Source organism: Bicyclus anynana, chromosome 4 (genome assembly GCF_947172395.1).
Source record: "Bicyclus anynana chromosome 4, ilBicAnyn1.1, whole genome shotgun sequence".
Classification (NCBI taxonomy): domain Eukaryota; kingdom Metazoa; phylum Arthropoda; class Insecta; order Lepidoptera; family Nymphalidae; genus Bicyclus; species Bicyclus anynana.
This window is the reverse complement of record NC_069086.1, coordinates 4,887,707-5,176,064: the sequence shown is the minus strand read 5'-3', so window position 1 is coordinate 5,176,064 and position 288,358 is coordinate 4,887,707. Positions and strand designations below refer to the sequence as shown.

The window sequence follows — 288,358 nt, the reverse complement described above, 5'->3', positions numbered from 1 at the left end:
ATGAAAACTGCAAGATAATTTATTTATAATGAAAATTTTACAATTACAAATATTATGCGTAGTCGCGTAAGCACGGACGTCAAATTCAAAAAACAAAAGTCAAAACAATCTCCATAGAGTAAAAATGAAAATCCTTGCAACGCTGCTTGGAGTAATAATCTTTGTTTGCAACTCTCCCGTAAACATAAGCCAAAGACTGTAATATATATAGAAGAGTCGTATATTCTTTGTTTCAGAACGTTAACAAATATGACAAATTAATAAACGATTAAACGTCAATCTGACTGACGTTTTAATTTTCGCGAAAGCGAATTAGTGACTGATTTTAAAAGTGAATGCTAATTTTTACAATTATCGAAAATCAAAGTTTAAAATTAAAAACATTACATGAAATTCTGTGTGCAAATCATGTTATTAACCTCTCCCTTTATATTGTGAATATATCGTGAATTCATGTAACCAAGAGAATGGCTTTGGCAGAGGTTTAAAAATTCCATGCTACACGTAACACCACCGTTAATAAGAAAAGGTAACATAAATATCACGTTTTCCATGAATCTTAGTGATAAAAATAGGTTAAGTTTAAGTGGACTCTAAGATTAAGTCAGTTGGTTAATGGATTAATAGAAATTATCAGTTGAGTTTGTAAAGAGAAGAATTTTAGAAATGGCCTTGTAGCATGAGTACTAATGATCCCTCGTGCCTACGCCCGTTTTTGTTTAGCAATACATTTATTTCAATTTCAACAGTTCCACCAACATTATATTTTTCCTGTAAAGCTATATGTAATTTTAGGGTTACAATCGTTTTTTCCTTTTACTTGTAAATTTATTTTTAAATGTCATAATCAGCTGATTATTTATTTATTATCTATTAATATTACTATAATACAAGTGTTCTCTATATTGTTTGATTTGGAAATATACAGACAAGATTATCTTATTTACAGACTAATGTGTATGGAGTAAATAAAAAAAAATTGTTTTTAAATAATATTTACTGTATCTTTTAAATATGACCTAATATGCATATAATAGAACTCTCTTATCCCACCAACTAGTCAAAAAAAACTGTGTTAGAAGTTCAGCAGGATCAAACCTCAACCTCTTGGTGATGAGTCTAGCCCCTTTACTGTTGAGCTATTGAGGCTTATTCTATAATATTATTTGTAAATTCGTAATATACACCCCCCCAACCTCCCTCCATATTAAGGGAATATATACTATGTAATCAGATGTGATGATTATAGAAGCTAAAACAATAATTTTATCAGCTCAATAATATAAAAATTTGAATTGTAAATAAAATACACTATATGTTTACAAAAAATGTCCATATAACATAATGTCTTTTAATTTATGAATAAGAATGAATGTCTTATCTGATATTATTTACTTAAATATGTCACACAAATATACTTTGAATAAACAGAATTAACTTGAAATGTTTATTTTAATTGTTTACATAAATGATAATATGCAAACTCTAACAATACAGTTTGTATGTTAAAATAACAAAATATTATTTTTGTTTTACAGATGGTGGCAAAATAGTTTATGCCATGTGATGGGCCGAGGTGATGTCATGTCAGAGACCCAATTAATGGACACCAGTTGCCTGAATGAAGGCAGGATGGCTGTTCCGGTCAGCGTCAATAGCCTCGAGCAGCACTGGCGGGAGTTTGCATGCGGGGGAGGGGCTGCCTTTTGCAATATTCTCATTAGCTATCCTCTGAACAAACTGATATTTAGACAGGTTAGAGCTGTGTAAATTTTTTTAGCCGTCATTTCAAATATAATTCGTTTGTTATGTATAGTACAGATACATAAATGAAAATTTATATCATTGAATATATATTCCGGGGAGTATTATTTCTCAAATTTCTACATCCTACATTGAGGGTGTGACACTCAGTAAGGGGATGAGATTCAGAAACAATCTGTTGTGAGATGTCAGCATATAATAATATAAATTTGTTTATTTTTTACTAGCGTTTTTCACAAATCCTTCAGGAACCATGGATTTTTCTGGGATGAAAAGTAGCCTATGTGTTAATCCTGGGTAAAATCTATTTCTATTCCAAATTTCAGACAATTTGGTTCAGTAGTTGCGGCATTAAAGAGGAGTACTAAACATCCAAACAAACATCCATGCAGATGTTCGAGTTTATAATATTAGTAGGATTGTTGATGAGATCAAGAGAACAATTATTGTAGAAAATACTCATTAAATGTGTTAAAAAGTTAAAAAATATAACATGATTAATGAAAAGATATGTTATTCTTAAATCATGTGATATTTTATTACATGTATAGGCCTTTTTTACATTTCAGATGATGCATGGAGTGGAAGCAACCTTTGCTTTGCACCAACTACAGAAAGAAGGTATGGGATACCTGTACCGTGGCATGCTCCCACCTTTACTGCAGAGGTCTATGTCAATGTCCCTTATGTTTGGAGTGTACGATGAATGCCTACAACCATTATTACAGTACAAAATTAATCCTTATGTCGCCAAATCAGTCGCTGGAATAGTGGCCGGTTGTGTTGAAGCAACGCTGATGCCATTCGAAAGATTGCAAACACTGCTCATACACCCCAAATATCATAATCAATTTAAAAATACAGCCCACGCCTCAACCCACATTGCTAGATACTATGGAATAAAAGAGTTTTACAGAGGACTAGTGCCTATACTGTTAAGGAATGGACCGTCTAATGCCATGTTCTTCATAATTAGAGACGAAGTGCGCATACGTTTGCCTAAACAAGAGAACTTGCTTTATGAGAGCATACAAAATTTTATTGCAGGTGCATCTATCGGTGCTTTTCTGAGCACACTTTTTTACCCTTTAAACGTCATAAAGATTGCAATGCAATGTGAACTCGGAGGGCCTCACAGAACACTTCTATACAAATTTAATTATATTCTCAGGAAAAGAGGATCCAAGTTTGCAAATTTCTATCATGGGGCATTGTTAAATATATCTAGGGCATTTCTAAGTTGGGGTATAATCAATGCTTCATATGAAGTATTTAGGAAATTCTTGTATCCCTAGTCACAATAATTGTTATACCTAATTATTATATTTGTTGTTTGTTTTATAATTTTAGTTTTTTTAAAGTTGAGATGCAATCTGTATATACAGTTTTATTGAAGTATTAATTTTAAATGTGTAAATAATGTAGAAGCTTTATAATGAAGTGCAGCATTTAAAGTGTTGTTATAGTGTGAACTTGTGTATTGTACTCTCAGACCAATTATTGTATAGGACCTGCCTCGCTAGACGTTACTTTTCTGTCAAAGTATATGATCAACGATCTAATGCGATTATAAAAACTGTCTCTATACTATCGATGTTAAATAGTTGTAATCATGTTCGTCGGTTAAAGAGCTCCGTAAAAATACCTTTTTGTGTAATTGAATTGTGTAAAAAACGGGCAAACCTTGTAGTTTAGTATAAGATATATACCAAATCTAAGCTCGTTTTCTTCAGAAAATGACAGACAATTTTGATTGTGACTATGAGTGCGATACAGGTCCTTCTATAATTGGTCTGAGATTGTACTCAATAAAATTGTGATCAAATATTTATTGTTTGTATAAAATGTGATAAGATATCAAGGTATAATATTTTTATCTTTCATCACTTACCACAAATCAAAGATTCTATTAATCTAGAAACTGAATTAAAAACGTCCTACAGTCATCCGGTAATTGTATAAAAATCCTTAACTGCATTGTCAGGCCCTGTGTTTCATTTAGAATTAAGAAACAATACTTTGATTGAAACATGTGAGAATAAAAAAAATAATCAAATTTAACATATTTGTAACACTTTTTAATTACACATTAAAATCTATGGGCGACACATATGTCTTTGTACTTTTTAATTGATAAGCAGATGGCTAAACGTTTTTAATTCATATCATTCTTTTTAACTCAACCTATTCACTTATAATGTTTGTGTGATGTCTATGAATGAACACAAGGTTTCAGTGCTACGTCACACCCTTTTATTCTAGACATTATAGATAAAAATAATTTACATATTATACCACGTTTATAAAATTAGCTTACACATCAATCATTAAAACGATGCAATAGTCATGCAAAAATAAATGTTTAAATGTGTATAGAACTTTTATTATATACCGAAGTTTATTTACGACATAGGTAATATTGAGTAGTTTTTAAACGGAAATAAAATTTCTCGGAAAATTAAAAAACGTGTTTTATATTTCTTTTGTATGCTTTCTATGAAGTCTGAATAATTTTCCGCTGTTTGAAGTAATTTATTATCGATATTGATAGCTGAGTTTTCTTTAATGTATAGGTTGGTTGTGTGATCATATAAAACATTTATTTATATATATTAAGGAAAATCTGCCTAGGAAAATATACCAACATGTGAATAGGGATGTGTTAAAATGCAACAGGATTTCTATATCAAAGTCCTCCATAATTTGTGTGTTCTGTTAATACTAATGGCCTTTATTGGTAAGTTGAATGTCATTTAATGGCCTAAACTATTGGGGACAACACTAGAATGCAGTTAGATTATCCCAAAGCGGAAATTACTGGTAATTTAAATACACTTAAAATTATTTTATACCTTCAATAGGTCAACAGTCCATAGGAATCTATACTAATCTTGTAAACAGAACAGGTAAAGTTTGTAGTATTGTAGGGGATAATCTCTGGATCTACTGAGCCGATTTTGAAAATTGTATCTCTTGTAAGCCACGTTATTTATAAGTGTCATAGGCTATATTTTATACTCGTATTTTCACGGGAAAGGGAATTGGGTGTCCATTCCATTTGGGACCCCAACTTCCATCGGCTCTTCGAACTATGTGCCCTGCCTCGTGACTCGTTGAGCTATGTTGTTGACTTTGGTTCTCACTTGACTTACCTAACTAGATCATATGTCCTATAATAGGTAGGTATTCGTCTACAATTTCGAGTGCAGCGTTCCCAAGCGTGGGTGGCGCGATACACGAGCATTACACATTATTTTTGCCATCTATTTACTAAAAAAAAAGTAATCAACTCATGATAGTCTACTTCCATGAACTGGTAACAGACACGAAGCGACCGCACTTTCGTCACGACTATCGTTACGAACAGGCCTTCCACGCGTTCTACAAGCTTCACCCCGAAGCGGTTGACTGGCACCAGTCCCGGATCCGCTGTGAGGCGGAGGGGACTGAGCTATTCGTTCCGGACGACCTGGACGAAGTCGACAGTATCCGTCTACTCATCGTTCCTATACTGACGAAGTATGAAGGAGTTTACGTGGGTATACACGACTTGTATTCGGAAAGAACATTTATTACAATAAAAGGTGAGCTAATTATAAGGTAGTCTAGCAAACACTCGCGACTTCGCCCGATGGAAAACCTTCATACCCTTTGAATTATAAAGAACTGACTCATACAAATTACTCTGTTATGCGCTTCCCCGCCTTCCCCTTCAAAGTATGCCTACCTCATGAGTAAAGGTATACCTACCTCATGAGGTAGGCTAGGTAGGTAGTATATATACCTACTTACTACCATTACAAAGTTACAATTCGATTGTAGGTTCCAGTTCCAGAGATCAACGCATTACAAACAAATCTTATCCACTTTATAATATTAGTGACTTAGCCTACTTTTAGATAAACAAGTAAACTTAGGTACCTACTGTCGCTTTGTCCTATTAGAGTCTCGTTAACCTGGAAACCTGTTTTAATATGAGGCGAGGATAAACAAACTAATTAGTAAGTATTAGTTCTAATGATAAAGCTATCGATATGTTTACCTATATGAGGTCCTCAATCTCTTGCAAAAAGCAGATAGATATGTACGAATGGTAATAATTCAATGCAACTGGATTTAAAACAAAAAACGGTAGACCCGCATGAGGATAAAAAAGGTACCTAAAGGAGGTAGTAATTAAGTAAGGCCTTTTTGGAAAAACGAGCACCCAGACTGTGACGAAACGAGAACCTCGACTGTGAAGCGATTTTATAAGGTTCGATAGCATACTGTATGTGTGTGTGTGTTATGTGAATGTGCCGCTGCATAAAAATCTGGACTTGATACTCTAGGGTCAAGTATCTATCGACGATTCCAGGTCTATATTTCGAGTGAAATACAATGCCGTGTTAGTATAATTAGTTTATTATGGTTAAATGACTAGTGCATACGTATTTACAGGAAACAATCTGCAAGATACAATCTTAGAATTGCTATGGGAACTGAAGCAGCCTCAACACGGCGGCGGGCGATGTGTGGCGATGCGCAGAAATGGAAAGCTTTTTGTGAACCCATGTTTAGACACTCTACCGTTCGCGTGCAAAATAAAAGCTTCTAAAATTGTTTACTATCCTGACTGTGATACTTTTGATTCACGTAAGTTTATTGGGATATGAGAAGCTCAAAAAATAGTTAAAGTGCGGATGCTCAGAGATTGCGTTTCTGACACCAGTCAATGTCACCTTTATAGATTTGTTAACTAGCGGACGCCCACGACTTCATCCGCGTGAAACTCTACTAAGTACTACCTAGGGTACCTACCTAGTACTTAGTAGGGTACCACTCCCACTCTACAGCTCTACCTGAACGTAGCGTGATGAAAAGTATACTATAACCTGTCCAGGAGTAGATATGAAGTAGTTTTTTGTTTCCATAACGAACATACAGACAGACAGACAAAAATTTTTGTGATTGCATTTTTGGCATCAGTATCGATCACTAATCACCCCCTGATAGTTATTTTGGAGATTATATTTCATGTACAGAATTGACCTCTCCACAGATTTATTATTAATAGTATAGATTAATTTTAAGAAGTATAGATTAGTTGTTAATAATTGTAGCCCAAAATTAATAATGCGCGTTTTAAATTGACGTTGGTTGATATACTCGTATATATTCTAAGTATTGTACTTATTAACATTTTTTAAATTAATTATATGAAGTTGTAGTTCTTAATGTAGTAGGATGGGGGAGGCACAGTCGAGGATTGTTTAGGGCATCCATCAAGTTACCTTTATCCGGCATTGGTAAAAAGTCCAAGTCCAAATTATAAAGCAGGTACAAGCGCACGAGGCGTGGCGATGCTTGGTGATAACAATCTATGATCTTGGTATCTGAATCTGAAGTCACCGTCAATCACAGTCATTAGGTATCATAAAATCTTATGATTATCGTTGTAACTATTAGGTAGGTACTATCGTTATACATATAGAAGTACAGAATTATACATATATAATATATATATATATATATATATACAGGGTGATTCGGTCTTTAGTGCGGATATTTTTTTTCGTGGTTCTGTATCATTAATAGAATATAAATCTACAAACAGTTCGATACATTTTATGTAATTTTTTTTTTTAATTTATGTCTCTAAAATAACAAAATAATGTACATATTATTACTAAACAAGATATATTCAGCTTAAAAGTGATCTGGTGACGTTCTTTAGGTATCAAACGAAAATAAAATAAACGCACAATAGGGTGACCCTAAAATTCTGTTCAAAAGTAAATAACTTTAGCTAACGATAATTTTGTTATTTTTGAGTTAAAAAAAAAAAGAAAAAATACGTGATCATTAAATTTTGTTTATGTACAAAATATAAAAATATCCGCACTAAAAAAATTTTCTTCCTGTATATATTTATTGAGGGATGTTTTGCCGCGTGTGGTAAGAAGGTAAGGTGGCAAAGAAAAGCGTCTTTATCGATCGCCGTTTACTGTTCAACTGGCTTAATAGTTAATATTACCAAATACATTGGGTAAGTAATGTGTTCTTAAGTTGTTAATTGTTAGTGTGCAGGCCACATGTCGGGTTACATTTTGGTACGTTATAAACATATGGATACCTAATCTACGAACTAAATATTAACGTGGATACGCTAATAATTATTAAACAATAATATTTGTATGGATAACGCTACAATGTGGTTACGGATCCCGAAGTTCGTGTCCTGGGGCGCCAATAAGAATTAAAACCGCCGCTGTGCAACGAAGAACACGTTAAGCCGTCGTTCGTCGGTCCCAATCATTATCATTAACATCTGACATGGTAATCGTTAAATAATTTAATATTACCACTCCTGGCCTGGCGAGGAAGTTGATTACTAAAGGGCCAGGCTTTTTATAAAAACACGAAGAACCTCAGACTTGGTCGGTCGCACACTCCATCTGCTATGGTTTATTCCCTATTCTATTCCTTACACGAGTTGAATAGGGAATAAACCCGCTATAGATACATTTTGTATAATGAGGGAGACCAGGGGCGTCTCTAACTCATGTAGTGCCCGGGTGCAATCATAACCCTAGCGCCTTCTAGTGCCTAAGCGTGCTGAGCACTGTTAAAATGGAATATGTATGTACAAACAGCACTTCAAGTGTGCTATCACAAACTATTTGTGTAGCAAACATCAAGTCCAAATCCTTCTACTGCTATAATTTCTGAAGAAACATATAATCATTAATATCATTAGTTTGATACATACTCGTAATGTATCATCTATCTACCGCGCCCGGGCGCAGTTTAACCTAAGCGAGTGGCGTTTGGGCATCCTTGAGATCGCGGCGCCCGGGTGCATCGCACCCCCTGCGCCATAGATAAAGACGCCTCTGAGGGAGACGTCGCCCCGTAGTTAAAATAGCCAATAGGCTGATAATGATGAATGATTTAGGCACTTTGCTGTTAATGATGATGAATACTTCTTTCCAGGTTGGAAGCTAGGTCCTAACAACACGTGCTACCTCTCACACATAGAGCCTCAGACGTGGATGGTCGCACACTCCACCTGCTACTCAGCAGGCGGGTACCTCGCCATCTTGAACAGGCGTGGGGAAGTTGATTACATTCGAGAAGTGTTCAAGCAGATAGATCAACACAAATCGCGTACTGACTTCGCCTTCCTTGGGTTCACTGATCTATTCCAACGATACCACTATCGGACTCTGTTTGGTAAGTATGTATCTATTTTCGTCTTACACGTCATGTTGACTTTTACACCTTGTACATAGGTCACAGAAAACATGTGCCTACAAGTTGGGTTAAGGATCCTATACATATTAATTAGATATTATTTATATAATTAAGTATTTTTATTTATTTAAAAAAAATGTAAGCCTACACTATAAGTATAAGCTTCAACCTCAACGCGTTAGCTCTACCGTTCTTTATTTTCTGTGTACTCAACCGATTATCATATAAATTGTTCAAAGTGTTGGTAACCTGAAGGTTTACCTATAGCTTGTAGCTACTACACATGTATTCTGTCCCTGTAGTAGGCAGCGCCGGACCGAGGTAAATTTTAGAATGGAGCGAGATCCAATTATGGCGCCTTTCCTGTTTGCTCCTAACATTATATACTAGGGACGTTTGAAAAGTTCGTAGCCTAACGTATATCGGAATGTCATACATTTTTAACCGACTTCAAAAAAAGGAGGAGATTTCTCAATTCGACCGTTCGATTTCGATTCGATTCAAGATTTTCAGATACGGCTTTAATTAACACAGCACTAACTTGGTACCGCCTTCAAACTGATCAGAAGGTAACACATACGATGTTATGTTTCGCTTTTAATTTAATGGAAACTTTTTTTATGATTTCGAGGTCGATTGTTCTTTTTTATTATTTTTTTTTTTTAAATTACCCTCATGTTAAAGCTACATTATCTATATCTATACTAATATTATAAAGAGGTAAAGTTTGTAAGTTTGTAAGTTTGTAAGTTTGTAACAATTTTTTGAAATGGGGTAATCTTCGGAACTACTGGTCCGATTTTAAAAATTCTTTCACCAGTAGAATGCTACGTTATCGGGGAGTGCTATAGGCTATATTTTATATTTCTATCATTTATAACTACTGAGTTATCGCGGGTTTTCTCTTACACGTCGGACCGAAAAACTTACTTATTCGCATGCGCTGCCTCAACCATTGCGTATAACTGAAATAAATGTATGGAGGCTTTTTGAACCTTTAAAAGTTCTACAAAAAAGTCCGCGACACCATATATCTATCTTTTATATTTTAGCAGATATAGTACCTTTAGTACTTTAATAAATTATTAAAATTTTAAATTGAGGTTTACGTCATTATTTACACAACTAAACTTAAATCCTTATCCAAATAAATTATTTAATAATCACAAGGATATTATAGAGATAAGATTTGCCCTTTACAGTATGTTAATTAGTTAAATAGTTTCGGAGATAATACAAAATTTCTGAAAGTCGCAGAAATGCCGCTATATGACGCCCCGCGGTTTCAATTACGTGGTTCCCGTTCCCGTGTGAATATGAGAACCAAACATAGCCTATGACACTCGCAAATAATGTAGCTTTCTATTGGTAAAAGAATTTTCCAAATCGGTCCAGTAGATCCAGAGATTACCCCCGACAACCACACAAACTTTACCTCTTTATAGTATTAGCATAGAAGTCGCTTGGGAAATTATAGTCTTTTGGTCATTGCACCACGCACAAAAGGCTGGACCAATTTTGCTGAGGGTAGGGATAGGATAGGGGTAGGGAAGGGGTAGGATAGAGGTAGGGTAGGGGTAATTTAGGGAAAGTGTAGGGTAGGGTAGGGTAGGGTAGGGTAGGGTACGAATAAGGTAGGGGTAGTGTAGGGTAGGGGCGAGGTAGAGGTAGGGGAAGGGTATGGAACGTATAGGGTAGGGGAGGAGTAGAATAGGGGTAGGGTAGGGGTAGGGTACGGGTAGGGTAGGGTTAGGGTAGGGGTAAGGTAGGGGTAGGGTAGGGGTAGATTAGGGTTAGGGTAGGGTAGGGTATGGATAGGTTACGGGTAGGGTTAGGGTAGGGGTAAGGTGGGGGGATGGTAGGGTTAGCGTTAGCGGTAGGATAGGAGTAAGGTAGGGGTAGGGTAGGGTAGGGTTGGGTAGGTTTACGGGTAAGGTAGAGGTAGAGAAGTTTACATCAATTTTTACGCGGACGAAGTCGCGGGCGTCCGCTAGTTCAATATATAGCTATATTAATAGAATAAAATTTTATGCATTCATTTGCATTCGTTACGTTCCCCACGCGATCCCGTCAAACAAATCGTGACTAGATACTCGTATTTTTTAACATGAAAAAAAATCGAGTATCTTAATCTTAACTTAATCACTGCAAAGAAGAACTTGAAGAAGAAAGGTTTAGCAAAAAAAAAACATTTATGAAGTCATGTTAAAAACTGAAGGTAAAATTAGGACCTTCGTAGGTATATATCGTGGAGAAGTGAGTGACGAAATTCCAACGTGGTCGTAAAAGCGTCGAAAATGACCAGGGTAGCGATAGACCGTCAACGTCGACCTCTGACGAAAAATTCAAAAAAATTGTGACATGATCATGTCTTATCGAAGACTAGCAGATGCCCGCGACTTCGTTCGCGTGAAAATCGATGTACATTTTTGAATTTTTTATATATAAAAAATACAAAATCACAACCCCCCGGCCGAAGGCTGGTGTACAATAAAGTGCGCGTTTTTTGCGCTTGGGTATGGCTTTGGCCCAGCCATAGTCACAGTCAGAAGCCCTATTACAAACCCCCGGCCGAAAGCCGGCGCAGAATAAAGTTCGCGCGTTTTTTGCGCTTGGGTAAAATGCCCAGCCATAGTCGAAAGCCCTATTACAAACCCCTGGCCGAAGGCTGGTGTAAAATAAAGTTCGCGGCCGCAGGCCGCGCGTTTTTTGCGCTTGGGTAAAATGCCCAGACATAGCCATAGTCGAAAGCCCTATTACAAACCCCCTAGAATAAAGTTGGGCAAAGTACAGACACTCGATTTCTACTCTTTTATTATAGTATAGATAAGATAGATAGATAGATTGACTTTTAGGAAGATAGCTGACACTATTGGCATCTCAACAGAAGGCAAACGTCACATAATCGCCTTGGCTTCTTTGAGTTGAACAACTTTGACTGACGAATTTTCGCAACTGCTTGGAGTTGTTTGAGGCAGATACTTTTTTGTATGTTTTGTGACCATGGTTAAAACCTGAGTATATTACTTTACTCCAGAAACAAAAGTACAGTCTAAAAAGTGGACACGACCAGTATCCAATGTTCCAAAAAGGCAGAAGCGGTTTTGCGTGTTGGAAAAGTAAAGTCAGTTTTTTGAGATTCGCGGGATGTAATTACTAAAAAAAGGCGTAAACTCTTCTTAATAGTGAAATCTGCTGCGATGTTTCAGAGCACAAATTAAAGAAAAATGGCCATGGTCATTGAGAAGAAAAGTTTTGTTTTATCAGGATAATTTGCAAGTTCACACGTTTGTTAAAAGCATAGCAGAAATTCATCAGTATAATTTTGAATTCTTACATTACCACCATATTTATATGATCTAGTCTCGACTTTTATCTATTTCCGAAGCTAGAAAAACACCTATTATCGACTTCAAAATTTTTATGAAAGAGGTCTATGCATTTTCTAAGAGTTTAAAGAAAAAAAATAGCTGGTATAGAAATGTTTCCAGGCCAACAAAATAAGTGTATTAAGCTCTAAATAATCTTGAAAAATAAATTAACTAAAAAATTATAGCTTTGTAGTTTCCTGGTTTACATAGGCTACGAACTTATGGAACGCGAAGATTTTGACCATACTCAGACCAATTGAAAATCAGGCACAATACCGTCTCTCGATCCCGTAGTGCCCGGGTGCAATTATCACCTTAGCGCCCCCTACTACCTATAGAACCCGCGCGGCGAGTGGCGCTTGGGCGCCCCTGAGATCGCGACACCCGGGTGTAACGCACCCCCTGCACTATAGGTAAAGACTCTCTAGCTCACGTAGCGCCCGGGTGCAATCATCACCCTAGCGCCCTCTATTACCTGTATATACCCGGGTTAAAATCAACGCACTCCCTGCACCATAGGTAAAGAAAGACGCCTCTATTAGAAGTAAATTCGCGCACGTCGCGTTCATCTCTTCGCTTTAAATATAGACGATCGAAAAGAAAAAAAATTCTTTTCGATCTTGTCTTTACCATTTCGGCGCCCCCTAGGATTTGGCGCCTGGAGCGACCGCTCCGTTCGCCGTATGGACGGTCCGGCCCTGCCTGTAGGTACCTATTACGTTGTCAGAAAAGGTCATTTGAAATATGTATTTTAATCATAAAAAAGTAGGTAGGTAGTGTACTCTACTGTTAAAAAATAACTCATCCAACGTGAACATAATTCACAAAAACTGCAATTTTTCAAAAAGTTATGTAACTACATAGCTAAAAATTAAACATACTTTTTGCTTTCTATAATTTTTGCTTCACATTTTTATGTAATTGTGGATTTTTATCCGTTAATTAAAGAACAATAAAATGTATTTTTTTATTTAAGTAAATTTACAGTAGATATAAAATCATTGATTATACCTAAGTTAAATACTTAACTACGTATTACACAACTTTGATAGAGTACAACTCACATAAGTTTTTAACACATAGTCGCAGGATTCGTAAGCGGTTTTATGTGAGCCCGAAATGGGAGCCCTTGACGCATCGCTACGCTACGATAAGTACGCTTCTGTGCGTGATTCGCATGAGAGATTTTTTTACGGACGTTAGAAAGCGTTCAAATATAGTATGAAGTTAAATAAAGGCCTATTTCCACCGCCCAAAATTGAAAATGCAACACTGCTAGAAAAAAAAACGTTGTGTTTTAAAATCCTTGTAGTGTGAACATATACTTGGGAATGCATTTGTTGTATTTAAACGCTTTTATAATGTCAGTTAAAAAGCTCTTGTGCGGATGAGGGCTTATGCTCATTTAGTCACAGAAGTAGTTGGTACGTTTGGGATGAAAAATTGTTAGGTGTTGCGGTTCTATAAAGTTATTAGTCAAAGACAACTCATCTCAAATATTACGTCTACAGGAGATCCGTTACCGAAAAATGAAATCAGCTGGGATTTCAAGTGTCCGGGCAATTTTACGAAGTTGGAAGATCGTTGCGGTGGCATACGAAGAAGCGGTCTACTCGCCACCAGGGACTGCAACGTTCCTTCCATGTTCTTCTGCGAGAAACCAGCCAACGGCTCGTCCAAGACTAACAGACGACACGACCCGACTAAATATCGTACACATAGTAATACTATGGTCAACGCTGAAGAGAGTATGCTAGACGAATATACGACTACTTAATTGATACTCGTAAATGTAGAAGTTTATACTTTGTACAGGTTTTGTTTTATCTTTATCTTTCTTCTCGCATATATATTCCTTATCCTGTAATACAATGTCTGCTTGTTTAATCAGCCTGCGTCAGTACAAAGATATGCGTTTTCGTCAGAGAGTTTCACTTTTAACCGACTTCCAAAAGGAAGGAGGATAATGTTCGTTTATGTTATGAAACTGTTTCTCAAAGAACCACAGAAATTTTGTAATTTAAACGGCTTGAATTAATACATCACTAGCTTGACTCCGCCTTAACTCAGAAGGTATCAGTAGTATCTAACTTGCGATTATTTTTCGCTTTTAAATTTAGTGGGTAGGTTAATTTTCGTGTTGGAAGTATTTTGTCATTGCAAAATTTTTTATTTTCTGCCGCCTTTTACATTGCCGTATAGGTACTTTCAATATCGGTGAAGGAAAACATGGTGAGAAAACCTGAGAATTTTTCTTAATTCTCTGCTTGTGTCAAGCCTGCCAACCCGTATTAGACCAGCGTGGTGGACTATTGGCCTGAGAGGATACTCGAGCTCAACAGTGAGCCGAATATGGGTTGATAATGATGATGATTGCTAAACAGAGATATACCACAGAATATTTATTAGCTAATTGCAACAAAGCATGGGAGTTAGTAATCAAGAAAACACAAAATATAATGAAACGTAAAAAAGCTATTTATTTAATTAATTAACATGTGAACACAATAAATCGTATTTAATTAATTCGTGCAGGATATAGAATTATATCAGTTTTTTGTAGCGAATGGATCTTGCAGTTCCAGTTTCTCAAGGGTCAAATTCCAAAGTTTAAGCGCCGCCGCATCGTTTCTACACTGCCAGTACGTCCGGGAAACTGCACAATTACTGAAATCGGAATAAAATAATATAATAATAACATGGATAGTTTAAACAACCAAATAACACGCTTGATACCCATAGCATAGGGGTGCATTTCAAATAGCCTGTCCGCCATATGTATTTAAGTCACGTGACTATTCTTTTCGTATTCCTGACTGCAAACCCTTTTATTTGATATCCATATCATGGGGGTGGATTTCAAACAGCCAGTCCGCCATCTTTGGGAGGCCGCCATATTGGATTTGTAATGATGTTAGCTAGTCATGTATTGTCATCAGAACTCAGAGCGTGTGCAAAATTTCATCCTAATCGAAGACCGGGAAGTGGGTCCAATTAAGATTCCAAGATTTTCTTACATACTTATAACAAGTGAAGCTATTTTATGCATATTTATAATGCTGAGATGGTACCTTTTTCTAGGTTATAACACGTTATATCACATATCGCAAGGTAGGGTACTGTTTATTGTTCCACTGTTTTGAGTAAACAGTTAAGCCATAATTTATTGATTTTTTACAATTTAATTAGGATATAGGAGGATATATTGAGAAAGTATACAATAAGAAACTAAGTAATTTCTTTTGAATATTTTCCATAATTGTTTAAATGTGACCAATATTCCTTTTCTGTAGAATAGTCCACCGCGCTGGGCCAATGCGGATTGGCAGACTTCACACACGCAGAGAATTAATTCTCTGGTATGCAGGTTTTCTCGCGATGTTTTCCTTCACCGTTTGAGACACGTGATATTTAATTTCTTAAAATGCACACAACTGAAAAGTTGGAACAGTGCCCCGGACCGGATTTGAACCCACGCCCTACGGAATCGGGGGCAAAGGTCATATCCACTGGGCTACACGGCTCGTTTATAGCCTACTGGGGCAAATTGGTAAATCCGCCACCGACTGGCTTTCGGCGTTGGACAGCCATTTTTTGCGCAAAGAATCGCAGTTCTTTGTGCAAAAAATGACCCAATCCAACCACTTCAAGGCAATTAGCCGCGGTATTTAATAATACAATTAAATACAAAAATATACATTGCCCTTGAATAAAGAGTACCTACTAATGAATGGTCACCCGAGAAATATCAAAATCCGGTTGACGTACAATGGACATACAAACATTTTGTTTGGTATATAGTCAACTGTTAGTGGACATCCGCTAAGAACGGATTTTATGACGGGGTAGGGGATTAATGAGGTCCAACGGCGGACGAAGTCGCGGACGTTCGATAGTTGTTTAAATAGGCTTAATAAATATATTTATAAGTTTTTTAAATATGAAGATATTTACGAGTATATTTCTAGTACAAAATATCATAAACAATGATATTTTGTACTAGAAATGGGGCACTAGCGCATCGAAACTGAGGCGGACAAATGTGGAAAATTGACTTAATTTCATTTAGTCGCTTATTAACGAACGTTATTTAAACAAATTAAATCTAAATATTGTCTACAGTGTCGTGTTGTGCGTTTAAGAAGTGTAAAAACTATAATACATAAATATATAATATAAGCAAACATAATATTATTGTGCATATGTGTGCGTTCAGTAGAAAAGCTAAAGGATATTTTTTTGCGGTGATTTCGTAGGCACGTACGGCCTCCGTGGCGACGTGGTATGCGCGATGGATTTACAAGACGGAGGTCATGGATTCGATCCCCGTCTGGGCCGATTTAGGTTTTCTTGATTGGTCCAGGTCTGGCTGGTAGGAGGCTTCGGCCGTAGCTAGTTACCGACAAAGACGTACCGCCGAGCGATTTAGCGTTCCGGTACGATGTCGTGTAGAAACCGAAAGGAGTGTTGATCATCCTACTCCTAACAAGTTAGCCCGCTTCCATCTTAGATTGCATCATCACTTACCATCAGGTAAGATTGTAGTCAAGGGCTAACTTGTAGAGAATAAAAAAAGTAACTAATCTATCCTGGATGATGGCGGCTCGAGATCGTTGTGCTTGGAGGTCCATGCAAGAGGCCTATGTCCCGTCACGTCTATCGTCTGATAAGGTAAGGTAAGGTAAGGTAACTAATCTATAGTCTCTTACTCATAGTAAAGGCCGCTTTCGTTGTCACAAGCCTCGTCGATGGCGCAGTAAATCGTCGTCTGTGCCCCACTGCGCGGTGACCGGATGAACCATCGTATAACATTGTTGAACAGCCATGTCGTCCCGAAGAATATGGTTTTGTCGAAGTCCCTGCCCAGCTCAGTCCCCACTGTGCCTGGGTGTAAGCTGTATGTGTTCACGTTTTGTATGTTGTGCTCCTGAATAAAAAAATCTAATATAATAAAATAAGTATGTAAATTATACCCTATTGTGGAGATAAAACAAAAAAAACAAAATGGCAATGGCATGACCACTGGCGGCGAAGTAGTCCCATCTTTTTTCAACCGTCAATGTACATTGGCATTCGGTTCGGCATCTAAAACGTCTCAGATTAGTTGTGATGTGGATGTTTGCACGACCTTTAGAGGGGTGTTTCATAAATATTTTGCACGATTTTTGATGTGAGGATTTTTGACCTTGCAGGGCCAGAAGGATACAATAAAGGTAATTTGGAGTATAGTCACGCCATATTTTTGTATGCAAGAAATAAACATTAAACATCTATTTGTGTTTAAAAGCACATTTTTAAACGTCCAATTCCAAAAAGTCCAAAGAAGCAATTTGGACTAAACAATGCATCATACCGATTTATACTGCTCAGTTTCGTGGCTTCGAGATCATTGTAATACTAGCCGACGCCCCACGGTCTCACCCGCGTAGTTCCCGTTCCCGTGAGAGAACAGGGTTAAAACATAACCTCACAAATAACGCGGCTTTCTAGTGGTAAAATGATTTTCAAAATCGTTTCAGTAGATCCCCTGCAATACCACAAACTTTACCTCTTTATAATATTAGGCATTATAGATTTACGATTCGATAGGTCTAGGTAGATAAATAAATATCTCTTCAACATCATAATAATCTCGTAGAACGAAACGACTGGTATAATAAGGACAAAACTTCAAAATTGTAAGTTCATTTAATCTTGAATTAATTTTGGTATTAGACAGGTACTTACTCTAAGTTTTAAATGAAGAGCCCTTGAGAATAATATGTTAGCAGCTTTACTTCTGCTGTACGCCTTTGCGGGTAAATAGAAACTGTTCTCAATATTCACATCATTAAAATCAAAATTGGAAACTGAAAAAAAAAAAAGAATTTTCAAAATTGGTTAAGCAATTACAAAGTTTTATGGTAACAAACATAAAAAAAAACATTCTTACGAATTGAGAATCTCCTCCTTCTTTGAAGTCGGTTCAAAATATTGCATCATTAACAAAGACGTAATAAAAAAAGTTGCTCTCTTTAAAAGGAACACATCGAAAATAAACGAAAACCTTTATTTATTACTTTTCCTTCTTGATTTTCCTCCTCTCTGTATTCAAATATAGGAAGTTTTATTTAGGTCCGATTATGTTGACGAATCCAAATACCCAGTGCATCATTAGTAAGAGAGACGAATACTTAGCATTCCATGGATTCACCGAGCAGAGTCCTGGACTTGTGATCAATGTAGGGTTAAGGAATTCCTTGACAATCAATTAATACTCCCCTCTCCGCTTGTCTTCTGCCTGCCTAGCCAAATTTGGTAAGATCCTACTAGAGCAGCTTTGGATACCCGTTCTAATATTGAAGAGAGGCCAAGGTCTTTATGCAAGTTATACCGAGATTTAGCTGGTAAACCTCTTGTACCTGCTTATACGGCGTAAAGACTAACCACATTATTAAATAAATTATTACGAAAAGATTATTTTGGTTTTGATGCGTAAAAAGTTTATGCTACGTAAGTTTGAACAATGCAGGTCATAAACAGGTCAATGTAATATGCGAGGTAAATAAATCAACAACACAATTATCTCAAAACCTGTTCCACAACTTGTGCTTCAACATAATGTAGTAGGTAATCGGGTCGAAGGTCCACGTGATTGTAAGTGGGAAACCAACGCCTATAATAAATAAATAATAACAATAGCAACACTTCACAAGGCGTGTAAGGAACACGGACTTGCACATCTTTTGATTTTTGCTTGGATGTCAAGAATCAATACCGGCGTCACCTACAGTGCCTAATGACTCAAACAGCGACAAGTTGCCGAGTGGCCACAAAGCTGGAAGTTGGCCAGCTAATTCGTTTAGCCATTCAGAAATGTTCTACCAATAATTTATTGTGGTGGTATCAAGGAGGTTCGAAGTTTATACCTACTTAGTTGTAACATTTGTGATTTGTATATTAGCAGGTACCTACTTCTACGAGTAATATAAAATTTATTATAGAAGCGTAAAAGAGACAAACTTTTGCCGAGTCTTCGTTCAGTTTCGATGTGCCACTTTTAGAACGCTATACGAATTGCTCTTCTTTTATTAAAGAACTATGCCTACGTAAACTTACAGATGTGCGCGAAAGACGCCACGGTGACAATTCTTGCTGGAGTAGACTCCGCAGTTTCTAATATTCTAGGCAGTAGTAGCAAGGTGAACAAAGCATGTCCAAAGTGGTTCGTGCCTATGTGTATCTCGAAGCCATCCTGCGTTGTGTTTTTAGGTGTCATCATGACCCCAGCGTTGTTGATGAGGATGTTGATTTTGGGTTCGTTGGCCAATATTCGTAAAGCGCATTCGCGGACCGATTTCAAACTGCTGAGGTCGAGCTTTTCTACAGCTACCGATCCTTTGTGTTCAGCGTTCATCTCTTTTAGGATGTCCTCTTTCGCCTTTTCTGTCTTCGTGATATCGCGACATGCTAGAATAACTCTTGCGCCTGAAACAAAAAGTTTACTTATCCATAAGTGTGACGACACGAAAGAGTTTTCTTGTAAGTGAATTACTCAGAATACTCTGAGGTGAATTACATCTGCACTTTATTTTTATTCCAACGAATTCTTGCCTTTCATTTATGATTAATATCGACATGGTATCGACAAAGCTAAATAATTTGTAAGTTTGATTTAAGAGCTAAATAATTTTAAAGTTCAACAAGCGACATTCAAAAATCTAGTTTTCTATTAATACAATAGATTGTGGAAAAATTTATCTAAACCTTATAAATAAATAAATTACTTTATCCAAAGGTTGTCTAGGGCTAGAAAAAGCGGAGTGGGCGCGATCTCTCTCAAAGACCTTATGACCAAGGAATTTATGGGATGCAATTCAGGTGGCGTAAATCTGGAAGTACCTAGCCAAAGCGCTCTAGTATCGCGATGGGCTGGAGTGTTTCTCAAACCGGTTTTTCACCTTCCGAGGAGGAGGAGGAGAAGGATGGGAGCCTATGGAAGCACGCCTCAACAGTAGCTGAAAATAAGTCTGGTGACGTAAAAATACGGTAATTTGGGAATCCAGACAGTGTGTTACAAATGGGAAAATAAAATATGATAATAGTGTTAGATTATGTTCCTCCAAATCTTCCATACCTCTTTTAAACAAATCTATAGCAGTTTCTTTTCCTATGCCAGTGTTCCCGCCGGTTATCACGACAGTGTATCCGTCCAAAGTTCTTTTACTTTTACACCAACCGCTCACATAATCCATGATGTTCAATCTGAAATAGACAGGTGGTTAATTATTTATTTATAATTATTTACTTACGATAATAATTGATTGCGTTTTGCGAATTGGCTGCCACTAAATGAAGTGTTGCTGTTCTATACTAAAGTGAATAATTGGAGATATTTTATTGATATTATACTTATTTTATTTATATTTATGATGAAATTTACCATGGGATAGAAAATTCAATGTTCAATCAATGTTGTAGTAGGTAGGACATGGTGTTTGCTAAAAGACCTTTTACCTTTTTAGCGCGTTTTCTGAAGAAAATAACTATTAATTATCTTCTCATGTTGGTGCATATCTAACAAAATCCTATCTTTATACAAAGTTTGATGCAAATAGTCCAGTCCATTCCCTAAAATATCACGATAGACTTACTTGTTCGTTTTGTTAAAACGTTGTCAAATAGATTGGTATTACTACCTATATCGGTTTTATTATAACATATATTATTATTTAAATCACGTAACCAAAGTATACATACGTAACTGCCGTAGTTATTTATCGCAGCATTTTTTGTCGTTAAATTAAACCAGCCTAAATTAGCGAAATTCAGCCTTATATGCTTCGCACAGAATAGATAATTGTTTGAAGTACCATTTTTACTCTGTAGGCATGTACCTACCCTAATACCTTTGTACTGTAATATTACTATAGTATTTATCAATTTTAGTTAACTACGAAATCAAAATTTGAAATAAAATAAGTTTAATTATTCATAATTTACAATGTACCTATTCACTGTTTTCACAAGTGCGCCAGAATGGTTAAAAACCTTCAGTTAATTTTCCCCTATCCTATTGTGGGAAATGTCCCACAATCAAAACTGATATCAAGTATTTACTACCTTTTTAGGTACCTATACTTTTTTACTGAACTGTCCGTTTTTCTTAGAGAATTGCGGTGAAGTTTAAGTTATGTTATTTTTTAAAAGTAATTTTTTAAATATATATTTTTTTAGTACTATTTACTTAGTATCTGTCATCATATATGTAATTTGTATGACTACGGAACTTAGCCTTCGGGTGGGTGCGTTTAAAATACTAATTAAGTGAAAATGTAGGTACTTACATGAAATTATCAAACAATGTCAAAAACAATTATAAACAAATCAATTTTAAATCTTCCCATAAATTAAATACAAACTTTACGCAATTTTACTAATAAATATAAATTAATTTTATAGTATTTAAAATGCTGCGTACAAACGTACTAACGACACACAACCGGACGAAATACTGAACTGAATGTAGCGCACATTACATTATACATACTAATAAGCAAACTGAACATAACCACAAGTTATTGCTTGTTGACTGTTGTGCAAGTAATTTAATCTTTGCTGTTGTGTATTCGCAATCTCAGATGTACGTGGAATATCTTAGAATACATGTAGAATACTATCAGAATGCATAAAGATGTAGCTCGTATACAGGCATGGTCGTTCGGTCGGTCGTCACTCGTCAGCAAGGAACATATTTACTCAGGAGAAGAATACCAACCTCATACAAAAAAAGCGGCACTAAAATTACCGCCATCTGTGGAATGCCCCCATTGAAACAATTTGCCAACGCGGGAAATTCAAAGCTAATATATTGTTTTTAAATTTTCACAGTTCAGCTTTTGTAGACGGAATAGCTTTAAAATAAATATTTTTAAAAACCATTTCGATTAATTAATTAATTTAAACAGATTTTTAAAAATATTTATTTTAAAACCACTCCGTCCCCAAAAGCTGAACTGTGAAAATATTAAAAACAATATAATAGCACAATATTTTAGTAACAAGTAATTGTATATAATAAATTAAACAATAGAAAGAATAACAGTTTCAAGTTGAAATGTCTTTATTGTCAAATAAAAAATCTTATGCACTTAATCAATAACTAAGTAAACATCAGCACCTAAAATGTAATCTACATATATTCATTTTGCTTCTAAAACTAAATTTTATCTTTAAAGTAAAATGAAAACCAAAATAAAAATATATCAATTGGGTGACTTCACTGATATATTTGGGAAAATCAAGTCAATTATGACTTAACCAATTCATACATAAAAATATAGATTGTCGGGATATTTGTACATATGATAAACTATGCAAACGCCACGCAGTTTCACCAGCGTAGTTCTCGTTCCCGTGGGAATACAGAGATAACAATTATGGCCTAATCCATGATTATAATGCTGTAAGAAATTTTTAAATCAGCAAAGTAGTTTCAGAGCCTATTCAATGCAAACAAACAAATAATCAAATTCTTCCTCTTTCTAATTAGTATAAATTTCATAAACAATAAAATTATTAGAATTTGGCTAATGAAAGTAGAAACTGAAATCACCCGCCAAATTTTAAAAAATCGGAGTAAATTCTCAAAATTATAGTGCAAATATTGGAATAACTGAGTTTAACACTTATAGTATAGGTTTGTATTCACAAATAAAAACTAATTTAAGTAAATTATGAAAACGCATGTTTTTTTACTTTGTTTATATGATTTTTAAATTTGGCGGGCAATTTCAGTCTCTACTTTCACTAGCCGAACTTTACAACCTAATGCGATAAAAATCATAATATTACTTTTAGGCGAATCAATAGAGCATTTACCCTCTACTTCCTCAGAAACAGCTCTGATTTTGATGATTATTTTTGTTCAGCTTGTTTCTTCATATTATTTGACATCAGAAACCTTTTGGAGTGAGGATGGAACGATTTATACTATTCAACAATAGTTATGCTATTTATATAATAAATAATTAAAAAACAAACACTACCGACTTCAAAAACACAAAGTTATGCAGTACACTAATAAGCTGAAGAAAACATTATAATATTTTCTATCTACTGATTACTTTGAAGCCGGTGCCAATTGTACAATTAATGGGTAGGCAATCAATCGTACAGTTTTTTTTCCACCTTAAGGATTCGAATTGTTTTCCGAAAAATATATGGGACCTACTTCGAAATAAACCCTTTACAAAAAGTAAAGAATTTTCAAAATCGGTCCACTCAGTAAAAAGTTACGCATAGTTTAACATTACAATAAATGGGAAAACAATTAATCATCTTCTATTTTCCTACTATTAGGTTTGAAATTGTTTTCCAACAATTTATGAGACTTTTAGGAATATACCCTTTCTATCAAAAAAAGAATAATCAAAATCGAACCACCCAATAAAAAGTTATGCTTGGTTTTACATTAAAATGAATGAGAAAACAATCAATCGCACATTTAGGATTGGAATTGTTTTTTAAAATTTATATGGGAGCTTTACAATCAAAATACCTTTACAATCTATAAAGAATTTACAAAATCGGACCACTTCGTAATAAGTTACGCATAGTTTTACAATACAATTAATGGGAAAATAACCAGTCATCTTCGTTTTTTTTTAAATTTATAATGATTTGGGACCATTGTCGGAATATACCCTTTCTATTTAAAACAAAGTTATTCAAATCGGAATTCGAAGACATGCTTGGTTTTAAACTAAAACAATCAAGAATGATCAATCAAAAGAATTATCAAAATCGGACTACTCATGTTAACAGTTATTCTTGGTTTTACATTACGAAAACAGGGGATGATTGATTGTTTAACCATTAATTTTAGTATACAACCAAGTATAACTTTTTATTGAGTGGTCCGATTTTGATAATACTTTTTTATTATAAAGGGTTCATTCCGAAGATAGTCTTTTAAAGATATGAAAAAGCAATTCGAGCCCTATAGCTAGTAAACAATAGATAACTAATTGTCGGCCCATTAATTGGAACATTGGCACCGCCTTCAAAGTGATCAATAGATAGAAAATATTATAATATTTTCTTTCGTTTGTTAGTTTTCTGCATAAGTTTGTATTTTTGAAGTCGGTTGTATTTAAAAAAAAAATATGTATAAATAGCATAGATATTTTTTAACAATTTAAATAATTTCGTCCACCAAAACATTTCTGATTTTAAATAACATAAAAAACATGACTTTAAAAAAAATCATCAAAGTCGAAGCTGTTTCTGAGGACTTCCAGCATATGCTTGTTTTATTTATTATTTGATTCCATTATTTCTTTCATAAAAACGTGACATTTTTCATTATGAGAAGTACAGATATAAAGAGACGAATTTTAGTATTCCAAAGAATCATGGTGCAGGTGCCTGGTCCATTGATTATATTTGTTACATCAATTGTTGTGACCTGTAATAGAAAATTTCAATTAACATGACTTTTTAAAATGCACTGAAAATAAATATTTACATAATTATATATAATAAGAATTCCTATTCTCTTCAGGGACATTTGTGAGATACTACTAGATACACTTACAGTTTTTAAAAACAAAACTGTAAGTGTATCTAGGAAACATGTAGTTCATTGTTATTAAGCAGGTCAAAAAAACCTTGTTGGTTCAGTAGCTAGCCCATGTGTTTTGGATCACGAGATCCTGGTTCTGTCTTTAAGAGATACTGAGTTTTTGCTTCTGCTAACAAATTCTTAGTCTGGAGTTGGGAAGTTGGTGGTGTCACACCCCCGTGCCTCAGAGAGCATGTTAAGCCGTCGAACCCGGTCATTATCATTAACATTTCTGATAGTGATCATTAATCAATCTAATAATATCAACCTAAGCCGAATGAATAAAGCAAGTTACCTTGTGCTACTTTGCAAAAATGCCAGCAGCAACGTGGCTGCAGTAGTGTGGCTCGGGACGGGTACAGCTAGACCTTCATCTTTTATTTCTATCTCATGATATTTAACAATATATCTTCATTTTACAGCACCTGCAATAATAAATCAGAAGTTATACATTTTACATAACTATTATTGCATGCACTGCACCTGCAAAAATAAATAAGAAGTATACATTTATGGGGTGTAAGGGGGAGGCTAGTACCAGTCAGCCTCTCCAACTGCCAACATCACCTGCACGTGGTGCACCCTGCAGATTGACCGACGAGGCTCTGGCGACCGACTAATGGCGGTTTAACAATTCTGATTCAGCTAGACATCACAAGTACCACAGACCGGTGTCAGGCAGCAGCGATACCGGTGCGAGAAGTCTAGGCCTGCGAATGACCAACCCGCATGCCCAGCGTGGTCATTTATGGGCATTACCTTGCAATGTATAGTACAACACAACAAGATCCATGCAAGAGGCCTATGTCCAGCAGTGGACGTCTATCGGCTGATAAGGTATACATTTTACATAATTATTATTGTTACCAGTTAAGAGGATAATCCCAGAGGATGTTGCTATTTCGTGATCTAAACCAGACATTTTCCTTTAGCATAGTACTTGTAGTGCTTACTGTCCCGTGGGAGACTAACATTCCAAAGGACCACAGTATAAAACTGAATAAATGTTATGACCTAACAAATGAACTAACTAAAATGGCTATATGGTTAGTCTGTACGCCGTAGAGAGGTGCGAGAGGATAACCAGCAAAATCTCTCTATAATTTGCTTAGAGACCTTGGTCTCTCTAGAAGTGCAGATTTGGGTTACCAAATTTGGCAGACCTTACTACGCAGGGAGAACAACACGAGCAGAGAAGGGGAGTGTTAATCAATTGTCAAGCAATTCTTTAACCTTACGTCCATTGATCATAAGTCCAAGCTCTGCTCAGCGTTTTTCTCTCTGCCACGTGATGGACACGCACATGGTGAATCCATGAATTGGTAAGATATTCGTCTCAAAAAAATCATGTTGTACACTAAAATAATTTAGTTGAGTAGGGTGAGGCAAGCAACAATGACCGCGTGAAATACAGTTTTTCACAAATCTCCCTTGATTTTTTCAGGAATAAAAGTTAATTTTAGTGAAATTTATCAATAGTTTTTTCAAGTGATTATAATTATATACACAATACTAAAATGCAAACAAGGTCTTTTAAATTTTTTGTCTGTCTGTGTTTCTGTTTCTCTGGGATAATCTTTGGAACGGCTGAACCGATTTTAATTGGACTTTCATTGGAAGATAGAGGAAGTTATTGAGCAATATTTATGCTACTTTTTATCCCAGAAACATGGTTCCCGCTGGATGTTCAAAAACTGAACATCACACGGTTGAAATCGCGGGCGTCCGCTAGTATTATAATATTGGTTAGCCAATGTGGTTTTGGATAACTAGGTCGTGGCTTCGAATCCTGGGTCAGGCTATCAGATACTGAGTTTTTCTTTCTTCCAAGAAATTTACAGTTCTCAGCCTGGAGTTGGTAAGTTGTTTGTATTACACTCCCGCGCCTCGTCCAGGTCATTATCATTAACATCTGATAGTGATCCACAATGAATTTCACTTTATCTCCCTTAGCTCACCAACCTTTATTGTAGCAGTGTGGTGGGTCTAAGCTCCCTAACCCCTTTTCTATAAGGTCTGGCTCTGTTAAACTAGTGTCGTTAAAATAGGCTGATAATGATGATGAAGCAGGTTACCTTGTGCTATATTGCAAACATGCCAGCAGCAACTGTGTGGCTCAGCACTGACTGGCACAGCTAGACCTTCATCTTCTATTTTGCTACACCTGAAAAATTAAACATAAATAATAAATTTTATGTATTTTCACCAGTCAAAAACAAATGAAAACTAAAATAATTTTATTAAGTGAAAAATGTGAAGAATAGATTATGAAAAAAAAACATAGACTCGAATTGAGAACCTCCTTCTTTTTTTGAAGTAGGTTAAAAATGTGAAAAAAAATTCAGTTAAATTCTCATCTTGGAGTTGGGAAGCCTTTAATCCCGATTATTATCATTAGCATCAGATAGTGGTTATTAATTAATTGAACATTATCACCCTAAGCCCTCCAACAGCATTGGAGCAGTGTGGTGGGTCTCAGCTCCATAATCACTTTTCTATAAGGCCTGGCCCTGTAATGCCGTAAAAATAGGTTGATAATAACGATGAAGCAGGTTACCTTGTGCTATTTTGCAAACATGCCAGCAGCAACTGTGTGGCTCAGCACTGACTGGCACAGCTAGACCTTCATCTTCTATTTTGCTACACCTGAAAAATTCAACATAAAGAATAAATTTAATGTATTTTCACCAGTTAAAAAACAAATGACAACTAAAATAAAAACATAGAAGTCGGTTAAAAATAATTCAGTTAAATTCTCATCTTGGAGTTTGGAAGCCTTCAATCCCGATTATTATCATTAGCATCAGATAGTGGTTATTAATTAATTGAACATTATCACCCTAAGCCCTCCAACAGCATTGGAGCAGTGTGGTGGGTCTCAGCTCCATAATTACTTTTCTATAAGGCCTGGCCCTGTAATGCTGTTAAAATAGGTTGATAATAACGATGAAGTAGGTTACCTTGTGCTATTTTGCAAACATGCCAGCAGCAACTGTGTGGCTCAGCACTGACTGGCACAGCTAGACCTTCATCTTCTATTTTGCTACACCTGAAAATTTAAACATAAAGAATAAATTTTATGTATTTTCACCAGTTAAAAAACAAATAAAAACTAAAAGAATTTTATTAAGTGAAAAATGTGAAGAATAGATTATGAAAAAAAAACAGACTCGAATTGAGAACCTCCTTCTTTTTTTGAAGTAGGTTAAAAATGTGAAAAAAAATTCAGTTAAATTCTCATTTTGGAGTTGGGAAGCCTTTAATCCCGATTATTATCATTAGCATCAGATAGTGGTTATTAATTAATTGAACATTATCACCCTAAGCCCTCCAACAGCATTGGAGCAGTGTGGTGGGTCTCAGCTCCATAATCACTTTTCTATAAGGCCTGGCCCTGTAATGCTGTTAAAATAGGTTGATAATAACGATGAAGTAGGTTACCTTGTGCTATTTTGCAAACATGCCAGCAGCAACTGTGTGGCTCAGCACTGACTGGCACAGCTAGACCTTCATCTTCTATTTTGCTACACCTGAAAATTTAAACATAAAGAATAAATTTTATGTATTTTCACCAGTTAAAAACAAATGAAAACTAAAATAATTTTATTAAGTGAAAAATGTGAAGAATAGATTATGAAAAAAAAACATAGACTCGAATTGATAACCTCCTTCTTTTTTTGAAGTAGGTTAAAAATGTGAAAAAAAATTCAGTTAAATTCTCATCTTGGAGTTGGGAAGCCTTTAATCCCGATTATTATCATTAACATCAGATAGTGGTTATTAATTAAATGAACATTATCACCCTAAGCCCTCCAACAGCATTGGGGCAGTGTGGTGGGTCTCAGCTCCATAATCACTTTTCTATAAGGCCTGGCCCTGTAATGCCGTTAAAATAGGTTGATAATAACGATGAAGCAGGTTACCTTGTGCTATTTTGCAAACATGCCAGCAGCAACTGTGTGGCTCAGCACTGACTGGCACAGCTAGACCTTCATCTTCTATTTTGCTACACCTGAAAAATTAAACATAAAGAATAAATTTTATGTATTTTCACCAGTTAAAAAACAAATGAAAACTAAAATAAAAACATAGAAGTCGGTTAAAAATAATTCAGTTAAATTCTCATCTTGGAGTTTGGAAGCCTTCAATCCCGATTATTATCATTAGCATCTGATAGTGGTTATTAATTAATTGAACATTATCACCCTAAGCCCTCCAACAGCATTGGAGCAGTGTGGTGGGTCTCAGCTCCATAATCACTTTTCTATAAGGCCTGGCCCTGTAATGCTGTTAAAATAGGTTGATAATAACGATGAAGTAGGTTACCTTGTGCTATTTTGCAAACATGCCAGCAGCAACTGTGTGGCTCAGCACTGACTGGCACAGCTAGACCTTCATCTTCTATTTTGCTACACCTGAAAATTTAAACATAAAGAATAAATTTTATGTATTTTCACCAGTTAAAAAACAAATAAAAACTAAAAGAATTTTATTAAGTGAAAAATGTGAAGAATAGATTATGAAAAAAAAACATAGACCCGAATTGAGAACCTCCTTCTTTTTTTAAAATCGGTTAAAAATGTAAAAAAAAATCAGTCAAATTCTCATCTTGGAGTCATCATCATCACCAGTTAAAAACAAACAAAAACTAAAAGAATTTTATTAAGTGAAAAATGTGAAGAATAGATTATGAAAAATGTAAAAAAAAATCAGTTAAATTCTCATCCTGAAGTTGGGAAACCTTTAATCCCGATTATTAACATTAGCATCAGATAGTGGTAATTAATTAATTGAACATTATCACCCTAAGCCCACCAACAGCATTGGAGCAGTGTGGAGGGTCTCAGCTCCATACCTCCTCTACTATATGGAGACAATGATAAATGATGGATGTGTAGGATTAAAATAGCTTCTATGAAACATAACCTATTTTTAACATACCTATTGCCTGGTTTCCATCTGTTAATGCTATATTTGCTAAGCATTGTGTGTTAATATTATTTTATTCTATTGTCTTCTTTTAAATTATCTTCTTGAAATTTCTTAGTCTGGCTTGCAAGTAATGCTAAATTTTGGGCTCATTTTTTGTGAGTTTGTTGGTACTGAACTTCTGCGAACATTGTTCATTTTTGAAAGCTTTGATTGCTTTTTGAGACATTGTGTAAATATTTTTTATATTAAAAACCGTCGTCATGCGGGTAAAATTCATGTGAAGAAGCAGGATTGCTGAAAGCATTAGGTATATATTTTAATTTTAATACATAATAAACTCTTTTTATTTATTTATCTCTCTCTCTCTCTCTAACTGCTTTATTGGTTCAGTGTAACTATCATGAAATTCTGAGTTTGAGTCCTGGGTTGGTCTATGAAATATTGAGCATTTCCTTCTTTCAAGAAACTCACAATAAAAATCTATACTGATATGTATTCAACCCATTTTTAAATTAAATGTCTTAAATGGTGAAGCATAACATTGTGAAGAAACCTGCATAACTGAGAATTTTCTTAATTGTCTAGGTGTGTGAAGTCTGCCAATCCGCATTGGGCCAGCATGGAGGACTAAGGCCTAACCCCTCTCGTCCTGAGAAGTGACTCGTGCTCAACAATGAGCCGAAAATGGGTTGTTAATCTATACTAATATTATAAAGAGGTAAAGTTTGTAAGTTTGTCACATTTTTTAAATGGGGTAATTTTCGGAACTACTGGTCCGATTTCAAAAATTCTTTCACCAGTAGAATGCTACATTATCGGGGAGTGCTATAGGCTATATTTTATATTAGCATGATATATATTCGCCGAGTTAACACAGTTTTTGTCATACAGGTCGGACCGAAAATCCTCTTAAGCAGACTTATTCGCATGCGCTGCCTTAACCATTGTGTAAAATTGAAATTAATGTATGGAGGCTTTATGTATCTTTAAAAGTTCTACAAAAAAGTCCGCGACACCATATATCTATCTTCTATATATTAGCAGATATAGTACCTTTTGTGTTTTGAAAATTATAAATTTTATATACTTAGGTTTGCGTCATTATTTATGCTACTTAACTTAAATCCTTATCAAAATAAATTATTTAATAATCACAAGGATATTATGGAGATAAGATTTGCCCTTTATACTATGTTAATTAGTTTTGGAGATAATACAAAATTTCTCAAAGACGCAGAAAGTCCGCTACATGACGCCCCGCGCTTTCCATTACGTGGTTCCCGTTCCTGTGTGAATATGGGAATCACACATAGCCTATGACACTCGCAAATAACGTAACTTTCTATTGATAAAACAATCTTTCAAATCGGTCCAGTAGATCCAAAGATTATAATTTTAGCATAGAAGTCTCTATTTTCCTTTGTCATCGCACCACGCTCATATTTTCTATTTTTTGTCTGTCTGTTTGCCTTTTTTTTGACCGGGCATCACGCTGATACTACAGAATGAATTCAAACGATACTTAAGACGATTTGAGACCATAATACGTAGAAGGATAATAGGATACTTTTTGTCGTGAAAACAAAATCAGAATTGGGTGAAGTAGGGGTAGAAAGTTTGTACGGAAAGTCCTTAATTTTTTTAGTTACAAGGTATAAGTTATAAAACTTGCAAAATAGAATGTGAAATAGGGGTTGAAAGTTGACATCGATTTTTACGCGGACGAAGTCGCGGGCGTCTGCTAGTATGTATTATAAAGAGGTAAAGTTGGTGGTGTTCTAGCAGGTAAACTCTGGATCTACTGAACCAATTTTGAAAATTCTTTTACCACTAGAAAGCCACGTTATTTCTGAGTATCATAGGCTATATTTTATCCGCGTATTCTCAAACTGCAGAAAGTTGGTTAATATTTATATTAACACATTACACACATCACTAACTAGTCTCAAAGTAAGCTTAGCTTGTGTTATGGGTAGTAAAAGCTCAACTGAATGAGGAATGTTCATAAATAAATTATATATACTTAATATTCTTTATAAACTCCAAGCCCACCAACCGATACTGATGAATGAAGGATTAGTAGGATTAAGTAGCATCTACAGGGTGCTCGGGAGTATTTCCCATAACTCTAGGGTAGCTCCAAGTTCTATAAGGAAAATTAACTTAAAATGTCTAAGGAACATGTGTATTAAAAAACTTTAATAAAAACAAGTCAACCGACTTCAAAAACATACTTACTAAACTAAAAAACGAAAAATAACATTATACTAAGTTCTATATATCATATTATGTTCTAACTGATGATCAGTTTGAAGGTGGTGCTAGCCCAATGATGTATTAATTCAAGCCATGTAAGAATATCATAAATATTTAGGTTTTTCAGACAGTGTTCTTTCATGTAGTTCTTTCAGTAACAGCTTAAATTAAAACAACACAGGTTTAGCACAGCCTTCAAACTGATCATCAGTTAGAACATAATATGATATGAACTTAGTATAATATTATTTTTCGCTTTTTAGTTTAGCCAGTATGTTTTATGTTTTTGAAGTTGGTTGAATTTCTTTAATTAAAAATTTTTATTTTTCCATTTTTAGTGAAATCATCCTAGATATTGATCTAGCGCCAAAGGTATGTTGCTATGAGTCGTGATAAAACATTGTATTTGATTGCCTCTGACTTAGAATCAAACTAATTACTACTGTGAACCATCGAGAAGTTCCCTTAACCGTCCTTCGTCTTCATTACCAGACCCCTAATACAGTCACAACCCATCTAGGTGGAAAGTTCTCATCAATACAAATTTATCAACACATGGTAGCTACTGTGAACCGTTGAGGAGTCCCTTAACTGTCCTATGTCTTCATCACCAGACCCCTAATACAGTCACAACCCATCTAGGTGGAAAGTTCTCCTCAATATAAACTAGTAGCTAAGGTAACTCCTATAAGTGGACTTGTCAACACCTTGAATTTATGAGAAATAGTCCCGAGCACCCTGTATAAAATGTAACTTAACTATGCCTAGTTTGTTTCAGCTGATGCTATATTTATGAACAGCACCAATACATATAAATAAAATTTAAGTGTATGTCTGTGATTTCAAAATAACTGTGTTTTCTCAAGTGCCTATATACAATACTGACATACAGTCATACTTCTTTAAAATGTTCATCTGTCTGTTTGTTTGAGCTAATCTCTGGAACAGCAGGGTCATTTTAATGGGACTTTTACTGGAAGATAGAGAAGATTATTGATCAACATCTACTTAATATTTTGGCCATTACTTGTTATTTAACATGGGCGTACACTCACAACCACATAGACACTGAAATACATCCATGCTCATCACACTAATATGATGAGTTCAATTGCCACAACTGGCTGTGGCGTGTAGATGCAAAGAGCAATGATGCTATCTACTGCATCACTGGAGAGCTGTTGCTGGTGTTATATCCCTATATCTCAGAGAGTATGATATGCTATATATCCCAGTCATTATCATTAACACCTGATAGTGATCCTTTTATAATTTAACTTTATTACCCCACCTCTAAAACTAGAAAATGGAACCTGGGCCAGGAGCTGCCAAGGGAAAGTGAATGCTTTTGCTGAACACCTTGCATTAGTATTCACCCCGAATGAATCAGGGAACAACAGCTACTTTGAGGACTCTGTAGAATCAACTGTAAATGCTCCCTATCAGCTAAATGTTCCTCCAAAATCGGTTTCACCTCGTGAAATAGCACGACTAATTAGAGAATTAGACAACAAGAAGGCACCCGGGTTTGACTTAATCACAAAAGAGGTCTTGATAGAGCTACCCAAGAAAGCATTAGTTTTTCTATCATACCTATTTAACGGTATTCTGAGAACACAATATTTTCCGAGAATATGGAAGGTGTCTCAGATACTGATGATTCACAAAGCGGGGAAACCACCACATGACATCAAATCTTATCGACCCATAAGCTTATTACCAACCTTGTCAAAACTATTCGAGAAAGCCCTTCTGGAAAGATTAATACCAATTTTAAATGAAAACAACTTGATTCCTCCTCATCAATTTGGCTTTAGACAGCATCATTCGACAGTAGAACAAGTCCATCGAGTGTGCGATAAAATTCGAAAATCCCTAGAACATAAAGAATATTGTGCTTCTGCTTTCTTAGACATTCAGCAGGCATTCGATAAGGTCTGGCACAAAGGTCTTTTGTGCAAACTCAAATCAGTGCTACCACATAGCTACATACCACTTCTCTCCTCCTATCTGTCTGATAGAATTTTTCAAGTAAAAGAAAAAGACACAACATCTTCGTTTTTCAATATTAGCGCTGGTGTGCCGCAGGGATCTGTTTTGGGGCCTACTCTATATACAATATACACAGCCGACCTACCGACTCTATCAAATATTACAACAGCAACATTTGCCGACGACACAGCTATATTAGCAAGCCATAAAAATGCTACTTCAGCATCAGCACTGCTGCAAACAGGTCTTGATCAGGTTGCAACATGGCTGCGGAATTGGAGGATTAAGACAAGCGCCAATAAATCTGTTCAGGTCACGTTTGCTTTAAGAACAGGAGATTGTCCGCCGGTCCATCTAGATAACAACACTTTGCCTCACAATGAACACGTCAAATACTTAGGCCTATATCTAGACCGCAGACTCACGTGGACAAAGCATATAAAAACTAAAAGAGAAGAGCTGAATATCAGATTTAAAACATTCCACTGGCTTTTAGGCAGAAACTCTAAGCTGTCCGTTGACAACAAGCTGCTTATTTACACGTGCATCTTGAAGCCGGCCTGGGCCTATGGCGCTCAACTGTGGGGTAGTGCATGCGACACTAGCCTAAATATCCTGCAAAGAATGCAAAATAAAATACTACGTACTATCGCCAACTCGCCGTGGTTTATCACGAATGAGGAACTACATCATAATTTGCAAATTTGCACAGTAAAGGACGAAGTTAGGGGGCTAGCCAAAAGATACAAGAAGCGACTCCTTATTCATCCTAATATCTTAGCAAACAGACTCTTGACTGATGACTGTCCGAGGCGTCTTAAACGTAAACGCATACTCGACCTGGACATTTAAAAAACAGGACGCACCAAATGAGCGCCGACTCCTAATGAGGATCGACCTCCACAAGACAAAGACACTCGCAACATATTTGTTTATAGTCTTAGGACTGATCGCAGATTGGCCGTACAAGAAAAAAAAAAAAAAAAAAACTTTATTACCCCAAGCCTATCAACCCACATTGGAGCAGTGTGCATTTTACAGTAGGTGTTTAACTTACCTTCTTATTCTCTCTCTCTCTTGTTCTTACAGGCAAAACATCTCGTCTTTTTTAAAAATGTAGATGACAAACCATTCATAGTTCAATGTAAAATTTATTCTAAAAGTCCAATAGTCTAATCCTTGATTATCTGGACATTACTGAAATTAAGAGAGTGAGTAAATTTAATTAAAAATACATAAACATACTACGCATGAAGAGACAGATGAATATCTTAACATTCCGTGCAGGTGCCAGGTCCATCGCCTGGTAGAGAGAAATACTCCGAGCAGAGTCCTGGAGTTGTGACTACAGGATGTAGGGTTAAGGAATTCCTTGACAATTGATTAAACTCCCCTACTTGTGTTGTTCTCCCTGTTTAGCCAAATTTGGTAAGATCCTACTAAGAGCAGCTTTGGATACTTATTCTTCTTTCTCTCTTTCTTCTACATAGAAGTTGCTGCAGTCCTAAAGATGCCAAGGTCTTTAAACAAGTTATAGAAAGATTTTGTTGGTAATCCTCTCGCAGCTACTTCTACGGCAGACAGACTAACCACATAGCCATTTTTACTTAGTTAATTTGTTATTATTGTTTATTACAAAACCTTGACAAGAACCAGGTGAGAAATATAACTAAAATGTCCGGAGGCAATCTGATGATAGAACAGAAACACAGGGAATTCCTCAACTGTTCACAGAAGCTACATTGTCAAAAAGAAAAAAAAAAAAAATGTGCAATGCTTAGGTCTTATAGCTAAAAGCTATTTCTTTCAAACAACCTTCAATGAAAAATGTATCTTATTATTGGCAAAAGCTTTTATAGATCAAGGCAAGAAAAATATTGCCGAAATGGCCTCCGTAGCACAGTGAATTAACTACGCAAAAGTCCTGGGTTCTATCCCCGGCTGGGCCAATTGAAGTTTTCTTTCTAGTCTATGTCTGGCTGGCTAGTTAATACCCTACTGGCAAGCGATTTAGTGTTCCGGTGAGATATTATGTAGAAACAGAAATGTGTGTGGATTTTCATCCTTTGCCTAACTAGTTATCTCGCTTCCATCTTAGATTGCATCATCACTTATCATCTTATTCTATAATTATGTCAAAGAACAGATTTTTGTACAAAGTAAACTAACATACTCTTCATTAGTCTGCCTAGTGCCTAACATAATTATAAAAACTTGTAATTGTAGTTTCAAATTAACAAATTGTTCTGGTTCATCATTACATAATTATAAACTACTTATTATAGACTCAAAAATAAAACTCAAATTTTACTCTACCTGCCTTTAGTACATATACCTGTGGTTTAATATTGAACTGGTAACAGATACTTTCAAATTAGTTCATGGAATTTGCTTTTCTCAGATGTTTATTTTCATTACCATTTCATAATTAACCTTATGTTGCTCCAGATTAAGCTACCTGTGATAACCAAATGAAAATCTGTTCAGTAGGTCCAGAGAAGTAAACATTCAGACAGCTGCAGGTCAGACAGTTATTTGGGGTGCATTGCATCTACAAACATTACCATAATGTGTAAACCCAGCATAGTTGTATAATTGAGCACGAGTTTCATAAGAATTAGTAGGATTTTAATAATTCCCATATCTTGAGAAGACTACTAAGAAACCTAATTAACTAACTAATGTAATCATTATCTGATCAATAGCTATAATTAAAGTATTTTATTATTAGCTAAAACTTAAAGTAGGTACATACCGGAGACTAAATTTGTAGAATCAAATTTCTGTAATCTCTGTAGGGTCTTCTCTGGATCATCGGCAGGCGAAGAACCACACTCAAAGCATTTTCTTTTGTTCTTCTTCATAGTTATAGAGACACTTGAACTAACAAAGTCTTATTTTTAACATAATGAAAAACCACAACACTCAGATGAAACGCAAAAGACTTATAGATCTTCTCAACATCAAGAATGGCGAGGATATTACACAGCAGGTTGCTTAAATCCAATCCATGAAGAGGTCTTCATAAATATTAACAGGCCTTGGCAAACATTTATTTTATTATTCGTGAATTCGTGTTTTATTTGGTGAAATGACGCCATTTTCATTTTATAACATATTTATTTTTTATTAAGTAATTGGGGTTGCCACACTTCGTTTAGAAAATCTTACCCATACGTTACTAAAACAATATTCAACGAGAGTGTCTCTCTATATTTTTGTAGAAGAAAAGTATTTATTCAGTTATTAAAGTCATATTTAAATCTAAAAATGTATTAGATTTATCAAAATATTATGTCAGGCGTGAGCTACTAACGATAATAATATTGCTACAACTACCAGACGGTAGAACCGTATGGATGATGACACCACAGGTCTAGCCCCCGTAGGTATAACCAAACTTTGTTCGAGAGTTGACCCGGCCTGCTCGTCAGTTGTAGTAAAGATTAGTACTTGATACGGTACATATCGTAAGTATCGTAGATAATACGAGTAGGTACATCACTGTTCTATGATAATACGACCTATTTTTACCCTAATGCAAGAAGGGTTATGTTTTTCGCGCGTATCTTGTATGTATGTAATATTATTTATTACCTCATGTCTTCCAAACAGCTGAACGGATTTACGTAATTAAGATATCGTTAGATTTGTCTTAATAACCCAAGTGTTCTTAGATAGGTGAAATTAAAAAAAAAACCAATAAAACGACTGTGACTATAGACTCGAGGTGAAAACAAATTTTTTTTTGACAATTGCAATATGGGTATCAAATTCAAGGGATTTTTAACTTAATTTTAATAGGTCCCGACTGTTTTCTAATTGCTTTTTACACTTCAGGACTGAGCTTGTTGTTTTCTTTTCAGTTTCAGTTCGGACGCTCGCGACTTCATCCGCGTGGCAATCAATGTAAACTTTCAAACCCTATTTCACCGCTTATGGGGTTAAATTTTAAAAAAATTTGAATCACATTATATTTCGTACTAGCGGTTGAATTTTAAAAACTTTTGAATTACATTATATTTCGTATTTTTTTTATAATTTATGAACAAATTTTCAAAAACTGAAACTCTATAATGAAGGACTTTCCATACAAACTTTCAACCCCTATTTCACCCCCTTCTCATTTTAGTTTCGCATTAAAAAGTATCCTATAACCTTCTTCGTATTATGGTCTTAAACCGTTCATTTCATTTGAATTTATTCAGTACTTTCAGCGTGATGCCCGAATATCAAAAAAACACTGATAGACAGACAGACAAAAAAACGAAAAAAAATATTTTTAGCTTCAGTATAGATTATATAATGCCCCCCCATCAAAAATTTTCAAAATATGTTCAATGTACAGAATGTATAAAATCAGAATTCGTATTATAAGTATAGATTCTAGATGGCGCTGGCTTCCGTTATGCCACGGTAACGTTTGGTGTTACTAATGGTATAAGTAAAATCTAAAATTGTGAACAAATGTATAGAATTCGACCAGTTTTATTAGAGGTATAGAATAGAATACAAGATAGATATACTTCGATAATAAATCATTTCACATTACCTAACATTACAACTAGGATTTTTTAGTCCCAAATCGTAATGAAACGCGCATGCGTTATTTTGTCACTTACGTAGCCAACCTACAATAAAGAGATATGTTACTATTTGATACATTATGCTGATAATTGATGCGCAGACATGGAGTTGTTCTTAGGTAATTTAAAAAATCCTGTTCTAGTTGTACGTACATGTCATTGGTACTAATAAGTAGGTATAAGGAAATCCTAAAAGTTTGGAAAAAAAGTAATTTTTCATAATTACTTTACTTTTTTCGATAACTTAAAATACTGTACATCACTATTTAATTACAATTTAATTTACAACCGGTTTGACAGGTAAATAAAATTGTTACATAACTTAAAAAAGAGGCACTCATTTTTTGTAAGTCTCTTTGTATCACTAAAATTATTCGTTCCAAAATATAAGGCCCCTTTTGACGAATGAACATGAACCAACGTAAAATAGCTACATACATTACAGACATACATTTATCTTTTTGTATCTCTCATTTACATATTTATTTATAGATATTTTTTATTTACCATAATATGTCGTATTTAAGAAAATTGCGGTTATAAAATTATTAAATGTGCATTCTTACATAATTCGTTTATAATTATTAAAAACCTCAATAACTTCCGACGCAAACAGAAGGGTGTTATAATGAGGTGTGTTATGATGAAGCGATTTTAATTCAGTTTTTTTTTTCAAAGGTTACAAGGGCGAGTGTTCTTAGATATATTTGTTGAAAATCGGTTGAGCCGTTTAAATGTTGTGGGGGTTGAAAGTGGGGAAGGACAACCGAATGTCAGCAAATATACTCGACTGAAGTCTCAAATTAAAGTGCACTGCAAGAGAATATTGACGACTTGATCGTGAGTGTAATTAATAACTTCATGACATTTGAAAAGCATTTTATCTTCAACTAGCCGACGCCCCGCAGTTTCACCCACGTATATCCGTTCCCGTAAGACTACTGGGATATACAGTGTGTTGTAGGAAATCTCGTCCGGCCCTTAAGGGTGTAATAAGGTATCGTGTATACATTATTTTTATGCAGTCCTTATTTTAAAAGAAATACATATTTTTTCCTGCACGAAATTAACATAAAAAAATGCAAAATTATAAAAACTTAACACAAAAGTTGAGATAGGTTAATTATTAGTAGGCATTACTACAAAAATAAAAACGCCGCCATCTATGTTTTGTGCTGCGTTTACACGTTTCTATTCAAAGCGGTATTGAACGGGCAAGTATTAAGTGTTTGTTGACATAAAGCTTAAAATCTTGTATGGCACAAGTCTTAGCGGGCTTGTTATTGCGGGACGATTATAGTAACCTTGAATGTTGAAACCGGACCACCACTGACCATAGATTAAAAGTCTCATGGTGCTTGGCCTCCATCCATCTATACTCAAATTGGAGAGTGAACTTTTATTGTATCTTTCTTTGAAATTTAAACATCATAATATCCTGTGAATTTAAACAAGTTAAATATAGCTGGTGCTTATTATTTACTTACATTCGGTGTATGTGTTATTTGTTTATCCAGTTTTTCGGGAGTTTTGTTGAAAAAAGTTTTTAATCATGCCGGTCTTCAGTGGACGTTGCTACAGTAACGCTAAACTAATAGGAAAGACCGCAATTGTAACTGGATGTAACACAGGGATTGGGAAGGAAACGGTACGCGATTTTTATAGGAGAGGCAAGTATTTTTTTTTCCATTGGTTCAATTTGTCAGTTAATAGAAACATAAGTGTCAAATGTCAACCGTCCATTGACCTCTAAAGGTTAATGACCGTATTTGTAAACAAAAACTTTGATAATAGAGGAAAGTTTGTAGAGTTATGGGGGGGTAATTCTTTCACCAGTAGAAAGCTATGTTATTTGTGAGTGTTATAGGGTATATTTTATGCCTGTATTCTCAAGGGAACGGGTAATATGCGGGTGAAACTGCGGGACGTCGGCTAGTGCTTAATAATAATCTAAAGAAATGTAAAAATAAAATAGAAATTAAGAATATAAGAAATAGTAGTAACCCTGACCATACCATATACTGTTTCAATGTGGACTGCATTGGAGCAGTACAAGTACAATAAATGGAGCCTGTACAAGAAGTCCTCACCCTTCCATAGCAATGTGGTGGGTAAAAACTTTAAGCTCCTCTGCTCTCCTCTAAGAAGAGAGGCCTGGCTTTGTAGTGGGCCCTTAGAATTATGCTGATAATAATAATGTTTTTTTGTTATTCTTTACTAGTAAGCCCTTGACTACAATCTCCCCTGATGCAATCTGAGATGGAAGCGGGCTAACTTGTTAGGAGGATGATGAAAAACCACACCCATCTACATACATAGGTACATGTCACACATACATACATCATACACATGTTTGTCGGTAGGGTGGTAATTAACCACGGTTGAAGCCTCCCACCAGCCGGACCTGGACCAATTAAGAAAACCTCACTCAACCCAGCCGGGAATCTCAGTATCTCCCTCATGTTAAAGAGGATTGAACCCAGGCCCTCACTCATGTAAATCCACCGCGCATACCACTGTGCCACAGAGACTGTCAAAATTAGGTTGATGACAAAACATATTATATATAAAGTCTAGCTTAGATAGCCAGTTGTTGAATTTAAACAATAGTGTTCTATGTAATAAATAAATGATTATATTTTAGGTGCAAAAGTAATAATGGCATGCAGGAATATTGACAAAGCAGAAGCAGCTAAAAATGATATAGAAGACAGTTGCAAAGATCTACCCGAGAAGGGAAATCTGATTGTAGAGAAATGTGACCTATCCTCATTGTCATCAGTTCGAGAATTTACAAAAAAGATATTAAACTCTGAATCCCATATAAATATACTTGTGAATAATGCTGGAGTTATGATGTGTCCTAAGGGAGTCACTGAAGATGGGTTTGAGGTACAATTTGGTACTAATCATTTGGCTCATTTCCTCTTAACAATGCTGCTCCTTCCTTGTATAAGGAACAGCACGCCTGCAAGAATTGTGACTGTATCTTCTGCTGCACATACAAGTAAGTACATTTCAGCATTTTTTGTAATATATATATTTATACCTGGCAACTCAATATATTCACACACTATGTTTTTGTACTGTCTATGAAGCATGACATTACTTTGCACTAAAATTAAATTCTAAAATCTTTCTAAATGTGAGAACGTGTTGCCAGTAAAATAGTACACCATTTTGAAACACCCTTAAAACTTTTTTGTTGATCCATTCAGCTACATTTGAATCTCAGTAGATGTTTTATGGTAATGCAGTGTCTTAAATTACTTTGGATAGCTGATAGGGTATACTGCATGGGACATATTTAGCCTTTACCCCTGCTTTCTGTGTGTATATTGCATGATACAAACACTAATTGCGCACACTCTATAATTTTAAACTCTAATTTTTTTTCAGGATATGACATAAACTTTGATGACTTGAACTACGAAAATCGACGTTACAACTCAGCAGAAGCATATTCGCAGAGCAAACTAGCAAATGTGCTTTTTTCAAGAGAACTAGCAGCTAAGCTTAAAGTAAGCATCCTAAACAAATTAAAATGAAATAAATAAAAATAGCCTTTATTCATGCTTGCTTATTGTATTATAACTTATTATTATTTTACTAGCGGACGCCCGCGACTTCGTCCGTGTGAAATTCGTTGTAAACTTTCAACTACCCCTACCCTACCACTACCCTATCCCTACCCTACCCTACCCCTGCCCTACCCCTACCCTACCCCTGCCCTACCCTAAACCTACCCTACCCCTACCCTCCACTACCCCTACCCTACCCCTACCCTACCCTACCCTACCCCTACCCTACTCATTAAGGCTGCACTTGTTTATTTATTCCCCAACCCCCGGGAGTCGCGTCGAGCGCGGCAACCGTTACACAAAAATAATCCATATAGCATGAATTAGTATTAATTTGGTGTTTCTTTACCGATTTTTATGATTCTTTTTTTATTGAATAGGTAATATAAATATATGTTAACTTTTTTAGTTAGGGATGAGTGATGAGTGTTATAAACATAAGAGTAGACAAATATAATTAGAAAGCTCCGAACTCCTAAGCTATCGGGAGTTACACGTGTTATTGTGAGTCAACCATAAAAAATAGACATATATATGCTGTTGTGTTTTTATAGATAATTTTAAGGAGAACATTTCCGTCATACATGATTTCTATGTAGCTTTAACCATTAAGGCTGTACACGCGACGGAAGCTTAAAAAATTGAGTAACTTCTCCCGTTTTCTCAACATTTCTCTTCACTGCTCTGCTCCTATTGATCGTAGCGTAATGAAAAGTATACTATAACCTGCCCAGGAGTATGTAGAATAATTGTACCAAGTTTCGTTAAAATCCGTCCAGTAGTTTTTGTTTCTATAAAGAACATACAGACAGACAGACAGACAGACAGACAAAAATTTTACTGATTGCATTTTTGGCATCAGTATCGATCACTAATCACCCCCTGATAGTTATTTTGGAAATATATTTCATGTACAGAATTGACCTCTCTACAGATTTATTATAAGTATAGATTGGTTGGTACATCAAACAAGTAAGTAGCAGGGATTCGTAGGATGCAAGCGGCTCAGAAATCAGAATCGTAATGTTTGGAAGTCCCTACAAAAGGCCAATGTTCCACAGTGGACATCCATTAGCTGATATAATTATGATGATGGTGACTACTTGGTTTTATTAAACCAGAGCAGTCAGGTTATCCTTCGGCATAGGCCTCATCTAAACTTTGCTACCACCTACCAACACATTGGAGCAGCATGGTGGGTCTATGCTCCATATCTCTACATTACAGATTGAGGCCTGCTCTGTAGTGCAACTTGCAAAACTAGGTCTGAGCCTTCCTGTAGTATACCTAAAAGCCTCGCCAAACTCATCCTGTTAACCTACTATTACTAAGACTCTCATTCTCTGGAGAAATCTATGCAGACTATGTCAAAAGGCAAAGGAAACACGTCTGCACATTCTCTGCAATTGCGCGCTAATACATAAACGCGACCTCCACCTAGGGCTTTCATAGTAAACCCGGAGGATGTTAAACACATCCCAGCCAAGAAACTGCTGCTGTACCTGGCTACAACCAGTATTGGAGGGGAGATCTAGTCAGTGGCGATCATAATAGATTGGAAGCGGTCAACGTGATACAGGGACCTCTTGAAGACCTGCAGAGCCGCTACATCAAGAAGAAGAAGAAGGAGCTGTAGCCTACTACAGCGCCTTCTTCTTCTGCGTTGCTGCGTGGGGACTCATTGCGAACCTGCAGGCTAATTCGCTATCTTTGACTTAAGCTAGTTGACATAAACAAAATTGAGATTCTATGTAACAAATGTCACCCGGTGCCTACTGGTTGATATCATATAGTAGCTATATAGATGAAATTTTATCAGTTGATTTGATATTTATTTTAGCTGTATTGAAGAAGGATTTTTTTATTTTGTACAATCATTTGTATGTAAAAGTAACTATCCAAAACTCTGTGCACACCACTGATGATGACGTATCACTTTATATTTTGTAGGCCCACAACATAGAGGGTATAAATACATACAGTCTGCACCCCGGCGTGATACGCACTGAGCTGGGAAGGCACATGGATGATGTGCTGTTCAAAGGTGCGAGAAGAATCATAGGATTCTTCTTCTACCCGTTCTTTAAATCTCCAGAACTTGGCGCTCAAACGACAATATATTGCGCCGTTGACGACAAATGCGCTAACGAAACTGGATTGTACTACAGGTAAGTGTTTTGCACAACAAAGGTGATAATGTACCATCAAACTATGGAGTCAATTTGAATTTTCTTAAATACAGTAAAACCCGTTTAGTACGATTTCGCAGGGATCAAACTAAAAACGCAGCTGAAACGGGAAAGCGTAATATACGGGATCATCAATAGTAAAAAATAAAACGTAATGGACACATACATATATATAAAAAATTGTGTATTTAATGTATAGACTTACCTTATTTGTAGTAACTAAAGTATTTCAATTTATTTATTGCTTTGCTATTATGTTATACTATGTGGAATTCAGTTATTCACAAATCCTGCAGGAACCTAGGATTTTCCGGGATAAAAAGTAGCCTGTGTTAATCTAGAGTAAAATCTATTTCCATTCCAAATTTCAGCTAAATCGGTTCAGTAGTAGCATCGTTAAAGAGTAACAAACATCCATACAATTTTTTGCATTTATAATATTAGTAGGATTAGTAGGATAGCTTTCTATTGGTAAAGTTTAAAGTTGAGTTTATTTGTTACATACAAAAATACAAATTCATATAATATTCCTGTATAGATATAGTATAGATTAGATTAATGAAGGTCTTTATCTTATGGGCTAAAGGGCCCAATTTTTTATTCAGACACATGAACCCTTCGGGGGGTTAATATAGACCACTGTTTAACTTAATTCTTTTTATATTTCAGTGATTGTGTAGTGAAAAATCCAGACCGAAAAGCTCTCAACGATGAATATGCGAAGAAACTATGGGAAAAGTCCGTGGAACTGGTTAAGTTAGGAGATTTTGATCCATTCACTGCCGTCCATTCTGGTGTTGCTAGTAAATAATTTTAATGTAGCCTCGTTTACATTCTTCTTGTCGCGCTTTCAGCAATAATTCCATTAATACTGCCGTAGCACGATTGGGAGAATTATTATATACAAGTACATACTGCTTCATTGGTTCAGTTAGCCTATGGCACAGAATAATGAACGTACAGAATGAGTCTTTACAAGCAGCGTGTATTATTGTATTTTAAAATTAAACACTAACAACAATATAATAATCAATATTTACCAATAAAAAATACTCCATCGTGTTTATAATATTAGTAGGATTAGGTGGCTAATGGATCAAAGTTAGTGGATAGGCCATTTGGTCCATGCTGCCGCTGAAGTAAGCTGAATGTAAACTTATAGTAAATCAGCTTAATGTCGCCGCACACGGGCCACACGCGACAGCCACAAATGCCACCACAAGAATGGGCCACGAAAGTAGCTGAAGCGCGCGACAGCCACTTGTGGCCGGTGGTCGACACTTGTGGCCGGTGGTCAACGCTTGTGGTCGGTGGCTGCTACTTTTTTTAACCCATGCATCATCATCATTCATCATTATCAACCGGTATATCAAATATGCCGGTAGCGGTGTTTTGTGGTTTTGGCCGTTGGCCCGTATGTGGGAGCCCTTATAGTAATGACATAATTTTATCTGTTAAGCCTGTGATTAAATAATAAACGCATAAAATGTAATAATTTTGTTGATTATGCGGATCTTTTGTGGTGGTACGAGTATTAATAAGATTATACTTTGTTTCATAAATATACTGTTGAGTTTATTGAATCAGAACTATTTTATAATTATACAAAAAATATTATTTATAATGAATTTACAATACTCACTTTTTTTATAAAATTTATTTATATCAATAAACGTTTATATCACGAGACACGTTTTTAAATTAAATTTAGTTCCCAAACTCGAACCTAGGTGTGGTATAAAAGTATTATATAGTATAGTAAAAGTATTATATAAGTATATTATAAAAGTATGTATGTATGTATGGTCGAACTGTTCAGTTGAAACGCCAAACTGAGAACTGTGTTGATCTCAGTTGTGTCTTCTTAGAAAGTATTAAGCTCAGTTATTCCAATATTCGCACTATAATTTTCAGATTTTACTCCGATTTTTTTTAATTTGATTTCAGTCTACTTTCATTAGTCAAACTCTACAGGCTTTAAATAAACCCATAGCCAAGTCTACAAATTCTAGAAGCAATTTATCCCTGGCTAGAGAAAAAAATATTTATATTTAATCAAAACGCTCCTATTTTAAATTTAAACAATGACACGAGTTTGTCTAAAGAACCACAACAGAAAATATGTTTCAGATCTTTCAGTCATTTTTGATAGATTTTTTAGAATAATATTTTCGATTTAATTTTCGTTTCAAATTCCATGCGTTAGAATGTTTTATTAAAAGGTCCTATCGAAAATTTATATAAATTCCAATGTGATTTTCATAGTTTTTTTTTTATCAGGTAAGTTTATTGATTGTACATAAATCTATCTTCTTGTCTTTCAGTTTCACCATAAATATAAGTTGTGTTCAAAACCGTTTTGATTAAAAGAAAGAAAAACTTAGGTATTCCATGACGCCAACCAGGATTCGAACGCAGGACCTCTCGATCCAAAACCGCATAGGCTATCCACTGGACATGGAAGATAAAATAAAAAAAAAAATAAAAAAAATGAAAAAATAAAAAATAAAATTAAAATTAAAAAAAAAAGTAAAATTCTCGTAATATACGTAACTCCCTAATAATCTCATCCAATATACATTATTGTAATTATTATTTAATAATGATACATTAGGTATTAAAGGTTGTCCACTCAGGCAAAAATTATTTTCTTCTTTTTTTATTTCAGACAGAAATTATGGCACGATGTCGGAGGCGAAGGTAAGATTTTTTTTTTAATTTTTTACGGTCTATTTACATTGAGACAACCAAAGTTTAGGTATACTACGACCCACTGCACTAACACGTAGGCTCTCATGGACTAATTTTTGTGTGTTTGCCTGTAAACTTTATTCCACAAAACAATGGCTAAACATAATGCCTTGAGGCATTTTCTACCTGTTTGACCTTTAGTGATGTGGACAGTATTGAAGAAAAAATATAACAAGAAATGTTCGTGTTCAAAAACGATATTTTTTTTTTTGTACAACTAATAGAATTAAGAAAATTGATTAAGAATAAAACCAAGTAAATTTATTTTCAAATAAGGAATCGTTCTGATTTCAAGATTTTGTGGTCACAATATAAAATAGAGGCTAACTTGTAGAAAATTTGGTAAATTTTGCTATATTTAAAAATGAACAAGTAATAAATCTGTTTTTTTTTTTTGTTTCAGAATGCGCAAAACGTAAGTGGACTACACATACTCTGTTTATCTAATTATCTGCTATGGTTCAATAAAATGTTCCGATAGATACTTGATCAAAGACTGTGGCCATCATAAGAGGGCTCAGAGTCACACAACGAGCTATGCTGCGTGATCGAATCAGAAATGACGAGATCCACAGATGAAACAAAGTCATCGACATAGTTTGAAGAGCTGATGGACGTTAGGATCCAAAGGTGCTGGAATGGATCGCGCACTACAAAACGCAACCTTGGTCAACCCCTCTCACTGCACTCGCTTAGCCAATCTGTCAGTCCATCTGGTGAAAAGTGGAGTGACATCAAACGAGTCACAAGGAGCCGCTCGATGGAAGGCAGCTCAGGATCGTTAATTGGAAGTCCCTACAAAAGGCCTATGTCCTGGGGTGGATGTCCATCAGCTGATATAATAATGTTAACAAATTGTGTGTTTAGCCGGTGTCGGGGGAGATCGGGCAGGTTCAAGCGCTGCCGGCGGGGGGACCGGCGGTACCGTGTGATACAGAGAAGGCGGAGGCGCTGCAGCCGGCGGCGCCGGTGTGCGGCGCGCCCACGGTGAGTATCTAAGGGTTACAACAGACGGTAATTGCTCTATTAGTTTACTCAACACTGGCCAAGGTGTTGAGATTATTATTCTTAACAATTTAAAGGCTGAATACGATGAGAAACAACTTCTCACCTGACGACAATTTGGATTTAGAACCAAACACTCCTGTGAACAACAAACGCACCGCCTCACGGAGCATATTCTCACCGGGCTTACCCGGTTTCGTCCTTCTATCCCAACTGGGGCCATTTTCTTAGATGTAGTAAAGGCCTTCGACTGAGTCTGGCAGGAATGTCTATTAGTTATGCTCAGCCGCTTCGGTGTGCCTTTTACGGAGACCCGTGAGCGTCTGCGTGGATGATCTCTCGTCGTCGGCTTTAGTATGCTCGTGGCGTTCGAGCCGTCCACATTTCATGTTGTGTAATTCTTTATGGGTTAATTGGGATAGGTGGGGAGAGGGACTGGGGAAAGGGGAGTGTTAGTTAACTGTCAAAAACGTCTTTAACCCTACACACAACGTTCACAAGTGCGTGACTCCACTCAAGGTCACATTCTCTGCCATTCCAGGGTCTTATTTTGGTTACAGTTTGATTTGTTAATTAAGTTGTCCTGACAAATATTGTGAATCAAAACCTTTGTTCGACATTGGTTTTCTTATTTTCGAAACCATGAGTCAGCTAAAAAATATGTATTTTACAGTTACAGCAACTGCCGTTCTCGATCGAGCTCGTATTCATACGATAATATCTGCAGATATTGTGGCAAGCGCTATTAACCCGTTAAAGGTACATTGCTATTTAAATCTTAGGGCTCCCGCACACGAGCCACCGGCCACAACCACAATACGCCGCTACCGACATATTTCCTGTAATTTTCATACATTTTTTATGGACTCGCACACTGACGCCGATGGCCGGCACACGCTACAATCGTCGCTGCTCGCTTCTTGTGGCCCGCACCGACCACTGAACGCCGACACAAAACGCCGCCCCACGCCACTCACGCGATTATGATACTGCATGTATGGTTAAAAAAGTAGCAGCATCCGGCTACAAGTGTCGACCACCGGCTACAAGTGGCTATCGCGTGCTTCGGCTACTTTTGTGGTGGATAGTTTATAGTTTTAGTAGGTGTTCGTTATGAACGGATTTTGCGAGAGGGCTAGATTAAGGAGGTTTTTTTTTTATTATTTACAAGTTAGCCGTACCGGAACGCTAAATCGCTTGGCGGTACGTCTTTCCCGGTAGGGTGGTAACTAGCCACGGCCGAAGCCTCCCACCAGCCGGACCTGGACCTCCGGTACCTTATAATGTGGAAAACTGATTATGCTAGATGCTAGTAGAAGAAATTGGTTAAGTATTTTCTTGTTTAAAAAAACGTGCACTAATTTTAAGAATATACCCAACAGAATTGAAAATGCAAAACTTGCCTTTCAAGACTGCGCAACTATGGGGTTGCCAGATGCCAGGCTTAAACAAGTGAGTAAATCTATCTTTTATCTACCTTCATAATTAAAAAAAAATTTAGAGTTTCAGAGTTTTCCGAAAATCTTCAAGTAGAAAGCTAACTTCTGAAACTTTCAGAATTTTAGATTTCGTACTTACGGAGAAATGGGGGGAGGGTGGCCTATTTTCTTGAATAACTTGAAAATTATTTATTTCAAAATTCCAAAAAATATATATTCACGAACTTGATATGAGATCCTCATATCAAGCTCGTGTCACACGATGCAGTTTGAATAATATTTTTTTGATTGTCCATCTTGTCCCTAAAAGTGATTTTCATATTCAAAAATTTCAGAGTTCGAAGTTTTCCGGAAATTTTAAAGTAGAAAGCTAACTTGCCAATTATTATTTAATTAAAAAAATATATATTTAAGTTCGGTCTTTCTGTATGTGTGTCCGTATTTTTGTTGACTGGGTATCAAGCTGAAACTACTGAATGAATTCAAATTAATGAAAATTCCGTGGGTTTTGTGATTTAACGTGTTTAAATAATTGTTTCAGGTATTGTATTGTCCGTGCAGCGTGTACTAAAGAGTTTTCGAAATTGTTTGTGATTTTTATACAACTTTTATCTCTATTAAACAATTATTTAAATTTTTGTTTGCATAATTATTGATGGATGGATAGTCTTTATGTATATTACGCGGGCTATAAGTTGACCTATGCGCAGAAACACATTTTCGGGTTGCATCCCAGTACTTGTACCGAATCGTAAATCTTATGATCCCAGTAGTACCCCATCCCGTAGTTCTATAGAACTGTTGGGATATTTACTATGCTGCCAAACGTTATCCTAATAGTGTAGTATAGTTTTTGCTCTTGACTTTACTTATAGCATATAAGTTAAAAACTTAATAGAGCAAGAGCCCACGACAGCCAGACCTTCGTTATTTTATAAAAGTTGAAAGTTTCTCTGTAGATGTCTCCTATACAGGTAAGAACGACCAGCGACTATAAAGTTTGGGTTGCGGTTACCTGGGCAGGTAACAGGTAGTAAAGGTGTATAAAATAGTACTTGAAATTCGTTAAAGTATAAAGCTCAATTTTTTAATATTTCCTTCGGGATAACTTTAAAAATCTCGTCATCCATTGCCGGACACTTATGACAGTTGCTACCACCTGCCAGACACCCCTAAACTTTAATAAATTATAATTATACTTTCGTTATAGTATAAAAGCTAAATTTTATATATGTTACTTGGGGACTTATAAAAAGATGTTACCTCAATAGCCGGACAGTTTTCGTGGTTTTTACATCTTGCCAGACACATCGAAAGTCCACTATAGGTGCGAGTGCGGGGTAACAACTGTTCAAGTAGGTGCGAGTGAGATAGAGCGCTTAGTCGAGTGCGTTATTTTACTGCGCACCATCCATAGATGATACATTATATATTGAGATAGATACGCAACTCTCATTTCAGTTAAAAAAGTTTTATATCGTGATCACTAGATGGCGCATTCTAATTAGATTTATTGACTACCCATAGATGGCGTTCTCTCTACGAGTAAAATATATATTTTAGTTGTATGACTATTGATGTTTGTTTTCCTTAATTCTTATATATTATTAATGAAAAAAATTTAACATAAACATAATATTTACAAAATCACCTATTTCACTATATAATACTAATGTACCCAAATATTTAAAATTGCCAAATTTTATAAATATATAGAAATAAGGAAAACAAACTGCAATAATCCTTCAAATATTAAAGGATTTTTAATCAAAAAAGAAAAGAAGATTCTTATTATTCAACGATTTATTTATTCTTTTATGATTATGAAAATATCTTAATGCACTTCAGCAGCCTGATAACATTAGTGCACCAACTATGAATATTGAAGTTTATGATTATAAATAACCACTGATAACATCTACACACTGGTCACCTTTAAGAACACGTAAAATTGCTGGCGAGAATTGAAGGTGATGTTGAGGACGATTCTGCCATCGACTAGAGTAGTAGTGATGAAGAAAATGAAAACATCGACGACAATGTTTAAATTAATAAATAAGTTTAATTATCTTTTTTTACTTGTAATTATACTTTTTTATATTTTTATGATATTAAACAAACATTTTTTACTTTATACAACATGGCTATGAACGTAATAAAATTATTTTTTATTAGATATCTTGAAAAATAGTAATCGACTAAACACTCGCGCTCGCACCTATAATGGACTTTCGATGTGTCTGGCAAGATGTAAAAACCACGAAAACTGTCCGGCTATTGAGGTAACATCTTTTTATAAGTCCCCAAGTAACATATATAAAATTTAGCTTTTATACTATAACGAAAGTATAATTATAATTTATTAAAGTTTAGGGGTGTCTGGCAGGGGGTAGCAACTGTCATAAGTGTCCGGCAATGGATGACGAGATTTTTAAAGTTATCCCGAAGGAAATATTAAAAAATTGAGCTTTATACTTTAACGAATTTCAAGTACTATTTTATACACCTTTACTACCTGTTACCTGCCCAGGTAACCACAACCCAAACTTTATAGTCGCTGGTCGTTCTTACCTGTATAGGAGACATCTACAGAGAAACTTTCAACTTTTATAAAATAACGAAGGTCTGGCTGTCGTGGGCTCTTGGGCTATAATATTTTAATTGATATTTTGTTTAAAAAAAATTTCCTTGTGTCACCTGAAGTTCAACAATCAATTAAAAAAGCTAAGTAGTAATATCAAACACGATATCAAAGTAGTAACCAAAGATTTACGATGTCTTAGAAAAATATTGCTATTTGGTTAATTCTTAAACTACTCATACTCATTCTTTAATAAAAAAATAATAAAAATAACCGGCCAAGTGCTTTTTGGGTAAGGCCCAGTGTAGGGTTCTGTAGATTATTTCATATAATTTTCTAACAAAATGTAGCAGATTTAGTTATTTTTTATTCTAGCAGGACCAATTTTCATCTGGTAAGTGGTAACACTAGTCAGTCAAAAGTTCGTCACTCATGTCAAATGTCAAAGATTACACTCGTGTCAAAAGATAACAAACGTCAAAATCTAATTGGAAATCCACAAAACCTTCACATTTGACGTTGTTTGTGCACAAAACATTCGCTTCGCTCTTGCAATATTTGATTCTGTTTAGTGTAAAGATTTTGTTTTCATTACTATCAAACAATTTAATATGTTTAAAGGCCTAATCACAGTATAACACGAAACTTATTACCTAAGCTACGATAATGGAATACGAAAATGATGATACCTGGCGAAGGTATGAAATAAATGTCTTAAAATCTTTCTACATGGTCAAAGAGCTGCCATAATTTATGTACTATTTAAACATTACTAGCGGACGCAAGCGAATGCGTTCGCGTGAAACTCTACCGCTACCCTACTCCCACCCTACACCTACCCTATCGTACCCCTACTCAACCCAACTCTAACCTACCCTTACCCTATCCTACGCCTACTCTAAGGTCCTGCTATATTATCTTTGGTTTTGTATTATTTATAAAATAATATCTACTGGATGCCCGCATTTCTATGTGCAACAGATTTGTTTTTTCCTGGTAACTTAGTTTTCTTTTTTGATCCATTATAAACAAACCCTAGTCAATAATATAAATAAACTAATCCTTATTATAAACTGCAAACTGTCCTTTTTTGTTAAATTTTTTTTTGTTATGTTAAGAATTGCAAAATTTTGTTTTTAATAATTTTATTCTATAACTAAAAATGTACTAAACTAAACTTTCTTATTATTTTATACTTAGAATAGACTAAAAGACTATTGATAAATAAATGGATAAATAAATATTTGGGCAATGCACACTATCTAGACTTAAAGTAAGAGAAGCTTGTGAGAAGTTATGGCTTCTAGAGAAAGAAGTATGTAGAAAGAGCCTTAACCCAGTTGTTACGGATATACCTTTTGTTGCTAGATCATTGTAATTTTTTGTACACAGTTTATTTATGACCCCAAAGGACCTAAAAAAATATTAAATAAATTTTCTTTTGTATGGAAATTGCGGAAAATGGTGTTTGATAAAAGGAACGCTAGTAAAATTCATTACCTTATGCTGATTTGTATTGTGCTTGTATGTACTAGGTATTATTCGAGCGAATGTGATAAATAAAAAGAAAAAAACACCATAACCAAGATAAGTTTTATTTGTAACATACGAGTATAGCATACAGCCGCATATTATTCAGTTATTTGGTGTATGATAAGCTTCAAAATAGCTTTTTGGATGAAGAGTTACAGAACAAATTGGTATTTTTATGACAAAATGCACATCGCAGCTGTTCATTTTTATACTGGATTATTATGACCTATGTTACCATAGCAAGAACTGTCATCATAACCTTATGACAATCGACCAGGCTTTCGGGAAATGCATTCATTGTATGTTTCTAACAAAGAAGTGGAAACACTCCTTCGAAATTTTGATATGGTCGTAATCTCCTCCGTTCATTTTTTATAACTGCCAGACATTAGGACAGCCATATCCAAACAGTGGAAAAGCAAAAAAAATAACCATTTTTCCCATTATTAGAATATAATTGGTACAGTCCAATATTTTGATCAGAGCTCTTCTACATTCATCTTTTCATTATATGTTTTTATCAAAGCTGACTGATCAATATGAATGTATTTTTTCTGTTGCTGTGAAGATTTTTTAATTTATATAGTCAGTTGGACTGTTGCTGCATTGCCACAGTAACTACATTCCATTTGCACACGACACTTTCTTCGGCTCTGGTAGATTTGTACCTTATCCTATCCTGCCACATTCTGTTTTCTGCAAATATTTATTTTTTTCTATTTTGTCGATTGTTCCTGTTTCCTTCAGACCTCAACGTTAGTAACTTCGTCAACTTCGTCGCTCATATCCGAATCTGGCGATGATTTACTGACGTTTATTTCAGCTGAAGCTCTCAATTGTGGCCCAAGTCAATTTTGAAGAGATATTTTCAGCAACAGAATCTTCATCAGTGAATTCAGCGTTACAATTTTTAGGGGGAAAGATAGTTAGGAGTCTGGAATAGATTGTTCTTCATTACGTTTCAGCTCCTCAATAATCTCATTCAAGCTCAACGCTATTTTTTGACACCTAAAACAAATAAATAATAGTAGTTGATATTACTACTGTTTGATATAAGGAACGCCAACTTTCACACAAAAATAACTTCAGTAAATCTAGTGCAATTGCAAAAATTTTTTTACTTACAAATAAAAGAAGATCACTACTTTCATGATTTTACAAAACATATATAAATATACGGATTAAACATTTTTTAACTTACCTTAACAAATCCATAACGAAAAACCACTAAGTTACAACTCGCATAAGTAAATCACGGCACACGATAACACCCTCAAACCACTTCTAATAGCTTCACACAGTTAACAACTAACTGCAAAAGCATAAATATTTTTTTAAAACTACCCACTTTTTTGTTTAGAATTTTATTTCTCACTTGATCTTTTTATCAAACGATAGTAACAAGTGGGTTAAGAAAAATTACAAAATCATCCAAATAGCTGACAGTATGATTGTTGTATATCAATTTTTTTTTTTTTTTTTTTTTTTTTTTTTCTTTTCTTGATATCTGCGATCAGTCGTTAAACTATAAGCAGGTGAGTTCTGTGACTAAGGGACGGTTTCTGACAGGAGAGCCAGAGCTCTGCCATCAACTACTCATCGAGCACGTCAGCTCGCTTCAGGCGCTTGATTCGCTGCGCTACCACCAGTGAGTTAGCGAGGTGATTGGGATGTCGGGTCAGCCTTTCTTTATGTTTTCTACAGTTGTTTTTGATTTCCTCAAAGATAGTTGGCATTTCCAGATATTGGTGGATTTCATCGTTGCGAGTAAACCAAGGGGCATCAGTAATAGTCCTTAATATATTATTTTGGATCCGTTGGATACGCATTGCGTTGGATTTACTGCAGGTGCCCCACAGCTGAATCCCGTAAAGCCAGATAGGTTTCAAGACTGCGCAGTAAATGAGCAATTTGTTGTTAAGTCTCAGTGTAGACTGTCTGCCAAGTAACCAGAGCAGATTTCTAAACCTTGTGTTGAGCTCTTTTCTTTTATTGTCAATATGATATTTCCATGTCAATCGTCGGTCCAGATGGAAGCCCAAGTACCTAACACATGTTGTTGGCGGCAGGTCTTCGTTTCCTAGCTTAACAGGAGGGCAATCCCCTTTTCGAAGTGCAAAGGTGATGTGATGGGATTTTGAAGCACTCGCTACAATTCGCCATTTAGAAAGCCACAGGTGGGTTGCATCAAGTTGATTTTGTAGGATTGAACTAGCACGATTTGCATCTTTATCGCAAGACAGGAAAGCTGCGTCATCAGCATATGTTGCAATGGTGACATCAGGTGATTGTGGTAAGTCACATGTAAATATGTTGTAAAGGACTGGGCCAAGAACTGAGCCTTGGGGTACACCTGCTTTGTAGGTACAGAAACTGGATCTAGCGTCGCGCTGTTTAACTTGGAATATTCTGTTTTTAAGATAAGATGCAAGTAACAGGAACATAGAATGTGGTAGGAGTTTTTTGATTTTTACCAAGAGCCCTTTGTGCCACACTCTATCAAAGGCCTGTTGGACATCCAGAAATGCCGCAGAACAATATTCCTTCTTTTCAAGGCATTGGCGGATTGTGTGGTACACCCTGTGGACTTGTTCGACAGTCGAGTGTTGTTTACGAAAGCCGAACTGGTGAGCAGGAATAGTCTCATTTTCTTTTAGGGCTTCTTCCATTCTCGCTAGGAAAATTATTTCCCAGACCTTTGACAGGACGGGAGTAAGGCTAATGGGGCGATAAGAGCTAACTTCTTCCAGAGGTTTCCCTGGTTTGTGTATCATTGTGATCTGAGACACCTTGCAGATATCAGGAAAGTAGTTTAATTGGAAAATGCGGTTAAAGAGGTTAGCCAGATATACAAGACACTTTTTAGGAAGTTCTTTGAGGACGAGAGGAGTAATCAGGTCAAATCCAGGAGCCTTTTTTGAGTCTAGCGATAAAATCACTTTACTTATCTCTTTAGGAGATGTTGGCTTGAGCGGTAGGCACATTTGGAGATCTTGCTGAAGTATATCCTCAATTTCAGGATCATCCACACCAGGATTAGGCTGGAATACAGTTTCAAGGTATGCCGCGAAAGCCTCTGCTTTTTCAATGTCACGTCGAGCCCAAGTTACGCCAGTTCTGATGGGTGGATAGTGAGGCTGGGGTTGATTAAGATATTTAGTGGCCTTCCATAGCGATCTGTCTCCTCGTCCTGTCGGTGACAGTAATTCCAGATTTTCCTTAATTAGGTTGTTTGATGAATCTCCGAGTATAGCTTTTAGCTCTTTCACGGCGCGATTAAAGTTAGCTTTGTCATCTAGGCGGCGTGAGTTATGCCAATTACGTCTGAGCCGCCTTTTGTCTTCAATTTTTAACTTGATATCTGATGGAAGCAAAATGCCCATCTTTTTAGGGCTTAAATGGGGAGTATTCTTCCATGCTGCAACTTGGATCAAGTTTGTTATGTATATTGTGGCCATGTCAATGTCCTCTTCGCTCTTGAGAGGGACTTTCATGTCAATAGTTTCGGTTATGAAGTCTCGAAATGAGTACCAGTCTGTCTTGTGATTATAGAGATAGTCATTGTTGTCATTAAGAAGTATGGTCGTCCTACTAAGTTCTAAAATTATAGGTGTATGATCAGAGGACCCGTCTAGACTTGACTGAATGTTAGTATAGAGATGAGAAACATTTTTGGTAACAAAGAAGTCTAGAAGATCAGGTATTTTATTAATGTCCGAAGGCCAGTAAGTCGGTTCACCAGTCGATATTGTAAGTAAGTTGTTATTGTCAATACTTTTTTTGAGCTCTCTTCCCCGTGGAAGTGTACAGCGGGAGCCCCAGAAAGCGTGCTTGGCGTTCCAATCGCCTCCAGCTATATAGCGATTCCCCAGTGTTTTAAAGAATTTCGAAAACAAAGTCTCGTCTATCTTGTTAGGGGGTGGGCAGTAGATAGCTGAGAGCGTAATAAAATCTGACTTCTCTTCTAGTTTTATTGTAGTCGCTTGTATATAAGGAGTTCTGTAATGATCAAGTAAGTGGTGCTTTAGATTGTTTCTGATTACTATAGCCGTTCCTCCATGGGATCCACCATCGGGATGGGGTGTTAAGTAGCATTGATATCCTGGTATAACAAATAGGCTCCTGTCATTAACATGGGACTCTGATATGAGGACTACATCTATTTTGTTACAAGCCATAAAGACCAGCAGTTCGTCTTTGCGGCCACTGAGGCCGTTGATGTTCCACGCGGCGATGCGTAGATTAGTCATTTTGTTACTTTGGTCATGAGGGTAGTTATAAGTCCCAGAAGGGTGCTTATTTGTTGAAGTAGGTTATCAATTTTTTCATTTTGTTTGAGTAATAAGTTTTCAATGGAACCAAAGGGCCCATTTGTTGATGGAGATTTATCATTCAGTGGCGATCTACGAGAGTTTGCTGCTTCTGCATATGTCAGAGGTACTTTGTTTGAGGAGCGCGAGTTCTGTGTACCTTCAACAGTCTTTCTGCCATATTTAGCTTCCTGAGTGAGAGTTTCACTTTCCAACCTTGTTTGTGGATGATGCAAGAATTTCCTATTTGGGGCGCTTTTCTTCCGAGTTAGTATCTCCTTGTAAACCTGACATCCTTTGTAGTTCGCAGGATGGTCAAGGAGACATAAGGCGCATTTGGCTGGGGAGTTTCTATCTTTTTTAGCGCATTCAGATGTTTTATGTCCCTCTCCGCATTTCACGCACCGATACGGCCTCATACAATTGTTCTTAGAGTGGCCGTATTGCTGGCATCTATGACATTGAACTACAGATGTCGATTTTCTTGGGGTTTCTATCTTGACTCTCTGGTGAAAAACATATTCTATATTTTTTAACATTTTATTATTTATACTAGGTTCTACATTGACAAAGAAGGTCGATGTTGGTTTTTTGTCTGGGCCATATCTGGCGTTAATTATTTCGCCACGAACTTTATTTCCAGTACATTCAACGGCTTCAATTATTGCAGAGTGGGGTGTTGTGTGGTGCAAGTTTTTAATGACAATTCGGCAACATTTGGTATCTTTCCTACTAAATGTGTGGCCTATCAAGCCATTTTGTCTGATAACGTCAATTATTTTTTTGTACTCTTCGATACTATCTATGACAATTCGAAGGTTGTTTTTGTTGACAATTTTGAGTTTAAAGTGCTCAGCGTTGCTTGTTGACTCTAGTAATTTGGACAGTTCTGTAACATCTTCGACACCGTACAAAATAATGGGAGGGGGTTTATTTGGTGGTTTACCAACATTAGTTGTTACTTCACTCTCATCAGGTGGGTCTACTGGGAGTTCACTGAAGCTGTTATTGGTCTCTACATTAGGTGATGTTGGGGGTGTATTAACCCGTTTACGTTTGGATCCTCTTGAACTAGGAATTTTTTGCCAACTAGGGGGATTTATCTGGTTGTTTGCAGGCTTCTGGGTATCCATCTGGCAATCAGTTACAGTTCCAGAGTTTCTGTTTCGACTTGCATCAACTTCTTGTTCTGAGTTGTTGTATTTTGTGGGTGATGATCTCTGTTGTATATCAATAAAAGTATTTCACAACACCACTGAATGCATCAATAATGATGATGCATTCACCACTGAATGAAGAATAATGTCTTAGTTTTCAATTTATTAAAATAAATATCAAATCAATTGACAAAGTGTCCTTTTACCTACTTTTTGATATATTTTGAACAAATTTTAACTCCAAAAATGAATGACTTTCCTTACTAACTTTCAACCCCTATTTCACCCACTTCTTTTTTTATTTTAGAGTCAAAGAGTATCCTATATTTTGCTCCAAGGTCCCATTTACGATCATAGCAAAATTCATCTAGATCGGTTCAGCCGTTTAGCTGTGAAAAGGTAACAGACAGACAGACAGAGTTACTTTCGCATTTATAATATTAGTATAGATTTAAATAACTTTATTGCAACAAACATATATAATTATAAACATACAAAATCTTATAACTAAGGATAAAATGCATTGAAAGAGGCATTCTTATCACTAATTGTGCTCTATACTTATTCACAAAAAAACAGTGAAATTGTAATATGACATTTTTGCTATATGAGTCAGTTGATAAAAAAGTTAACAACAAAAATAAAATTATAAAATTATTGATTCTTATAGACTTATGGATTTAAAAGAAAACTTGGACTTTTTATTATTGTGAGAACTCAATTAATCTCGGCTCACACTCATCAACGAGGGGTGGTCGTTCGATCCCCACCCGTTGGTCTATTGTTGTACCCACTCCTGATCCTGACAGTCTTTTCCAACTAGTTGTAGAAGAATTAGAAGATATGGCAAATATTTTTACTAAAAAAGAAATGATTGTGTCTAAAAGGTCAAACTCACCGAAGGCAGTGACATCGTGTTACACAATACCAAAGAGGTCTACAACCACAGCTGTGGTGGTGCTGGGGCTCGCTGTACTGAGCTGCCTCCTGGGCTACTGTGTGCTGAGTGAAACTCTGCCCTATGAATCCAAAACCTTGAGGCTTGTTATTATTGTAAGTAAACTATTATAGACTACAGGCCTGTGGCAAAAAATTATGGGGCATTTGAACCACCAGGAAACCTGAGTACAGGTGAGCATAATTCAAAATCAGATTATTACCATTGTTAGATCCATGAAAAATAATAAAAAAACATGTAGTGCCATACAAAAGTACTGCCACAATTTTTTTTTTTAAATTGAAGTTTTTGATTTTTCATGAACTTTCTCAATAATGTGTCTCAATTTTGTGTGGTACTATATTATTGTTTTTCTGTTATTTTTCATGGATCTATCAGTGGTATGTATTCTGTACAAAAATATATGACCTAAATGTGTCCCCTCAACTTGTGCCTTTAGAATTCTCACCTGCACTCAGTTGGACAGAAGTTAAGAGAATGTTATTATTTTATGGTGGTCCAAATGACCCATGAATTTTTGCCACGAGACTGTAGTGTATTAGTGTATTTCACAATCTTTCTATAATGTAGCAATGATTGTTAATCATCATCATCAATGTCAATCTATTTGAATGGCCCACTCCAGGCAACCTATGTAGGAGAGGATATTTAGTGCTTAAACCCACCACACTGCTCCAATGTGCTGTTGATCTTTATCAGCAGAGCCAAGAGATGATTTGGAAGTTAGATATGCCAAATCATCTCTTGGTCTTACTGCAGGTCAGTTGGTGAGTAGACCGGAGGGAGACCCTGTGGCAATCACTATTACTTTTTATGATTATTATGATGAAAGTTTTTCTCTCTACCACGCGATAGACCCGGCACCTGCACGGTGAATCCATGGAATGCTAAGATATTCTCACAGCTACAATTTTGGTAGCTAAAAATAACCAAATATCAAAGCAATAATTATTGTAGCCTTCGGTAATGTACTTGAAAACTAGTTGCATGTGCTAGTTGATAAGACAAACTTAAGAAATATTCATTAACCATTAATACTTCCAAATCAGCTCCCAAGTTAATTTGACTTAAGAGTTAAATTTTTGACCGTGATTTCTTGTGTTGCAGTTCTTCCGCCATGGGGCGCGCACACCAATGTCCTCTTACAAGAGTGATCCATTCAAAAACTATCAGTGGCCTGATGGACTCGGTAGTCTTACTAATGTACGTATTTGCTCTACAGATGTAAATAGTGTGAAACAATATAAAATTAACATAATCCCCAGTTTCATCTGCCCCCATTTTCGGGGGCTTATGAGGATAAAATATAGCCTATGTTATTTTATGTTATGCTGATAATATCGATTTCAATTGGTGAAAGAATTTTTCAAACAGGTCCAGTAGTTTCAGAGCCTATTCAGTTCCAACAACCAAACACAATTAAATCTTTCCTCTTAATAATATGACTATAAGTATAGACTATAGATGAATAATAAAATCTGAAAATAATTCTTTAATATCAATTTCCAATTTTATTAGATTCAAATTACTTTTATCTTGATATTTGGGCCAGTGGCCAATAATAATCTTTTATGTCCACAGGCAGGAAAGATGCAAATGTACGAATTGGGCAAGAAATATCGCAGTTACTACGCAAATTTCATACCAGAGGAGTATTTTGATAAGGACACATATGTCCGCAGCAGTGATGCTTCTAGATGTATGATGAGTGCTTACACATTCCTCGCCGGGCTGTATCCACCTTCAGAGAGACAGATGTGGCATCCAGAGATACCCTGGCAGCCTATACCAGTGCATTCTTTGCCAAGAGAATTGGATAATGTAAGTTTTCCTTTGTTTTATTCTAATATTGCAATATGGGCATCAAATTCAAGAGCTTTTTGTGAGGATTCTAAAATGATATATCATGGCCATTTAAAAAAAATAAACTACAATTAGAAAAACGTTATTTATTAGTCGTCTATAAAAAATACGCGAGGCGGATGACTATAAGTGCGAGCAGATTTGTGTAGTGAAGTTATAAAATAGACTAAAATAAATATTATATTGATTATAAAAATCGTGAAAAAAGTGCGAGTCGGATTCGCCCACCGAGCGTTCAGTAGATTTTTTTGAATATTTGCTTAACCTCGGTTGGACGTATAAATCGTACTTTGTAATAATCGTAATAAATAAATCCGAAATTAATCATCTATCGTAACTAAAAAGTGTGAAATAAATAAATTAATTAAACAAATAAAAAAACCCGACTGCATAAAGTATAAAAAAACTGAAAAGAAAAAAAAACACAGTCCAGAAGTGTAGAAAGCAATTAGAAAACAGTCGGGTAGATTTTCTTCTACATTATTTAATAGGTTCTGACTGTTGCCATTCAAATTTAAAATTAATTTAGTAATTAATTCAGTTAAAAACTTGATGAAAGTTTACAGTTTTGATCTGGTCTGGGTAAATAATGCTAAGGAATTTTGATTATTTCAGATAGTTGCTGCAACAAAACCGTGTAACCTCTCCAAAGCTATGTACAATGAACTGTTGGCGGAGAAGAATGCTGATCCCAAATTTGCGGAGCTTTTCGACTATTTGAGCAAACACACGAACCAAAGTATGCGCAGTGTTCTACAAGTGGATTACCTCTACAGCACACTAGCATCACAGCAAGAGGCTGGCTTGAAGCTGCCCGAGTGGACAAAGAATGTGTTTCCTCACAAAATGCGAACCCCATTCATGTTGAGCTTAGCTCTCCTCTCTTATAATGAGACTATACAGAAGTTTCATACAGGTGATTTAGTCGTATATCTTAATCCTTATATATAATTGTCATCACGAAATCAAAAGATTAAATTTGGCAGGGAGGTAGTATTCATAGGTATACATGTATATTATATATAGGCGTCCGCTAGATCGCTTCCCGCCTGTACGCTTAGATCGCTGAGCGATCTTTACGCTTTTTGAACTACTGATACGGTACAGATTTTAAAGCGGTATCCAAAGTTTTGGTTTAGGAATTTTACGCAGACCCCGTATTATTTTGATCTGCCTATTTTCTGCTGTGTCATCTCAATGCCCTTTAACTTTTCTGGGTCCTTTTAGTATTTAATGGTATAGATTATAATAGCAGTTTACCTCAATAAATCAAGTAAAATTGCATTTAATTGTATAGATTATAATATAATTTTTCTCATACTAGATCAAATAAAACTGCCTTTAATAATATAGATTATAATATCATTTTACCCTTAATAGATCAAATAAAGCTGTAATTAATGATATCGATTATAATATCGATTTTTCATTAATAGATCAAATAAAGCTGCATTTAATGGTATAGATTGTAAAAGGGGCAGGTTATTAAGAAACATACCCACAAGTCTCTGAGCTAACGGGCCTTTTAATCACTATTTTATTTAATTATGCAAAACAATTTTATACTAATCGAGTTGTTACATTACTTCACAAGTTTTAGATTATAGTAGAATTTTCCCTCAAAAGATCAAATAAAACTGCATTTAATGGTATAGATTGTAATATCGTTTAAATAAAGCTGTAATTAATGATATAGATTATAACATCGTTTTCCCTTAACAGGTCCGCTGCTCGGTCAAATAAAGCAGCATTTACAGGACAGTGTGACTAACGTGAACATTGACCGCTCGCTGTACATCTACTCGGGACACGACGTCAACGTGGTGTCGCTGTGGCGCGCGCTGGGCTTCGCCGAATTGCTGGAGCCGGAGTACGGCGCCAGTGTGGTCATCGAGCTGCACGAGGAGGTTGAGCAGGAGAGCTTCTTTGTTAGAGTAAGTATGAGCCTTAGCAGTCCATGGATTCACCGTGCGGGTGCCGGGTCCATTGCGTGGCAGAGAGAAAAACTCCGAGCTGAGTCTTGGACTTGTGACCGGTGGTAGTAGGGTTAAGGAATTATAAAAATTGTAATTCTCTGCTCGTGTTGTTCTCCCTGCCTAGACAAATTTGGTAAGATCCTATTAAAGCAGCTTTGGATACACCTTTTTTAATATAAAAATTGCTGCATGTTCTAGAGAGGCCAAGGTCTTTAAGCAAGTTATAGACAGATTTTTCTGGTAATCCTCTCTGACCTACTATGGCGTACGTAGTAAAAAACTAACCATATTTTTAGTTAGTTTATAATATTTATTTACTTTATTGTGGTCCTTTGGAATGTCCTTAATTCTTTTTAGGGTTCCGTATCCAAAGGGTAAAACGGGAATTACTAAGATTCTGTTGCCTGTCCGTCTGTCAGATGTAATTATTGAAAACCATTTTCTATTTATAATCAATGATTTTTTGTTTTTTGACAGCTTTTTTACAGAAACAACACCAAAGTGGAAGTACCTATGGAACTGAAGTTGCCTTTCTGTGACGATCCATGCACGTACAGCAAATTTGAAGAGCACCTCAACACTCTCATACCAAATGACTGGGAAACTGAATGCCAAAATATTAACAAGTGAATATTTTAAGACGATTATTTGATATTTCTTCTTGATATTAACTGATAAAAGATCAGTCAATGACGTGTAAACGTTTTACTGAACTTTTTATGAAAATAAAGTTTGTTTTGTGAAATATGCATTTTGATCATTGACTCACTAATCATGTGGAAAAATTCACTTTTGAACTGTCCAGATGTACTGGACAGTTTTAATTCAATATTAGAGCTATTTTAAAACAAGAAATCTTCAAATAACTTTAATTTCACCCCAAGTGTTTTGGGTGTTAAGTACCTTTAGTTTGGAAAATTTTTTGCTAATTGTGAGTCTATAAGTTTACTTTTATATAACAAATCAACTTTACTTTGTCGTGTATTTTAACGGACGCTTCGTGAAATAACTTAGACGTAAAAATTAAATTTCGCCGTTCACCAACTTTAAATAATATTTAGTGAAAAAACTAGTCAAACTATATAACTCATTCCTCGCTCGCGCAGAACATGCTTGGGGTCTGAGGAGGTGTGTGAGGTGAGGTGATGAGGTTGTAGACATATAGCATACCCATACTTTGTGACTTGGGGGGGGGGGGGAGATGATTTTGACATTTACTACAGTCGGTCACCAAGGTGGAAGGGAGGTAAAAAGTAGAGAATTCTTTCTACTTAGGGTCACTTCGTAGTTAGTATGGATATGTTCCCTACAATGAATACGCCTCCCGCCCGCTCCTCTGTCACTCCCCTCTGTCGTCAAGAGCCTCCCGCCCGGTCCTATGTCGTCAAGCACCTCCCGCCCGCTCCTCTGTCTCACCCCTCTGTCGTCATACCCTGCACCTGTACCGCGCGGGACTTGGCTATGTTGTTTGCGTACAGTTTGACTTTCTTTAATCTTTCAAGCTCAAATTAACTAGAGTTTCACTTCATTCACTTCGAATTGATGCACAAATACTTATTGGGAAAATAACCCTTGCTTAACTAAATTTTCTTTATCAATATATGGTGTCATGATGGTACTTAAATATTTGCTATACGTAATTATTAAATAACTTGGTTATTAAATTGACAGTCAGTGATGGTCAGACCTGCTTTCAGAGTTTATAAAATGTCACATCATTTTATAAAATCTGAAAGTTTAGTAAATATTTTGCAAATTAAATATATTTTGAAACATTCCACAGTTTTCATGTTTTATGTTAAAATAGATGTAGTCGGATTCTTTGGGTACTAACTAAATGTAAACAAACCAAACCACGTGACTCGAACTTTCATTAAAACTGAAAAATTCAATACGCGCACTCATAGAAAATAACAATTTTCCTTATTGGATAGAAGCAGGCGTTACTTTGCGGAAGTTCATCATTATTATATAATGATTTATTTATTTTGCTATCATCCGCGAAAAGCCGACGAACCCAAAACGACAACGTCACCCAGGTCCGACTCTACAACGTGCAATTGCACGTTGTAGGGTCAACATCTCCTGAGGATGCTCCGGTTTCGGGGTGAAACGTACGTAGAGAGTATTTTGTCGAACCTGGGTGACGTTGTCGTTTGGGTTCGTCGCTTTTTCGGGGATGATAGCAATATAAATAAATCATTATATAACAATTTTCCTGTCTTGCATAAGAAATAACTATTTTTTTTTTAAAGTATTACCTTAAAAATAATTTTATGGTTTATTTACATTTAGTTAAATTTATGCTAAATAGTCACATTGTTATGTTACCTACAATAAGCTTTAATGTCGAAATATTTGTAACACTTATATAAACCAAATACCACTTAAATATTTCACTTTAATGTGTGTAAACATTGTGCCATTTAATACAGTTATAGTTATATATGATGTAATTATAATATCTCGAATATTATATTAAGCATGGATAACCAGATTACTATTTACTCTAAAAATTGCTGTTATTATTTTAAAAGATCAATTATTTTACGTGTTTTTATTGATGTTTAAAATACTTTAGCTATCTTATGAATAGGCAAGTAATTTTTGTTAATATTATAATAATAAAAGATCCGTATTAGAAACGTCCTTCATCCATCTGTTTATTGGATGAAAAGTATTTTATAAGTACGTTAAAAAATATATTGCGAGTTTATTGGCTAAAAATTTTCTGGCCAAACTATAATTAATTATTGTTAAAAATAGTTTGGCCAGTTTTTTTAGGCAACCTATTCGCAATATATTTTTAATGTACTAAATTTGATATTTAAAACACTTTTTTTCATCCAAACAGATGGGTGAAGGTCGTTTTTAATACAAATCTTTTAGAAGTTCTTTAATTTGTTATGTTTTGTGTTTTTTCCTTGTCAAAACCGCTTGAAAATATTAACGGACAGAAAATAACTTGACAAATCAGTTTACTTTATTGTTTTCTGCTGCCCAGCTAAGTGTTAAGTGAGACAGAGATTCGGTTTCTACTCTCTTGGATATGTAATTTTTTTCTATTTCTAATGGTTACTGCACACTTAACATAGGAAATGGGCATATGCTGCAACCTTTGACTTTTATCATCCTTATTTAAACTATGACACGTTTTTGATGACATATTTTTCTGTAAATTTTTAAAACTTTATTGAGTAAAGTATGATAAATGTATTTTGTGATCTTTTAAAAATAGGAATCAACTGTTGAAATTTCCCCTATATTTACGGATGTTAACATGTAAGTGTGTGTGTATGAAATAATTATAAATGTCTACAATACGTACTAAATAACAAGTAAAACATAACTCTTATATTATCTAGACTGATTTTAAGTATCAAATTATCTTTTTTGACGATATTTGTATTACATATTGAGTTTTTTTAGTTTTTACTATTTTTAATGTAGGTAGGTATGAGTATAAATGTTTAAACAAATATAATATTGATTCAAAACACATTGTGTTGTGGCAAGGTTGAAGTATATTTTTTTTTCACAGAATTTCAAGTATTTTCATTATTATAGGTACATTTTATTTTATATATTATCTAACGACAAAATGTAGGTATATGTTAGATTACTAAAATTTATGAAATATGAGTAGATAAATTTATGTGATGTCGTTATTACATATATGTTCACGGGCTAACAAGAAACTGGCGGGCCACTGTTATCAGGTAACTTGACCAGGCGCCTTAGCCAAGAGGCACGTCGATTCTCTTTCTACAAACGTTAACAAAACATTTTGTTAGTTTTCGAAGCGTTGGAATGACAGATGCTATCGACAAATTGATCACGTGACCTGTCGATAGTGAATATCATTCCCATATTATTTAATTTTAGAAGCGTTAGCGTTTATAGAAAAAGAATCGACGTGCCTGATGGCTACAGGCCTTGGGTAGTTGAGGGTAGTTTCAGGAATTTTTATTTTCTCATAATGGAATTCCTAGTATTGGGAATTTTTATTTAAATCATTTATTGATATGCAAAGGAAAAATTATTGAGTTTTTTTCTTTATTTATAATGATATTTAAAAAAAAATATTAGTGAAATGTATGTCATACGGTCCGGTCCACCAGTTCACGACGCCTCCTGTAGGCCTGGTATAAGAAAAAGCCTGAATAGATAAATGTGTAAATGTTTTGTATTGTGGTTATATAAAATTAAATATTTTATGTGGTTCTTTTATAGTATTTTTTTTCTTTTCATCCCAAAACAAATCGCTAGCTTTTTTTAGAAAAATAGTCCTTTTACTGAGACTAACAAAATACCTAGGTAGAATAAAAGACAATTTAAAATTTTATCTTTTATTTACTAAAGTTACATAAAAACATAAATAAGTTGGAATAATTTCATTTCTTAATATTAAGGACGGCACAGTTACATTGGCTACAAAATATTGTATACCTAATACAAATAAATTTATCTGTTATTAAAAACTATCATAAAGTATTTTCCAAAAAGTTCACAAATTCGTATTAGTTACATGAACTAAAACATTCAGTTATATTAAATAACTTTCACGATAAAAAATGTCGTATGTGATGCTAACTTAACTTGGATTTACTTAACTCTATAAAATACCTACATAATACTAGTGTAGAAGTATATAAAAAATCTTCGTGTTACAGTAACTAGAAATATAAAAATCGGCCAAGTGCGACAAATTTGTCTAATTAATTGACAACAGAACCCTCAAGAGTTACAAATTCATTCGCCTCGTGTTCAAAGCATCCTAGACGTTTGACGGTATTTATACCTACATTGGTCAAAGAAGAAATTCAGAGAGTGAAGTAGGTACACCCTTAAAAATGGTGTGATTTCTTTGTAAGTCTAATCTGTTTAATTGTGATTGTGTTCTGCAGTCTCTTTAGTTTTACTATAAACTATGTGGCAAAAAACCTTAAATAAATATTAATTTCATTTCTGTCAAAAAATATTTTTATAGAATAATCAGAAACTATTGATTTAAATATTAGTTTCAAAAATTAAGTAAATAATATAATTATCAAAATCATTAAAGGTACTAGAAATGCTCTTAATAGTCTAAATTAATAAATAGAATATTGTGATAAATATTAATAAATTGAATATTGTGATTAAGTCTTAAATATAATTACAAAAAAGTTCACATTGCATTGGTGGGATAAAGCTTTGATTAATCAAGGCTTATTGTCTGATAAAAAGGAAAAAAGACAAACTATAGATAGACCTTCTCATAATTATATATTAGATCTTACAGTTATGCGTAAAAATTGCCAGTTTTAATTTTTAGAAAGTGAAAGAAATGTCATTAAATTATTATATTAAAATTATTGTTAATGAAATGTATGTTCAGCTACAAAGTTGACTTAGGTAGATGCTGATATTTCAGATTGGCATATCCAAATATACAGTTTTTGTATACAATGAAAATTGTATTTCCTAAACTTTCATTTAAAACCAGAATTTCAAAGCGTCCTAGATATTTGGCGATATTTATACCTACATTGCTCAAAGAAGAAATTCAAAGAGTCAAGTAGGTATGGTACACCCTTAAAAATAATGTGATATATTGTGAGTCCAATTTGTTAAATTTTGTTTCGTGTTCTGCAGTCTCTTGAGTTTTACTATAAACTATGTGGTAAAAAACCTTAAATAAATATTAATTTCATTGCTGTCAAAAAAATATTTTTTATAGAATAATCAGAAACTATTGATTTACAAATTAGTTTCAAAAATTAAATAATTATTATAATTATAAAATTCATTATAGGTACTAGAAATGCTTTCTAATGTCAACAATTAATAAATAGAATATTGTGATAAACATTAATAAATTGAATATTGTGATTAAGTCTTAAATACAATTACAAAAAGTTCATATTGCATTGGTGGGATTAATCAAGGTTTATTGTCTGATAAACAGGCAAAAAAAGACAAAGAAACTATAGAACTTCTCATAATTATATACTTTGATCTTACAGTTATGCGTAAAAATTGCCAGTTTTAATTTTTAGAAAGTAAAAGAAATGTCATATTAAATTATTATATTAGAATTATTGTTAATGGAATGGAATAAATGACTTCAGCCATCTTTGAATGGACCTTCCATTAAATGGGTAAATGCTGATATTTCAGATTGGCATATCCAAATATTAACACCTAACCAATATACCAAATATACAGTTTCCATTGTTTGTATAGGTACAATGAAAAATATATTTGCTAAACTTTCATTTAAAACCAGCACTGTCTAATTTGAGCCATCTGTCTTTTAGCTACGTTGCCACAATTTTTGTTGATTGATTTTAAAATACATGGTAAATTTTGTTTTTGGGATTATTCTTCCGCTTGGTCCACATTGCTATAAATACCCGTACTTAATACTATACCATAAAATATAGACTGTAAAATTGTGAATTTAGTTACCACAGCACGTCAAAACTTCTCTTTCCTTATATGCCCGCATGGATGTGTAAACAGATACAACTATCCACAGAAACACTGCAAACCAGCTAGTAAACAATGCAATTTGAAGTGCAATACCAGAGTTTATGAAATCGCCTCTACGGACGTTTGGGGCATCCCTCTGGATATAGTCCATAAAGTCGAAAATCGACTGGCAGGACAGACGGAAGTGGATTGCGGTTGCATGGTCTCCTGTTGCACGTAGTTGCTGAAAATTTTTAAAAGCCTGTTACAGAACTGTTCTGCAATATAATTAAATTCATATATAAAGGGAAATCATCGTTTGCAATTTTCAGAACTGAACACTCCAAAAAGACTAGATGGATAAAAACAACATGAGTGGTGAACTTGAACGTGCATCTTTTCCCAAATTCACCACTCGTGTTGATATCTGCCTACCCAATTTTGGTAGAATGATGAACTTAGTAGCTTTGGATACCTGTCCTAATAGTTGCTGCAGTTGGAGTCCGGCTAATACTTTTATCATTCTTCTTATCCATCTAATCTTTTTGAAGTGTTAGTTCTAAAAATCACAATCTACAATTTCTCATTATATCTATATTGTCAAGTCAAGAGACATACATACAGAAGATCTGCTCAGTTTTTCTGTCATACAATGGACCTAACATTTGCATTTCAAGTAAACAGATTATAAAAATAAAAAAATAAAGAACATTTATGTATTATGGATAGCCACAGCCATCAAATGATAAGTCCCCACAAATGTCATCTATTACATACATACATTTTGTAAATATAAACATCATGTTTTTCACGATGATAATAATAATAATATAATAATAATAAAGTCTTTATTTATTTCATACAAATTAGTAATACAATTTTTTTCTTTTTCTTTTTTTCTTTTTCGTTTTTCACGATGATCGACTTAATTTAGATGTCAGCAGTGCTGCAAAAGTTACGTCGTCAAGTTATTATCGACTTTATGTTATGACTGTTATGAGATTGTTTCGCATTACTAATACAACTGTCAGTTGAAACGTCTTACGGATCATCATTCGGCGCGCGCATTATAACTCTTGTTTTCAAAACCTAAAGTCATATTATTATAGAGCTATTAATTTTTAAACATATGTTCATAAATTATGATTAATCCCAGTTAGGACATTAACTCACCCTAACTAGATATCCCCTATATTGGTGGCAAGTTTTGAGGAAGCCATCAGTCATAATGGCAGCGTGCAGTAGGTTGTAGAGAGCAAAGACAGCTGCTATAGAGGCGTTTGGTATCCAGCAGAATATCACAGCGTCGCTCTGGGCCGCCACACGAGCTCTGGATGTTACAATTATTGACTCCCCTTCACTAAAACAAGTGTAATAAGTGATTGTATAAAACAAGTATAGAAACTTCTATTTGTAGAAAGAATAAAAATATTAGTCAAGCTCAATACATGCATATTTTTGTGCATTGAATTATTTATTGGCCACACCAAGTTTTAACTTACAAGTTTGTCCTTGCAATGCTTGTTGTAGCACAAAGCAAATACATAATTAGCAGCAATATTTACAATATTAATATTGAGTCTTATCACTTTTATGTGTAATTTGTAAGATTAAAAGACAGGTACACTATTTCAAAAAGTTTTATATTACAAGAGACTATGGAGTAGTCTGCTGCCTACAGGGTCTGCCTATCTGTGTTGACTATCAGGTGTGATAGCCCTAGATAGGTGTGATAGAAGCCCTTGCCTTTATATGGGCAACCTTTGACATGTTGAGGATCAAACTTTAGCATGCAAATATGTTTGTGGGCCATTTTTAAAAGTATCAGACAATATTAAATAATATGAGAATGTTATATAACTCCAAATTTACAATATAACAGTTCCATAAAATAATAAAAATCACTTACATTTCCTCCACAGTAGTAGACTTTTCGCTCTCATACTTCCCAATGTTGTTAATGCACACTCTGTACATATGAAACACTGCCATTACCAGAGCATACACTAATATTGGTAGGGGTGCAAAGATTGCATACAAGCAATATGGATCCCGACCACCATTGAAGTACTGGGATGTGCTCACACCATAGAATATACAGCCACAGTTGGTGTTCTCAAGCCAGCTGCCAGGGCAGACATCTAAAGTTTCTCGCCAATGATTGTAAGGTATGGCTACACATATTACTGATACGCCGAGCAGTGTTGCCAGCAAACTGTACACCCAGCAAAGACGTTTCTCTGTCTCATATTGGTTCATCTTGTAATTTTGGTTTTTTGCCTAATTCATAACCTTGTATCTTTCCTGAAAATAAGTTAAATGAGTATAAATTTGTTTAGAAATTCTAACTTAACCTTTTGGGTCCTGACCCTTAAACTTGGGACACACTTACCTTTGGTCTGGTTGGTGGGACTCTTAGGCCGTGGCTAGTTACCAGCCTACAGACAAAGACATTAACAATGTTGTAAAAGCCGATAGGGTTGTGGATTTTCATCCTAGTCCTAACAAGTCAGCCCGCTTCCATCTTAGATTGCATCATCACTTACCATTAGGTGAACATGTAGTTGAGGACTAACTTGTAAAGAATTTAAAAAAAAAAATTATATTCCAAATAAGTAAGTTAAAAGTTAATTTAAATTCAAAGTAAATAATTAGTATCCAAAAAAAAATGTATGCAAGCAAATACAAGCATTTGACCGTAGTGTGGGGTTGGCAAGGAAAGCTATAGGACAACGGATTACCAAGCAAGCTTCATAAAGATATGTATGTCTACGTTTGTATGTTATGTATTACTTTTAAGTTGCGCGCAGGCGTTTATTGTATTGTGTTGATTGTAGAAATGCTGTGATAATATGATATACCTATTTGGAGCATACAAAATAAATTACAATAATGAATATGTAGGAGTATATATGGATTTTTAAAAGGTAACTCGGTGGGAACCGAGTTGTTAGTACAAAATGCCGCTGGAGGGCAGTCCCAGAAGCATCCAACCTTACCAAGGACACAACAATATAACCAAATTTTCATTTTACAAGTCTCCATAGCGTCCAATACATTTTTTCCCAACTATGTTCAATACCTTCGATCCCCCTGGTTATAATATGAAGCATCACACTCCTTTAATTAAGATAATTTCAGATTAGGGAAAACAAAATACAGATTATTTTATGAGCCAGATCAGACAAATAGGGATAGACATCGTGAATTAATTAATTATAATGTATGAACCAGTGCATTTACGTAATGAAACAACAGCTTTTTTTCTCGCCAGTATTAAGTCCACTTTCTCAGAAAAAAAATCTTTTTTTTATAAAAATCTTTAAATTATTATGTTCTGTGATAAATCGATCTATCAGTGTATGAATAATGCATGTTTGTCATGATTTATGATAAAAATCAAAAGAAATAAAATCATAAACACAAGATTAAAACACTAAAGATTGTGCTAAAGAGTACAGGCTTAAATAATGTTGCAAACAAGTGTTACAAACCTTACTCATTTAAAACAGATTCGTAGTTATTGTTAACCACTCATTAATTTATTCAGTAGATTTGAATTTTGAAAGTGTAACACAAACACAACTAATAAAAATTAAAAACCAAACTAAAAATCAGTGTTGCCAGTTGGATCTTATGAGAAGTTACCCGAAATATTAAAAAAAGTAACCTTTTTGTGTAAAAAGTAACCTTTTGACTTCTACTACTCTTGCTTTTTGCGTTCCACAGCATGGCTAAACCACCATTTCAGCCTCTGGGGGCTAAAGTAATTTTGTTTTTTTTTTAATATCTGTCTGTTACGAATACTAGCCAAGTACTAAATTACTACAAACCGAAGGAGATTTTACTCGTAAATAGAATCATCTTAAGTAAGGCCCTGATTATTTGCCTTTTACTTATGGGATAAGAAAAATACAATTAAAGAGCAAGGATTTAAAAAACAATAGACGTTAATTTCTTAAATTCATACTTGATTTTTTTAAGAAATTCAATGTGACTGCAACTTGCTTATTTCGCAACGTCAATTGTAACGTCTTCATTTATAGTGAGATTGACACAGAAACATCGATGAGTTCTTGAGCATTTGTCCACATTTCTTGATTTAACGACCGTTCTGTTTTAGATATACGAAATTGTAAGTTAATTCTAAAAATTCCGAAATATCACGTAAAAGTAACCTTTTTATTAATGTAACCTAAAAGTTACCAATGTAGTCAAAAAATCACCTAAAAGGTTACAAAAGTAACCTTCTGGCAACACTGCTAAAAATATTACGAGAAACCAAAAACTAATTGACGATGAAGTTTTTTTAAACTGGTTTTATTTTGGCAGTGTATTGTCTATGATTTTGGCTCTGAGCTTTAGCTTTTTTGAGCCTGAGAAGAAAATTACCACAGATATACACAAGTAACCGACACCACAAACGGCTAAAAAGATACAGACAGCCACAAACGGCTAAAAAGATACAGACAGCTTACTTCATAGAAACTGCTTAGCACATTTGAGAAATTTGAATTTCATTCATAATTTTAAAATCATATAACCACAAATTTCATTCATAAATTTATCCTTTATCTCTCTCATACAAGGCAAATCTTCATTAAAAATCCCTTTGCCCTCTCTTTCTATTCTATGTATATGTAGAATGTGCCTACACGGCGGAAACGGAAATGCTTGTAGTAATTTGAAAATGGTTGGAAGGGGTCGTAGGTTTATTCCGTAGTTAAATTGATTTGTGAAAGTAGGTTATGCCGTACTATTTTTGGTTATCCCATATACCCGCAAAATGTTACCGGTCTTCTGATATGCCGGTTTCGTTTATCTCGATTATTTATATTGTTACTAGACTTTTTCTTTTGTATGATAAAAAAAGGCAAAATCTTTTATTTATTTCTTTAATAAAAATGTAAACATTTCCATGCAGTAAAATACCAAATTGTACAGTTACAAAATTATATGACTACTTCACAAAATATATGACAGATGTCGCGTAATTAATGGATATAACGCATTTAAACTGGATGGAATGTGGTCACTGCTCTTTAGTAAAAAAAAGTTCTGTCTCCTATAAAAATGCTTGAACCCCTTTTTCATTTTTAGTGAATTATTTATAACTTTTGCAATTTTAGTGAGCGGGCCTTCAAATTTTTCAAAAACTATGTATAATCAATTCCGAATCGAATGACACCTCAACCATTTTTATAGGAGATGGAGAACTTTTTTTTTATACTAAAGAGCACATGTAGATCAGACTAATATGATAGATACACCACCTAATTATCTATAACTAATTTGACTATTTTTTGTGTAATAATTATTTTTCTTTCATTAGGACCCGATTTAAAACACATTGTCCGGTAAAAAATGATGAAATCTAATTTTGAATCGAAAAAACCATTATTTTAAAAACTTGTACACTTATAGAGGGTAGTAAATTAGTATAAAACGTAGAATTGTAGAATTAGGTGGCGTATCTACCATTTGCGTTTTATCCATTATTTACGGGACGTGGCCTTGTCCGGGACAGGTTAACATGCACTCTGAGGCACAGGGTGTAACACCACTAAATTCCCAACTAAGGACTGAGAATTATAAGTCAAAATTTCTTAGATGAAAAGCTCAGTATCAGTAGTATAGTATATAACCCCGGACCTCGTGACCACATAGGGTAACCACTGAACCAGAGAGGCTTATGTTATAAGTATGTAAGAGAGTTATGTTAACATAATTGTGGAACACTATAACTAAGATCTTCGTATGACTTCATTTTCCCAAGTAAAAAGCAGTGTACAGTGTACCTCTGCAACTGAAGACGTCCGAAGCATAATAATTGACCTGTAAGGTAAAATTAAGTAAATTAGTATTATGTATATAAGTATAAAGTATTTCTCCTGGAAATAGTTCACAACTGTTAAAATTATTTAAAATCCTACAGAATTTATATACATAACTAGCTGACGCCCCCCGGTTTCACCCGCGTAGTTCCCGTTTTGGTGAGAATAGGAGGATAAAAATATGCCTATGAAACTCACAAATAACATGGTAAAAGAATTTGGAAGTCAATCAGTAGATCCAGAGGTTATTTAGTTCAATAAATATTAAGCCAGACTTCTAAAGGTTATAGTTTTTGTTAGCAATTTTCCTCTTCTTTTTGAATCTTTTGGCAAATTGGAAATATCTTAAATAGTTTTTGATATTAAAAAAACAAACCCCTTATATTTTAGTTAATTGTTTATAACTTTTGCAATTTTTGCAAGCAGCCCTTTAATTTTTTCAAAAGCTTTTCAAATGTGTTTCCGAAAAAATGACACCTCAATCATAGTTCTAGGAGAAGGAGAAAAAGTTTCAATCTAAATGGCGTTTGTGAACTAGAACTAATGGGGTGTAATGCCACCAACTTTCCAAACTCACGGCTGATAATTATAACTAAAAATTTCTTAAAAGAAGGAAAAACTCAGTATCTCATTTAGCTCTACCCAGGATTTGAACCCAGGACCTTGTGAACACATAGACTAACCACTGGACCACAGAGGTTCTTTATAATATGACTTCATTTTCCAAAGTAAGGCAGTGTACACCTCTAAAACTGAAGACATCTGAAGCATATTTGACCTGTAAAGTAAAATTAATTATCATGATTTTTTGATTTACCTTCGTCAAAATCGTAAACAATTTTTACCAAAATTATATTAAACTAGCGGATGCCCGCGACTTTGTCCACGTGGAAAGTTCAGTTTTTCACAAATCCCGCGGGAACCATAGATTTTCCGGGATATTCCTAAATTAATCCAGGGTAATATCTATCTTCGTTATAAATTTCAGCCAAATCGGTTCAGTAGTTGCGGCGTTAAAGAGTAACAGCTACCCTACCATACTCCCACCCAACACCTACTCTACCATACTCTACTAAACTCTACCTCTACCATAAGTATCCTATGTTCTTCTCCTAGATCTAAGCTCCTCTCCACCAATTTTTAGCCTAATCGGTCCAGCTGTTCTTGAGGTATAAGTGTTGTAACAAACCTGACTTTCTTTTATATTTATAGATTTCTCAGACATATTAGTTACAAAAATTATACTAGTATATACCACTCATAATATTCCCACCGCACAAATGACAAAATTAGTCAAAAGGATTATCAGAGCGAATCTTCTAGTGTAGCCTTATTTAAATATTTGACATCCGTATATATTGTGATGATATGGCTTGTTCTTGTTAATTAATAAAGCCTTACGTGATTCTTCCCTCGCTTTAAGATCACCAGATTATTGGACCAAAATATTTGCGCCAGTAATCCCTCCTGTACTCTCGTCTGTTTGTCGACTCCGTTTCCCACTGGGATTTCTCCTAGTCTTCCACAAAGTTGCTTGAAGTAACGGGGTCCACCGCATGAAAGTGAGAGTGGAGTTGAGGTGCAGAGGCTAGAGAGTTACACTTCATTTGTAACTCTTATATTGCGCTTGTCACCTGTTGAAAAATGGTATGGAGTTATAATCTACAGTTCATATTAATTCTCAGTCTGGAGTAGGGAAGCTGAAGTTGTTACACTCCCTTCCCTCAGAAAGCATTTCCTAATATAATGTAATGCATAATTACCTTCATCTTATCGTAGGAACTTGGGTTTATATGTTTATTGTTTAAATCTATGGTTCTGGCACGTCCTCCTGCACCATCAGTAGCATAAGCCCGTTCAATGAAAGCCCATTGAGCATGCTGATTTCCAATGATCAAGTCCTTCTTCTGAAAATTATTACGGAAGCATTTTAACAAATGAGGAACATCATGAATATGATATACCTTGTTGTTATTAATCATATAATAAAATATATTTTCAGCGTCTTCATTACTATTATGAAGGCATTCTCTGTGTGTATCTGTTATTAATGAATTTATTGCAGCTACATTTGCAGAACCTTAATCACAGATCGTAGCTCTTAAAATAAATCCAGATTTAAATATTGCCTCAATTATTTCTCTAAGAATTCTTTTTAAATTTAAAGTCTTTATTCCATCACAGAGAAAATAATAAGCTAAAGGTATTTTCCAAGATGGAAATAAGCCACGTAACATAAAAACTAAAACTTTATCTGCAACATTATTTGCTCGTTCACCACCTATGTTCCTAGGTCTTCAAAACCCTCAATAACCCCAGAATGAATATTAAAAAATAAATTTTTGTTAACAGCCATTTTATCAAACAACAATATACACTGCAAACCCATAGTCTGTGTGTTCTTAGCACAATCAGCCAAATGCTGGAAAATAAATTCATTAATACCTGGTCTCACAGGTATTTTAGTTAATAGAGAGTTTGTAGTTGATTTGGATAGGAATATTAAATATTTCTGTAAGAATTTGTAAAAATTAAGGCTCAACTTAAATAATGTAAGTGCAAAGATTTTCTCATCATTAGTGTATCTAGGAGATTTGACTTTAGAATCAGATAATCTTAACTGTGAATCCACTAATAATTTCCCAAACTGAGTTAACAAAGGATAATTTGAAATAAAATATTGTCCTTACTAGCACAAAGTTTTGACTATAATTGTTAGCATTTGTAAGTCTCATTGCGCAACATTTGTTTTAATGTTCTAATATTCTGACGTAACTTTTGCTTCCTAGGAGTTTCAAACTTAGCTGATCGAACTCTAGGAATTATGTCAGACTTTCTATGAGGCTTGTGTCTAAAATGAGGCCTAACAAGCACAAAGGGATTCTGTGAAGCAGAAGGCAGGGGATCAGGTAAAATTGAACTCTGTAAATATTCGGACTGGGATTGTGAGCCTAGACAGACACTATTTGTAGAAATATAATTGATTGTTCGTTAATATTGACATTTAATGCGTTAGTCTGCATTTCAGGCTATTTGTGTGTTTGTGAAGTAGTAGTTACATGGTCAACTATCGTTTATTCGTATTTATTAGGCCCGATGAAAGATACCTCTAGGAACTTGGAATTTGTAGGTGCTAGAACAGCGTTTTGGTTTAAATCACTAATTTCTAAATTCAAAGTAAGTATCGCAGACTTAGTTAACCTTAACCTATGATTAATAACATAGCAAGGTAAACAGGAATATTTACGCAAAAACAGGCAATTGATCAACCATACCTTCCATCTAGTAACATCAGTATATGGTACAGCACGTAAATTAATAGCTGTTTTACACTTAGGCACGCAACAGCGCTTCATTTTGAACGAAAAACAAAAACACTTTTGCACTTTTACTATCGAACACTGAAATTAACCTAGCACATATCAAACTATAACTCTTTATTAACAATACTATACAATAATATACAGAAAATAAATAAATAGAAATAAAATCCTTGATAAATTGATTTGTAGTTTCCTGTAGTTCCACTGGTTTCACAGTTTCACTCAAGGAACATATTTACATTTCACTATAATTGCAGCCATGTTTTTTTACAAGGCAAAAATAAAACTTTAATAGAAAGGTTCAGCCAATCACAACAGAGCATAGACTGGCTTCGGTTCCGAAAATGATCGGATAATTAAAAAGGGATGGAAAAGGCATTTTCCATAAACACCACAATGTGTGCGTAAAGGATGGAGAATCCGTTAAATTGACGAATCTTTTGGCCGAAGGCACACTGGCGTGCAGACAGCTTACTTCATAGAAACTGCTTAGCACATTTGAGAAATTTGAATTTCATTCATAATTTTAAAATCATATAACCACAAATTTCATTCATAAATTTATCCTTTATCTCTCTCATACAAGGCAAATCTTCATTAAAAATCCCTTTGCCCTCTCTTTCTATTCTATGTATATGTAGAATGTGCCTACACGGCGGAAACGGAAATGCTTGTAGTAATTTGAAAATGGTTGGAAGGGGTCGTAGGTTTATTCCGTAGTTAAATTGATTTGTGAAAGTAGGTTATGCCGTACTATTTGTGGTTATCCCATATAACCGCAAAATGTTACCGGTCTTCTGATATGCCGGTTTCGTTTATCTCGATTATTTATATTGTTACTAGACTTTTTCTTTTGTATGATAAAAAAAAGGCAAAATCTTTTATTTATTTCTTTAATAAAAATGTAAACATTTCCATGCAGTAAAATACCAAATTGTAGTTACAAAATTATATGACTACTTCACAAAATATATGACAGATGTCGCGTAATTAATGGATATAACGCATTTAAACTGGATGGAATGTGGTCACTGCTCTTTAGTAAAAAAAAGTTCTGTCTCCTATAAAAATGCTTGAACCCCTTTTTCATTTTTAGTGAATTATTTATAACTTTTGCAATTTTAGTGAGCGGGCCTTCAAATTTTTCAAAAACTATGTATATTCAATTCCGAATCGAATGACACCTCAACCATTTTTATAGGAGATGGAGAACTTTTTTTTTATACTAAAGAGCACATGTAGATCAGACTAATATGATAGATACACCACCTTATTATCTATAACTAATTTGACTATTTTTTGTGTAATAATTATTTTTCTTTCATTAGGACCCGATTTAAAACACATTGTCCGGTAAAAAATGATGAAATCTAATTTTGAATCGAAAAAACCATTATTTTAAAAACTTGTACACTTATAGAGGGTAGTAAATTAGTATAAAACGTAGAATTGTAGAATTAGGTGGCGTATCTACCATTTGCGTTTTATCCATTATTTACGGGACGTGGCCTTGTCCGGGACAGGTTAACATGCACTCTGAGGCACAGGGTGTAACACCACTAAATTCCCAACTAAGGACTGAGAATTATAAGTCAAAATTTCTTAGATGAAAAGCTCAGTATCTTATATAACCCCGGACCTCGTGACCACATAGGGTAACCACTGAACCAGAGAGGCTTATGTTATAAGTATGTAAGAGAGTTATGTTAACATAATTGTGGAACACTATAACTAAGATCTTCGTATGACTTCATTTTCCCAAGTAAAAGGCAGTGTACAGTGTACCTCTGTAACTGAAGACGTCCGAAGCATAATAATTGACCTGTAAGGTAAAATTAAGTAAATTAGTATTATGTATATAAGTATAAAGTATTTCTCCTGGAAATAGTTTACAACTGTTAAAATTATTTAAAATCAGAATTTATATACATAACTAACTGACGCCCCCCGGTTTCACCCGCGTAGTTCCCGTTTTGGTGAGAATAGGAGGATAAAAATATGCCTATGAAACTCACAAATAACATGGTAAAAGAATTTGGAAGTCAATCAGTAGATCCAGAGGTTATTTAGTTCAATAAATATTAAGCCAGACTTCTAAAGGTTATATTATAGTTTTTGTTAGCAATTTTCCTCTTCTTTTTGAATCTTTTGGCAAATTGGAAATATCTTAAATAGTTTTTGATATTAAAAAAACAAACCCCTTATATTTTAGTTAATTGTTTATAACTTTTGCAATTTTTGCAAGCAGCCCTTTAATTTTTTCAAAAGCTTTTCAAATGTGTTTCCGAAAAAATGACACCTCAATCATAGTTCTAGGAGAAGGAGAAAAAGTTTCAATCTAAATGGCGTTTGTGAACTAGAACTAATGGGGTGTAATGCCACCAACTTTCCAACTCACGGCTGATAATTATAACTAAAAATTTCTTAAAAGAAGGAAAAACTCAGTATCTCATTTAGCTTTACCCAGGATTTGAACCCAGGACCTTGCGAACACATAGACTAACCACTGGACCACAGAGGCAGTCATGTTGACATATGGAACACTATAACGAAGTTCTTTATAATATGACTTCATTTTCCAAAGTAACGCAGTGTACACCTCTAAAACTGAAGACATCTGAAGCATATTTGACCTGTAAAGTAAAATTAATTATCATGATTTTTTGATTTACCTTCGTCAAAATCGTAAACAATTTTTACCAAAATTATATTAAACTAGCGGATGCCCGCGACTTCGTCCACGTGGAAAGTTCAGTTTTTCACAAATCCCGCGGGAACCATAGATTTTCCGGGATATTCCTAAATTAATCCAGGGTAATATATATCTTCGTTATAAATTTCAGCCAAATCGGTTCAGTAGTTGCGGCGTTAAAGAGTAACAGCTACCCTACCATACTCCCACCCAACACCTACTCTACCATACTCTACTCAACTCTACCTCTACCATAAGTATCCTATGTTCTTCTCCTAGATCTAAGCTCCTCTCCACCAATTTTTAGCCTAATCGGTCCAGCTGTTCTTGAGGTATAAGTGTTGTAACAAACCTGACTTTCTTTTATATTTATAGATTTCTCAGACATATTAGTTACAAAAATTATACTATTATATACCACTCATAATATTCCCACCCCATAAATGACAAAATTAGTCAAAAGGATTATCAGAGCGAATCTTCTAGTGTAGCCTTATTTAAATATTTGACATCCGTATATATTGTGATGATATGGCTTGTTCTTGTTAATTAATAAAGCCTTACGTGATTCTTCCCTCGCTTTAAGATCACCAGATTATTGGACCAAAATATTTGCGCCAGTAATCCCTCCTGTACTCTCGTCTGTTTGTCGACTCCGTTTCCCACTGGGATTTCTCCTAGTCTTTCACAAAGTTGCTTGAAGTAACGGGGTCCACCGCATGAAAGTGAGAGTGGAGTTGAGGTGCAGAGGCTAGAGAGTTACACTTCATTTGTAACTCTTATATTGCGCTTGTCACCCCCATAAACCCCGAAAAATGGTATGGAGTTATAATCTACAGTTCATATTAATTCTCAGTCTGGAGTAGGGAAGCTGAAGTTGTTACACTCCCTTCCCTCAGAAAGCATTTCCTAATATAATGTAATGCATAATTACCTTCATCTTATTGTAGGAACTTGGGTTTATATGTTTATCGTTTAAATCTATGGTTCTGGCACGTCCTCCTGCACCATCAGTAGCATAAGCCCGTTCAATGAAAGCCCATTGAGCATGCTGATTTCCAATGATCAAGTCCTTCTTCTGAAAATTATTACGGAAGCATTTTAACAAATGAGGAACATCATGAATATGATATACCTTGTTGTTATTAATCATATAATAAAATATATTTTCAGCGTCTTCATTACTATTATGAAGGCATTCTCTGTGTGTATCAGTTATTAATGAATTTATTGCAGCTACATTTGCAGAACCTTAATCACAGATCGTAGCTCTTAAAATAAATCCAGATTTAAATATTGCCTCAATTATTTCTCTAAGAATTCTTTTTAAATTTAAAGTCTTTATTCCATCACAGAGAAAATAATAAGCTAAAGGTATTTTCCAAGATGGAAATAAGCCACGTAACATAAAAACTAAAACTTTATCTGCAACATTATTTGCTCGTTCACCACCTATGTTCCTAGGTCTTCAAAACCCTCAATAACCCCAGAATGAATATTAAAAAATAAATTTTTGTTGACAGCCATTTCATCAAACAACAATATACACTGCAAACCCATAGTCTGTGTGTTCTTAGCACAATCAGCCAAATGCTGGAAAATAAATTCATTAATACCTGGTCTCACAGGTATTTTAGTTAATAGAGAGTTTGTAGTTGATTTGGATAGGAATATTAAATATTTCTGTAAGAATTTGTAAAAATTAAGGGTCAACTTAAATAATGTAAGTGCAAAGATTTTCTCATCATTAGTGTATCTAGGAGATTTGACTTTAGAATCAGATAATCTTAACTGTGAATCCACTAATAATTTCCCAAACTGAGTTAACAAAGGATAATTTGAAATAAAATATTGTCCTTACTAGCACAAAGTTTTGACTATAATTGTTAGCATTTGTAAGTCTCATTGCGCAACATTTGTTTTAATGTTCTAATATTCTGACGTAACTTTTGCTTCCTAGGAGTTTCAAACTTAGCTGATCGAACTCTAGGAATTATGTCAGACTTTCTATGAGGCTTGTGTCTAAAATGAGGCCTAACATGCACAAAGGGATTCTGTGAAGCAGAAGGCAGGGGATCAGGTAAAATTGAACTCTGTAAATATTCGGACTGGGATTGTGAGCCTAGACAGACACTATTTGTAGAAATATAATTGATTGTTCGTTAATATTGACATTTAATGCGTTAGTCTGCATTTCAGGCTATTTGTGTGTTTGTGAAGTAGTAGTTACATGGTCAACTATCGTTTATTCGTATTTATTAGGCCCGATGAAAGATACCTCTAGGAACTTGGAATTTGTAGGTGCTAGAACAGCGTTTTGGTTTAAATCACTAATTTCCAAATTCAAAGTAAGTATCGCACTTAGTTAACCTTAACCTATGATTAATAACATAGCAAGGTAAACAGGAATATTTACGCAAAAACAGGCAATTGATCAACCATACCTTCCATCTAGTAACATCAGTATATGGTACAGCACGTAAATTAATAGCTGTTTTACACTTAGGCACGCAACAGCGCTTCATTTTGAACGAAAAACAAAAACACTTTTGCACTTTTACTATCGAACACTGAAATTAACCGAGCACAAATCAAACTATAACTCTTTATTAACAATACTATACAATAATATACAGAAAATAAATAAATAGAAATAAAATCCTTGATAAATTGATTTGTAGTTTCCTGTAGTTCCACTGGTTTCACAGTTTCACTCAAGGAACATATTTACATTTCACTATAATTGCAGCCATGTTTTTTTACAAGGCAAAAATAAAACTTTAATAAAAAGGTTCAGCCAATCACAACAGAGCATAGACTGGCTTCGGTTCCGAAAATGATCGGATAATTAAAAAGGGATGTAAAAGGCATTTTCCATAAACACCACAATGTGTGCGTAAAGGATGGAGAATCCGTTAAATTGACGAATCTTTTGGCCGATTTTTTTGATCTTTTCACCGACACAGTACTTGTAAAATACATGTTTTCTGTGACACAGTGGCCAACATAGAATACCAACCAAGAAATACCTAGTTGATTTTTTTATTTTATTTTGGGTCTGTGGTAAATAATTTAATGTCAATGTCATTAAATTGCAAGTTTTGTTTGTGTTTGGTTTTGTTTTTGTTTTTTTCATGCAATTAATGTAGTTTTACGGTATTCTTACTTAATAATTATTATAGTAGATAAAGTTATCTTCATCAAAATATAATAGACATTAGACAATGAGAAATGAGAATCAATGGTAATACGATAATAAATGGACTAAACATTGTTTTAGTTCCTTACAGAGATAATCATGTACCAAAGTAAGAAGTTTATTCGATGTTTTTACTTTATTATGTTTCTCATGTATCGCATTGCTACTCCACAAAGGCATTATTATAGTTAACTCTATTTTTTTGGACAATACAATTTGCTACAGAAAAAAAACATTGAATTAATTTTGAAAAATGTAACTAAAAATCTATCAGACATTTATATTCAACAGATATCATAGTTGGATGAAATCTGAGGAGCTACAGAAGTTGACAGCATCAGAACCATTAACTTTGGAAGAAGAATATGAAATGCAGAAATCTTGGAGAGAAGATGAAGATAGTAAGAACAAATTATAACAATAATAGGTCCAACCCAACACGAGAATTATATAAACACATTAGGTTTATCCTGTAATATTTATATATGTATGTGATAAATAAAGAAATTATTTCTTTGAACATTCAATAGAAATATTTGAATAAAGTTTATAGTTCATTATTGTTTTCTATAAGATTGAAAAATTTTTTGAGACGTGATTACATGAAAATTTTAGTTTTTAAATAAGCTTATGACAACACAAGCCAAAGCACCTGTCGACCATAATGGTCTATATTTTAACTGTTTCGTAATGTCACTATAACAAATCCCTTCTTCTTCTTCTTCTTAATGTCGCGGCTCTGCAGGTCTTCTTGAGGTCCTGTATCACATTGACCGTTACCGATCTATTGTGATCGCCACTGACTAGATTTCCCCTCCAATACTGGTATTGGGGTAACAAATCCCTTACAACAGAGCGTTTGAAAAAAATATTAGTTAACATTTAGTTTGACTAAAATAATACATTGAGTAACAGTGTGACAAAATGGACAAAGCTTTATATATAAATTATATTTTTTTCATTTTCAGAATGTACTTTTATTATATTAGACAAAAGAATCTATAGTGAAAAGAATAATGAAATAGGTATGTATGAACTTTGTATGATAATGGCAAAGTTTAATTTATAATAGTAGGTATAAATTGCTATAGCTTGGAGAATTTGTTTATAACATTACCATGGTCTGTGGACAACGTGCCTATTAGACTACAAATAAGTCTGATAGAAGATAGGTAGCTTTCCATGGATGAAAGAATTTTTAAAACTGGCTTTTGGGTTTAGTCATGAAACCCAATAATAAAAATTCATTCACATTTATAATATTACTAAGTATGAAAATTGGTATATTTAATTTAAATAAATATATACATTTTATATACCATATTTTTATAATGTGTACAATAAGTAACAATAGTAAAAATTATAAAAGTCATCATTAATGAGCCCTTTTCCTCTAATGGTTTTAAAAAAATCTGCTAGGATCAGCAATGGGGGGAGGAAAGGTTGAGGTTAATACATTAAAAAATGCATTGCAAACGATGATGATATAATTTAATTGGAATTAATGTTAAGTTCAATAAAAAATTCAAAACATGTACTCTGCGGCCAATAGCGAATTTTTTAAAAATCTTTAAAGGAAAAGGGCTAATTCCTAATTAAATTATGAATATCAAGGGTTTTTATATTACATTGTTTGTTTCCAGAGTCAATGATAGGTGATACAAATATATTTATAACCAATAAAGATACTGCAACTGCAGAAATAGAAATCATGATAGCAGAAGAAAGAGCAAGAGGAAAAAAAATTGGTTGGGAGGCTGTGATCATAATGCTGTTTTATGGAATAAAATATGTTGGTGTAAAAAAATATGAAGCAAAAATATCATTTGCAAACAATGTTAGCATTAATATGTTTAAAAAATTGGGTTTTTCTGAACTATCTAGAAGTGAGGTATTTCAAGAAACTACTTTGGAAAAAAATGTATCGGCAGATTGGACTGAATGGTTGCATAGACAATTTAATTTTGAAATACAGAATTGCTGACTACCCACTGTAAATGTTGTTAGTTAAAATGCATTTTTAAAAAGCTTTTATTATATTTGTTATTGAAATACATCCATTTCATGAATAATATAATTAAATCTTTGAATATACAGGGTGCTGGGGAGTATTTCCCATAACTTAATTATTGACAGGTCCACCTAAAGAAGACAACTGCCTAATATTTATTTTACTAAAAAATAAAAACTTGTAAAAAATAAAATAAAAAATGTTTTCATAATGTAATGAATAATGTTAACTATTTTTAAATGTTAGCTTTCTGTATTCTCCGTTGAAAACAAAAAAATACTAGTGAAAGAATTATTTCGATACGTTTATTAATTCCCGAGTTATAGAATTTTAAAGTGAGCGCGGGGTGATGAGCTCGCGTTACAAAATCCTCCCTGCCAGTGCCAAATTTCATCTTTGTACGTCAAGCGGTTTACGAAATTTCGTGAGAATGACCTTTCGCATTTATATCGACTCGATAATGTTTATTAACATTATTTTCACCGTTTTGGCCATATTTTTGATCGGTGCTTTGGTAAGGCAGAAGTACGAAATACGATTTGCCTGTATCAGGTGAGCAAATGTTGTGTGATGACCACAAACGGCTAAAAAGATACGTTAGACTAGACGTTACGTATAATATCGCGACCGTTAGCGGGAGTCGATATTTATGCGAACTTTGAATGCATGTAAAATCATAACTATTTCGTATTTTTAAATAAAACAAAAACCAGTGTATCTCTATATTTAAAAGCTCTAATGTAACGAAGTTTCGAATGATTTTGCGTACCTAATAACATTATTCATTCAAATAATTCCGACTATCCATGTAACACACGGCATTATCTATATTCTATCCTTGCATTATATTTGGCTACGTCATAATTTCAAGAATGCGTTTAGATGACACATTTTAATATCTATTTACAAAAGAAATAATTTTTAACTACTATGAAAAATAATAATTTTTGTAGGTACATACGTTTTATACATTAATTTATTTTTGAGAAACTCTTTAGAGTGTTGTGTATAGAATAGTCAGTCAGGCAGGTCCTGTTATTTTAATGGTCTAAGGTAGTGATCGATACAAATTACAATGGTCTAAGGACCTGCCTCGTGAACCGTTAACCCGTAGTTTTTATAAACGCGTTAGATCATTGACTCTTTGACAGAAAAGAATCAATGATCTAACGCGTTTATAAAAACTGTTGCTATAGAATCGATGTTCCATTGTTGTAATCGTTTTCGTCGTGTAAAGTGCTCCCTAAAAATGCCGGTTTGTGTAGTTGAATGGCATAAAAAACGGCCAAAAACTTGTAGTTTAGTAAAAGATGGAGTAAAGTTTCATTTGTAAGTATTTCTACCATAATTTTATCAAATTTGTAATAAAACCGATTTCTAAAAAGAATCGATCCTTTTGACGGAACACCAAAAAATCGATCAAGTAATCGAACATTCTATATATGTATTCTGTGGGTAGTCTAAGCGATGTGTTGGTTAGTCTGTGTAAAAATTACGCGTATGTGTATTGCGAGTCAATTTTATAGCTGTGTGTAGTGTATGGACACAATATACTTACTGGTGTTAACAGTTTTCGATGTGTAAGTTTACCTCGTCTCCCTCAAAAAACGACAGACTTTTTTGTTGGTGAATTTTTGCGAAACAGGTCCATTCTTTTTAATGGTCTAAGGTGGTTTACAAATGTTATGCCCACAAACGGCTAAAAAGATAGTTAAGCCGCATTCCGCGCTGTCAAATTTTGACATGACAGTCCATGAACTTAGGAGTATTAGTGTTCTGTGCCATGACCACAGATTAATAGACATGGAAATGACCAAATTGTTGTCATTGTCACATTTGTATTTGTATCACAGACCACAAATGAAGCAGACCTCTGACTCAGAACAAAGCTTTGTGCTGGTTAGAAATTTTGTATGTGTGTATAAAAATGTCATTCATAAATTTCTCGGACCTCTCTTTTACACTTGGGAAAAAATTAAATGTGGGGGGAAAGTCCTATCTCTTTCTAATTCAACACATGCATATAAATCGTAGTAAAATTAGGGATGTGCAAAAATCGTAATTAGAGAAATTAGTGCTGAACACACACACTTGTTGAAGATTTTTTAATGTACCGATTTTAGAAATTTCCGGTTTTCTCTTACACTACTAGTGCACCTAAATTTATATTTACTTGTTAGATTTTAAGGAAAAGAAAAGCCTTTAATATATTTAAATCTATTTATTTTGTTATTGTCTGTTAATTGTGTAGTGACTCTACCACCGGTTCGGAAGGCAGATTCTACTAAGAGCCGGCAAGAAACTCAGTAGTTGCTCTTTAAAAAAAAACATTATTTACAATTGTAATTATCATTCACAATCCCCAAAATTACAAATATTGTGTACATACAAATTTTAGGCTGATGGAAAATCACTTACATATTGTTTTTCTATAACATTATGAGGATTCAATAAACAAATAAATTTGAGACAGAACAGTGTAACAGAATCAACTAAAAACATATGAGGGTATATATTTCTAATGCCGGATCAGAGACCATTATAATAGAAATAAGTAAGTGTAAGTAAGGTTACCTAAAAACCTAATTAAAATTATGTAATTTATTGTCATACAAAACAAAGATTGTGAGTTTTGCAAAATTATAGTTTTAAAAACACACAAAGCACGTACAATACTGTGAAATCCCACATTGTTTCAGTATTAAACATTTTTTTTACAAATTTAGCAATTTTTTTACAATATACATTAGAATGTAATACAAAGAGCAAGATTTCTAATTAAAAGTACAAAAAGGACAGGATATCACAGGAGGCACAGATTTGTTAGGACTTATACTTAATTATATGTATATTACTAGCAGACTTGACCATGGTTTTACCGGAATAGTAGTTTTGATTATAATGGGTGTTAAATGTTTGAAGACATAAAAAGATTTTATTTATTAGTTAAAAAAAATATTAGTTATGCAGTTCGGTTCCTTTATGTGGACTCGTCGACACCTTGAAGTTATGGGAAATACTCCCGAGCACCCTGTATATGTTACAGATGTAGCTTTCTAGTAAAGAGTGGATTTCTAAAATCAGTAGTGTAAGTTTTTGAGTTAACTCTTAACAAACAAAAATCTATAATAATAGTCTAACAAAAAATAAATATAATAATAGAATACAAATACCCAATAACTTACTCTTACAAAAGTAATAAAATAGTTTGAAAGAATTCAAAATGGAAATTTGAAAGGCTGATTAACAGCATGAAAAATAATCTTTAATTTAAATTCCAAGTTAAGAAAATATGAATATAAACATAGGGTATGAAAAAATTACTGACTTTGGTGGTGTGTAGATCTATAGCTAGCACCTTAACTTACTTTATTTTTAAGCATATCTTCCATTTCCTTTCCTTTCTTTCTAGTATCTACATCCTATTAAAATTAATACACCATTGTCTGACTTGCATTCTAATGACAAACAACCAAAAAGCGTTAAAAAAATCCAATTTATGCTTGTCACAAGATAAGAAAGAAGTATCGAGCCGATTTTTAAATACGTTAATTAAATCTGTGTAAATGTAAACGTTACAAATTTTTGGCAATATTTCTTCAATTAAATAAATACATTGTCATACAAGACTCAAAAGATTTCGAGACGGATGATAAAAAATTCTGGTACTTGCATTATATTCTCTGGATTCAATTAAAGAGTGAAATGGTTCATTTACATCAGACAATAGTGCATTTTTACAACTTTGTCAGTCTGCACTATCTAGTTTTGAAAATAAATATCTGCAAATTGCATCTGCCAAAACACAGCTTGAGTTTGAAAAACGTTTTCGGAAGGAATACAAGTATCTATGAAATCTAAATTTTGATGTTGAGATGTGTAATCGATACATTGAATATCTATTTTTGGTCTATTAATTAAACTCCTGAGAGAACCGAGCATTTTATCTTTATCGCGAGAACAATTTGCATATATAGAACTATCAGATGTCATATCATTAATTAGCAATGTCTTAAATGACGAAATAAAATTGTGACAATCTGGGTGTGTATTAGAGCCACCATGACCTCTGATTTGTGAAAAAAAATCCAGGGGATCCTGGTTTAATTGCTGAAGACTCAAGAAGTTAACGCCTGAAATGTTTTTAAAATCTTTACGGTTTTTATATCGTGACAAAAGTTACATAATGAAATTGGCCTCATTTTTCTTGAGCCTGTAGCATCAAATTTCATTGATTGTAGTTTTTTCACTGCTTCATTCCAAAACTGAAAGTGATCTGATTCTAAAGATAAAGCATTACGTAAACTGGTACTTTTATGACCACCACCATTAAGGCTATCAAACAAATTGTTCATGAATAATATTATTTCAGCAGTGAAAAAGCCAGTATCAATGTTAATAGGTGGGACACTATAACTATGGTCCATTCCAAATCGTTCGCATGTCTTCAAATGCATCGATAGAGAGATGTAGACTGTGTTGCTGAATACTTCTGCATGGTTGACCTGTAATGTAAAATGAAATTTGGCTAAAAATTGAACATTTAACACTGTACAATAGTATGAATAACATAATAGTAATTGTCTCGTTGGTCCAGTGCTTAGTCCGTGCGGATCACGAGGTACTAGGTTCAAGTTCTGCCTCATTGCCAAACCAAAATCTTGGAATTACCTAAATGGCCAACATTAATAAAATCTTTTTAACAAAACGACTTGAAAATAACAAAAAAAAAACTTAAAAGCGAAAAATAACATAGTATGTGCTACCTTCAGATTACTTTGAAGGCGGTGGCAAGTGAGTGACATAATAATCAAAGCCGTTTCTTTTAAATTCTAAAACTTGATTGATATGATTTAATCGGCTTAAGTTACTGAATTACTGTGTTGGTACTGCCTTCAAAATGATAACGTAAATGCTAATTTATATGGAATTGAAACAGTGCAGTAGTACCTATAGATGGCGCTGTTTCAATTCCTCATAAATTCGCATTTACGCTAACGCGACCGTCACAGTATCAAACTGCCACTAGTCCCTCTGAAGGTAGCATATACGATGTTATTTTTCCCTTTTTATTTTTAGTCGGTTAAAGTTTTTTGTTACAAAGATTTTATTTTTCTGTCTTTAGTGTGTCCTAGCATAGTGAACGAAAGCGCCACAGTACGGGAAAATTCGTTATTTTCATTTCAACACAAAATTACTGAACCGATTGTCATAAAAATTTAATGGAACCAATCTGGAACTATAGTCTTTTAACAACAAAAGAATTTTTAACCCATTTGAGGTCACTGTACGCAACTGAGTACAGACATATCCATAGGTGTAGATTGTAGAACTCGGAAAGTTAAGTAGGCTAATCATATAATTTTACTCTATTATAAAGCTCTTTAGATATTTTGTTAAACATTATGCGGGTAGTCTGACATTTTTTGATAAATAGTGTCAGTTGAAGTTGCATCACGGAAACATTGTACACGTAAGTGAATGATATTATATATTTTTTCATAACCATCGATTAAAAGTTTGTTTTTTCATAACATTAGTAGAAAATAGAAGTCAAAGTAAGATTTAAATTAGAATACAATAAGTTATTTACAATATCAATGAAACTAGGGTCATACAAATTGTACTGTACGCGTTTGCGTACAATGACAACATACGTAAGTAAAATAACTGGTTTAGTTTACATATACCTTGTAATGAATAAACAACAATTTACACCTCGAGAATGCTACATAGGGCTTGAGGAAGTTGTTGATGGTGTTTCACGAGATAGTGATGACGATGAAAGTGATTTTGCTATCATACCACCTGATCCAAGCACATTGACTGATGAAGAGGAAGGTGCCGAGGAGGATATAGCAGGGTATTTCATGCCGCCTGATGTACCTGATACTATAGAGGTATTTACGAAATCCGAAGATGGCAGTAACGACGATAGTGATGATGAACCACTGGCGTCAAAAAGAAGACGACAAGATGTTACCCGCCAATCCGATCCGATGCCAATCTGGTGGAAATGTGCCCCTTCATACACTTCAACATCACAACGTACTTCCGAAGTCAGTGATAGGAAAAATGCGATTTGTGAAGAGCTAGGGGCCTAAACCTATACAAATATTTGAAAAGATTGTTGGTATGATTATATCATATAGCAAACTTTACGCAAATCAAAACAATCGACACGCGTTTCAACTGGAGTCTTCGGATTTTAGAAAGTTTTTTTGGAGTATTGATACTATTTGGATATCACAAGTTACCCCGAGAGGTAATGACTCTAGATGAAGATATAGGCTTGAAATTCGTCGCCAAATCTATATCAAGACATAAGTTCCGGGATATAAAAAGAAACTTAGTTGCAACATCAAATGATGAAAGATAATAGTGTATGTACAATGGCAACTAACTATGACACCATAGAATTATTAGGGACTGTCAAGCGACGGAGTCCAAAAAAGCGGGAAAAAGCAGACGTAGCGATACCACATTTATTTCAAACTTACAACAAAAATATGGGTGGTTTCGTTATACAGAATTGCTGTTCATGGTAAAAAGTGGTGGTGGGTGTTATTTACTTACATCTTGGATTAGTCTGTAGCTAATTCTTTTGGCGTTTATATGTAATGAGTAATGATACTAGTAACGATAAACGAGTAATGATACTAGTAACGATAAACGAGTAATGATACTATACTTAGGTCTACTATACTATACTACTATAGGTCACTTTCCCGTCAAAACTGAAACACCGCTGCAGTGTGTCCTTTGTCATGCAAGAGTGCGCTGGTAATGTAAGAAGTGTATCAAAACACTTTGTGTTGAAAAAGCGTATTTTGAAAATTTTTATACATAAGCGGTCATTGTACTCAGTTGTGCACACCCCTGTAATTTCATGAAAACTAAAATTTTTCAGTATTTTCTTTAATTTCATGCTTATTTCTTTGTTTTTTAATAAGCAATTAAAGATTATTTAAAAATATCATTTGTACTTTTCATTTGACCTCTAATGGGTTAAAATCGGTTAAGAAAAAACAAGTGTCGAATTGATAACCTCCTCCTTTTTTTTTAAGTTGCTTAAAAAGCCGTTAATTTGCATTTTTTTGTTCTAATAATACTTTTATATTGAATCTTCGGTAAAATAATACATAAGGTTATACATTTTTAAATATATATTCATCACGCGAAGACGCGTGATTCGTGTTTTTAACGTATTGCCACATTACTATTAGTAAAAAATAAACTTTAATAAAGTATTTTTCACTACTCTTGCTCAAAAACACTGTCATATTACCACTCTACAGCGGGGCTAAACAAGCATTTTAGCCTCTAGGGGCTAAAGTAATTTTGTTTTTTAAATTCTTGTCTGTTACGAGTGCTAGCCAAGTACTAGCCTACTATAAAACAGAGGAGGTTTTATTCGAAAATGAAATCATTATAGGTAAGGCCCCGATTGTTTTGAAAAATAAATAAAAAACTTAAAAATTGGAATGAAATGCAGCGTTCTTGTCTGTGGAATGCGTTTATTTTTTTATTTAATTTTTATTGAGTTGCGAATAGAGCGAGATTTGAAGACATGGGACATCCTTTACGGTGTAATACCTTTGCCTTTTTCTCATGTGAAAAAAATAAAATTAAAAAGCGAGAATTTAAAAAACAATTGGCGTGAATAATACACACTTGATTTTTTACAGAAATTCATTGTAAATTTGTGACCGTAACTTACATATTTTTCAACAATAATTGTTATTGTTGTTTTCATCTAGTGAGAATGGTGATCTTAATTTGGAGATGGATGAAATCTTCAATCTGTTACCATCAAAGTCGAAACGCATTTACTTAAATACTTTCCTACGATACCTACGAATATCTACGAAAAATTTAATAAGTGGAGAAAACAACAACGATTGGATTCACTTACGAAAGGAGTTTTTTAAACTATTATCTCCCACTTTTACCTCACATACTCATTATTCATCTTCACAGTAGTCGGAAATTATTTCTAACACACAATTATTTCTAACACAATGGGCGTCCCACAGGGTTCAATTCTGGGTCCTTTTCTATTCCTAGTGTACATAAACGATTTACCACACCATGTTAGCGGCATCTGTGAGATAGTACTGTTTGCTGACGACACATCCCTAATTTTTAAGAGTGACAGAAGTAAAGATAATTCCGACGATGTAAACCGTGCCATATCGCATGTGTCGCATTGGTTCACTGTTAACAACTTACTTTTAAATGCAAAGAAAACTAAATGTATTGAGTTTTCATTACCAAATGTTATAAAATTAGATAAGTCTATAATGATCAATGGTGAAACACTAGAAATAGAGAATTCCAGTTTTCCTGGGAGTGACCTTGGATTCTAAACTTCAGTGGGGTGCTCATATAGAAAAACTGTCAGGTAAACTCAGCTCAGCTGCTTTTGCAGTGAGAAAAATAAGACAGTTTACTGATGTTGATACAGCTAGACTTGTTTATTTTGCGTACTTTCACAGCGTAATGTCTTACGGTATTTTGTTGTGGGGCAAGGCTGCTGATATACATTCTATATTTGTACTTCAAAAAAGAGCAATTCGAGCAATATATCAACTAAAATCACGCGAGTCCCTTCGTCAAAAGTTTAAAGAAATAGGCATTTTAACAGTAGCCTGTCAGTATATATATAACAGTATAGTTTATGTAAGACAAAATATTAATTTGTACAAACGAAAAGGAGATCTTACTAGACACGGGCATAAGTTAGTTATTTCTGCATATCGTCTCCAAAGAGTTAAAAAATCTTTTGTGGGTTTGGGTGTACTCTTCTATAACAAGATCCCCAAGACTGTGATGGACTTGCCAATGCACAACTTTAAGCAATGTGTTAAAAAACATTTACTTAGTCGAGGTTACTACACTATTGATGAGTTCCTTAACGACAAAGGTGCTTGGAGGCCATTGGATCAGCTTCCACCTTCACACAGGAAATAAAACTACAAGAAATTGTAATTTAATTGTTATCAAATGTAAATTGTAATACTGTATGACTTTTTTCAAAAGAGCAACTGTTGAGTTTCTTGCCGGTATCTTCTCAGCAGAACCTGCCTTCCGAACCGGTGGTAGAATCTTTACAAATAGTCAACTGACGTGTCAAAAGTGCTTGTAAACTGAGCCTACTTGAAATAAATGAATTTTGAATTTTGAATTTTATGTTACCGGGTAAAAGCATTGTCCTTAATATCCAAAATTGTAGACTTTGTACATTTAATTTTCAATTAAAATAAATCATTGAACATGTACTAAACTATTTTATTTTCTCGCAATCGTAGTGAAAAGCAGAGTGTAACACGTGGGGCTAAACCCATTATAAACTCGGTTTCTATTTAGGCGGCCCTAAAAATACCTCGTATATAATGGGTCTTTTTAGCACCTTGTATAACAATCTACTATTTTAGAAGACTAGCGGATGGCCGCGACTTCGTCCGCCCTTAAACCTCTTCTTACGAAAACGGGAGTAACTTCTCCCGTTTTCCCTACATACGTTTACCCTTCACTACTCTGCTCCTATTGATCGTAGTGTGATGAAAAGTATACTATATCTAGGAGTATGAAGAATAATTGTACCAAGTTTCGTTAAAATCCGTTGAACAGTTTTTGTTCCTATAACGAACATACACACAGACAGATAGACCGACATTTGATGTTTTATTGTGACCAGAACGCGTAGTGAGCTATTTTTCCGCTACGGTCCCGCTTTTGCTTTGAGCTATTCGGTGCGCGGCCGGATTTTGCGCTTTTTATGTGCTTGGGTATAATGCGGCGGCCACGGTCGGAGGCCCTACCACAAACCCCCGGCCGAAGGCCGGGGTATAATTAGGCGCGTGGGCCAAGGCAGCGCGTTTTATGTGCTTGGGTGAAATGCCTAGCCAAATCAAAAATCAAAATCTACTTCACTATAAGAAAGTTCTGCGTAGTTTTACTTTACAATTAATGGGTATACACTCAATCATCCCCTGTTTTCCTAACCATAGAGTTGGATTTTTTTCCAAATTTATCATCATCGTCATCATCATATCAGCCGATGGACGTCCACTGTAGGACATAGGCCTTTTGTAGGGACTTCCAAACATCACAATCCTGAGCAGTCCGTTTTGATAATTTTGTTTTGTTAGAAAGGAAATATAATGAAAAAAAATATATTTCGAATTAGGTCCCATATAAATTTCAAATACGAAAAAAAACTAACAAATAATGGAGCTTTCTAGTATGTTAAAATAATTTTCATAATCGGTGTAGTAGATCAAGCGATTACCCCCTACAATACCCAAAACTTTACCTTTTTATAGTATTTTAGTAGAGGCCCCGCGGTTTCAGTCATGTAATGCCCGTTTCCTTAAGAGTATGAGGATAATATATAGTTTAAGGCACTCACAGATAACGTGGCTTTCTAGTGGTATAAAAATTTTTCAAAATCGGTGCTGTACATCCAGAGATTACCCCTACAATACCTTTACCTCATTATAATATTTTAAAAGACGCCCCGCGGTTTTACTCGCGTAGTTCCCGTTTCCGAGAGAATATGTGGATAGAATAGCCTACGACACTCGCAAATAATGTAGCTTTTTATTGGTAAAAAAATATTCAAAATCGGTTTAGTAGATCCAGAGATAACCCCTTACAATTCCTCAAACTTTTTTTAGCAGACGCTCTGCGGTTTTCTCCTCGGAGTATGGGGATAAAATATAGCTTATAATACTAATAAATAATGTAGTTTTCTATTATTAACAGAATATTTAAATTCAGTTCAGTAGATCCAGAGTCTATCCTCTAAAACCTCACAAATTTTACCTTTTTACAATATTAGTATAGACTAGCCCCGCGGTTTCACCCGCGTAATTCCCGTTCCCGTGAGAATACGGAGATAAATTATAGCATTTAACACTCACAAATAACGAGGCTTTATAGTGTTAAAAGAATTTTGAATATCGGTTACGTAGATCCAGAGATTAACCCTTACAATCCCACAAACTTTACCTGTATAATATTAGTATGTTTAGAAAGTAAAGATTCACAGAGTATTTATTGATAACTCGTAGATTTTAATTCTAATGCTGAGTAGATTCGACTTCAAAACTTTAACGTTCCCACGAAACTGAAAAATAACATTATAATATTTTCTACCTATGAATCACTTTGTTCGTTTTTTTCGTTTATGAAAAAACCACATGAATGACAAAAAGAATGTCTGAGACAAAAATCTTTACGATACGCCTTGAATTAATAGATCACAGGCTTGACACCGACTTCAAAGTGATCAATAGGTAGAAATTATTAAAATGTTATTTTTCCCTTTTTAGTTGCGTGGGTACGTTAAAGTTTTAAAGTCGGTTGTATTTAAAAACAAATTATGTGTAGGTATCAAGGAGGGATAGTACATTAAGGCAAAAATAGGAATAGCGCAATAGATTATTTTCCTTTACATCCAATGCAGTATATCACATAAACGCTAAATACAATAGTTTGATTGTGAATTATATAACCACCTGATTAGATTGCAATAATGTACCAATGTAACCAAAGTATGAAAAAAGTATAGAAGACAATATTATTATAATAATACGGTGGTGTTCTTTATGAAATTTTGAACTAAACTGCATTCAAAGTTCAATTTCGCACATTTTGTGGCTTGATACATAACAGCTTAACACCGTCCAAATAAAATGACGTACTTCAACATGTTTTCTGGTGAACTGACAATTTTAGTAGGTATAGAAACACGAATATCAAGTTTGACAGCGTTTCATACTCTATTACCTACAAAAATGATGATGAAATGACATACAAAAAATTTTAATTTACTATAACTATAAAATTCATTATTATTTACACAAGTAAACTTAAATCCTTATCAAAATTAATTACCTAATAATCAAGAGGATATTATAGAGATAAGATTTGCCTTTTACAGTATGTTAATTAGTCATATAGTTTCGAAGATAATACAAAATTTCAGCAAAGACGCAAAAATGCCGCTAAAAGACGCCCCGCTGTTTCCCCCTCATATGTGTCCTAAAGCAAATCTTACCAATAAAAAGGTAATGGTAACTGTTTGGTGGTCTCAGCATGGTGTTATTCACTATAGTTTTCTCCGATCTGGTCAAGCAATAACAGCAGATGTCTATTGTGCCGAACTCCGAACCATGTTGACAAAACTAGCACTTAAACAGCCCCGACTCATGAATCGATCTTCACCATTATTGCTCCACGACAACGCGAGACCTCAGTTAGAAACTATTCGTCATCCTCCGTATTCACCAGACTTTGCTCCAACGGACTACCATTTTTGTCGTGATTTGGACAATTATCTACGTGACAAGAAGTTTTCTTCCCAGGAGGCAGTACAAAATGCATTCACACAGTTTTTGCAGTCTAGATCGTCGGAGTTCTATCGCAAAGGCATTAATGACCTTCCCATTAGATGGCAGCAATGTATAGATAATAATGGCAACTATTTTGATTAAATAAATTTGTTAAAAATTAAAAAATAAACAATTTAGATTTTCAGTACAGATCGGCAATTTCATACTTTAACCCCTAATATGATCGATACTGAGGCCCAAAACACTTTTTTGTTATTTTTTGTCTGTCTGTCTACCGCGCACCACGCTAAAACTACTGAATGAATTCAAATGAAACTTAAGTAAAATTAGTGGACTATTTATTATACTTTAAAAAACTTGCAAAAATATATATAGAAGGTTGTGAAATAGGGATTGAAAGTTTACATCGCTTTTCACGCGGAAAGAAGTCGTGGGGGTCCGTTAGTTATTTATAAAAATCATAATATATTGGTAACTTGAATTATAAAATTTCATTGGTAAATTAAAAAATTACCATGACCTCGCGGCTGCTCAATGCAGAACTAGCAAAAGCAAACAAAAGAAAAACAAGATCAGCAAGCCACGCCTACTAGTCAAAAGTTCATTTCTTCCTTTAGTGGCCGAATAAATACTAAAAGCCAATATGATACAGCTGATGTTCTATAGCTCGTACAAGATTGTTAGTCATCACCACGCGACGTCGCGTTACCGGCCTCAGCGTAAAAGGCCGTTTCACGCGACGTCGTGTGATGTGGCACTGAACTTGTTAAGAGAAATTTTAGTAGCAGGAGACACTTGGTGGTGTCAGACTCAGACCTGCGTGCCCCAGAGAGAAATCCTGGTCATTACCTAATGGTGATGTTATTATATCTAATATAAATATTGTTATAAAATAAATAAATAAAAATATTACATGACATGATTACACAACTTAAATTCCTAACAAAAGGTAGCTACTGTAAATCGTTGAAAGGGTTGAAAGTGTGTTTCGATTTTCACACGGACGAAGTTGCGGGTGTCCGCTAGTAATAATTATAATTAACTTGCTCTTAAATTAATGAAAATAAATTTGATTAATTACCATAGAACAATCAGATATGGTAAATATATTTTATATAACATTTTATAAACAAACCATACATAATTTAAAATAAATAAGTTATAAAAAGACATGTTTTATCTACCTTCATTTCTAATTTATTTGTTGGTAAACAGTACTCATTAAGAAAGGCTGTAGTATAACAAATGAATTGACTAAAAATGGCTATGTAGTTAGTCTGTATCTGTACACCATAGAAGGTGCGAGAGGATCACCATGAATCCATGGAATGCTAAAATATTTGTCTCATACTTGTGCATTATATGAATATCTCTGTGAGCTATGTTCAAATTTTTTTTGGCGCACCTACTAACAGTAAACCTCCGAAACCCCTGCATATTAAATTTCATTTAAATTGTTGGAACTTTTTCAGAGATTCAGCTTGTTGCAAGGAATGCTTGTTTAAAGGTATTAAAAAGGGATTAAAACAACTTGCCTTCATCTTGTCATAAGAAGTTGGTCTAATGTGTTTATCCGTCAGGGTTGTGGTTCTTGCACGTCCGGCTTCACCATCTGTAGCATAGAGCTCCTCAATGATGGACCACTGTGCACGTTGATTACCAATAAGTAGGTCTTTTTTCTGAAAATTGTTTCGAAAACATTTTAATAAATGTGGTACATCGTACATGTGATATATTTTATTATTATTATATATATAATAAAAGACATTATCAGGATCATTACTATTATTACGGTTAATAAGTAAATCTCAGATATTAATGAATTTATTGCTGCAACATTAGCAGTCCCTTGATCTGAGACAGTACATCTCACTCCATATCCTGATTTAAATATAGCATCAAGAAGTTCTTTAAGAATATTTTTTAAATTTAAAGTTTTAATTCCATCTCGGACAAAATAAAAAGCAAAAGGTAGTTTCCAAGAAGAAAATATCCCACACAGCATAAAAACTAAAACTTAATCAGCAACATTATTTGTTCTGACACCACCTCCTATATCCTCAAAACCTTGAATAACACCTGTATGAAAGTATAACATTTTGGACTAATTTTAGATAAGGAAAGTGCAAAAATTTTTTCATCATTGGTAGATATATCTAGCACCTCTGAATTTAACACCAGATAATCTTAATTGTGAGTCTACTAATACCTTTTCAAAATGACTTAACAGGGGATACTTTGATACAAAAAGTTTTAATTTAGTTAAAGATTGATATTTAGCCTTTAATCTGTTAAGTTGAGTTTTATTTTTTAGTTGTTTCTTTAATGATTATTATTAGCTTGACGTAAATTTTTCTTACAAAGAGTTTCAAACTTATCATCCGGAACTCTATGAACAAAATCTAGCTTTCTACATGACTTGAGTCTGTTATATGCACCTAACGTGCACTGGTATGTTTTCTAAAGCAGACTCACAATTAGCAGGTATGGAATCAGCTTGACTCGCAGTTGAAGTCTGTAAAGTAGACTCAACATCAGTTTGTAAATTGGAATTTTCAATAACATTGACCGGAGACAATATTGAAAACTGTTCTTTACCACTGTCAGACTGACTCTCTGAAATTTAATGGGTTTGAAGATGTCTGTCTGTATGTAATGTAAAAGTAGATGGAATATGGTCAACTATTGTACAGGAATTCATTACAATGAATGAAAAAAAAATCTAGAAATTTTGAAATTACAGATGGTGGTGAAATAGTATTTGGATCAGATTGAAGGGGTTGATTAGGAGTAGATAGCGTAATTTCTAAATTTAAAGTAGCAATAGCATCCTTTGTCAATCTATGATAATTACATACCTGGGTAGAAAGTGGTTTTCACAAATTTTAACGTTTTCTAACTGCCTACGAGTATATTTCCGTAATATTGGACAATTGATGAACGATGCCTCCCATCTAGTGTTATCACTATCAGTAAAAGGTACAGCACGTAATTTGATCGCGTTTTACACTTGGGAATAACACATTGCCTCATTTTTAATTTAAAACAAAATTACTTTTATCAATAACCAAGCACGAGTTGAACTACATTGTATATCTTCTTATTAATCAAAATTTATTTAAATAGTGAAGATAATTAATTAACAAGAAAGATTTATCCTTATTATTAGTAATTCCAGCGGCGCTCATGCGAATTTCAATGATTTCAATTATTGAAAAGTCAAAACCAATCTTTCGCAGTAAAATTACAATGGCGGCGCAGGCACGAGGCAACAAATTCAAAACAATCTTACACACGTGGTATAAACACATTTCTCTTTCATTCATAAAAGCTATTATTTTTCTTTGTGTAAATTTGACCAATCACATCAGTTCTTCGATACTTAGAATTGTAACAGTGTGCAAGTTTATTTAAGTGTACAGGTGAAAGAGATAGGCATGGCCACCACCTACTACAGCCCATAACAAGGAGAAGGATGGAGATATCTCTCTCTTTTGTTAGTAAAGGATGGAGGATTCTCATTTTTTATTCTACGGTTGGGAGGGCCTGATTTGTATTTTGTGTTTTGTTCGAAATATTGTTTGATTGTAAAGGTGTAAAATTTAATTAATTATTTCAAAGCTAGCTGTCTCTATGAATATACTACGCACGCACATCGTCTGTTAACTGAGAAAATAAATTCGAGACTGCTACATTTTTTTCGGTTCCTGGCGCAAGATTTGACTGAACTGTGTTACAACTAAAAACAACATGTTCTTCTGTAAAATAGCTTTATTAGTTGTTAGCGCAACGTTCGTCATTTGCAGTCGCGATGTAGAGGTGAAAACAGAGGAAGATTTGGGTGTTAAATACGCAAACACTTGCGAAGTGTGCAAAGTATTGGCCATGGAGTTGCAGAGTAGCCTCGATGAGACCGGTAAAGTTCGAGATGTTATTGAGATAGGTTATTCACTTGATGACATTCAGCCTAAGAAAAAGACTAAATATCAAAAATCAGAACTGAGATTAATAGAATCCATTGAGGGTGTGTGTGAAAGGATCCTAGAGTACAATATTCATAAAGAACGCCAGGACAGTACACGTTTTGCCAAGGGCATGAGTCAAACTTTTAAAACTTTGCACGGGCTAGTTGACAAAGGTGTCAAAGTAGACTTGGGCATACCCTACGAGCTGTGGGACAAGCCATCAGCTGAAATAACACAACTGAAATCACAGTGTGAGACTTTACTGGAGAACAATGAAGCAGTTATTGAAGATTGGTATTGGAACCTTCAAGGGAAAAAAGATCTGAAGGTTCACTTGTGTCTTGACCACGCTTTGAAGGATGCAGACAAAGGGTGCATGTATGAAGATCAAAAAAACAAAGATAGTCAAGAATCAAAGAATGATCCTAAGCCGAAAGAAACAGTCAAACCAGAATCAGGTAGCTCTGTAAACATGCAAAACTCAAATGCCATGTATGACAATGAAAATATTGGTTATGATGAATTGCCTGAACAAGGTCCAGAACATAATGAACCAGGAAAAATGGAAAATGTGGACACAAGAGGTGAAAAAGGTGACCGTTATGAGCTTAATGACAAAGTCTGGATTCCAGAGGAGCTCAAGAAACAAAGAGAGGAGCTCTAAGTGAATCTCCAGTGATCTTGGAATAAGGAAGACTGTGATTTAATGCCACGCAACCTAAAACTAAAATAACAATGTAAAATGTGAACAGTTTAATAGTTTGTAAAAGAAAAGCTTTTAAAATTATAGGGTATATTCACACAGAAAGTAGATTGCCTATGCTGATCAATCAATGCTTATAGGCACTATTCCATGTTGATAACTGCTACATAAAGCAAGTGGATATGAGCATGTGATGGTGATCGGAGCACCTGACGCTGGTTTGACACAAGTATAAAGACTTACTAAATTATGTACTACCTGTGCTGACTGTCCACGTTGATCAATAAGCTGATAGTGTGTTGCGGGCAACCTGTTTTTTAAGTGAATAAGCCTGTAGGCTATTTATGATCCATACAGCCTCAAAGTTGTTTAGATAGATGATGATGTCATACAAATGTTTGACATACATCCAACAAGCCAAGGCATAGTTAAGTTTAGATAAATAAATAATTTACAGTCAGTGTATTATCAATTTCCTGCATTTAAATAGATGATAAGAATAATGTAGTATAATTTGTAAATCTGTTAGAATGAGTACATGTTGTAATAAGAGTCATATCTGTCATCCAATAAAATAAGTAAATACTAAAAATACTATTGTAACTTAATACCAAATGTTGTTTTTGTATACATTTATTTTATACTTCACTGTATTTTAATTTAGATTACCCAGTTTTTATGCATTCTCTTTGTCAATATATACTTAGAGGCACAATTATCCGCTCACTTTAATATGTCGCGAGTATATTAAAGTGGGCGGAAAATTGTGCCTCTGAGTTTATTTTTTACTCAAAGTGAAGTGAAGGGAAGGTCCTTTGCAACACTCAAATATTTCTTTTTGTTATGCGTTTTATTTGTATTTTTTTTATTCAATTACTTATTACCATTAATACTTTACTGGAGCTATCTCTACATGGATATTAAATATATCAATAATACAATTATATTATTAAGAAGGTAATATTAAATCAATATTTATTCAACCTTTAATAATTTAGCAAGTGATGGATCCTTTCCAAAGCCACGGTGGTCTAAACTCTATGGTTTCCTACCAAGGGACATGGGTGGACAAACTTTTAGCTTTTGAAAATCACAAAGGTTTGACCATAAAAGGCTCTCAAAAAGGTAATTTATAAACCCTCGCTTTAAAATAACTTGAGTATTAGTTTAACCACTGGTAGAAGACTGATTACTAAAGCACAAAATCGCTTTTTTTAAATTTAGTTGTATGTTTGGTTATAGTTAGCTATAGCTTGGCAACTCGTTCGTTCCGATGCGGGAGCGGGCTAGGAGGCGTGTAGCGATGAATGAAAACGGATGCACCTCACTTCCCCGCACGCACGATTTCACACCTGCGCAGTCTTTCCCCTCATCGCCCGCATATCATTGGAGTGTCATCGAAAAAGTTGCCAGACTGTAACAGACCCAGTAAAGGTTTGCTTTGACTTATGTGCACTTGCTTCTTACCTATCACTACATGTGACAACTTCACCCCTATGTTTATAGCTTGGCAACTTTTCCACGCACGCACAATTTCACACTCGCGCAATCTCTCCCCCTGTCGCCCGCAATCATGGGAGTGTCATCAACGATCAACTTGCCAGACTAGTACAGTTAAGCAAGCAACCAATATTATCTCAGTAACCATAATAAGGCATAGCAGATGATGATTGTTTTATGTTGAGCAAATATTTATGCATAAGTATTGGGATTCAGAGAAACACAATATAATTTGAAGCACCTCTTTAATCCATTGTCAAAAAGTAATGTACAAATAAAATCTTCTGAGATACTTTCTGCACTTCACACTCACGGTGCTAACAAAAAAAAGAAATGCAGGCATCCTGCATACCGTTTTAAATGAGATAAAAATTTACAATAAACAAACGAATATAAATAATAATAATAATATGTATTAAAACTAATAGGATTAAATACATTCACTCACGTAACCAGACAGCAGGCATACTCGTATTTATAATAATAACTTAATACATCAACAGCAACGTAAGACTTCCTTTTATCGACAGTTGCTAATCGGACGCGACCTATTTGTGAAAGGGCTCCCCCGTTAAAATTTACATTATTTTTAGGGCCAGTTTCACCACCTAGTAACTTTCTGATAGCTTATTCACAAGTTTTGTCTTTCTCATTTGACATGTAATAAGAAATAAACTATACCTATCTTCATATTATTATTATTATATATTAAAGTGGGCGAATAATTGTGCCTCTGAGTACAGTTTTGTTCTCACAACTAGTGTGACATTTTATATAGATCTTCTATTCCCGAAAGACTGTTTGGGTATGTGGTAAGATACAAATATAGACGCTTTGAGTAAAAGAGCGAACGCAAAACAAATGATAACTTATAAACATGTTTGTACATGTTTATAAATTATCATTTCGTTGCTAAGTAACGATTTTTCTGGTAAACAGGTTTCGGTGTCATACGCCCTCCTCTGTATCACAAAATAATCAAACAATTCGTTTCTACCGTGATCACGTTATACGTTTATACACAAAGTAATTTGTGCTATCAAGACAACGACATTTTCTGATGCCTTGCCAAACAATCTTCCAGAAATATAGTAACTACCTACAAACCATATGTGTATTCTTCAGTGTGAATATGTGTAGGCGCCAGTTTAATATATTTTGCCTACAATAAATAAGTAACGAATTATTAGCAACTGTGGTCAAATGGTCGTCCACCTCGCCGCACTCACGAAATGCTCGTCTGAGAACGCGTCTCGTACTTCGATGTGGTATGGACGTTGTACATCGTATAAAAATACTATGATACATTTCCATACAGTGGCGTAACTATATGCCTTCACAACCAATGATATTATATAAATAGATATGTTACTAGTACGCACAAAAGTGAAGTGTTGTATACAATTTATTATACATCAGTAGGCTTAATATGCGACCCAGGACATACCTTTTTTATTCTTTACAAGTTAGCCCTTGATTACAATCTCTATTGGTAAGCGATGACGCAATCTAAGATGGAAGCAGGCTAACTTATTTATTTATTTAACTTGTTAGACGTAGGATGAAAATTCACATCCCTTTCGGTTGTAAATGACGACGAATCCACATATTTCGCGTAGACAAACATATTGTCGACCAATAGCGAACAAACCGGAAATATCGCTGTCTCTTTCGTTTGCGATAGGACGACAGAGACAGCGATAAATTCGGTCCGACTGTGCATTCTTCATTTAGTCATCAGAAGATATGTCGTGGGTCACATGTTAGGACTACTGGCAATGTGAAATGTTACGAAACGCAAAACTATGCATGTGTGCAGCCACTTTAATGGTTTTTTTCGATGTTTTTGTAGGCATATAACGTATCTTTTATATAATACCATTGTTCACAGCCCATACATTGAAGGCCTAACTACTAACACTTAATGCTTCCTATTCTTACCGACAGTCTATAATTTTGGCCCGGATTATAATAACAGCTGGAAGCGTATTATGACTGACTGTTGATATTAAAAGGACACTTTATCACTCAGTTTTTAATCATTTACCTAATTAATTTAATTTTATATTCCCCTAAGTAGATAATATAATTATAGATGTGATAATTTGTTTTCAAACACTTATTTTATTATTCGTGATGTTTAAGAAAATATTATTTATAGTTTTGGAAATAGTTGAAAACTTAATCTAGAACAAGCAACTTCTAGATCTAGAGTCTCAAATAGCGAAATGAAGACAGGTTTTCCCTAATATTCACCTTTTTAGAAGAAAATTCCGTATACTTCACATTTATAACACATCAAATGATGTGTGTTTGGCTAAATTAACCCAAAAACTAAGTATAGCACTTTTTTAGCGTGCATTTTATACTTGCAAAAATGCAAGACCTAAACACTCATAACAAGTCCTTATTAAAGAAGAATTACAGTTTGTATGATTACATACCCTGGCTGAAAAACTTGTGCACACCATTGGCCAGAAACAACACGTTGCGTGTTTTTCACAGAGAAAACAATTCGATTTAACTCTCTAAAGCTTGTATACCTGTCCTAAACCGTTTTCAATAACCTATGATTCTGAAATTGTTGCTAGGCAACATTGTAATTTGTTACAAAAGACCAAACTAAATTTACAGACATAGCAGAGTTCTCGATTAATTTGTTACAGTTTATTGTAATAAATAACAAACTAGGTATATATACTCAGAGGCACAATTATCCGCCCACTTCAATATACTAACTTCATATAAAAAGTGGGCGGATAATTATGCATCTGAGTATATAATAAGTCAATTAAGTTCGAATGCAAATGCGAAATTCTCCAGTGGACGTACGTCGCACGAATATTAAAACGAATACACAGAGCCTGTAGATACAGTTCTGGCGTTCTGAACAACGTTTGCAACTTTATATTACAATGCAAATAGCAATCTATATAAAGTTATAAACATTAGGAGTCAGAATGCTTAAACTCTTTCTGTCTATGGCTCTTAAAGTGATCCTTCACACAGACAACTGTAAGGACCCTGAACTCACAACGCCTAAACTCTCATGGCCATATTTATAAACATTAATTCAGATTTAAGCCTCAATTTTCTACAAAGTAATATGGACCTAATCACTACTAACTTAAAGTTCACTTTACTTTGAAGAATATTGAGGTTTTCATCATTATCAATGTTATAGACATGGCCGTCAGTCTGTGGCTCTTTATGTGATCCTTCCCGCAAACATTTGTAAGGCCCCGTCCCCACGATATGGTTACGCCATTGTTTCCAATATACATATATATAATATAATATCGACTACAAATGTAAAGCTAAATTAACTAAAGGTAGGGGCTGGTGTCTTGGTAGTCGTCATCGCTGTCCGAGCCGTCGTCCGTCAGCTGCCGTTGTACGGCCTCTTCCGATTCCCCAAGGCACTCAGAGCTCGATGCATCTGACAAAAAAAAAATACTGTCAGTTTCAAAGGACTGCACGTTATGAAAAAATTTTATATATAATTTGTTTGAGCGTGATAGTCATGCGAGTACGATGCTCTTTCCCCATTCCAAGGCACAGGTAATAAATATCAACTTGGGTCAAATTTAGTAAAAGGAGATGGCCCAAAATTGCCCCAAGCTACAACTGTACAAAGAAACTTAATTATATGTATAAATGTAAAATTACATTACAATAATTATTTTAAAATGTAAGAAATAATAATAAGTATTTTTAAATATAGGGGATTATCTATAATATTTTTAAATAGCGGAATTTTAAAATCATTTTATATTTTACTTTCTAGATTATAAAAGTAAGTAAAGTAGATTATAAAGTTTGTGATAATATGGGTACTCAATACACAATAAGTAATCCCGCTATTTAGCTATTTACCAACAATAAAATTTATCTATATTCTGTCTGGATATTGATCTAGTCAGGTAAACCCACCCCAAATTTAAAAGATATGTACACACATTAACTTTTTTTCTGGGGCAAATAATGTATAGAGAATGGACCATCTCCTTTTAAATCACAAAACTTGTGCTGGTTTTATTTTTTTACAAAATAAAACACGTGTAAGCTTATTCCCTCTTCTAAGGACGCTTCTGCACGAGTAATACTGAAGCAATTTATTCACCAAATAGATAATTTCTTATAACTATTGTTCTAGATAAATCAGATCTACAAGATATAAAACTTTTCAAAACTACTGCTATTAGATAATTTATTTACAGCAAATTATACTCTATACTATATAATTATACCTATGGTGCAAATACATAATAAATAAATAGTAGAGCGTAGCGTGTGTCTACAGGTGACTAGTGTTAGGTGCTAGGTGTGAGGTGTGAGCTAAGGAAGCGAGCAATAGTTACCCAGTTACCTGCTTGCTGATCCCACAGCGCTTCGCAGCGTCGCGACTTTGGTGGCGGCGGCGATGCGGACCCCCTGAAACAAAAAAAAAATTATATGTTTTTTTTAAACATTCATTATAACAGTATCATTTAAATATTGGATAGAAGCAGGCGTTACTTTGCGGAAGTTCATCATGATTATATAGTTTCACCCCGAAACCGGAGCATCCTCAGGAGATGTTGACTCTACAACGTGCAAATTTCTTTGCAATTGCACGTTGTAGAGTCAACATCTCCTGAGGATGCTCCGGTTTCGGGGTGAAACGTACGTAGAGAGTATTTTGTCGGACCTGGGTGACGTTGTCGCATGGGTTCGTCGACTTTTCGCGGATGATAGCAAAATAAATAAATCATTATATAAGTATCATTTAAGACTCCGTATTATCTATACTAATATTATAAAGCTGAAGAGTTTGTTTGTTTGAATGAACGCGCGAAATCTCAAAAACTACTGCTCCGATTTGAAAAATTCTTTCAGTATTAGATAGCCCATTTATCGAGGAAGGCTATATATTAACCCCGTATTCCTACGGGAACGGGAATCACGCGGGTGAAACCGCGCGACGTCAGCTAGTTTCTGATATTGCCAACAACACCAGAACTTGAATCCCCTTGTTCTCTGTCCCTCCGTCCCATTAGACTATCAGAGAGACTACAATGGCAGTCTAAAGAGAGATAATTATTATTTGTTGCAGTTGCACCTAAACGCTGAAACATAGGGTTAATATTCCATTTCTATTTCATAGCTTTAATTTTATGTTTTCGATTTTATTAGGCTAGTTGACCAATAGTACGTCTTTTAAGTAAGTACGTTTTTATGTTCCATTCCATGTTCATCTTAGATCGTCACTTACGGTACCCTAAGTGACGATGTAAGATGCACATTACTTAAGGTACCTTAAGTGACGATCTAAGATGAACATCACTTAAGGTACCTTAAGTGACGATCTAAGATGAACATCACTTAAGGTACCTTAAGTGACGATCTAAGATGAACATCACTTAAGGTACCTTAAGTGACGATCTAAGATGAACATCACTTAAGGTACCTTAAGTGACGATCTAAGATGAACTAAATGACGATCTAAGATGAACATCACTTAAGGTACCTTAAGTGATGATCTAAGATGAACTAAATGACGATCTAAGATGAAGATCACTTAAGGTACCTTAAGTGACGATCTAAGATGACCATCAACTGAGATCGCAAGGGCAACTTGTCACTAAAAAAAAAAACAACTGACCTGTTGAGGGGCTCGTGGTCGTCGCCGTTCTCGCTGGGCGCGGGCGAGCCGCGCGGCGAGGGCGGCTGGCTGAGCGCCTGCATGAGGCGGCCCTTCGACTCGTTCCAGATGTTGCTGAGCCGCCCGTCCGGCCCGAACAGCAGCAGGAACGCGTCGATCAGCTCGCGCGACTTCTCCTCCCATTTCGTCAGGATATCTACCCTCTTCTCGCCTATGTTTGTCATCACCTGCAATATCATTATGACGTGATAACCTTGTTTAAATTGATGAAACACGGGTGCAGGCACGATAAAGATGCCCGTTCCACTATATGCTAAAGTTAAAGAGTCAAGGTGAAACTTTTACCTTTGGGTTGGTTTTCTGTCTAGATTAATAATGAATTATAATTTTGTCCATAGACAGCGGGGTAATTATAATGGGGATGATGACTAGGTTTGAATATATTGATTTTTATGATACATTCGGGTAAATCGGGTCAATGTTAACTAATTTATACATAAAAAGCAAAGATTGTCTGGATGTTTGCAAAATAAATGAGATTATAAAATTTCAAAATCTATTAAAAATATTTTATCGTAATTAGATGAAAATTCATACAATTTTAGCTTCCTTACATTAAATGTGACATTTTTTAATAAATGAACTATAAACATAAACGCACAAATAACAAAGATATTAGTCATTTTGTTTGAACGCACATACTAATCTAACGATTATTACATTGCCTAGACGTCATTAGTTCGTGCCATTTTGTATGGGGTGTTTTTCAGGGATCCGTGGCAGCGCCGCAAATCTGACTCTTTAAATCCCTGTAGCTCCGAAAGCAATGATCGCAGATACCCTGTTCCTTTTACAAAATTTCTTTACTATTATACTCTTAATTTATATACAATTCAAAAAACTGTTATCATCCCTATTACGCTATCTAGCGGGTCTATCAGAGTATATGAAACAGCACAAGAAGTTCGTGGGACGGTATAGTTTAGTAATATGATACTAGATGGTGCAAAAAATTGTCGAATTGATTATGCAACACGGCTAAAACTCAAGTCATACAACGTCGGAGTATGTCCGACTAGTTTCGAACCCATACATCCTTAGTCATGAGCTGGTTCTTGCAACGCGGCACAATCCAAACTGCGATGAATCAATTAACATGAATAACAATAACGATAGTTTAGATTCTAAAATTAATCGAACTGTTTGTGATGATGGGCAAATATTTTTCCATGTAAATTTATCGTCCGTGAACAGATTTACAGACAACCAATTTTTTTATTTACTGTTGTATTAACACAAACCCAACGCTCACTGTCAGTACTCATCCTTTCTTTCTTGCGTGTATGTGTACTCAACAAGGATAGGAAAGTATAGTTAGTTCGCTAACCTTTTTGCCTTTATCTTTGAGTTCGTCCATCTTGTTCTGCAGCCGGAACTTCTTCTCGTTGAGGAAGGACACGTTGAGCTCCTTGGCGGAGTATCCGCGCGCCAGGTTCCGCCGCACGTACATGTCGTAGTCGCGGACTATCCGCGCCACTATGTCTGACGTCGACACGCCTGCGGATACAAGATATCACAATCACTATTTGCTTTTTAAAAGAATATTTGTATTAATATGTTTTAAATATGGATTCCATCCCATTTCGACGGTGCATTCGTGCAATAGAGACGTGATAGCCTAGTAGTCCTATTAGCCTGGATGTGACCATTGCCTTCGATTCAGATGCGTTGGTTCGAATTCGGTTCGGGGCATGCACCGCCGACTTATAAGAAATTAAATATCATGTGTCTTAAACGGTAAAGGAAAAACATCGTGAAGAAACCTGAGAATTTTCTTTATTCTCTATGTGTGGGAAGTCTACCAGTCAGCATTTGGCCAGCATGGTGGACTAAGGCCTAACCCCTGAGAGGAGACTCGTGTTCAACAGTAAGCCGATTATGGGTAGTTGATGATTAGTGCAATATTGGCCGATGGACGGATGGATTTCTAATAGTGAATTTACGGTACGAGCAAACTCCGTCCACAGGTCGCCTCGCGCGATTGATATTTTTGTTGGTAATATTTTTAAATAATTAATTTTTTATCTGAATAATAAAACAAATTAGAAAATTATACTATGTCAGTAATTGAAAACGATTAAAAATTATTAAAATATTCGTTTTATTTTTATAAATAAGCTTCAGCCCTAGAAAGCTTTAGTCAGTTAAACACAAAAAATAACATATACATATAAATACCGTTGGCGGCAGGGGCAAATCCAGCAATTTTGTCGCTCCACCAAAAATTTTATTTTTTTATTATTAGGTATATTAATATTGTTAGAATAGTAGTTTTTTGAGCCTAGTTTGCTATGTAAAAATAATAACTATACTTATGTAAGAATAATACCAGTTGAAAGAAATTAAATAAATTTGCTGGGGAATATGTCAATTTCGTTGCACTTTTTTGCCGCTGTGGGCAAATGCCCCGCGTGCCCTTCCCTTGCCCTTCCCTGGATCGGGCCCTGGTTGACGGTCTCACAGAGCATGTTACAAACACTCTCGCCAATTTTATTAAATCGATATACGAATAGATAATATCTTACATTGTTCCAATAATGTAAATTCATACAACATCGCTAGTATTGTATTACACGAGTATATCTTACATAACGCTTACTATGTATGGCTGAGGTCTGCATAGGTCACGGGCCACAGCAATCAGCAACAGTTAGGTCATTATCACATCACCGGTTGTACGATTGTGATATCAGTGCCATATTTAGAAATCATATCAATACTATTATGAAACCTCTTCTTTTATATAGTTAATGCAAGTTGGCGTACAAACGGCGGACAAACATTGGCCCACTTGAAGTTCTGTTAATCTGATGATGATGATGATGATGATGATTTTCTGATATCTTAGGTTAAGCAAACATGACGTTTATATTTCGATTGCATCCACAAGATCAGTCAAACATTTTCGAATGAATAAAAAAAAACAATGCTCAATTTGTACTGAAGAATTTTTGTTATAATGGGCGCCAGATGGGGCACATAGTTTAAGGATTGGTGCCCCAATATTTCTCACTCACGGAAAAGCGCAGTCGACTTTTCCTTATTACTTATGAGATCAAACGAGACGCAAAGAATCGCTGGATATAGGCGGCTCCAGAGTTCCAGACCATGGTGTAAGAAAGTAATTAAACAAATAAAAAACCCGACTGTATAAAGTATAAAAAAAAACTGAAAAGAAAAGAAACAAGCTCAGTCCAGAAGTGTGGAAAGCAATTAGAAAACAGTCGGGACCTTAAACATTGGATAGAATGATTTTCTTCTACATTATATAATAGGTCCCGACTGTTTTCTAATTGCTTTCTGTTTTGGTGTCAAGATACGCGCGAAAAACATAACCCTGCAGTCGGGTAAAAAGGCCTACTATGGTGAGGTGATGAGGTGATTATGATGAAGTCTCACCTTCTGTCCGCTCGGTGGCGACGAACATGTCTTTGGCCTTGATCATCGCGTAGGTGTCCTCGCAGTCCTGCGTCGTGTAGGGGATGTCGTCGTGCGCGATGAAGTCGATCTTGTGCTTCTCCAGAAACTCCTCGTCGTACTCCCAAGGCGCGTCGCGGACCACCTTGAAAAGATAAAAAAGCTAGATGACTAGATGAAAATATGTTTAAAATCCTTAACCAAAAAAAACCGAACAGGAAAATATGACGGCCTCCATGGCGCAGTGGTATGTGCAGTGGACTTACATGACGGAGGTCCTGGGTTCGATCCCCGGCTGGACCGATTGAGGTGGTGGGAGGCTTTGGCCGTGGCTAGTTACCACCCTACCGACAAAGACGTACCGCCAAGCGATTTAGCGTTCCGGTACGACGTCGTGTAGAAACCGAAAGGGGTGTGGATGTCTTCCTCCTCCTAATAAGTTAGCCCGATTACATTTTAGATTGCATCATCACTTACCATCAGGTGAGATTGTAGTCAAGGGCTAACTTGTAAAGAGTTAAAAAAAATAAAATTAAAGGTTGTATTAATTGAGTTTCTGGTGAAATACAAACAACATTGAAGGAAGAAATCAGCTATTATGATAAAACTATTTTGTTAAATTAACCTACGAAAAATCAGTTCGTTTATATTATGATTAACATTTAAGATTATAATTCGTATAAATATGTAACAAAGTTAATACTTTTAACTTTAAGTAAGACCAGGAAATAACCTTAATATAATAATTATTTCTACATATTAATAACTTTACTTTTAGAATCGCAAAATATAATTATTTTTAAAAACATAGCGTAACATCTTGTCTAATTTATAGTAAGAGAGTCTAAATAAATAAATTGAGATTCAGAAACAAATGAAATTTTTCAAGAGTCCATTTATTTAAAAAAGACATAGGAGACAGTAATAGAATACAAAAAGGCCATTGGGTTAGTAAATCACTCGTTACTGACCCGATGCTAAATTTAGAGTGACGTTGTTGACCGCTAAAATTAGTCACTCAGCTGTACGAGCGTCCGTCGGTTTCTCTTACCAATGTGCTAAGTGGTATAACTGTCGATTAGTGATTGACAGATTTTATTTTAGTAACTTTGAAATAGGTTTAACATATTTTACTGGTAATTTGATTATTCATCAATCAACTTTCTAAAAAAAAAATCGTGGCATGACTTATTAAAAAATACCAATTATCTCTTGGTGTGCATCTTAGGCCAGCATAACAACAATACATCACTATTTAGCCCCGAAGAAAGCTTATATCCTGTGTTATGGGTACCCAGGTAGCGCATTTTATCATGTAAACTACATACAAATACTTATACATATAACGTACAGTTATGGGTTTAGTTAAATACTTAAAAACAAAAAAATACACCCTGCATATCTTAACACAATAGAATAAATAGCAATTTTTTGTATTATCACAATTAACCTAACGCTGTTGCTAACGAAAAATATCTACATTGTCTGTCGTACATTGACTTTGCAATTATTTTAAAATTTACAATTCAAGTCTAGAAATAGAAATAACAGAGTTACTAGATAACTTTTTACAATGGGGATGATGACTATGTTTGAATATATTGAGTTTTATGATACATTCGGGTAATTAGGGTCAATGTTAACTAATTTATACATAAAAAGCAAAGATTGTCTGGATATTTGCAAAATAAATGAGATTATAAAATTTCAAAAACTACTAAAATTTTTTTATCGTAATTAGATGAAAATTCATACAGTTTTAGCTTCCTTACATTAAAATTAACATTTTTTAATATATGAACTATAAAGATAAACGCACAAATAACAAAGATATTAGTAATTTTGTTTGAACGCGCATACAAATCTAACGATCATTACATTGCCTATGACGTCATTTTTTCGAGCCATTTTGTATGGGGCGTTTTTCAGGGATCCGCGGCAGCGCCGCAAATCTGACTCTTTAAATCCCTGTAGCTCCGAAAGTAATGATCGCAGATACCCTGTTACTTTTACAAAATTGCTTTACTATTAGTATACTCTTAATTTATATACAATTTAAAAAACGGTCATCATCCCTATTAATTGTGACGTTGAACCAACGTTATTACTACTATGAAAAGATAATATTAATTATTTACTATGAGTTGAGCCAACTCTGAATACTGCTGCGTATGGTATGAAAACACATTCCTGTGGCGCTAATAAGCGACCAAGTGATGATAAATAGACAAAATGGCGTGGGAGTTCTCCCCGTCTCATCTCTATCGACCCTACGCATTGAAAGCGGTATTTTCGGTTGCACCGTTGTTGGTTGAATTTTGTCTATATCTCTTCACGAGTTGATCTCGTTAGTCGCATGTTAGCCCCCCTGTAGTGGTTAAATGCGACCAATGATTATCTCGTAAAGAGACTTTAAATCAATGGCGGTGAATCCGGAAATACCGCTATTTCTTTCAAGGGCGTTATATGGAAGAGATGCGACGGGGACAACTCCCACGCCATTTTGTCTATTTCTCGTCTCGTCTTGGACGCATGTAAGCAATAACTGCGCAGGGCGTGTTTCAATGTCAGAGCAGACTCGAATTTTGTGCATACTGTAGATAATTGTATGTCAGTCAAATTAGTCTTAACATAATCATGAATTCTAAGATGTCTAAGCATTTTAAAGTACAATACATCGATTTGCATATAAAGCAAGACGCCAGTTAGGAAAAAAACATTTTTTCCAACATTGTATGTTTGGGTTTCCAACTACAGTACCTACGTCATACTCGATGACTAGCTTGACCTGATATCACCGGGCATGGTAAGTGCCTTTTAACAATGACTTGCGATAAACTACAATAGCTCACCGCACACATTATACTCAGCTTTAGGTTCCTAGCCTAGGTTTGTGTTTACTAATTTTTTAATTGACACTTGGTGTTACAGCCCCAACCTCAGAAAGCCTCGTCCTTCGGTCCCGTCATATATATAGTCATTCAGTCTAGAAAGTCAGAATTTTCAAAATTGGTTCTATAGATCCAGAGATTACCCCCCTAGAATACCACAAACTATACCACTTTTTAACCGACTTCAAAAAGGAGGAGGTTCTCAATTCGGTCGGTATTTTTTTTTTTTTTTTTTTTTATGTATGTACACCGATTACTCAAAGACGCCTGGACCGATTTCAAAAATTATTTTTTTGTTTGAAACGGTATAGTCCCCATTTGGTCCCATTGCCATCATGACAAGATCTGATGATGGAATCCTGGAGAAATTGAGGGGAACTTTCGAAAATTATATGGGTGTCTAGTGTGTTCGTAAACTTTTCCATTTAGTACCTTTAAGAAATACAAAATTATGAAGGTTTGAAATCGATCTGATGATGGAGTCATAAAACAGACGAGGGAACTCCTTGGCGATTTACAGCAGTTACCTTGTGTTTGGGCTTGATTAATTTGTATTAATGAGAACTTTCCACATAGATAGGTTGTGACTGTCATTTAGGGGTTTGGTGATGAAGACCAAGGACAATTAAGGGAACTCCTTAACAGTTTACAGTAACTACCTTGTGTTTGGCCTTGATTAGTTCGTATTGCTGAGAACTTTCTACCTAGATGAGTTGTGTCTGTTATTATGGGTCTGATGATGAAGACCAAGGTCAATGAAGGGAACCCCTTGACGGTTTACGGTAGCTACCTTGTGCTTGGGCTTGATTAATTTGTATTGCTGAGAATTTTGTACCAAGATGGGTTGTGACTGTCATTAGGGGTCTGATGTATTCGTTTGAGATGAAATTTTACACTAAAAATTGAAAAATAATAAAAATTTTAATAAAAAAAATACAACCGACTTCAAAACCTAAAAACGTACCCACTAAACTAAAAAGCGAAAAATAACATCATAATATGTTCTACCTGCTGATCAGTATGAAGTCGGTGCTTAGCCGGTGTTGTCTTAATTTAAGCCATTTCTGACAGGACCACATGAAACAACACTGTCTGCAAAATCTAAATCTATAAGATATGCTCACATGGCTTGAATTAATACATCACCGGCTTAGCACCGACTTCATACTGATCAGCAGGTAGAACATATTATTATGTTATTTTTCGCTTTTTAGTTTAGTGGGTACGTTTTTAGGTTTTGAAGTCGGTTGTATTTTTTTTATTAAAATTTTTATTATATAATATTAGTATAGATAACAGGTTATAATATATAATCTTAAACCCGTCAACCAAATGCGGGTAAAATTCTCCATACATTGGAGAAGCAAGTTCGAATAATGTAAATTCGAATCTTCTTATGAGGAGCAAGGCCCTGTAGTCATCAACATCAGTATAAGCCGATGGACATCCACTGCTGGACATCCAACGGCTCTCTAATACCCGGTTAATGTCGTCGGTCCACCTATTAGGGGGTCAACCACGACCAACACTACGCTTTACAGTGCGGGGTCGCCATTGCAACACTTTGGGATACTAATCTATACCAATAAGCTCTTCGAACTCTGTGCTATTTGCCATTTCAGCTTCGCATTCGCCATTGATGATAGTCACATGATTAGTGATAATGTGTTTACCTCATCGACGTATCTGCAATGTCGGACGGCTTCGTACCTTTCGTCTTCTGTCATCACTGTTCGCCCTTTGCGACTGTGCGTTAGTCTATCACTGCAGACTGAAAACAAAGAAAAGTTTTCTTTAATACATAATTTTGTTTTGTTGCTCCTGTAGTTACCGTCTGTGGTTTCGGGTCATAAAGGCCTGGTCTAGAGTCTATTTTTAATCGACTCGACTCGAATCGACAAAAAAGGAGGAGGTTCTCAATTCAACGCGTATGTTGTTTTTTATGTTTGATACCTCATAACTTCGTCACTGAACTCCAACTGTCACTTTATTAGCGCCATTCCATAGGGGGATATGTCTCCCTATGTCAAATGTGTCATAGTAGTATCGGGTGACAATGCAGTACTAGTACATCACCATCATCATCATAACAGCCGATGGACGTCCACTGCAGGACATAGGCCTTTAGTAGGGACTTCCAAACATTACGATAATGAATATGTACTACATTACTGAGCCACCTGAGCATGTGGCTCAGTAGGGTAGGGGTAGGGTAGAGGTAGTTGAAAGTTTACATCGAGTTTCACGCGGACTAAGTCGCGGGCGTCCGCTAGTATCTTTATAACATTAGTATAGTAAACCCCAATGGTGGAGCATTTTCCGCGGAAAGGCAACGCGTTGCATTCTAGCAAACGCAGAGTTGGTTCTGCTCGTGAACGATAACAGTAATTGGTTCAGATGAACTGCAATGTTCTGTTTAGTGACGCATGCGTGCGCCGTGATTGTACCTATATTGCAATGGAGTGCTTTTATGTATAATAACTTTAAATAGTTAAAAAAAAAACTAAAAAGTACGCCTAAACCACACACTAAAAATTACAATCATTGGATTTAAGTCACGTGACTATTCCGTATTCCTGACACCCTTTCGTATACCCTTTTATTTGATACATGGGGGTGGATTTCAAACAGCCAGTCTGCCATCTTATGGAGGCCGCCATATTGGATCTATAATTCATATCAATACTGCCTGTTCGTACAATTCTTTTAATGCTGCTACTGAGATTTTTTCGGACAGGACGGAAAATCCCAATTTACTTTTTGTAAGTGTGTGTGTACTCGTGTTTAATGTGAGTACAATGTAGATATATCGTATTATTTCGGAGTTACCCAATACCCTATTGTTATGGCTACCATTCAAGTTTCAACCTTGCACACATCCTATTTGACATGACGCTTGTTGACCATGAGTGTTTTGCTCTTTTCATTATGGTATTGGTTATTTTAATTCCGTACTTTCACATTTATAATAATATAATCTCATTCGCCATAAATGTAACGTTAATCGTGTCGGAATATAATAACAGTCTTCAGTCGCGTAGTTCACAATCCCGTCCCCGTGGGAGTACGGGGATAAAATTTAGGCTATGTATGTATTCGGTGAAGATGTAGTTTTCTAAAGATTTACTTTAATAGTTACTAAGTACCTACTTTCAGCTTTTTTAGATACGTTAATATTTGAAATTATTCTGTAGAGGAGACCCTCTGCGAGTGACCTACCCCAAATTGTGCCAGTTTTCTCTGGATTGCGATATTTACATGTAGGTTTCATCCTCCTATCTTTTGCAAGTGACCCTTTCTTTATTTTTCCCAATGGCCCCCCACCATTCTCACTGACTCTTTTGTCCACCTTTGATCTTGCAGTACAGACGTAGGTACTATGTGTCCGACCCACTTGCATTTTAAAGCAAGTGCTTGTGCTAAACCGTGTGTTGCTTTGTGATGTTGCGTTTTGTGGGTCGTTTTTTATTTATTCTTTTTAACCGACTTCAAAAAAGGAGGAGGTTCCCAATTCGACTGTATGTTTTTGTTTTATGTTTAACGTACTCTGCTCCATTCCTCGTTGACACGTTATAATTTTACTTTTAATATTTTTGTTAAACTTTCATATGTCTGATATGTTATCAAATTGTAATAATCGTATGTTTGTACAACTGCCTTGTTCACATGTGTGAACCAGATACCTATACTTATCGAACTTGCGTAATACGATAAGTACATTAATATATTTACGTTTTTTTTTAATATACTCTCAAATAACATTTTCTAGTTTTAAAGGGTAATTTCCGACACCAAATTATTTTGAATTACGATTGCAAAGCCCATAACATAGCTCCGATGTTTATGAAATTATTAATTACACTCTCAATCAACAACAACAACAACAACAACATCAATATTCTCTGTCAGTGCGCTTTCATTTGAGACCCCACTCGAGTATATTTGCAGACATTCGGTTATTTTTCCCCACTTTCACCCCGCACAGCTTTTAAACGGCTCAACCGATTTTCATCAAACATGTCTAACAACACTCAGCCATAAGTCACCTTTAATACTATGGCTTCATCCTTTCGGCAAATGTGGTGTCACAGACAGACACGTCAAACTTATCACACCACCTCTTTTTGCGTCGGGGATTAGAAAATGGTAACAAATAAACGTGTAAGTACACCCACGACTTTTTGCCATAGATAAATCCAATTGAAATGAGCTGATCACACGTCTGTAATCTTATCTCCAATCAGTTATCAATGAAATTTACGTGTCGATGACTAGTTTTCAGCGAGCCGTTTAATGAGAAAATACCTAACCTTGAAAGATACGAGCAGATATAGGCCAGATTAGTTCTGTACGAATTTAATTAACATTTATTTTATCTATAATAAAGAGCCGGCAAATGCTGATGCAATGTTACACAAATCTTCATAATGCCTACAATATACGAGTACAATAGTCCCGTATCACCTATCTATGTATCGATCTCCCTACCACTCACTTGACAATATGGCTACGCCCAAACTGGACATCCATGTCTTGCATTGTTGTGCGATACAATTAGTATGGCATATTAATTTATTATAAAAAGTACTGGTTATTATTATATTATAATATACTAGCGGACGCCTGCGACTTCGTCCGCGTAAATTTCGATGTCAACTTTACTACTACTCCTACCCTATCCTACCCCTACCCTACCACTACCCCAACCCTACCCTACCCAACCCCTACCCTACCCTACCCCTACCCCCACCCTACCCCAAATCTACCCCTACCCTACCCCTACCTTACCTACTCCCTACCCCCATCCTACCCCTACCCTCCCCGTACACTATCCTTTTCCTACCCCTATCCCACCCGTACCCCTATCTCACGCCTATCCTACCCCTACCCTACCACTTCCCTATCCTACCCGTACCTCTACCCTACCACTACCCTACCTCTACCCCTACCCTACCACGAGTAGTCCTTAAGTCTTAAGTCCTTCGAGAGTGGTGGTATGACCAAGAGAAATAGAGACTTCTATGCTAATAATATAAAGAGGTAAAGTTCGTGTGGTTGTAGTAGGTAATCTCTGGATCTACTGGACCGATTTGGAAAATTGTTTTACCAATAGAAAGCAACGTTATTTGCGAGTGTCATAGGCTATGTTTGATCCCCATATTCACACGGGAACGGGAACTACGTAAATGAAAGCGCCGGGCGTCATATAGCGGAATTTCTGCGTCTTTTAGAAATTTTGTATTATCTCCGAAATTATTTAAGTAATTAACATACTGTAAAGGGCAAATCTTATCTCCATAATATCCTTGTGATTATTAAATAATTTATTTTAATAAGGATTAAAGTTTAGTTGTATAAATAATGACGTAAACCTAAGTATATAAAATTAATAATTTTTAAAACACAAAAGGTACTATATCTGCTAATATATTGAAGATAGATATATGGTGTTGCGGACTTTTTTGTAGAACTTTTAAAGATACATAAAGCCTCCATACATTAATTTCAATTTTACACAATGGTTAAGGCAGCGCATGCGAATAAGTCTGCTTAGGAGGATTTTCGGTCCGACCTGTATGACAAAAACTGTGATAACTCGGCTAATATATATCATACTAATATAAAATATAGCCTATAGCACTCCCCGATAATGTAGCATTCTACTGGTGAAAGAATTTTTGAAATCGGACCAGTAGTTCCGAAGATTACCCCATTTAAAAAATGTGACAAACTTACAAACTTACAAACTTTACCTCTTTATAATATTAGTATAGAAGTATAGACTAGCGGACGCCCGCGACTTCGTCAGCGTGAAACTCGATGTAAACTTTCAACTACCCCTATCCTACCCCTACCCTAAAAAATTTTCCCGCTTTTCTGTTGAAATTTTTCCTGTTTTTTTTTGCTATAAACCTCACGGAGCCTGAGACCTTTCCAACGAATGCAAAACCGTGGAAATCGGTTCGTGCGTTCTGAAGTTATAGCGTCAGGAAGGTAAACCCGACTTATTTTTTTTTTTTTTTTTTTTTTTTTTTTTTTTATTGGTTTGCTAAACTGGCACAAATACTTAATCTAACATATATTAAAAAATAGCTTCTTCTCATCCTCACGTAATTGTGCCTACTTGAAGCAAACACAACATGCTTACATAGGGTACAACGCAAATTATTTACTTACTGTAATCAAAAAGAAAAAAGACAAAGAAAGAAAAAAAAAAAAAGACAAACAACAAAAAATAAATGCGAAGAAGAAATCAATTTAAGGAAACCTAGTCTTAATACTGCTAATTGAGTCACTGAAGATATCTATACGGTCTCGGACACTGTTTGCAAAAGATTGCATGCGGTATATTGGACTATGCTGACCAAGATTGGTCTTAGTACATGGCAAACAAAACGTTTTACGGTTATGTAGGCGGCTTCCTCTGCGAGGTACTGTAAACTTTAAGCGTTCAAGCAACTCTGGTGCATCAATGAGACCTCTCAAAATCTTGGCCAAAAAAATTACGTCTGTAATTTTTCTGCGCTCCATGAGTGATCTCATTTTGTAATGCTTAAGGCGAGAGTTGTAAGAGAATAGTTGCCTACATTTCAGGTCCGCGTATGACAAGTGATAAAGAAAACGTTTTTGGATGCGTTCTAGTTTGTCACTGTGCACTTGATACCCTGGACTCCATACCGTACTACAGTATTCCAGAATACTGCGAACAATACTGTTGAAGACGAGTATTGACAAATTAGAATCATTGAATATTTTCATTTGTCTATATACCAATCCCGATATCTTAGATGCCTTTGATGTTATGTGTTCAACATGTTCACGAAAATTTAACTTAGAATCTACAATGACCCCCAAATCCCTAATACTAAACACTTCTTTAAGAGCAAAATTATTAATTTTATAAACATAATTAGTTGTTGTTTTCTTTCTGGTAAATTTAATGTGGTAACATTTATCTATGTTCAAAAACATGCCATTTCTAGTGCACCAGGAATAAATCATATCGATATCGCCTTGTAACTTATCTGCATCGTCTTGGCTATCAATAGTTTTGTATATTTTTATATCATCTGCAAACATTTTGAATTTTGAGTTTAAGTTTAAGGCCAAATCATTTATAAATATTAAAAAAAAGGTAGGACCGAGATGTGAACCTTGAGGAACACCTGATGGAATATTACTTTTGTAGGATTTATAACCATTGACAGCAACAAGTTGCGATCGATTTTCTAGATAAGACTCGCACCACCGTAATAATGAACCATGTATACCCAAGTACTCAATTTTTTTAATTAAAACACTGTGGTTAACCATATCAAAAGCTTTGCGAAAGTCAGTGTAAATTGCATGTACTTCTCCAGCAGCGTCAACAGTTTCAGCGACATCGGATATATAGCTAACTAGGTTAGAAGCTGTAGATTTATGAGGACGGAAACCATGCTGATGTGTATTTAAGCAAGGAGCGATATGGTAATAAATCTTTTTTTGGACAATACTTTCTAAAATTTTTCCACAAATAGATAATATTGATATGGGCCTGTAATTTTTAATATCTTTGGGATTACCAGACTTAAAGATCGGTGTGATATACGCAATTTTCCACTTGGTTGGGAATATACCGGATTGTAACGAACAGTTATATATATGGCTCAGTGGCTTAGCTAGCAGAGAAGCGCATCTTTTAAGAAAAAATGGAGCAAGAAGGTCTGGACCAGGTCCTCTATTTGAATCTAGAGTAGATAACTGCTTTAACACTTCATTTTCAGTGACTCGACAATCACTAAGTGGTGCACCGGAAACAGTGTTAACTAAAAGTGGCATAGAGTAATTAACAAGTTGAGAGGTGCATGATTCCAGATATACTGATGCAAAATTCTTAGCAAAAGCGTCGCATATAGCTTGGCCTCCTTTAGCTATATTACCACTTTGCATCATTTCATTTGGAAGACTATTAGAACCATTTCTTTTTTGTTGTTTGAAGTACCTCCAAAAGTAGTCTGGATCTTTACGTATATTTTCTGCAATGCGTTTTTTAAAATTATCATAACATACTTTAATCATAACTGAACAACGTTCTCGCAGTAGCTCGTAGGTAACTTTATCCATGGGGTTCTTATATTTCTTCCATTTGTGATGAATTTTTGCTTTTTCTTTTATTGCTTTTAATAAAGGAGCTGTATACCAAATAGGGTAGTGTAAATCGCGTGGTTTACGCATTGGCGTATTTTTATATACAATAGGCATTATTGTCTCATAGAAAATATCTAATTGGGCATCGACTGATTTTTCATGATATAATAATGAGTACCAGTCAACTAGGTTTAGCTCATTAAATACACTATCATAGTCACACAAAAAGAAGTTGAGAAAAGGAGTACGGGACAGTTTCATATAACATTCATTCTTGGTGATTAGTAACTCAATTTCTAACGGTGGGTGATGATTATCGGGTGTAACCAAACCATTTACTTCCTTACATTCATTTATACAACTAGCTTTATTTGTAAGAATAAGATCTAAAATACGGTTGTTTGTGTTTGAAATTGAATTACATTGTTTAAGATTGTTAAAAGTCATATATTCAAGAAACAAGCTGTCGATATGACTACTAGTATGATCAGGTACTAAATCACGACTGTTATCATCTCGCACCCAGGAAAGGCTGGGCAAGTTGAAATCCCCTACGATAAGAATTTTTGATTCTAATATTGTTTTATTATTAAATATATTGGTAATATTTTTGAAAAAGCTTTCAATATATTCTTCTTTAACCGGTGGTGGGAAATAAACACCGCATATATATATGAAAAAACTATGACTTATTTTGATAGATAAGTCCTCACAGGCTGATTCCCACTCATATTTCCTCGTAACTTCATATTTTTTATTGATACCAATAGCTACACCACCACCATCTTTTTTTAAATTAGTAAGTATTATTTTAATATAGTAAAAAAAAAAAGAAGAAGAAGATAACAGGCTAGTTGACACATTTCAAAACGGTCTTAAATTGTTCATTATCGATCTACTAGATTAAAAAAAAATATTAAATATTTTTAACAATAAAGAAAATTTTCATTTTACAGTCTCAAAAAAGTAAAATATAATATTTAATCTGTATCATTTCAACAAGACTGCGATTAGCAAAAAATGGATATGCCTTAGTTTAAGGTTTATTTCTCTAGTGGCATCAAGAAACAAAATTAAAAATACATTATTTTTTAAAATAAGTTTTATAAGAAATCCTTAACCTTAACATAAATTAAACAATATCGATATATTTTAGACCCTTATTTTATATTGACGTTGTTTATATTAATACTAGCTGACGCCGCGCGGTTTTACCCGCGTGGTTCCCGTTCCCGTAGAAATATGGGGATAATATATAGCCTATAGCCTTCCTCGATAAATAGGCTATCTAACACAGAAAGAATTTTTCAAATCGGACCAGTAGTTCCTGAGATTAGCGCGTTCAATCAAACAAACAAACAAACAAACAAACAAACTCTTCAGCTTTATAATATTAGTATAGATTGCTTATTCTTGTCAATCTACCTTACTAGATGAATGAATTTATTACTAGGTATAATGAAAGTAATTACTTAATGTGTTATTTTCTGTTCAAAATCACTGTCTCGTCAGTTAGAACTACGTATTGTGTAAACAAATAGGTAACAGAAAGGTAAGTTTTCTAGAGCTTTAAAACAATGGAAAATTTTCAGAATTGTTTTCTTTAAAAATGTCTTTTGTAGGTTGAAAACGTAACGGTGAAAAACGGGCAGTGCCCTGAATCTAAAAGTAGGTTGCCCTATTTCACGAGAAAAGTTTCATATTTTGTAAAATGCATTTTGACGGCTGAATTTTAGTAAACTGTAGTTACTGGAATTCATTGTTATTTTTACTAGCCTGCGGAAGATTTCCTATTTTTTTTTGTAAGTGATAATGGAGTCTAAGATGGAAGCGGGCTAACATGTTAGGAGGAGGATGAATATCCACACCCCTTGCGGTTTCTACACGACATCGTACCGGAACGCTAAATCACTTGGCGGTACGTCTTTGTCGGTAGGGTGGTAACTAGCCACGGCCGAAGCCTCCCACCAGCCAGACCTGGACCAATTAAGAAAACCTCAATCGGCCCAGTCGGGGATCGAACCCAGGACCTCCGTCTTGTAAATCCACCGCGCATACCATTGCGCCACGGAGGCCGTCAAAATCCTATTTCCCTATTTAGTTATATTTTCTACAATAACAGGAAACACGTGTGTATCTATCACAAAAATGTTTGATGGTATCGACTTATATTTTTGATTTGATAAACGTCTTTAATGACAATTTATATCAATTAATTAAAGATAATATAATATGTGTATAGCTGACGCCCCGCGGTTTCACCCGCATGTTTCCCGTTCCTGTCAAAATACGGGGATAATGTATAGCCCATAGCCTTCCTCGATAAATGGACTATCTAACACTGAAAGAATTTTTCAAATCGGAATTTTTCTCGTTCAAACAAACAAACTTTTCAGCTTTATAATATTAGTATAGATTTCATTAATTAAATATCTAATGGAATTGAAGATAAATTCTATCCTAAAAGTTTGCTATGTTAGAAATTAAATATAGCGTGTTTATGATACAAGAATAAAGTAAATAAATATTTATAAATATTTTACAGCGTGCGAAAATTTCCGTGTATTTTTAAAAATAGACGACAGAGTAAACAAACGCACGACGAGACCAGAAACATTATTACGAATCAGTTTTAAAAACATTTGTGTCATGTGTGCTTGATCAAAACAAAATGCAACGAAGCGACGTTTCCTTGTTTTGAAACTTGCTTCGTAGCTGGGAGGTATTCGATTGCCAGCTATTTTCTATTTAGGAAATTATATTTTTCATGACATAGATTTCTGCGTTGCTTTACTATTTGAAAAATTAATAAGGCCAGCGCGTAGAACGTAATCGCCTATAATGATCTTTGACGATCGATAGTCACTGCGTCGATTTTTGGGACAAACGCCAAAATAAATTCAGTATATTTGTAAGATGCACAATGGGGTAGTTGATTTATATCAAATTTAATATAAACAATATTAATTTTGTATGGAGGGTCCGAAAAATATCGATGTTAATGGTTCTACGACAAAAAGTTACTGGACCAAAGTTTTTATATAATCAGAATCACGTCTCAAAAAAATATGATTTTTTTCACTCTAGTAGAACAATAATGAACAATTTTAGTCCATTAAAACTACCCTATCGTGTGGACAGCTGAGCAATGTTAGTGGGAAGGGGAACTGCCTCATGAGTTCATGATTCATCTGTTGTTGTCCATAATGGCCGACGATATAGAGACTGCATCACCACTTATCATAACTAGTAGGTAGGTAGGTACTATTGAAAAGTTCAAATGTGAATTTGTTGAATCAATAAAGAATTCGCACTATTTTATGTGTGTAAGAAAATCAAATCATGGAATCTTAATTTGACCCTCTTCCCGGTCTTCGATTAGGATGAAATTTTGCACACGCTCTGAGTTCTGATGACAATACATGAATATGTAAGAAACGTCATTATAGACCATCACGAATCATAATAACCAAATTACATAAAGGAAAATATTCTTTAACAGCTCTGTCTATTTACTTTAAATTCCAAGTGAAATTTCATGTTATGTTTCACCTGCAAACATAGGAATATATAGACTTCCTTTCATTGAAACATTTTGTCGATGAAGATCAAATTATTATTATTGAATAGAATATGATTATTGATTATTATTATTATATTAAAAGACGAATCATGAAATTCTTCACAAGGTTTTGTTTAATTAAGAATCAATACTTATATTTAATACATACTAACAAACCCAATCAGCGACCCTTTTATGTCAGAATAAAATATAATTCAATGTACGTCATTAACATCGTACGATCGATAGGTCCGAAGATCGATAACTGAATAATGAATAGACTGGGAATTCATATCCATATGTCCATACTTATTACATACAAGCGAACGCCACGCGACTCCACCCGCGTATTTCCCGTTCCCGTGGACTTGGGATAAAATATAGCATATGTTAATCGCTGCTAATGTGGCGTTACATTGGTGAAGTTTAAAAATCGTAGTTTTGGCGTGAAAGCATAACAAACAAACTCACACTCGCATTTATATTAGTTATGGTCAGTACAACCATACTTTAGAAGAAATAAGGCTTTCGTGACAAGACTTTTTAATAGCAACAGCAGTAGCTTGCAATAAGGCTGTTGGTCAGGGTATGCAGTGAGTCAATGCATGTATGAAGCGCACGCCACTGAGCAACAGTAATTATCTGCTTGTCAAGACTTTTTTTTTCTAATTGTATATTTACAACAATTATGGCTCAACAATGGTTATCGGAAATGTTTGTAAACTATATTCTGAAAGATTTATGGTCATTCAAGATTACTATTATCAAATGTTCGAGCTAGCAAGCGAACGTTTGCACTGACAGAGTTATTATTATTGGCCGTGAACACAATTTGCGTAATGTTCGTTATAATCTTAAAGATAAAGATAAAATAGTACAAGTAACTTAAAAAGATAACAAGGTAAAGTGAAATGATAAGGCATGTAATCATTTTAGCACGATATGTAGGGTAAGATTTACACAAGAATACTATAATTACTTGTATTCTATGATATCATTCTAACTAATATTACTAATGCGCATGTGTGTTTGTTTGCTTGTTTGTATGTTTCTCGCACAAGGCTTTGTTTTATCAAGATCAAAATATTTAGGGAAAATAATGATCCGATAACCTAAACTCTATGAGCTGTGATAGACCAGTAGTTATGACCTCTGCCTCCGATTCCGGAGGGTGTGGGTTCGAAACCGGTCGGGGGCACCTAGAACTTTTTCAGTTGTGTGCGTTTTAAGAAATTAAATATCACGTGTCTCAAAACGGTGAAGGAAAACATCGTAAGGAAACCTGCATACCAGAGAATTTTCATAATTCTCTGAGTGTGTGAAGTCTGCGAATCCGCATTGGGCCAGCGTGGTGGACTATTGGCCTAACCCCTCTCATTCTCAGAGGAGACTCGATCTCAGCAGTGAGCCGAATATGGGTTGATAATGATGATGATGAACCTAAACTCACTCCGATAAAGTCGTGAGCGTCAACTATCCACAATACTACTATTAATCAAAATCGATATTTGTATCAAGGAAATATAATTTTATTCAACAATTTATACTTATACATACTAGTACAAGTACAAGTAGGTATTTGATACCAGAAACTTAACTCCAAATACACGTCCGAATTGTGTCAAATATTTATGAGTTAGCGATTGATTTGGGCGAAATACCCAGCCATGTGAATCCAATGTATAGAATTACGACCACAAAATAAAATACATATTATGGGTTTTCCCACATATCAAATCGCGGCTAATCCAGTGATCTATTTGTATAATGGAATATGAAACAACATCCTCAATCGGTTATACCTCCCTACTAAATAAACTTTTGCATGATATGGCTTTTATATATAGCCAGAGAATTTCATCTGCTTTTTCAAGAGAGAACCCTTGTCTATTAAAAGTTTAAATCTGATTTAATTTTAAATCTAAATAATATCTGTCTGTAATCCGAGTTGTGCTCGATAAACTCAAAAAATACTTAACTGATTTCATCATTAGATACTTAGATAGTGATTTCAATCAATAGATGAGGAAGGTTTAGATACTAATTATAATAATTTGTCAATATATTGTGTAAATCGGTTAAAATATGATGATTATTGTTGGAAGAGTTGGAAAAAATCAAACCGTTAGGGAACTTTCATCGAAAACGCTGCATAATTCCTTCGAGATACAACAAAACAATGCAAAGTAAGATATTTTATAAACTTTTTATAACGATCTACATCAAATTACGCGATGCCATATAGATATCTATCTTAAAAATTAGCTCAACTCGTTCTATGATCTTGAAATAGAACATAAATGGAAACCTACACTAATTTTCTCGTAAAAACAGTCGCAGGAGTCTGCTAGTAATTTTAAACCAAAATCAATGATATCAAATGAACCACGTAATCATAAAAGTTTTTTTAAATTTCGTGGGAGAGCCGAAGAGGGGATTTTAGTTACTCGAGCGCGACAAATAAACATAAGGGACTATACCTTGCACGTTGTTGAGTACCTCCACAAGTATGAGCCCTTAATATTGGTGGTTACGGTACGGTTTGGTGGGTACGTTTAGAGCAACCAAAAAAAACTTCAGAAATGCTCAACCAGCACGTCAGGTAGGTTAGTTAATTACTAAAAGGTGTGCATTTTGAAAATCTTAACAATTTTAGCGTAATGTAATGGAATGGGAGGGTCCTAAAGTTACAAAATTAAACCCTTATATTTAAGTTCTCGAGTTACGAGTGCGATTATTTTTTTACTCATTTTGAAAGAAATAATCTCTTAACTCATTCGCTAAAATTATCTGACAATGTCAGTAAGCCAAAGTAATAAAAATTGCTTTCTTGTAGTTATTTCTTCCACCGCTAAAAGCGAAAAAAGTAAATAACCATTTATTTTTCTTATCGTTTAATCTACCAAAAGTAATCGGTCCCCATTACGCTTTAGTAACTGCAAAATTTAGCAGCATCTCGCCCTGCTCATCTACTAATTGTGGTGTTAGGACAATAAACTCACCTTCTACAATAAGAAGACTAATATATAATAAAGTCACAATATAATAAACTCACCTCCTACAATAAGGTAGACATTAGGGAATACAGTCTTTGCTTGCTGCAGTTGTCTCGCATGTCCCTGATGGAACATGTCATAGATGCCGTCGGAGTAGACCCGCACTTTGCGGTTGGCTGTGCCGGCGATCGCCGCCGCCCTGGGTATGCGACCGTATGAACACCGGTCTCTCTCCGCTATCGCCATCGCATCGTCGTTGTAGGGTGCTGGTTGGTGCAGTGACTGGAAATAAAACGGAACTTCTTTATCGTCAGTCTCACCCTCACACTAATTAGTTCAGTACCTGCCTGAAGAAGTGGAAGGCTTCGGCCTTGGCTAGTTACCACCCTGCCGGCAAAGACGTACCGCCCAGCGATTTAGCGTTCCGGTACGATGTCGTGTAGAAACCGAAAGGGGTGTGGATTTTCGTCTTTGTCCTAACAAGTTAGCCCGCTTTCATCTTAGATTACATCATCACTTTCCATCAGGTGAGATTGTAGTCAAGGGCTAACTTGTCAATACAAATATTTAGACGTTGTTACAAAGGCTAACTTTATCGCTAAGTTGCGGTGTTTGGCGGGATGCTTTACCACTTGGAGATACAACTCCAAGTTATAGAAGCACCAAGATGCCCATTCTTATTGACATTACCTAGAAAACGAAACCAGCTCAGCATTTTGCTGCATTCTAAGCTAAACAAAGCTGCTAAGCAAACATCCCATCATACCGGGCTGATTTGAACTTAAGAATAGGTCTCTGATTTTTAGGTGGTCTGGAAAACTTGAAAAAAAAAACTCACATGATGTGGCCATTTGTACCACAAAAATTCAAATTTGTTTCGATAAAAGAATTTGAAAATTTGTAGTGTGTTTAAGGCTTTATATTTATCAGCACGTGATTTAGGGAATACTTACACACTTGGTTATCAAAATTTAATTATAGATTAGATTTTATAAAACTCTACGAAAATCAATTAAAAGTGAAAGTTGTAAGAGATTGTTACGAGCATTTTCGCGATAAGGTCACCTGTCATACCTAATTATTTTAAAGTACCTAGTGTTACTACCTACTTCTAAATAATTACCTAATAGGTAGGTAATTGTTATTAATCCCCTACGTAAAAAATAAGGTGTGTTAATTAGTAATTAGGTACATACATTCAAATTACATTCAGGCCTATATGGTGCCATGGAGATTTTTCATCGATCGATCAATCGATTGATGAAATTGTCTGATGATGAAGTTGGAGGGGGTAAGATCGAAACTAAATTGAATTCGGACTGATATATCTTGGCAGATAAGAATTCTGGTACTTAACTATGTGTTCGAGAATTTGTATAAAATGATGAACCTGACTTTTTCTTTCAGAGGCGAATTTTTTTTTCAATTCTTTATAAGTTAGCCCTTGACTGCAATCTCACCTGGTAAGTGATGATGCAATCTAAGATGAAAGCGGGCTAACTTGTTAGGAGGAGGATGCAAATTTAAATTTTGTAAATATGTGTAAGGGTGCAATGTTTGTTACTCCTTCACGCTGCAAATAATAAACCGATTTGACAGATATTTGGGATTGGATTGATCCCCTGGTTTAGGTTTATTTTATTCCGTAAAATAAAAAAGAAAGAAAGAAAAGTTTATTAAGCTGGCCTATTCAATATTTTGGTCTTTATTAACAATCTATTAAAATGAAATCAAATCAACTGAAGAAATGTCATTTGTTGTCATCACTGTGTGATATCTACCAGCAAGCACTGGATGACATTTTTACATAGAAACTCAATTTCGTTAATGTCAACTAGCATAGGTACGTTAAAGATAGTGAATTAGGCTGCAGGTCTTTAAGAGTGATATATTTGATTCAATTTACACGTGTAACGCTTGAGGACTGATCTACGAGTAAGAACAGGATAAAGAGTTCAATTTCCTGTTATATAGTGAAAAACAACAACTCTAAGAAGACTCACGATAAAAACAAACGTCATGGCAATTATTTTATTGCACAGATTTACACGTCGTTACGACCTTTATGATTTTTTACCTATCCATTAAGATATTTAAGATAATCTAATGCTGTAAGAGCATTTATTGCGTAAGTACGAAAATGCCTTGAAAATAATTGTTAGGAAGACAAATTACTTAAATGTACAAAAATAATGTATTTGTGTACGAGTAAATGTACATATGAGGTCACCAAAGTCACCCGACATAGCTCAACGAATTGCGAAGCTGAAGTGGCAAAGGGCGAGGCACATAGTGTAGTAGTACATAGCACACATTGGGGTCCCAAAGTGCTGGAATGACGACCCCGCACTAGTAAGCGCAGTGTTGGCCGACCCCCCACCAGGTGGACTGACGACATCAAGCGAGTCGCAGGGATTCGCTGGATGTAGGTGGCTCAGTATCGTGATAGTTGGAAGTCCCTACAAAAGGCCTATGTCCTGCAGTGGACGTCCATCGGCTGATATGATGATGATGATGAAATGTACATATACAAATAATTAACTTAGATAATACAGACGGAGAGCTAAATTTAATTTTTATTTTAATTTGTTGTAATGTATAAAGTATCCATTTAAGTTAAGTAGCTACCTACTTGGGCTGATTTTCAAGTTTAAAAGTTTTCGTGGATAAATAACTTGAGCTGTGGAACATGCTTTGGACATATATAAGGCTTCGTTTCATCGAGACATAATGATGTAAAGTTATCCATAAAACTCTAAGCCGATGTCCGGGTCTCAGAGGAGAAACTCTAAGGGCGACTCAGAGTCGTTCAGGCGTCTGTACGAAAGTAGAAGCATCTCTTCTGCTTCCACCTTTGAGCTCCATCAGATGCTTCACACAAAATTTCCAATGACGCCGCTTAGAAACCCACGGCACTTACACAATCAGAAAAAAAATAAACATACATCGATTCGAAAACCTCTTTCATTCGTAAGGCGTAGAATAAACATCCGAATTTCACTCATTCAAAAGTCGCTATAGTACACAATATACATTTTTTATTGCAGTTTTATGCAACATGCCAGTGATAGACCGACGAATGCCAAAAAACCTTTTCCGAGGTCGGTTACGCCCACAATTTGCTTTGCATTATGCACAAAAGGATCTCTATTATGTAGGTGGCTTGACTCATTGATGACGTGATACTCACTAATATGAGTAAATACTAATATCCACAATAGTTTAGAGAGTAATTTGAGACATTTAAAGGCTTATCACTACTTACTTAACTAGTGTACTTAATGGAATCAATTCACGTCATCAACCCATATTCGGCTCACTGCTGAGCTCGAGTCTCCTCTCACAATGAGAGGGGTTAGGCCAATAGTCCACCACGCTGGCCCAATGCGGATTGGCAGACTTCACACACGCAGAGAATTATCTCTGGTATGCAGGTTTCCTCACGATGTTTTCCTTCACCGATTGAGACACGTGATATTTAATTTCTTAAAATGCACACAACTGAAAAGTTGGAGGTGCATGCCCCGACCGGATTCGAACCCACACCCTCCGGAATCAGAGGCAGAGGTCATATCCACTGGGCTATCACGGCTCTATTAATATGAATATATAATAATTGGTATTACGCATAACAAGTTCTGGAACAAATTCAAGCGAATGCGATATAAGACAAAGTTTTTGAATTCAAAAGGATAATGATGTAAACAAATGGCAATGGCAATGGCAATAGCAATACATATAAATCAGTCACAAATTTTTCATAATGAACTTGCAATAGTTATTGCTTCTATGAGTATTACAAAATAAATAATACGAATGCAGGTGGGTATATATATATATATATATATATATATATATGTATATATATATATATATATATATAATATAGCCTATATAGCCTAGGGGATAGTGTAGTCTAGCAGTGAAAGAATTTAACAAATCGGTTCAGTAGTTTCAGATCTTATTCAATGCAAACAAAATTATTCTCAATCATTTCCTCTTCATAATATTAATATAGATTTACATCAACACTAAAATAAGGGGCGAAAGTTATCAATAGGATATCAAGAAATCTTTCATTCCTATACAAATTGTCGGTCTTAAAATATGTAAAGCTAAAATGTCTTCCGTAACATCTTAATTTACACGGTTTCATTGGATCTTGTCACGGTTTTCACCGTTCGAAGCGTCAAGGTCGAATGGAAAAAAGTAGATTTGGAAATACCACCTGTTGTAGAAGCAGAAATAAACTTGATAAAGATACCTATAGCTGAAAGCGAAAGTTTATTTGAAGAGCGACACAAAAACGGTTAAATTTGTTGATTTATTCGATTACAGTGTAGAAGAGAATACCGTAGCGAAACTTGATTAGACAAAGGACAGCCTCAGAATTACATACATCTGCAATTTTCTTTCGAGCTAGTTAAACTAACTCGAAAGTATTTGAAGTGGGCAGCGTCCAAGGTTCCCTTTGTTGATCTATACAATTTCAGTAATGAAGAATATCGTGACGAAACTTCATTAACTCGATAACAAGGTAACATTTTTGGGGTTACATGTATATAAATTTTCAATATACTTAATTATTTTGAATTTAGTATAAAGTCTCTTTACAATAAAATATAATTATAATATTAATTCATTTAATTTTAGCAATTTATCATGTAGATCAATTCTGTAATAACTTCAATAATCGGGTCAAATGTAATACTTACTCACTACTCCCTAACAGACATCGACTTTCAAATTATTTTATTTTATTAAAATTAAAATCTTAAAATAAATGAATTTGATTTGTTAAATGATCCTTTCTTACGATCGACGAACGATGTCTATTTCTCGAGTCAGAAACAAGTAAAGACCAATGACGTTAGAAGAAAAAAGATGTAGATAGGTTACATAAACCACATACGATATTTACAACTGACACACAAAAATTATTTCAGTGACAGTGCGGCGATTGAGCTCTTGTTTGCTAATTAGCATAGTTTTAAGGTGCCACTTGCGTTCCGCGTATAACCTATCTACCTTCTTTTGTTCTTCTAATCATGATTACTCGTTGCCCAACTTAAGAACATACTTTAAGTTTCAGAGCTTTACAATTAAATCACATAAACATACAATGGCATTTTAATAGAGTCCGGTGTTTAGTCATTGAACACGAGTGTGTGTCAAGGTTCGGCCGGCGGCGGTGATTAGCGCGAGATAATGCGGTGGCGCGATGTGACGTGCCGGCGTTATCAGACGCGTTCACTAGCCTCGTGAATGAGTGTCCGGCTGCCACGCTGCAGGGCCTTAGCCCCCATTCGCACGAGCGTTTTTTAAACGGGCGTTAAAAAAACGTTCAACAACAATATGAAATTAAATTAGCCCCCATTGGCACGAGCGTTTTTTTAGCGGGCGTAAGAAAGCGATCAAATATAGTATAAAGTTAAATGGAGGTCTATTTCCAACGCCCAAAATTTAAAATGTAACACAGCTCGAAAAAAAGCTTCGCGTTTTTAATGCTCGTGCGAATGGGGGCTAACACTCACTAAATATATATAATATTAAGCAGACCGCAGACCTTCACACTGCAAACTGAGCAGTTTCAGGAGACACGACTTCTCATATTATGTGAAATCATGTCTTTTATATGAGAAATTAGGTATGATTACTATAAAAAAAAATATAATATGTAAAAATTGCTTGCAACGAAATTTAATACATGAGACGTGCCATGTTGAAATAATCTAGATATACTGAAACATAAAATCAAAGTTCAAAAGAGAACAAACGGCCGATTTTTATATTCTGTTGCTGTAAACGAATAAAAAATCTATAAACAATTTAACATGTAGGTATTCTAGTGCTGTAAAATGCGCAAAAAAGTAATAAACAATTGAACATGTTTTGTTATGTTTCTAAGATTTCAAACCCGTGATCAAATAACTTCGTATAAACAACGCGCGAACATAATGTTCTTTCCACCAATGAAATCAAAGATGAAAATGAAAAACAAATCGTTTTTCAATCAACCGATTGGCGGAACCTAAGGTTTGTGATAAAATTCCACTATTGCAAAGGCGTTCACTTACCGTGAAAATTTGCTCATAATGTAACAGTTGATTTTACTTATTTGATCCAGCAGTAAATCAATGCTGCAGTTAGCTGTAACTTTATGCTGAGTGAGACTAATTTGATCAGGAAAATTTTTCATTTCTATTTCCTTACAATTGTTACGCAGTTTAACTGGTCAAATAAAAATATTTTTCGCCTTCTTCCTAACAGAAGTTTAAAGTAGAAATCCAATCTCTATACAAACTCGGGTCCAAAAAAATCATACGATTTCATGAGGCCAATTTTCAGAAAAATCCACGTTGACCAAATCAGCTAAATTACTTGTTCAAGGTGCATTTGCGCAACTTGATTGGTTTCGTTTGACATTAAATTCGTTGTATGTGTCAAACTGGCAGTTTTTCTAGGAATTTGACATTTTTTGACACATTTTGTCAAACTTTCTAAGAACACTGTCAGTTTCATAAAGATAATACATAAAATGAACTTACTGTCAAACGTACCCAAAGACAGCGCGCATTTTCAGAGACAGCTAACAAAACAACCAGTCAATCAGTGAAATACGCATTTGTAAAGCTGGATCAGTATGAAAAAATTTTAATCTGCTTATTTTCTCTGTTGCCAATATTAATTCGTCTAAGATTCAGACGGAGTAATCTAGTAAAAAATACAAATTTTTTACTACATTTTTCATTTCTGTATCATTTGAAGAGTGGACCCAATATCGGTTTTGTCCTTTATAAAGCTAATACTAGCTTTATTAAGCTATACTACTGCGGTACTGTTGATTAAGGAGCATCTCATCTGTCGGCATTCCAAATATCACTGGCGTCCGGGTACGCTTTGTTTTGTGGACAACCTAGCCATTAACTACTGTAGGTAATGCTACAAACGGTACCATTACAGATTACACACTGTAATCTGTTCTCGTTATTCAACGTAATGCTTAGGACGTGACCTGTTACACTGTGAAGCTTTACAAGCTTTACGGTTGGTGACCGCCTTAACCTATAAAACCTGGAGTATTAACAGTATAATGTGGCACGGTCCAATATAAAATGACTTCTCAAAATACCTCTGTATCCGTTGAAATAAATTCGTATTAAGACATATTTTTTGAATAACAAGATTTTATATAAATTTTCCAACGTGTACCTAAAGTGTTTGCCAAGACAAATTAATCCAAACTAGATTGGTGTCTTCTTATTTACTTATGGAGTTCCAATACCTTCTACCTTTAAACTCTAGTTTTCAAACGATATAACTATGATAATATAACAGTAGGCAAATATACCAAATTTGAGTCCAATCGTCATTCTAAACACATAGTTCAACTTAGTTTCCAAGATTTGACACCCACACATACGTAGATACTAAAAGGGCAAGCTAAATAAACGGTTGTAAGAATAATTGCAACCCTAGGCAGAGTAGACGTTATCAGTCGGTAAACAATTCAACGCGATGACTGGCATTCCGACACCTACAATAATAAATAATCTATTAATTCTAATAATATTACACCTATCTACATTGCAGCGATATGCAAGAATTGTGACTAATGTTTAAACAAGAATATTGTAAGACTTAATAATGTCTCAAAATAGTTTAATGTTACATACTGTCATTATCAAAAGGTGAATAAAATTTTATTCTTAAAAATAAAGCAGACGAAAACGCAAATTATTAAAATTGAGTATAAAAATTCGAACTTATAAAAATAAAATGAAATAATAAAGCCACATTGTAATTAAATTTTCCATATAACTATGTCAGGTTAAATGACATGAGTTTCGTATTCGTGCTAGAGTAGTTCGACCTGACGTGTTTTATTTGCGGAATAACGTTAACCTAGACGATGTACGAGACGGCTGTATTAAACTATGCCCTTATTAAGCTTTTCAACGCACAAGGATCAAACAATTCATTACAAAACCAAAGGCAAACGATGCTTACGAGAATGTGCGCCTATTGGTTCATTATCTAAGCGATAATAAAAGTTTGCGATTAATTTTTCTATAAACTATTCAGGAGAAACCTTAGAGATATCTATAATCTAGTTTCTCCTTCACATTTGAAAGATCTGTTTGGGTGCGCACGATTTGGTTTATCATTCCTAATGCTTACCTACCTACTGCACAAATAAGAATGATTTTCCAGCTTCCATTTTTCCTATCACTTACACTCTAGGCTAGTCAAGAGTAAATAAAAATAATATTAATTTCTTCATTTCAAATATGCAATTTTTCAATCACTCTCTGGCACCCGATTGAACTGAAGTGTTAAGTTCTGTGATAACGCAATGTTATACCATTTACGTTATGTAGCATCGAGCTACTCTTACAATGGCTATAGAAATTGCCGCTAACATAAATTACCCCGTCGTGTTTGATCTCGGTGTCGATTAAACTTAATACGGTGTTTCTATTCCTGCCACACAATACATAATGCCTGTAGGTTCCTGGTCTCTAGTTTCTATAGCTAGAGAAGATAGTTGTCATAATGGAAACAGAAGTTAGGGTACAGACGTAGTTCAACTGCTAACAAAATATTGGCGATCTAATTCGTTGGATACGTCTTAACGTTCAACAAATACCATACATAATCTATATAATATCTAGGATATTATCTAGGATTTAGTCATAGGTTTGAAATGTTTTTACATACACAGCTTCGTCGTTATTAAAATGTGATATTGAAAAATTAATTCTACAGATGAGTTTGTTTTTTGATAAGGTTAATATGTAAAATAATTAAAAAGAATTTAAAAGGTACATTCACCTATACAGTAATTTCAAGGTGTCAAGTGTAAAATAAAGCTTAGGTTACAAGTAGCGTAGGAAGTCCGCGTTTGTTAATTTTTTTTCGTGTCATTGTATCAGTGAACGTTCGTGGGTGGACAAGGTTGGTGCAAATTAATAACACAATGGTTACTTTCTAAAATCACATTGTTTGCATGCATACCTATGTATCAATTAAGTTTTAATACCAGCAAACGTTAAACGAGTAGGTCTCTGTAAAATACTACAGAAAATACGAAAATTAGTCAGCAATTAGATTACAAATGAGTTTCTGGCATCTTCGGATAGCGCAAAATTTGTACACATATTTACGTAATTTTAGATAGAGCAGCTTTTGTTTCGCCACAAAAACAGATTACGAACAGGGAAGTACCTAGGTATGAGATAATACTTATCGCTTGACATAAATATTTCCGGGGTAACGTCGAGATTGGGCCTTAACCCAAAATAAATTTATCATTTCATATACAATAAATAATAATAAATTGACTTATGCTATTTACCATAATATAGTGTACAGAAGCTTCTGAAAACTTTGCTGCTTTAATTCTAGAGGTTTACATAGATTTACAAATAAGAAACATAAATGCAAATGTTAAGTATATTCAATACCAAAGAAAATATACACAGTAAGTTGTCGCCACATTCTCATAATTTGGAAATTACAAGAGACTTATAAGTAAACTACAATACTAATCTTCTTAAGCAACAACAAATCTTATTGGCATTGAATTTTTTCGTCACATTTTTTACGTAAATTCAACCATCAAATTGGTTGTAAGGTCAAACCCTTCAATGTTTCTATAGAGGTCATTAATTTGAATGAAGTTTGAATTAAAAACATTTTTATATAATATTATAATAGAACTACAAAAGGAAGAACCTTCAGTGTTATATTATACTCGTAAAACATAACACTGAACTCGTATATATACATAGTATAAAATTACAGATTACTAATAGAAGAACTAAAATATAACATAGAGAAACTAACTCAGACATGGACCAAATCCTAATACAGACGGGATGAAAAGTAGCGTATATTCTGCTTTAAGATTCTATTCATTTAATTCATCTAATTAGTTCATCGGCTTAGCTGTAAAAGCTAAAGACAGACGGACATTCTAATATTAGTTTGGCAATTCAAAATGTTGATTGTAACGAGGGAAAACCTACTTTAATTACCTAGTATCTTTAACAGAACTAACGTGGTCAAAGTTTATCGTTTGGAACGTATTTTTTGCAGGTCAAGAACCGATAGACAAATCCGGTTCGTTTAGACTTTAGAACACGATAAGCTTTGAGCAATGCGTACGCCATCTGTAACTGTATTTTAGCTTTTTTGGCGCTCATTCATTTGCACCTCTAGCTTCAACAGAAAATGGTATCATTTATCATCTTCAATTTCGTAGATACCATTACAATAATCCATTAAATTTAACCGTAATACAGCTCTAAGAGTATTGTTACAAATCGTAACAGGGTTTTGTCTAACAGACGTTCATGAGGTCAAATTTATTTTTAACAAATACGTAACGCTGTAACTGATTTATTAAAAATATCTTCAGTAAGAATCTCAATGATTTTCAACTCTTTTAAAGTTCAACCCGTTGTAGAATGACATCAGCCGCTCTAGATATGTTACATATCCATTCTCTTCCTACAATTGCTATCGTTAATAATTAATAAAAAATATGGAAATGACATTTATTAGTTTTCGAAGCATTAACTTTTGTAGAAAGGGAGGTGTGTTTAAAACAATGGAATAACGACCAAAAAATAATGTTCTATAAATATAGTATAAGTAATTGCTTTTCGAATATTACAAAATATAGGCACGTGATGAAATAATTATAAATAAAGGTGAAAAAAGTTGTTAACCTCACGACAATCATTATTTTAAAGCCGTTGAACTCGTGGAATCGTTAAAAAGCTATAGAAAGAGAATGATGATACAAAATATGTATCGTTTTTGTTATCGATCTGAATCAATTGTATCACCGAAGGTCAAATACATTAACAATAGCCTGAATCGGTTCTTCATTAATTCATTGCTACTCATTTAATATTATATTATAGTCTCTTTCCGCGATCTTACGTCAATTGGTAAGTATTTAACCGACGTTCGTTTCCATTTACTTGAGATTTCAGATAAGCTTTTTGTCAGCAATAATGATTCAGATATGTCGAGTGACGTAAAAGGAAAACCATTATACAAGTAGGTAACTCGTTAAGTGATTGCGTTTACAGGACAATACTCTGTTTGTATGGGAAAACAATCAGTAATATAACATACATTACAGGTAAACTTACACGAGTAAATAATAATTACTGCATAGAAATTAATGTCTAGAGGTATACTATTGAAATTTTTATACCTATAATGAGAGATAAAATGTTCAGCGCTGGACCTGGGTTTTTGTCCTATGCGAAAAGGACGGGATAATGAAGGACAGAAATTAACATTTTACATTCAAGTTGAATAATGACGCAAAAACAGTTGTTGTTCAATAATAATTATGCAAATGATATAAAAAGTATCCGTTTTTTAAGATAAATTATAAATGAGAGCTGATAAAACACAGTACTGTACCTATATTTATCGCTACTGCTTCAGACTTATGAATTAAAAAAATCGAATTTCTTCTAACTTTATATGTCGGAAATTTTAGAAATTCATAGCGCAATTTTTGTAAATATTGCAACCAAAATCTCATTGGTAGGAACAATATAATATTCTTCAATAACAAGCCTATTTATAGTAATAAATCTTTAAAAGTATGATACACAATATTGTTTTCTCCAAATGGGTATCGATTTACTTTGGAAAACCGTCTATCAAACAAAACTTTCTATGCCGGTTCACACAATCCTACGTCCGCTTTCACTAGTTTCGCTTGGAAAAGGTTAAGAAGTACGATTCTACTTAAATTTTTCAACTTCAATACATTGCTATTCTTAGAGAATGTATCTTTTATGAATAAAAATCATGTGTTACACAACAAATAGGGCAATGTCAGTCTTCCAAATTGCGGGCTCGAACAGATTTAGATACTATTTCGAGTATCTGTTATGTTAGTTACGAATTTTACGGTTACACACTGTTGTTTAAAGTGCATATTGTGAAAAATCAACAGTAACTACTTACTGGATCTGATCCACTGGGTTCTGGCTCTGGTTTCACGTATCCATTCTTCCTGTAACCATTTAAACTAGTTTCCAGTTTCCCATTGCACGTCCCGTTATGGTGTCCATTTGTAAGCGTCGTCGTCATGGTTAAAGCTGACATCATCAATTGATTAAAAAAAAAATTTTTAGCTCAAAACAGGGCACAAATCACAATATCAGTTCAGTTAACACTTGCAGTCACTAAACGATGGTAGCATCGTATCGCGTACAAAAGTTAACAATGCCAAATGTATGTAACAAAATGTAATGATCACAGAATAATTGCAGAAGTGGGATAATATGCTAATGACAATATACCGCTGTGATCATGTAATATACGAAAGAGCACGCGCGCGCGTTTCTCGATCGTTGGGAAGTGACTAACGTAACAAATGTTAGCTTAGCAGATTTGAGGCAAGGCAAGTAGTGAGCGAGGAATGTACAGTGAGCAGGGCGCCGGCGGGTGTGAGGCACGGGGTGAGAGGTGCCCCGAATGGCGCGACGCCGACGTGGAGGCTCGTCTGACACGCGACGATCCACGAACACTGACTATTGCACTCACCGCGAACTATGACTACGACCACCCTCTTTTTATACACACACGCACACATAGGTAGTATTTCAATCAGAAAATATGTCAAATAACGTGCAGTACCAGCATCCAAAAGATCCACTTTTGAGAAAACGCAGTTCTGTTTTAGTCGCCTACTATTTGCCAGAAATATTGTTAACTACCAAATCTCCGGGATTTTTTGAGTCTTAAGAAATATTCAAATGTCAGTATGTGCGAGGACCGTATTTATGATTTTTACTACAAAACAATAAAGCACAGTTTTGGTCGACCCCCTCTAGGTGGACCGAGGACATCAAGTTACAGGGTTACAGGGAGCCTCTGGATGCTGGCGGCTCAAGACCGTTGTGTTCGGAAGTCCATGCAAGAGACGTCCATCGGCTGTTAATGATGGATGACTACAAAACACTGTTTTTTTAGATACATCTGTCTTATCACGATAGTGTCCCATATCATCTCTGACGTATCTTTTATCAAACTGCATTACAGATGTGCGTTATCATTGAATCTTTAAACATTTAAAGCAAACATGACGAAGGCTATCTGAAGCGCTGGGCTTGACATTTAGAATCTGAGCGGTAATATTTTTTCATAAGTAATTGCTGTTCCACCAATCATTTTCTGCAACAAGTAGCGTTTACGTGATATTCATTTGGAATTTCACGACCTTGGTTTTTATGTTTTATTTTATATTATTTATTATACAGCGCGTGTAACGAGTTGTCAGCATTCCGCATTTGGCATCTAAATTTTAATCTAGTTATAAAAATGTCTCAAATAATGTATATTTATTTAATTAAGCCAATATTTCTTATTAATGTTAAATACGGAATTCCGAGACTTGCGCGATACGTATCGACCAAAAGGAATTCCCGGGAAGAATTAAATTGGTATTTTGCGGTCCACAAACCGGTCAGAGTCAAGGCTGGCAATTTTAGTAACCGCGTGGAGACGCCGGCTCGTTTATAATTCGGCTCGACATTTTATACCGCAGCTAGCTACAATTTATGGCCTTTCTGATGCAATACGTATAATATGTCTTCCGTTATTTGGCTTCCAAGGGAGTCCCTTATGTCCTTTACTTATTAATGTTTATAATATTATAATTGGTTACTTGATTAGATTTAAAATCTGTTTTGGGCCGTCTTTATTACCCTAGGAATTAAGAACCCTGCATTGTATATGATGCTCATTGATATATTATGTACAGTGTCTTTAACTCTATGACAACGTACAGGATTATCAGCATAAACCTGTCCATTTTCATCGAGATTGAGAGAGTTTCGAGAGTCGAGTAAATAAATCAGTATCTACTATTTAAATTGTAATCATTATCAACTATTGTATTTGTGAAGTTGCGCAGGTTCTAATAAAAAAGACTGACACCATACGCATTTTAAAACAAATTCAACAAAATATTGAATTGAAGGGCTTCTATAATTTTATAAGCAAAGGGTCTTTAAAAGTTACTAAACTAAACTAATTATAATGCCCGCTTCCAAAATGTGTTGAACTGAAGCGTTAAAATGTTTTTTTTTTAAATCAACCTTCGATTCGAGGAGGATTTATAATGACGCTACATTTAATGAGATTTTTTTTATATTATTTGTAACAGTCTTGTGGGACGATATTGACAACATATTGATATGAGATGATGAAGCGGATTTTCAACAATCAATTAACAATAGGGAGGCTTGACTGGCTAAATGCCAGACTGGACGTTTTGTAGAGGCTGAAAGTGCCTAGTTAGCATACCCGTATTTCAAGGCAATCTTTTATTTAAAAAAAGAACATATTATAAATTTTCTCTCTAGTATTCAAAATGTGTTCAAGGTATGTATTGCTTACAGTTATTAATATAAAAGATGTAAAATGTCCACAGCCTATATTCGTCCACTGCTGGACAAAGGCCTTTCCGAGAACGCGCTACCACACACGATTCTGCGCCTTCCTCATCCAGCGGCTTTCCCACTACCTTTTACTATGCCGCTATGTGGCTACGCATTTCCATGATGTTACTACGTTCCAGGTATCAGCTACAAGTCAGCAATGTATGCCCAATATTTGCTTGGTACATTTTTTAATGTTGTACATGCATGCGCCTTGCGCTTGACTACAATCATGCCTGATGGTAAGCAATGATGAGGTCTAAGACGAAACACGCTTGCCTAGAACATGCCTATTCTCTTTTGCCTTTAAGGTGCTCAAATTGTACGTGTCAGGAAACACAGACGCCGGAAGGGCATTCCACATCTTATCACTTCTTATTAGAAACGTTGATGGCAAAACGTATCAAGCGGGTTGACCGACAACAGAATGCCATTTTACATGGCGCCTAGCTGTTCCGTGGTAAAATGGGTATGGAGGGACTAGAATGCAACACAATTCAGAGCTGAATCCTTTTTCAAGGTACAGTAAACATTACGTAGTGGAACACCACTATGCCATGTTCTGATATCTATACTACTTTTGTTTGACTTACCTAAGGGTTCATTTACACGAGCAGCAACTGCTACCGACGACTGCAGTCGGCGAATGCCGTCGACTGTCGTCGACTGCCGCTGAGACGTCGCCGACTGCAGACGTCGGTGGCAGTTGCTGCTCGTGTAAATGAATACTTAATGGTCGACGAATCAGACACTACATGTTAAGGTGTTCCTTCTTTACTAATTTTATAATCTGAGTGCCTGGTTAGAGTGAGAACGCTGCTTAGCGGTAAGGCCGCCTCTTGTGCTTAAGTTATCCATTGTATATTTTCAAGTATTTTTTGGTGAAGAATAAAAATTTCATTTTCATTTACAACACGTATTTGTGCTTATTCTTTACAAGTTAGCCCTTGACAACAATCTCATCTGATGATAAATGATAGTGCAATCTAAGATGAAAGCGGGTTAACTTGTTAAGAGGATGAAAATCCACACCCCTTTCGGTTTCTACACGACATCGTACCGGAGCGCTAAATTGCTTGGCGGTACATCCTTGCCGATTGGGTTTTTTTTTATTCTTTACATGTTAGCCCTTGAATACAATCTCACCTGATGGTAAGTGATGATGTAATCTAAGATGGAAGCGGACTAACTTGTTAGGAGGAGGATGAAAATCCACACCCCTTTCGATTTCTACACGACATCGTACCGGAACGCTAAATTACTTGGCGGTACATCTTTGCCTGATAGCTCAGTCGGCCCAGCCAGTCCATGCGCAGTGGATTTACAGGACCGCCGTCTTGTAAATCCACTGCGCATACCACTGCAGCACGGCACGGAGGCCGTCAAAACAAGAGTATTTATCATTAGGGTTCCGTATAGTCATAATAGTGTACGTGCTATCCAGTTTAAACATAACGAACGCGTTACTCTAGTAGTCAGCATGCGCTGAATACATAACATTCACTCAGGTACACGTACTAATGTATTCTAATTATGCTGTTTGCATATCTTTACAATGCGAGCTATGACGAGTTTCGTTTGACTAGGGTTTTCGTTTGATAAGAACTGCACAACTGCCAAGCGACTTTACTCTTACCTGTATTGAATAGAATAGAAAGTCATTAGACTTTGTAACCAGCCTAATAAACGATAATTAATTATACGAGATTATTTTTAGTTGGCATTGAGGTACCTTAACTTGGTGTGTCTGTTATATGTGTGTATATGAAAGAGATCGATCTTATTGTTGTAAATTTTCTGTGTGAAATCGCGCTTGGGTTCTTAATGTACACAAGTGTTTTTGACGGCCTCCGTGGCGCTGGCGTGGAGTGGCGAGGAGTGGTGTGCTGTGGATTTACAAGACGGAGGTCTTAGGTTCGATTGAGGTTTTCTTAATTGGTCCAGGTCTGGCTGGTGGGAGGCTTCGGCCGTGGCTAGTTACCACCCTACCGACAAAGGCGTACCGCCAAGCGAAACGTTCCGGTACGATGTCGTGTATAAAGCGAAAGGGGTGTGGATTTTTATCCACCTCCTAACAAGTTAGCCCGCTTCCATCTTAGATTGCATCATCACATGGCCACGTGAGATTTTAGTCAAGGGCTAACTTGTAAATAATAAAAAAAAACAAGCGTAGTGTGTGAATGAATTGAGGGGCAGGTAAAAATAATTTACATAATATGGGGTGACATCTGAAATTATTTGTGTACTCTATAAATGCAAACAAGTCTGTTTATTTCGTTTCAACTGGGTTATTCGTGAGCTTGGTCTCTTTCAGCAAATGGAAGTCACTGAAATCGCTTAAAATAAATTGGGTTGCACTAATATCAAACAAGCTTGTTGGACTGGACTGAGTCTCAGAGGAGACGCCCTTAGAGAGTCGTACCGCCCGTCTCTTCTGCTTCTGCCTTCGGGCCCTAGCCCGCAATGTTTCTGCGCTCGCCCAAAACCCCTGGTGACGCCACTGAACGGCACTTAGGTACACAATCAGGATAAAAAAAGAAAAAACTTGGTTGACTTTTGAAGTCACTGTTCTAAAGAATCAGAAATAAGAACAGTTTGTGAATCAGGGATCTAATACTGCATAGCACGCAATGTTTTGTTTCATCAAGTCATGTTTATATGATCAATATTACATTCATCTCGGGATCTCCAGCATCGTAACGCTCGTGATCTCATCGCGCAGTGCCTCTGACATGGCCTCACGCTCACGTGATCTACATAAATTATATGTGTTTCGGGCCTATGTGCCCCAATTTAAATGACAATTATTACCAATTACCAATTATGTAAAGTAATTAAATTCTGTCAAGATAAAGTGATTTACATGCGAATTACGATTAAGCCAGACAGACAATCACATTAAGATTGCGTCCACACGAGCAAGAGCAAGACGCGCATGGTTTAATAAAAACGCAAAGTTTAAATTCCTGAATTACATCGATTTCATAATTATCAACCCATATTCGGCTTACTGCTAAACTCGAATCTCCTCTCAGAATGAGATGGGTTAGTCCAATAGTCCACCACGCTGGCCCAATGCGGATTGGCAGACTACACACACGTCGAAAACTAAGAAAATTTTCAGGTATGCAGGTTTCCTCACGGTGATTTACCTTCACCGTTTGAAGCACGTGATATCACTTCATAAAATGCATGTAACCGAAAATTTGGGAGGTGCATGCCCCGGGCGGGATTAAAACCTACGCCCATGATGAAAGGCAAAGGTCATATCCACCGGGCTATCACGATAACTTAAACACAATATATACGAGTAAGTTTCTACGCAAGTTGGATCCACCCTGAGCTGTGCATCGGACCAATCGAAAACGTGCCTGTTTGCTGGTTTGGGTGACCTTCGTTTATTATTTTATTGACTTAATGTGAATACTTGTTGTCAGTGATGAAGTGATTAGGTAGTAATAATAATAATAGTTACGTAAGTAATTAAAGATAAATGCATTTCATAATGGCACCACTTTTCACGCATTGATTAAATGACATGTATTCGTCTGTAACACTTTGGCCCAGTAACGAGTACCGAGTTTTACTCGGTTAAATTTTTTTTAAACCGAGTACTCGGTACTCGTTACTGGGCCAAAGTGTTACAGACGAATACATGTCATTTAATCAATGCGTGAAAAGTGGTGCCATTATGAAATGCATTTATCTTTCCCATTTCAAACAAGTATTAATTCAATTCAATTCAATTCAAAATTGTTTTTTTCAAGTAGGCTTAGTTTACAAGCACTTTTGAAACGTCAAGTTTGACTATTTGTAGTGACTCTACAACCAGCTCAGAAGGCGCAGTCTCCTGTTGAGAAGAGCGATGGGAAACTCAACAGTTGCTCTTTTGTTCTTCATTGGTATAATTCTTTGTTCAACTATATGTCTTTCACTACTTGCAAATAATGAACGATATATTTTACGTAATCAGCTCTCAAACTGAAAGTTCATCATCGAAAAATACAAAATAAAAAAAGATCGGGCTGGTGGGAGGGTTCGGCCGTGGCTAGTTATCACCCTACCGGCAAAGACGTACCGTCAAGCGACTTAGCGTTCCGGTACGATGTCGTGTAGAAACCATAAGCGGTGTGGATTTTCATCCTACTCCTAATAAGTTAGTCCGCTTCCATCTTAGATTGCATCATCACTTACCATCAGGTGAGATTGTGGTCGTCTTCCGAAAATAGAAGAACCTTCATCGTTACTAAGGTATACCTACTTAAATAATTAAAAAAAGTATCTCACGGCCCACGGGTTACCAATTTAGCTTTAGGTGCAAGCGTAGGGTAGCCATTTGCGCGAAAGTTTCCGACTTCACTTTAATGAATTGGGACTTTTTATGGAATTATGGAAATACCTATTATTAAAGAAAACTTAATTTTGTGGTAAGACAGTCTTTAGAGATAAACTTTCTAAACTTTCTAAACTACTAATTATGTATTACATGTACTTAATTTTTTTTGAAATCCCAAACGCTCTTTTTATTGTCTCCTAACATCCACGACAAGAAATTTAATTACGTCCCTTTATGCACACAGTTAGACCCATTAGCACACACGAATGTTAGACGGTCTATAAAGGGCGTAAAGTAGGTACTTCCCTAATTGACGCCATAGGGACTGGATATTCCGTATTTGTTTGCTTTATATTGCGTAGCAGGAGAGACGTGCGTCTAGTAAACGTGTTGCCCAGAGAAGCAATGTATGGCCTGACTAAAGAATTATCCCTGAGCAATGTTTGCTTCAATACCCCCTCACTGTTCCTATGCTCTGAATGGACTTTAATGAGGACGAGGTCAAAGTAATTAAAGGCTTGGTAGCGCTTTGAACGTGAATGTGTTAGTTTCCCCGTGACACTATGTATTTTCCTATATTAAAACCTATCTAACAACTGTTATCTAACAGCTGTGGTGGCGTGCAAATACCCGTCATGCGATTATTTGACTCCATTCCATTGGTAGGAAATAGAACTAACCATTAAACATTCCATTCCCACAAATGAAATGTAATTACGAGTAACTTGGAATGGAATTAGGCTCGAGTGGAACTAAGCTGGAATGGTAAATTTCTCTAATTTTGCAGCGTTGGCAAGCTTTTACGAAAACTATGTACGCCATGATTTATAGAATGAGAATAAATTCGAACCCAGAACATATGATAAGCCGACTTTGCGAGGTCAAAGGTTACAGGCGGTTTCCCTGGCTTAGGGCGATGATTTTTTACGTAAAAAATGTACAAATATCACTAACATCTGATAGTGATCAGGATGTTAGTGATATTTACACTTAGCTGACAGCTTAATGTGCTTTCTATAGCACGCCTATCTACTGTTGAGGTACCAAATGTCTAAGATTGGAAGTCTAAATCCTGAGCTCTATAGTGCTCGTTAATTTGGATATTACACTTATAATAATATGCGAAGGCTTCCTTCCCGCCGAAACTACAGCACCGATTTACCTGAATTATATATAATTATACATTATATCCTGGATAACCACCACATTTTTATCCCGAGGGATAAAAATATGGTGGTGGTGGGATTCTGAGTCGCGGGCGTTTGTTTAGTGAAATCATATGCGCAGTTGTACACGAAGACGTCTACAAGATTAGCGGAGTTATTGAGTTACTATGTATCTCGGTGAACTATTCAAATTAAGAGTAACTACCTCATTTCTCATCATATTCGTTTGTGCAATCATCTGTTTACACAATTTCGTTGAAACTTGAAATAATCTTGTTAGATGATCGTAAAACAAAAAATCACTGCCATTTTCTGCAAAATGGTGTAATCAAGATCACTTCGTTGATGTCTTCGTTATTTGAATGGAAAACCGAGTTACATAATAACCCCGCTGGTGAGCCAAGCACAAGTGGCAGTTAATTGGGACTTTCCGGCGGTGGCACGTGCAGTGGCCACAGACGCGGGCGCACGAGACGCGCAAGCCGTGGCACGGTCAGTGATAGCCGGTGATCACGCCACACGGAATACTTGGCGGCCCGCCCGCTCTACGCGTTTGGCTCTCGATTTCACTATCGACCACGAAAACAGATCAATCCGATATTTTATTTACACTCCATTGCAGCAAAACATGCAGCCCACGGAGTATTGCTGCGGCCCCATTTAATTTTGACAACAGCCAAATAATATCTACCGCGAACATGATAAAATGAAATGGTCTAAGATCCTGGATTAGAAATTTATACTCTCATCTGTTATCCATTAGTGATAGAAAACAAATGATAGATAATGTTCACAGTGACACATTTATATTTATACTAGCTGACGTTATCCGCGTGGTTCCTGTTGCCGTAGGAATACGGGGATAATATATAGCCTTTCTCAATAAATGGGCTATCTAACACTAGAAGAATTTTTTAAATCGGACCAGTACTTTCTGAGATTAGTGTGTTCAAGCAAACAGACAAACTCTTCAGCTTTATAATATTAGTATAGATATTTCTCACGCAGGATCACATACTTAAAAGCCTATTTTCAGACTATTGACATGCCAATAATAATAATAATTTTCTTTGAAATCCAAATAAGTTTGCCGTAAGATCGCGATTGACGGATGCCCACTATTAAATTTATATCCGGCACATCCGCCAAAATACGACGCAAAAAATATACAACTTTAATAAGAAAAAGCAATTCAAATCTGTCAGAAGTAGTTAAAAATTTGATAAATATTTTTGTCCTATACTTAATAGCACATTTTTCCTTGGGAACTTGGTAGTTGGTCTTCTTCGAGATCAGATTTTGTGGCCCAACTAGTCTAAAATGTTTCTATTAATTAATAATATAGAATTTGTCATGTTGTATTGGAACAGTCAGTGGGTCAGCGAACAAATCTCATATTGTAAGAATTAGAACAATAAACTAGAGCAAGGGCTCACTAATGTCATTATAATTATTGCTACTTGTTGGATGGTACTCTGGGACATCTTCTTTTATTTGTTGACATTTTACAAAGTTTATTTTAAGGCTGCTACTAATGAACCTTCCAAAGGCTATTCTGAAGTGATCCACTGAAGCGGAGCTGGAAGACTGCATGCTGCTGATCTGTATTGGATTGTGCTAAAGAATGCAGTCCAGGATAGATCTGGTTGGAAAAAATGGTTTCCTGGGACTTACTTCTGGGATATGTACACAAGAAGACTGAACCTACAATAAATGACTTGAACAATAATAACTTGCAGATTATAACCTTTCAAGAACTCTCTCATTGTTTTTTTTAGTTTTGAGGCATTTTAAACTCTTTCATCATTAGAAAGCTACATCTTGACTTAGTAACATAGGCTATATTTTATCCCCATGGATAAAATACACACACACACACACATCAGAACTATACAAACTGTGAAACTGTGAGGCATATTAGCCTACAATATTATTCTATCTTATAAACATTAAGAATTATAATTTTAATAATGTAATTATCATTTTTAAAAATAAATTATATTTATGACTTTTAATTTAAAACTGTAATTAGTGGAAATAATTATCATATATTATTTTATTTTGAATTTTTTTTGGGGAATTACCTTGCAAAGTGAAATTTAATATTTAATTAGTAAATACACTACACAAATGATTAAATGGAAGCAGGGCTTCATAATGCCAAGACAATATATAATCAAGCAATAATTAAGAATATATATACACTAATATTATAAGGAGGAACGATTTTATTGTTTGTTTGCTTGGTTGAATTGAATAGGCTCTGAAACTGATTTAAATTTCCTTCATCATTAGAATGCTACTATCTCTGATGAACATAGGCTATATTTTATCCCCAATTTCCAACAGGAACAGGAACTAGATGAAACCACAGAAGATCTGGTGTATTTTACTAAAAAAGTTTTTATTTCAACAAAGCCCAAATTGTTACATGCCTTACAGTAAATGCTATTCTTAAATGGGCCTTGATGTTTTGTAAGTGATTATGAATATTTCATCAATTCAAAGAAAATAAATATGACAGCTTTAAAGTAAGTATTACCAACTAAAAATATATTGCATCATTTGTATGATGTAAATGGTCCGACAACATTAAGAAGGTAGTGGGAAGTGGCTGGATGAGGAAGGCAGAAGACTGTGTGTGGTGGTGCTCTCAGAATGGCCTATGTCCAGCAGTAGATGGATATATAAATAAAAAAGTAAACTGTCCCTCCGCTCAAAGCTAATGCTTAACAATCCATATTATCTTGGCCTACGCTAATGTAGTGTTTGCAGACAGGCTGTTAATGATGACGATTCAAATGCAAATCTGTTTAGAAAAATAAATAAAATAACAATTGAAAATGTATCTTAAAACATCAAACTCTAGCATGTAGCACCAGTGTTTGCAAAGATAAATAAGCCCATAACTCTTTGGTGTGTTTATAGTTTAGGATCCTCATCAGACCAACTCTATGGTACCACTTTGTTGCATTGCCACGGATGATACGCAAGTTAACGAAAATACAGTCCAAGCGAAGGTTATAGATTAACCTTCAAAGTTTTACCCACATACTAACATAAATAGAAGCTTGAAAAAGATAGATTAACGAAACTCACCGGTCCTATGTCTATAACAGACGTGCGACTAGTGCTCTCCAAACTGGTGTCGCTCCCGTTCAGTCCCTCCCCGCCACCTGACTCCAAGTTCGAACTCATTTCCTCTTCTTTCCTGACCCGAGATCTCTTGCGTGACATTATATCATCGCCTGGGGATTTGTTAATGTTTTATGTAAAAGTTTTTCTGCGATCTATCCGCTTCCTTGTATTAATATTGACGGAACTGATTGAAATATTTATATTAATAAGTCATAACCTCACAACACATAATACTTTAAAGTCTGTGTTCATACAAATTTATTTCATATCAACAAACAAAGTCTCTATATTAAAGAATAATATAAATACGTAAGAAAACTCCGTTAATAAAAATATATTAAATTTCTATGACAACAAAACACGGCTAAACAGACAGAAAACTTGAAAAGTCGAAAATTTCAACAGTCAATTGTTGAACTAATAATTGTCAGCACATTGTCAGTGTCACTGTCATTTATTTTTCTTTCGTTCTAAAATTTTTCCCAAGATTGTAGTCCACAATAAAAAAAAATATAACGGGGTACCATAGAATTACTTGTACCGACTCGTAAATCTATGCGGGGTACGAAGTTCGTAAAAATATACAAGATGCTAATGCTATTAAGCCATATAATACACCAGAAAACGCTACGCGGTTTCACCCGCCTAATTCCCGTTCCCGTAGGAATACTTCAATCTTCAATAAAATGTTAGACCATTAATAATTAATGTTAAATTAAGTTATTAATGGTCTAAGAATAAAATAGAGCACTCGGGGTCGGGGAACCCTTTGATTGTATATATAATCAAAGGGAGAACCATAGAATTAATTGTAGGTACCAACTCGTAAATCTATGCGGGGTACGAAGTTCGTAAAAATACCCAAGATGCTAATGCTAATAAGCCATATAATACACTAGAAAATGCTACGTGGTTTCACCCGCCTAATTCCCGTTCCCGTAGGAACACTTCAATCTTCAATAAAATAGAGCACTCGGGGTCGAGGATGCTCCCACCAGAGAAGTCCCACTGTGAAAGAATTTTTCAAATCGGTTCAGAAGTTTCAGAGATTATTCAATGCAAACAAACAATCAATCAAATCTTTCCCTTTTTATTATCTATACTTCTATACCTACTTTACTTTAGGCACCTGAGATAGGCATTAGGCATAGTCTGAGGGCATCATAAGTATAGACCCCAGCAAGTAAGTTACTCGTCTCTACGGTGCTAACATCTGAAAACGTGTTTTTGAGAGCATACAACATAATAGTCGGGGAGTCCGAGATGCTAAATTTGCAATTACTAGAGCGTCATGGTGGATAGATTAGATTTGGTAGATAGCAAGAATAAATGGTTGTATACTTTTTTTGCTTTCAGTGGTGGGAAAAAAACAGACTCTTTAAGACATTTTTTATTACATTGGCTTACTGAAATCGTCACAAAACATGAGTGATTGTTCAGATTATTTCATTCAAAATAAGTAAAAAATTTTTATTTTGTAACTTTGGAACCCTCCCATTCCATTATATTATCATGAGTACATTGTTTGAAACAGATCAGATATCAAGAAAGGCGTTATTGTCAGAAATTTCACGCAAAAAATTTCGCGGGCGTTCGCTAGTTCAAAATAAAACTAAATTATTCAATGCCAATAACTTTTATTTTCGATAAACAAAGAAATGTATATGTAATATTATATATGTAGTGAACAAAATTATTTCTTCTAAACAGATAGGTTTAGTCCATTGCAAGATACAATTACCAAGATCCCAACGCAGCTGAAATAACAAAAAACTGGAATGTGACAGTCCAATTTTTATAAATACAAAAAAATCATCTTCCCATGGAAGTTTTTCATTAATGGTAATCATCCTTACTTAAATGCTCAAACATATTTGATGAACAGTCAATACATAGGGAAATGTGTAGTAACTAATATCATATACACAATTACACATTCAAAACACCCCACTCAACAGTACAATATATTTCATTTTAACTACAAAATTATTGTAATATTTTTTTTTATTCGTGAAACACTCCATCGAGTTTTAATCTCTCCAGCAATAAAAAAAATTCAATTTAATCAATTAAAATGAAAAGGGATATGCGAGAGAAGATTTCTTCTGAATAAAACCTAATAAAACTAACATACAAATACTTTATTAAAATTTTTCGTCAGGTTTTGTCCGAATATGCGATACAGCTAATGAATTTTAACATCACAATACATTTTTTTCTCTCTCTTATTTTTTGTTTTTTAACTTTTAATATTGATTATGTAATAATTATAATAGCCAGTGCACACTAAAACCAACTGTGGTTTGTGTTGCATTATGGTTAGGTTTCAATCCATTGTGTATTTTGTAGTATAATAAATGTATATTTTCCGTATTTTTTTTTTGGGTGTCAAGGTGTCTCTATTATTAGTAGCCTGTATATTTTCACTATAAAATACTAAAAAATATATCAGTAACAACATCAAAATTGGACCATCTACATTACATTTTTCTTCTAATATTGACATTAAAAATGATAAAACATTCAGAAATCGACGTCACGGTCAAGCTACGAGTATAAGGGAGGCTACTTCATTTATGGCTGATCATCAAAATTAGTATAAAATATATCACAGCAATCTTAGCCCAACCGATACACTTCACGAGATCGAAGAAAACTAGTCAATGGAAAGGGGGTAAATTTATAATTACAACAACAGGTTACATATTTTTTACAATAACATTAGCGAACTAAGTTCGAATTTAACTAGGGATCACAAAACACAACTTGTGTCTAGCCGAGTTTATATTATTACATATTTTGATAATTTCGTCATAAAAGTTTATTACAATAGAGTAATAGCAGCAAACGTTTACTGGTCACAGAGACACTGGTCAAAGTATAAGGGCTCGTACAGGGAGCGTGACTGGAGGCGGAGGCGGGCGCTGGGGGGGAGCGACGGGCGACGGGCGAAAGGTGAATAAATACAAGCGGCGGATCGTGAAGCGCGTACTAGGTGGAGAGCGCCACTTTAAGTGCTTCCTTGTGTTCGGCGCTTAGCTGCATGACGCACGAGTTGAACAGCTCTGTGTTACTCTGTAACCAAAACACGAATGTTAATAAAAAATTCAACAACTTTGCCTATTAAGACTCACATATATTTATGTCCTACATAGGCATATGTGTGCCACGCTAATTTATTTAAATTGTCGACTAATAGTGGAATTATGGAAACAGAATCGAAATTATCATCACATTGCAATGAAAAAGAGTGATATGTTTTCAATTCCGCAGGTATTGGTCTACACTGACCTTTCTCTGACCACAAGATATAACGTGGTGCGCATCCTAGGCTTACTAGCAGTATGCTTTGGCCTTAGTTAGATACTCGTACAACTCTACAAACAAAGACTTAAACCAACAAGCTATTTAGCGTTCCTGTATACCACATCGTAACCTGAACATGGGAAGATATTCCAAGGATTGGATCTACCAATGCTACCATTTATCACAAATAACGAGTGAAAATAGTTTGTGCGTTCTGGAGTTATAGCGTCAGGAAGAAAAAACCGACTTATTTTTATGTAGTAGATATGCATAAATTAAAAAGTATATCGTACGAGGTCGTACCGATATTTGTCTGACAAGCGCCACCATCTGCGCGTACACGGGGTTGTCGTCGGGCACCGCGTCGCGCAGGAAGGCCTCCGCCAGGGTCGCGATGACGAGCTGCGGCGCGTCCGCGGTCGCAAGCGCGGGGTGCCCGCTCGCCACCAGTTCGCACAGGAGCGAGTATACGTGAGGCGCTTCTTCCGTGTCTTCTACTACTGGTAGCCATGTCAACCTGCAATACACATTTTATACTTCTTTATTGTGTTAACTATCCAAGCATTATGTTAGGCATTATGCAATTTGGCTGTGGCTACTGTGCATTACATGAATTTGCCAATATACAGGGGGATCGGGAGTATTTCCCATAACTCTTTTTCAACAATTAAAAATGTTCAATTAACATATGTTCTAAAATCAATATTTTCGGAGTAAATAACATTTCTTTTGTAAATAGATCTTAAAATGTGTCCTTTAATTATGATCCTTATAATTATGACGTAGCCAAGTTTGACGTATTTTAAAATGCAGGGCGTGTTTTACATGGATAGTCGGAATTATTTGAATTACTTTGTATGAGAACAAAAAGTTTTTATTTTTTAGTTAAAAAAAATATTAGTTATGCAGTTTGGCTCCTATAAGTGGACTCGTCAACCCCTTGAAGTTATAGGAAGTATTCTTGAGCACCCTGTATACATGCATATAGAAAACCAAACGAATATTTGTTCATTAACACGTAAAAAAAAAAAAATTATAACCTAACAGTCTTTTCTTATCTAATCTTAATAAATTTGTTGTTGTTGAGATGTTTTTTTTGCAAAAGCGTACAGCGTAAAATACATCGTACCTATTCATCCGATACTGCTAAAACTTGTTTTTGCATCTTTTTCAATGCAGCTACGAAACAAATTCTCACCAATGTCTGATAATTTCGTCCCTGTTGATCTGCGAGTGGTTGTATTTGATTATCTTGGTGACCGCCGAGATGGCGTTCTCGGTTGCGTTCAGGTTCTCCACAGAGCGCGAGTCCGGCTCGGCGATGATCGCGGCGAGCAGCGGTACGGCTCGCGCGCACGCTGCGGCGAACTGCGGCCCGCCGAACTGCGCCAGGACGCCGCAGCCGTAGGCGGACGCTTGCCGCACCTCTGGTTCCGGCTCGCGGAGACCGTTCAGCATCGGCTCGAGGAATACTTCTTGGTATTTGACGCACGCGGGACCTGTGAGTTAAGTGTTGAATAGAGTAAATATTTCTTATTTTCTTTGCCTTGACACAGACTTAACAAGTGAATAAATATTATTTATGAGGTAGGGAAACTGGGGAGAATAGTGGCACTAGATTATATAAATAAAATTTAAACTCAATTATCCAGTCCTCAGTTATGTACAGATTTACAACTGCTAACCAAGATCAAGTAACTAATACATAGATCTGTGTTTGTAATGGACATGTTACAACTAGCAGCTTTCTTCTTCGGCAGACTTCTGGTTAATCAAATTTCTTGTATATAATATTCATAGAAAATATCTGTAACCCCATGGTTTACCTGCATAGAAACTGTTCCCATGGGTCTATGGGGATAAAATGTTACTTGTTGATAATTTCACTTTTCATTGATGACAGAATTTTTAAAATAGATCCAGTAGTTTCGCTATAAACATACAAACAAAAAAATCACATTAATATGAAATTTGGAATGGAAATAAACTACTCTGGCACACATAGTCTACTTTTCATCCTGGAAAAGGCTATCCCGCGGGATTCCACGCGGACGAAGTCGCGGGCATCCGCTAGTAAAAAAATACATATTAAATACTCACCACCAAATTCTATGACGTCATCGAAAATGCATATAGCCCACTGGCGGTCGGCGTGAGGTCGTCCTGGCGATAGCAGTTGCATGAGATGGGGCAGCAGAGAGTCCAGGTGAGGGAAGAAGCTTTCGTGGTAAGCAGACATCAGCGCGTGCAGCACATCCGCCACACGCGACAGGCCGTACACATCTTCATTGTCTTCGTCTGCCAATTGTTCTTCAACCACCTATAATATATAGACAAATATAGTGTTCTCTAAATACGTCCGTTTGTTGCTACGCACGAAAAAGGAATGAGTAAAACGCTACCAACACATAAACAGGTGGCATAGTGGGGCTAGAGCATGGAGGGTGAATATTTTGTTTGTTGACATCAAGAAAATAAATCTCTGAAATGTGCGTTGTTGCTTGTAAGTTAAGGGAAACTACTTGGTAAAATTATCTGAGAATGAAGCGACGTAATATAATCACAGAGTAACCAGAGTGAGTATTTACAAGCAATGTACTGTAGCCAGTGAAATCCATTAAAAAAACAAACTTCACGCGTCTCCTAGACAAGCACATATACAAACTTTTGTCATAATTTGTATTTCAAAAATGAACACTAACAACAATTACGTAAATTAATATAAATTACCAATAAAAAAACACTCCATCTTATTTCTTTAGTTTTCGAAATATTTAAAAACAAAAGACGCCATTTTTCATGAATAATATTGAAAATTACCGATGAGACGGTTCGTGTCGTACTGACTCGAGAATGTATTGGTTTTTGAATTTTATTAATTATTAATTAATATGTGCATATAAAGCAATGTGAACATATTTATCGTATGTTTAACAAGGCCTGAAGCGAGCTGACATGCTGGATGTGCTAGCCACTTTCGCATGTAACTTATTTGTTGAGGTTGTTTATATATTTTATCACATCTCATTAAATGTAACGACACTAATATTTAAATGTATATTTAAGTATATAATTTGTCAAGGTATTGTGGAAAATATAGAATTCTCACTTTGAGATAAAATATGATGTATCGTATGGTACTCGTATGGTAGGATTATAATTATAAAGCATTATATGTGGGCGAAGTTGAGGACATGTAGTTAGTTATATAAATAGTAGTTTTCCTACCTCATCGTAGTCCTCGTCGGCACGTTTTTCGCGACGTTGGGTAGCGCGTTCGAAATGTTCTGTGAGTAGTTTGTTTAGTATGCGAAGCACCTCCGCCATCATTTCATCTGACAGGCATCCAGTGCCCAACAATTCGATGCACTGGAACAAATATTTATTTATTTAAAACCAGCAATTTAGTAAATTAAAGCTTTATTAATTACCAGCAAAATCTCTCTATAACTTGCTTAAAGACCTTGGCCTCTCTAGAACTGCAGCTAGTTCAATATTGGTACGGGTGTCAAAGGCTGCTCTAGTAGGATCTTACTGAGGAGGAGGAGGAGGAGGGGAGTGTTAATAGATTGTCAAGGAATTTGGACTTTGCTCGGAGATTTTCTCTCTACCACGCAATGGACCCGGCACCTGCATGTTGAATCCATGGAATGCTAAGATATTCATCTCATAATGTAATTACTAATTTTGGTTAAAATTATAAATTCCAAATCGAAACATGCACATTGACTTTACATTGATATGTTTTAAAGTGGAGGTAACGAACCTCTCTCACACTTCTCATACTGGGGCTGCACAAAACTCGTCCATCATTTATCGATGGTTATAATAAAACTGAAATACCTTAGCGAGACTGTTTAGCAGTTCCACCTGCACCTCTTGCTCGGGCTCCGCGTCGATAGCCTTGAGCAGCTCGGGCAGTATGTACGCCCACATGCCCTGTATGTACTGCGGGCCGCGGATGCGTGCGCACTCGAGCAAGTACGGCAGCGACTCGGCCGCCGCCGTGCGCACGTTGTCGTGGAAGTAGAACTTGAGCATGGGCACCATCAGCTTCACCACGTCCTCTGCGTACTCGGCGAAGGCCTCCTTGAGTTCGCGCGCGTAGCACACCAGCATGTCGCAGGCGGACGCCTTGTCTTCAAGACCTAAGGGAAAATCATATAATTCAGTACTTGCTAATGTCATGGGATACAAGAAAAGTGGCAACCTTATACCGTAATTAAAATAATAGTATGTCTGTCTGTTAATTATAAGTTAGAAACAAAACAAAGTTAAGTATTTTCTCTGTTTCAAATTGGTACAGTAAGCATATAATAAGAGGCACCTGAGATTTTTTTCTGTACGCATACACAGTCTGTGGTAGTAAAAAAAACTTGTCAGTGAACTGAGATCCTTGACTATCTATAACAGATAGAAATGGAGCAATTGCCACTTTTAATCTACCAATGTTATGGAAATGATAAAACCATTAAAGATTTCACCATTAACGAACATTGGCAAACAGACCAAAGACAATCTGCTGAACAATAACTGAATTATTTATGCATAAATTATTAAATACTTTATAGCACCTTAAAATATTTACACATAGTACTTGTGTAGTATAGGAATGAACACAATGTCCAACACAGTATGAATAAACAGTGTCATTGTGTAAAGTACATAATACTAGTAAAACGCGGTTTTACCTGCAGTTTTGATCCCAAAGTTCTGTTGTTCGCCCAAGGTGACAAAGTGCCAGTCAAGGTCACCCTCGATCACTTCAAGGTCCTCATTGTCCAACAGCGCCACTTCGGGCTTCATGGCCGCCGTACGCATCACCGGCTCCATCACCATGGGCAGGTACTGAGCGAATTTCTTGCCTACAAACAAATATTACATTAATTAAACCTACTCTTGCTATAAACTGCTAGTTTGTGCACGACTGGCATTAGAGGTAGAATTTCCTGGGGTTAGAAACAGTAAAAGGTGGATGGAGCAGCAGAAAATTATACCATCTCAAGGCAAAAACGATGAGTTTATATTGTACACAGCCTAACGTGTCTGACGTGACGTGACGCATCAGAACAGAATAGGTGTCATACATTTTGTATGACAATATTTATGCTAATGTGTTGTGATGGCTTCTGATGCGTCGCATACAAAATGTATGATTCTGTTCTGACGCGTCACAACATGACATATCAGACAAATATAAATCTGGCTTAATGTGTCTTTAGGTATATTATGTATTGTCTGCCATCTTTTTAGATTTTTCAGTGTTGTAATAATTGTGATAATAATAAATAATCTTTATAATGTAAAAATGGAACTGACGTATTTCAGTTATTTTGATTTTAACAAAACATTTACTAAACCCATTTTCATGAAAATGCAATGGGACCAATCTGGTACTCTTTCAAACAAAAAAGATTTTCAAAATTGGTTAAAAAATGACGATTAATGACGGTTTATAACTTCATCATTTATTAAAAAAAACAACAACAAACAACAAGTTGGTTAAAAATGGAACCAACTTCAAAGACATATTTCAGTTATTTTTTATTTTTAACACTAAATTACTAAACAGATTCTCATAAATGTGAAATGGGACCAATCTGGAAGAGAGTATACTTCCAGATTGGTCCCATTTCACATCAAACGAAAAAAGAATTGATAATTGACGAAGTAATGTGGCAACAAACATTAAAATAATAAAATTTGTGTCAAAATGAGAACCTCCTCTTTTGAAGTTGGTTAGTAAAGAAATACATAATTTACAAATAATATTATGCATATCCTTACCCATTATCCTGCAAATTCTGGACCAGGCAGAAATAAGGTACGAGGTCTGCGGATCGTCAGCAGGCAATTGTTCGCCCTCGGTATGCGTTTTCAGAAGCAGGTCCATTACGTCCGACGCGTCCGACATAAACTTCTCTTCGCCAACAGCCAAGCCTGTCAGAGAAATAACATACATTTGTTAGCTATTGGCTAGTAATTGTTAATAATATTAGTTATTTATTTCAATATCACTACCATTCATTTTTAACACGTTCAACCAAACAAACAACAGCTTAATACAGGGTGCTCGGGAGTATTTCCCATAACTCTGGGGTCATATTTTTTATTGAAAATTAAATAAAAATATTCAAGGAACATATATTTAAAATTAATATTTTCGAGGTAAATAATATATTTTTTTTTTGTAAATAGATCTTAAAATGTGTCGCTTTTACGCATCCTTATAATTTTGACGTAGCCAAGTTTTACGTAGGGTAGTGGCACCAAAAGTTAAACGGACCTCAACAATAGTTGAACGTTTTTGCTAAAATCTCGAAAATAAAATATATGTTAATTACGCGTGTGCATAAAAAATGTTTTCTCACAACACAAAGTAATGTTTTCACTATATGAGTGCATAGAAACATCGCCAGTTGTAAGTGGCCCGTAACGTGATCGCTTCCCGCCAAAAATTACCTTGGAAACCTACTTAAACTATGCGTCTTCAAATTTGTTCAACTTTTAGATTAAATATCCAAATTTGAACTAAGGATCATGCAAGTAATGGTACTTATAGTTTTTATTTAATTAACTGAACACAGATAAACTAGCTGATGACCGCGACCTCGTCTGCGTGAATTTTGTTTTCACGCGTTTCATTCAAAGTTGAACAAAACGCTTAAACGTTCATCTTTTGGTGCCACTAGTCACTACCCTAGTTTAACATGCAAGGATAGATAAAGGCGCGTGTTACATAAATAGTCGGAATTATTTGAATTACTTTGTATGAAAACATAAAAAGTTTTTAATTTAATTAATAAAAAAAAAATTTGTTATGCAGTTCGGCCCCTATAAGTGGACTCGTCAACTCCTTGAAGTTATGGGAAATACTCCCGAGCACCTGTATATTGGTACAGATTTAGTCAACTGTAACTCACCGATAAGGCTGACGCATTCAATGGTCTTGCCGCGCAGCATCTTGAAGTCGTCCGTGGTGGCGTTGGCGATGATGTACTTGAGGCACGGCATCAGTCTGTCGTAGTACTCCACAAAGTCCTTCTCAACAGTGTCGGCAACTGATGCTATAGTTGTCACTATTTGTTCCAGTACCAGCTTTGTACCGCTCTCCACCAGCTGTAATAAAACATTTTTGACCTTTATTTTAGACTTTGTTTGCGTGAAATGTAAAAATTAAAGTCGGATTTATATTTGTCTGACGTGTCACGTCGTGACGCATCAGAACAGAATCGGTATCACACATTTTATATGGCAATGTTATACTTATGTGTTGTGACATACAAAATTAATAATACCGATTCTGTTCTGATGCGTCACGACACGATACGTCAGACAAATGTATGAAAGAGGTGCGTCTTGTAAATCCACTGCGCACTACACGGAGGCAAAAATATACCTATAGTTTACCCTGCACCTCTGTAGAATGCAGAATTCAGTTAAATGTGAGCAAAATTATTTTATGAAATTCTATCACGTTTTTTTTTTGACTGGTACTTATCTAGTTATTTTAGTTTGTAAGTGAACTGAGATCCTTGACTATCTATTATAGATAGAAATGGAGCAATTGCCACTTTTACTCTGCCAATGTTATGGAAATGATAAAACCACTAAAGATTTCACCATTAACGAACATTGGCACATTTATTTGTTTTATTCTTTCTTTAGTACTTCATATTTAATGTTTAATTCTTTAGTCAGATAGAATTAATTGAAAAATCCCAAATCAATTTGTCCCAAATATAGCAGTGATAAAAATACCAAATATGTATTTCAAACAATATTGTTCTTAAAAGATAATACTTGAATTTCAAATATTTGAGAATAGTTACCTCTTTAAATTTAGCAGTGAGGATGGCTTCCAGTTTTCCCATGAGTGGGCCCAAGTATTGTGTAAGGATTGGCTTTGGGCAGTCTTCACTGAAGTTTACCAAAGCAGCAGCTGCATGTGCCTAAAAATATAACAAAATAATAACACATTTGTGCCACACTGCAACAATTTTTAAAATTAAAATATTATATATACAGGATAATTGTATTTATAATATACTAGCGGGCGCCTGTGACTTCATCAGCGTGGAGTTTAGTTTTTCACAAATTTCGTGGGAACCATGGCTTTTGCCGCGATTAAAAGTATCCAGAGTAAAATCTATTTTCATTCCAAATTTAAGCCAAATCGCCGCAAAATTGACAAAGTTTCATACAAACTTTCATCCAATTTTTTATCCCCTTGGGGGAAGACTTGATCATCATCCTTTCTTAACGGATGCCTACATCATAGCATCTACCTATATGCCAAAATTTCAGCCCGATCCGTCCAGTGGTTTGGGCTGTGCGTTGATAGTTCACTATTGATAGTCACATTTGAGTTATATATATTTAAATAAATTGAAACATGTTTGTTGGGTTAGGTAGGTAGACCAAATTACGATCTATGAAGAGGCATTTTATATAATATAGCCGATGCACAGCGGTTTTTTGTTCCTGCGGAAGTACTGGGATAAAATATACCCTATGACACTCAAAAATTATGCAGTTTTTTATGTCCTAAAAAAATTTCTATTAAAAGAATTTTTATTAAAATCAGTTCAGTACATCCAGAGATCAACCCTACAACCTCAAAAACTGACAAAATACCTCTTTATAATATTAGTAAGTATAGAATAGTGATAATAAATAGATGTAATAAAATGTTACCTGCACTCGTGGGTTGGCGGTATCATCAAGTACCAACAGCAGGCCCGGCACAACCTTGTCGTGGAATTTCTTCTCAAACACTGGTGCAAAATCTGTTGACATCTGTCCAACTGCATTGCATGCAGCGTATCGAACTCTTGGATGCTAAATGGGCATAAATTCAAGATATTAAAAACAAATGAAATGCAGCAACTATATAAGAAACATCAGATATATTTTATTTATATCCCTGAAGTTGTAATATTTTTGAAACTTTTTGATTCACGCTTGAATTGTGGTGAACGCATTACGAAAAGTGTAATCGGGCGAAATTTATGATGCGTGCTGCCATCTATTGGCATAGTGAAACTATTTTAGACTACCAGTAGATGGCGTTATTAGAGAACTTTAAAACAAACCCTTTATGTACACTTAGTACAAGAACCTATTGCGTTTTTATTATTTGAAAGAAATTTTACTTCAGTTGTGTGGTCTAAAGAACATTAATTTTTTTTTATAATAAACAATATTACAACTTTGGCCGAAAGTATTTAGGGAGCATATACATTATCTTCTCCCAAAGTGGAAAACGGCTTGGAAGGAAGAGGCCCTCACCACCATGGTAAGCCTCATTCATTGTTTTGTCATATCAAGTTTAAGCAGTGTGGTAATGAAAAGCGGCGTGCACTTCATAGACGCAAAAATACTGCCTATCCTGAGGACTTATTATGAACCTATTTTTCGGAAGGAATTGTCTCCATTTTGTACAATTTGAATGTACATTGTACAGAACCTTGCACATGCCACTGATCATATGTTTTGTGGGGCCAAGGACTATATTCAGGTTACTGCCTAGTACGACAATTAAAAAAAAACCAACTCACAGGGTCGGTAAGATAGTTTAGTAGGGCTGACACAACTTGGTCGAGCATCTGTTCCATTTGCTTGTGGCATCCCTCGCCGGCTGAAGACACAGCCATCAGAGCCGCGTGACGTCGCTTCCAGTCCTCCGACGCCAACATCACGGGCACCTGGTTGACGATCAGCCCCAACATGATCTTGCCTCCTAGCCCGCAGCACATGCGGTCCAAAGCAGACTCTGCAGCAACGTAGTTCCTGTAGGAAAGGTGGAATAATAATACAAAATGCAACATTGGAATAAAATTTATTAAACAAAGTGTTTTAACATTCAATAAATATAATTGTAATCAAGGGACTGACATCCAAATGTATAAGGAACATAGGATGCTAATTATCTTGATAATTTGCTCTTGTAAGATTAATGAAAGGCAACATTATGTGGAAACAATGAAGCCAATTAATATAACCTTACGATCAATTAACATCACTCACAACCAACCAACCTTTGAGATATTCCTGAATTGGATGTTAATATAGAAAGCATACAATGAAAATGTAGCACAAGTCATAAAACATATTTTTCAATAAATATTTTCTCTCAAAGTATACTATAGTATAATAAAATCACACTCTAGCTTTGTACATCTCAATTATGTTTGATTTGTGGTTTTACCTGGGTAGATCTTGGTGTGGCAGTTTTGGGATAAGGTGTATTCAAGTTTAATTGACAATAGTCTAGAATCTACTTCTAAATAACAGTACGTTCTACATCTTATCTCCTTGCCCATAATAATTAATCCAGATCCATTTAAACTGGCATAATCGAGTTACAAATACACAAAAGCATACTAAAGAGATAGCAAATATCAAGGTAATATATTTTTTTAATTATGTAGAAATAGTCTATTGATTCAGTTGTGTCCCAAATTGCGACATTTTATTGTAAAATTTGAAATGTCTTAAAAAAAAATCTGTGAACCTGTTTCACAGTCAATGCAAATCTTTTCACTGAATGCATTGAAAAATTGAAAATATATGGTTCATACTCGTATTTTGTCTATTTGTTCCAGCTTATTTCTGAAATGGCTACACCGATTTTGACGGAACAGGCATCACTCGGAAGTCCGAGTTATAACATAAGCAGTACAAACTTTCTGGATGGTGGGACGCTTCGACTGTGACTAGTTACCACTCTACCGGCAAAGACCAACCGCCAAGCGATTTAGTGTTCCATATGTCGTGTAGAAATCGAAAGGGGTGTAGATTTTCATCCTTCTCCTAACAAGTTCGCTTCGATCTTAGATTACATCATCACCTACCATCAGGTGATGTTGTAGTTTTATAAATTGTAAATAAAAAAAAAACCACTAACAGCTCATTGTCGTCATCGGCGGCGTTGTCCTGCACGGACCACTCGGGGTCGTCCTCCAGCTCGCACATCATCTCCAGCACGAGCGGCGTGAGCACGCGCACCGCGTTGGGCACCACCTTGCGCACCATCGCCGGCGCCGTCTCGCACAGCGTCACCACCACCTCCAGCGCCAGCTGCCGCCAGTTGTCTTCGGCGTCTTTGTCGCCGATCACCTGTCAGCAATGATATTAAATACTGTTATATGTGTTACTAGGTCATGAAAAATGAGGCGCTCTAAAGAGATAATTTCCACATCTCATCATGTTAGTTGTGGTCAACAAAGAACATTATTTAAACAAATAATACCTAAATATCGTCTACAATGTCGAGTTGTATGTTCAGGATGTATAAAAACTATATATACATGAATGAATAATGGAATTAAAGACAAAATTGTGAATGTGTGCGCTCAGTTTTGTAGCCTATTGTTCAGATCACTTTTTGCTGTGTTTTGTAGGGATTTAACCGATCTATAGTATTAAATTATCATTGCCTGTCAGTGTTAAATAAATTATAGTTGCTGCAACAAAGGCCTGTGAGTGCCAGATTTTTTTTAATAGGCTAGTTGACACTTTTATTTTCATTTTCATCGACATCTTCTCTTGTACTCTGAGTGAACTCACAAGGATTGCTGAGTGGTGTATTTGTTATACAAAGTAGGTAATATTAATTGTAATGTATATAGGTAAATAGAATTAAGTTTAAAATTTATAATATAGTACTAAGCTAGCGAATTAGGTGATACCTGTAAGGCTAGTTTTAAGTTATGATGAATAAATAAATAAATAAATAAATTTTACTAGATTGAAAAAAAAATCATCATTCAATTCATGTTAATGAGACGTGAATATTTTTTTGACAATAAGAGCCAAAAAGCTTTCAGCCATGGTGGTATGTATTTTAATGATGTTTCATAGGCTTTGTAGGATTAACTTAAAATCTGCTCTGAACACGAATGCAAACATATCCCAGCTGGGTTAAAACAGCTGTGCAATTTGACGTGTTACAATAGAAGAGCCGACTTACAGTTTGGTGCATACTTTAGCATGTTTTAAAAACCAGAACATTAACTGTTGAAATGTACAATTTGTATACTTTCAAAAGATTTTATGAGTAATCATGTTCTTTTGACTTTATTTTTTATAGTAATAAATGTATTGAGGGGTACTATCAAACTCCAATCTACAGACAGACAGGTGTTAGCGAAATCCTCAAGTTGCTGTTGCACACTACAGCTGTGTACACATCTCTATTAAGAAATGTCCACATAAGAGTGTGTGTGCATTATCTTTAAGCTATACTATACACACTTAAACTATGTAACAAAATTCTTTGTAAGTCCACTATACTCCCAGAACTCTAAGAGTGAGTGAAATTTAGAATATCACAAATTTCGTGGGAATCATGGTTTTTTCCCTGATAAAAAGGATAAAAAGCCTATTATGTTGTTCAATAACCTCCTCTATCTCACAGTGAAAGTTTCATTATAATTGGTTCAGCCGTCCCAAATAAAACTTTGATATAAAAATTTAATTTGGTTGTGTTTTAGCATCATGAAAATTACTATTATGCAGTAGAAAATACAGTTTTTTTGAAATAACTTCAATTTTATTAATGTATATGCAAAATCTTGGGATTAAAATTATAGGTATATGTGCTTTATCTCACAGACACTTACATAAAACATAATATGATTGATAAGCAAATTGTACCTATTATGTGACAGTTTTCATGATGGGATGATCAAAGTACATGTATAGTATTATACACAATGAGTTTATGTAACCTCTATACTAATATTATAAAGCTGAAGAGTTTTTTTTTTTGTTTGAATGTGCTAATCTCAGGAACTACTGGTTTGATTTGAAAAACTTTTTCAGTGTTAGATAGCCCATTTATCGAGGAAGGCTATAGACTATATTTTCTTACGGTAACTGGAACCACACGGGTGAAACCAGCATCAGCTAGTTTTGTTAATAAATAGCAATCACTAGAAACTTACCTTTATGCATACTTCGAAGATGGATTCAACTTGTGGACGAAGGAATTTTGGTGTAGTCTCTGCCAGCTCAATGAGGACTTTCAAAGCTGAGTCATCATCTGATTTGGTGATGGACTGCACTAAAACCTGTTGACAAGGTATAAAAATTATAAAGTATTAAATTTTTTAATAAAGTAATCCTATCTGTATATTAAGTACCTACATAATTCTTCAGCAGATGTGTTTATCAGCTTATTTCTCCAAAAAGGCAGGACTGATTTGGATGGATTTTTGTGTAGATTTTTGGTTTGTTTAAAATACAACTAAACCTGTTATTGCATCAAGATCTTGTTTTCATTAAAAAAAGTTTTCATAATTCCTTTATTTCAATTAGGCTTACTTTACACTTTCAAAACATCAAGTGATAATAATTAGTCAAAAATCTAATATTAAAGTAACAAGGGTTCCAAATGTGCCTTGTTTCGAGAAGAGCCCACAACAAATTCAACCAGGATTTTTCCTTTTTTAGTTTATCACCATTTAACAATAGGTATACAAATATAAGTAGCATCATGTAATATATTTCATTTACAAGCTGTTTTGTCGTTTAAATAATCATTAACACTTATAATATAAGCGTGCAAAAGATATATAAAAACGAGTTTTACTTCAAAAAGTAATGTATTGAGGGCTACTATCAAACTCCAATCTATTGACAGAAAGGTGTTAGCGAAATCCTCAAGTCACTGTTGCACACTTAAATTTATAAGAAACTGTTCACAATAATCGTTTTTATGACCAATTCAATGAGTGTGCTAATCCAGAAATTAATACTGCACTCAACTTTTATCAAAAGCATTAGTTACAGTCAGCGATTATGTGTCACATTCTAAAAATTATTTTATTACAGGGTGAAGTCTTTTAGGTGTCATTCTTTGAAGTAATTTTATCTATAATTAGAAGACACCCGTGACTTTGTCTGTGTGACTGAAGTAACTCCTTTTTTTGGCAAGCTTTTGAAAATCCCAAAATTTTATGCAAAATGGTTTAAACCCCGGTACTAGGGAGTAGGGACCCATCCTATGTCTTACAGTACAATTGGGAGCGCTGCAACACTTAATTATTTTTTTTCTTTCAATTAACACTTTAATTTATCTGTTATTGTATTATTTAAATTTCTGTTATTGTATTATCCTTCATCGTCTACTAAACCTTACCTGCATGAAAGGCAGCAGTAAATCACTGAAGTGTTTCTGTATGGCAGGCTCCTTGTCATGTAGCAGTATGAATGCACCAATGGCCTTGACAGCTTGCATGCGCAACGCCTCAGACTCTGTAGGTTGTAACGCAGAGAGCAGCATACGCTTGATGACATCTAGATTCTCGTTTTGTCGGTTACCAAACACTCCCGGCACTGAGCTGTTGATATAATCAATTTGTTAGGTTAATAAAATAAAAGTGGCTGAAATTTGGAAAGAAACTAGATTTTACTCTGGATTAACATATAGGCTACTTTTCATCCTAGAAAAATCTATAATTTCCCACGGATTTGCGAAAAACTGTATTCCACGCGAAGTCGCGGGCGTCCGCTAGTTTAAAAAAAGCCAAGATTTTATTAACATATTAATTCATATAAGAAACTAATAGCCCACTCTGTGGTAAGTGGAATACCATTGTTTATACAAGAGCAAGAGTATGCAGGATATACAAGGAACGCATCCTATAATTTTGTTATCTGTGCCCATCAAGTTCAGGCATAGAAGATATGCTTTTTATGAATTATTGTAATTCAGTTTTAAGTTTTTGCTATATTATATCAAAAAATTTCTGAATTATAGTAAACAGGATTATTTAATTGAAGTTAGATTTTTTACAAAAACAGAACAAGTTGAATTGATAGAACATATTTTCAGAAGTTATTAGAGCACCTCTTAAATTGGATAATTAGTTCCTATTATTATCTTAAGTAGTAGACTCATGCTACTATAATGACATCTCTACTTTTAGTACAGTATGTGAAAAGATACAACATTGGTAGCCTATCAGAATTTAGATAAACAAAATCTTTCTTACGTAAACATTCTGATACCGGCCTCCTTCATGTTAGGGTCCTGTGCGCTGGCACAATTGAACATAAATTGGAGGAACTCTGGCCATTGATTGACTCCATCGTCATCTATGTGGTTTCTTGCTAATTCTGACACTACATCACAGATCTGGAAACAAGGATATAGTAAAAATGATAAATGGGACCTTGTACATACTTTTAGTCCCTAAAATAAAAATTGAATGGGGTGAAATGGAGTTTGAAAGTTTGATTGGGACATAGTTGTAGAAATTTGTGCATAAATCATGAAAAAATAATAAAAGAATCCAAGAATTTTTAAAATTCAAATTATACAACAATTAATTAAATATGAACAAATTTAAATTCTAAAATATATTTTCAACAATTTCAAGATGTCATAAAAATATAACACACAGATTTCTCAAGTTCAATTTAGATCTGAAAGTTGTTTATATTCATACACACATGTGTATATTAGAGACATTCATATCATTAGCCTCAAATTAGGTATGACGAGTCACTAGTTCTGGTGACTCATGATTCAACTACAAAGAATGTTTAACAGATTTAGCTATGTGCTTCATCATTATCTACATCCATATACATATTGATATATTGTATTTGAGATTTGAGCATCAATGAAAAAATACTGTTTAACTTTAGGTCAATATTTGTTTCATTTGGGTATTTTGATAAGTTTTCCAAAATATTTATAGTGGAGAAAATTTTGCAAGCAAAGTTTGAAGATATGGTTATCATATGGATGGTACAGATGGTACACAGATTTCTGACCTACAGACCTACATTCAACTTTTAAACCTCATGCACCTATAATTTTACAGGCAGTCAAAACCATTAATTCTAATACAGAAATAAAGATTTTACATAGATCTTTACATATTATGAAATCTGTTATTATTGGAAATTTTCAACATATAATTGCATTTTTTGTAATTATATTTCAGTTTATTTTATTTTTTAGTTTCATAAAAATTTAGTGTACTGTAGTGGAACCTAAAAAGAGGTCTAATGTAAATAAGTTCTTACCTTGCGTCTTAGTGATTGAGTCACTTCCATCTGTAGTGTGAAGAGGAGTTGTTCACGCAACATAATTTGCTGTTCAATTGGTAGTTTGGGAAAGAATTCAAAGAACTCTGCACTGAACAGCCTCCGTAGAAGGACAGCGGCTGTTTCTCTGCAATCTTCTCCGAGGTCTGCATTTTGTATTGCACCAACAAGGTGGACTACTTTAGTTTCAGTTGGGATGTCGTTGTATACTTTCTGTTGTTATAACAATGACTTTCATTACTTTAACCCTAGAGTGGGCGCGTCATTAGCATTTTGCCGCTACTTTTAATTTTAAGTAGAAATTCCGTAACTATATTAATTTTTCTCAGGATTTGAGTAAATACAATTAAGAAATGATAAATTAGCATATTCATTGAACTCCATTCAGGAAATTTTGGTTCATCAAAGATTTTGGACAATAGATATTTTCTATTTTTCCATATAATACTAAAAAAATGGAGAAAACACAATGAAATCTATATAATTTTGTCCATCTGCAAGCTATTCTTTACATAATATGTGCAATAATCATTTCACAGTAATTTGAAGGTATTGAAACACCTATTCTTTGTGTCTTTTTTTTAGGGTGCATTATAATGCACTCTTTCATATTTAAAATTATGCTTTTTTACAAAATGAGCAATTGGATTCCTTAAATGAGTATATGCTGATTCAATACAAGTCCTTGTAATTTATATAGCTTAACTTAATAAAAGCATTTTTATAGTTTAAAAATATAATCAAAATTATGAAATATACCTAATCAAAATATAACATATAATCAAAATTTGAACTTTACACAAAATACATTTAACTATTTATATTAGTGGACATGTGCTGAGCAATTTGCTGCTGTGTCTCCTGGTGATAACAACTCCCTCCTCCAAACGCCACCCAGACTTATCGTATCTAGCTTTTCAGTGTTGCAAAGGAATATAGGGGCAATTATTAAAAGGCGCCGTATCGGATTGATTTACGAAATAATAACGTTCTTGGGTAAGTGCGGCAAAAAGCTAACATAACAACGCGCCCACTCCAGGGTTATCATAATAAATTAACTTTTGAAATAAATATATATTTAGGTGGCCCCTGTATAGATGAAAAATTAATTAAAAATAATTTTCTCCTCAATAATATTGTCGATAAATAATGAAGTTTGTAAAGTTATGTAGCAATCACTATCATAGTGCAAAAAATACATGTTAAAATTTATAATTGGTTGTATTAACTACGATGAGAGTATTTATATACAGAACCACATGCCGAAATAGTAACAGAACCCGCCTGCTGAATGCCGATTCATCAAATACGGAAAGAGGTTGGGCAAATGGGCAACAAAAATATACCATCAACTTTGTATGCCATTGCGCATGTATCAACATTTAACAGCGCAATATATCAATACTAGCAATTTCCATCCCTAATACATTGTGCAAATTAAGTTGACTATCTTCCATGACCACGTTTTGACACGAGGCCACAACTCATCGTTTCTAAAGATATATCACTACTAAATAAAGCAAATCACTCAATTATTATTGTAATGCAAGCAATAGAACTAGCACTTACTTCTGCCTGGGATCGAGTTTCATTATCTATTGATAATATTGTGCTAAGTAATTGGTAAAATTGCGCTTGATCTCCTGCCATGTTGAACCTCTCCGAAAAGGCTTAGTTTTTTTTCATAGGATTTTACGCGGCTGTTCGCCAGTACCGCCGCTCTTTGACTGTGTTGCCAGTGCCCCTATCAATAATCAAATAGGATTTTTACATTTTTACCATAGATATTTTTTATCGTATCTAGGCATAGCATAGAGGAATTATAAATTTAATGGTCGTAGAGGCTTATGTATAAATGAAATAAATTTATAGGGAGATTCTTCCTCTTTTCTTTAGCTATGCAATAAGGATAGAGATAAGGCTTATTTATCAGGCATTTCGATACCTATACATCTTTCGGTCTATTTTGGCGTCGGCGGTCGGAACTTTGAATTAATTTTATTTATAGTCCACAACTTTAGGCTTTTTACACAACAATATCACTGCTCAAAAAGGTTCTTTTAGGCGACACTTTTCGTTTCGATTCACATACATTTTATTTTTAATAATAAGCTTTACGGCTCTGGGTTCTAGCCCTTTTGAGCCCGGATTCACATACAATTAATAAATTATCTTGGACTAATTATAGAAGGACCTGCCTCGCAAGACGTTACCTCTCTGTCAATCAATCAACGATCTAACGCGTGTATACTTATATCGTATCGATGTTTCATTGTTGTAATCGTTTTCGTCGACTGAAAAAACTCCCTAATCATTCCGGTTTGTGTAGTAAGTAGTTCAATGGCATGAAAAATGGTCAACAACTTCTAATTCACTAAAAGATGACGTGACGTTCGATTTCAGTTTCACCTGATGGTAAGCGATGATGCAATCTAAGATTTTTTTTTTATTGTTTACAAGTTAGCCCTTGACTACAATCTCACCTGATGGTAAGTGATGATGTAGTCTTAGATGGAAGCGGGCTAACTTGTAAGGAGGAGGATGAAAATCCACACCCCTTTCGGTTACGGCATCGTACCGGAACGCTAAATCGCTCGGCGGTACGTCTTTGCCGGTAGGGTGGTAACTAGCCACGGCCGAAGCCTTCCACCAGCCAGACCTGGTCCAATTAAGAAAACCTCAATCAGCCCAGTCGGGAATCCAACCCAGGACCTCCTTCTTGTAAATCCACCGCGCATACCACTGCGCCACGGAGGTCATCAAAAACATAATTATAATAAATAATAAATTTGTAATAAAAACAAGCATATCTAAAAGAAAAATAGATACTATTCTTCTAACGAACGAACAAACAGCAAAACATCGATCCATTAATTTAATATTCTGTGTACAGATTATATTATTCTTGTTAAATATTTTATTATTTATTTTTGTTAAATATTATCGATGACTGAGTTTACCTCGTACCCTTCAAAAAACGACAGACAATTTTGTTGCTGCATTTGGGTGCGATCCATTTCCATTTCTAATTCCTCTATGTTAAATATATAGAGTTTGCACAAAAACAATACAAACGACATAAAAAGAACCCAAGCAGACATGAGTCACAAACCATTATGAAAAATAAAGATATTGAGTTTTATGGGTATTAAATGTGCATTTATAAAATTAAATTATAACTTTAATTATTTTATAAATGTCGTATTTTCATATCAAAAGAAGAAAGAAGTTGTAATTAAAACGATGATTTCTTTTATTTTAATGTGAATTTAACCTTTCATTTATTGCAGAATTACCATATACTATGATAATTTTTTTGATTTTGTATTAATAAGTGAAAGAAGATTTGACATTTGACAGTTCACACTTCACAGCACAGAACACTACTTTATTTGCTGTCTATGACTAATACTCCTACTTATATATCAGTATTCGTTAATGATTCGTTAACTAAATCCAGTCTGTCGTGCGTATTTTCTTCCCTTGTAATTTTTGTTATTTCGTTTTGTTCTCGTTTCGTTGTTATTGTTAATTATAGTTTATTTGTTGTTTGTTTACTGTTTTTACCCGACTGCAAGAAGGGTTATGTTTTTCGCGCGTATCTTGTATGTATGTATGTAATATTCTTTATTACCTCATATCTTCCAAACCGTTGAACGGATTTACGTAATTCAGATAACGTTAGATTTGTTTTAATAACCCAAGTGTTCTTAGATAGGTGAAATTAGAAAAAAAAAACCAACAAGACGACTGTGAGACGCTATAGAATCGGGGTGAAGTTTTTTTTTTGTGAATATTGCAACATGCGAATCAAATTCAAGGGATTTTTGTGAGAATTTCAAAATAGTATATCATGGCCATGTTAAAAAAACTACAATTAGGAAAACGTTATTTATTAATTCTAATATTAATTAAGTCTATACATAATACGCGAGGCGGACGACTATAAGGTGCGAGGTTTATGAAGTGTAGTTATAAAACACCTAAAATAGACTAAAAGAAATATATTGATTATAAAAATCGGACAAGTGCGAGTCTGATTCGGCCACCGAGGGTTGCGTAGATTTTTTGAATATTTACTTTGTAACAAACGTAACCAATAAATCCGAAATTCACCATCTATCGTAACTAAAAAGTGTGAAATAAATTAATTAATTAAACAAATATAAAAACCCGGCATAAATGATATAAAAATTGATCAAACTAAAGTCGGGACCTAATAAAAAATGTAGACGAAATTCTATTCAATATAATAGGTCCCGACTGTTTTCTAATTGTTTTCTACACTTCTGGACTGAGCTTTTTTTTCTTTTCAGTTTTTTTATCATTTATGCAGTCGGGTTTTTTATCAGTTTAATTAATTAATTTTATTTAGTTTAGTACGAAAATTAGTGAACCGGAGCCTGGTACTAGCCGGAGCAGTTATTCCGCGTTGCTATTGTTTCCGTCACCAAAAAAGAAACGTACGAATCAATCACCCTTATCGTCCTCCGAGAAAACCGTTTTGATTAATGTGTTTAAATATGTCGAGGAAACCTTATGCTTGCTTCTACATAATAAAGAAACAAAACTATAAGAGTTCTTTATTGCCTACGGAACCCTTAATATAAGTGAAGCATTATCTGTTTGATAAATAACAGGATATATTATATAGGAATATAGAATTAAAAAAATATTTGTTTATCACAGGAAGTTTTATTTCATGATAATATTCGTAAATAATGATAAAATGTTGAGCACCCCTGAGTCAGCTGTTTTTGTTTGTTTACATAGTTTAAAATACCTACTCAATTTGACTATAGCTTTGGTAACGCGTCGTATGAACGCATTTAAATTACACAGATCACTATAAATTAGTGTAAGTAATGGCATGCGTACTCCTTGGACTCCTTTTTCTAAAGTAATCTGTCATAATCTGTGTAGTGATAGTGATCACAGACCACAAATGAAGATAGTGATGTAAGTCAAAATTTTGTCAATTTGACTTTGACATATTGTCTATTAATCTGTGACTTTGACGTTTAGACGGGTGATGAAATTGAAACAAAATCGTGAAAGTTTTAAAAATTAATATAATAAATTATGAGTAAATCAGTGGAGTCCCGAGTCATAACATAAAAAATATATATATTTTAAACGAATTATATACAGAGAATTAAAGAAATAACTCTTAGAGAATTGATTAGTGACACTATGGTACCTTTACATTCGACATAACCTCTTTACCAACGTACTGATGTTATTCTTTTCATTAATAAATACTGTTTTGCAGGCTAGTTCAATAATCTTGGCAGGTCTCGGTATGGCCGCAATAGGATTTGCAGGTCGCTATATATTAAGACAAATGCCAAATGCGTCAACCAAATTTGCAGAAGCTATGAAAAGTATACCCAAGTTTGATTCTGAAAGTCTAGCTAACTCAAAGTATTATAAAGGTGGATTTGAACCTAAAATGACGAAAAGAGAAGCAGCCTTAATATTAGGCGTAAGTCCTACAGCTACTAAAGTTAAGGTATGTTTTTGGCTTCAACCATGAATATATATACCTGCTAATATTATTGATGTGATACAAATATATAAAAGCGTAGACACTCATCACGAAAAATGCTTAATGGACCAAGATGAAATTTGGTAGGAAGGTAATTCATAGTCAGGAGATGTTTAAGAAAGAATTTGTGACAGGTTCAGAATAAAGAGGTGGACATATAAAATTAACAATAGTAAGCATACAAGTGTTGAGTAGTAAAGCAGTGATGTTAAATTTAATATTGTAATTTAAGATATTTTGGTACCAAATGAAACTAGCAGTGTTATCATTTAGATCCAGAATAGGGACACTAGGAACTAGGTATCCTTAGATGCGTACAAAGCATTTCGGTTCTTCATTCCTGATCCACACTGCAAAGTTATGGAATGCCCTTCCAGCTTCTGTTTTCCTGACCACCTACAACATTGGTATATTCAAGTCAAAGAGTGAATAGGCATCTTCTAGGCAAGCATGTTCCACCATAGGCTACATCATCGCTTACTGTCAGCCAAGCGCTCGCCTATATAATGTCAATGTATAAAAACAAAAAAATTCTTGCTAAAAGTCTAAGCTAAAAAGTTATATAATATTTCTTCAACCTTGACCTATGAATGAATAATGATATGAACACAAATTTTGTTAATGTTAGCATCATAGTGATTATAATTTAGTTGTTTTTTAATCATAATTTTATTTTCCATATAGATAAGGGAAGCACACAGAAGAATTATGTTACTAAACCATCCAGATAAAGGAGGATCACCATTAATAGCAGCCAAAATCAATGAAGCTAAAGATATACTTGAAAGTGGAAAATCATGATTTAATCATATTTAGTTAGTGGGAAAATAGACAATTTATAGTCCAGCCATTTTAATAGGCCACTTTTGACATTTCACATAACTTATTGTTCACAAAGAAACAATCAGAACAAAATAATATTGTAATTCCATAACAAAAGATTGTACCTAATAAGTTGTGTCATAAGTAGCCTATTAAAAGGTGTAACTGTACTGTAGTGTATGTGTAAAGTTTTTGAAAGATGATAAAAATAAAAAATAATCAATTTCAACATCTCAATAATTTATTATGTTACAAAGAACTCATCAAACATGTATGACTCTGACAAATTAACTGCAACCTTGCTACAATACAATGGTACAATGCTCCCAAAAGCTATTTGTTGGTATGGTAAAAGTTTACATCTACTGGCAGGTTTAATAAACCTTTCTAAATTCTTTGAATAGAATTTAACCCTAGCTAAATAATATTTAAGTTTTAATCTACATCTATATAACAGGGAAAGGTCATTTGTCATAAAGTCTTGTTAACTACTCGAAGTACAAAGTTGGGCAGGGAGGTCATTTATAATTAGTAGACAGATTAAGGAAATCTAACGGTGGAAAAATTGTATGTCAATGAATCCTATGAATAGATGACCTTTGCCTTACATTTGTATGAATGGTTTTCAAAGGTTTCCATGGCTGACCATGGAAAACATCAGTCTTTAGCAAGTGATTTAACAACACTGTTATTTTGTCTTATAGTGTCAGATTTAATCTAACAATACACAGAGAGATAATTGAAAATTACAGTATTTTTTCATCAGGTAAGCAGTTAATTTTGAGAGTTGTTATTATAAAGACACTACCTCACATTTATTTAATCCTCAGCAAATGGAAACTATGCTAAGCTTATAAAAAACATCAAGATATTAAACTGTTCAATAATTACAAAATTGACTGAAGCTCATCTGAAATTTTGGAGATGATCTAAAAATCTATATAAGTAATAAAAAATAATTATTGTTCAAATTTATTTATGGTAAATAATACTATCAGTTTAATCTATTTAATCTAAAATAAAAAATTTAGATTAAATGTCACAAATATATGTTATATATTATTATAAAATATTTAACTACTGATGCATACAAAGGACAAGCAATTTGTATAAATATTAAATACTAAATAGTGAAAGCTGCACAACTTGTACACACATATTATATATATAATGTATATAAATTTACCATTTCAAGTCCTAAATCCTAATGACAATAATTCATAGTCCTTGGGTCAGGGAACAAAGTCTGGATGAGAAGGTAGGCAAGCAGTTTTGGTTTTGAAAGAAATTTCATTCAAAACTCCAAGAATATCATACAAACAGTAAATTATGTAGTTCCTTGGCCCAATGACTCAATAATTTATTAGTTAAAAGATTCTTTGGCAAACTCCAAAGATATAATGATTTTATATTTAAAGACAGTAATGTTTATTTCGTTATTAATATTCTGTTTTGGCAGTCATGGTTGTGCCTTCTAGACAATTTCAATTTTAAAATATATCAATCAAAAAAGGATCCATGGTTATACTTTTCATCAATAGATAAGTGGAGAGAAAATGTTTACAACTCCTTCACTCTGATTATGATAGTATTATTGTTTATCAACCACTGTTGAACACAACACAACCGAGTTTCTTGCACATCAACAGTTCATTTGCACTGAATTATAACAGATGTATACGAAGGTAAAAAATATAATGTATGCAATTCATGTAATAACATACTCATACGTGTAATTATACAATCACATAGTGTAACAAAGTAAAGTTACACTTACAGATTTATACAGTCTATTACAAAAGAAATACAGTTTATTTCTTTGATAGTGATTATATTTTTTTAATCAATATTCTCACTCTTTTGTTTGTGTAATTAAAATAAATACTTAAATCTAGAGTTCTTACTTAATACAATAAAAGATAATAATAATTAAATTTTAAAATAACCGTTTTATTCCACCAGCTTTAACAAGTATCTGAGTAAATTACATAAATCAGGGGAAACAAACATTTTTTGATTTCAAACTATGAAATTAACAGGATTACAAAAAATACAAAAGTAGTGGTGATAATTTTGTTATTACTGATTTCATAACATAATGTTAAAAATCATGATTTAATACTAATAAGTAAATTGGGAAAATAGACAATTTAAGGTCCCACTATTTAGACATTTAGACATTTCATATCAGTTGGCTTATTTAACTGGGATCTATGCAGATGAAACTGCAGGACAAAGTTAGTGGGCACTGTAAAAGTTGCTCAAATGTTTACCAAATTCAGAACCTTGGCTTATCTAACAAAAAGGCTTATCTAACAAATACATTGATAAAATGACTGGAGGGATTAAGGAAAAAATACTTTTATGTAAAATATATATAAATCAATCGCAACTGCTCAGCAGTGCGTATAAATATAAATGTACACACTGACTGTAAAGTAAGCAGCGTTTTATATTATTTCATTTACAAATATATAAAATAACAGTTGCAAGTAGTATATAAACTTGTACTGTTGGAAGCTTACAAAATATTAAAAAAAAATAACAACACCTTATGATATGTGAAATAAAAAAATCATCACTTAAAACAATTATTGTTCACAAAAACTCATTTGTCATGCTTAACTAAATAATTAATTACTCATATAATATTAACTAATAAAATACGTTGTAATATTTTGGAAACTAGTCTAGTTTCTTTTATTTGAAAAACTCATAGTATTCACATTTCACATGTAAAAAAAAATTACACTTTATTTTTATATTTGATCACTCAAAATATAATATTTTGAATAAAACATGAGCATGTTTTGGACTTTAATGGAAGCAATACATGATATCAACAACTCATGTTAATTAAAAAAATGGTTTAATTGTATGTTTTTATCAATATTGATAAAAATAAATTAATGTTATTAATCACAAACACAAATATTACATCTACATGTAATAAATTTAGTAACCTTTGTTGCAAGGATGTGGATGAGGGTACCACTGGGTACATTTGTAGCATTATTATAGTATGTGCCCAACTTCTAGTCAGCTCTGAAATTACAACTGTGCAGGTATTTTAACACTTCTGGGATGTTTTTGTTCACTACACAGCCAAACACCTCTGGTTCAGCAGCCTAAAAGTTTGACGCATATTATATCCATATCTCATTGTTATCAACCCATATACGGCTCACTGCTGAGCTCGAGTCTCCTCTCAGAATGAGATTGGTTAGGCCAATAGTCCACCATGCTGGCCCAATGCGGATTGGCAGACTTCACAAACGCAGAGAATTAAGAAATTCTCTGGTATGCAGGTTTCCTCACGATGTTTTCCTTCACCGATTGAGACACGTGATATTTAATTTCTTAAAATGCACACAACTGAAAAGTTGCGAGGTGCATGCCCCGTACCGGATTCGAACCCACACCCTCCGAAATCGGAGGCAGAGGTCATATCCACTGGGCTATAACCATATCCATATCTACCCAAAATTAAGAATGACCAAGTTACTCGTAGTATAATAAAATAAGAGCCCTACACCATTGTGCTACGGAGACCATCAAAAGGGTTATAATACCTACACAGTTTGGCGTCTTGTATTTTCAGATCTGACATTCTATAAAGTGTCTGACTATTACATGCTCCTGTTCTATAATTAAATTTGTGCTTCGAAGTTTGTTTGATAACAAAAAGTTTATTAGAATAAATTCATTTGGTAAATCTTTTGAAAAGATGAGATCAAAAGTTCCTTAAGATTGAATATTGGTTCACCGCGGTTCCTTCTGCAGTTGCTCTCGACGTTGCTTCGCGAAACGGGCTCGAAGCTTTATTATTGTAGAGTTGGACAGGGTGCCAGGTACTTTGAATATTGACTGGAAAAAAAAATACTAAGTTAATATTTTGTGGTTTTTGTAATTTTGCTTATTTCAAACTAACTGTTATATCACACGCGAAATATTAGACGCGGTTATGTTCGCTTGTGGAAGTTGTTTATCTATCTCTTAGAACTCTTCTTCTCTCCCCTTTTTTACAAAACTTTCATAACAATATGTTATGTTTTGCTATTGTAATAATAAGCTTTATTTTCCCATTTAGATAGTACTTAACAATGCTATTGTACTTATACATAAATCTGTAGAGAGGTCAATTCTGTACATGAAATATATTACCAAAATAACTATCAGCGGGTGATTAGTGATCGATACTGATGCCAAAAATGCAATCAGTAAAATTTTAGTCTGTCTTTCTGTATATGTTCGTTATAGAAACAAAAACTACTCGACCGATTTTAACGAAACAATTATTCTTCATACTCCTGGACTGTTTATAGTATACTTTTCATCACTTTACAATGAATAGGAGCAGAGCAGTGAAGGGAAATGTTGGGAAAACAGGAGAAGTTACTCCATTTTTACAGCAATACTACTGTAAGGGCTGGATTAAAGAGGTCTAAGGGCAGACGAAATCGCGGGCGTCCGCTAATACAACACAAAAGTGCAACTAATACTTAAAAAAATAATTTAATTTAAAACACAATAATATAAAATTAAAAAAAAAAGAAGATTAGCCATATCCTTCTTTTCATTTGATTCATATTTTCTTTACCCTCCTGTTAGTAGTAAGAATGGATGTGACAACAGTGATGGGTGGGGATCGAACCTATGACATCCTAAGTGTTGAGTTAGACTCCTTAACCATGAAGCTATTAAACATAATTTGCAATATAGCATTCGCATACAGACCTGCATAAATTCATGACAATGCAATGCACTTGCATTTTTAACGATAGCCTTAAAGCATTCCGCCAGTGTGGTGAAGTCGTTACAAGCCATTATAGACGCCCGGTTATTCTTGATCAGTGTCAGGCAAACTCTGAACAGTATCTTGGAGCCCTCGTAGAACAGACAGTCCCATATTCTCAACACAGTCTCTATGGGCAGGACTTCAGCGAAGAGGCAGACAAACCACTTGGTAGTTATGACAGCCCACGGCAGACCTACAAAATTCAATATTTATAACAATCGGACGTCTACTTTGTCCATGCGAAAACCCTTCAAAAATATACATATTATGCTATTGCAGACTTTTTTTCAAACTTTTAAAGGCGAACATTATATATTGTCTTACGCGATTTTTGAATATTTCAGTAGTTCCTAGGATTAAGTACTTCAAACAAACACACTAACTCTTCAGCTTAAGGGCTAATTCCACTAGCTTCTGATAATTAATTGTCTGATAGTTTCAATGTAAGTTTTGTGACCTTTCATAGTTTATGTCAAATGACAAAGAGAAAATTTGTAAATAAGCTATTCAACACTTAGCAGAAGGTGGTGAGACTTTCTTCTTCCTTCTGGGCCGTGTCCACACATGGAAATGTGATTGGCCATTATGTAGACCGGCCCATAAGATATTCATTAACTCTGATAATATTTATTTGCTTCTCAGCCCAGACCCAAATCAATATGTAATTTCAATCAATGTTGATAAATAGTAACCAACCCTTTTTTACCAAAAATAGAATATTGTGAAACTAAAGTAGTTTGAATGTAATCTATACTCTATACTAATATTATAAAGAGGTAAAGTTTGTAAGTTTGTAAGTTTGTCACATTTTTTAAATGGGGTAATCTTCGGAACTACTGGTCCGATTTCAAAAATTCTTTCACCAGTAGAATGCTACATTATCGGGGAGTGCTATAGGCTATATTTTATATTAGTATGATATATATTCGCCGAGTTAACACAGTTTTTGTCATACAGGTTGGACCGAAAATCCTCTTAAGCAGACTTATTCGCATGCGCTGCCTTAACCATTGTGTAAAATTGAAATTAATGTATTGAGGCTTTATGTATCTTTAAAAGTTCTACAAAAAAGTCCGCGACACCATATATCTATCTTCTATATATTAGCAGATATAGTAGCTTTTGTGTTTTAAAAATTATGAATTTTATATACTTAGGTTTACGTCATTATTTATACAACTAAACTTTAATTATTATTAAAATAAATTATTTAATAATCACAAAGATATTATGGAGATAAGATTTGCCCTTTACAGTATGTTAATTACTTAAATAGTTTCGGAGATAATACAATATTTCTAAAAGACGCAGAAATTCCGCAATATAACGCCCGGCGCTTTCATTGACGTAGTTCCCGTTCCCGTGTGAATATGGGGATCAAACATAGCCTATGACACTCGCAAATAACGTAGCTTTCTATTGGTAAAACAATTTTCCAAATTGGTCCAGTAGATCCAGAGATTACCTCCTACAACCACACATTATATTATTAGCATAGAAGTCTCTATTTCTTTTGATCATACCACCACTCTCGAAGGACTGGACTGATTTTGCTAAGGGTAGGAGTAAGATAGAGAAGTTACAGGGTAGGGTAGGGTACGGGTAGGGAAGCGTGGGGGTAGTGTAGGGGTAGGGTAGGTCTAGAGCCGGGTTTAGGGTAGTGGTAGGGTAGGGGTAGAGGTAGGGTAGTGGTAGGGTAGAGGTACGGGTAGGATAGGGAAGTGGTAGGGTAGGGGTAGGATAGGCGTGAGATAGGGGTACGGGTGGGATAGGGGTAGGAAAGGGATAGGGTACGGGGAGGGTAGGGGTAGGATGGGGGTAGGGTGTAGGTAAGGTAGGGGTAGGGTAGGGGTAGGTTTGGGGTAGGGTAGGGTAGGGGTAGGGTAGATGTAGGGGTAGGGTAGGGTTGGGGTAGTGGTAGGGTAGGGTAGGGGTAGTAGTAAAGTTGATATCGAAATTTACGCGGACGAAGTCGCGGGCGTCCGCTAGTACTGTGTAAACGCCTATATCTTGGATTACAACTTGTTGAGGCAATCTGTTTCAAAATAGAGATAAATTGAGATTTTATATCTATTTTATCCTTTCCATTATCAACAAAATATTTAAAGTCAATAAATTATCTGAAATAATAAATATAGATAGTAGGCCAGATTTTAAAATCATTTATTAAGTTTCAAAATCTAAATAAATTGTACACAAAACTTTAAGACAGGGCTTAATGTTTAAAACATACCTAAATTTATAACATGTTGATGTACATCAGGTGCCTTGGATTTGACTAGTTCTGATAACACTTCAATATCTACTATAAGACCATCCATGGTTTTTGTATAGTAGTCTGGGAGAATTTTTTCCACCAACACTTTGAGAAGCCAAAATGATGTTTCTTCACTCTTTGTGGCTAGCAATAATAAACCTAAAACAAAATTGAGAATATCTATTAAAAAACAGTTACTTTTCTTCATAGCAAAGAGTTATGCCATGTGTCCCATAAAACTATGAACCCCCATTCGCACAAGAATTTTTTAACAGACTTCAAAAAAGCGTTCAAAATAGTATGAAATTAAATAATGAAGGTCTATTTTCAACGCCCAAAACTCAAATGCAACACTGCTCGGAAAAAACTTAGTATTTTAAAAATGCTGTTGTGTGAACATATACTTCGGAATGCATTTGTTGTATTTGAATGCTTTTTTAATGAACGTTAAAACAACTCTCGTATGAATCAGGGCTTAGGGTAACTTTTGGCACCCAATTCATAGATTAAAAAATGCACTTCTACAGCGTGTCAAACTGTGTCAAACAGGTCAAAATATTATAAAGGGAATATCAACCATGTAAAGCCATGCTTATAAGAAAATATAAAAAAAAAACAAATACTAACCAGCAATATAGTTTAACCCCTGACAGTAACCAACTGCTCTGTTGTTATGAGCATAAGCTATTAATACATTAAAAAGATGTGCTTGATGATTGGCTTCCTTTGAAAAATAAATATTGTCAGGAAAGGTGCGAGGCAGGTCTGTTTTAACTAAATCTACCAGCTCTTTTTCAAAAGGACTATCAAGGATCTTCTGGTATAAGTCAGGACATTGATCTTTCATCTTATCTGCTTGTGATATAGCCATCCATACTGATGGACGATGTTCACCTAAAAATTGAGAAAAAAAATTAGACATCATATTCACATTCTAGACCATAAAATAGATAGTATATTATCACAAGAGTGAATACTCATTTGTAGGGTGCCACAACTTAAAGCTTTTAACTATTATACTTATAAGTCTTTTGTTTTAAATGGTTATAAACCAATCAATTTTAATGTTCTATAAAAAATAAGTTTTGTTAATTAAACAAAATCTAATGATTTGGTAAGTTTTACACTTTATTATTAAGATAACAAGTGTAATTTTAAATTATGCTGCCTACTTATTAACCAAAATACAGGTCAATCTTTACAACAGTTTTGTTTAAGGCTAATTTATTTAGATGATGGTGGGATAGGGAGAAAACATTTTATTACTCACCTGGCACACCCTTGCGAACATATCTTTTGATGGTGTTAGTCCGTTTGACAGACTTTCCTTCTCCCAGAAGAACAGCCCACTTTTGCGCCCTTGAGGCCAAAACTTTGAGATACACAGACATAAACTCTTCATAGCTCTCGAAGTCAAAATCATCATGTCTTTCAAAACCATACTCGTCGACAGCACTAAAGAAATAAAAGATAAGATTTTTAAAAGGCGAACTAAATAAATAAGCAAATAGTAGATCAAATGATGATTCACTTTATACCCATTACCTGAAGCTAGAGTGAGCCATTTCTGTAAGAATGGATTATTATATAATACATTAAATCATAGTTAAAATTATATTGTATATTTTGAATTACCAAACGGTATTTAATTGTAAATTTATTAGATACGCCCCGAAAGGTCTTTTTTTATCATCCCCTCATGACGGAAAAAAAAACTGGTTGATATTTTTATTTTTTAATTAACTGGTTTTTAGTGCTCTGAGTACTAGCCTAACTGAAATGCACAGATCTATAACAACTTCCTTCTTATCTATGATTTGACATGAATTCTAGAACTATGAGCTAAACCAGAAAAAAAGTACATAAACGAATAGTCTTGCCAGCATGAGGGAAGTTCCCAAAATGCGGGTAATTTAAACTTATTATGGGACCATACCGATACTTTTTTACTGTGCATCTATCATGCTTTATTCCTTTAAATTTATATTTCCTTTGTAGTTATTTATATTTTACAATACAGATTCGTAATTAATTCTCAGGGTATGCAGTTAATTTATGAATCTGCGAAGGTCACGCCACTGACACCATCTAATTGTTCACCCAGAACCAAGGTACCCTTTGGGCCAAATAAGCGCCAGCTCTTGGGTCAACTGACGCATGGATCAATTCGTCAAACATTCATTACCAACCCTTATGTGTGCAGACTTCACACACGCAGAAAATTAGGAAAATTCTCTCGTATGCAGGTTTCCTTACGATGTTTTTCCTTCATTGTTTGAGACACGTGATATTTAATTTTGTAAAATGTACACAACTTAAAAGTTGGAGGTGCATGCCCCGGACCGGATTCGAACCCACACCCTCCGGAATTGGAGGCAGAGATCATATCCACTGGGATATCACGCTCTGCTCAAACATAGCATTGACCACTTTTTGGTATCTGTTGACCATGGGCCTAAAGTCTCAAAGGCAAGGGCTAAAATACATAATTATTTCTTCGATTTGTGTTGAATTAGGAAAATAGGTGTTGGCAATATTAAGGACGAGTGACAAGTGCCAACGTCAATGTCAAACATGCAAATGACAATTGACAAGTAGTTGTTTGTTTTGACTTTTAAATTATAGATAGTTTTAATTTAACTTTTGTCTTTTATTTAGTTAATTTACCATTTTAGCTTTGGGATTTGAGGACCGTACCTAAGTTTCCTATTTCCCATCGAAACGTAACGTTCGTTTTCTGTAAATTATAAGAATTTTTTATTTTCCATTATGGGTCCACCGCCCGTCGTTACTGGTATTTCTCCAAAGGAAGGTCCTCCCGGTACGAAAGTGACAATTCGAGGGGAGTTTCTCGGTACCAGTCCAACAGATTTATATGGTAATTTTGGTTGCATAAACTCTCTTTAAGAAATTAGCTATGGCAATTGGCACCTCAATGTTAACTTAACATCGTATGTTGCAGGGCTTAAGATTTGTGGCTGTGATTGCCTGCTCTCAGCGGAATGGAAGAGCAAGAACAAAATAGTCGCGAGGTCTGGTCCGTGCAAGGGTCGCGGCGACATCATTGTCACTACCAAATCTGGTGGTGAAGGAACTTCCACTGTCCAGTTTAGAGGTATAGATGTTGTTTTTTCAAGAAAGACTTGTTTTCTTTGGTAGTAATAGTAAGACAGGGATTTTATTATATTCTTTGACAAGTTAGCTCTTGACTACAATCACACCTGATGTTAATATATATAATTGTCATATAAGTGATGATGCAGTTTATGATTAACTAAGCATTTTGACATTCCATTTCAATGACACATAGAAACCATCAGAGGTAAGGATAAACTAAACTTGTGCCTTTTCAAAGTAAGCTTGCTTCCATCTTGTGTGAAATTTAAGGAGTGTTAACAAAACTGAAAATATTCATAAAGTTTCACCTGAGCGAGTTGTTACCAAGCAATGGTTTGGTGGTAGACAGGTTACAATGCCACACCTGTATCACTGCAAATAATAGTTTAACAACTTGTTCATGCTGTACTGTATTTTTATTGAAAAGGCTCTGAAACCAGTAGACTGATTTTAAAAATACATTCACTAATGGAAAGTTACATGATCTGGGAGTAACATAGGCTATATTTCATCCCTGCATTCCCTTAGGAATGGGAACTACATGGGTGAAATGGCAGTGTTTTGCTAGTCTATTATATCATATAAATGGAGATATCAGAAAATGTAAAGTCACTACAAATGGTTAAACTTGACATTTCTAACAAACAAACTAGTTTTGATTTAATTTACTTTGAATTGAAGGCTCTAATTAAGGATGTTAATGATAATGTAGGTGTCAGGCCCATTACGTGGCAGAGACAAAAATTTGTATAATCCTGAAATAAGGCATATTTAATTCTGAAATATAGCAAACAGAATTGTAATTGTAAAATGTATAATAATTTGCCAATTTGACATTTCCCCAGGTTACCATGAATCCATAGGCCCAGTAAAAGAGAGTGCAGTCTGGGTTGAAGAGGCAGCCCCTCCATCATTGCCCTGGGGCCGCAGACCTATGTCACCCACTGCATACACTCCACCTGACCCCCTCGGCCTGTCTACTGAGGGTGATGATTGTAAATTCCCTGAGGAAGAGCTGAATGAGTTGTTTCCAGATGGGTAAGTTTTGAGTTTGTGAGAAATCTACTTATGTTTCTATTTTGTAAGAAGGGCAAAGTATGTCCTGTGGTTACTATCAATCATTGTTATTATTAAAAATCGTTGAATCTTTAAAAATTATGCTTTTTAAGGAAGAAGGTGTTTCACTACAAAGCATGAAGATTAGATAAGTTAATCCAAAGAAATGAGCATTTTCCATTATGATGATTCTTTCATCATTTCTTTGGATTTCATTGGAAAATGCTCATTTCTTTTTGAAATAAGGTATCATACCTTTTTACAACAGACTTTAAAAACACAAATCAACTAGATAACTAGAATTATAGTCTGGCAAGTTCGTTGATAACACTCCCTTGATATGCGGGCGACGGGGGGAAAGACTGCGCGGGTGTGATATCAGGCGTGCGAGGAAGTGACGTGCATCAGTCGTGGGTTTTTCATTCATCGCTATACACCTCTCGGCCCGCGTGCAACATCGGGAGTGTTACGAACGAAGTTGCCAAGCTATAATATCTTACCTATGTCATATCAACTTATCAGTTTGAGTTGTATCAGAAGGTCCCATTCCAAATAAGTGTCACAAAAATAAATGCTTACATTTGTTTTTGTGACTCCTCCTTTCAAATTGATCAGATCGGAGCTGATCCTTATACAGAAGGTGGTTCCTAAATATAAGGATGTCTTCCTGTTACAGCTCTGGAAAATTATCAGATGAAAACTTTCAACCAGGCTGGTATCTTTTGGAACACCATAGTAATACTTCCTTCGAGGATCTCAGAGCTGGGATGGTGTTTTTGCAAAGAAAGGTTTGTGTTATTAATTATTATTTTAAGATTATAGATTAATTTTGAAATTATATTTTAAATTTTTTAAAGCATTGCAGCTTAGCATACCATTTTACAGCTTCGATATAATGTTAATTGTTTAATGAAATAAATAATATGAAATATTTATTATTCCTTCAAAATTAAGTTGCATTGACAAGTTGCCAACATTTGTACTGCTTTTGTACTTATCATATACCACACTCTCATCCATAAGTAATAATAGCCTTAATTCAATAGACAAACCATTTTTCGTCATAACAAACATAATGACATGTAAATTGTCACTACAAATTTTCACTTCAGTTTCTTTTCTGCTTATCAGTCCCACTTGAAATTGTAGGTAGAAGGTCAAAAAGAAGGGCAACTGAGCTTTCTAAAAGCAAATACTGGTGCTGTAATGGACCAGTTGGACCGACTGGTGCTTCTCAAGAACATGTATGAAGAGGACCAGAGGAAGAATGGCAAAGAACCTTTACCCAGCTTAGAAGCTGCAATTGAAGGTAGGTGTAGAATAAAAAAGTTAAAATTATTTTTATATTAGTCATGTCTTTTAAAACACGACTTGCCTTAATCCCTCTCCCTTCTCAAATTAACTGAAGACCAATGTGCTAGAAGTAAGGATCAAAATAATGTTAGAACATTTTGACTTTTGTTTTTCTTCTAGATTTAAGTCATAATGAAATTGACTTAATATAAAATTCTGTATACATTCAATATACATCTGCATACATTCAATATGTGTAATGTTTTGAGGTGTTATCTATAAATAATTTCGATATATAAATCAAGTAGCATAGTCAAGAAAGTGCTTTAATTTTCAGAATCCATTACTCTGGCTGATTCCTTATTTTCGGAAATATTGTCGCGCAAAGAGAATGCGGACAAAACACGGGAAGCACTTTCTCTGCTCACGCGGCACAAGTTCCTCTTTCAACTGCCCGCGTCTATAGACAAGAATATACGCAAAAAAGAGTATGATCTTGTTGTCAATGACTACAGCCGTGTGAAAAATCTGTTTGGAAATACTGATGTTAAGGTAATGTGTATTCTTATAACATAACTTGATTTCTCGTCCGTGCTTTATAGAGGTAAGGGGGTATAGCAACTTACAGTGAAATTCATAGACGTTATAGGCAGCCCCAGTGGATTCAGCCGCTGAGTGTCGAATTTAACCTCTATTTGTTTGAGAATTTAACACTCAACGGGTGAATAATCCCCTGGGGGTGCCCCTACAACGTCTATGAATTCCACTGTTAGGGGAGCAATAGAGCAGCGGGCGACAAATGCAATCTTTCGCTAATTAATGAGTAAAGAAAGCATTTGACTTCAGTCGTCTGGATACCATAAACTACAACATACTTAATTGTACTATAATATGTTGCTCAATAAACTCCAGTATCTTTCAGTAAAAGTCCAAATAAAATTGGTTCAGACATTAGCTGGTACAAATAGACAGACAACAGTATGTTTAATTTTGGTTGTGATATATTTATAAGTATGTATATAATATTTTTGCAGCTTTTCCAAAAAATTTTGGATGAAATTGATAGAAAAATTGAAGATTTGAAAGAAAATTTACACACAAGAATGAAGACCATGCCTGTAAACGTCCAAGAACAAACCAAATATATAAGGTAAGCTTACAAACTATAAAATTAATATTGATTGTTTTTAAACCCCACATAGCAGTAACCTGAAATATTTTTAACTATCAAGGATTTTTTTGCTTCATAATAGAAACAGTTTACCGGATTTCGTAAATATAGAAAAAAACAAAGAAAGATCTTAATTTTCAAGTAAATATGAATGAAATGTACTTGTACTTTTATGTTTGTAAAATGAAATTTTGCTATGCTCTCAGCAGGGGTTATTGGGTAAGTTTGTTATGAACAATGAATAATTGATTTATTTTGCTATTCTCCACAAAGAAACTGGAGAGTTCAATTAGCAAAAACAAGCTCTACTTACGTTAAATTCTGAATGTTTTATGTGAATATTGATGAGGATACTGCAATTTGAAGCTCACTGCATATGTAACGTGTTTTATCTTGAACGGAAAGGGATGTGATTTTTAGAAATATTGTTTCTCACAAAAATGGGAGACATATGTCTCCACACTTAACGTCTTTTTTTTTTAAACTAGAGAAATTCTCATGGATACCTTCTCGCCAAGGGGATGTAAGAAGGTTATGTCGGACTTCAACCGACTAAACCCCACGGTGTTCCAATCCTAACCCTGTTTCATATTTAACGACCTTAAATCAATCAATCATTCACTCTTATGTATGCTCGTTTGATGATATATTTATTTGATGTGATTTTTGTTTCCAGGCTACTTAACAGCTTGAACTGGGAAGGCGACGCGGCGTGGGTCGCCATAACAACTCGCAAGGAATACCTGATGAGTCTCATGAACAAAGTGAAGGATCATTTCAAGTTGAAGGAAGAACAAGAATCTGGTGAGAAAGGTGAGCACATTATTGTTTAGAAACAGGTAATTTTGAGTCATTTAGAAAAATCGTTCTTTAGCCTGTTTTAATGGCCCTCTGCAGGATCAGACATCTCTCTTTATAGCAGTACTAGAACCACACTGTTCCAATGCACTGAAGGACTTATTGTGAACTCTATATAACTCTGTCATGATTACTATTAGATGTTAACAACAATGATCGGGGCCCCTTTAACATTGATACCAAGCCCCAAGATATGGGTGTCATTCGATGAAAATCGCAGCAGGGTAGTTGACTCATATCAAAATAATATAAACAATATAAATTTCTCATAGTTTCGCATGGAATAAGGGTCCGAAATATATCAATATTAATTAATAAAAATTAAGGACTTCTTATTAAACTTTATTTAAAAAACATTTATTTTTTCAAAATTTCCAGACGTCAAAAACGCTGTCAAAAAATTTTGTGACGTCACAATGTTACTTGATGATGACTAAATGTCAAAGTAATTTTTGACAAACGCTCCGTTTGTAAGGTATTTCTGATAGTGACGTCATGAAACAGTTGAAATATAGACAGAATATGGCTGACGGGCGTTTTGGCTCATATTGTCAAAAACATATTTAAGAACTAAAATCATGTCCCAAAAAATATGAAAAAAAATTCAATCTACTAGAACAATAATGAACTATTTAAGACCTATTAAAAAAAGTGTCAACTAGCCTCTGATATCGCAGGTAAGCGTAAAGCGAAGGAGCCCGAGAGCGAGGGGTCGTGGAGCGCGGTGCGCGGCGCGTGGTGCGCGGCGGCGTGCGGCGCGCTCGCGTCCGAGCTGCACGCGCTGTGGCCGCTCGCGCGCCGGTACTTCGCCGGCGAGCTGGCGGGGCAGCCCTCCGACCCGCAGAGACACGCCGACCTCAAGGTCACTAGTTACGCACACACACACACGAAATTTTACTCATACACACACCCACACACGCGAATGGCCGTGAAGGCTCGATCGCGATTTCTTAAAATCTCATATCATCATCAGCCGATAGATGTCCACTGCTGGACATACTCGTTGGTCTCTTGTGTTAGCTATTACTAGTGATCTACAATAATGTCACTTGATTTAATTGAGTGAATGCAATGATAACGGTTGAACAATGACTTCCGGCCACGAACAAACACCAATAATGGAGGCAGACGCCATATTGGTGTTGATACAGAGAGGGGCTATAACAGACGATGCTGGCAGGCTGTCATGGCGGCATTCTTTGTTTTCATGACAACACATATCAAGTTTTAGTGGGTATGTATTGCAATATTGCTAAAATATCAAAATATATCAATATCAACTAAATAATCAATGTATTGTATTGTGTAAAGAAATATAGAAATTATAGTGTGATAATTATAGTGTTAGTTTGATTCAACACTTGCATGGAATTCCAAGCACAACAGTCTCGAGCCACCAGCATCCAGTGGCTCCGTGCAATCCACTTGATATTCTCGGTCCACCTAGTAGGGCCGACCAACACTGCACCTTGGGATCCCAACGACCCAACGTCCATCGGCTCTTCAAACTATGTGGCCTGCCCATTGCCACTTCAGCTTCACGATTCGCTGAGCTATGTCAGTGATTTTGGTTCGTCGTCGAATCTCCTCATTTCTGATTCGATCACGCAGAGAAACTCGAAGCATAACTCGCTCCATCGTCCGCTGAGTGACTTTGAGCCTTCTAATAAGACCCATAGTTAGTTCAAATCTCATTAAAACTGGCTCCCATAATTTCCAGGAAATGATAATAGCGGCCGTGCAGCTGTTCTCGTCGCATATGCGCGCGTGCCTGCTGGCGGGCGGGGCGCCCCCCGGCGCGGACGTGCTGCGCGCGCGCCTGCTCGCCAACCTGCGCAGTCTGCGAGAGGCCTACGAGTCCTTGCTCAAACTAGATCTACCTTCGCAGGTAAGTGTTGTACGCGATAACCTTTGACTTGCCACTTCTAAACATTCGCACTGCTTGTGAATGTTTAGAAGTGGCAAGTCAAAGCTGAATATCAATGAAGTGATAGATGTTTCCATTCAATACTTTGGAAACGAATTTTAGAATACTTTCCGTTCTGTGTATAATAACTGTGGACTTGATATTGATAATTATGATGGATGATGAATCTTGGTTTAGATTAGTCGAAAAAGAAGAAAACCTTTATTGCACACACAAAATTGAATACAAACAAAAAGATGAATTCTGTTTGTATTCATTGTCTTGGAAAACAAAAATACACATGAGTGTGCAAAAGCGGCTGGCGTTATTTCTAAATGCAATCTTATAGGCAATCCCTGAAGAAAAAAAGTTAGAAAAAACCAAGTTAATACTTCTCAAGATGTTTTTATGTTGGTAATTCCAGCCGCTCAGCATCGTGGAGAAGGTGATATTCGACTACCGCGTGCACGGCATGTCGGTGTTCCTGCAGCGCGCGCAGCGCCGCGTGAAGGCGCTAGCGGACGACGAGGCGTGGAAGATACACGAGTTCACCGACTACGGCGCCATCACCAACCTCGTGAGTGACCGCCAGTATTAGTGCTTTAGCGTGATCATAATCTCGGCTCGTCAGTTCGGCTCCTATAAGTGGACTCACTAATACTGAAGTTATGGGAAATACTCCCGAGCACCCTGTATAACGCGGTAACGTGTAACTTTAAACAGTGTTTCGTGTTGTAATTAATATCTGCATTGATATAAGTGAGTATATTATTTTGACCCTGTAAGGTCATTGAAAGGACACTACAGTCCAGGGTAGGACCCAAACCACGCAAAATTACTATCGGACATCGCCTATGGTACGGGGCCTTCACCACCCTTGTAAGTGACCGATCGTAATTCCTTGTTATTGTTGATAGACGTTACCCAACTCAAGGGAACGCCCTGAAATACAAGGTTGAGTTCGTCACCTAATTAATAAACTTTATAATAATTATGAAATCAAGTTGCTGCTTAGGTATATGCTATCAGCTGACTGAGGTACTGAATAATAAACGTAACTTGACTCTCAATAAGTTTAATGTTATTTAATTTCAACTCACATACAATGACCAGTCCTGCTAGTTAATTCGCTAACTTTGACATATGTCATATACGAAATCGAGATTGTCAGTTAATTTGATGTTAACAATTTTGGACCATCTTTACTAATAGCTTTGTATTTATAATATGGAGGTCGCGTGAGTTTTACCCACCTCTTATTATTAATATAGATCATCGTCTATGGATTTTCAGTAAAGAAATCATATTGTATTTTCCAGCCACACCTTCTGGAAACATATCTAAACGACGCACTGTCCTCAATACACAAGTGCGTGTTCGCGAGCGGCAGGCGCGAGACGCCGCTACTGAGTGAAGGCAGCGAGCCTCTGGCGATACTGCAGAAACACACGCAACAAATACTGCTGGCGTTTGAACGAGTGCTTGAGGAGTTGGCGCTGCAGCAGGATGATCAGGTAATGTGGTTCTGATAGGACATAATTGTCTTTTCCGTAATAAGTGTGCTTTAGACCACACGACTGAAGTGAAACTACTTTCAAAAATAAAAACAAAGCGCCATCTATGACCCTCAGGAATTACTGTATAGCAAAAAGCTCTTCAAGTGTACAAAAAGGGTTTGTTTCAAAGTTCTATAGGGACGCAATCTACTGGAAGCTTAAAATAATAAACCTTCAAGTCAAGCAGTGAAGTAGTTACTTCAATAAATTAGACAAACTTGGCGATAATGCAGAAACACAGACCACCGACTGAAGTGAAACTTCTTTTAAAAATAAAAATAAAGCGCCATCTATGAGCCTCAGACATAATTGTATAGCAACAAGTTCTTGCAGTGTACAAAAAGAGTTTGTTTCAAAGTTTTCTAAGAACACAATTACTGGTATTTTAAAATAATAAATACTGTTTCACTGTGCCTGTAGGTGGCAGTAAGCATCTCTCGATTACAATTTTTCGTAACACATTCACCAGCTTACTCCTCAAGTCAGTCGGTGAAGAAGTTACTTCATTAAATTAGACAAACCTGACGATACCGCAGAAACACATGCAGCTAGCTGCTAGATGATCAGGTACATAATGTAACTTTGAACCTTAAAGACGCTTTCCGTAATGAAATAGTCAAACCTGGCGATACTACATACTTGAGAAAACAGTTGTTTTAAGCAGACAGACATTTTAATTTTATTTATATTTATTTATTAACTATAGATATGCGACTGACAAGGACTTGTACTTCGTTCCAGAATTTCAACACGACCAGTCTGTCAGTGGCGCTGGACCAGCCGCTGGAGGAGCCGCAGCGCGCGCTGGGCGACGGCAGAGTGCGCTCCTGTCAGCAGAGGCTGCTGATAGCGGCCAGCAATGCGCAGTACACGCGCCGCGTCACGCTGCCGGCTGTTGCTGCCTCCTTCCAGCAGTATGTATACAAGTATATGTATGTAGTCTGTCAGTGGCGCTGGACCAGCCGCTGGAGGAGCCGCAGCGCGCGCTTGGCGACAGTAGAGTGCGCTCCTGTCAGCAGAGGAGGAAGTATACTTTGATACAATTTATAACTACCTATCTTCTTATTATATAATGATTTATTTATTTTGCTATCCTCCTCGAAAAGCCGACAAACCCATGAGACAACGTCACCTAGGTCCGACAAAATACTCTCTACGTACGTTTCACCCCGAAACTGGAGTATCCTCAGAAGATGTTGACTATACAACGTGCATTTGCAAAGTATCTTCTGCTGATTCGGTAAACTTCATTATTAATTTTTAATCATATTTTCATGTCATTACATTTTTTACAATCGTATTTGTATTTTGATTTTCAGTTTCGAATTTCCAAAGCCGGTGCTGGCTTTGCAGACAACGAAGGAAGCTCTAAGCAATCTCGAGTCGAGGATCGCCGAGACGTACTTAGAGCTCAAGGGAGACCCACTCGTGGGCACGATAGAGCCCAGCATGTATATGGGCAGACACGAGATAGACCCAGATGCGATCGTCGACGATGCCCGCCCCTATGTCTACGAGATCATCAACAACCTCATTGCAGTGCATGCTGAGGTATGTAGTAGCTTTTGTGACAGTTCTGGGGAGGTATATTTTTTAATTCCTTACAAGTTAGCCCTTGACTACAATCTCATCTTGTGGTAAGTCATGATGCAATCTAAGATGTCGCTAAGATGCTTATTTCTGTCGCCAAACATCGTTACTGTGTTTTAGTTTGAATGCCATAGTTACTGGCAACAAGGTCATTAACCTGAAGAGTTAAACCTACGTCTCAGGTTGACGGAAACAAGGCAGCAATTGTAGGACGTTTTCAAATTTCCTGCGAAATGTTGCTCTGTTTATAGGTGATGGTTTTCCCACTTACCATCTGCATGGTTCATAAATTTTTACTATAGAGAAACCATAAACAAACAACTTTGTGTGTTGACTTAGTTCTACAGGTCTACCCTCTAATTAAACTATTGATCAAGTATAGCGGTGATACTATCAGATAAATAACCAGGATAAACTATCGTATGGCAGGAAGTCAACCACGAGCGATAGTTAATCTCGGACTGGCGACTGATACTAGTAGGGTTAAGGGATTTCTTTAAATTCTATAATTTAAAAAGATCCCTTAACCGTCCGTTAAAATTGAATAAAATGAATTGACTCGACTGAACTATTTACTACTTCTCGACTAAATTTGTGGTGTTCAGACACGTTTAGCAGCAAAATTTTACGCTACTAAACTAAACTGCTAAAGTAGTCTGAACAAGCCTTTAGTTTACTTGTCAAGTTGATTCGATACGACCACGTCGAAATATGTTAACTTGATGCACGGCTTGGGTGTTAGGTTAATTTGCGTTACGGAATTTCTTGATTCGGTCGCCGCGCTCAAAACCCGCGATGCTGTGCAATAGCTTAAAAACTAATTTACATGTACAAATAATAAATTATTATTTTTGTTTAAAATCTGAATGAATGAATGAATAAAATATATTTTATTGTATTATACTCTAATAATAATAAAAAATATATATAAGCACCAAATTAACATAAATATTAATGTACAATTAGCGGTCTTATCGCTATTGAGCGATCTCTTCTAGACTTCTAGACAATCAATCAAAAAAGAGAAAATAATGACAAGTAATAATGACGGGTGTACATATGTATAAAGAGAAATTAAATTACACATTAAACTTAGATAACCTATTAAATATATAGACACACAAATATACATACATATTACATACCTGTAATCTGTCTAGTTTATTTACAATAATTTTATTTCCTTCAGTTGTTCATAGATGGCGCATGCGTCGACTCACATCGCGCTAGCATTTGATCTATCCGAAAGTTGATATAGTTTCGGGCGGAACGCTGAAGTTAACTTTGCGCAGAGGCAATATCGTAACCAATGAGGTTAATCCGAGGTGCGATTATTGCTAGTTGAAAACTTTACCAATACCCCGCCTTGTGGTCGTGAAATACCGACCGCTATGGCAATTTTTGAACGGCCGTAAAGGCCTAAGAAATTATTTATCAAGTACCATACTATAGTGTCACTGTGTTACTGTGTGTGTGTACTCATTTTCTGTGTAATCATGTAATGGTATGATAAATAAAATAATAAATATTTTATAACGTTCTTGATATTAAAGCTATTATTTTGAAGTCTTTAGAATAATAGCTTAAATATCAAGACAAGTTTTGACTTTAAATTAAAGAGAAACGATTTCATTGTTTGTAATTTTTGGTTTGTTCCAAAACCGAAACTACTGAACCCGTGAACAGGTTTTAATTTTTTTTATTCTTTACAAGTTAGCCCTTGATTACAATCTCACCTGATCGTAAGTGATGATGCAATCTAAGATGGAAGCGGGCTAACTTGTTAGGAGGAGGTTGAAAATCCACACCCCTATCGGTTTCTACACGATACGGGGATATAATAATACAGGCAATATTATTATATCCCCGTATTCCTCCGCGAACGGGAACTTCGCGGGAAAAATTGCGTGGCGTCTGCTAATGGTCTTATAATGTTAAATTTATTCTAAATCCGCTTGGGTTATCCCGTTTTTGACGCCAATTGCCACGTAGGTACTACGCACAAAGTGAAGCTGTGAGGTTACTTGGATGAGTTTTGAAGCCTAAAGGGATGTACTCCGCATTCTAAACAAGCCTTCCCTGATGTGAATGAGTAATAATAGGCATATTATGATAATGATGATTGACAGGACATGAACTTCAATTGTTAGATGAAAGATCAGTTGAAATAATGATTATGACGGTGATTGTGATCGCAGGTGGACAGTATATGCGGCGCGTCGTGCTCGCGTTACGTGCGCGACATCAGCGAGACTGTGTGCGAGGAAGTGTCGCGGCTGTGGCACGGCGCAAGGCCTACGTCTCGCGCGGCTGTGTTCCGCGCGCGCCTCGAGACCACCCTGCTGAGGATGGCGTGCGCCTCACACCTCACTGTGAAAGCTGAGTGAGTATACATCTGCGGCGCGTCGTGCTCGCGATACGTGCGCGACATCAGCGAGACTGTGTGCGAGGAAGTGTCGCGATAATAATATCTTTAGAATTGTTGTTTACTAGCGGACGCCTGCGACTTCGTCCGCGTGGAAATCAATGTAAACTTTCAAGTCCTATTTCACCACTATAGGGGATTAATTTTAAAAATTTTTGAACTATATTATATTTCGTAATTTTTCATGATTTATGAACAAATTTTTAAAACTGTAACTCTAAAAATGAAGGACTTGGCATACAAAATTTTTAACCCCTATTTCACCCCCTTTTCATTTTAAATTCGCATTAAAAGTATCCTATAACCTTCTCCGTATTATGGTCTTACACCGTGCCAAGTTTCATTTGAATTAATTCAGTAGTTTCAGCGTGATGCCCGAATAACAAAAAAACACGGACCGACAGATAGATAAAAAATCGAAAAAAAATATTTTTAGCTTCTGTATAGATTATATGTATAATGCTCCCCAACATTTTTTTTTAATATATCTTCAATGTACAGAATGTACAAAATGTACAGAATTCGTATTATAAGTATAGATTCTTGATGGCGCAGTCGTCCGTTATGCCACGGTAACGTTTGTTGTTACAAATGGCATAAGTAAAATCTCTAATTGCGAAATAATGTATAGAATTCGACCAGTTTTATTATAAGTATAGATTAAAAATAAGATACAATGTTTGCAACATAGACCTTAAAAGGATAATTTCTGTTTTGCAGCGATTATCTTGTGAAAACGTTGGAGGCTTTGGAGTTACGAGAAACTGAAGAAGAAAAAAAGTGAGTATACACTTTACCTTACACTTTTTGTAAGACTTAAAATAAATTCAAGAGAGAAATTACTTTAAAAATAAATAGTTATAAAACAGTAAATATTATATTTAATCCATACGAATTTAAAATAAAAGTCATAGTCCAACTATTCCAACCAACTATTTGAACACACAAACAGTTTTAATGTTCTTTGTAAAAAATATAATGGAACAAAATAATATTACTTCAGATTGGTTTATATAAACAACGAGATCGGGCATAAAAAATATATACCCTGTGTCTGTTATTTAATTGGGATAAGCAATAACTGTTACAAAGTATTCACATTGACACATTGCTTTTAGATTGCCTAGATAAATTGCGGCCGGATAGTTTTAAACGATTATTATTTTTTTAAATTTATTTAATCTTCTTCATTGGTTAATTAAAAAAAAGTACACTAGTTAATAGAATATACCCAAATGAATTAAAAAAGTAAAGGTTGCCTGCTTTCACCTGGGGCTGCCAGATAAAAACAGTTAAGTAATGTTATTTATTTAGCCTCATCAGTTATTTAGTCGTCTAATAAATCAAATGAAAGCTTATTTTGTGCTCAATTTAACTGTATGAAGTTGCCTTTGATCTACTTCATGGTTTCCTAGATTTTGCCGCAATTTAACTAGGCAACCTATTTGCAATATGTAACTGTGAACATTATCTGTCATTTATTTCATAGCACTAATGAATAAGAGCCGTGATAGCCCAGTGGATATGACCTCTGCCTGCGATTCCGGAGGGTGTGGGTTCGAATCCGGTCCGGGGCATGCACCTCCAACTTTTCAGTTGTGTGCATTTTAAGAAATTAAATATCACGTGTCTCAATCGGTGAAGGAAAACATCGTGAGGAAACCTGCATACCAGAGAATTTTCTTAATTCTCTGAGTGTGTGAAGTCTGCCAATCCGCATTGGGCCAGCGTGGTGGACTATTGGCCTAACCCTTCTCATTCTGAGAAGAGACTCGTGCTCAGCAGTGAGCCGAATATGGGTTGATGACGACGACGAATGAATAACAGATGGGGTATATATTTCTAATGCCAGATCTTAGACCAACGAAAATAATTCTTTTGCAGGCGCATGGAAACAATCATACAAAACATTAAAAAGCGGATGGAGTTACAACTGTCTAGCCTTAACAGTTGTAATATTGAGACTGTTTGAATTAGGCTTTACGAGTAAATGCAGCAGGATTCTTTGTAACTCGCTTGTATAAAAAACGCGTGAATGAGCATTGTGTTCATTTACCATTATTGTATAATCGAATATGATATTCATATATTATTGTTATTTAGTACTTATTTGTATAATGCCAGCCACTAACGATCAAGTAATCTCACATGCCTGCAGCACTAACGGTCCTATAAAACTGATCGTGTGTTGGTCGCGATGTGCATGATGTCATGTGAGATTACTTGATCGTCAGTGGCTAACTTATTTATATATAAACGGCAGTATTTAGGAATACTTATTAATATTATGAAAAATGTGAATTTTATTTAATTATTGATAGTAAACTAAGTTTATTAAAAAATATATTTTAATTAATTATGCTGGCCACAAAAGACATTGTAAATACACAAATAATAATTATAAATGCGTGTTTAAAAATATTATTAAGAGAATAAAATAATTTATATTATTATTCGCCTTGTTTAATTTTCTTGTAATTCTGAAACAAATTAATAATAATCATTAATTAATCTTCTACAAACATTTCACTGCACTGTTAGCAAAGTAAGAGATCTAAAAGATGAATTTCACTTTACTTTCAATAATAATAATTATTTTTGACTTAAAGTTTGGAGCTTACTATAGCTGTTTATCACAGAATATAAAGCTAACGCTGTAGCAATAGAAGGACCAAGGGGGCAGTGCCCGCGTATCCTCATATATGCAGACGTACGCTTATTATTTGTGTTATATAAAATAGACTTTAATAACAGTTACAGACAGTAAACTTTAGTTAGTACTATAGCACTGTTTCCTTGTACTAAACAAGTTAAGTACTAAGTAAAGTTTACTCTAAATGAGCTCTATTAGAATCTATAAATTCGATTTTCTCGAGAAAACTAGTTCAAATGGAACGTTTGCGAAAGAAGTCTTTATATCAGTGTTTAAAAGATAATAAGTAGTTGTAAAGAATAAACAATTTTCAACTCTAATTAATTTTGCATTGTACATCTTCACGCACGATGTTCCTAAACGTCTATTTACGTAAATTAGGTTCTCATCGCACGATACCGAAATTTGGATAGAGAAAAATTTGGCTTATCTTCATTCAGATTCAGATAAAAGATAGCTAGAATTATGTTTTCAACTTTAACCGTTCCCGGGAGTCTGATAAAGTATCAGAATAGGTACATAAATGAGCACGTACCTCAGCAGCGGCTCTGTGCAAGAGCTGTGACATGGCGGGGCCGGTCTCGGAGACCATCTTGCGAAAGTATCCCTTCTTATTTTGCAACAATATGTGCGGATGGTCAAACTCGACAAGATGACCCGCGTCTAGCACCAAAATCTGTTAACATTAAAAAAGACGAGTGTTCTTTAGACCACACGAACATAATTTTAATTACTATTTTTACTATTTTTGTATTGTTAATATTATTGTTTGTTTTACACTGGGTTTTTACCTTTAAATAAACTATTATTATTATTATAATACACGAAAGAGAAACTTAAAAATTAGTAGCGTTTAGTAGCGCCATCTCTTGGGTCGGACTTGCTTCACGAGCTCCTAATAGTCATTTTATGCCGTTAAAAGACTAAACGGATTCGGCGCTGGCTTGTGTTGTGTCGTAATTTAGCAATGTTATCGTAAAGAAATTTCACTTAAATAAATATCTCTTTCTACTTTCAAATTATTTTGCATAATATCTGAGAATTTTCTTAATTCTCTCCGTGTGTAAAGTACTTTACTACTACTTTTTTTTACTATTTTTTATTTAAATTGGTATGTTTCGGACCCTTTTCCCTAGTATACAAAATTAATATTATTTATATTAAATTTGATATGAATCAACTAGCCTTTTGTAGGTTTAATGTAGTATGAGAGGTTATAAATTCCATATACCTTGTCAGAATCAATGACTGTGTTTAGTCTATGAGCCACAGTAAGTACAGTACAATTCCTGAAATGTTCTCTAATAGCCGTTTGTATGAGCGCGTCGGTTTGTGCGTCCACGTTCGCTGTCGCTTCATCAAGTAAGAGTATTTTGTCGTTGTTGACGATAGCACGCGCCAAGCATACAAGCTGGCGTTCCCCCACGCTGAAGTTAGAGCCACAGTCCATTACTTGTTTGTATAGAGCCTCTGAAAAGAGCCATTGAACTTTATTTATAATATTGCCTTAGGCCTAAAGGTTATATGCTATAGACATGTCATTGGCGCTTCGAAATTGAGGAGAACGAAGGCGCCTAATTGTCTTAATTTCATTTAGTCGCGTAGTAAACAATAAAAGTTATTTAAGCATATAATATCTAAATATTGTCTGCAATGTCGAGTTCTGTCTTAAGGAATGTAAAAACTATATATATTGTAAGTAAAATAACACCATAGATTTACACAAAATTGTGCATGTGTGCGCTCACTGGAGTTCATAAATACAGATTACTTTTTGCGGTGATATTTCAGGCAAATAACATAAAACCTATACTTATCGTTGCTTTGGCCAAATAACAAAATATTTATTCATGACAATACTGCTTAAACCATGGATATACCCCCTAAAAATTGACCGAAGGCTACCAATAAGTAATTATGCAAAAATCGGCTCTAACAACGTAAACTTAGGGGTTTACGTTAATTTTGTGCAAAATAGATACAGACATTTAAAAAAAAGTAGTAATCTTCTCGGGAGATAATTTTGTTATCAGACGCACCAAAGGCAGAAGCATTGATTTTTTGGAAAACGTCCTAACAACACCTACCATCATTATTCGCTACGGTCATAATTTTGTCCGACATGCCATGAATATCACATACAGGTTGAGCAGTATGGTTTTGAATAGATATTTTTACTCAATCAACATTCTGTATAACTTATTCTTACCAACCCCTTCCTCTTCTGTAAGTAGTTCAACTTTGTCAAGAGCTCTTAACAATATGTCATCTTGGTACTCATTAAATGGATCTAAATTCTTTCTCAGAGAACCACTAAATAAGACGGGTTCCTGAAATTAAAGTCACTCGAAAATTGATTATGCTCATAAATAAATCTATGTAAGAATCTTTTTCGGTGATGTTTGACAAGAGATCTTTTTAGTTTAATGTGGATTTATAACGTGCTTACTTGAGGTATTATAGATATTTTCTGCCTCAAATACTTTAATCCAATAGACGTGATGTCTATACCATCAATATAGATACTTCCTTCTAAATAAGCCAGTCGGAACAAAGCTTGAATTATCGACGATTTGCCTGCACCAGTCCTTCCGACGACACCAATCTGTAATAATTTGTGCAAACAACAAATTACTAAAAATCCAGTGAATCCTAAACGTAAGTCTATAGACATAGGAGTAGATACGTTTCGTCTAACCTTTTCTTGTGGTAGAATAATAAACTGCAAATCATGTAGGACTTTGTTGTCAGTTATTGAATATCTCAAACTAACATGCTCAAATTTTATTGCTCCTTCAGTTGGCCATTTTTTGGGAGGCTCCGCGTCTGGCGTCTATTTAAGAAATGTTTGATTTTTAAATAATTCTTACATTTTATACGCATATTTATGAAGGATATTCATTCATATATGTGTTTAATAATTGAATTCTCACGTCAGATAATGTCTCTTGTGGTAACTTAGTGTATTCCATTACTCTTTCTACGCTGGTCATCTGATTTTCCATTTCCGCGGATTGTCGCATGCCCCATTGAAAAATGCCGGTTAGTGATATTGATTGGGTTATTATGAGTCCGACATTACTGCCTTCTATGTCTGTTGGAAAATTAATTCTTAAAATGAACGCCTTAATGCTTAATTATGCCTCTACAATACTCTATATTGAAAACATTATAAAGAAATTTTTGCAAATGATTCAGGAATCTCTGCAACCTAAAGGAAATTTTATTTCACCTTCCAATGAAGTAAATAAACACTTTTATTTATGTTTATAAGAATAGAAAAATAGCCTCAGAAAAGGTGAAAATAGAAGTTTTTAAAAACTGTATACGAGTAAAATCCATATCCAAACTAAATTTTATTTTGAAAATTCAGAAGATCTTTCAGAAAACAAATTCCTTTTTTCCAAGTTTCCAATAAAATGTACATCATGACTAATAGCAGATTACAAAAACAAGTCAAATGAAGTTCTAACCAGTTTTCATTAAACAACTGAAGGTCACGCATATAATGAACAATAAACAGATGACATCGAGAAAGTAGCCAAATGCGCGACTGCATGTGATGAAGAGGTACCACGCCGCGCTGTGCAAGTCCTGGTGACGATCGAACTCCTGGGCGAGCAGCAACTCCGCGCCGAACGATCGGATAGTTGGCAGGCCTTGTATTGTTGCGTTTACGTGGCTGAATACGGGACTTCGAGCTAGCAAAACAATATCAAAAAAATATTTTTTATCTAAAGAAGAGTCAATTCCTAGTGTTGTCTGTTTTGTTTTGATTTTTGAAATGATAACTCTTTATGGGTTGGTAAACGCGTTACGGCGCCTATTTTGTTACCTATTTTGGTCTATAATATCAACTCATCAAAATAAAAAACAAATCAATTGACATAATGTCATCCACATACTATGATTAAACTACAAATGTCATCCGATGCTTATTGGTGGATATCATAGTATCGAGATGGCACTTTATCCATTGACTTATTGTCCACTTCAATAACTTGATAATAATAAAGACCAAAATAGTGAATAGGCCAGCTATTATGTTGTTGCTGTCAAAATATTCTTCACACCTCTTCGACCATTCTCTGTCTAATATAAACAATTTGAATATTAAATAGTTCAACTAAGATTTATTAGTTATCACTTCTGTCGAGCGTCCCGAAACGAACACTTTTTTTACAAATCCAAATCCAAAAAGATGTTGAGGCATACTTATCCCTTCCAGTCGTTTTATCGCACCAGTCGTTCGGACGTAGATTAGACGAAAAATGTAAAATATAATCAGCGCCGCTGCTATTGGTATTAGAAGAGCCATCTCTGACATCAATATCACTATCAGAACGCCCGCTAAATTTAACATAATCTGAAAATGTACTGTTATTTTGAAATTGACTATACTGCATGTCGTGGTCACGCATAAATAATTCCAAAGATTATAAGTATAATACTTAAAATAAAAAACCTCGCCTGAAAGCAGTCCAGCATAGCTTGAGGAAGCAATTCATCCACTGAGCCCATATCTTTGCTAAAACGATTCAATATTCTTCCTGAAGGGTTGGTGTGAAAGAAGCTCATCGGTGAAAGTGATATCCTCTCAAACATGTTGTCATGTAATCTAAGAATTATAATAATTAAAATATTTTTTTATTCGCTTATAAACTTTGATTCGTCAAAAAATCGAAATAAATTATTAACATATTTTTTTTTTAAAAAACAATCAACGTCGTCATCATGTTTATTTATTAGCACCCTCTCAACAATTTTAAACTTAAATACATTAAAAAAGTATAAAAATTAAGAGACCTATAAATTGTCTTGCTTTTTAACATAAGCCTGCCCTAAGAACTTCGATTAAATTGCACCTAAATACTGTATATTGTATCTTAAAAGATATTGTTCAATATTAATCAAATGATCATAAAATTACAAACTTAATCGAAGACTTCATGCACAGAGAGAAGAATAGAAATGCTCTAATCAAAGCGACAGCAACTGTTGCTATGGTTAGCACGCCAAATATTAGGGCAAAATCCCTTCGTCTCAAACCGTATTGTGACCACAGGAGATTGTCCATTGTGGTATCACCAGTTAAATGATCCTCTGCATCACTCCTGAAATTAATCAAAGTGAAGAAAATATCAAAATGAAGAAAAGATGGCTTTCTGGAACTACACAATAATGTTTCGTCGGGTCTGCTGAGTATTGCTTCTAGAATCCGTTATTTTTTTGGGGAGATTCTAAATAAAAGATTTATTCATCGTTAAAAGAGTACTAAAGAAATTGTTAAATTAAGATAAGCTTTTCTAGCGAAATTATCTTAATGAGGATAAGAATAAGGCATTACAAATAAAAAAGTTGTATTGAAAAGTTAGCGAATATTTGTTTACTTTACCATCGACTTATCCAATAATCACTTGCGCTGGCAAAGAACTGTGCCAAAACAAACATACAAAATACAAGGAAAACGAAAATACAAGCCGAATCCGCCAAAAAGTATTCCTTGTAAACTGATCCTTTCACTCTACCCACCATTTGTGTCTCTTCTTCCTGTTTTTGATCCTGCAAATATCAACTTAGTTACCCCTTCTTACAATGGATTATGTTTATTTTTATAAAGCTAAAGAGTTTGTTTGTTTGTTTCAACACGCTAATTTCAGGAACTACTGGTCCGATTTGAAAAACTTCTTTCAGTGTTAGTTTTAGATTTATCGAGCAAAGCTATATGATGTTGGTAATCCCCGTATACCTACGGGAGCTCACGCGCGGTCTCACCCGCGTGGTTTCCCACGCGGGTGAGACCGCGCGGCGTCAGCTAGTTAGGTATAATTTACGAAAGAATATTTAGATCTTTGAGTAGTATTTTTGTATTATAGTCTCAGAATCCCGTTTTAATATACGGAATATACGAGTAATTAGAAAAAATATAATTAGAATGTGATTAAAAAATACTGCTTACTGTTAAATCGAATATCATTGACCAATGGGACCAATGAGAACGCTTTAAATTGAGAGTGCTAGTGGCTTGTAAAAACTTGCTCGGCGATGAAGGATCTTCTTTACGCATTTCGTGAGATTTGTCTTGCATCAATTGGATTATTGCTAAATCTTGTTTCTAAACCAACACGTTCGCCATTATTTATATTATTATTTATGTATTTTTTATAAATGTGTGAAATAACTTACACTCAAATCATTATAGTCTCCTTCAGCGATAATTTTGCCTTTTTCCAGTATAACAATTTGGTCGACAGACTTTATAAATTGTAACTGATGGGTAACTAACACCACTGTCTTATCCTCCAAGAATCTGAAAACGTTTCAGACGTCATATCCTTCAAAAGTAACCCTAACCTCTATTAAAACAGGTTTAGCAATTTATATCTATGCCTATGCCTACTATGTTTATAAACTTACCGTTTTATGCAATTTTCGAAAATATGTCTTGCGACCTGTGTATCCACTGCCGATAATGGGTCATCTAGCAAATATATGTCAGCCTGAAATGTTTTTCGATTATTTGGATACAGTACGTATTATTTTTTAAACATAACATATTTTAGTATTACCATTACCTCTTTATACACAGCTCGTGCTAGGTTTATCCTGGCGCGTTGTCCCCCACTGAGAGAGACACCACGTTCTCCAACGATGGTTTTGTCTCCATGTGGAAACAAAGAAATGTCTCTTTCCAGTGCACAAACCTTGCAGACCTCCATGTAGCGAGATTTTACGAATGGCTGCCCAAAAAGGATGTTTTGGCGAACCGATCCTATAAAGTGTTTTGAAAATGTCTTGAATTTTTGGAAATCCTATTCCTAAGGTAAGGTAAGTGAGTAGGTAGGTGCGTAATATGTATGAATTGTATAGATTTCATCATGCATAACAGATATAGAGAATTAAAGCCGACTCACCCACAAAAAACCAAGGATCCTGACTAGCATAACTCACACTGCCCATAACTTTCATATTGCCAGTTAAACAAGGCAGTTCGCTTAGCATCATTTGAAGTAAAGTAGACTTGCCAGAGCCTACTGCTCCTATGATAGTTGTTAATGATCCATCACAAATCTGCATCAAAATAACATTCGACGTCAGTGATCATTGGCATCAAAAGTGATGCCAGACCATCGTCAATTTATAAAAGCTGAAAGTTGGTCAGCAATGTGTACATTACTATTAAATCTTTTTTAAACATTACTTACATTCAAAGTAATATCCTGGACATCGTCACGCATTGCTGATTTGATCCAACGGCTGCAAGCGTCGTTGAACCTGATAGCTATATCATCTTTACGTAGTTCTATTTGATAGAAATATAAAAAAATAGTTATAGTTCATTAAATTAATAATGGGTTAATTATCTTAAAGATAAGGTAGTTAAAAACAAATTGGGCTTTTCTTTGTTCCAACAACCCTAGTGCTTCGGAGGGCCCTGTCGTTGGTTCCGTTCATTGTTATTATTAACATCTGCCTGAAGACTGGGTCGCCCTCTCCTAAAGGCTATAAAAAAAGATAAGAGATAATCTCTTTGCCTGTACCTAATACTTGGGTCATTAAAAATTGGATAAATGAAGGATGTTGAAGAATGTATTGATAATTCAAATATTTTTATAATATTAAGGTTAAGTCACCTTTAGGTTTGTCCTGGGGCTTAATGCTGGGAGTGCTAGGTTCTGCTCTACGTGAACGTTTTACAGGCGGTCGTACTGGATTTACTAAGGATTTTACCAAAATAATTTTATTATTAATTCCAGGCTGTAGAGAGTTCATAGAAGGGTATGTGACTGATAACGTCTTATGATACCTATCTAAATTCACTATTACTCAACTGATTATCAAAGCATAAAAGTTGTCTGGGATTAAAAGACCATAGGTCGACACTTACACGGGGACTTTTACTGAATCCTTTCCACAGGGTGGAAGTCGCGGTCAATATGTATTAGTGTGATAGAACCTCAATAAAATACGAGTATCCAGGTATATTTACGTATAGAAAATATCTAGGGCTACCATTTGACTAGATAAACCCGGTTCTAGACCATGTTTTAGAGGAATTTAGGTTTCTTAGTAACTGACATACATATTGATGAATTTGTAGAATTTTGGTAACTAACATGGTATGGTGACGCGTTTTTTTGGTTTATATGGAGTAGGAGTTGGAGGTTGTTCACTTGATTGGGCCCTAGGTGGAAGTTGACACTCCTCGCTTAGCAAAAAATCATTGATTCTCTGAATAGCAACATTCATTTCTGCGATCTGAAAATTATTTAAAAAAATATTATATTATGTATTTTAAAATTTTAGAAACTGATGATGATATTAAATACGGATAATTGACTCGTGAACGTAGCAATGGATTGATGATGAATGGATCTTAACGAGATGCTACGGATGGTTGCCAGGAAGTGATTTTGTGCTGTGGGTATTATGCAAGATATACCTACAAATTAAATTTTCGTTGCTTCGCGTTAGTAATTCGAATAATTTTCAGAGTAGACTTTTGCGTGCCTATTTCAAAACAAATACCTAAACTAACCATTTCCGTTCTATAGTGAAATAAAGCTCTTACTTGTCCAACAGCCTGTGGAAAGAACAGCGTCATAGTTTGCTTCAGGATATTGTAGTAACAGGTGAGAAAGAAGACGTTTTCAACCGTGATCCGGTTCACATACACCACGTAGAGCAGCACTGTGATGAAGATGCTGAACCGGGCCGTGAACATGATGAACGACATTACGATCCCCCGAATATATGACGTGATTTTAATGTAATGCACCTCTTGCCTACAAAAAGCGGGATACTGATAGTAAAAGATCTCCGTGATTATAGAGGATGCTCGAGAGTATTTCCCATAACTTCCAGATGTTGACCAGTCCACTTATAGGAGGCGAACTGCATAACTAATAATTTTTAACTAAAAAATAAAAACTTTTTATGTTACAAAGTAATTCAAATAATTCCGACTATCCATGTAACACATGCCTTTGTCAATCCTTGCATTTTTGCAATGGTTATTTTAAGATCTATTTACAAAAGATATATTATTTACTCCGAAAATTTAGAAGACATGTTCTTTAAACAATTTTAAATAATTTTCGGTAAAGAATGTAACCCCAGAGTTATGGGAAATACTCCCCAGCACCCTGTATAAAAGCTGAAAAGTCAGCCCTCGCTTCTAGTTAAGGTACGATAGGCAAATATGGAGTCTGGCTAAGTGTCCTACCTACGTCTAGGGAAATATTAATATCTCAAATTATCCCGAAAAATTTGCTTTTTATCAAGCAGATATACGGATTACCTTCTAACGATATCAATGATCTTCCTGAAGGGTTTTTCCCATGTGTACATTTTGATGACCTCAATGCCCATAACTATTTCCTCCATTAACCTCACTCTTTCATCTGATTTTAAAGCTGTTTTTCTACGATAGTAAGATGTACCAGTTCCGAGGAATACTGAAAACGTATACTATTAGGAAACGTCGATCAATGAAGTGAAAAGTGTACGCGCAATTCCAAAACGCCTGGAATTAGGGTTGCCAGGTCGGCAAACCTAGTAGCCGGACACATCAGCCAGTTTGGCTGGATTTGGGTATGAAAGGAAGATTCTGTTTTAAAATAGTTTTACGACTCACTTTGGAATGGTACCACAGCCACAACCATCAGTGTACCATACACCGCAGACATGCCCATCTCCCGGTATAAATATAGGGTCATAAGCTTAAAAAAAATAACATTTATTAGTAATAATTTTCGAGGCAGTGATTATTACGTACGTAGGTATATGTACCGCGTTCGCTCTATTTGTACTTTATGACAATTTCATAAGTTTGATGAGAACTTTTTACAATTTCATTGTAATGTGTGGACGTCCGTTCAAGTTTGGCTGACCTCTACTTTGACAAAAGTTAGTTTTTTGTTAGACGTTACAACTTTTGGGTTTTTATCCTACTCTTAAAGATTATCTACTGAAATCATACGGTTATTTAAGTACAGAAAAAATCGATGACGTACCAAAGTTTCGATAGGACCTATCCACAAGTAATGGATGAAAAGTGGTCCAGAATCGAACCGGTTCACGTCATTTGCCATCAAATTAACGACCAATCCACCTCGGTTTTCAGACATCGCTTGAAGATTCACTTTTAATGCCTGTAAATAGAAAATGGTTATCTATACTTATAATAAATCTGTAGAGAGGTCAATTCCGTACATGAAAATATATATTTCCAAAATTACTATCAGCAGGTGATTAGTGATCGATACTGATGCTAGAATGCAATTAGTAAAATTTTTGTCTGTCTGTATGTTCGTTATAAAAACAAAAACTACTCGACAGATTTTAACGAAACTTGGTACAATTATTCTTTATACTCCTGGGCAGGTTATAGTATACCTGTTTTTATCACGTTACGATCAATAGGAGCAGAGCAGTGAATGGAAATGTTGGGAAAACGGGAGAAGTTACTCCATTTTTACAGCGATAGAGACTACTGTAACGGCTGGATTAAAGAGATCTAAGGGCGGACGAAGTTGCGGGCGCTCGCTAGTTAAGACCATGATTGTCGAGTCGATTTAACTATAAATATCGACTTTAATAAGACACTAGCAGACGCCACGCGGTTTCATCCGCGTAGATACCGTTACCGTAGGAATACTAGCTTCTCAACGGTGAAAGAATTAGGTAGGTAGGTACCTATATAGAATATTTATTCCATTATCAACCCATATTCGGCTCACTGCTGAGCTCGAGTCTCCTCTCAGAATGAGAGGGGTTAGGCCAGTAGTCCACCACGCTGGCCCAATGCGGATTGGCAGACTTCACACACGCAGAAAATTAGGAAAATTCTCTTGTATGCAGGTTTCCTCACGATGTTTTCCTTCACCGTTTGAAACACGTGATATTTTAATTACTTATATTTATTACTAGGAATATTTATTACCTTTCTATAAATGAGACTGCAAACTCCAACACGCATTTTCATACCTAAATGCATCACTGCCATCATGAAAGGATGCTGCACTAAAACGTTCACCATGCTACAGAACACTATGCCAAAGGAGAAAAACACCGCCTCTCCCCACGTTATACCACTGGAGTTGTCGTAGTAATTGAATAGGCGGGTAAAATACGTATTGCTTGCTCTGAAAAATATAAAGCAGTAAGATAGAAGGAATTTAGTAAGTAGGTTCCTCTAAATAGTAGAAGCTATATTCTGCAGTAGGTAGGTACCTACTCAATAAGCCGTTTAAATCATATTTAGGATTTTCAGACAGTTCTTTCAGAAACAGTTTTAATTTATTACATTTAGAGAAAATGTTTAGGGCCATATTTGCCGCCCTAGGCTCCAGCATACTCAGCCTACTGGTAATTCCACCACTGATTTTAGTATATTCGATTTGATCAAATTCAAATTTAGAATTCATTTATTTCAATTAGGCTTATTTTACAAGCACTTTGGAAACGTCAAATTATGTTATGATTAGCTGACGCCGCGCGGTTTCACCCGCGTGGTCCCCGTTTCCGTAGGAATACAGAAATAATATATAGCCTATAACCTTTCTTGATATATGGGCTATCTAACAAAATTTGAAATTAAAGTTACGAGGGTTCCAAGTGGGCGCCTTGGTCCGATCAAATTGTTTTAAATTAACTTAAAATTAAAAATTAAAGTACCTACTTAGGTACTTTAATTTTTAGATAAGTACAGTCTAAGTGTCTACTTACGTGCTGTTGTAGAAATCCTGAGCAGGACTATAATAACGGAGCAATAAACCAAGGAATAATGGTTGCTGCAATCTAAACAAGCAATACAATTATTAATATATTTTTAAAACGTTATTACCCGACTGCAAGAAGGGTTATGTTTTTCGCGCGTATCTTGTATGTATGTATGTATGTATGTAATATTCTTTATTACCTCATATCTTCCAAACAGCTGGACGGATTTACGTAATTAAGATATCATTAGATTAGTCTTAATAACCCAAGTGTTCTTAGATAGGTGAAATTAAAAAAAAAAACAACAAGACGACTGTGAGACGCTATAGACTCGAGATGGAAAAAAAATTTTTTTTTTTACTATTGCAACATGGGTATCAAAATCAAGGGCTTTTTGTGAGGAATTCAAAATGGTATATCATAGCCATGTTAAAAAAACTATAATTAGAAAAACGTTATTTATTAATTGTCTATACAAAATACGCGAGGCGGATGACTATAATTTACGTACATTATCGTACTTTGTAACATGTAACCATCAAATAAATCCGAAATTCACCATCTATCGTAACTAAAAAGGTGTGAAATAAATAAATTAATGAAACAAATAAAAAAACCCGACTGCATAAATTATACAAAAACTGAAAAGAAAAAAAACAAGCTCAATCCAGAAGTGTAGAAAGCAATTAGAAAACAGTCGGGACCTGTAAAAAAATGTAGACGAAAATCATTCTATTCAATATAATAGGTCCCGACTGTTTTTTAATTGCTTTCTACACTTCTGGGCTGAGCTTGTTTTTTTTCTTTTCAGTTTTTGTATAATTTATGCAGTCGGGTTTTTTTATTTGTTTAATTAATTTATTAAACCTACCTATAGCGTTTCTGTGGTATAGCCAATAAAACTTACCTGATCAAAAACTCCATAGCGGCTAGAATTAGTCCATAAAGCAGAAGCTCAAAACCAAACACCTTGTACAATACTTTCCTCAGACTCGGTTTCCTGTCTCCATTCGGAAACCCAGAGTTTTCAACCTCCTGCTCCCATGCGATTTGCATTGCATCTCCTAAAATAGTTCATAGCGAAAGCAAATATTTAATTATTTATCTTCTCTATTTACCACAACCTGTCATGCTGCCCATGCTGACTCATATCTATAGGCGAATTGTTATTTTCCTACATTTGTTTGATGGTAGATATCTGCCCATATTAAACATTGATATTTTCTAAAAAATTCGACGATTTAAATGCCTGCCTCTAATTAGCTAGATGATCATTTAAGGCGACAGGTAGGTACCTGCACTTACACCATTTCAAAGGTTAGTTATACAGTATACTCGTATGATCAGTAGGTAGTGGAAGTAGGTATACAGGCTGTCGATTAATTGAAATCCCCTGGACTTTCACGTGCCTACCTTGTTAATGAGATTTCTGTCTTAGAAACGTTAACTCTCGCACTCGGAATACGTTCTTAAAGACTTCTTTATTCCATGTAAGAACAAAAGTAGGTACTCAAGCATCATAAGAAGCCTGCTCCTTCTCCTTTGTAACAAAATAAATCTTTAAATTGTTAAACATGATATTTTGAGAGTGTACTCCTTTGATTAGTGTACTCGTACCTAAAACGTCTGATCGATGCTCGGGCAACGGTGCGTAGAGATCTCTTTCCTTGATGTCCCGGGTATATCCAAGCATGAACGTCTCTAATGTCCACCTGTATCAAAATATATTTTTTTAAGTCACCATACCATTAGATATCTATTAGCGTACCTATAGTTACCTCATCTATAGCTAGGTACTCGTATCTACAAGATTTTCATTTTCTTCAAAATTCATTAAATTTGATACAAAGAGAGATATGGATCAAGTTAATTTAAGTTCTCCATTCTGTTTATACCTACGTAGATACCTACTTACCTGTATATTTAGTTACAATTTTACATATCAAAAACATTATAGGTTGGCAATATCTAAGTATTCCTACCTAAATTAGGTTTTCGTACAAAAGGCACGTTCGTACCTACGTGCTTCCTATAATCTTTACACGATTTCATAAAGTCTGACTCTTGCGCTCAATTACATATTGTAAGACACCTGTCTCAATTATAGTTTCATTGCTAGGTTTCCCTCAAATCCGAGAGTAAGGTACGTATAGTGCAATCTGCAACTAGTGAAACATGGGCCACAATCGATTGAATCGCGATCGCGGCCTTGTAGTCTTTAAACTTACCGACTGAGATCAAGAAGCAAATATACCTAATGTATTGTATAAGTACCTAACCTATTTATTTGTAAATGCATGAGTAAAAAATACATAAATAACTATTGCGACTGACTTAGATCTGGAAGGACTACAGCGATTTTTATTACCTACTGACGCAAAAAAAGTATTGATGCTTTTCGGCCTGGCTGGTGAAATTAATAGCACAGCAAACAAGGCTTATTAATGAGTACGGCCTACGGGTAGGTACTATGGCCTTAGATCCAGTATTCTTAGATTTACGGCACTATTATATATTGGCACTAGCCCGTCAATCTAAGAATACTGGAACAGCTACGTACCTACCCTACCATCCACCTACCTATTCCTTTTATGCCAATTTAATTAACATTTTACTCTAATTTCAAAGTAATTTTTATCTAATCCAGATGTATCGAGAATCTGCTTAGTTGTTTATCTGGTCTGTCTAGGTCTTGGCTATGTGGGAAATGGGAACTTACCCAAAAGTTAACACAGAAAATAGGTTTGCCTTATGGCGTGGATTTGCTAGCCTTCTCTGCTTCGGTCCTGTATCCATAATTATACGTTTATCGTTAACAATTTTTAGTTATACATTAGGTAAATAGGTACTTACGAGTATGTATTATAATCGAGTTGGTCTTGTAAAGCTTTAAAATAGTAAGGTACCTGCCAACATTTTACCATGCATCGATATCGATTATCGATATCAGCCTGTTTTACCTCGGGCCTCCTTCCCTGTATAGCTCATTGGGGCAGCGTAATTCATTTCCGCTCTCCTATCCGCGGGATGGCGGACTTAGGGTGATAATTTTTGGTTGTGTAACGACCACTGAACTGGCATCGATGGATTAACGTCCTCTCCGATGCATGCAACACATGCAAAGGTGCTCTTATTTCAGGCTGGGAAATATTTCATAGACCGTCCCAAGTCTCGAACCAAGAAACTCGTGATGTGAAGTTACAGACATTAACTACTGGACTAATGAGACAGTCATTATCACGCACGTGCGCATGCGTTAATTTTAATAAAACGATCATTGTAGCCAAGTACAATAACAACAATTTTAAAAATAGGTTACTCATGCAAACTATGTGTGTTGCAATAATTACGATATTAAAGTCTATATAAAGACATCCTCCTGTTCATTTTACAAAACACCAAACAAAATGAACGAAATAATTAGAATAACTTTTTTGGTCACCACATTTATTGCGGTAAGTAACAACTCATTTATACCTACCCCATTTTCTTAAATTTGGTTTTCTTAAAGTTACTTAGTCTATATTTAGTAAAAAAAAAATTTGGCAGTTGGTTAATAGGTAATAGCTTCGAAAATCGAAATATACCTGAACTCTTTTTCCCAATTTTCAAATCAGGTTTCCCATGGTCGTTACTGCGGTCGCATGCATAGCACCGTGCATCCCGTTTCAAAAGTTCACCGAGACTCGAGTTGTGGTTGTAATGAAGACATCGGCGCTCTTGTGACATTAGTACGTGCACTGGATGAAAAGGAATGCTGCGATGCTCCATCTACATCAAACGGAAGCATAAACAACGCGGACAACCTTATAATGAATTTAGTGAACGCCTTAATTCAAATCACTACTCAAGCTTTAAACCGTACCAACTGCAACTGCCCTAATCAGGGCGGCACAAACAATAATGCCAATCCTGGTAATAATAATAATAATGGAGGTTCTGGAAATAATCCTCCAAACGGTGGATCTGGTTATTCACATCCAAGTGGAGGACTTCTCAACCTCGATTTACTCAATCCAAATAAAAAGGACAATGTGTTAGATTTAGACGTTGCCCTACAACATATATTGGGTGTCGGATTAGGTGGCGGCGGTGGATCATCCCAAGGTGGTGGTGGTTCATCCCAAGGTTCGAACAATTACTATCCAGATACAGGTCGAAGTGCAAACGGAGGTGACGACGAAGGTTTAATTAACGTAGATCTTCTCAACCCAAATAAAAAGAGTAATGTAGCGGAGGTAGATCTTGCAAAACAACACCTAGTAGGCGTTGGCTTAGGCGGAGGAGGTACGCCGCCTCCTCAAACAACTAATAGTGGAACGGAATCAAGTAGCAGTGGATCTGATACCGGAGAAGGTTTAATTAACGTAGATCTTCTGAATCCAAACAAACCAGATAATGTTGCAGAGGTGGATATTGCCAAGAAAAACATAGTTGGCGTTGGATTAGGAGATAAAAAGAGTGATTTATTGAAGGATAAGTCCTAAAAATTAATGTCGAGCTTTAAGTAGGTACCCACTGATTTTTATGTAAAAAGGCCGATGCCGATGATTGAGTGCCCGCAGTTATTATTATTATTATTGAAAATAATAAGTGTATAGAATTCGAAATTATATACTTCTGAATCAAAGCTATTATCTTTTTGGAGTAGCTATTTAGCAACTAAAGTATACCTTCTTAATTACTGTAAAAGTTAAAAAAATAGAAAATAAACGAGACGAAACGTGTTTTTTTTTAATAAAGTCGTTTTACAGAATGAGTATTATTTTTCCTTGAATCCGTAATGAAATATTAATGTAGGTATAACAATTTATATTTATTGATTGTTTTTATTAACGAACCTCTTGTGCGGTTTCACAGGCAACCGTAGACACAGGAAATCCGTCTTGAGATTTAAAATACCTGACTCTAAGTCTATAAAAAAATCTAATGACGTTGACAGTTAAATTTAGACTGTGACAACAACTGAACTGACAATTACGTTTGTTTGAACCTGTGGTTTGAACTTTGATTTGAGTTGACGACGCAACTGACGTTGACGTATTCGTTCGTTTGTGAATTGTTTGTTTGAACTTGTAAAAAAAGTTTTTATCTTTCCATGTTACTTGTTAGCTTTATTTTAACGATGTTTAATATTCGAGCTATTTATTATGTTCATTGATTGATATTGTGTAATAGAAACTCTTCGAATTCGAACATGACGTCAAGAGTTGACGCTCCTAAAACTAACGAATTTCTACGACGTCGCAAGTTAAGACTGCAACAGGTTAGAGGTTTTATATGTTTTGTAAAAAAGATGATCAAAAGAAAACAAAGACGAAGGTGCAATGACATATTATTTTTTAGGTTAGGGAACAATCAAAGGACATTGCTAGAAAAATCAGACAACGTGCTAATGTTGAAACCTTGCGGCAACTAGACAGTGTTGATGCCAAGAAGGAACAGGAATACTTGGATTGCCAGGAGAAATTAGTAAAACATTTGGAATTATTGTACTCTAAGGGATTGCAGAATGTTGGAGTGAGCCACAAAGAAGCATTAGAGGTCACTGACCAAGGTATATTTACATTAGTTTTGACCTTTTAACTTATAAGTATTAGATTATCATCTTTACAGTCCTGTCCCTTTGATACAGAACTGCCTTCTAGCCTGCCTAGGTTCTTAGGTACTACTGTATAATAAGTGGTTCACTAACTTGTAAAATGTATTGTGTATTTATAATTGATTAAGAATTTGAAAGTCCATCTGTCTGTCTAGTATCTTCCATGGCTATACTGCTGAAACTGTTCACATAAATATGAGTTACCTGTGCTAGTAAATAAATACATACTATTATTTAATTTTTTATTAAATAATAGTTATTAAGGGTAATTTTTCTTAAGTTTCTAAGAATATTAAAGGCAAACATTGATGATGTTGATGAACATTGGCCTCTTGTATTAACTTCCAAATAAAACAGTCTCGTTTTACCAGCGTCCAGGGGCTTCCTGCAACCCGCTTGATGTAGTGAATGTATTTAAGCTTAAACTTATGCTAAATAATAATTGTTTTTAGATTGCATAAAGAAAACAGATCTCTCTAAATTACGTGGTAAAGAAGCAACAGAAGTACTGAGAAAAAAAAAACAAGAAAAATTGGATGAGCAAAAGAAACTCTTAGATAGAAAATTACAAGCAAGGTAAGTGTATTCTATTCTGTTCTTTAAAAAAATGTAAATAACTAATTAACATTTCCATTTTGTTAAAATAACTGTTTACTTATTACCTACCATTTCATATTCAAGGTAACTGTAATGTAATCTAAAGTATAATATCTATAATCAAAATAAATAAACAGTTCATAATTATTGTGATTGCAGGGAAACAGCAAATGAAATAAGCAGAGAAAAATCAGCTGCAGTATCAAAGAATTTGACAAAGCAACTGCCAAAAAAATGTGAAAATATTCCAAGTAAACCCATAATTCCTACAACTGATGCAATTAATCAGATTCAAGATAGCAAACAGGATAATATCAATGTAGCAAAGAATGACATGGGTACACAATGGGAATCTGAGGAAATACCTAATGAATGGATACCAAATGTGCCCATACTATCTTTACCTAAAGATGATAGTGTCAAAGAATCACTTGTCCCAAATACAGAAAAATCAGATAAAAGGTTAAACTTATTTGCGTTAAGTGACGAAATGCCATCCAGCCTACGAGGTGGCTTCACTGGTCACACCGAAGCTCCAGCACCTGCAAAACCTGCTTTGACACTAGTATCAGAATACTTGCAAAATAGAAACCTAAGGTTACGACATACTGAACCTAGTTCAAGTAAAAAAACAGATGACTTACAAAGTATAAAGCAGACAATTCTACGCACCAGAGCAGCTAGACCAGATGGTAATGTATCTGATAATGTTTGTCATGTACTTGACAAACAAGTTATTCCTGTACCGTCATGGAGAGCAGAGGACTTTAGATTATGCTCTTACTCATATGGATGTAACTGTTGTGTTAATGATTATAAGAAAACTTTAACTAAAACTGCTGTTAATAATTTTCCCAGTTTGCCAATATCACTGCAGAGAAATTTAGAATTTAGTCCTGCATTGAAGGATAGAATTATTTATAGACGGAATAAAACTTTGTGTGGAAACTGTAAACACATAGGTGAAAATATGCAATGTATTCTCATATAGATTGATTTTTCAGTACTATCATTCTGTAATTAGATCTATATTATTTTGTTATCATTAGCTGTTGTATCTATACTAATATTATAAATAGGTACAGTTTCAAAGGGTGTAGTAATCTCTGGATCTACTAGTCTCATTTTGAATACTCTTGTACCAATAAAAAGCCATGTTACTAGTGAGTGTCATTGCCATTTGTCTATATTTTATTCCCATATTTCTACCAGAATGGTAACTTTGCAGGGGAAACCGCGGGGCATTGGCTAGTATTTTAATGTAATATATTTTTCTTAAAAAACTGTATTTAGTAGATCCAATTTAATATGTTACATTCATGTAAAAGTATGAGTTTGAGAATCAGCGCACCAGTTTTTAATAGATACTCTAGAACTAGATAAAAAAGTTGAATTTATTATTGTTGTCACTTTTATGTCAGACACATAATTGTACAAATATTATTGAAGTAGTCATGTTTGTTGAAACAATATACATAATTTTTTTTATCAATACTGAAGTTTAACAAACAATTTCAGCTAATAAAGATAAAACATCTGTGTCTACTGAAGCAAACACTGGTCTTAGTAGAAAAAAATCCGTCACAGTGTATAACCATAACACAAGGAACATACAGGACTTGCCATGCAGTGATGATAAAATTGTAACCCGCGATACCAGGGCAGAAGACGATGCATATGCTCAAGCATTAAAAGAAACCACTATTGCAAACTCTTTAGAGAAAGAGCAATTAAGTAAACAGCTAAAGGACATGAGAACAAAAGTTGCTGTAAATAAAAATAATGTAGATAAAGAATACAAGGACACAATAGCTTTCTTGAACTCCATTGCTAAACACAGGAGTGAAAAACCGATAGTATGTATTTTTACTTGAGTCATTATTATGAAATAAATCCATTTTTAATTTAAGATTATGCATAATAATAAGTAAGTATGCAATAAAAGATGAATTAGTAATTAGTCATTTATGGGGAGCATCAAATAATGATGAGCATAATAAGGGCTTTTCAATTTAGACGTTTGTTGTCTTGACTGCTGCACCATTGGTATGATTCGTAGAGATCGTAGACCCTAACAGTGACGACAGCGCAGTATATTCTCCAGTACCATGTAAAACAACGACGTCGTGCGCTAACAATAGCGTGCCGCAGCAGTCCAAACGTCTACATTGTAAGCACCCTTTAACACTGTTTATGTAACAAATAGGAGAATGTAAACAAATTGCACTTATTCGAATTTTCCAAATAAATATTGAATGAAGTCTAAATTATATTTGTTTGATGTTAACTGCAGAAATCGGCGTATTTGGATGAACATCGTCAGGAACAGCAAAATGAGAGACACCAAAGAAAACTTCAAGAGGAGTTTAAAAAAATTGAAAGGGAATGCAATAAACACAATTGTAAGGTAAACAACTATTATTTAATTTGTAATTGTTTTAAAATACTTTATTCTAACATAATACTCTGATAAGCAGGCTATTTTTACAATATTTCACCGAAATTAAAATACGAAAAAAGAAAAGTGTAAGTTTAATTATGATCTTAAATATCGTATAAATAGGTAAAAATAATGAAAATGATAATATTGAAATCGTAATATTTTAGCATGGTAAACGAAAATCAACACTAGCTGAAAACAAAAGAAACAAATCAAGGTCACCAATACAAAGAGAAATGCGACAGGACTTTGAATATTCATGGATGCCAGTTCCAGAAAGCGATGGTAACCTCGCTGTTCACACAATTCCCAACAATAATACCAAAAATAAATCTGGAAACACTGTAAAATTCAGCAAAAATGATAGTTATCATGAATATCGATCAAGACATAAGCATACACCTCCAACTAAAGATGTTAGCAACGATAGACAGAACAAAAGAGTTGTGGAAACTGTTATACTTCAGGAAAGTATTGATTCTGATGTAAATGAATCATCAGTTGTATCTGAAACAAGCTCTGTTGAAAATTTAAACCTTGAAAAAGATAAAAATAATGATGATCCTAGACTCAAAGATGCAGAAAGAATTATAATATACAAGATTCTAGAATCTAAAAAAGACAAGAAAAACAAGGAACACAAAAAATGTAAAACCACAAGATTTGCAAACACTTCAACAGATGAGGTAAAAACAAAAGTCTCAGGGTCTACTGTAAAAGAAGACGATAAAAAGCAGAGGACTAGTGATATAGAAAATTCTGGTGGCGACATACAAAGAGCTGTGTCCTTTGAACAACTACAAGAAGGTATATATTTTAAAATTTAGTAAGATTTTTAGTGAAAATGGGTATTTGACAAAGTCATAATATATTAAATTGCATTTTCTTTTCAGGTGTCTATGAAGCTATGAACTCTGATGGGTAAGAAAATTTTAGAAATGCTTAGATTTGTGATGTTTATAACTTGCATTCTACCTTTTATTACCTTACCTACTAATCCTATCTGTATATCCTTTATAGACATATCTTCAATGTTAGAAGTTGCTATACTGCTAATGTAGAGACGTGGCAGCCTTCTACTGAACACCATCCATGGTGGTAATATTATATGTGTATTTCATGTTCATTCACCATTTATATTCATTTGTACTTACTACAGATTATTTCTTAGCGCTTTGATACCCATGAGATAATATTGGTGGGGTGAATTTTTCTTGTCGGTAAATACTCAGCGTTACTATATTTTTATACTGAAATTTAGTTTATTTTATTTCATTTAACGAAACGCGTATTTTATTAATATATTCATATTTATATCTTTCAAGTATGGAGGATTTAGTAATATGAAAATACAAGTATTATACTTTTCGTTCTAGGGACAACATAACTTCAATGTACTTCTCAGAAGGAAATAAAAGGGCAGAAGTAAAGTCAAACACACCTGGACCATGTTGTTGTTGCAGTAAGAATATAGGTATGTATAACAACTTCTGCATAAAATTATGGACAGAATTATTTATAAACATCCAATAAATAAAGAAAATCGACCATTTTTCATACATTAATGGGCTCTAATTTAATGAATGAACCGTTAGAATGTCTAAATTAGTTACACTGGTTTAATTTCAGTTTCTTTGAAACTGATATTAACACACACACATTTCCAAAAAATATTAGCTATGATCATTCTAATAATTTTTAGTGATGAATTTTCCATCATTTTTTTTTCTGTAACGTGCTGACCCCAAAATGGTCGGTCTCCTGTGTAAAGTAATTAAAAATTAACATCGTTTATATCATTTATATTACAGATACCAGATGTGGCGGGTACACCTTAACCAGGTATGTGAAATTTTATTCATAGTTGAGCCATATTTGATGTAGACCACCTGTCATGTGCAAGCAGTTGTTAACAACCTATTGAAAACGTCATAATAATCATTAATTTTTAACATATTATAGTTGTGCAAACTGATTAAATGCTTGAAATAAATAAGACAGAGGTTAGATATACGCATGTGGTTAACTATTATAGGGGTAAAATTTCTTTATTTTAGTAAAATTTCCTACTGAATACTTTTTAAGTATGCATTCTTTTTCATTTTTGTATGTGTGATTAATTTAGAAATGACTACGTTTTTAAAATAATGTAAGATAACAATATCGCTAAATATCATGGTTAACTACTAATATTTCATATCTACAAATTTCAATTTGATTATTGATGAAAATAGAACGAAATGTTACTCACCTACAAAACTGTTATGAAATATCCGCTTGAGTTAGCTTTGTCAAAAATGTACTCGTAGTTATGAAAATAAAACTCATAACTTTCATATTACATACTGAACGGTTGAGTTAAGTTCCAGATAATAATATAAAAGTATTATTTTTATTGTACAAATAAGAAAAGATGGAGAAATTACCATGTACTAATGTACTAATACAGGGTCACTGGAAACATAGTAACGATAGCGATGCTTTTAAGGGGTGATAGTAGGGATCGTTAGCTGTCAATTGCATTGGGTTGTATGGGGCAAAAATGTACTGATTTCAAAATAACGTAAGTTTTATTTTATAATCAATTTTGAAGAAGTCACATTTCTTAAAAAAGGAGGAATATTTTTTTTTCTCGAAATCGGTACATTTTTATCCCATGTAACGTCTCTTCTAACTAAGGATCGCCGTATACGTTTCTAGTGACCCTGTGTATGGTAATTAGTGGTTTGTTTACATCGAGCTTAAACCAACTGGGGCTCTGGTATAGTAATGTAGTCCTTCAAAATGATGTAGCTTTTAGTGATTTACTTGTTTCCTTTTTAGATTGATTCAAGAAGATTCAAAATCCAGTTATTGCAAATGTGGTTGCAAAAAAAAGAAAGAAAACGTTAACTTGGACCAACCGTCTGCTGCTACATCTACTACTTCATTTACAACAGCTTTGAACAATAAAACTAGTAATCCATTACCTGACAGTGGCTTTGTTAAACTAATTGAAGAAGGTACACAAGACAGTAATACATTTTATGTAGGTGCTTCTGGCTTCTTAAAAGATGATAACTATGAAGTTGTAATACAGCTCAGAAAGAAGGATACTGAGAAAGCTAACAGTATTACTACAAAGCAATCAGAGTCAGACACAAAACACGTTAATCCTTCAGATATACAGGAAATTGTGCAAAATATATTAGATAACGTTCCTTCTAATAAAAACTTAAATGAAGGTTCCACGTTACCATTAAGAGTAGCAACAAATGTTGACGCAAATAAAACATTGCATGAATCTGTTAATGAACAAATTGTAGAGAAACAGCATATGGAGGTAGAAATGCCTCAAGAGTCGAATTTAGATTCTCAGTTTAAAAACGTGTGTGAGAAAGCAGTTCTTACCTCTTTTCATGATGATTTTGCTTATTCCGCCACTGTATCTAAAACAGATTCAGTATCAAGACCAGGTACTTCTACTTATACCCAAACTTCGTTCAACTCATCTGTACCAAGACCAGTCTTTATGCACCTGAGTTCCACAACATCTACTGCATATATGAGTCCCCCAGAATTAATTTTACCAAAATTTTTAAAACAAAATTATGTTGTCACTAGAGAAGAACTCTATGAATCAGAAAATACAATGAATCATCTGGATTCTAATTTTGATGTGCTTGAAAGTGACCACTGTGCTGAATTGAATAACTGCAGACTTAGAGTTAGCGAGAAATATCCATTAAATACACCTCCTAACACTGCTCGTAGTCGTAGCAAAGAAGATGTTCGTGATGGTACAGAGAGGAAGAAAAGAAAATGTATATGTCATAAATGCAGAAGCCATAGTGACACTAATGTTTATCACAAAACTAACGGCAAACGAAGAAATGCGTTCAAAACAAAATCATCAAAAGATTTGCCATCCGAAAATGGTTACGCTATGCTAAAACAATCACCAAAAAAAATAATAGCAAATACACATTCCAGTAACAAAGCAAACCATAAAATAAATCCTATCGTAAAAGAATATGTCAACAAACTTTTGGATCTTAACAGTGAAGGACTTAAGGCTATCAAAGTTATTAACCAAGACTGTAGTGCAGTAGCCACCCCTTGCAGCTCCATTATTAATTTGTCATGTAATAGAAACAAAGATAAATCTACTGTAGAGAGCAAAATTTCCCTCGAGCAAATTAAAAATATTCTTAAACAACAAATCTTAAATGATGATATAAAAGCAAAACCGTCTGTCATTAAAATCAATAGAAATAGTGATACTGAAAAAATATCAATACCTACAAAGACGCAAAATAGTTACAAATTACTCAAACGGAAATCAATGCACAAAGTTAGATCGTTAAATATTTCCAAACACATATTAAAGAAAAAGAAATTATCTGATACTAACATTTCAAAACGCCAATCAAGAAAAACTGCTGCTTCTGTATGTTTATCAGCCCGTGAGGAAAATAAATTACCTCGCACAGAAAGACGAGGAATTGTAAATCGTAGTAAAAGTTCCTCGACTCCAAGAAAGTGCACTTACTCTGAATATAAAAATAGTACTAGTTCAGATATTGTTGAATCATCAAATGGTAAAAAATGTAATAGTTCTGGTATAAATCCTCAAGAAATCATGAATAATAAACCAGTTAAAAGCGCCAAGTGCGTCAAATCACAACAAAAGAAAAAATCTCATTTACCAACTTATAGATCCACTAGGGCTTCTTTTTCGTCAGACTCTGGTACATACGGAGCAGTCTTCCGGCATTTACGTCCACCAGAACCACCAGTGCATATATCAACTCAAACTAATGGAATCATTGATACTGAAATACATTTCATGAAGGTAGCTGAAAACAAATTGCAAAATATGGAGAAAATTGCTGATTTAACTGAAAAGTGCACTAAACGTTTATCTAATTTGGCTAAAGTTTTAGAAGAAGTCAGAAGAAATAAGTCTTTAGTATATGGGCAGATTTCTACATCCGACTCTGCACCAGAGTCTGAACAAAAACCAGAGAAAAATGAGATGTCAACAGAAATTTCTGGGCATACATCTGAACATAATATTTTAACCCGAAGTACAGAAAACGTTCATAACGTTCCTTCTTTAACTATGCCAGAAAAACTAGATGACCAATTTGTTTATGTAAAAGATTCAACAGACTTCACGCCATTTTTGAAAGATATCCCTAAACCGGACGTCTCAACATCTCCCCCCTGTTATGCTGGATTGGAAATAACCGATAAATCGACTAATGCGCATCAAGAATCTGAAAATACTAAAAGTAGAGGAAGACCACCTCCAGCATTGTCTCGTATCCATTTAAAAGGTAAACATGATGTTATCAATATTACTCCACACGAGTTGTCTACAGTTGTTGAAGTTGATTCTCCTATGAGCATTAGACTAAAAAACCAACCTTCGCGACAAGACTCCATGACAAGACTGGAAGTGTTGGAAAAATCTGATGATGTATTGAATGACAACAATAAATGCGTGACGACAGTTAATGGAACGACTGATAAAAAACATGTAGATCCTGATTTACTGAAAAGTAATATTAGTAAAACAAAACGTCTATCCAAAGTATCGTCAACAGATTCTTCAGATGATTCTAAATTGAAAATGATGAACATGAAAACTTTTAATGACATTATGTTAAAACCCTTTATTAGCTTAAAGGAATATGCCAAACAATGCAATATTGGATTAGACGAAGGTTCAAATCTAGAAGATTTATTAAAAGATGACCCAATAAATGACGACTTAAGTTCTCTTCATTCAGATGGCAGCTTACCTGATGTAATTGCAGAATTATTGAAAAGAAATGTGATTAGTGAGCCTTTTAAATTTGACACAGGGTCAAATGTTAATTCGACTGTGTCTTCAGAATCAACTCTGTCAGTTTTAGCTTTATCTAAAGCTAGAAAAGAAAAAAAGAAATCTGGTATGTTATTGAAGAATAAAGAAAATATAATAGAGACTTCTGAAACATTAAGTTTATCTTCTAATCCTGATTTAGAAAACGCTTTTCAAAAACTTGGTATGGGATGGGCTTCATCAACTTTAAAGAAAACTAAAGAGCGATTAGCTTTATCTTCCTCATCTAATACATCTAGTTCTAGTATGACAAAGTTTAAAATTAAAAGTTTTAGCCAAGATTTACCCAACCTGGCAAGTGACTCGACATCATCATTCATGGAAGTCTCAAATAAACGTAAAATGTCTTCACCTGGAAAATATAATGTAGCAGAAATTTCTAGGAACGCTGTTCAGCAGACATCACTAACAAATTCTATGACTGTGAAAGAGTTTCTTACAAATGAACTGGCTAAGAAAATCACTTTTAATAATAAATCAACCAGAAAGGGAGAAGAGGAATTTATATCTTTATATGAGACCAAAATGCCAGAGCAGATGAAACATACTAATGTAGAGCTTGAAGAGGAAAACAGCATCGCTAACCAAAACAGGGCCCGCACATCAACCCCAGTCCAAATATTCAAATCAAATACATATCATTCAACTTCTACTTCAAATACTTCCAATGGCTTTTTTAGTAATGCCGACGATTTATCTTCTGTGAAAGTAACTTCCTCCATACGCAACCATTCCACGTCTGACAAGGATGACTTAACCATTCCGAATTATAGCCTCAAAACAAAAAAAGGGCAGTCTGATTGTAGCAAAAGTGAATGAATTAGTTTAATTAAATTTTGTTTTATTTATGTATTTTTTTATGAATTTTATAATGGCATGTTACTTAAAAATGAATTATTATTGTTTTTTTCTATTTGTAGATATATTATGAATAAATTGATGTGGTTTAAAAATACATTTGCTTTTTATTTCTTAAATGTGTTTATCAGTACAGTAGTTAGTAGTACCTATAGGACAGGAACCAGTAGTAGAACTATTTCCGTTTACGCCGCTATTGGTCGACATTTGTCTTTATCTCGTAACCAAAATCGCTATTTATATTATAAACCGGACTACTACTAAATACTATAACATGAGCATATGACCTCTGCTCCCGGGCTTCGATTCCGGAGGGTGTGGGTTCGACTTCAGTCCGGGGCATGCACCTCCAACTTTTCAGTTGTATGCATTTTAAGAAATTAAATATCATGGGGTCAAACGGTAAAGGCAAACCATCGTGAGGAAACCTGCAAACCAGAGAACTTTCTTAATTCTCTGCGTGTGTGAAGTCTGGCAATCCGCATTGGGCCAGCGTGGTAGACTATTGGCCTAACCCCTCTCATTCGGAGAGGAGACTCGAGTTCAGCTGTGAGCTGAATTTGGGTTGATACCAGTGGCGTAGACAAGGATTTTAACTAGGGACTGGAAAGAAGGAATTTTCTATTTTGTACGTGCACAAATCGTACAAAATAGAAAATTCCTTCTTTCCAGGTGTGATAAGTCCTTAGGGTAGGCAGTGTATTTTTGCATCTATGAAGTGCACACCACTAGTCGATAATATATACTTACCTATTTTACGGCAATTTCTTCGAATCAAATAACGAATTACCACAACAATATAGGTACTTAGGGAAAAATCAAATTATTGACGACTAGCCGACGCCCGCGACTTCGTCCGAGTGAAACTCGATGTAAACTTTCGAGTACCCCTATCCTACCTCTACCCTACCCTACTTACCCCTACCTTACTCCTACCTATCCCTACCCTACTTTTCTGGTTGATTATTTACACCTTGTGTCCGAAAAACCCAAATATCTTACGGAACCCTATTTTTTTTCAAAATAAAATGTAGCCTATGTTACTTGTGGATAATTTAGCTTTCGAATGGTGAAAGAATTTTTAGAATCGGTCCAGTAGTTTTTGAGCCTATTCATTACAATCAAACAAACATACAAACAAAGTTTTCCTCTTTATAATATTAGTATAGAAGTTTAGACTACCCGACGCCGCGCGGTAGCCCTTAACAACAATCTCACCTGATGGTAAGTGATGATGCAGTCTAAGATGGAAGCGGGCTAATTTGTTAGGAGGAGGATGAAAATCCACACCCCTTTCGGTTTCTACACGGCATCGTACCGGAACGCTAAATCGCTTGGCGGTACGTCTTTACCGGTAGGGTGGTAACTAGCCACGGCCGAAGCCTCTCACCAGCCAAAAATGACTGTGAAAAAAACTTTGTTCAGTACCTAGATTCCTTAATTACCACCTACTCGTAAAACACTACAAACTGAAAGTCTTTATAATATTAATAAATATTTAAACTGATCTCTGGTTTGGTTTGGATCTGGAGGATTTCGGTTTGATTCCCGCCCCCTTGGGACTACTAATGGTGGTACTCTATCAGCTAAGGCTTTTTGCTCGGCTGCTTATTATGCACTATAGCCTAATATTAAAATAAATAGTCAACATTCTTTACTTCTATCACTTGTCCAGTTTAAAAGGTGTTCTTAAACAAGTTATGTATCAGTAAAGCACATTGTAGAAAAATGAGAGTACCTAACGTACATGCCCTCCTAATTTATTCAAGGCAATGGTCCCATGATAAAAATAACTACTAATATAATATAAGAAGTCATAAACATCAATGCAAAATTAGCTTAAAAACTAAAGCCATACTCATTATCATAGAACAGGTTCCTAGCTATTATAAAAATACCAAGTTTCAGAAGCAACATTTTTAATAAATATCTCTTTTTTTCCTTAATACTATTGCCAGGTATGTGGAGTTTTTCTTAGTGATAAATTGAAAAGAAATATTTGATATTTATGTACAAATACAAAATTAATTATATAAATAAATTTGCAAGTATTACTCTAACATTACCAAAAATCACTGTATACCTTCTAAAATCACAGAACACAAAGATTAATTATTAACTCCTTAAAAATTAAATAATAAACTAAATGTTTTAATAATACCAAGTATGTACTAGAATACTTGGTTGGTTGATTGATTGCAAAAAGTACAGAGAATCTATGTATTGGATATAACATTTTGTGTAACTTCTTCCTGATGTTGATGATATGTAAAGAAAGTCAGTAAGTAATTTTATATTATACATGTGTGTATAATATAAAAGTACCTAAAATTCATCATTTTAAAATGAAATATTGTGATTTTACTCATAATGCTACACAATAAACATTTTTCTACAACATAGTTTTGGTGATATTGTGTTGTGTTAATAACAAAAATAACCAAGCATGCAGATCAGAATTCTTTTGTGCAAATTCTACTATTTTGTATAAAAACTGTTTGTTACAAGATTCATATATAACTTAAATCAATGCTTTACAAGTAGGTAATCACATTTTTGCACAAGTGGCATTACATAATTAGAAGGAATATACTTATTTCAGCTTTTATCTAACATTTAGATACACATTCACATTAATTGCATCTAAAATAATTTAAAAAATTGGCTACTTAAGTATATATAAGTAATTTTCATTCATTTTTTTCTCCTTTATGTAGTAATCTTTGAGATAGGGAGTATCCTATTCCTACCGTGAGTGCTGCAACAACAGTGCCTTGGGCAGCGACTCGCAATTGCATCAGGAATACACTAGTGCTCATTTTGCCTTTGTTCTTGAATGCATACACACCATAACTGCATACACCTATAAGTCCTACAATACCTGCAAATATAACAAAAATTATAAATTTGTAGAATTCTTGTATGTCTTTACTTAACTTAACATGAGACCTGCAACATATCTCCTGAAGACAAAATTGCTTGAAGAGTAAATTGCTGATCATAAAAGTAGGTACTTAACCTATTGATGACCTTGAAAAGAAACATACCTATAATCATAAAGGGCGAATCCTTAGACTTCCTTGCAAACCGTTCAGCTTGAGATTCATCTTTATATTCGAATACGTTCTGTTTGGGATTCATAATTACTGAGATTCCACTGAAAATTTTATTAGAATATCAATTAGGTAAATTATATATCGTAAAGCAGTTGCAGATATCAGAAATAATTAAACATAAAAGTCTTTCGATTATATAATAACAGAATATTAAAAGAACGTTTAAAACAATACTTAATGTAAAAACTGGCACAAAACCAAATAAATTATAATATTACTTCTATGTCTTTACAGCAGGCCCCTAAAACAACTTGTACTATTAAAAGAATTTTGTTACCTTACGCACCACACGGAAAATTTATATTGGAATTATATAATTTTCAAAAATTCCGACAACATTGCATCACATTAAGGTCTAACCTTGTTCACTCTCACACCATTTTTGTTTTAATATGGAGAAAAAAAGAATTTTATGAAGAAATGTCAGAAATATGACAATCACAAACGTCAATCATTGATGACGTTTAGCCTGTCCCTCTAATTAATGTGTACATAGCAAATAGTGAAGAAAAAGGACACAAAATGTCAATTTTATAGCTTAGGAGCAAGTGACTTGCTGCACCGTCAGAAAATGGAGCGTGAGCGTAACTGTCCTAGACGGTCGTATATTATACGTGAATACGTGCACGTATGGATATTATTTTTTAGATAAATAAAATGGAAAAAATTTACATTTAAATTGTTACGCCGTTACGGTTACAGCTATAATTTTATTTCGAATATTAGGTTACGGTTACAGAGTTCCTTAGCATCTCTAATTTACTGACAGAAGTAATTAGCTCTTTTCCACTGTGTATGATCTCTGTACTCGGACGCCGCGCCGTTTGACGCGTTTAGACTAATATTAATACAACGTGCACGTGACTTTGCAATTGTACGTTGTAGAGTCAACATCTCCTGAGGATGCTCCGGTTTCGGGGTGAAACGTACCTACGTAGAGAGTATTTTGTCGGACCTGGGTGACGTTGTCGCATGGGTTCGCCGAATTTTCGCGGATGATAGCAAAATAAATAAATCATTATATAATCATGATGAACTTCCGCAAAGTAACGCCTGCTTCTATCCAGTCTTTAGAGGTGTTTGATATGAAACTGCAAAATCTAATTGTGCCTTCCAATTTTTATATCATTCGTTTGCATGAAGAAATTTAAGACGCACTTTAAACTGGTCTAAACTCTAAACCATTAACTTTTAGATCAAAGTACTAATTAAAACAATGAATGAAATAGGCACTTTATAAATAAAGCTATTCGTTTAATCAAATGAAAAAGTACAAAACATAAAAATAAATAAGTAACAAATGCAAACATTCAAGACAAGTTATACTTGCGTACCTATAAATACATCCTAATATGACGTAAGAAAACTTAATATTACAAAAAATATTGGTTGCTTATTGTATTAATAAATGAATAATACACACCTCGTTTATCATTTTATAAACATGATCATAATAAGCACAGATTAAAGAATAATAGGCAGATAGAGCTCACGGAATAAGGCAGTGACGCAGCCAATCAAAATACATATTCAAAATAGAATACCTCTTTAAGTTAGTACGACATAAATCGCCACATTAGTAATTTCTAATACTATTCAATAAAAATGGCGTTTTATGGTGTTAAATATTTTAAAAAACTGTTCACGAAACTAAAGAAAGAAGATAGAGTATCTTTTCATAGCTAAATATTGATTAGTCTATTTTAGTAATATTTTACATAATTGTTGTTAGTGTTAAATCTTTTTTAATACAAAACCTCAAGAGAATCATCAAAACGCAATATATCTTGAATAATATTTGATTGGATTCCGATGAGACTCTTTGTGTCGTACTTACCTGAGACTGTATTTGTTTTTGAATTTGTATTTGTGCTATATCTGCTACCTATTATTCTTCTGTGGACAAAATATAATAAAATTGGATACCTCATCCACTTGAGTCTATACATTTGGTCCCAGGCAATGTTTTTTATTTTTTTCCTTTTAATACATAAAATATTTATTTATGTTATATATTTTAAAATATTAAAGCATTTTTATCACACTAATATTTTAAAGGCAAAAGTTTGTGTGTAGGTGTGTATGTATGTTTCTCCTTTGCGCAGCGGCTACTAAAGCGATATGGCTGAAATTTGAATGGAAATAGGTTTTATTCTGGATTAACACACAGGCTACTTTACATCCCGGAAAATCTATGTTCCCGCTGGATTTGGTTTATTTATAAAATTAAATTATGTAACCACTGATATATTTTCATTCTCAAGAATAGTATCTCCTAATTTCTGACAATATTATTTCATAACTAGATTCGTCTATTATTAGAAATCTCTTAGCTCTTCTACTAAAATAGTATATATCGCCGGTGTAAATATCAAACCATAAAGCATGTATATGTAAATCGTGTCTCTCGAGTCTTTTTTTTAACATTCCATAAGATGCAATGTTTTGCAGTTGTTGCAGTGTATTTACCTGGAATAATATTACAATTACTTAATATTCAATATTATTTTTGTTGATTAGTTTTGATTTTTTTTTTATTATTATACCTGCGATAATTTGTCTTCAATACAAAAATTATTCTCCGGGTCAATATAAGCTACAAATTTTCTTTGTGGTGTTTCTCCAGTAAACAGAATGGGCTTTTCAAAATCATCCCCAATTTCAAGAAACTTGTTTAAACTTGACTTCCCGTGAGAACACAACCACGATTTCAACGGAGAGATTCTTCTTTGTTCCTGAAAGACAATAATTGTTAAATTAAGAGAACTATTTTGTGTAACGCAAGAATTCTATTAAGATTGATATAAAAATCTTACTAAGCTTGATTCTTCTTTACTTTTAAGTTTGTAAAGTAAATTCATGGCTTTGCAGTCACTGTGACCACACACAATCACATGCCTGATATCATTGATAATACAGGCGAGTTCTAAGCCAGCAGGTTCACAACTTGTCATTTCATCTACAAAATGTTGAGAGTGCGGTATAAGATTTCCGGCATTTCTTACTGTAATCATAATATAAATTTTATCATTACTTAGGTTATTCTTTACGAATAAAATAATGCATTGTAATAATAATAGTATTACGCAATACTAACCAACAAACATATCTCCTACACAGGTTTCGGTAAATCTTGTAGGTATCATCCTACTGTCCATGCATGTGTAAAATATGGCTTTTGGCTAAAATATTTGAAATGTATTAAATATAACATTATATAAGTAGTAATAATGATAATATGATAAGATCTGTAATAGCCTAGTGGATATGACCTCTGCCTCCGATTCTGGAGGGTGTGGGTTCGAATCCGATCCGGGGCATGCACCTCCAACTTTTCAGTTGTGTGCATATTAAGAAAACATCACGTTTCTCGAACGGTGAAGGAAAACATCGTGAGAAAACCTGCATACCAGTAAATTTTCTTAATTCTCTGCGTGTGTGAAGTCTGGCAATCCGCATTGGACCAGCGTTGTGGACTATAGGCCTAATCCCTTTCATTCTAAGAGAAGACTCGAGCTCAGCAGTGAGCCGAAAATGGTTTGATATAATACCCAACTATAGTTTGTAATTATGAGATGTCTCTTGGCCTATCAAGTCAAGTATTTACATTTTGTCTGTGTGTCAATTACACATTTTGTAGGTCACCTCTGTGGTGGTAACTATCATCGACAACTGTGGACTGTCAGTTGTCACTCAACTCAATGTCAATGTCAATGTCAATTTATTTAAATTGAACCCAACAAAAATACTATTGGAATGGAAAACAAATTTATTTTCGCTTAAATAACGTTAATGCTATTATGAATACCCACTGAAAGTGACAATCAATTTCTTTGTGGTACAATTTAAAAGTGTATTCACAAGAGATAAAGGTTAGTTGCCTGTACATACCACTGGATTATCCTTGACTTCTTGGAACTGTTTAACCATGGTTGCCCGGTCCAAAATACGATATCGCATTATGCCGCGCAATATTCTCTCCATTGTTGGAACTTCTGCCTGGCCGGCAACTACTACGTTTAGAAAGACGAGGGTTTAACCATGTGTGTAGCTTAGGTCCGTTTTGACATCTCTGACCTTCATCGGGAAGCCGCAAGCTTATCGCGGGCGACTGAACTAGCGCCGTATTGAGGCAAATTAAATCGGAATGCGTAATTAATTAATGCTACGCAGATAAACTGTTCAAATGAGAACTGATTAAAAATGTTCAAAGATACATTTTATCAATCCAAATTTAATCGTAAAGACAGAGATTTTGAATTTTTTGTTTGTATTTAAATTTATGAGTGCTAATTAAACATGTCATTGACCTTGTCCTGCATTAATCCACACTAGATTATCATTCATTTGTTACTTACATGTTTACAGAATAAAATAGTACAAATAATTTAATTTATATTTTTTTATTTTTTTATTTTGGTTTTCTTATTTTAGTGGTCAAATTTAAATTCATCAATAATAGGCTCACTTTACAACTTTACATGAAAACAGAATTATTTCTAAGGAAACTTAAACCAAATAAATAAATGTGACAAAGTTGACTCAAAAAACTTGAATTTTTATATTGATTTGCATAACCCACTAATTATCATCTTTTATTTGTATTGAAAGTGTTCAGAACAATAATACTTAAAGATTCAGACTTTTTTTCTGTACATAAAGCTATAACCCATACCTTTTCATTAACACTCAACAAGCTATGCTTGCTTTGGGACTAGATAGTGATGTGTATTTTGTTTATTCATAGATGAACAAAGAAAGTGTTATTGGCGATGGCACTAAAATTGAAAAGGCATCTCCGGCACTCCCGGCCCACCACCGCTTCCTAGAGCCAGAGAAAGCAGTCAAAACAATAACAGACATGGCCATTTGGGAAAAGTCTGAAGCATACATGGAATACACAGGTTTTATTGCCACTCTTAACGAGGCCATCAAGGCTAAGCCATTATCAGTTGACTGCAAGGTTTCAGAGAACATCACAAAGTTGGTCAACTTATTGGAGAAACTCAACATTTTGATAACAGAGTTCCCACCTGTTGAGCAGCCGCAGAGATTTGGTAATACCTCATTTAGAGATTGGTTGACCAAAGTTAAAAGTTGCTCCACGGAATTGTTGCAAGAAGTCATGCCATCCCAACTACATTTAGCAATACCAGAAATAAAGGTATACTTGGAAGAGAGCTTTGGGAATGCAACTAGAATAGACTATGGTACTGGCCATGAAATGTCATTTATCATGTTTCTATGTTGTTTGTACAAAATATGCTATTTACAAATGGAAGACAATGTGGCAACTGTATTTTTAGTATTCAACAAATATCTCGATATTGTTAGAAGATTGCAGCAGACATATAGGATGGAACCAGCTGGAAGTCATGGGGTTTGGAGTTTGGATGATTATCAGTTTGTTCCATTCATATGGGGAAGTTCACAGCTTGTCGACCAGCCTAGAATTTATCCACCCGCCAAATTCTTGGAAGATGATATAATTGATAAATATGCACAGGAGTATATGTTCCTCTCCTGTATTAAATACATTAAGGAAGTGAAAAAGGGACCTTTCGCTGAGCATTCTAATCAATTGTGGAGCATCAGTGCAGTGGGATCATGGTCCAAAATAAACCAGGGACTAATAAAAATGTATAAAAAGGAGGTTCTGGCAAAATTCCCAGTTATACAGCATGTTCTGTTTGGCTCCTTACTCCCAATACGTAGATTCTCAATTCAGCATTAAGACTTGTATGATTTTAGCTTTTAAACTTTACTGCATTCATACTTATTATATTTCCTTTTCTCACTTAAATAATAATATATTGTGAATGATTATACTCAGTATTAAAGTTGTGTTTGTGAGAGTTCTTTTAAAGTGGTTAGAATCTTATATGAAATGTGATATATTAAATTGTAATAGGTATAGTAATTGTATTACAAACATTCATACTACAAACTTTTTTTAATTTGACAATCGATTTTTTGTACTAATACTGAAGTAGGTATTTTATTTTATCAGCTTTGTAAATATTTAATGAGAAGCTTGAGTGACCATTACTATTTTGTTGCTAAATTAATTTGAAAAAAAATCTGTTATTCTCGTCGATTTAAATTAATAAATAAAACAATTTGTTATAGTACATATACCAAATAATTTAATCTTCATCAACTAAGATTTTACAAAACGTTACATAATACTTTGGTTTTACTGTAGTTTTACAAAGTCATAAAATATGACATTATCTTCATCAAGCAACTTTTACACATCAATATGAAATATATTTTTCTAATAAAACTATATAATGAACCTTATCACAGTTGTACAAAAGTTTAAAATAGTTTCAATATATTTGAAAGTAAAAAATTAATAGGTCTATTTCAAGTATGTAATATGTAGTAGACTCCGCGCCAAGAAGGAAGTCCCGCGGCTAAAATCAAATGAAAAATGAACTAAAATTGACAGCGCCTTACCCATATTATTGACAATGAAATCGCTATTACCAAATGACAATGTGCGCCATTAAGACATTAGCGCAGCCTCTACGGCAGCTTGTTTTGTGGCGCGGAGTCTACTGGGTGTATTTTAATTATTATCATTTAACAGGCACTTATTATGACAAAAACTATTCATAGACATAGGACTCAAAGACCATTAATTGTGCTCCCATAATTATACCAATCTCCGATGCCAATACCATCTTGTAAGATTGTAACTAAGACTATAGAGTGCTAACATCAAAGAGGAATTGTTTATTTGATTTTTTTTTGTTTTTAAATATGAAATAGGCTCGCACTTGACCACAATCTCATCTGATGACCACTAAGCAACAGTAGGTCCACGAGACGCTTATTTGCGAAGTGGTATGCCTTTCACGGCAGGGTGGTACTCGTAATTGGGATTCAAACCCAAGACAAAATGGATTGGCAGTAACCAGGCTAGTAACATAAATATTGCCTATGTATTCTTCATAGATATATTTATATAATCAAAGGTATTCTTTTCTCTTTCATACATCTATTTATATCTACAAATACATATTACATAAATAGATTCTTACTAGCTATATTACCTAAATGAAACTTCACACACTTATTATTTAAAATAGACGAGAACTCCTTATGTTAAACACTGGTCGCATATTTTTTTATAGGTAGTCCTGGATTAGCCTTTAAGGTATTTAAGGATAGATCCCACAGGGGAAGATTGCAAAGCATCAAGTCACCTTAATCAGGCACTGTACATATTTTGAAATATACCTAACTAATATTCCCCTTTTCCTTTAAATAGTCAGAAAGCCTATGTTAGGAGTGGGTACGACAATAGTCCACAGACCTATATGGTTCGAAACCTGAACCTAAGGCATATCGAATTTGAATCCGATCCTTTACTCAGAGCTATTGAAGAATTAGACTACCTCCATTTATAATGCGCGAACAGTAAAGAGTAAGAGAAAACAATAGAGTGAAAGAACATATTTTTCATTGTTCAGTGTTCGGCTTCAACAGGCTTGGGTTTATGAATATAGGTTTGGTATAGTGAGTAGCCCATGCCAGCGGTCAACGCCCCGACCACTAAGCCTTGAGCGATCACACGGAATTGCATCAGGAAGACGCTGGTGCTCATGGCTCCACGGTTCTTGTAGGAGTACACCCCATACCCCACTGCTGATGCTAAACCAGCAATTCCTGGAAAGACAAGAGATTGAATAAATCACTATAACGTAAATAATATGAAGAACCGATGGGATTCGGACACGGTACACGCATTCCTTTTCATCTACCAGAGCAGAGAAGGTAGGTAGTGGGAATTGTCTCTTGTTAGCCACTCACCATCCAATAAGTCCACGAGTCTGCAGCGCTAACGACAGGACATACGATAAAACTGGCAGTGTGTTGGTCGCGATCTGCATGTCCGCCGTTATAGCTTGACAAGTTCGTTGCTGACACTCCCATGATATGCGGGAGGGGGAAGGACTGCGCGGGTGTGAAGTCGTACGTGCAGCGCAGAGTAAAAGGACTGCGCAGGTATGAGGTCGTGCGCGCGGGGAATTGGTAGTGTTACGAACGAATTTGCCAATCTATAGCGCTACTCACTGTATCGAACTTATATCATGCAAATCGCGACCAATACACGATCAGTTTTGAATAAAACTGATTTGCTCCAATTAGTTGGAAAGACTCACAGTAGCTAACATCAGGAATGTGTTATGGGACAATGCGTAGGTAGTAAAAACTACTACAATAGTCCAGTGAGCGGGAATAGAATGCATGACCTATCATTTCTACATCAAGTCTGACCGTAAAGCAATAATTGAGGTTTAAATCGAGTTGCTGGTATTTGTAAAGTTTGCTAGAATTAGGGGATGATGCCCTAAAATAAAGTTATAGGTAAAAAAATAGAAATACTTAGCTAAGTTTTGGCGGGTATTTAAACCACTAACCAGATAGATACCTAATTATCTAACATGCAGAATGACTATCGCTATTCGCTACAACAAATTACGAAAATAAACACGCTGTCTATAATTCAGTTTATATTGCGTCACGAGGCAACCACAGCACATGCACAAGTTTAGTGTTCTTCGTATGATTATAATATATCTAGATACTAGATAGATCTAGGTAAATGAATAAAAACATTTGTGATTACATCATAGGTACATCTTATAATGATGTCATCTCTAATGTGTATATTTATGGAGTGGGGTAATCTTCATTCAACTACTGCTTGACCGCGCAGTGCCCAATTTACTGTCGCATTGTCTTGGTGGTTTTATTTTTTTTTATTCTTGAATTTTTTAAGGACTTTTATTTTCCAAAAAATATGTCAGCCCTATCGTACCCTAATCAGTATAACTTAAAATAATTATATATTAAACTACTTAATTTAAAATCTACTTTTTTAAACAAAGATCATACACCATCCTGGCTTCCCCAGACATTGGAAAAGCCATTATGGTATTAAACAAACCTACATCTTTCCTATTTAAGTTTAAATTACTGATTAAGTCTTCTCTTTCCTGACCATTTTGAACACATTCCATCAATAAATGTTGTACATCGTCAATTACTCCACATTTCTGGATTCGAATCTTGGGTCGAGGAATGCTTATTGGGCTTTTTTCTTACGAAGTTTATCCTAATAGAGTGGATACGTAAACCGTTGCTTAAATTATTAATCTTATATGGTTTTTTTTGGCGAGCCGTGATAGCCCAGTGAACATGCCCTCTGCCTCCGATTCCGGGGGTGTGGGTTCGAATCTGGTCCGGGGCATGCACCTCCAACTTTTCAGTTGTGTGCATTTTCAAGAAAATAAATATCACGTGTCTCAAACGGTGAAAGAAAAACATCGCGAGGAAACCTGTATTCGAGAGAATTTTCTTAATTCTCTGTGTGAAGTCTGCCAATCCGCATTGAGCCAGCGTGGTGGACATACTGAGAGGAGACTCGAGCTCAACAGTGAGATAATGAAATATGGGTTGATAATGATGGAAATGATGATGATATGTTTTTCCCTTTACAGAACCCTAAAAACAGAGATAATATTTTAATATTACTCACCGATAACCATGAATGGAGATTCTTTTGTTTTCCTCGCTAACTTCTCCGACTGAGTTTCCTCGTGATAATCGAATACCGGTTTATTTTGGGCCATTTTGTAAACTGAAATACGGAAATGTTTTATTTGTAGGATAAATAAACTAATTCTAAAAAAAGGGATATATTTATCTATATATCTATTTATTTATTTTTTTCCTTTTTCTATAAAGATTGACGATCGCCCCAACTGATTTAAATTTGGGGTGATCCTTAATAAAGATACTTAGATAATTCTAACATCGTTCGAAGGTTTTTCCGCGGTCAGATCAAATAACGACGGCTAATTAATAAAAAAAACCAATGGTCGCGGCCAGTAATTGCGGTACATGCATTGCTGAAAACTGTTTATAAGTTAGATAAATAGCTACTCTGATATTTGAACATACTTAGGATAAAAGCGAGGGCCATTATGTATGTATAAGTATACAGAGTACCTAATTAAATATATTACACATTAAATACATATATTATTAGTTAATAGGAAGGTACAACTAAAACTAACGACTACACTCGGTAATTTTTATGATAATAATATTTTTAAATGTTACCTACCTACCTTTTAATTAACCATTAAAAGAATAATAGTAAAAGTTGTCATATCGTCCCTCTTACTTACGGGCATTTATTTATCGTCTTAAATTATAAGCAGGTTTAAAAGACAATCTTCTTAAGTAATTAAGGTGTTTAAAATTAGTAAGCATCGAATTAAGTGAAGTGGGTACCTAACTACGTGTCTTCCTACCTAGGTCTTTTGAAAATAAAAAATAACGGTAATTAGACAATCGCTGCTAATTTTCGCTATTATGTCCCTACTTGTAATCCTATAGGTATGTACCTATATCTTCAGTCAAAAAAATATTTTTCATTTATCTCTCTATATCTAGCCTCTATATTTTTAATTTTGATTTTATTAAATGAATTTGAATGAAATAAGTAAGTACCTACTGGCATTTTTAACAACAATGATTTAAGTAGGCATACGCTGACTTTCTCATGAATTCCTATTAAAAAAAAGTTGTTGAATAGAAAAAAGTTAATTTGAGAATCAACCTGTGGACCTAGGTTACCTATTAAAAAATAAAATCTACCTTTAAAATAGCGAAACTTTTTCTACGGCTGTACGAGTAACAACCTCATCATGTGAATACAGATCTTAACTATTTATGTCCATCGAATATATTAATAAATCAATGATACCTCCCTGGGTATAGGCACCCACTATAATTACCCAAATTACGTTTTATTTGCTTTCAATAAACTAGATTAGAAAATATAGAAACAAAATCGCAGGCGTCCGTATGGTTAGAAAAATATACCAAGATATAAAAATGATTATCAAAATAGCCAACTCACCGTATTAGAAGGTCAAGGTCACTGATATGGGACACAAATTATACTGGTGATGTCGTAACTGTGTCAACGTAAGCCACTGATGCCTTTATGACGAAACTTAACCAAACGAAGTTTTATCAAGCGTCAACCAATCGACCACTCTATCACAAAACCGACAAAGAGCAAAGAGCTACTAAAGGAAACTGAACGATAGACGGTAATGTTAATCGTAAAAACCTACGTATACCTACTACCTATATAGATTTTTATCGCCTTCATGGAAACTCGGGTGAAACTGCGCACGTCACGTACGTTTATTTAGTTTTCCATTGCTGCTTTTATTTGGATGGTGTAATTCCAGAATGACGTCAAACCGACAATGTATTTACATGCACGGCATTATGTAAGAAGCATGTGTTACTATTTGATATTATGACGCAATGGTTTGCCATGGGTGTGTTTTCCAGGAAAATTTACTAAGTTTTAGTAATAGAAATAATACGTTCGGAATATATGGAATATTGTCGGAGTAAAGCAAACAGTGGGTCCATATGATCTACGTGACATTGCATGAACAAACTCATGACAAAATCCCCGTATATATCGTGGGTTTTGCATTCATTGCTACACGCCCCCCGGCCCGCGCGGTCCATCGAGAGTGTTACGAACGAATTTGCTAAGCTATTTAAATAATATGTGCATTGCATCATCATCATGCTGTAAATCAAAATATCGTAGAAATGTTAGAAACTTTGTAAAACTAAAATGATATTGCACGCGATACTGAAGTGTCACCTAGATAAGGTAGATATAGATAGATACGTTTTATTAAAATAGATTGTCATGCACGCTCGAAATCTCGTGTTCTGTAATGATTAACAGTATGATATTGATAACATGATTAGTATTTCTGTAATCTAAATACCTACCTAAGTATAGACAGAGTCTGCAATAACTACATAGGTACCTCATTCATCATTATCGACCCATATTCGGCTCACTGCTGAGCTCGAGTCTCCTCTCAGGATAAGAGATTTTAGATATCAGCGGTACGCAGGGAGCGGCGGCAGGGCGTCACACCGCGCGCCTCACGCGTTTTAATTTTAGCATTTATATAGCTTATTTCCGAGACGTATCATAGATTGCTACAAAGCCACTACGGTCCAGACTCAATAAGTGGCCAGTGGCACTAATATGCGACCAACGATATTATCTCGAGAAGAGAAATAGAGAAAATTCAACCAATGGGTGCTGCAACCAGAAATATCTACTGCTATCTCTTTCATTGCGTTGGTCCGAAAGAGGACTACTTCGGCGCCATTGGATAAAATTTTGTCTATGTTTCTCTTCAATGATCGAGTGTTAGCACCACTTCACACACACTAGGTGTCAAGTTCTTACTTCTTTAGAAGACATGAGGTTTCAAAGGTCTTCAAAGAGAGACGTCTTTAAGATTTTAGGAAGATGTTAGAACTCACTAGACTGGCAAATGTTCTTAGCTCCCCCAAACCCCATATACTGTTGTGGTAACAAATAATAAAAATACGATAACTAATTAAGTATTTATTGTTTTTAGGAAGAGCTTATTCCGATATGTAACATGAATACATAATATTATCTAATATATAGTACAAAATAAGAAATATATAAAATAGAAAACCCTTAAGAGCAAAAATAAATTAAATCTTTTGAAAGGACTCTACATTTTGAACAAAACGTCTTTGATGCAATAACATTTGTCTGTAAAAATAACTAATTTACTTATCCTAAGTGATCGAATATACCGGTGTGAAAATTAACATCGCTTTACAAAAATAAATATCTCTTGTTCATACAAATCTTAATGACAAAGCGATTAAAGAAAAAGCAACTTGTTATTGAGATTTCTATGTTTTAGTGTTCTTTAGGAATAGGCCTTCTCTAGTGCTTTTCAAACGTAATTTTTCCACTGGCAACAGTTCTTTCTAGCCTGGATTTAGAGTTTAGACCCAGCACGCTTATTTAATTCGGGATGGCGGGCGTAGGTTGATAATAATTAATACACTGTAACGATCACTATCAGATGTTAATGGTAAAGACCGTTTAGCACAATATTATTTTAACTTGTAACAACTTCGATTTTTAATTTTTATATAAATTTAATATGTATAATTTTAATAATTAACGAGAATTTATATTAATTAAACAATTATTATCTTTTCTTTATTTATATTAAATTGTTTTCGGGGAATGATACGATTTGTGACAGCCTGTTCACGCTTGTAAGATATCGGGCCCTGCCCCCCTAGCCAAGTGGCATGTCGATTCTCTTTCTACGATCGTTAACGCTTCGCAAACTAGAAAAATGTATGGGAATGACAGATCTTGATCACGTCACCTGTCGATAGCAAATGTCATTCCCATTCATCTTTCTAGTTTTCTTTGTCATACCCTCGGGCGCTGTTATTTGTGGCGAAGTATGGAATTTAGATGAAGGTAAGCCGTCCCAAAGGAAATTCATACAGTTTAGTAAAGACTCCGGTTTCTCATTAATCTGGTTATAGTAAAACAATGAATATGAATGGATTTTTAAAGGTAACCCATCCTACAAGTGTCGACAGGCTAGTTCCAACATAATTAAATTAGGTACAGTGAAATTAACATATAATTTATTTACATTTTAAATCCAGTTTTATGTTTACATATTTAGTTGATTTGACATTTACAAGTCGCTGGGAGCAAGACAATAAATAATTAAATATTATTTTTATTTCAAAGAAAAAAAGGGATCCTACTTAGCTTTAGCAAGCAATATGCTAATCGTTCTCCGATTACATGTCTTATAGAGCAAACAATAATAGCGAAATTGGTATACAGTGACAATTGGGTATTTGACTTTAACTTTCCCTGTTTTAACCCCTTTAACCTTTTGAATATATTGATTTTTATGAGTCATTCGGGAAAATTAGGTCAATAGGGATGATGACAGTTTTTTAGATTGTATTAAGAGTATGCTAATAGTAAAGCAATTTTGTAAAAGTAACAGGGTATCTGCGATCACTACTTTCGGAGCTACAGCGATTTAAAGGGTCAGATTTGCGGCGTTGCCGCGGATCCCTGAAAAACGCCTCATACAAAATGGCACGAACTAATGACGTCGCAGGTAATGTAACCCTGAATACCGCCCCATACAAAACGGTACGAATGAATGACGTCGTAGGTACATAATGATCGTTAGATTTGTATGGGCGGTCAAACAAAATTACTAATATCTTTGTTATTTGTGCGTTTATGTTTATAGTTCATTTATTAAAAAATGTCACATTTGATGTAAGGAAGTTAAAACTGTATGAATTTTCATCTAATTACGATAAAATATTTTTAGTAGATTTTGAAATTTTATAATTTTATTTATTTTGCAAATATCCAGACAATTTTTGCTTTTTATGTATACATTAGTTAACATTGACCTAATTTACCCGAATGTATCATAAAAATCAATATATTCAAACCTAGTCATCATCCTCATTATTAAGGTCGGTCACTCGTGTTCGTTTTTCCAATGCGTAATTTCGATTTGGAATTCCGCGAGACCCCTAAGAGCGTTATTAGCACTACTCTTCGTTACGTTACGTTACACTAGCATTTCGTTACGTACGCGCGGAATTTGTTCTGTTCGGAAAGAACCGTACATGTGCGTCATTTAATATATTTTATTTCATGCATTAGGTTTTCCAAACACGAAAAACGGATTCGAAAACGAAACGTATGCGACCAGCCTAAAAGTCAGTCAATTAACTAATTAATAGATAGAAAAAAACAAAAATCGTCGGCATATTTGTAAAATAAACTAGTTCGAAAGAAAAGAAACAAGAATCGAAAAAAAAAACTTTTTTAACGTAACCAAATGAAAAATCGTATACGCAATTATAGGTTTCTTATACATTCAAAGTTAATATGTACTTCTCATAATTTAGTTTGTTCGTAGCGATACCCGATTTGTGGTTCCAGCTGAAAATCGGCGCTGTATGCTATAAAAGGACATTATGCTGAGCTGGTGCCATTTTCTGGGTTATGCTACACCTCGCATAATCTATACTAATATTATAAAGCTGAAGAGTTTGTTTGTTTGATTGAACGCGCTAATCTCAGGAACTACTGGTCCGATTTGAAAAATTCTTTCAGAGTTAGATAGCCTATTTATCGAGGAATGCTATAGGCTATATATTATGCCCGTATTCCTACGGGAACGGGAACCACGCGGTTGAAACTGCGCGGCGTCAGCTAATGTTGAAATAAACGCATTTTTCTTTCTTTCTTTCTTTCTTTCTAATTACGAGAAATATTAACATAAATGAACAACTCACAAGTAAGAAAGATATTTGTAAACGACTATCAGCCAATATTTTATCATTACATGCAATACATGAAAAAAACAAAACTGAACAGGAAATACCCATGGCTTTTTCATATTTATTATTGACAGCAAAAATATAATGAAAGTAAAATCACGAAAAAAAAACCCCATTATTATCTGCAATTTCAAAACACCGCTAATTTAGCGCGGTATGCGAATGTGACGTCACAAAAGACAAACTTCAAGAGACTGTTTTCTATTGATTGAAACGCAATATCTGAGCGGCCGGACAATCAGAGACAGGATAAATCTCACCGGACAATCCCATTACAACGAAAGAGCATAAATATCGCTCTTTAATTGCGATGGAACCAAAGAGATCGATATGTAAGCAAAATGATCTCGTAATGTCTCGGTGCTGGTGAAGACTTGTTAGTCTACCAGTCCAGCAGGGTTATTATGTAACTCGGTGTACCATTCAAGTAGTTACATAATAACCCTGCTGGTCTCCTCGTACTGGTCTACCAGATCTGGTCTTCTGGTACTGGTCTACCAGATCTGGTCTACTGGTACTGGTCTACCAGATCCGGTCTACTGGTACTGGTTGGGCGGGCTGGAGGACACCTTCTCGAGCTTCTCGAAGTGTTTCCTCGCGTTCCTGATGTTGATGAGAGCCGCCTCCGAGGGTATCTTGGGGTCCGACATCTCCACCATGACGTATGTGTTGCTGGTGAAGCCGTCTATGAACGCTGCGAATACGCTGTTCCGTACCTGAGTAAGTGAAATAAATTTAAGACTAATGAATTAACACTCCCATGATATGCGGGCGACGGGGAGAAAGACAGCGCGGGTTTGAAATTGTGCGTGCGGGGAAGTGAAGTGCATCAGTCGTGGTTTTTCATTCATCGCTACACGCCCCCGGCTCTCGCGGACAAACAGGAGTGTTACGAACGAACTTGCCAAGCTATGGCGTCTAGTCTTGAGTCAGTTTTAGAAGGTAAAAGACGTTAGGGGTTGGGTGCTAGAATGGTGATGCTGTATAGTAGGACCGGAGGTAAGACCCTGAAAACAATTAAACCGATCAAACATGTTTGTCAAACAAATAAACTTTTTAACAACTCAAACATGTTTGTCAAACAATATGATTGTCTGCAACTTTTGATTGAAGTTTGTCAATTGCTTAGTGAAAAAGTCAAGCTTGATAGGTTTGTCAAACATGTTTGATCATTAGTGCTGGCCCTAAAGCAGTGTTGGTCGATCTCCCACTATTTTGCTTTTCAATTTTCTTTTTAATGGGACCTATTACATTTAAACTCACTTTCTTACATAACTAACATATGTAAAAGTTAATGAATAAGGCTGCCTGTCAACCAAGCGGAGCGAGGCAGCGGAGCGGAGAAATGGACTAATGCGGAGCAAACCTGCATACTCTATCTGTCCACCGGAGAGGAGCGAGGCTGCGGAGCGTAGTTAGAAATTAATGCGAAGCCGAGTTGCAGACGGGATTCCCCGCTCCGCTTACCGGTTTCATATGAATTTTTAAACTAGCTCGCAAGTCCCTATCCACTGAAGGGGAGCGGAGATTTTGTGCAATCCTTTTGGTTAATACTTCTGTGTTTCTTGGCTCCGCTGCCTCGCACTGCTTTGGAGGACTAATCACGGCCTAATTTTGACGGCCTCCGTGGCGCAGTGGTATGCGCGGTGGATTTACAAAACGGAGGTCCTGGGTTCGATCCCCGGCTGGGCCGATTGAGGTTTCCTTAATTGGTCCAGGTCTGGCTGGTGGGAGGCTTCGGCCGTGGCTAGTTACCACCCTACCGACAAAGACGTACCGCCAAGCGATTTAGCGTTCCGGTACGATGTCGTGTAGAAATCGAAAGGAGTGTGGATTTTCATCGTCCTCCTAATAAGTTAGCCCGCTTCCATCTTAGACTGCATCATCACCTACCATCAGGTGAGATTGTAGTCAAGGGCTAACTTGTAAAGAATAAAAAAAAATCCCTATACACTGAAGGGGAGCGGAGATTTTGTGCAATCCTATTGGTTAATACTTTTCCGTTTCTCGGCTCCGCTGCCTCGCACCGCTTTGGAGGACTATATGTCTGAATTAAGGTAACATCTCACCTCCATGCTCTGGAACTGCGCCGCCAGCTTGGAGCACGACAGCTTGAACTGCTTGACGATGTTGGACACCTTCTCGAAGCGGTGCGCGTCGCGGTGCGGCCGCCGCTGGCAGTGCGACACCACCAGGAACGTCGCCCTCTCGAACAGAAGCACCTGGAACAAGTTAACCCATTATCATCATCATCAACCTCAGACCAATTATTGTATAGGACCTGCCTCGCTGGACGGTACTTTTCTGTCAAAGTATATGGTCAACGATCTAATGCGATTACAAATACTGCCTCTATAGAATCGATGTTAAATAGTCGTAATCGTGTTCGTCGGTTAAAGAGCTCCGTAAAAATACCTTTTTGTGTAAAAAACGGGCAAAAATTTCTAGTTTAGTATAAGATATATACCAAATCTAAGCTCGTTTTCCTCAGAAAATGACAGAAAATTTTGTTCGTGACTATGAGTGCGATCCTTCTATAATTGGTCTGAGTCATCAACCCATGTTCGGCTCACTGTTGAGCACTGTTACACTGTTATAGTTAAGAACGCTGCACTCGAAATTGTAGACAAACACTTATACCTAGGACATATGATCCAGTTAGGTAGGTCTAATTTCGAGAAAGAGGTGAACCGCCAAATTCAACTCGGCTGGGCAGCATTCGGGATACTCCACGATATCTTTTCGTCCGAAATTCCTCAGTGCCTGAAGACATCAAGCGGGTCGCAGAGATTCGCTGGATGCAGGTGGCTCAGTATCATGGTGTTTGGAAGTCCCTACAAAAGGCCTATGTCCTGCAGTGGACGTCCATCGGCTGATATGATGATGAGCACGAGTCTCCTCTCGGAATGAGAGGGGTTACGCCAATAGTCCATCACGCTGGCAAAATGTGACTTCACCAATGCAGATTGGCAGACTTCACACACGTAGAGAACTAAGAAAAATCTCTGGTATGCAGGTTACCTCACGATGTTCCTTCACCGTTTGAGACACGTGATATTTAATTTCTGGAAAATACATACAACTGAAAAGAAAAGGATTCTCTCATTAAGAATCATCGAAATTAAATATGTCTGTTTTGTGTTACCTTTTCATGGCTAAACTACTGATCCGATTTGTATGAAGTTAGGAATAAAGATAAATTTAGCTTTGGAAAGCCATGGTTCCTGTGAAATTGGTAAAAAACAGGATTGAAGTCACGTGAGTCACGTGAAGCGAGACGCGAGCGTCCGCTTTTATAGTATACTAGCTAACACGTTCCCATTTGAGTATATAGCTTTTGTTGCTCGCTCATAATGGAGCTTTCCATGGGTGTAAGAATTTAAAAATTAGAATTTTTAAAAGCATTTTAATACTTTTTTTTTTAAATATTTACTGTTACTTTATTTTTGTTCTTTAACTTAAATTAAAAAAATAAGCAGTTATTTTTTTTTATTTTAAGTTAAAGAACAAAAATAACCTTTCTATCATTGTTTGTTTTGATTTAACTGACACAGGCTGTTAAATTTCTTTGTGTATTCATACATTCCAAGTGTACTAACTTGTAGTAATGTATGTAAATACCAAAAATTCTGAATTGATGCATATTTGTATACAAATATGTAATTTAAACTTAAATTTTCAACTAACCTCATCTGCATCCACAATAGCTGCAAACTGCTTGAGTGACGATTCTAGGGCTTTTACATTAGGTATTAACTTGTAAACTATGCTGGACCAAGCTCTGAAAAGTAATTATAATATCTATTATAATTCTCATCTGAGAACAAAGAAAAGGCAATTAGTGAGAAATATATGAAATAACTGTAAATTACTGATTGTAATTTATCATTAACAACCCATATTCAGCTCACTGTTGAGCACGAGTCTCCTCTCAGAATGAGAGGGGGTTAGTAGACCTCAGTCCACCAAACTGGCTAAATGGAGATCGGCAGAATTCACAAAGAGAATTTTCTTAATTCATTCTAAATGTGTAAAATTCATTCACATTCTAAAGTGAGGAAACCTCACAATGTTTTTCCTCACTGTTTGAGACACTTTAACTTCTCAAAATGCACGTAGTTGAAAGTTAAAGGACCAGATTCGAACCTACGCCCACTGAATTGAAGGCAGAGATCATATACACTGGACTATCACGGCTCTGAGAGGTATTGAGATGGTATTTGATTTGATGGTGCTTGGAGGCCATTGGATCAGCTTCCACCTTCACACAGGAAATAAAACTATAAGAAATTGTAATTTAATTGTTATCAACTGTAAATTATAATACTGTATGACTTTTTCAAAAGAGCAACTGTTGAGTTTCTTGCCGGTATCTTCTCAGCAGAACCTGCCTTCCGAACCGGTGGTAGAATCTTTACAAATAGTCAACTGACGTGTCAAAAGTGCTTGTAAACTGAGCCTACTTGAAATAAATGGATTTTGAATTTTTTGATGAATTGAGCTCAGTTGTTTGTTAGGCAGCGTGGACTCCGTCACGCTGCTAGTCACGTTAGAAATTTGGTGCAATAATGTTTTTGTTATAATTATTAATAAAGTTTTGTGTTGTAATTACTGATAATGTTTTATGTTGTAATTATTGGTGACATGTCGGGCAGGGAAGGTGAGTGTATGCATTTCTTAAGGGATTCCTACCTACACCCAAGGTCACAAGTCCTGGGACATACTCTAGGTGTTAGGGGATAAAATATAATTGTAATAAATGTGACAAGAGGTGTTAGGGGATAAAATATAATTGTAATAAATGTGCTTACATACTACTTCAACTAACTAACAAACTAAAAATACAATAATTCTTACTTGTACAAAGTTTCGTCCCATATACTAGTTCTGAAGCAGGTACATTCAAGTGGTCTAGAGAGCCTTATGAGATCCTCCTCACGTGATCTGAACATCTCCTCTTGCCTCTCCTCTGCTACTAAATCCATTTTGTGTACTAAACAGAATATCCTTGCTTCTGGGGAGTTCTGCAAAAAAGTCATATTTGATTGTAAAACAGTGACACAATTCCATTCTTCATATTAAAAGTTCATTTTAAATTGTTCCAAGCATTTCAACTATTAAATTCATAATACACAGTTTGATATATTTGGTTGGTCATCTTAAAAGTTTGGGAAACTCTGGTCTAAGAGAAAACAAAGTGACTTCATAAGCTAATACAATAATTTAAGCAACAGGTTTTAATGCAGTTTTCATCAATAGATTTCAGTCTTTATTCAATAGAAAGATGATATTATAGTTTAATAAAGAATTTTGTGGTTAAGGTTTTCAAAAGTCACTCTAGCATAGCATCTGCTAGTACCTTATGTTGCATACCTGTAAAATAGCTTCTAAACATGACTGATAATAGTGAGTATCTTTCTCCATTTCCCTGCTCTCCACATCAAACACATATATGAGGACCTCCACATTCCTGAAGATGTTGTCCCTCTGTGAGGCAAAGTAGTTCTCCATGAAGGCCTCCTGCCCGCCGCAGTCCCACAGGTTGAGGACGAGGTTGCCCAGGAAACGGACATGAGAATGTTCTACATCAACTGTAATCATAATTATAAAGTACAATCAAATGTCAAATAAAAATAATAGCATAGTGAAAAGCAGACTAATAATGAAATATTTTACTATTTACTATCTAATATATAAAATTTTCGTGTCACAGTTTTCGTTGCCATACTCCTCTGAAACAGCTTGATCGATTTTGATGAAATTTTTTGTGCTTATCCAGTATCTATGAGAATAGGTCAACATCTATTTTTTATACCTCTAATTGTTATTCAAATCGTCCGTGGGTAGGGGTAGGGTAGGGGTATGGTAGGGGTACGGTAGGAGTAGGATAGGGGTAGTTGAAAGTTTACATCGAGTTTCACGCGGACGAAGTCGCGGGCGTCAGCTAGTATTATATAAAGTAGTTACATGTATTGATCTAAGGCCAGGATGGATATTTTATGTTTTTGTCACTGTCATAGTCTTACGTCCAACATATTACAATTATGTTAAAAAGTTTTGTGTCACTGATATTGTTTTCAACTGTGCATAAAAATATTGATGATTGAAGTATTGGATTTATAACTAGATCTTTATAACATTGGCTTGCACAAGTTTTTAAACTAGGATACTGCACTTTATAAACAAATTGTACAAAATAGGAAATTTCTCAGCTAAAAATAATTATATACAGTTGAATATATTTACTTATACCTCCTCCTTTTATGAAGTTGGTTAAAAACAGATTTGTAATGATTCCTCAGAGTAGGCATTTTTGCAACTATAAAATGCATACTTATATAAGTTATAAATGTATAGGTTATAAAGTGCAACTATAAAGTTATTTAAATCAATTAGTGCAAAATATTATAGTACAGTTGAGATATTGATAATAATATCACCCTAGAAAAAGTATCAAAATACTTGGACCTTGCTCACGAGATTACCGCCATGTGGAATGTTGAGTCAACTATTATTATTCCGATAGTTGTTTCAGTCAATGGTCTTATAGCGAAAAGCTTCAACCAACACCTTAAGAAGCTTTCCCTTAACTGTTGGATCAAGAGTCGGATACAAAAGGCAGTGATTCTTGAGACGGGGCGTATTGTGAGGAGGTTCCTCACTCTGGAGCCCTGACCACCGGGTGCTTGGACACTCAAATGTGGGAGGTGAATTTTTTTTTATAAATTTTTAATAATGTTTTGTATTTTATACTTATATTGTTAAAAATTAAAAAAAAAAGAAGTAATAAATAAATGAGAGGAATAGTAATTCACCCTAGTAACAATGAAACTGGCAATGTTACCAATCAATAAAAAACATCACTGTGTATAATGTATATTAAACATTCAGAATGCTCTTAGTAATCAGCTGACTCATACAAACATGCAAATTAATGAACCAAGAATGTTTCGTCATCAACCCATATTCGGCTCACTGCTGAGCTCGAGTCTCCTCTCAGAATGAGAGGGGTTAGGCCAATAGTCCACCACGCTGGCCCAATGCGGATTGGCAGACTTCACACACGCAGAGAATTAAGATAATTCTCTGGTATGCAGGTTTCCTCACGATGTTTTCCTTCACCGATTGAGACACGTGATATTTAATTTCTTAAAATGCACACAACTGAAAAGTTGGAGGTGCATGCCCCGGACCGGATTCGAACCCACACCCTCCGGAATCGGAGGCAGAGGTCATATCCACTGGGCTATCACGGCAGGCACGTCACGGCGGCAAGAATGTTTGAACACAATTAATTTTTAATTTGTAAGTTGGTTTCATTTATAACATTATGTAAATAAATTAATAATTGTTTGCGCAAAACTATACTAGTCGAAAATTGTTCATCATCATCACTATTATCAGTCTATTAGCAACCAGGACCAGGCCTCCTTAATGGAAAGGAGATATAGGCCTTATACCAGTGGCGTGCACTTCATACATGCATTAAAGTAGTGTATACTCTAAGAGCTGTTTCCTTAGTGCTTATAAAATGAAGATTTTTTTAAGTTTGGTTAATTTTTATTACTAGTGATTACCCTGATCAACAACCTTATGTACGCCACATGCTTATACCCATCACATTGATCCAATTCAGATTGGTGAGCTTAGGGCTTCTAATATTGTTATACAGACTATTCAACATTAATGTTATATTAACCTTTTTATAAATTATCTACTATTGTCTGGGGCCCCATAAATTAATTTTGGAAGACCCCTTAAAGGCCATTACACAATAAGCTTTTTAATGATAGGTAGAGATTATGGTGGCAGACATTGGTTGGCTAGTTACCACCTTACAAAAACATACCACCGAGTGATTTAGTGTTTGGGTATGATGTCACATAGAAATTGTCAGAGATATAGTTAGAACAAACTTGTGCCACTTCCATCTTAGATTGCATGATCACTTAACATCAGGTATGATCACAGTCAAGGGCTAACTTGTCAAGGAATAAGAGAAAAAAAGGTTAATTAATGCTGATATTTCAATAATTTGCACACATAATATAACTAATATGTTCATAGTTATTTTCAGGGAATAGCTGTGTTGCGACTTCAGAAGATTACAAAATTTATAAGTTGTGATCATTTGCCACTTACTGTAGATTACAAGTATTATATTTACTAAAAAGCCGTAATAGCCAAGTGCATATGACCAATGCCTCAGATTTCGGAGGCTGTGGTTTTAAATCCGGTCCAGGGAATGCACCTCCTACTTTTCAGTTGTGTGCATTTTAAGAAATTAAATATCACATATCTCAAATGGTGAAGGAAAAACATTGAGGAAACCTGCATACCAGAGAATTTTCTTAATTCTCTGTGTGTGTGAAGTCTGCCAATCTGCATTGGGCTAGCGTGGTGGACTATTGGCCTAACCCCTCTCATTCTGAGAGGAGACTCGAACTCAGCAGTGAACCGAATATGAGTTGATAATGATGATGATGATTATACTTACTTGTGGCCCCCAGTCTTCTAGTATCTCTTGCTATATAGTTCGCAAATATGATTGACCTCATGCTCGTCTTTCCAGAACCACTCTTCCCCATCAAAAGCACCTTAAAATTAACAAAGAACATTATTGTTTTATATGAACTAAGTAATAGAAACATCCCTATTTTTGGCATATATCATGTTACCTTTTTCTTCATATTGACCAAGTTTTGGGCTAATTTAAATTAAAACCCAAAACCAGTATTTATTGTCCACTACGTAAAAATCTTTTACAAATTAAAGTTCTTTATCAAAATTAAGTTTTCTTTTATTGTTTTCAACTTGTGATATTTTGACACTCGATATTATTCACAATCAAAATTATAATATTGTACTGTGGGCGTTGCGTTCTAATAAATTCAAAGGCTCATGAAATTCTTAAAAAAATCCCTGAACATTTTAAAAGATACGATTGCAAATAAAAACGAAATGTAATTTGTGACATAATGACATTGACGTAATGTGACGGTTTTGACATTGACATTTGACAGTTCTATTGTATGCACAGATTATTTTATTTTTCAACAGTAGATTATATTAAAATGATTTTTAAAATAGACAGAGAAAGTAATAGACGGTTACTAGGGACTTTTGCACAATTTATTTACTGCTTAACGGACCGCGAACGCCACGTAAATGGAATGAGATGACGACGTCCAAATTGGTCAAATGACTTAAGCTTAGATTATATTATAGATTAAAGTTCAGTTTAGGCTTTAAAACATATAGTAATAGTAACTTATATAAAAAGAAAAAAAATATTTAGTCCGGTAATAAAATAAAGTAATAGGTATAATATTATTTTGATATTTTGTACAATAAAATAATTAATTGTACAAAATATTAAAATAACATTTAAATATAATATGAAAAAATAATTATACTACCTTTAAATAAAAGTATTTATAAACAGACATCCTTGGATATAATCAAGGCCAAATATAAATTTTATTTGCGAACGAGCAGCTCTGTCTACGAAAACTCAGTCTCAGTCACGAATGACGTCTGTTTGGAGTTGTATCTTGAAATCTTGAATGTCAAAAAATTATTGACAATTTGTATCGGAAACAGAATTTATGAATTTTTCAAGGAGTTTTAATTTTTATGAAAACGTGTTGAATTGTAATTGATAATTCTGTTATAACCACTATGTGTTTACTAAGTAGTTAAGTTATCTTAGTCGCATTACAACATGGCACGTCATCGCAATGTAAGAAACCGCAACTATTCAGATGAGTACGATTACGATGATGTGTACGGGCACTCTGTTGAGGAAGACAGCTGCATGTCTCCCAGCGATGCGGATCAGTGGTTGTACGACCGTTCCCGCAACCAGCAGGCCATGTCTAACTTCCTAGACAGCCACAATGATATCCAGGAAGAGACCGAAGAGCAGACCGCTGCTGCACATCGGAGTTTAGAGCGACGCGAGTCTATGGACCTGCGCGGGCTCAACTTATCAGAGGATGATGAAATAAAGCTCATGTCGTGTCTGGACGAACTGAGGAACGTTTTAGGTGATACAATTCCTGAAAACATTCTAGTGCAGTCTGTGCTTAAACACAGATTTAACTATGATAAAGCTTTGGATGAAATATTAAACAATAAGGCTAAAGAAGACAAAAATGTACCTGTAGTACCACTACCTCCTGTAATTATTGAACCTATTAAAGCACCTGTAATAGCTACAATTGATACTCCTAAGGTGATAACTACAAAAATTGAACCTAATAAGGCAGCTGTAATTAAAGGTTTCAGAATTGGAGATGAGACTCCAAAAAGTTGCCCACAAACTCCCAGAGATCAATCCCCTGCTAAAAGAGATAGAACTCCTTCTAGAGCTGATCAGGAAGACAAAGTATTTACAAAAGTAAAAGAAAATAAAACAGATCCTAATACACAGTACAATATTGAACGAGGATCTGACAAAGATCACCTGTACATAGTTGTTATAGGTCACGTTGATGCTGGTAAGTCTACTTTGATGGGCCGATTATTATGCGAGTTAGGTGAAGTTAGCCAAAGAACTTTGCACAAATATGAGCAAGAGAGTAAAAAAATCGGTAAACAAAGCTTCATGTATGCCTGGGTGCTAGACGAAACAGGTGAAGAGAGGGTAAGAGGTATCACAATGGACGTAGGAAGAGCCCAATTTGAGACAAAAACAAAGAAAGTGATCATTTTAGATGCACCTGGTCATGCAGACTTTATACCTAACATGATAACTGGTGCAGGGCAAGCTGATGTTGCCTTACTTGTTGTAGATGCCACGAGGGGAGAATTTGAATCTGGCTTTGATCTTGGAGGACAAACTAGAGAGCACGCTTTACTTGTTAGGTCTCTCGGAGTCAACCAATTAGCAGTGGCAGTTAACAAGCTAGATACTAGTAATTGGTCACAAGAAAGGTTTAATGAGATTACAAAAAAACTCAAAGCTTTCTTAAAACAGGCAGGTTTTAAAGACTCAGATGTTACATTTGTACCTTGTTCAGGTCTTACAGGTGAAAATCTGGTTAAGGCTCCAACAGAAGCAGAGTTACTTAGCTGGTACAGTGGGCCATGCTTACTTGATGTGATCGACAAATTCAATGTTCCTCAGAGGCCTGTATCCAAGCCTCTCCGCATGTCTATTAATGATATATTCAAGGGCACAGGTTCAGGATTTTGTGTAGCTGGTCGTATTGAAAATGGTGTGCTCAATAAAGGTGACAAAGTACTTGTTTGTCCATCAAAAGAAATGGCAGAGGTCCGAAGTTTGAGCATCAATGATCTAACAAGTAATAGTGCATTTGCTGGTGACCAAGTTAGTGTCACTTTATCTGGTGTTGAAATGCAGAATGTGGCAGTGGGTTTCATACTAAGTGATCCAATTCAACAAGTCCCTGTTACTACCCGCTTTGAAGCAAGATTAGTTGTTTTTAATGTAAAGGTACCTATAACTAAGGGGTTCCCTGTTTTAATACACCATCAATCTTTAGTGGAGTCTGCAAATATTGTAAAACTTAAAGCATTATTGAATAAGAGCACTGGAGAAGTGATGAAGAAAAAGCCCAGGTGTTTGGGAAACAATTCTGTAGCTGTTGTAGAAATAGAGGCCTCCAAACCTATATGTATTGAGCGATACAAAGATGTCAAGGAATTAGGACGAGTGATGCTTCGTGTTGCTGGTGTCACAATCGCTGCAGGCCTTGTGACCGATATAATTAATATTTGATTGATCTGATATATTTGTATAAAGTAACGTTAAAATGCCAAGGTTTTAGACAGTAAATACAAAAGTATAGTAAAATGTAGTACATTATATTACTCAAGTGCCTTGGTATTTTAATAGTAATTGTGTACAATGTTGTATCCTGCTATAAATATAAATTATGTTCATAATTTTTGCTATTTATCTAATTATTTTTATTATTAATAAATTGTTAAGATATAGAAAATAATTGTTGTGGTATTAGATTTTAAGCCCAAAAAAAAAACATATCCTGTAAATATAGTAACAAAGCAATCAAATCAAATTATATATAGTATTTTAATTTTATAAAGAAGATTTTAGACTGTTATGTAGTGAGTGAATATTTACTCAAATACTACTTGATTTCAAATGATTGAAATATAAATGAGAATAGCGGCAGGCAGTGGCGGTACATATAACATATAACATTTTTATTCAAAAGAGTTTTAGCATGAGTCCTCAGGGTAGGTAATACATTTGTGCATCTAAGAAGTACACACCACTGGTAGCAGGCACAGATAAATAGTTATATTCATCTACTCTTTTTCTAATTCTACCCACACTCCATAGACGATCACACAACATTGTATTGACTATTGACATTGACGAGCCAATAGTTACTGCCAAGTTGTAGCATGATTGCAAATTGATTTGAGCTGGGACTCAAAAACTTTGATATTATTATGAATATAGATCAAAATACCCGACACCCCTAGCATATGACACTGTCTAATGGAGACTTACAGCTCAGACGAATTATAATTTATTTATCTGAGGCTTATAGGCTTATCCAGTATTTAATTGTTTGTCTGTGTCATAACCTCTAAATAAGACGTCAAACTTCAAATTCAAAATCACGAAAAATCAAAATCGAAGTTTTTCTGTTTTTGCATAGGGACTAGGGTTTTTGATTAATATCTTAATTATCCTTTCATTGAATAACTTTTCCACTGTAATAATCAATAATGGCTAAGCCGGTGGATTTGGAACTGAAAAAAGCTTTCGTCGAATTGCAAGTGAAAATGGTTGAGACGAGTAAGAAGATCCAGGTGATAGACGGTCAAATTGGTATGCTGAAACGGGTGTTGCAACATGCAGACATTACTCAGCGGGAGATCAGCACTTTACCTCCAGAAACCAAAACTTACGAGTCCGTGGGCAGAATGTTCCTTCTAACAGACTTGGCGGAAATCAAAAGTAATTTAAGCAGTCGAACTGCACTGCTTACTTCACGGACAGCGGAATTGGAGAGTAATAAAGAATATTTAGAGAAAAATCTCAAAGAAAGCGAAAACAATATTCGAGAAATGGTACAACAGAAGAAGGGGCAAAGTGAGACTAAGTAATCTTCAATTTATAATTAAAAAATTATGCTTAGAATATTGGGCTTAGTAGCCTTTTATAGTCACTTTGAAATATTAAAAACTAACTTTTTGCTACGTTTTTAATAAGTATTTATAAACAATGTACTATAAAGAAAGACCAAGACAACACCTCTAATAAAAAACTGCATCACTATTAATATGTTATTTGTAAAATTCATGTTTCTGTATTAAGTACATTACAAACTTGTATTGGTTGATTTTATTTGGATATGGATGTATTTTTAACTCTGTGCTGAGTGCACTTTATGGTCTCTGGTTGCTTTTTAAAAAAAATTGCAATTCTTTTGAAGAGCTTGGAACTACGAAGGTCTGTGCTGTTTCAAAAGTTAATTATAAATAAACCATTGCAATCATGAACATTATTAGAGTACAAAGACAAAATTATATCACTTTAAATGAATAGATCTGAAACAGGGTTCTTACGATTATGGGTAGCTATCCTATTTACAATGTAGGATTTTAACGCAGCCAAGATAGCCATTTTACTGACATCTATTCCATTATACCATTTTGTATACTTACAATGTGAACAGTGGCATAGCTAGGTAACCAAAGGCCCTGGTGCAGATAAAAAAAGAGGCCCCACTACTATCTTAACTGGTTACGTTTATTACATAAAATATACTTTATACTGTAGGCAGGGAGAACAACACAATCAGAGAACGGGGAGTGTTGATTGATTGTCAAGGAATTCCTTAACCCTACATCCCGTACTCACAAGTTCAGGATTCTGCTCAGAGTTTTATTCTCTACCATACAATGGACCCGGCACCCATACGGTGAATCCATGGAATGCTAAGATATCCGTCTCAAATGCTAAGCTACTCTATTATTAGCTTTTTTTCGTGCCTTACAGTGCAGGTAATACAAATATTTAACAGAGAGATATTCTGGTAAGATTTTGAAGGCCCAGGGAGCACTGCACCGTCTAACCTAGGTAGCTACACCCACTGAATGTTAATCATATTACAGATAAAAAATGTGAAGGTTTGTGTTATGTTTGTTACTTATTGTCATGTATATAATCTACATAAATTCTGTGTCTTTTCTAAACTTTAGTTGAATTAGGTAGGTAGTTGAATAATTACACTTTACAACTGTCATGTCTTGCTACCTAGCTCAATAAACGTTATCTAAATTATAAATCGTATTATTTAAACATAATAGTGGCGACGAGACGAAAATTTAGTGAAAATGGATCATAAAGCAGTGAAGTTTGGTGAATTTAATCCAAAAATCGACATATGGGACAATTACATTGACCGGTTAAAGTTTTGTTTCGAGGCAAATGGCATCATGTTGGATGGCGCCAAACGAGCGAATTTCTTTACTGTGTGTGGAGCGGAAGTTTTTGAGACGTTTTTGGCTTTAATTACACCAAGAAAACCGAGTGATGTGACATTTGTTGAAATAGAAACAATCTTAACAAAACATTATAGTCCTAAACCAAATGAAATTTCCGTGTCATACAAATTCTATACACGTAACCAAAATACAAATGAAACTGCGTCAGATTACATTGCACAATTGCGAAAAATTAGCTCCAAGTGTAATTTTATGGACCTAGAACGAATGTTACGTGATCGGCTCGTCTGTGGCATGAAAGATCGCGGCCTACAGTACGATCTTTTGAAAAAAGATAACCTACGTTATCAAGATGTTATAGATGCTATGTTAGCCGCCGAAACTGCGGGAAAAGATTGTCACATGATTCAATCTTCTGTCAATATAGAAAGCAGTAACACAAGTACAAACAATACATCTATAAGTTCACCAGTAGAAGCCATGGATGTAAATGCTGTACAGCCCAGGGCTAGCTCGCGTTTATGTTACCGGTGTGGTGATCGTCATGGTGGTGAATGCAGATTTATTAACGCTGTTTGCCGATTCTGTTCTAAAAAAGGACACATTGAAAAAATATGCTTAGTAAAGAAAAAATCTTTTAAGAAGAATATAAATTTTACTGAGGAACCAGATATACGCTTGAATGGAATTTACAGCATTCAATCTGAGACTAAAATACTGCCTTTTGTGGTCGAATTGTTATTGGAAGACATCCCTGTGGTATTGCAAGTAGATACAGGAGCGAGTTTTTCATTGGTAAATGAATACACTTGGAAGAAGATAAAATATCAAAACAAACAGATTACTCTTCGACCAGTGTCACTTACTCTACGCACGTGGACAAACACACCAGTGATTTTACTTGGTCAAACAACACTTCATGTTCAGTATAGAAATCTAAAATGTAACCTAAATGTAATCATAGCAAAAGGATGTGGTCCTAATCTTCTAGGACGGGACTGGTTGAACCCGCTGAACATAACATTGAACATTAATTGTATATCAAGCAGTGATCTTGTAAACATTGACAAGACTATTTCAAAATATAGTGAAATCTTTGAGGACGAGCTGGGTACATTTACTGGTGACCCTGTTACAATACATCTTAAACAAAATGCTACACCTAGATTTCTGAAAGCTCGTCCAGTACCATATGCCATCAAAGCTAGAGTAGAGCAAGAAATTGACCGGCTAGTGGCAGAGGGGGTACTACAACCCTTATCTTTTTCTGAGTGGGCAACACCTGTTGTGCCAATAATAAAGAAGTCAGGGGATATCCGGCTATGTGGAGATTACCGTAGTACTGTCAATCAAGCTACTGAATCGGATACTTTTCCTATGCCGACAGCCAATGAGGTATTTGCTACAGTGGCAGGTGCAAAGTTTTTTACAACATTAGACCTCGATCGAGCATACACACAAGTAAAAGTTACTGAGAGTACAGCCAAAATGTTAACTTTAAATACATGCAAGGGCCTATATTCAGTTCATCGGTTACCGTTCGGAGTCAAAGCATGCCCTGGAATATTTCAGAGACTTATGACAGCATTACTGGCAGGTATCCAGGGTGTTTCAGTTTTAATTGATGATATCATAGTGAGTGGTCCTACAATACTGATTATGCAACAAAGACTTGACAATGTTTTAAAACGTATACAGAAAGCTGGATTCCATCTTAACAAGAATAAATGTAAATTTGCTCAAGAAAAAGTAGAATTTTTAGGTTTTGTGATCAATGGAGATGGTATACACCCAGCTCCAAGTAAAGTGGAAGCTATTTTAAAAACACCAGAACCTAAGAATGTACGGGAGTTGCAAGCATTTTTAGGCTTGTATAACTTTTATGAAAGGTTTATACCTCATAAGGCAACAACATTGGAGCCGTTACACAGACTACTAGATAAATCTCAAACTTGGAGATGGACCCAAAGAGAACAGGATGCATTTAATAAAGCAAAACAGTTGCTAACATTTGAAACAACATTGGTTCATTATGATTTGAATAAACATGTAATTCTAACATGTGATAGTTCAGAATATGGCGTTGGAGCAGTGCTATCACATGTTATGGACGAGGGACATGAACGGCCTATTGCAATGAGCTCTAGGACATTAAATGCACATGAGCGAAGATATTCACAGTTAGATAAAGAGGCTACTGCGATTATGTTTGGCATTAAAAAATTTCACAATTATATAGCTGGCAGACAATTTACAATAGTGACCGATCACAAGCCGTTACTAGGAATATTTGATCCTAAAAGACCTATGCCATCCATTTTATCACCTCGGCTAACAAGAATCGCTATAGCATTAACAGCACATGATTATAGTATTACATATCGACCTGGAAGTCAAATTGGCAATGCAGACAGTTTAAGTCGATGGCCGCTACCAGTCCCAGAGCAAGAAGATCAATCTTTGTGTGAAGTATTGCTAATGGCAGAAAAGGTGGAAGATTTTCCCTACACAGCTCATGAGATAGCTTCCGAAACTACAAAAGATCAGACACTTTCACGAATTGTACATTTCTTAAGATGTGGATGGCCAGGCAAAGTTACTGATAGGGATCTACGAACATATTGGTTGCACAGAACAGAGTTGTCTTTACAAGATGGATGTATATTATTAGGATGCCGCGTTGTTATACCACCATCCCTTCGACAAACCGTCCTACGCATGCTTCATACTACTCATAATGGAATTGTTCATACCAAGGCATTGGCTAGGAGTTATGTGTGGTGGCCACAATTGAGCGACGACATAAGTCGACTAGTTCAAAATTGCACTAAGTGTCTGGAAAATAGACGTATGCCTGAGAAATCGTCTCATGAATGGATTCTTCCATCAAAACCATGGTCCAGAATACATATAGATTTTGCAGGGCCATACATGAATAAAACATTTCTTATAGTAGTCGACGCTTTTTCTAAATGGCCTGAAGTTTTTATTGTAAGTAGCACAAATTCTAGAACAGTGATTGGCCATCTAAGAAATTTGTTTGCTACTCATGGTATTTGTGAAACCTTGGTCTCAGATAATGGTACTTCCTTTGTATCTCAAGAAATGAAATTATTTCTAGAATCAAATAAAATAAGACATGTGACGTCAGCACCTTACCATCCTGCCACCAATGGCTTGGCAGAGAGGATGGTACAAACTGTAAAAGACAAACTACGCAAAATACATGGACCATGGGAAGTTAAAATTCCAAATATGTTATTAGGCCTACGTGTTACACCATGTTCTTCTACAAATAAGAGTCCTTCAGAGCTTTTAATGAATAGACGCCTTCGTACTGTCATGGATACTTTGCATCCAGATAATATACAACATAGAAAAATAGAAAGTCAAGTAATAAAAAATGCACAGCAGAAAAACAGACAAAGTAATATAGGACAAAATGTAATGTATAGAAATTATATAAAAGGACCAAAATGGTTACCTGGACAAATCAAGGAAAAAGACGGTCCATCCAGCTATAAGGTACAAACAGGAGAAGGAACCGTCTTAAGACGACATATGGACCAGATTATTAAAGTAAAAGAGTGTGAGAACCTACCATCAACAAGTGGAACAAGTGGTGGAAATAATGAAATAATTGATGATACAGAGACAGGGGATGATGATAAAGCCAATCAGGAAGAAGAAAATCAGTATGAAATAGAAACAGACCCTATAATTGAAATACCGAGTGCTGAGAAATGGGAGGAGATATTAGGAATACCTAAATCAGCAGAGATTGATATACCCGGAGGAAAAATTAGAACAAAAAGAAATGTTTATCATAAAGGTCCATATTATAGGCCGAGTCGTTCTAAGGAAGATGATGGTTAAATTTATGTTTATGCTATGTATATCTTTTAAATACTTTGCTATTGTATTTGGGATTTAAATTTGTTACTTACTTATTAATTAGTAGTTAATTAGTAATATACTTGGGAGGAAGGTATGTCATGTATATAATCTACATAAATTCTGTGTCTTTTCTAAACTTTAGTTGAATTAGGTAGGTAGTTGAATAATTACACTTTACAACTGTCATGTCTTGCTACCTAGCTCAATAAACGTTATCTAAATTATAAATCGTATTATTTAAACATAATACTTATTATGGAGATATGGTTGAATAGATTTGGATGAAACAATGCAATGTAATTCATTAACAATGGTTTACTCAATTAATGTTTAATTATTATAATTTTTTATGATTATAATATGTTTTATTTATAAAATATTTTTTGCATTTCTTTTTTTTACCATTATTCACATACATATAACTTGTCTTTGTCTCAAATATTATGTGTTATGTTATTATTATATATTACATCTGTAGATGGTCATTTTCTATCTCTAGTCTTTTCATCTCATTCATTTAATTTAACCACTTGATATAGAATGCTTCAATATTATAAAGTTCTAGTTCTAGTTATTTTGTTTATACAAGATGGATTGGTTTTGAACGTAATACAAACACATAGGTGTGTATTAACTAAGGGAATGTCAGCACATAAGAAACAGATTGTTTTATTATTTAGGCCCAAGGTGATACAGGAGGATGTATGTGACATAGTAACCTGTTTACCAAAATGTCATTGCTTAAATCGCTCACAGGCATAATATGATAATTTAGGAACATCCTTCTGTTTTGCTAATGTTCCTTCAGTTACATACACAGATATGTCTGTCTGTCTGTATGTTCTGTTTTAAATTAGAAAATTGAGTATCTGTACCACAGGCAAATTGGCTCATCTGAATTTAAAAAACCTGATTGTATTTTAAAATGTAACTTATAAAAATGTATTTTAAATGTTTTTGTAGGTATATCAATTTTAATCTTCAAGATACTATTTTTTAATTTATTGTAAGCTTGTTAAGTTATACTAAAAAAATCTACCATTCGTCAATTGGTTTTCTTTTCTGATTGTTTGAATTTAACCATGCTACTTCTATGTTGAGTTTAATATATATTACTGCACAACTATTGAAATACTTTTATTTACTCTTGCTGTGTTAAACCATTTGTCTTTGAAGCTGTCTGAGTTGTGTATACAATCATCTACAATCACATCGACAAGTACAAGAGTTTGCCAATGTGAACCTCTGAATGATAATCTGGTTCAGATCCAGAAAGAAAGGGGCAACTATTATCAATTTAGCAGTAAAATACTAATCATCATTATCAACCCATATTCGGCTCACTGCTGAGCTCGAGTCTCAGAATGAGAGGGTTTAAGCCAATAGACCACCACGCTGGCCCAATGTGCATTGGTAGACTTCACACACACAGAGAATTAAGAAAATTCTCTGGTATGCAGGTTTCCTCACGATGTTTTCCATCACTGGTTGAGACACGTGATATTTTAATTTCTTAACTTAACAACTGAAAAGTTGGAGGTGTATGCCCCAGACCGGATTCGAACCCACAACCTCCGGAATCGGGGGCAGAAGTCATATTCACTGGGCTATCACGGCTCATATTGTAGCTTAGTAAAACACACATTCATATTTATAAAATTAGCGGACGCCCGCGACTTCTCCGCGTGGAATTCAGTTTTTCACTAATCCCGCGGGAACTATGGATTTTCCGGGATGAAAAGTAGTTAGAAAAGTTAAAATCCAGAGTAAAGTCTATTACCATTCCAAATTGTAGCTGCAGCGTAAAGGCGGACAAACATACTTTCACACACACACACACTCACACAAACTTTAGGCTTTAGAATTTTAGTGTGATTAGGTTTAATTAGCAATTCTACAAATATTCTGGAGTTAGGATTACTTCTATAGTTCTACCTACTTCACTTAATGTCGGGAAATTCAAATGGTAGGGTATAGGAATATCCGTAATTCCCTATCATGGAAACTCGTTGGTACTTTTTTATTCCATTTGCTTTGCTATGATGTTCTGTGCGACTAAATTGAGGACAAAATGAGAACATCGATATACGAGCTTGTTTGTGACTGAAATGTTTGTTAGGATCACAGGCGGAATAATGGAGCAAAGTTGTTTCCCTTTGTGCATACCTACACGTTTCTCATACTTAGTTGCCAATATTTATATACATACCATAGTAATTCGTAACATGTTCAACCCTAAGTAATTATGACTTCTCACTTCATCTTCATCATTATCATTTTTAAGGCCCAGTATAGGATTAGACCTTCCACCTTATAGACCACCACGCTGCTGACTGCCCCAATGCGGGTTCAGCGGGTTGGCGGGCTTAGGGTGATAATGTTAAATTAGTTAACAACCATTATGTTTATGATAATGACCGGGACCGACGGCTTGACGTGCACGGGGTGTAAGTGTAACCACCAATTTCCCAAGTCTGGGCTAAGAATTTCCCAAGGAACCTTCCAAAAAGAAGGGTAGTAAAGAAGAACATGTAGTAAGCCGTTAAAATATACTGACAAAGATGAGCCTGCGTTGTAAAGTTACAGCGCTGTGACGTCGTTGGTTTCCACGGAAACTTCGTTGTTAGTGTCTGGCATCCCATTTATATTAAGTTCAAATTCGAATAAAATGTTCTACAGGCGAATATTTCACCAGAATAAAATAGCGAACCCCTTCGTCGAAATATAACGACTATACAAACAATTGTCGGTTGCATTTATCTACCTAATTAAATGCAGCACGTAGGTAGTTGCATGAAGTGACACAAGTACCCTCAACGCTTCGCACGACCTCAACATGGCAATCATTACCGCAACAAAGTGGCCAGAACTAATTACCTGAAGGATGCTCAAGGCCAAGTAACTCTTGACCGCTCCAGCCGTGCACTTTGTCGAGAGTTGTTCCAATTTGACTGACTGAATTGAAACTGAAGTTCTGTTGCGCTTTGTTCTTTGGCCACATCTCCAGAAATCAGGGTTCAATTGAGTTGGTGGTGCGAGGTTAAGTCGAACAAGTTGAATGGAAAAGATCCAATCCATTGGACGGATTTAGTCAAGACTATAACACAATCATCCATGGTGAAGTGTTTCCATAATTCAGCCAATCGCCAAAAATGGAAAAGCATTGCACAGAAGGCGTTAGGTTTCGCAAATCGCTGCAACCACGACCATTTTGCCAAGAGTGCACGATTGAGAAGATGTCTTAAATAGTGTCTAAAATAGTGGCCTATTACATTTTATTTAATAAAACGTTCAAATAGGGACAGGGTCTCTACCTACTGCGCCAAACAACTGTCGAAATATTAGGATTACCTATATTTCGACGGTTGATTGGTTGGTGTAGTCATTAGGCTATACCAACAATTTCCCTAACTAAATGCAACACATATTTGTATGAAGTGACACAAGTGCTCTCAACAAGCTCGGCTTCGCACGACCTCAACATGGCAATCATTACCGCAACAAAGCGGCCAGAACTAATTACCTGAAGGACGCTCAAGGCCAAGTAGGTAACCCTTGACCGCTCCAGCGGTGCACTTCGTCGAGAGTTGCTCCAATTTGAGCTGACTTAACGCGGTCAAGTTCTACATATAGTTTCCAACGTGACATTAATTTAATTTGTATTAGATGTTCTAAACTTCGTGTTAGCCAAGGCGCAGTTTACAATGGTGCTGATAATAATTGCAGTTTGCGTGTTTATATAACTCGTTCACACTGATCTTTCAGTAATTTCCATTCACGGGTTGTAAACGCCCTAGGCACTGTAACTTTCATCACGGAGTTTTTTGAGGCTGTAACCTACGATCGATGGCTGTAACTATGAATAAAGATATGTTAAAAAATTTTATTCTTTCAGAGCTGTATCTACTCAATCGAAGTGATCCTGTGGCCCGTATTAAAATAGGTAAGTATACCTACCTGCCTTACGACCTTTAATTATTTAATAGCACATGTTTCATTGAATGTTGAGTGCACCGAGCGACGGTTGACATTTAAAAAGCCTGCTTTCTGTATGAGTTGCAGATAGTCTATACACAATTAGGGGTGGGTAGGTAATACTTTAAAAGTCCCACGTCATGTTATATTTCTTATGCGGGTAAAATAATCAATATTACCTATTAACATAATTGAATTCTATTACGGTAAGTGGGATCCTATTAAAAAATAATTAAAATTAATTACTTGTAAGTACGCAAGTGCGTGTCTACGAGAAAGTAAGAGAGTTTTAAATGTCTAACTAAATATAAAGCTTATTTTTTCAACATTTTCCTCGGCGTAATATGAGGAGGAGGAGGCGATATACGATTATTAAAAAAAAATCGAGCGAATCTCACTCTTCTAGACTGTGAAACCTTAAATTAGGTTCTAAACTAGCCTAGACTAGAAGTATTACAAATTACAATGTGAATGCCTAGGTATTAAATATGAAACCTTTTAATACGTACTCACAACCAGTTCCCGTTCGATTACATAGAAAGAAAATAATTATGATTTTCTTTTAATACCTACGTGCCTGCATCCTACTTGTTATTTTTGGACTCGTCCTGCCTGTAATTTTGTAATCAGTACGATTATTAATTCCTTGTCATTGTCTTTTCATTTTACTGACTGGATTAATAATTCCAGTCAGTAAAATGACAAGTGCAACTGTCACTGAAATGTTATTTTACTAGTAAAATGACATTTGAATGACAGTTGCACCTGTCATTTTACTGACTGTAATTAATGCTCCGACTATGGTATTTTTTTTTAAATTATATAATCATCATCTTGAACTCACAATCAAGTAATAATAATTAAACCAGATTTTATACCTACGTTATGAAGTGCGTGCTACTTCAGTTTTAATTAACCCCACGATGGCAAACGACAAACATTCCAACATATTGTGCTCAGGCTAATTAAAACGGCTTAATTTCCAACGTTTGAGCTGTCAAGTGTATCTAATTAAATAACGTTTCTGTAAATGTAATTTTGTTTATATCGCTGGCTTATTTACTCGGAGGGTATGACTGTTACGCCTCTCGGCACTGAGGGTCTGCAAGCTTGATTGCTTCATCAATCTTTCAGAAATTCCAGTTTCTTATTATTTATTGGTCTTATAAAGATAGCTCGCATTAGAAAACGACCTATTACACTGGAATGTAACAGCAAACACACACAGCTTTTATATAGTGCCGGATTAATGTAACTCGGTGCCCCAAGCAATCTTCACCTGTGGTGTGAATACGTACCGTAGGTACAGAATACATATGATGAATCATCCAACGTCAGTTTTAATTAGCGCGGATTTTGAAATTGCTGATTTTTTTTCTCAGTCGTCTCTTAAGTAACGTAGACGCCCTAAGTTTAAGCAACAGAGAAAGACGTGTTCACGTGCGTGAACAGGAAATATGCGAACAAAATCCTTCCCTAGATGGTCCTAGACCATCTAGTAGAGAGTAGCCTTATACTACATCGTCGACATCATCATCATCATCATCCTAATAATTTTAAGGATTTTCAATCTATTTTAGCCGCCTGCACCCAGCGGCTACCCCATCGCTAGATTAATACACCAAACCGTAATTTAACTACTAACGATAAACTAAGTTGGAAAATGAGTATGGAGTTAAGTTTCTAAACATCGTCGACACTTTCCTGATTACTTGACATGAAAACATTTGGGAACACTGAGTCTACGGGGAAAACACCAGAATTTTCATCAATAAAAGGCGTTCAAATATTATAGTCATTTCGGGGGAAAACAAACGGAAATCGGCTCCATTTATCAAACGTTTCTCGTAAAACTTTTTCCCTGATTTTCTCTGAACTTTCCTTACAAACATACGTGTCTCATTGTTCGATTCGTTTGATATATTTTGTGCTTATCATAAATTTCTCGTCTTTTTTCCTCTTCTTTTCTCCTTTATAGGAAAGGGGAGATGGAGCCTAAACGCATCACGCTGCTTTAATGCGGCTTGAAGGGATTAGGGTAATAAAGATAATAACCGGGACCGACGGCTTAACGTGCTCGTCAAGGCACGGGAACCACTAATTTCCCAACTCGAAGCTGAGAATGTTTACTGAAATTTTCTTAGAAGAAAGAAGAGCTCAGATGGATCTTAGATTCCAGAACCCAGGATCCTGATCCGAAGCAACATGGACCAACGTGGCAGTTAAGTAGGTGTATATGCAGATAACTTAAAAATATTAGAATTTTTACTATTCAAAATGAATGTCTCGTTCTTTGATAGACGAACTTTGATTTTTTTTAATCATTTCGATTAAACATAGACGTAATCAATGGATTAATATAAATTTCATTAGGTAACTTGGTACTCAGAAATTTTAGCCTTTTACGAAATAGTTAGTTGTGATCACATTGCAAACGAGTTTTCAAGTCGGAATATTGTACTTATACTTAGAGTGTTCCTTCGGAAAGTTCCCGGGATGGCAATTAAGAGTCGATGTGTAAATAGCACTTTAACTAGACTTGCCCATTAACTTCCCATGCACTGCTCCAAGTTGTGCTCTAGCTGGAATCACTTATCGGCGCCCGCCTGCGATGCGAGAATATACGATTACAATCAAAGACCGATTTATCTTTGAAAGTTATTCCAACTTGCTAATGTTACTTTTACCGGCACTCTATCTTTGAAAGAAATTGATATATTACTGAAATATATGTATTATGGTCTTTGGATGGTGTGTTTTGGTTCACTATTTAAATGAGTTCTTTGGCACTTTTAGATCCTCCACATGTAGATTCCAACCTCTCAGCTTTTAAACCCCAGCGCTCCAAACTTTTTAGGCAGGCTCTTACACACCTTTAAAGAGACTTTCCATTCTTCTGCGTCCTTCTAGGCCCTTTCTCTGGCAGAGTTTTTTATACGAACGTCCCTCGGTGACGCTTTTGCGGTCTCATTAGAAAAATACACAATGAGAAACAAATTACCTATCGATGTTACCTATCAGCACTCAAAAAAGAGTAATAATTAGTTTATACACTGTGATATCTTAAGCAGTGCTGACTGCTTATAGGTTAGAGTTTGTTTGTTTGAACGCGCTAATCTCAGGTACCTACTACTGGTCCGATTTGAAAAATTCGGGAACGGGTTGAAACCGCGCGGCGTCATATAGTATAATATATTTAGTAATAAGTGCTTTCTTGTAACAAAGCTAGTCCTGGGAATATCACCCCATGCTTATTGCTGCCATCACACATCATTGATCTAGCTTAACACTACGCCTTACCTAACTAAAGTTAATATAAACAGAAATTATTTGCACGCAGGACGTTCTCTTGCACGCCCTGCCGACGCCCCGCGGTTTTTTCGCGTAGTTTACGCTCCCGTGGGTATACTCACTCTCACCCTCACCCACAAACAGCTCAATAGAGTCTCAATAGCTCAACGGAAAGAGCGGTCGTACTCATCACCGAGGGGTGGTGGATCGATCCCCGCCCCGTTGGACTATTGTCGTACCCATCTTCTAATACAGTCTATCCTAACTAGTTGGAGGGGAATGGGAATATTGTTCAAACTTAAAAAATATATGATAAAAAAACAACGTGCCTTTTCATTGGTAAAAGAATTTTCCGAATCGGTTTAGATCCAGAGATTACCTACCCCCTACAATTTCAAAACTTTAACTCTTTATAATATTAGTATAGAAGTTTTCAACGTAGGATAAATTGCAGATGCTTGGTCTGTAGATTATTAGATACTATGCTATAAAAAAAACACTGTAATCGCTAATCCTCTATACTAAATTAAACTAGAATCACTACATAAATATCTGAACTGCGGCGGGAGGTGTCTTATAATCAGACAAGGCAGTCAAGCCTCGCCGATCTCCCTTTGAGAAACCTCCGAGCAATCGATTCCCGATGCTTTGTTGCGGTAATTAATTGACGGCACTGTCTGACTTGTAGTTGGGGTTACCTTGTGACAGTTTATTCATTACACAGGTAGGTAGGAGATACCTAGTTTACTATTGACATAAAATAGACGCCTATATTTTTTATTCTTTGATTGTTTGACCAATTAACGCTTAACTGCGATCTCACCTTATGTTAAGTGTCGATGCAATCTAAGATGCTATTGTGCTGATTTGGATAGAAAAGGTGTAGGCGTACCCTATAGTTCGTGTAATATATATTACCTAGTATCTAGATGGTATATACACAAAAACTTCGGTCAACATATCATTAGTAGTGGTAATAGATAACAATGGTTAATATACATATGTTTTCCATCACCGTTTGAGACACGTGATATTCAATTTCTTAAAATGCACACAACCAGTAGTCCAGAACTGAAATCTTGGAGGTGCATGCCCCAGACCAGATACGAACCAGCACCCTCCGGAATCGGAGGCAGAGGTTATATCCATTGGGATATCACGGCTCATCATCATTCTGAGAGGAGACTCGAGCTCAGCTGTGAGCTGAATATGGGTTGATAACGAATATACATATACTAGTTTGTCCAGGATTTTTTAGGCAGTCTACTCGCAACAATTTTCTAATCAGTTTTCATCCAATAAACCAGATAGGTGAAAGTCGTTTTTACCGCGGATTTTTAGACTACATTAGAAGTAGTTCCTACTTAAGTAGCTACTATAGAAATATTTTAAAGTCCAAGTAAAATAAAGAGTAAAATTCTGCAGAAGCAGAAGACAAATGAACTACCTATATTATTTCCTGTGCAATTTCTCTCCTAAAGAGACACCGCTTACCGCTGTGCCAGTTGCCTATACAGAAAATTGGAATAATATACAGTTCCCTCGCAAGTTGCAATATATTACGTGTCACCTAATGTAGATAGAGGATATGCAACGTGGGAAAGAGGTTTCGTAGAAAAATAATCAATATACAGAGGTATATATTCTCATATTCACAGCTGATAAGTAGAGACTTAGCTACTCGTAAGTCGTATGTCTACTATTCATCAGGTACCTACTAGTACATGCCTGCGATTTCATCTGCGTGGAAACCCTTGATTACCATAAAAGGTTGTAGTGGTTCAACCAAGGGTCACAGTATCGTGCATCACTTTTAAAATGGAACAATTCTGTCAAACAATTTTAGATACCTATTTTTTCTCAATATAAAAGGCCAAGGAATATAATCGCAAATCTGTATATCTGAGGTAATCAAGGTTATTTACGTAACAATGTTGTGATTTAATCAATTTTGGGAAAATCCATTTTCCTTGCGGCGCGGAGCTTCCGTAAACGTAATTTCACTAAATGGTGTTTAGCTGCGAACGCAATCTCGTAAATAACAGGTAAGAAGATGTTTTATTTATAAGGCTATTTTACCATACTTTGTCTTAGGTATAAATGATAAATATTATTATACTCTATAACCATATAAAAGTAAATAGGTCTAAAATCCAGAATTCCAACATTTTGAAAAGTGGAACGTATATGTTAGTAGAGGTATACTTAAGTAAACTATGGAGTTTATGATCATGGTGGCTTTGGGAGATAGCAGGTAACAAAGTGCAAGAATCAAACGTGGCTTTGGCAGATAGAAGGTAACAAAATGCAAGAATCAAACGTGGCTTTGGCAGATAGCAGGTAACAAAGTGCAAGAATCAAACATGACTTTTTTATATATATTTTTCGGGAAATAGAACAATCATGGCGTTATTTGTCGGACACTGATTTCGTACCAACCATTTGACAAATACTGTTAAAGATATACTTTCTTTTATTGAAAAAGAATACTAGGAAACTTAGCTAACTTATTCTGATAACTATACAAATCTTGGTTATGTGGAATCGTGGCAAGAATACTGGTTGCATTTCAGACAGGCTGATCCTTTGCACGAAAAATGACCCAGCCCCTCTGTCACGGGTCACCAGTAGAGGCAACTAGCTGCGGTGAAATACTTAGTTCGGAGAACTTTATTGGCACTGCAACACCATGGTCCAAGGGTCTCCATGGCAAAAGGAACAAATATGTAAGTAACTCTCATAGAGGCATACTTGTGCCACTTACCTACTGGTTTCAGTTTTTACTTTGAGATATTTGTACTTAAATAAGTTTCAGGATTTCTGACGAAGGACTAAAAAGTATGTAATGGAATGGAATGTCAAAAAGCGACATGAGCGAGACAAGACCCTAATGGTTCTGTTGTACGCACAACCGTGAGCCATTAATTATTATATGTTGATGGTAATGATGATGTGAGTGATGGGTTTTCTTCAAATCATTAAAGCTAAGATTATAAAAGAAATTAGTATGTCATCATCATCATCATCATCTCCTTACCCTTATCCCACTTAAGTGGGGTCGGAAAAATATGTCAATCTTTTCCATTCGTCTCTATTACTTGTCAACTCATCATACACTCCTTTTACACACATGTCCTCTTTCACACAATCCAACCATCTCTTCTTTGGCCATCCTCTCCTCTTATGACCTTCCACTTGCACATTCAACATTTTTCTAGGAATATGACTTTCCTCTCTACGCATTACATGTCCATACCAAGCTAACCTTCTACTCCTCAATTTTTCTGTCACTGGCGCCACCTTCAGACTTCCTCTTATATACTCATTCCTTATTTTATCTATTCTTGTCACACCACACATCCATCTCAACATTCGCATTTCGTTCACATGCATTCGTTTACTATCCGTCCCTTTCACCGCCCAACATTCTGAACCATACAGCACGACAGGTCTTACAACCGTTTTGTATATTTTACCCTTAAGTCTAAGAGGCATTCGCGGGTCACATAGTACACCTGAGACCTGTCGCCATTCATCCATCCCGCATTCATTCTACTTTTCACGTCTCGGTCCACATTGCCATCGTTTTGAAAAAGCGATCCGAGGTACCGAAAATCGGAGCAAGCTGGTAGGGTTACACCATTTAATGCAATTTTGGAAGATTGAGATGTACCGCTAAAGTCCAAGAATAAATATATATGTATGTACTATAAATAGTATGTATGTACTATAAAAAAAACATTTTATCACGACGAAGAATTGAAGATTTGGATCAAATTGGATGTTACGTTTTGCGGCTATGTTTCGACCCGGCTAGCTCCTCACTAGTCACATTAATCCCTATGAATTAGGGCGCCGCCTTGTCCACTAGATAAGGCGACTTTTACGGCATAGTTTGCAATTTCCTTGCGGCGATCCATTTACCGGTTTTCCTGAAAAGGTATATTTTCACATAGTACACCTGAGACCTGTCGCCATTTCATCCATCCCGCATTCATTCTACTTTTCACGTCTCGGTCCACATTGCCATCGTTTTGAAAAAGCGATCCGAGGTACCGAAAATCGGAGCAAGCTGGTAGGGTTACACCATTTAATGCAATTTTGGAAGATTGAGATGTACCGCCAAAGTCCAAGAATAAATATATATGTATGTACTATAAATAGTATGTATGTACTATAAAAAAAACATTTTATCACGACGAAGAATTGAAGATTTGGATCAAATTGGATGTTACGTTTTGCGGCTATGTTTCGACCCGGCTAGCTCCTCACTAGTCACATTAATCCCTATGAATTAGGGCGCCGCCTTGTCCACTAGATAAGGCGACTTTTACGGCATAGTTTGCAATTTCCTTGCAGCGATCCATTTACCGGTTTTCCTGAAAAGGTATATTTTTAAGTTAATTAAGATTAAGCTATTGTATTTTAAATATCTTTAAACTCTAAGAAAAAGGCTGTGGCTAGTAGTGGACATGGACATAGCAAACAAATTGGCCAATAAGAGAGAATCATTTAAAAGTTATCTTGTATTTCAATCGGGTTCTTTAACTGTGGAGCTAAAAGGATATAATTAACAATTAATAAAAAAAACTACAAATCGGAAAGATGTTTAATCATTGATTTAACATCTTCTATCATATATATGTCAATGATATGTCCTGTTAAAATCGGTTCAGCCGTTTCAAAGATTAGTCCGAACAAACACACAAACAGGCAGACATACAAAATTTAAAAAAAAATGGTTTTTCGTATCGTGTAAATAAATAACTTCAAGTTCTTGATTTAGACACATGTTATTTTGAAATCATAGAGAGACTTGTATATTACATACATGTACTTATTAGTAGTAAGTGATAATTTATCTAAATTATTTACTCAACTTACTTTTTATTTTTCTTATAGGACCCATTCACACTTAACCAGACTAAATACCTACATGGCAACTGCATCGAAGTTCAAAACCTTTACGCCATTCAATACCGACACACGCCGGCAAATTGCATTTTGGAAAGGGCCCGCATTTCCCGTCCGACGAACGTAATTTGGTGATCACTCATCAGTGAATTACCGCGCCTGTGAACGTCTCAGATCCCAGCGGCTCGGATCTGTAACAAGGCAATCAGTCTATTACGCAAATTATGCCATATATTGCGTCTAATAATCCAATTTGCTTCTTAGTTTTGTTGTCTACTTGCATCTACTTAGTGCACTTGCGTCTTAAGGTATTGCAAATGTGATGCGATATGCTATGCTTGGGCTTAAGAAATGTCGAAAAAACCCACAATTAATACATCAATACATAAAACTTCAAAACCATTGTGTTTTCTTTAGTTGTTATCTTTATTTACACGGTACTAAAATATGAAATGTTTTTTAATTTTTGTCGGTCTGTCAGTTTGTCCGTGCTAATCTTTGGAACGTCTGGACTGATAGGAGTTCACTGGAAAATAGAGGAGGTCAATAACCTCATGCTGGAAAATCTATGGTTCTCACAGGACTAGTGAAAAATTGAATTCCATGCGGATGAAGTTAAGGACGTCCGCAGGTTACTACTACTAAACTAATTTAATATTACTCTACTATTCGTATTTTTTAGTTTTTTAACTATTTAATACTTCACTAATAGGCATCCCGTGTTTTCGTTCAAGTAAACAATATAAAACTATGTGCGTGTAACATTTCTCAATCTGCACTCGTTCTTAATTAACAGAATACTATGATTTTTATATCATCAGTCTTGTCAAAAGTGTGCAACTGTGCACTGTCCAGTAGATTTTATCGCATAAATTTTATACACGTATAAAATCCCAAAGAACTTTAAGCTACATTATATTTTATATATGCAAAAGTCATGAATATTTTAACCAAAGCAATTTAAAATCGCTTTTCGGTGGCACGTCGGGGTGTCAACGCGAGATTCATTTGCTGTCGATCGAGAAGATTTGAAAAAGTTAATTTAGTTTTTTGAAAAGATAAGGTATTGAATAGGTAAGCTAGTAAGTAGGGCATCTATAAAGTTCGCTTATTTCATGTACCTATCTAATTATACAAATTAAAATTGGTCTAGTTCGCCTAGAAGAAATAATATTGACCCTGGACGCGTAAAATATAAGACACAAGTTACCTAATAATTAATCATATTTTTTTACACATACATCACATCTCCTGTATTCTTTATATTTTTCAACGAACATATCACTTTAAAATATACTGTTTAAACATAAAAACTATATAATTACTAGCGGACTCGCTCAAGCTTCGCTTTGACTTATTAATTTATTTATTTGCACTTCTTCCCTATCCCTACCTTACACTACCATACTCCTACCCCTACCCCTACCCTACCCCTACCCTACCTCTACTCTACCCCTACCCTACCCTACCCTACAACTACCCTACCACTACCCTACCCCTACCCTATCCCTATACCATAAACCTACCCTACCACTATCCTACCCTACCCCTACCCTACCCCTACCCTACCGCTACCCTACCCCTACCCTATCCCTATACCATACCCCTACCCTACCACTACCCTATCCTAGGATTTAGGGGTTTGAAAAATAGATGTTGGCCGATTCTCAGACCTACTGAATATGCACAAAAAATTTCATCAAAATCGGTCGAGCCGTTTCGGAGGAGTTCAAGTTCGAACACCGCGACACGAGAATTTTATATATTAGATAGAGTAAACTTACAATCATATTTTGAAAAAGGAAACGGCCCTGTCTTTAACTTAATGAGAAGTCTTAATTAATAAGTTGGTAATTAAATCGATTAGATGAACAAAATCATGTAATTGGCTCATAAGCTGACACCGCGCGTTTTCACCTGTTTGGTTCCCGCGGTTCAAATCAGACCAGTAGTTCCTGAGATAGCGCGTTTAAACAAACAAACAAGCAAACTTCAGCTTTATAATATTAGTATAGATAATATGTGCTGGTAGAAGTGTGGAAACTTGTACAATGATAAAAAATGATATCCGTACCAGATTTTAATAGCTGTTAATAGTTCTTAAGTTTTTGCATCCGATATTCCCGTCTAGACCACTTTAGGCGGGTAATCTTATTACTACCGAAGCGTGACCAATAATATATAAGCTCAATTAAGCACGAAACCAAATCAGTATAAATATACAAAGATTTATCTTAATGCATAGACGAATGATATTAAATACTGTTAGATGTGTTACTAGCGCATGAAAAATGAGGCGCTCAAAAGAGGAAATTTAGTCATCTCAATGTTAGTTGTGGTTAACAACGAACGTTATTTAAACAAATAATACTTAAATATTAATTACAATGTTGAGTCTACAATGTCGAGTTGTGTGTTCAGGATGTAAAAACTATATATACATAAATATATAATGGAATTAAAGACAAAATTGACCATGTGTGCACTCAGTATTGTAGCTTATTATTCGGATCACTTTGTGCGGTGATTTTGTAGGGACGTAACTGATCTATAGTATAAAATTATCATTGGCATAGACGGGTTTAGTAGCCGAGCACGGGCGTGGGCAACGGAAGTTTTAATGGATTGAGAGTTTATATAAAAAATTACGGAAATTATCAAAACAACTCCACGGATAGACGTGGTTACGTAAATACTGGTCCCTACTTAATGAATAAGGATGATGACAGTTTTTCAAATTGTATATAAATTAAGAGTATATTAATAGTAAAGCAATTTTGTAAAAGTAACAGGGTATCTGCAATCATTACTTTCGAGCTACAGGGATTTAAAGGGTCAGATTTGCGGCGCTGCCGCGGATCCCTAACGCGGGCGGAAAAACGCCCCATATAAAATGGCACGAACTAATGACGTCGTCGGTAATGTAATGATCGTTAGATTTGTATGTGCGTTCAAACAAAATTACTAATATCTTTATTATTTGTGCGTTTAGTTCATATATTAAAAAATGTCACATTTAACATTTATAAAAGATATAGATAGTTAGATATAGATATAGATATTGTTATAAAAGATTTTTAATAGATTTGAAATTTTATAATATCATTTATTTTGCAAATAACCAGACAATCTTTGCTTTTTATGTATAAAGTATATATTAGTTAACATTGACCTTATTTACCCGAATGTATCATAAAAATCGATATATTCAAACCTAGTCATCATCCCCATTGTTAACTGTCGTAAAATGTATAAGAGTTGTCATCATCATTATCAACCTCTTTTAACGGCCTACAGTAGGACTATGGCTTCCTATAGGAGAGAGGATATGCAGCTTAGAACCATAGATAGATTTGACATCTAAACCAATATGAAAAAGCTGAAGAGTTTGTTTGATTGAACGCGCTAATCTCAGGAACTACTGGTCCGATTTCAAAAAATCTTTCAGTGTTATATAGCCCATTTATCGAGGATAGCTATAGGCTATATATTATCTCCGTATTCCTACGAGAATGGGAACCACGCAAGCACCAGATACCACCACCACCTAAGACAGATTTGACATCTATACCAATATTAAAAAGCTAAAGAGTTTGTTTGTTTTTTGTTTGATTAAACGCGTTAATCTCAGGAACTACTAGTCCGATTTCAAAAAATCTTTCAGTGTTAGATAGCCCATTTATCGAGGAAGACTATAGGCTATATATTATCCCCGTATTCCTACGAGAATGGGAACCACGCGGATAAAACCGCGCGGCGTCAGCTAGTAAGGAATAAAGTTAGGTGCTATAATCAGGAATTCAACCTTACAGCGCAAAAACGCCTTCTATTTAAATCCCATCTAACCCCATATTTTAACCGGTAAGTGGTGACCCCGACGTGATACCGACCCAAACAACTAAGCCCTCTTCTATCTTAGACTGCATCGTCACTTAACTTCAGGTGAGATCGAAGTCAAGGGCTAACTTGATATTGAATTAAAACAAATACGCTCATAGATATTTATTCGAATATTTATTACATAAATGTGTCCAATTTAACGAATTCGGGCGTGGAGTAAGCGCGCCATAGCCTACAGGTTAGAGCAAGCCAATTTATTCGTATATAAATTATAAACATCGGTACTAAAGCGTTTCAAATTCCACGTAGAGTTTAGAAGCTAATATTGAGCTTGTTTCGAAACGATGTAATTGGAATTTTGATTAAAAATATTTTGTAGTTTTTATTTAGTATAAGGCTGGCTTTTTATTGGGCAAAATCCACTAATTAAATCGTTTGCTCTTGCAAGTTAGATTTGGAAGCTACCCTACGGGAAATCATGAATCTATTCTCTCAATAAATTGAAAGATTTTATCAAACGCAAGCTTATAGAAAATTCGTTACTGATTTTTTTTTATTCTTTACAAGTTAGCCCTTGACTACAATCTCACCTGATGGTAAGTGATAGTGAAGAGTGACGGTTGTAATTTTAAGTTTTCGACTAATTATTATCATCATTATCTTATAATATTACTACTTGGTGTTTCGAAAGGGCTTGTAAACTAAGACTAATTGGAATACCTAAATGAATTTCGATTTTGACTTATTTAAATAGTTCTCTGCTGGGCCAAAGCTTTCACATTGTTGGAGGGGATTTGGACTTACAAACGCCTCACTGCTTCGATTAAGGTTGGTGGCCTTAAACGATCATTATGAGATTTTAGTAGACAATAGTGACCGGGTTTGACAGCTTAACGGCCCTCCTGAACTACGGTAGTGTAACTACTGAAAAACCTGGAGATTTTAGCGGCCTCCGTGGCGCAGTGGTATGCGCGGTGGATTTACAAGACAGAGGTCCTGGGTTCGATTAAGGTTATCTAAATTTATCTGGATGTCTGGCTGGTGGGAGGTTTCGGCCGTGGCCGTGGCAAAGACGTACCGCCAAGCGATTTAGCGTTCCGGTATGATGTCGTGTAAAAACCGAAATGAGTGTGGATTTTCATCCTACTCCTAACAAGTTAGCCTGTTTTCATCCTAAATTGCATTATCACTTACCATCAGGTGAGATTGTAGTCAAGGGCTAACATTGTAGGTAAAGAATAAAAAAAACTATCCAACTTAAGGATGTTATTCAGAATTTTTATAGAAAGAAAATCCTACGATTTACCTAGTACAATTTTGTAGATCGACATGGCATTGTAGCTCAGTCTCATATTAAAAGGCTAATTAAACAAAGTAATAAGATAAAAAATAATCAATTGTGATACGCTGCTCTTCGCAGTATCCAATAAATGTAACAATTTATAATTTACAATTTAGAAATAAATTTATTTTATTAAATTAAAAATACTTCAAAGCAAAAATTCAATGTTTTTAAATACCTGATGATCCAGTGATGACGATACGATTTTCTGAAACGAATGAAATCTTTGAAAACAGTCTAAAGTGGAAATACGCCATACAATAGTTCCAATTTCCATTTGTTTTTCCTAATTCTCTTTTTCCAAAACCACATCGCAGTGTTGTGGTGACAAAACAAAAAGAAATATTCAGTTGTGTCGAGCCATTTTCCTGTTTTTCCGAGACCAGCATACGGCAAGTGTTTTTTATACAAAGCATAGATATTTTAAGTACTTTACGATGAAATAAATTAACGCATACCTAAACGTTGCGATGGAGCGAGATATGCTTGGAGTTTCTCTGCGTGATCGAATCAGAAATGAGGAGATCTGCAGACGAACCAAAGTCACTGACATAGCTCAGCGAGTCGTGAAGCTGAAGTGGCAATGGGCAGGCCACATAGTTCGACGAGTCGATGGACGTTGGGGTTCCAAGGTGCTGGAATGGCGACCCCACACCGGAAAGCGCAGTGTTGGTCGACTAGGTGGACCGAAGACATCAAGCGGGTTGCAGGGAGCCGCTGGATGCTGGCGGCTCGAGACCGTTTTGTT

At 35.1% G+C, this 288,358-nt stretch overlaps 21 protein-coding genes, 1 long non-coding RNA gene and 1 other non-coding gene across 29 annotated transcripts in view; 12 read left to right on the top strand and 11 right to left on the bottom strand.

The window, feature by feature from the left end:
• Positions 1–94, bottom strand: part of LOC112052926 (integrator complex subunit 4) — a 16,421-nt gene extending 16,327 nt beyond the window's left edge. The window contains exon 1 of the mRNA XM_024092172.2: positions 1–94. This exon is cut by the window's left edge and continues 85 nt beyond it. The gene's annotated coding sequence lies outside the window, so the exon portion shown is untranslated.
• A 167-nt stretch (positions 95–261) lies between these two features.
• LOC112052920 (uncharacterized) lies at positions 262–14,163 on the top strand. Its single transcript, XM_024092166.2, has 7 exons — positions 262–529; positions 1,539–1,755; positions 2,334–2,958; positions 5,067–5,348; positions 6,205–6,399; positions 8,740–8,979; positions 13,883–14,163. Exons 2-7 carry the CDS (start codon positions 1,567–1,569, stop codon positions 14,146–14,148), a joined length of 1,797 nt encoding a protein of 598 aa, XP_023947934.2. The 5' UTR covers positions 262–529; positions 1,539–1,566; the 3' UTR covers positions 14,149–14,163.
• A 665-nt stretch (positions 14,164–14,828) lies between these two features.
• LOC112052933 (retinol dehydrogenase 11) lies at positions 14,829–40,368 on the bottom strand. Of its 3 annotated transcripts, none has more exons than XM_024092184.2 (6): positions 40,229–40,368; positions 20,488–20,615; positions 19,470–19,838; positions 18,099–18,220; positions 17,081–17,298; positions 14,829–15,038 (listed from the first exon to the last, which is right to left on the bottom strand). In XM_024092184.2, exons 2-6 carry the CDS (start codon positions 20,603–20,605, stop codon positions 14,921–14,923), a joined length of 945 nt encoding a protein of 314 aa, XP_023947952.1. In that variant the 5' UTR covers positions 20,606–20,615; positions 40,229–40,368; the 3' UTR covers positions 14,829–14,920. The 3 variants fall into 3 exon arrangements, with proteins under 3 accessions (XP_023947952.1, XP_023947949.1, XP_023947953.1); XM_024092181.2 differs by lacking the exon at positions 40,229–40,368 and adding an exon at positions 21,698–21,874; XM_024092185.2 differs by lacking the exon at positions 40,229–40,368 and adding an exon at positions 20,868–20,886.
• Positions 40,272–46,198, top strand: LOC112052931 (retinol dehydrogenase 13). The gene is made up of 5 exons (XM_024092178.2): positions 40,272–40,411; positions 41,386–41,748; positions 42,141–42,262; positions 44,273–44,490; positions 45,181–46,198. The coding sequence occupies exons 1-5, from the start codon at positions 40,294–40,296 to the stop codon at positions 45,320–45,322; spliced, it is 963 nt and encodes a 320-aa protein (XP_023947946.1). The 5' UTR covers positions 40,272–40,293; the 3' UTR covers positions 45,323–46,198.
• Positions 46,199–52,766: 6,568 nt separating this feature from the next.
• On the top strand, positions 52,767–68,314 carry LOC112043177 (lysosomal acid phosphatase). The gene is made up of 7 exons (XM_052881187.1): positions 52,767–52,985; positions 60,175–60,340; positions 61,353–61,448; positions 61,827–62,066; positions 62,724–63,024; positions 63,831–64,042; positions 64,562–68,314. Exons 1-7 carry the CDS (start codon positions 52,954–52,956, stop codon positions 64,712–64,714), a joined length of 1,200 nt encoding a protein of 399 aa, XP_052737147.1. The 5' UTR covers positions 52,767–52,953; the 3' UTR covers positions 64,715–68,314.
• Positions 68,315–68,417: 103 nt separating this feature from the next.
• On the bottom strand, positions 68,418–74,193 carry LOC112043143 (uncharacterized). 3 transcript variants are annotated; one of them, XM_024078442.2, is made up of 5 exons: positions 74,035–74,146; positions 72,933–72,978; positions 72,450–72,844; positions 71,714–71,900; positions 68,418–70,784 (listed from the first exon to the last, which is right to left on the bottom strand). In XM_024078442.2, the coding sequence occupies exons 3-5, from the start codon at positions 72,797–72,799 to the stop codon at positions 70,530–70,532; spliced, it is 792 nt and encodes a 263-aa protein (XP_023934210.1). In that variant the 5' UTR covers positions 72,800–72,844; positions 72,933–72,978; positions 74,035–74,146; the 3' UTR covers positions 68,418–70,529. The 3 variants fall into 3 exon arrangements, with proteins under 3 accessions (XP_023934210.1, XP_052737148.1, XP_023934201.1); XM_052881188.1 differs by lacking the exon at positions 74,035–74,146 and adding an exon at positions 73,540–73,994; XM_024078433.2 differs by lacking the exon at positions 72,933–72,978 and having other exon boundaries at positions 74,035–74,193.
• A 1,226-nt stretch (positions 74,194–75,419) lies between these two features.
• Positions 75,420–85,182, bottom strand: LOC128198048 (uncharacterized). Its single transcript, XR_008250790.1, has 6 exons — positions 84,834–85,182; positions 83,324–83,467; positions 79,650–81,519; positions 78,138–78,281; positions 77,776–78,008; positions 75,420–76,375 (listed from the first exon to the last, which is right to left on the bottom strand). It is a non-coding gene; the product is annotated as an uncharacterized LOC128198048 (long non-coding RNA).
• A 295-nt stretch (positions 85,183–85,477) lies between these two features.
• Positions 85,478–87,682, top strand: LOC112043135 (alpha/beta-tubulin-N-acetyltransferase 9). Its single transcript, XM_024078422.2, has 4 exons — positions 85,478–85,697; positions 85,880–85,989; positions 86,557–86,613; positions 87,232–87,682. The coding sequence occupies exons 1-4, from the start codon at positions 85,621–85,623 to the stop codon at positions 87,570–87,572; spliced, it is 585 nt and encodes a 194-aa protein (XP_023934190.1). The 5' UTR covers positions 85,478–85,620; the 3' UTR covers positions 87,573–87,682.
• Positions 87,683–103,477: 15,795 nt separating this feature from the next.
• LOC112043110 (protein canopy 4) lies at positions 103,478–105,275 on the top strand. Its single transcript, XM_024078393.2, has one exon. The coding sequence runs from the start codon at positions 103,712–103,714 to the stop codon at positions 104,588–104,590; it is 879 nt and encodes a 292-aa protein (XP_023934161.1). The 5' UTR covers positions 103,478–103,711; the 3' UTR covers positions 104,591–105,275.
• A 1,082-nt stretch (positions 105,276–106,357) lies between these two features.
• LOC112043086 (choline-phosphate cytidylyltransferase A) lies at positions 106,358–156,352 on the bottom strand. Of its 3 annotated transcripts, XM_024078373.2 has the most exons (9): positions 156,170–156,352; positions 155,914–156,062; positions 132,889–133,111; positions 119,815–119,912; positions 115,233–115,395; positions 113,161–113,330; positions 111,774–112,000; positions 110,499–110,563; positions 106,358–109,568 (listed from the first exon to the last, which is right to left on the bottom strand). In XM_024078373.2, the coding sequence occupies exons 2-9, from the start codon at positions 156,049–156,051 to the stop codon at positions 109,456–109,458; spliced, it is 1,197 nt and encodes a 398-aa protein (XP_023934141.1). In that variant the 5' UTR covers positions 156,052–156,062; positions 156,170–156,352; the 3' UTR covers positions 106,358–109,455. The 3 variants fall into 3 exon arrangements, with proteins under 3 accessions (XP_023934141.1, XP_023934149.1, XP_023934124.1); XM_024078381.2 differs by lacking the exons at positions 155,914–156,062; positions 156,170–156,352 and adding an exon at positions 144,833–145,383 and having other exon boundaries at positions 110,491–110,563; XM_024078356.2 differs by lacking the exons at positions 155,914–156,062; positions 156,170–156,352 and adding an exon at positions 144,833–145,381.
• Positions 156,353–157,569: 1,217 nt separating this feature from the next.
• LOC112043077 (importin-5) lies at positions 157,570–177,052 on the bottom strand. Its single transcript, XM_024078344.2, has 18 exons — positions 176,893–177,052; positions 175,303–175,536; positions 174,261–174,403; positions 173,405–173,606; positions 172,209–172,334; positions 170,168–170,379; positions 168,819–169,050; positions 167,956–168,099; positions 167,091–167,210; positions 166,182–166,377; positions 165,046–165,198; positions 163,950–164,123; positions 163,102–163,406; positions 162,487–162,627; positions 161,359–161,578; positions 160,457–160,757; positions 159,562–159,775; positions 157,570–159,027 (listed from the first exon to the last, which is right to left on the bottom strand). Exons 1-18 carry the CDS (start codon positions 176,971–176,973, stop codon positions 158,944–158,946), a joined length of 3,282 nt encoding a protein of 1,093 aa, XP_023934112.1. The 5' UTR covers positions 176,974–177,052; the 3' UTR covers positions 157,570–158,943.
• A 3,277-nt stretch (positions 177,053–180,329) lies between these two features.
• Positions 180,330–181,933, top strand: LOC112043066 (mitochondrial import inner membrane translocase subunit TIM14). Its single transcript, XM_024078333.2, has 3 exons — positions 180,330–180,519; positions 180,596–180,835; positions 181,556–181,933. The coding sequence occupies exons 1-3, from the start codon at positions 180,517–180,519 to the stop codon at positions 181,670–181,672; spliced, it is 360 nt and encodes a 119-aa protein (XP_023934101.1). The 5' UTR covers positions 180,330–180,516; the 3' UTR covers positions 181,673–181,933.
• On the bottom strand, positions 181,917–190,491 carry LOC112043343 (growth hormone-regulated TBC protein 1-A). The gene is made up of 6 exons (XM_024078721.2): positions 190,294–190,491; positions 190,019–190,203; positions 189,376–189,642; positions 188,725–188,907; positions 186,431–186,684; positions 181,917–185,560 (listed from the first exon to the last, which is right to left on the bottom strand). Exons 1-6 carry the CDS (start codon positions 190,311–190,313, stop codon positions 185,456–185,458), a joined length of 1,014 nt encoding a protein of 337 aa, XP_023934489.1. The 5' UTR covers positions 190,314–190,491; the 3' UTR covers positions 181,917–185,455.
• An 840-nt stretch (positions 190,492–191,331) lies between these two features.
• LOC112043057 (exocyst complex component 2) lies at positions 191,332–206,173 on the top strand. The gene is made up of 17 exons (XM_024078321.2): positions 191,332–191,626; positions 191,711–191,863; positions 192,711–192,903; positions 193,598–193,709; positions 194,071–194,230; positions 194,552–194,766; positions 195,249–195,364; positions 196,062–196,198; positions 196,921–197,105; positions 197,964–198,131; positions 198,574–198,726; positions 199,469–199,663; positions 200,447–200,619; positions 201,025–201,256; positions 203,494–203,678; positions 204,441–204,500; positions 205,605–206,173. The coding sequence occupies exons 1-17, from the start codon at positions 191,518–191,520 to the stop codon at positions 205,690–205,692; spliced, it is 2,634 nt and encodes an 877-aa protein (XP_023934089.1). The 5' UTR covers positions 191,332–191,517; the 3' UTR covers positions 205,693–206,173.
• LOC112043361 (U4 spliceosomal RNA) lies at positions 202,576–202,714 on the top strand. The gene has a single exon (XR_002886678.1). It is a non-coding gene; the product is annotated as a U4 spliceosomal RNA (small nuclear RNA).
• Positions 206,080–220,979, bottom strand: LOC112043040 (probable multidrug resistance-associated protein lethal(2)03659). The gene is made up of 29 exons (XM_052891564.1): positions 220,817–220,979; positions 219,715–219,809; positions 219,005–219,161; positions 218,104–218,175; positions 217,319–217,520; positions 216,390–216,527; positions 216,011–216,095; positions 215,675–215,831; positions 214,946–215,159; positions 214,491–214,632; positions 214,008–214,091; positions 213,579–213,676; positions 213,288–213,444; positions 212,949–213,145; positions 212,791–212,873; positions 212,560–212,683; positions 212,333–212,488; positions 211,769–211,935; positions 211,308–211,487; positions 210,844–210,991; positions 210,589–210,739; positions 209,847–210,074; positions 209,307–209,467; positions 209,072–209,206; positions 208,823–208,978; positions 208,583–208,703; positions 207,605–207,843; positions 206,909–207,049; positions 206,080–206,200 (listed from the first exon to the last, which is right to left on the bottom strand). Exons 1-29 carry the CDS (start codon positions 220,891–220,893, stop codon positions 206,171–206,173), a joined length of 4,095 nt encoding a protein of 1,364 aa, XP_052747524.1. The 5' UTR covers positions 220,894–220,979; the 3' UTR covers positions 206,080–206,170.
• A 2,160-nt stretch (positions 220,980–223,139) lies between these two features.
• On the top strand, positions 223,140–233,563 carry LOC112043030 (uncharacterized). The gene is made up of 11 exons (XM_024078289.2): positions 223,140–223,363; positions 223,444–223,654; positions 224,152–224,275; positions 224,456–224,988; positions 225,815–226,152; positions 226,590–226,703; positions 226,904–227,543; positions 227,630–227,657; positions 228,113–228,210; positions 228,548–228,578; positions 229,560–233,563. The coding sequence occupies exons 1-11, from the start codon at positions 223,295–223,297 to the stop codon at positions 233,425–233,427; spliced, it is 6,054 nt and encodes a 2,017-aa protein (XP_023934057.1). The 5' UTR covers positions 223,140–223,294; the 3' UTR covers positions 233,428–233,563.
• Positions 233,564–237,815: 4,252 nt separating this feature from the next.
• Positions 237,816–240,697, bottom strand: LOC112043024 (beta carbonic anhydrase 1). The gene is made up of 5 exons (XM_024078275.2): positions 240,474–240,697; positions 239,680–239,764; positions 239,399–239,586; positions 239,129–239,317; positions 237,816–239,051 (listed from the first exon to the last, which is right to left on the bottom strand). The coding sequence occupies exons 1-5, from the start codon at positions 240,564–240,566 to the stop codon at positions 238,842–238,844; spliced, it is 765 nt and encodes a 254-aa protein (XP_023934043.1). The 5' UTR covers positions 240,567–240,697; the 3' UTR covers positions 237,816–238,841.
• LOC112043016 (serine/threonine-protein phosphatase 2A activator) lies at positions 240,293–242,529 on the top strand. The gene is made up of 2 exons (XM_024078263.2): positions 240,293–240,454; positions 241,330–242,529. Exon 2 carries the CDS (start codon positions 241,330–241,332, stop codon positions 242,314–242,316), a length of 987 nt encoding a protein of 328 aa, XP_023934031.1. The 5' UTR covers positions 240,293–240,454; the 3' UTR covers positions 242,317–242,529.
• A 153-nt stretch (positions 242,530–242,682) lies between these two features.
• Positions 242,683–248,037, bottom strand: LOC112043009 (HIG1 domain family member 1A, mitochondrial). Its single transcript, XM_024078251.2, has 3 exons — positions 247,528–248,037; positions 246,136–246,237; positions 242,683–244,259 (listed from the first exon to the last, which is right to left on the bottom strand). The coding sequence occupies exons 2-3, from the start codon at positions 246,227–246,229 to the stop codon at positions 244,060–244,062; spliced, it is 294 nt and encodes a 97-aa protein (XP_023934019.1). The 5' UTR covers positions 246,230–246,237; positions 247,528–248,037; the 3' UTR covers positions 242,683–244,059.
• A 1,019-nt stretch (positions 248,038–249,056) lies between these two features.
• Positions 249,057–260,868, bottom strand: LOC112042993 (ras-related GTP-binding protein A). The gene is made up of 7 exons (XM_024078234.2): positions 260,576–260,868; positions 260,395–260,494; positions 257,271–257,488; positions 256,755–256,921; positions 255,585–255,678; positions 253,967–254,119; positions 249,057–252,613 (listed from the first exon to the last, which is right to left on the bottom strand). The coding sequence occupies exons 1-7, from the start codon at positions 260,585–260,587 to the stop codon at positions 252,434–252,436; spliced, it is 924 nt and encodes a 307-aa protein (XP_023934002.1). The 5' UTR covers positions 260,588–260,868; the 3' UTR covers positions 249,057–252,433.
• A 573-nt stretch (positions 260,869–261,441) lies between these two features.
• On the top strand, positions 261,442–263,869 carry LOC112042986 (protein HBS1). Its single transcript, XM_024078225.2, has one exon. The coding sequence runs from the start codon at positions 261,622–261,624 to the stop codon at positions 263,641–263,643; it is 2,022 nt and encodes a 673-aa protein (XP_023933993.1). The 5' UTR covers positions 261,442–261,621; the 3' UTR covers positions 263,644–263,869.
• A 605-nt stretch (positions 263,870–264,474) lies between these two features.
• On the top strand, positions 264,475–271,374 carry LOC112042999 (prefoldin subunit 1). The gene has a single exon (XM_052881185.1). The coding sequence runs from the start codon at positions 264,627–264,629 to the stop codon at positions 265,005–265,007; it is 381 nt and encodes a 126-aa protein (XP_052737145.1). The 5' UTR covers positions 264,475–264,626; the 3' UTR covers positions 265,008–271,374.
• The last annotated feature ends 16,984 nt before the right edge of the window (positions 271,375–288,358 follow it).

Coding starts and splice junctions, on each gene's coding strand:
- LOC112043143 (XM_024078433.2), bottom strand. CDS start 72,799: ATGAACCAATATGAGACAGAGAAACGTCTTTGCTGGGTGTACAGTTTG. Junction 71,901..72,449: donor TCTACTACTGTGGAGGAAAT/GTAAGTGATTTT, acceptor CACTTGTTTTAG/TGAAGGGGAGTCAATAATTG. Junction 70,785..71,713: donor ATAGGGGATATCTAGTTAGG/GTGAGTTAATGT, acceptor AAAAATTTTCAG/CAACTACGTGCAACAGGAGA.
- LOC112043040 (XM_052891564.1), bottom strand. CDS start 220,893: ATGGATACAGGACCGAAGCAGAGAAGGCTAGCAAATCCACGCCATAAG. Junction 211,936..212,332: donor CAATGATATTCGATTTAACA/GTAAGCAGTATT, acceptor TGATATTTGCAG/GATCAAAAACAGGAAGAAGA. Junction 210,992..211,307: donor TGCATGAAGTCTTCGATTAA/GTTTGTAATTTT, acceptor TATAATTCTTAG/ATTACATGACAACATGTTTG.
- LOC112042999 (XM_052881185.1), top strand. CDS start 264,627: ATGGCTAAGCCGGTGGATTTGGAACTGAAAAAAGCTTTCGTCGAATTG.
- LOC112043177 (XM_052881187.1), top strand. CDS start 52,954: ATGGAATACGAAAATGATGATACCTGGCGAAG. Junction 52,986..60,174: donor AATGATGATACCTGGCGAAG/GTATGAAATAAA, acceptor TGTGTCTAAAAG/GTCAAACTCACCGAAGGCAG. Junction 61,449..61,826: donor GACTCGGTAGTCTTACTAAT/GTACGTATTTGC, acceptor TTATGTCCACAG/GCAGGAAAGATGCAAATGTA.
- LOC112043135 (XM_024078422.2), top strand. CDS start 85,621: ATGAGAATCAATGGTAATACGATAATAAATGGACTAAACATTGTTTTA. Junction 85,990..86,556: donor TTGGAGAGAAGATGAAGATA/GTAAGAACAAAT, acceptor TTTCATTTTCAG/AATGTACTTTTATTATATTA. Junction 86,614..87,231: donor TGAAAAGAATAATGAAATAG/GTATGTATGAAC, acceptor GTTTGTTTCCAG/AGTCAATGATAGGTGATACA.
- LOC112043057 (XM_024078321.2), top strand. CDS start 191,518: ATGGGTCCACCGCCCGTCGTTACTGGTATTTCTCCAAAGGAAGGTCCT. Junction 194,231..194,551: donor CTTAGAAGCTGCAATTGAAG/GTAGGTGTAGAA, acceptor TTTAATTTTCAG/AATCCATTACTCTGGCTGAT. Junction 198,727..199,468: donor ACGGCGCCATCACCAACCTC/GTGAGTGACCGC, acceptor TGTATTTTCCAG/CCACACCTTCTGGAAACATA.
- LOC112043110 (XM_024078393.2), top strand. CDS start 103,712: ATGTTCTTCTGTAAAATAGCTTTATTAGTTGTTAGCGCAACGTTCGTC.
- LOC112043077 (XM_024078344.2), bottom strand. CDS start 176,973: ATGGCAGGAGATCAAGCGCAATTTTACCAATTACTTAGCACAATATTA. Junction 170,380..172,208: donor TCTTCGAAGTATGCATAAAG/GTAAGTTTCTAG, acceptor CATTGCTGACAG/GTGATCGGCGACAAAGACGC. Junction 166,378..167,090: donor TCACTGCTAAATTTAAAGAG/GTAACTATTCTC, acceptor GTTTTATTACAG/CTGGTGGAGAGCGGTACAAA.
- LOC112043009 (XM_024078251.2), bottom strand. CDS start 246,229: ATGGCCCAAAATAAACCGGTATTCGATTATCACGAGGAAACTCAGTCG. Junction 244,260..246,135: donor ATCTCCATTCATGGTTATCG/GTGAGTAATATT, acceptor TTGTCTTTCCAG/GAATTGCTGGTTTAGCATCA.
- LOC112043016 (XM_024078263.2), top strand. CDS start 241,330: ATGAACAAAGAAAGTGTTATTGGCGATGGCACTAAAATTGAAAAGGCA.
- LOC112043086 (XM_024078356.2), bottom strand. CDS start 144,976: ATGATGTCAGCTTTAACCATGACGACGACGCTTACAAATGGACACCAT. Junction 133,112..144,832: donor AACCCAGTGGATCAGATCCA/GTAAGTAGTTAC, acceptor TTTTATTTCCAG/TCACTGCACCAACCAGCACC. Junction 109,569..110,498: donor GCTGTGGGATCAGCAAGCAG/GTAACTGGGTAA, acceptor TTTTTTTGTCAG/ATGCATCGAGCTCTGAGTGC.
- LOC112043024 (XM_024078275.2), bottom strand. CDS start 240,566: ATGGAGAGAATATTGCGCGGCATAATGCGATATCGTATTTTGGACCGG. Junction 239,765..240,473: donor AAGTCAAGGATAATCCAGTG/GTATGTACAGGC, acceptor CAAATATTTTAG/CCAAAAGCCATATTTTACAC. Junction 239,318..239,398: donor GTAAAGAAGAATCAAGCTTA/GTAAGATTTTTA, acceptor ATTGTCTTTCAG/GAACAAAGAAGAATCTCTCC.
- LOC112052933 (XM_024092184.2), bottom strand. CDS start 20,605: ATGGATTATGTGAGCGGTTGGTGTAAAAGTAAAAGAACTTTGGACGGA. Junction 18,221..19,469: donor GGCGTCTTTCGCGCACATCT/GTAAGTTTACGT, acceptor TTTTTTTTTCAG/TTTCCAATTTTGATTTTAAT. Junction 17,299..18,098: donor CTCTTCATTTAAAACTTAGA/GTAAGTACCTGT, acceptor TTTTTTATTCAG/GAGCACAACATACAAAACGT.
- LOC112043030 (XM_024078289.2), top strand. CDS start 223,295: ATGACGTCAAGAGTTGACGCTCCTAAAACTAACGAATTTCTACGACGT. Junction 226,153..226,589: donor ACAGGAGTGAAAAACCGATA/GTATGTATTTTT, acceptor TGTTAACTGCAG/AAATCGGCGTATTTGGATGA. Junction 227,544..227,629: donor CTTTGAACAACTACAAGAAG/GTATATATTTTA, acceptor TTTTCTTTTCAG/GTGTCTATGAAGCTATGAAC.
- LOC112052931 (XM_024092178.2), top strand. CDS start 40,294: ATGCCGGTCTTCAGTGGACGTTGCTACAGTAACGCTAAACTAATAGGA. Junction 41,749..42,140: donor ATCTTCTGCTGCACATACAA/GTAAGTACATTT, acceptor ATTTTTTTTCAG/GATATGACATAAACTTTGAT. Junction 44,491..45,180: donor GAAACTGGATTGTACTACAG/GTAAGTGTTTTG, acceptor TTTATATTTCAG/TGATTGTGTAGTGAAAAATC.
- LOC112042986 (XM_024078225.2), top strand. CDS start 261,622: ATGGCACGTCATCGCAATGTAAGAAACCGCAACTATTCAGATGAGTAC.
- LOC112043343 (XM_024078721.2), bottom strand. CDS start 190,313: ATGGCTCACTCTAGCTTCAG. Junction 188,908..189,375: donor GGGGTTAAACTATATTGCTG/GTTAGTATTTGT, acceptor ATTTTGTTTTAG/GTTTATTATTGCTAGCCACA. Junction 185,561..186,430: donor ATTGTCATGAATTTATGCAG/GTCTGTATGCGA, acceptor TTTTTTTTCCAG/TCAATATTCAAAGTACCTGG.
- LOC112043066 (XM_024078333.2), top strand. Junction 180,836..181,555: donor CTACAGCTACTAAAGTTAAG/GTATGTTTTTGG, acceptor TTTTCCATATAG/ATAAGGGAAGCACACAGAAG.
- LOC112042993 (XM_024078234.2), bottom strand. Junction 257,489..260,394: donor TAGAAGACTGGGGGCCACAA/GTAAGTATAATC, acceptor TTATGATTACAG/TTGATGTAGAACATTCTCAT. Junction 255,679..256,754: donor TGGGACGAAACTTTGTACAA/GTAAGAATTATT, acceptor ATTACTTTTCAG/AGCTTGGTCCAGCATAGTTT.
- LOC112052920 (XM_024092166.2), top strand. CDS start 1,567: ATGGGCCGAGGTGATGTCATGTCAGAGACCCAATTAATGGACACCAGT. Junction 1,756..2,333: donor ACAAACTGATATTTAGACAG/GTTAGAGCTGTG, acceptor TTTACATTTCAG/ATGATGCATGGAGTGGAAGC. Junction 5,349..6,204: donor AACATTTATTACAATAAAAG/GTGAGCTAATTA, acceptor ACGTATTTACAG/GAAACAATCTGCAAGATACA.